Genomic DNA, 285715 nt, shown 5'->3' with positions numbered 1-285715 from the left:
AGGTTGAGTTGTTTGTGCAGGTAGTTAATGCTCATATCATGACTTAAAACGCCACAACTAAATGTTTCACTACATGATCCTTTCACAATCCTTTTTATGAGCTATTGAAAGGTTATAGAGGCAGGAAGTCTGTGGTTGCACAAGGTTTTGATCAGACAAATTGCGACATAGCCTTTAGGGCCAGTTAGTTGGCTGCTGTAGGGGGCAGCAAAAGCACTGGGTTTCATTTTCTCTCACCTGCTGAGGGTAAGCAGTTACTTTGTTTTTGTTTCTATACGTAGAGGAACACAGAAATACAACATGAGCGAGCAAGTGAGAGAGAGAGTGAGAGAGAGAGAGAGAGAGAGAGAGAAATAGAGCACTTTGTGAAGTGAAAACAGAGATAGTTACTTCCCTATGAGAAAGCCCAATACATCATTATGGTGTTTTTTTTATTTAGTCTCCTGGTTGAAAAGGCCGATACGTAATCCTGACCACAGAAAATCCAGCATAAAAACTGTGTGGGTGTGTACGTCTGGGTCTGGGTGTGTGCGTGTGCGCGTGTGTGAGGGTGGGTGGGTGTTTGCATCTGTGGCTCAGGAGGTAGAGCGGGTTGTCCACAAACTGGAGGGTTAGCGGTTCGGTCCCCTGAATGTGTCACATGCCGAAGCGTCCTTGAGCAAGACACCGAACCACCAGCTGCTCCCAGTGCGTGGCACTGGTGTGTGAATGTGCGAGTGCTTGTGTGAGCGAATGGGTTGATGTGTCTGTGACTGTAAAGCGCTATGAGTACCAATCGGTGGAAAAGACCTATATAAAAACAAGGCCATCTACCATTTATCATCATCTGTGTGTTTTTACAGCTTCATAATTGTGGCAACTGCTTACAGCTGGGCTACATAAAATTACGCAGTTCCTCTTCAACAGCTCTCTGGTATTTCATCATTCTCAGTAATAAAGATCAGCTAGAATTGATGATCTTTGAATGATAACCAGCCTCCATGACACATTTCAGGACCTGTGTAATGCTTTATGTCACTTCCTGTGATGAAACCTGAAAGATTAGAGATCTGGGAAACTTCCTTTTTAACTCCCCCTTCCGCTACAGGTTTAAGTTATGAAAGCGGGCAAATTTAAACAAAATTATAACTTTACGAATAAAAAAGTGAAAGTGTGTCCGGCACTGTTGGTTTTTGACAGGTATAAGCAAAACAACATGGAAACTTTTGAGGAATTTATCGGCATGTGTTACTGTGCATAGATGTGCAGATATTTGTACATGTTTGATTAGTTTCATTGAGGAACAGAAGGCATGGGTTTTTTGTTGTTGTAAAGGAGTGAGTGACCTTCTACTATGTGACTGACTCGTAATGCTAAATTCTCATTTTCTCTGTTTCACGTTGACTTCCCCATCTCGATCACTCCCACACAGAAACAGTCCCCGCATCTTTCCCATCATACACTGCACTTCTCAGTTGTCATTCCTCGTGATATTTTAATAAGTGAGGTACTTATTTTTCTGTCTCTTTTTTTCTTTTTTTAAATGAGATTTTACACACCCTACAACATAGATAAAAAAAATATTAATAATAAATTAAACATAAAAACTCAGCGCAGTAAAAGAAAGCATGGAAGATTATCCAAAGAGTTTCATCAGAAGTGAAAATTAAACAAAATAAAGAGAAAGGTGAAACAGCTGCCACTTGTTGAATCAAGGGCATTAAAGTTTGAATTAAATAGTAAGTATCAGATGTAGTGTCAATGTGCTTTTCATTTAGGGTTGAACAGCTTCCAAACCCTGACAATTTGTCCTCATGTGTCACAATCAAAATCTACATTCAAACCCTGTAAAACATCTGTGGGGGATCACAAAGACAGTAGTTCACAGGCACTTTCCATCGAGTCTGACACAGCTTGCCGGGAAGAATGGGATGAACTCTTCAAATCCAGATGTGCAAAGCTGTTTTGTTTCCAAGCTGTCTTAAAAGCTGCCAGAAGAGACTTCAAATGGATTAACTATCATGTGAGGTATCAGTTTTTTGATTATAAATACATTTGCAAAAAATGTATATTTTATTATGCATGTCATGTGTTATTGCATGTAAATTTGGTCAGTTTTAAAATAAATCTACAACATATACAGACAGCTGATCGAAATACTTTAACTACAGTTGGTGCACTAATCTTCACTGATCTTTTTTTTACGGCAGTATTCAGGGCCATAGTAAGCATTAATAGTTCACTAACTGCAAGTTCTTCAGTCATTTCTTGCTTTACAGCAACATTACTCTCTCTAACATTACGCCTCTGAGTATATAAAAACAACAACCAGCGCAACAATGACAGTGAGGAAGGAATTTAAGGAAGGAAATAAACATGCAGCACATGCAACATATTGAGATTTGACAATCATTTCCAGAGCTATAACATCTCATGCCATTTCACAACTTTTCTGTGACGATTGTCCTCCTTCACTGTCATTTCAGTCCACTACTGTGCACATGCTGTCACTGTTTTCCTGACTGTGTCAGCATTTACACTTTAACATGCCTCTGAACCAGGACAATCACTTCCTGTCTTAGATCTATATTCACACAATCATGCACTTCCCGTTCGGTAATAACCACAAACATTCCCTTCACATTTCTCCCTGCAAACTGACCAGCAACTGAACACAACTAAAAATAGAGTATGTGACAGGGATTACCATAACACTCAACGAGGTTTATTGATCCTTATCTGATGATAGAGGGAAAGCCCTTATCAGCATTTACACCAGTAACACCGCATGTGGGGTGATTCATGGCTTAAAATAGCTTAAGAAGAACCAAAGCGTTGATGTATCAGCTCTGCACTCTTACAAACTAGACCCAATAGCTTAACCTATACATTTATTAATATCTGCATTTGCAGTTTAACTGAAATTTCTCAATTTTCTCTCATGCTGCACCCACTGAGCCAGACAGTAATTAACAACACTCTACGCAAGTTGATTCTTGAGACTGTACTGATGGAGCTATGCTGATGTGTAAATGCTAACATTATGGCCATAACAATCATGCTAATGTCGAACAGGTGTGGTGATTACTATTTCCTTTGGTTGACCTGAAAGTCCACTGTTGCAAGATTTAACTTTAAAATTTCAGATCAACTGGATTTTTATCCGTCCTGTTTCGACAAGAACGCTATTTTTAAGGGTGATAGTCGATTTTGATTGACATTGATAATATATCATAAGAATATTTTATTTATTTATTTTTTATCAAATCTGTGATGTTAAACAACAACTCACTTAAAAATATCGAAAACTTAACTTTAAGGGTGGGATGAGTCCAACCTCACATTATGTGGCCCAGAGGTCTAATTTGATATGTGGGCCGAATACTACACTCCACAAGTGGCCCACATCAGTCTGCCAGAGTCAAGACTGCATCTGGGCCATGTCCGGTTCACATGCTGTATGCCAGTGCCAAGTGAACGCCACCTGTGCCGGCTTCAAGCCAGATCTAGCCCACATGTCTCTGCTATGTGGGTTAGTTTGAGGGTTAGTATGTTAGCCTGCGCTAATTTACACGTAACTGGTATAGGTGAAAGTTATGTGAACGCCACGCCATTGTTTGTACTAGTATTAAATCATAAACTTAAGCTATTTGAGATTTTAATGATCATGGCAGCACAAGAACAGGCCCTAGGTACAAGAGCCATAGAGGCCAAGATCTACAAGAGTAGATCAGATCCAAGGTGCAGACTATACAAAGATGCCCCTGAGACAGTCCAGCACATAGTAGCAGGATGTAAGATGCTAGCTGGGTCAGTGTACATGGAGAGACACAACCAAGTGACTGGAATAGTGTACAGGAACATCTGTACCCAGTGTGGAATAGAAGTACCCAAATCCCAATGAGTCGCACCACAGAAGGTGGCTGAGAACAACAGGGCCAAGGTACTGTGGGACTTCAGCTTCCAGACAAACTGGTCCTGGCTAACCAACCGGACATAGTGGTGGTAGACAAAGAGCAGAAGAAGGCGGTGGTGATAGATGTGGCGATACCAGCAGACGCCAACATCAGAAAGAAGGAACATGAAAAGGTTGAAGAGTACCAAGGGTTGAAAGAACAGCTGGAACAGATGTGGAAGGCCAAGGCGAGCGTGGTCCCCGTGGTAGTGGGAGCACTCGGGGCAGTGACCCCCAAACTGGGGGAGTGGCTCCAACAGATCCCAGGAACAACATCAGAAGCCTCAGTCCAGAAGAGTGCAGTCCTAGGAACAGCTAAGAAACTGCGCAGAACCCTCAAACTCCCAGGCCTCTGGTAGAGGACCCGAGCTTGAGGATGACACAGATACCACCCCAAGAGGGTGAGAGGGACGTTTTTTTTGTTGTTGTTGTCGTTTTTTTTTTGTTTTTTTTTATATAAGGAACCATATCCTATATATACAGTAAGGACCATGCTTTATTTCTACATATTGTGATAAGGATTTTCTCGCAACATCACCATGACGGTCCATGTCCACAATGATTTTCAAGTATCGAAGGAGGAGTTTTTTTCTCTGAGTGAAAAACACGGGGCAAAAAAAACTTTCTCCCGCTGTGGCCGAAAACTTAAGGCTGGAATTTGTCCCAAAAGTGCACCACTTTCTAGCCTGTGCAAAATTTGCAGACACATGCATATTTGACTTCTCGTGTATGAAACTCCAGTCATGTGTCCTGTAACTGGAAGTACTGCTTTTTTTTTAGTGTGTGTTCATTGTGGTTTATCAGTTAACAACTGTAAAAATTTAAACACAATCAGCATTCTCAAGAATTGATGCTGTGCTACGTGGGGAATGTGTTAGCTGTACATTCATCCTGTACAGGTTGATTTCCGTGTATTCGTTGTATCCTGGTTCAAACATGGGCAGCCTCTGACCGAAAATACCATTTGGTCACATGTAAGAACCCTCATCCGTTTTTCTGGTCATTCCTGCAGACCAGATGGCAGATTTCGACTGTTGCATGCTTGTTTTAATTTATGCAAGAAAAAGTTCTTGTTACAGCAAAATCATCTGAGTGGAAAATTACTGTCTGTAAGTTCTCCTTTCACTGTCATTTTTTGACCCTTCTTTGTAGCGCTGTACTCCCAAAGTCATGACGTTGGAAATTCCCATGTTTCTATTTTCACTGAGGTTTCATACTCTTTTAGATCACAATCAGGCGGCTGTTGAGGGGTGTGTGTGTGTGCTACCACCAGTAGCTTACCTGCCCCTTTGGCCCGTTTAAACACATCCCTCTCTTACTCCATCCACACACACACACAATTGGGGGATTCCCGTGTTTTTTGTTTTTTTTCACAAGCAACGTCACGTCCTCATTTGATCATTGCTGCACTTGGGATAAAAAAAAACCATATATGAGTGATTCCACCTTGTGATCTTTTTTTAGCTCGATGATGAAATCCTCAAATTCCCACACCTATCCCTACTTTCGTACACTATCATGATCCACCCATACACGCATAGCTTTCACAGCATATGCTGTGCTGAGTCCCCAACAGTTAAACTCCAGTTAAATTCACTGCATTTTCAGTCTGTCATTATCTCCATGGTGCTACTTTTGCCAGGCGCCCTTGGTTCAAAGTGGTAAAGTGTGCTTCTGTTTGACTGTGTCGGAACGTAGTGAAGCAGGAAGCCGCGCAGTGTCTCTCCCTTTCGTTTTCCACCGCACACTTTGCCTCTGGGGCGAACTTGCGCAACAGCGACGAGAGCGGCGGAAAGTCTGCGCGTCTAGTCTTCTCACCTCTTGTGAGAGCAGTGAGGGAGGAGGGACGAGGGGGGTGGACAGGGAAATCCATGACTTCCGCGTTTTTCCTCCCTCTATGAAACCAGTAGCAAGTGCAGCCTATAAAAAGCCATCATGGTGTCCTCAGTCGCGACATTCATCCAAGACCCTGACTGATCTGTGTGATATCGAACGGACTACCTTTTTTGGAATTAAACCAACAGACAGCTGGACCTCTATAACTTTCACAACTTTTGCACCGCAAGCGCTTTATTCGCTCATCTCAGAAAGTGGACTGCGCGGACACTTTCTCTGAAAAAATCAGATATCATATTGCGGATTAATGGGACAGCAAAATAACCAAGTGGACCCCGAGTCTCTCAGGGAACGCCGGCGTGGAGGCTGCCTGGACATTTTTCTCGTCGTGTCCATTCTTTTTCTGTTTTTGGCGGTGACAGCGGTGGCTGCCGGCGGAGTGCTGTCTGTGATGGAGCTGCGGTCCAAACTTGAGACCTCGCCTAAAATCCCTCACTATGAGATGTTACAGTCGACAGGAGTTACACCGTCCCCAGTGTATAAGGTAAATGGACTTAAAAGGCATTATTACTGTTCCTGTTATTGTTCCTTTTTTAGTCTGACGCCCTGGTTTGACATCTGCACATTTTAATCCATATCGTCCTCTGTTGTTTTTTTTTTTAATCAGATGCAGAATTTTGTCTACCTAAATCCCGAAGATGGTAAGTTGCTGAATACCCTACATTTTAAATCTTTTGAGTGATGACTTTAGAAAATTGTGCAAAAATATTTAGGGTGCTTAGAAGACAATGTTTTCCTTCTTTAGTGGCACAACTAAGCCTGTTTCCCTCTCCATGCACATAGTTTAAATTCCAAACATTAAAAATACAAAGATTTTTATTTACATCACAAATATGACACTTCAAGAGATCATATAGTGCGTTATAGTCTTTGCAGATGTGTTCAGACAACACTAGAAATGGATGAAACTTGCGTAAACAACATCTAAAGTATATGTGTCTGTTTCCTCCTGCAGCCATCTTGAGTAACATCACCGTGAAATGGTCTTCAATACTCTACGGTGATGGCACGTCCGTAGGAAGCAACTTCATCTTTGACAAGGAACAGCATTCACTGAAGCCACAAAAGGAGGGCATGTACTTCATCTACACTCAGCTCAAACTCACTTGCACCCACATATGCAAAGCTGGAATCCTCAGCATAAATGTGGGCAACAAGCTCACCTGCGAGGTGGAACTTAAGGCAGGCACAGCACCTGTGAGCAAGAAGTGTTGGACTGTGACACGTCTGGATGGAGAGAAACTGCTCACTTACATGACTGCGTCAAACACGCTGCAGGACTGGAAACTGGAGCACGACGGCTCCGAACTGGGGATGTTCCTCGTCGACTGATTTGGGTGCTGTTGTGCCATCGGTGTCATATAGATGCAGACACGCCTGTGATCTGTGGCTTGTAACTGAAGAACAACGCCAGTGTTTTCTTAAAGCCTCAGCAGGTGAAAGTGGGCAGGCCTCGGTGCCGTCCTCAGAGCTGTAACAAGATTTCTGGCAAACACGCGGTGTAAGCCGAAGAAGCTTGGTAGGACTTTATCAGGAGAAGTTGCAAATATGATAATGCAACCAGAAAACTAGACACTCACCTCATTCTGTGTCAATGTGTATATAATGTTTCTCTGTGTAATATATTTATTTGTGATGTGGATCTATTTAACTACTTATATTTATAATGCAGTTTTCTGTACACATTTATTTTCATGTAGATACCACTACATTAGGATTGACGTGCAATACACTGGGATCTTATTCAGCCTTTATAGCACTGGTTTCATTTTATAAATAGATGGTGGTGTTGTCAATTAAAAAAAAACGTGTGGTTATGATGCTGCATCGTAAACCACAACAAGCCCCTCTGAGACCGCCTTTGGCTCTACTGAAATATGAATCATGCAATCTTTTGTAGCATGTAATGACTAAAAAGGATTAGTAAGATTTAAATGAACTTTCGCAGATAGGTCTGATTAAGAACGACCCTTCAGCAATCAACATAACTATATAACTATAATGTATTTAAATTTCTTTAATTGGTTACGGACAATTAAAGTTCAATGTTGGTACTAAAGCTAAGAAAATGTTTTGCTTTTTAAAATGATGTAAGTCCTATGGACAGACACCTCACCGTTGAATGTATTTTATTGTAATCCATATTAAACATGGATATGTTAAATACACAGAGTGCGTTTTGGTGTGAAAGTGACGAGTGTGAAAGTTTCAAGTGGAATATGTCAAAAGTGTATAGGTAAGGGAAAGTTCCCTGCAGCTGTGGCGCCCATACCGGGAAATGGATGTACATCACATCCTGTTTATTTATCACAGCGTGCGGTTTAGAACAAAAAAAAAATGTGGCTAGCAAACAAACACATGTACCCCACATATAAAACCAAGGTGCAAATGTCAAGTGAGAAGAAATATGCTCTGTAACACAAATTACGGTTTTCATTTTGTCATCACACGCACAAAGCAGAGGATATGCTCTGGTATTTGTCTAAAAGATATGCTGAATGCAGCTAGAATAAAATCTTGTCTACATTTTATGCATGTGATAAAACTGGATAGTGTCTCTAAATCATTGAAGTGTGTAACACATTTACGAGCCATTTGATTGGTGTTTTTTTTTTTGTGCATGTGTGCGCATTTCTCTTAACGGTCACTCACTCTTTAAAACTACTGATTGGCATTATAAGAAACATAACATTGCACAATTAATTGTCTGAAAGCAACCCTTACAGGTTTATAAAGTGTTGTATATTGAGTTTCAGCTTTTTGTTTAACTGTCTAGTTCACAGTTTTCAGTTTGCTTTCATTTCTCTTACAGCATCGTTTTCAGATTCATGCAGCTGATTTCAGGGAATAGCCTCTGAAATCTGAATGTGAGCCGCATGCTCAGCGGCAAACATCTGACTGGCATGTAGCTGGGGAATGGAATGAAGCTGTTAAAGAGCCTGATCTTTACCTCAGGAGTTGATAGAGACCAAAATTAGAGGTGAACAAGAGTGAACTTAAGATCATCAGGTAGAAAGAACACCTAATTCATTAAAATGTTGCTTTGTTACTGCTCATTTTTTAAATTACTCTTCTTTTAAAATGTGATATTATGTCAGAGTAGCATTCACAAACTATTTCTGCTGCTGACAAGTTTCTAAACAATTCATTATTATAGGATAAAGGTTCCATGTCAAGTTTTTAACTTCAACTAAGGAGGTTAAATTACATCGTATGTCTTCCACAAGACACTATTCTGAAATAACTTCCAATTTGTTGCTTTGCAAAAAATCTGAAAACCAAAGGGGCAAAAGTAAATTTCACGTTTTTGATCTAATTTTGGCGCCCCCTAGATTTGCATGTATCTAATGCATTACATTACCTGTAAGGTCCAATCAAATTAAATTTTAATAAAAGCAGTCTGTCATAGGCAGAGCCGGTGGTCAAATCTGACCAAACAGCAGCAGGCTAGGCAACTCTAGATCCATGACTTTGAACAACAAATCACGGTCTTTTCTACCTTACACATGTGCACACAGCTTGCCCTGCACACTCGACAATAAGTGATCGAACAAGCATTCACACGGGAAAGGTTCGCAGGCTAAATAGCAAATTACTGTGGTTGCTCAGTTTTGGCATATAATATCACATACTCACCAATGGTAGATGGCGGCAGAATTCTACACACCTACGCTACTTTGCAAGTTTGCCTCTGTCCTTATGGCATGACACCCACACTGTGGCATCCTGCCAACAACTTTCAGTCTAACACAAACACGCCCCTTCAGATGGCTGAGAGATTGCTGAAGGCACATTTTCTTATTAAAATGAAATTGAAATTGAAATAATAGTAATTTTGTAATAATAGTACAATATTAATATTAATACTTAAACATAATTTAATACAGTTGAACTCGGAGTCGTGCACAATGCGTGTCATTAACACTTGAAAACTTTATTTAAAGGGCTTTTAGAAATGTGAAGAAGCATAAAACATCTACCGCGCCATTTCTGAAGTGAACCCGCATTGCAGATGTCCATGTTTACTTGTTTGCACTTGTCTGCCCTTGAGAGGCCAACACTGACAAATCAAAGAGATAGCGAAAAACCAAAGGCAGGTCATGTATGTTGTTACCAGAGGAGTGTGCATGTCCATTCATGCCCTCATGTGTGATCACCTGATAAACAAAAACAGGAACCCTTCAGAGAAAAACAGCTCTGTAGCGTTAATCGAAGTTGCAACTATACAAGGAACCTTTAAGCATTACAAGCAAAATAACTCATTATGCTGCTTTCAACGCACGTCTGGTATATTGTATCACATCACTAATAATGTTGCATATTATTAGTGATGAATTAAGATGTAAACAGGCTTTTATAATGGCTGGAGCTATTTGAAGCTGTTTTATATAATGGGAAACAGATCAGTCTAGAGAAAAGCATCATGCGTCATGATTTTTTTGTTACGTGCGTGACATCTTAATTTTCAGAGTAGTAAAGTTGTCAGATGAATGTGATGGAGTGAAAAGTTCTGACTCAAAATACAAAGCATTGCGTAAAACACAAGTTCCTCAAAACTTGAGCAACGCACACAGAATACCCATGAGAAATTAAAGGCAAACATGTTGTGCTTCAGACTCAAAGCAAACGTGCTCAAGTTTGCAAAAGTATCTTGGTGTCGTGATGTTTGTTTCACTCCGATGTTTATCTGCATCTCATGGCAGGAAATGACCCAAATATTGCAAATGTATCTGAGGTCAGTTTTTTCACTCACGGTATATCTCACTCTCAGTGGTGACTCGAGTACCTATCTCGCTACCTGTCTATGCAGGTTCCTGTGCCATCTTGTTGTTCTCACTTGTTTATTGGACTTTGCCTTTTTTTTTTTTTTTTTTTTTTGGCATTTCTTATTAATTCCAGACCAGAATCCCTTATCAGTTGCCCTAGCCTACTTTGCATTATGCATCTGCGCTGCTACATGTTGCTTTTTCCATTTGAAACTGCTGCAGTGTCTGCAAACTTTCCCCTATAGAGAGTGAGAAGCGCTGACTCAGTCACATGAACCCTTACACCTCAGTCTACCCCTCCATCTTCTCCTCACTTTATCCTTACCACATCCTGCGTTTCACTCACAGACACCCACATGCATCAGCACACACACACACACACACACACACACACACACACTCACCGCCTTGCATGTTTGTTGCATATTGATAGATGTGTAACTGTGTAATGTGGGTTATCTCTGTGGTTTGTCAGCTTGCTGAAGTTATCCTAGCTTGCTCCAAACCGTGGTATCTGTGCTCAGATAGATTGGTGCGATTAGTTTGCAAGTGAAAACTGACTTTTCTTGTTCTCTTTTCACTGGTCTTGTTGTCTGGGTATAATACGGAATTCACGCCACCCATCAATTAGTTTGACAATTAAAATTATTTTATTCAAACAACATGACAAGTTGCAAAATATCAAATAGGATTATTATAACCTGAATATCAGATACTTTTTATGAAGACACAACGATTGTTGTTTTTTCATAGGTGATTCACATAATTCACACATTCATCAAATACAGCATATATTAGATTATGAACTTTATATATATTATATATTTATATAAAAAATCCACAACATAGGATGTAAATTAACACAGAGAAACACAGAACATGGCAACAAAGTTTAGCAGGCATTTGCAAACCTCTAAGGAAATATCATAAAGGCCCCCATGAAGTTTTCCGTATGCCCAGTACTAATCTTCTGTATATTATCCAGTGTGACAAAAATTTTATCGTCCTTCTGCAGGTGGAAAATGCCAGCCAGGAAACTGTTCCATACATCGTCCGCAAATTGGGCCCTTGAAGTTGGTTTTGATGTCGAGCAGCGGATACTAGAGGAAGCATGCAAGAGGTGTCACAAAACAGATGATGAAGACGGCATCTATGTCAGCCTGCTTTTAATGACACGGTGCATGCTACGTACAGGCGGCACACAATAAGCACATCTCTACCAGCAGGAAGGAGGAGGATAGAGGAGGAAGGAAGGAATTAAAAAGTACTAGCTACTAACCTTTTTGATTTCATGAGTTCTATTGGTTTGTCGTAGGCGGTGGTGTTTTTCATGACCCTGTGTTGGAAAAGCGAACACTCCTCTGCAGTGTTTATTTGGACTTTGGAGTAGATGTAGTAGTAACCCTCAATCTCAACTATCAACCAGCCTTTTTCGTGTCTCATGTTTTGAGTGACTGCTTCGCCTAGTTTTGCCCATTGCACCATATTGTTCTCCCCAGCAGGATTTTTGTCACCTGAGGTGAAGACAAGAAGCAAGAGAGAAAAGAGTTGTTAAACTTAGAAATGAATAATGTTGAGTTAAATTAAACTGCAAAGGCCATACACATGCTGCTCTCAAATGTGACTCACATAAAATGCTTGCCGTTCAAGAGGTAACATCGACCACAAGCTGAAAGAACACCACTGTCAGGCAGGTGTTGGTGGCTAGAAGCCAGCGGTGCTAATGGTTTAGCTAGCTAATGAGGGCAGCATAATATAGGAAATTCAAAATGATAAATCCAATTAGAAAAAAAGTCTATACAACTAAATTACAACATATCGATGCCTGAAAACGACAGCACATCACCAGCACATGTGAACTCATGCTGCCTTCGAATGGGGTCCAATGGGTTCGAATTGGATGATGTTTACATTCCCAGCTGAAAGCAGCACAATGCTGAAGTAAGCAGAATACTGTAGTTAACACCATCAGTAGAAGGCAGCATTATCCTGCAGCATTAAACTGCCTTTAAATTAGAATGTAAATACTATCCCATCATAAACACAAGGTATTATGACAGCTTGATGCTTACGACAAAAACAGTGCTGCCGTGAACACAACCTCAGCTGACCCCACTGAAGGCAGCATAAGACCTGAACTTATGAGACTGTGAATACCACAAGAGGGGGCTGTTCATGTGCACTCTCCTCACAAGCATGTTAAACAATTGATACAAGCCGGTGTCAAGGTTTGAGTGTGAAAGGGGCTCTGACCTATTAGGTGAGCGAAGGGCCTCTGCTGCGTCTGTGTCGGCATTGTGGGAATCTCATTGGACTCTGTTCCAGAAAGTAGGGAGTGACACCAACAAGTCAATCAACCAATAAATAAATCCATCGGTATAAAAAGACCACCTTAAGAACGTACTCAGGAGACATTTGACCTGTGAAGCTCTTAGAAACACAACAGATGCTTTAGGCTTTACTTCCTATAATAATATATATATATATAATATAATAGTAAAAGACAATGAGTAATGATAAAAAAGTAACAATACCTTTAGATCCCACTTGACTCATTATGTTGCCAGCCTGAAAAAGAAAAAAAAAAAAAGTCAAAACTCCATCACATTCTAGACTGTGTGACTCCATATCAAAAGCTGTGGGTACTTTAAACCCAAGCTTACCTGCTGGCCAGGTTCTTGGGGATTGGACGAGTTCTGACAGAGAGAATGACATCTGGAAAATGCCTGCGGGGAAAAGCAGAGATGCAACAAAAATAGAGAGTGACATACAAATCAGTGAGTGAGAAAATCTTTGTGTGTCTGAAGCAAGATGTCAAGAGATCAAGCACACGTAAGAACAGGAAGTGGCTTGTGGAGACCAGAAGAAATATACGTGTAGAAATGCAAAAAAGACAGATACAGACAGATAAATATAACTAAATAAAGTATAACTAATCATTGTTGTACAGGAAATCGTTATTTATTTGTATGGGTTTATAGAACATAGTAATACTGTAATAAAGGTATTTTACCAACATAAATAAATCAACATGCTAATTATAACTCTTTCATTTAAATGACGGTTACTGGAGTTTCCTTTGGTTGCTATGAAATGCAACAGCCGGTAAAGTGATCTTCCCTCCTAAACAAAACTAAGGTTTAGTTAAGATTTAACGTGTAATAGTGGCTATTACGTAATATACAAAGTGGAAGCCATAAAAGAGGCAGGTGTGTAATAAATCGCATTATGAAACTGTCTCAGAAAAGTGAAGTTAATGTTGTGGGTTTGCACATGCCATTGAAAGGAAAGGGAAGTACGAATAGAGAAAGAGTACATTTGACACGTTCGTGTTATCTTCTTGTAACTTAAAGAGCAAATGACCACCCACATAGAAATATGTTAGCCGTGCTCTAACACGGTGAAGTACGATATATAGGAAAATAGGGAAATTATCAAGAGACGGGGTTTCACATCGCTCCAAGCACTGAGGCTCTCTCTCAGTCTTTGCCTCAGTGACAGACACACATGAAAATATCCGACTCACCTCAGTTTTTTGGTAAAGGTTGTAGATCAAATATCCCTGGACAATAAGTCCCAGCATGGCAAATCCCACCAGAAGGAGAAGAAACCGGTGGCTTAATCTTTCCCACCTCTGCTTGGTTTTGCCGGGCATACTGATGTAGTTGGCTTGGCTGTCCACCACAAACACCTGGGGACAGGTGCCAACACCGGCTTCTGCCATCCCACCAGATCACACTCCTCCTGGATCGTAAGGGCGAAAGGTCAAAAGGGCCGATGTGGCAAGAAAAGTAGATACTGAAAGAAAATAAAACAAAAGGGTTAAGTAGAGCACAAAAACAGGGAACAGAAAGATGAGAGATACAAGGAGAAAGGCCGGCAATGAATACATAAAGACAGATATAGTGAGATCACATAAAAAAAATAAAAAAATAAAAAAAATGCAAGTTCAGACGCTTGTACGCTGTCTTTACGGACACAGGGCATGTGGTTTAACCAACTTCTGTGGAAACTAATTATTACTCCATATCATGATGACCTTAACCACACAAATGAATCAGAAAGAGACCAGACTTCATTACGCATTTCTTCATGGTTGTTGAGATTACCTTGGAATCGTATTTTCCTCCACAGTCAACCATCCAACAGCATATGGTAGTTTTGGAACGGTCCTCTGTATCTTGTTTGAGGGATCAAATGGTAAATATCTTCTTAACAAGGTTTTAAAATCAAAAAAGGAATGAATGTCATTCTCTGAACTGTATCCCTTTGTATTTGTCCTCTAGATCTTCCACCTTCTGAGAAAAGAAAATCCTCTATCTGTACAGATTCCAGTCCTCCCTTATGTCCTGTGCTCGCTTGCCTGCTGTCAACTATCTCTAATATTACTTTTCAAGCAAACTCAAGTAAGGAGGAAATGAAGATGACATGGGGAAGAGACTTATAGAGAGAGAGAGAGAGAGAGAGAGAGAGAGAGAGAGAGAGTAGTGAGCATGTGGGACACTCCCTATAACTACTGAGTATAGCCTAGTTATCGTCCAACAGCTGACACTTCCTTTTCTCTCTCTTCAGATTCTCTCTCCTTGTGTTTCGTGCTCTGTCAAACACTTTTGGTTTCTTTTTTCAGTCGCTATTTCGTTTTTTTTTTGTCACTTTCTGAGAAACTGTCTGCCCCTTTTAGACATTTGTCAATTTTACAAACTACTCAACAAGGTGGCATGATGGTAAACGTGTCTGAACTGAAGGTCAAGCTGTTGAATTCACTTCTGTAGCTGACCGCTACCCGCTGTTGCAACCACAGCCTTGCACTATAACACATATCTGTGCCTTAGTGAGAGCCTACATTTACAAACACACACACTGTAAGGCTTTCTCAAATGTGGCCAGCATCTCAGGCTTTGAGCAACATCTTTGCTTTCTGTCCTTTTGCAGGAACCTGTGATGATTTGCACATCAACAACCTGCTGTGATTGAGGACAAAGTCGACATCTCTTGTTTTCATGATTTCCACTCATATTTACGGTTAGTGTGCTTTGTGAGAGTTGCTTCATTTCATGTCCTCTTCCTTTTTTCTCTCATAGTTTGCATCTCGAGTGATTCATTGTTTTTGCTTTTTTGCAACATGCTCCCAACTTGCGTATATGCGGTCAGCTGAGCAGAAGTACACAAGTGTAGGCAATCCATGTTGGTTATAAATTGTTTTTTGTTCTTATTTTTATTTTTATTTTCTGTTTCCCTTTTTCATCACGTGTGTTTCATGAGTTTCTCAAGTGAATTGTGGAAATTCTTCTTCACCACTGTTTAACTGCTGTGTCAAGTGTGATTAAGAACTTAACATCTAATGATGATTCAGTCCTCGTTTTGTGAGATCTCTGTACGTGTCTTTTTTTTCCGCTTTGTTGTAGGAGGGGGCTGTTTGACATGACAGACTCCGCATGGTGAAACTCTGACATATAGAACTTGCTACCCACACACTATGAATTCCTACCTCCAACACACACACATATACTGTTCATACACACCGCACAATGTGTGAATTTGTGTTCAGTGCAGATAAAGAAGCAGGGAGGAGAAACGGAAGCCTACAGCTGTGGTGGGCCCTAGTAGATGTTGTGGTTGTTGCTTGTTGCCTGTAACATTACAGTGGACAAGTCAGACTTACAGTATAGTAGATTACCACTGTGTGTTGTTCTTAACACAAGTAAACACTAACTGCACAGTTCATTTGTGTATGTCAGCTTGTATATTTATACTCTCCTTCTGAAGACTGTGATGGCAAAGGTGACAGTTAGACAAAGACATCATTTTCGCAGTTCTATTTGTGTATCTGCCGATGGCTTACAATATCTCTGTTAAAAATACACAGGATTATCGTTAATCCAGTGTGTGTTGGTCACTACAGCACAAATATATTACAGAGAATGTAAGGGTTAGGTTTAGGCATGATTCAGAACAGGGCCATAAGACTATGTCACTAACAATGGTAGCTCTATTAGAGATGAGTTGGCTGGCCAAGTAGTTTGGTGAATTATGCATAATAAGTAAATAGGAAAAGATAATTGTAAGCAGTGAACTAAGGGCAGGTTGATGGAGTCAGGGCCTCAGATGGGAAACATGCTGTGATCTTAGACATGGGTTTTGCTCAATCTGGAAGGAAATAACATCGTTTAGGAAAAGAAAAAAGAAAAAAAAAACGTTTTACGACAGCTGTCAGCCGACGTTTTTTTACAGCGTGGCTGGTGCACAAACATCGGAGATACAGTCATTGGTTGTTCAAAAAAGCAGGACAGATCCTGATGGAAAAAATATCACGGGCTGGGGATGGATGGGCAGGTCAGTCAGAGATCCTATTGAACAAGAATAGCTCAAAAAAATGAACGCAAACTGTTCATTTTGGAGTCTATGAAGTTCTTGTTTAGTGTGAACTTGCACAACACTGCTAACAGTACATGAATGCACACACAGAGAGAAAGGCCATAGGTGCTCATTGTGTCATTAGAAGTCCCCCAGCAGGCAAGGACTATAGCAGCATAGTTAATGAATGGTTCAAGGCCACCTGCCAAACTATTTGCGTCATCACTTCTTTTTTAAGCCTGATCATAAAAGTAGACAGGGTGACTTCCTCCCAAACCTACACTAAGAGCTGAATCATCATGAGACGTGCATTGACGTGAAACTCCAGGAACCACAGCACCATCTGTAACCTTACTGGTAGCCTGAAGTTAGGCTGCACTTTGAGAGCAAAGCATTCTATTCGGGTAATATGGTACTGCGAGGTATTTGAGGTATGATGGAGCTTGGCCTTTAAGAGCCTCGAATGTAAGGAGAAGGATTTTATTTTATTTTTAATTTTTACAAGTTAGGGAAAGTAGGTGCTAATGATGTCTGAAGGATAGTTTGTGCTAATGTATGTACTTATAAGTACCTGGTTGTTCACCTGAACAGACAACTTGACTGGACTGACTACACTATATCACTTAATAAGAAAGGCCAGAGCAGACTCTATCTGCTAAGCACACCTAGGTCCTTCTGAGTACAGGGAGCACTCCTGAGGTCCTTCTATGACTTTGAGGCACCAGCCATCTACTATGGGGTGGTCTGCTGGAGCACCAGCATCTCAGCAGCAGACAAAATAGAAACTGGACAGACTGGTGAAGAAGGCCAGCTCTGTTCAGAGCTGCTCTCTAGAGCCTGTGGAGGTGGTGGGTGACTGGATGGAAGCAAAGCTGTCACAGCACCACGCAGTGCATTCAGCAGCCAACTGCTTCACCCACGACCTTATCATAATGGTAACTGCAAGATTATTTTGCTATTACTTAATGAATATATGGTGTTTCCATTACTAAAATGTATTTATTTATGGTAAAACATACATGACTTTCTTTGGAACTAACTAGCACTCGTGAATTTACTGTCAATTAAACTCAAAGATAATCATTATATGGTAATAATAATAATTCATACTAACATTCCTTTATGTAAGTGTTATTTCATTTTAAAGTATAGGCTGACCAAAGAGATGTTAAATATTAAAAATGTAAATGTTGCATTTACCATTTAATCACTGGTTTACATATTGACATCATACACTGGCTGGTTAAAAAAAATAAAAAATCGCCACCAAAAAATAATGTCACACACTCTAATATTTCGTTGGACCACCTTTAGCTTTGATCACAGCATGCATTCACTGTGGCATTGTTTCGATAAGCTTCTGCAACGTCACAATATTTATTTCCATCCAGTGTTGCATTCATTTGTCACCAAGATCTTGTATTGATGATGGGAGAGTCTGACCACTGCGCAAAGCACATCCCAAAGATTCTCAATGGGGTTAAGGTCTGGACTCTGGTGGCCAATCCATGTGTGAAAATGATGTCTCATTCTCCCTGAACCACTCTTTCACAATTTGAGCCTGATGAATCATGGCATTGTCATCTTGGAATATACCCGTGTCATCAGGGAAGAAAAAACCTGGTCTTTCAGTATATCCAGATAGTCAGCTGGCCTCATTCTTTGGACACATAATGTTGCTGAACCTAGACTTGACCAACTGCAGCAAACCCAGATCATAGCACTGCCCTCACAGGCTTGTACAGTAGACACTAGGCATGAGTGCATCACTTCATCTGCCTCTCTTCTTACCCTGATGCCCCCATCACTCTGGAACAGGGTAAATCGGACTCATCAGACCACATGACCTTCTTCCATTGCTCACTGATGAGTGGTTTTCTTAAGGCTACACAGCTGTTCAGTCCCAATCTCTTGAGTTCCCTTCACATTGCACGTGTGGAAATGCTCTTATTTCCACTATTAAACAGCCTTACGTACCTATATGTTACACTCTGTGGTGTATCCAACTTACGTGCACAGCATTTACTCTTCTTGTGGTGTCGAAATGCCACACCACAGCTTTGCCACAGACCTTTTTTTTCCCCAGTTCCATAGGAAATTCCCAGCCAAGGACAATGTTTACATCTCAGGTAACTTTTGATGCATGTTTGGGTCATCTAAGAAAGGCCATTGTTTGACCTTTTCTGCATTGAATGGGGATCCTTAGGCTCCATAACAGTGGTGTGTGATGTTGAAGTGGCTTCTGTAATGTTGTTTCTTCTTGTTTAGGTTATTGAAGTACCACTTGTCACACTAATTTGGTATTTTTGCTATTTACTAAAAATTCTTCCCAATGCGAATTATTTCATGTTGACTGACCTCTGTCAGCTCTAGATCTTGATCTGAGCGGTACAAATGTGCAATTGCAGCAACATATCGAATTAATACTTAAAAATAAAAATGAAAAATATATGTTGTTATATATTTTTATGTTGAGTTTTACTGTTTGTAGGACTAGTACAATCCTAAACGATCCCTGACATTAAAAATATCATTAAAAACTAAAACAACAAAACAAAAAAGGAAAGAGGATGTCAGTTTTGGAATTGTTTAGCTCTAATCAGTTCTGATGTCATAAAAAGCCACAGGACAGGCCGTGAACTTTGGTGGCTCTATCGGTGGATTTTTCTGTTTGCTGTCTCACTTCTCCATTGTGAATTTTTGTTGTTCCTTTTAGATTCTAACTGGTGGATGTTAATTAACCCCAAAGTATAATAAACCCCAACGGGGAATTGTGGAATGAAAGGTTGAATGAAAGGTTTCTCTAAAAGGTTTCTAACAAAGAATCTTAACAGATAAACATGCTGTGATTTTGTAATAGGCATTGGTTCCCGCATTTTACCGCTTAAACACCTTATTCACGCATTATGCTTATAATTGTTACTGTTTACAAAAGTGTACTGATTTTTTGCTCTGTGCACTATAATTGGCTCTTCAACCACCCTCCGGTACACAAATTTCCTTCGGGATTCATAAAGCTATCTCATCTAACACAGTCTGCAAAGCTGTGCTGTTACTGTCACTCTCTTTGGAGTAGATCCATTCAGTAAAAAGTCCCAAGGGGACAGTCACAGCTGCAAGTTATACAATTAATGATGATTAGGTTGTATTTAGATGTCAGCTAGAAGGAGTTGGCAGGAACAGCAAATATTGCAGCCGCTCGCTAATTTGGCTACAAGAAGACATTTAGTTCTGTCTGTGCAGTTTATGATTGTATTTTAAGGTCACTGACTCGTGTTTATGGAAAAACAAACCAGCAGCAACAGAAAGAGTTGATGTTATTATTATGTTAATGAATTAATGAAATGTTATGTTCCAGATGCTGTGGACACTGAGGCCAGAATTACAATATTATTTACAGGAACATGTGGCTAATGAGTGAGGCGTGCACATTGTCAGCTTGGGCCAATGTATTTGAGGTAGGTCACCACACCAGCAGCAGCCTCATCCAGAGGCATAAAGTTAGTTTGGTGCTACATCAGTTGGCCCCATTCTTGTGAACACCATATCTCAGAAATACAAGGTGTTCAAGGGTCAAAGGCCAAGGTCATTGCGACCACAGTAAACATGTTTTTGGCCAAGAATTGGTATGATAAGTATGACAAAACAAATTACGCAATGTTTTATATCCAAAAGGTTAAACGGCAACTTCACTGTGGGATCATAATGCTGTATTAAATTCTTAATAGTCTTTACTACATACAGTATATTACATGAGTAACAAACACGGATGTAAGTCCAGAAGGCAGTGCGAGAGTGGAGGGTGGAGCGTACCATACTAGACCTGGAGTCAATGAACAGCAAGTGGTGCTGGACCAAGGCCAGAACAACAGCCTCCTCGCTCTGTTGAGATCAAGGAAGTGTTTCCTCTCCTTGAAGACAAACACAGAAAGAATGAGGAGGAGCTTCTTCCTGCAGGCCATTCAGACCTAGTGCTTGGACTGACAGATTCCTATACATTTGTATTGCCTTGGTTATTTCACTCATGTTGACATATACTGCCATGACAACACTGATTTTATTTTTTATTTTTTGCTTATATTTTTATTATTCTGCCTCATATTAGCTTATTTTTTCTTTTCTTAATCTTTTAACGAGGACAGTCATAAAATAAGCCTTTCACCCTTTTGAGTTTGATCTGTTTAGATAATTAGTCATATATATTTATATAATTCATAGACGGTATGTTGTCACTGCTGATCCCCCATGATGCATCAGGAGCAGATCCTCAGGCAGCGTTTGCTCTGATTGCTTTTGCGCGAGGTCGTCTGCCCTGCAGTGATTGGAGGAGGACTGCTACTCTTCCTCCCCTGGTTGGTCCGCCGCGGCGCCCTCGTTCGCGGGCCTCCACCCAATCACAACGTCGCAAAGTTCTGCTGCGGAAGAGGTGATGCAAGGGAGATGGCTGAACTTAGATAGCCCTGTGTGTGGGAATATTTTCACCATGGATGCTCTCCGGGGGGAAGTGAGCAGCAGAGGACGGCGGCTTGTCCTCGCAGTAGTCTTTCTTTGGTGTGTTGGGTCTGTGCGCTGTTTCGGACAGAACCAGGACAGTGAGTTCACGTTTCTGCTACCAGCCGGAAGAGCCGAGTGCTTCTTTCAAACAGCAGTAAAGAATGGTACGATGGAGGTCGAATATCAGGTAACTAAGTGTAGTCAGCAAATACAACCACCCAGTGTCTTCACAGTTAGTTATCCATTAGAGGATTATACCAGCGACGCCACCTCAAATACTGAAATACGACATTTTTCTGCTGACCGTTATTAACCGTTATTTCTTTTAGCTAACATTAGCAGTCATGTCGGTATGTAGACGTGTTGTCACAGCCTGCATCAAGCTGCATGTGTCGGTAAATTAAGTTCATACTGAGGAAGTTAACGTCAGCAGCGAGGCGGTGGTTGGATAACCGTGTACTGCAACTGCAGCTCGTAATTTCCAGAAATTAAAACTTTATTTATCTGCCGTTTGTGCAAGAATTGCACAAACAGCGGATTCCCGACAGAGCAAGTGCGAACAAATGATTCACTTAGAAAGATCACTGATAGCAACGTACTGTTAACACTCCTCACACTATAGTAGTAGCTTGAATTAGTCACTAAGGCTGCACAACACCCCCACACACACGCTTGTGATGGTTTCACATCCTGGTTGATTTGTGTGTGTGGTCTTCCAGCAGGTTGAAGTCTTGCGATAAGTTCCTGGTGTTGTCCCAACTAGGAAACATTTAAAAGGACTGTAATGGAGGAACACAAGTATAAATTTAAAGTACTAGTTATAAATGACTAACACTGATTCCCAGCAGCCTGTCCCCCTTACAGTGGAAACACATGAGTGTGTATTTCAGATTTCAGAAATGTCTCATTTGTCCTACAAATCGTCCAAAATCCAGAAGTATTAAATTGACTATCACATGGGTCTAAGATGTTTAAGATGTTTTCTTTAAACTAAAACTTGATTTAAAAGATTAATGAATCATCAGAATAGTTGCAGAGTGGCAAACGTAATTTAAATGTCATTTTAAATAGGCTCTGCATAGGTACACATCTCAAAGGGGGAAGTTATATGAGTCAGTAAGTTTGTTTGTTTAGTGGGAGAGTCCCAGTCTTAAACAGGACATTAGGCTCTTTCTTGAAAGACGTTAGTTATCTTGAAAGCGGCTCAGGCTGATTTCCCGATGGCCTACTATTTGCAATTCATAGTGTCTCTCCGCATACACACACTTGAAAGTTCATTAGGTACACTAGTAAAAACAATCCCCCCCCCCCCCCCCCCCCCCCAACTGCTGTTAAACCGAATTGAATCAAACACTAAAGTGTTTTTGTTATTTAGCCAAGCACACTGACTAAAATTAGGTTGTCAAAATTATAGAAACATGCACATTCATGCATTTATTTTCGCTGGCGTACCTAATGAACTGGCATGTGACTGTATCGCTTCTCTTTGTCTAACAAATGTTGTTGCCTTAAGAATATCAACGTGATACTCAGTGTGTGAATGTCATGTGTGTGTGTATCCAGGTGATAGCCGGTGCTGGTATGGACGTAGACTTCACCATCGTCTCCCCTCACGGCAACCGCCTCATAGTTGAGTCTCGACGCTCCGACGGAGTCCACGTGTTAGTGGCCTTAATCCTCGATCATATTTTATATTGCTGACCATGCGCAGTTTTTCCTCATTGTTTATCTCAGATCTTTTTTCCCCCTCTTATCCCAGGGTGGAGCCCACGGAGGAGGGAGACTATGAAATCTGCTTCGACAACAGCTTCAGCCGCTTCTCAGAGAAGATGGTGTTCTTTGAGATCATCATCGAGGGACAAGGAGGAGATGTGGGTGGGGATGATGAGTGGGCAGGTTTGGAGGAGCCTGATGGAAGCCTGCTTGAATACAAGCTGGAAGACATCCGGGTGAGTGGCATGTTTTGGATTTGAGTGATTTAAACCTAGTCACTATGTCATCTGACCCTTTAATAAATGCCTCTCGTTAGCATAGATGTGTCACTAAATAGTGTCTAGGTGTGTATCAGTTCAGATCTGAAAAAAAATTCCAACAACTAGACAACCATATCATTTTTTTGGTATTATTTTTAAACGGGAAATGATACGCCTGTGAGACATTTTTTTAAATTTTTTTTCGTCTTCTATTGGAACAAACAGGTTGAGGAAGTGGGAAAGTTTGCGGCTAACTCACTGTTGATTTTGGTATTTTAATGGGATTTGCTGATGATGTGGAAAATATAGAGGAACGTCAGCCTTAACCTTTAACTAGTGTCTGTCTACCAGAAGACCCCTCGTTTTTGACACTTTCTGGAAATGCAGCCACTCCGGAGACCAAACTTGCGTAACCAAACCACAGTGATGGTTGCGTGACCCAGACATCAAATCAAAAACGGCACAGAAAACACACGTGTGAATTTTCATCAGTTATTCAGAATTTAAGTTTGAAGGGTTGAAAAATGACGGGAAAGATGATAAGACTGTGCTCGGAACTATTGAGGAGGTTATTTAAAATCAACCTACTTGAAAATAATGTTACCATATCGTCACGCTTTCTTATAGCTCACAGAGAAATAATGATTATGTGTGACTGGGTGTGGAAATCGACGCTAAATCGAGGAAAATCTTTCGATTTGCAGGGGCGGATGACTTATGCGTTCTTGATCGGTGTGTCACTTTTGTCAACAGGCGATACACTCACTTGTCGGTTCATTAGGTACACTAGTGAATACAGTCATTCTAATATAACAGCCCTGCCCTAAATCTTAGTGTAATGTAGGTTATGTCATTCAGTGCTTAGGTCAATCTAGTTTTACAAAACCGCAAATCACCTCCTCCAAAATGATTATACAGTTGAATGACCACGTTTTTCAGCATAAACTGAACATTGTAACAGTCATGAAAGGAGTATAGGTGTATATACAAAAGCGTCAAGGCTCCCTCTTCTCCACTAAATCTTTATATCTTTGCTCCTTGTTGTTCTTCAATCGCCTCAGGAGTCCATGGACTCTCTGCACAAACGCCTGGAGCGCAGCCGGCACATGCAGACAGCGCTGCGGGCTTTTGAAGCACGGGACCGCAACCTCCTGGAAGATAACCTCTGGAGAGTCTCATTCTGGTCGTGTGCCAGTGTGCTGGTGATGCTGTGTGTGGCCCTTACCCAGGTAAATAGATAATGGAGACAACACTCACCTGCACCAGCACAATAAGCACCAAGTACTTTTTCTATATTTAAGTCAGTTACATAGTATCTGATTACCCGCTGTCTTTATTCCCAGGTCTACACGGTCCGTAAACTGTTTGACGACAAGAGGAGGGTCTGCACTTAGACGCTGTGTTTTGCAGTCATACGTGATGAAACCAGTCACAGGATGTTTTGTTGGTTTTGAGGTTATTCATTTGTGAGCAATAGTGAAACATTATTAGATGAAATAAGGCTAACCGGATTATTAAGGTAGTGAGAAAGTTCAAGGTGGTTATTTCGTTCATTTAGTGCCTTTAATGTCAGATTTTACCACAGACCAATGAGGAAATACGTGTTGTACTCTAACTGCTGCCAATCACTTCTGAAGCAGGTTAGAGGTGTTTGGGGTTTTTTTTCTCCACAAAAGGTAACATCAGTAAAGGTCGATTAAATGACGCCGTTTAGAAAGGAACTGATAGTTCGCCGGGTTTACAAGGGATAGCAATGTGCAATAGTGATGCTGGCGTATTTGTTCTTGTTATCTTGACATCTCTAGCCGTTATATTAGCGATTTAAATTGTGACCAGTCCAGACGTCACGGCCTCATTGATGGTGGGAGGTTGCTGATTTCTTTTCATGTGCCAGTGTAACTCCATGCGGACAAATAACAATGCAGATCAAGAGAGGAGATGATTTCCAGTGAGGTTACTGATAACGTGTGAATACTCCTGACAAACATGTGGTCGGTACGTGAATGTCAGTTCATTTATGTATCAGGATAATTCACCATGAACATACTGACTGTTTGCTGTTTGCTGTGTGTTTGTGTGTTTCAGACTTGTCTCATTTTGTCTTTTAGACGATCAAACTTGCATTACTTTCTCATGTACTTTTGCCAAAAGAATGTAATTATGATTCTACTCAAAGAGTTTTTTTAAGAACGGACATTGTTGATCACAATAAAAACATTTTTACACGGGATATATCTGTGAATTATCTGTGTCAGATGAAAACTAGAAGGATTTCTTACTACATACATCCCACTCTTGGAAAATTTTAAAACACCTTGAGACAAATGTTTCAATTCACAAACGTCCAGCTGAATGCAATTTTGGGGCTCAAAGGTCACTAATGTCACATGTTTTTGACCATAATTCAAGAATGTATCTGTTAATTCTAACAAAAGTTGACACAAATTCATCTTCTGTAACTGCTTGTTCCTATTGAGGGTCGCTGGGTCTGCTGGAGCCTATCCCAGCTGTCATCGGGCGAGAGGCGGGGTACACCCTGGACAGGTCGCCAGTCTATTGCAGGGCTAACACAGAGAGACAGACAACCATTCACACTCACATACACACCTATAGCCAATTTAGAATCACCAATTGACCTAATGAGCATGTCTTTGGACGGTGGGAGGAAGCCGGAGTACCTGGAGAGAACCCACGCAGACACAGGGAGAACATGGAAACTCCACACAGAAAGGCCCAGTCGGCCCATGGATTTGAACCTGGGACCTTCTCCCTGTGAGGCATCAGTGCTAACCACCTCGCTACTGTGCCACCAGTTGACACAAATGTCAAATAGAAAAAAATATATATATACTGTACACTATATATACTATGTATAAAAAGGTAAATATTATATGAGTCTGGACAGTCATAGATGCAAACTGCAAACTGACTGTGAGGTAGTGATTCAAGTTTCCTCATGTGCTTATGTTGAGAGGGGCTGCTACGGTTGAGCCCATCATGCTGTGAATTATAACACCTAACAAAGACACCAAATGAAGTAGTTTTTGTCTCTTTTAAAAATCAATTACATGATATAAGCTTATCACGTTGTGTATTTCCCGTCCCATGTGGCGCAGCAAATCAGCAGTCCCACATGCCGCAGATGACATTATTTTTGCAGATGAAAAATCTGCAGCTCCCCCTAATGTCTGACTTTTAAAACATTCACAATACAATTTTATGTTTAAGTCAAAGTTTATATCTATATATGTATATATATATATATATACATGTAAGCATTAAGAAAGCGCCAACATTTTAACTTTGTGGGATATGTGATGGGGCCCAAGTTAATCACTGAATACATTCCTTTTCAATTTTTGTCATAAGCATGGCACACTCAAATTTGAATCCTTATCTTTAAATATAGTAGCCTTTTCTGCACTATATGAAGTAAACCTCTCAGATATATTAACACAGGCATTTCTGTAGGTTATACTGGTGTTTAGTTGGCACTTACGATTTATATATGTGTGTTTTGTTAAAAAATGCAATAAGCATGAACTAACTGCACCTGTGTGTATGTATGTACGCATGTAGTATTACCTGAATGACACTGATAAACATCCAAGTACAACATTTCTTTGACGGGAAATGTATGTGTGAAGGGAAAATGTGAGTAAATTTATAGGTCATGATTACACATACAGTTTGTTTGCACTACACAATATCTAATAATACAGACATACATACATAGAGAAAGCAGAGGCTGGTGTGTAGATTCCTTTATTCTTTAGTCTGGAAGGAGGATTAAACTATGTACTGTAGTGTGTGTATATGAGGACTTTCTTGGTCTCATTATGTGGCACAGAGATTTGTTTTTCTTCCATTTCTCAGCTTTGTAAAGCATTTCAAGTGAATTATTTGTAGGCACACTGCAAATACAGCAAATATTAAATACTTCAAATACACAGTAAACGTAAGAACATTCCTATATGTACAAAAGTAATCAGTATTATTTCCTGTATTTCCAGTTTGATGTTGTGGACTGAGGCACACCCAAAACACACACAAACAGTTTACACATAAGACAAGCTGGACAGAAAGCCGTCCAGCGCAAAATTATTATTTTGCTTTTTTCTGGTTTTGCTGGCTACCCACATGTGAGCAACAAGGAAATATTAGATCCTAAAGGGTAACCCGATTAGTAAGAGGCTGCAAAAGATCAAGTTGGTTATTTCATTTCATTTATTGCCTTTAATGTCAAATCTGACCACAAGCCAATGGGGAATTATATATTATACTGTCGCTGCGGTCCCTCACCTCTGAAAATGGTTGGAGGTTTTTCACTAAAGGTAACATTACCACCAGTAAAGGTCAGTGAAGATCAATTAAATGACACCGCTCAGACATGGATCCACAGAACTTGAAGGCTGTCGCTTTAGACAGTTTCTGCCATACTGGTGATAGTCCAAGTGTTTCCTTTTTTTTCCAGCTGTAATTATGCAGAATTATTTCCAGAGGTTACTTTTCTGATGCCAGTACAAGTCCGTGCCGACAGAACGAGAAGCAGGGGTCATTTCCAGTGTGATTTGCCAATGACGAGTCAGTTCTAACTCTGGCAATAGTTGCTATTGCCCGATGCACTGTACATGTGTCTGTCAAAAGACTGCATCATTTTATTCTACTCAAATAGTTATTTTTGGTTTAGTTTTTGTTGCAAGATCATTCAAATTCAAGTGTTAGTGGACTCGGTGGTCCGAATAAATTCATATTTACACAGGAATTAACTTTAATGCGAGTTAAATGTCCAACCTAAACCCTAAGAAGCAGACGTGAAAATAAAGCAAAAACAAAGGCAACTGGACTTCCCTTGAAGACACTGAAGACTAAAAGAAGTCCAGCTGCCTATGTTTAGTTTTGTTCTTTAGAAATACAATTACCTGGATAACTGAGAATTATCACAAATGAATAAGCGTTTTAAATGTGCCATCTGATGATATAAACAGGATGTCGGCTTCCATGTTGCCACAACAACGTCCATTATTTCTGCAGTTCTTTCCCTTCTTTAAATGTTTAACTGTACATACAAAACAGCTCCAGACAACAGATTGTCTTTGGTAGACGTGAAATTAAAATGCCAAGTGCATCTTTGGCCCTCCTCCTGGCTGTGCTGCTGTTGAGTGGACAACATCTCGAGTGTCCCTCACCACTGGTTGGGTCGAGAAGGGACTTGCGGCGGCCTCCTGTGTGTGAGAAGACCGTGAAAAGAAGATTTCCATTTAATTTCTGATCTTAAGAGCATCAGTGAAGCACAGATGACAGTCAGCGGAGCATATCTAGAATAATCAGAGCAGGCTTGCATACCTTTATTAATTTCTGCTCTAAGAACAGACCAAAAACAACTAGTAATACTATCCTTACAGTGTGTTGCTACTGGCAACCACAGTTACCATGGAGACCAGCAGCTCCAGCGTACAGTATAGTAAGAAAAGGTCTTGCCAGGCTGCGCACAGAAAAGCGAAACCTTTTTGTTCCGCTTAGCTTTCTCTGTTGTACCATCATGCAAATCAATAAGGTCTTGGCCTGAACTCTCTTGAGTAATATTCACATGCTGCTACTATTCTACCAACAGGAAGCATGTTCTGCATGTTTATTGTTTGTGCATGGAAACCAAAGAAAGTCCTGAGAAAAGCACTGAAGCACAGGATGTCTGCAGCAAGAAGAAGCACCAGCCACCACACCTTCTTTTTCTATCCATTTATTCACTTCATGAAATACCTCTTTTTTTCCCACTATGGCTTTGAAATCTAAAGTTTAAAAAAACAAACAAAAAAAACACTTGAGGCACTTTTTTCTTTTCACCGAGGACGAACAGTCGTGGGAGGTAAATGTCAGAAGATGTTTGACTGGGCAAGGTGACTCTTACCTCTGCTACTGTATAATTACCAGCATGACACCAGAAGGCATCCCACTTCTTCCTCTTCTGTCTCATGTTTACTTGGTCCACAAAGAGAAACACTAAGACCTAACAAGACTATATTTGAAGACACTTAGCAATTCGGCAAAATATTGAAGCATAAAAAAAACAAAAAACAGATATATTGGGCTGGCTAATTTTAATGAAGCTGAGAAAAAAATCAAGAGAAAAATGACTTTCTGAAAAAGTGCTGCTGACTCACTGAGGTGCTTAGTGTGTACAATTAACTGACACAATATTAGCCAGTACATAACTCACAGAAGTTTTTCCTTACCATAATATAAAAGGTTACGAGTCACATACTGTTTTAAGACACATCTCATCTCAGGTGAAAATGCTAGATGACTCGCTGGTTCACTTTAAAATCATCAAATTTATCCCTTTTCATAGCACTGAAGACAGAAAATGTGTTAAAAAGGTATCTACACATTAAGCCACAATTACATACAAAAAATGCCTCTGAAATGCACAGACTGAAACAGCATCAGATTACCAATTACAGTAGTAACAGGGGGAAAAAAAACTAATTTTAGTTTTACTGTTTCTGTTCGGAAGAAATGTAAACAAAGTTTGTTTCTAGTCAAGCAGGGAGGGCTCTGAAGGACGTATGATAGTGGGTCGGTTGGGAGCAGCCGGGGGTCTTCTGCTGCAGGAAGGGGGGAGGGGGGAAGGGAGAGAAAAAAGAAACATGCAAGGGAAATATCATCAGATAGTCATGCACCAATCCTTCCCAAACCACAAAAGGCAGAACAGCACAATCCGTTACAGACAGCCTCAGTTCACCAACAGCAGTCACCAATACCAAAGCCATAAATGACAACGAATGTATGTGTGTGTGCATTTACATATATGTATGTTCACGGTGTTACCTGGGGATCCCCGGCGGCAGCGCCGGAGGCACGCGTCCCGGCCTCGATGGGATGAGAGGCACGGAAGGGTTGGGATCCGGGTACCCCACCGGAGGCCCGGGCCGGGAAGGCACGGGGGGTGCTCCAAATGCTGGGGAGGGGTTGAGGTTAGAAGGAGGACCAGGTGTGGGTCCTCTCACAGCAGGGGGGCGGTTGGGAGGGGGTGCCGTTGTTGAGACGGGACGAGACGCCGGGGGAGGACTGAGGCAGAGAGACAGAATGCTATTGAATTATCCATCTGTCCAATTATCCACCGTGTCTACGTTGTTTTCTCATAACAACAAGCCAGATTTACTGACATCCTATTGGCCAAATCTAATTTCTCATTTAAAAAATGAATGAACATGAAGAAAGCTGGACATAGCTGAATCAAAAGTAAAGTATAACAGTGCAAGCGCTCTGAAACCTTGGAAGAAATAATGGCCGATGAGGACCTCTGCTGGACGTCTTCAGTAATAACATCAGTTGAGATTTTTGGCAGTGAGCATGAGGCAATATTTTTGGGATTTGTCCAGGACACAGCAATTAATCAATTCCAGCTGTACCAACTTCTTAAAACCATGCCGCTTGGTAATGCCCGGTTTCTACAAAGAACTGTACGGTCTTTATGTTTCCATGTGTTTCCATGTTTCATGTTCGCTACCTTGGGTCTTTGGCCATCCAGGTGTCATCTACTGGCGGAGGCACCGGAGTGGAGATGGTGGTGGTGCTGATGTCTCCAATGATGACCAGGGCCTCTTTCAGGGCGTGATACATCCTCAGCATCTCATCTCTCCTCTGGGCCTGCTCCGGTGACTCCTCCATCAAGCTGGACTGCTCCCCGGCCGAGTACAGGTAGGCCAGCAGCTCAGAGTGGATGAAGTCCTTTGCCTGGAAACAGGAGAGAAAAAAAGAGAGTGGCTATAGTTAGAACTAACCTACATTACTTATATAAATGATTTCTAAGTGCATTACAAGGATTTGTTGGTTAAGATAAAACATTCCATATTTCATTTTTTTTTAATGCAGGGATTGACAAATGGAATTGTGCATATACGTGCATTTCAGCAAATCTGAATATTTCTATACATTTTCATTAATTTGCATTTATTCTTTAGGGGCATATTATTTAAGTTGATAAGGTGACTGAGTGAGAAAAAAGCAGTTACAGAGCAACATTAATATTCCTTTAAACTCATGACAAATTCAGCTCCTGAGGAAAATACTGAAACGTCTAAATTTCGCTGCTAAACCCAAGAACCTTTCCAGTTTGCGTTTAGTGCCTAGCATTTACAGCTGCCAAAACGCTTATAAAAGTGAATGGGAAACTGTGACCAACAGTAGAAGACTCACGTTGTTGATCATGAGATGCATTATTGTCTTGGGCATGAGGTCTCTGATGGACTTGTTGACGATGCCGATGTACGAGTCCACGAGGTTACGGATGGTCTCCACCTGTCGCTCCAGCTGCGGGTCCATGGACACGGAGTCGCCGCTACTGATGGTATCTTCGTTCTCAGGCTTGAGGAGCAGCGAGACAGAGAGACTCATGAGACGAGAGACGGAGAGGTGTTTTGTTTGCGTACATGCGAGCCGTTAAAAGCCCAGATACTAGAGTTGATCAATCTTCACATTATTTTCCAGTAAAGTTTATGAGGAATATGGTTTTTAAGTTTTCTTTTTCTGTCTGTGCATTGCTCCCTGGTTTAAAACGGCAGAGTTCTGCTGGAAAAATTTGTGTCACATACTTCTGAGCACCAATCAAGATGAAGTACTATTTGAAGCTATTAACAGTGCGTGGGTCGTTTCAATTAAACCTGATTTATTTTTGAGTAGTTTTAAAATAGGAATTAAATAAATAACAGTCAAATATGTCTTTTTAAACCTTGATTGTTTGAGTGATTGCCTTTTGATTGACCTCTACTAAGAAATACTTTAGATTTGAAGCCATGCAGAGGGCTTTAGCAGCTCTTGTTCACCCAAATTAAAAAATATTGGATGCCAGATTGTTCTTCATGCTTTTAAACCAGTGTTTGTGACCGTGTAGCAGATCTGTTTGGATAGACCAAAATTAATGACTTATATTTGTGATAAATGACTTTATGACAACTAGCATGGAAATGAACATGAAGAAGTGACCTAGATATTAAATCCCCAGGTTGCTTCCTGGACCAGCATGGCATGGTGAAATGAATGAGGGCCGTGGTATGTGGAACAGCCTTTGTATCCTGCAGCCCTATCCATTTCTTAATTCTACTCGAGACTGTAGATAATATTTGTAAATCACCTGCAACATTTTAAACGTGAGTGCGCTCTTGTGTTACCTGGTCTTTCTCTGGGTAAACGCCAGCTCTGAGGAAGGAGGCCTTCCAGCTGTCAACATCCTCCTGAGTGTCGCACGCCAGTTCAATCTGACGCAGGTCTTTGTACACATTCCTGTAGGGATCGCATGTACAGACGTTAACGGCTGGCTTAAACGGAAAACACACCACAAGAGCAACGGTTTTAGAAGATCACAGCATCCACACCTCTGTTCAGTATTGAAGATGGCAAAGACCTGTTTGCTGGACATGAAGCCCTTTTCCAGATCCCTCAGCTTCAGGTTGTCAAGAGGCAGCATGTACTTCTTCTCTTTCTCCTGGAGAAACAGCCAGTGATTTAGTGTTGAGCGACTTCAAACGATTTTTGTTACAACCACTTACATGTTGCTAACTAACCTCCTGCCACGGAGAAAAGATCACTTAAACGCTGATTTTTTTTTGTTTTTTGTTTTTTTAGCCTCACCTCCTCATCTTTGTACCAGGACAGAGACTCAGCGGTCAGGACAAACCAGTAGTCCTTGGATCCTCCCTTCATGATGCTGATGTTGATGGTGAGCCAGCCTCTGCGGATGACCTGCGCACGAGAGTCAAACACTTAACTACACAACACAAGCATGAAAGAGGGTAACTCTGCAGCAAACAAACCGGAAACTACTAAAACAAATGAAACATGTTCAAAGAAATGGCTCGGCAACGATAAAAGCAGCACAGCAGACATGCAGGAGCTACAGCATCCTCAACAAAATAAGATGACAGCAGCTATGAATTATACACTTCAAATAAGAACAAATGAGGAGAAGTTCCAATGGAAAGTCACCTTCTTTGCATCTTTCTCTCTGCCAGACTGACGGACAAGAAGGCAAAGGGACACAGGGATAATAAACAGACATATGGGGCTTTTCCTTTTGTAATCTGTCAGATTGTCACTTGCCATTGTTAAATATTCATATCATGGTGATACCTGTAGGCTGACTGGTAATAGTTGAATGAAGGCTTAAAGTAAGTGAGTAAGTAGTTTCTGTTGTGGACTTATTCTATGCATGTATTCATTGTCACAGAGAAGGTCTCGGGGGAAAAAAAGTCAGATGTTTGCCCCTGGAATGACCTCAGAAGCTGTCAAAACCCAAATCTGGCTTTCAGTGTAAACACAGAGAGCTGCTCAGCCACATGATAAATAAACCGTAGCTCAAAGTCCTGAGACTGTGTGTCATAGAGTTTCACATTGATGTTTTACAGGTGAAGTCGATAAGAGTTTGCGTAAAATCCCATTTTGATCCTGCCGTCAAAACAAATCCACGCCGACATCCCCTATAAAAAACATTACAGTAAACCCTGAAAGCAAAGCTGCGCTCTAACTTGTGTTTTCTTGAAGCAGAACTATTCCAGTACACATAGTGAGTCCATGAGCGTAACTCTCACTTCCCTGTTCTTCTTCAAGGAGCACAAATCTCGTTTCTCGACATGGTCTGAGTGACGCTGACCGCCACCCACCTAAAGAGGAAGTGAAAAGTGGGGGTGCATAGGGGGGCATGGTACTTACAAGAATCTCTCCCTGGGCCGTTAAAATGAGGAACAGCAGAGGAGAAAGAGGAAAGGGAAACAAGGAGACGGGGCACAGACAAGAGTATGAAAATGTGAAGCAACAGAGGGCGGTAATGACAGGAGAGATGGGCTGAGACAACAGCAGAACAGAAATAACAAGAGACAAAGACAGCAGCAGAAGGAAAGCAGCTGCTCTTAAGCCACAGTGGTGAGAGAGCTTTCACTGCAATTACCTGATTGGGCATGACTCTCTTCTTAGTGACATTAGCAGCAGTCCGTTGCTGTGCACTGTAGGAGAGAGATTCAGTAACTAACATGATATCAATAGAAAACAACTAATGATTATTTGTGTTTTACAGTTTTGTATTATTCTGTCCATTGTTTCTTCTAATGAATCCCTCGGTCTATAAAACAATATAACAATACTGTGATATATGTCAATCACAGTTTTTTAAGTTTAAGGTAATTCATTTGAATGAATCGATTTTCTTTACTTTATCAGATTAATACAATAAACCCCAGATATATTTAAATTGTTGTCACATAAAATAGTTAAGTCTCAGCGGGATTAGCAGTCGTTGTTTCAGGAGTATGGTGCTATTTTTAAGAAGAGCTGCTATATATCTTACCCTGTATTTTACACTTGATTATATTTTTTTTGTATTGCAAATACTGAAGACCTTTTTTTGACTTTTTGGATTCTGTATGTATTTTTATTTTTTATTTTTTGGTATTCTATTGTGAAAAGTATATCTATCTATCTATCTATTTTTGGGGAGGACGACTCCTGTTAAGTACAAGTCCCAAAAAAACAGCAGTACAGTTGTACAGCTTTTCCACAAATTTTAACTTTGCAGTCTTAAATACAAACAGTAAAGATTAAACATATTATTATTACCTGATTTAAGCTACATATCTATCAGATATACTCTTATTGTCATATAGGCACATGGTTACAGATAACATGAAAATGCAGTGAAGAAATGCTGAAGATATGGTTCAGGTAATGTGTAAACACATGGATCGACCACTAGAGGGCACTAACAACTTTATTTTTAAACTACCTCGTCAAAAATGATTTGTTAGGCCATGTTCCTGTTGATACTGTATACATGTACTGTACATTATTTCTTTTTTCTCACATATTGATAGTTTCACTTCTTCCTGGTATTGCAAAATATTTTTCATGTGTCACCAATTGCCTTGAATATACAGAAATGAATCATTCATTTGTAAATATTACCATATCAAAACAGCTGCAAACTCATTTTGATTAAATTCAGTGGACCTCATTTGTCTTACTTTGCAAATCCGATAAAGTCCTCATGGTTAGTGTTGATGTAGGAGAGCTCAATGTCAATCAGCAGCAGCACCTAAGAAGCACATTGTGACACCTGTTACGTACACAAAAGGGGTGAAACTCTTGAGATATGCCGCTTCGATCTCTCTTTCCCACACACCTGATCTTTGGTCTTGTTGTCTCTCTCTCTGACGTAGGTGGTGACAATTCTCTCGGTTTCTTCTCTCAGACGAGGGTACGAGCCCAGCTGAAGATGCACGGAAACACACACACACATACGCACTGCTGCAGATTGATGCAGGCTTTACACAACACGGTAAACACACAGCGTATCCTCATAGATAAATAGATAGATACAATCAACCACTTTACAATTATACAATTATGAGGCAAGACATAAAGACTGAGGGGGCATGCACTGAGTTCCATGCTCATAGGGCGACTCAACATGTCAGGAAGGATTTAGTAAAAAGGACTGTGTTAGAGTTCAGAACAGGGTTTCATGGAGTCTTGTGAAGGTATATTATTAGTGTCAACAATGCAGAAAAGGTGATGGAATATACCGAATTAAAACACCCACAGTTGTGAAAGCAATTTTTTTAGTATGGAGGGGGGTCTGATTTGATAAGGAGGCAGGGTAAGGTCTGGTTAAATCATTGGACCCAGTGCTGATTTGTGGGCAGGGTCAGAATGGGGAGAGGGAGTCTTTGTCATTAAGGATCAACATGAAGTGAGGCAGCAGGACCGGTGTCAAGTGAAGCCTTCAGGCAGTGGTGAAGGGTAACAATGAACAACACTAACAGTGGTGAGTTAGTTGAATGAATTATGTCTGCTCTCTATTGCTGCTTTTCTTTCCCCTTCACTCTCTCTAAGTCATCAGCCTGTGTCACTGTTAAACGTCTCTCTGCCATTCATGTTTACCTTTTCAGAGCACTTCCTGATCAGGGTGAAAAGCTCGGTGACGACGAGGTCAACACATTTCAGACAGGGGTCTTTCAGCTTAATGATCTGCTTTTTCACTATAGCCTCAAACGCCATGTCTGGGGTGAACAGGCCTGTCCTGTGGTGAGGCGTCGCGGGATTCGGAAGGTTAATGTCAAGTGAAAGAGGAGAAGTCAAGCATGAGGCGTGGTGGAAAGAAAACATAAGTGGTGTTGGGAAAATGAGTTGGGAAAACGGAAAGAAAGATGAAGGTTGAGGAACATGACAAAGAAGAAAAAAAAAACAGGTGTTTAGTTAGTTCACCTACATGTTCAGAACAAAAACAAGCTGCAGGTTATCAAGAGAGTTCACTGACATTTCAGCCGCCTTTGCATGCTGATGTTTAGGGATCAACATATGGCTTTTTGGCCATCCTAGAAACATGACTGCGGGTGGTGGTGTCGGATTGTGTGCTGGTCTATTGGTCCAAACACAAATACCTCAACAAACACTGCCATGGAATTGTGTATATAAACTGCCTGGCCAAAAAAAAGTCACCACCTGGATTTCACTAAGCCTCCTATTGGATAATTACTGCATGGGAGATTATCTTTCAACTGGCAACAAGTTATTTAACCCCAACTGATGCAATGAGACACATCCTGTGGTCGTTGAAGAGATGTTAGTCTGTCTGAGAAGGGTCAAATCATTGGCATGCATCAAGCAGTGAAAACATTCTTCCCTGATGTTCACAGGCATATTCCAAGATGACGATGCCAGGATTCATGGGGCTCAGATTGTGAAAGAGCGTGAGACATTATTTTCACACGTGAATTGTCCACCACAGACCTTAACCCCCATTGAGAATCTTTGGGATTCGAAATATTAGAGTGCGACCATTTTTTTTTGGTGGTGACTTTTTTTTCGGCCAGGCAGTGTATATATATTCATGATGTGGGTGACCCCGAGAAATTCCCTCTAGTGCTGCCAAAATATGTCAAAAAATGCCATTCATTTCAGCTGTACTTTGTGTTAAAAGGTAAAAACCAAGTGTGAGCATGCTAGCATTAGCATTTAGCTTAAGGCATGGCTGAGCCTGAAGACTCTAATGCTAAGTTCACACTGTGGGTGACAAAGTGCAACCTTGTTTACAAGTCGCTGTTGAAGTGTAGCTCAAACACACCACATCATAGAAGTGCTGAAAAAAATCGAACCCAGCTCAACTTTGATTTGTGGCGAGTTAGCTGTTAGTTTGTAGGACCACATCGTCGGCTTCTAATGAAAATGACCAGTAGCCTTTTTTGCCCGTATTGTGAACGGCGCATTAGTGTTACTTAATCTACAGCTTCACAACAGGCCTGCAGCTTGTTTTGCAATGAACCTACAGAAACATGTCACAGCCCGTCTGTTTCTGTCCACACAGTGTCTCAGAGACACCAATCCAATGCACTGCAGTGCAGCCAGTACATCCACTCATGTGATCTTCAAAGCAGGACTGTAAAAACTAATTCCTTACTTTGAAATCAGCCACTTTTCAGTAGTTTAGGTAGTTTGATCCAAGAAAAATGATGTCCGAAACAACATAGCTAAAGATGGCTGCTGTTGGAACCAAAGTGGAGCTTGGCAGCACTGACTATGCACAGGTACGGCAATCGGGCAGGTGACCATGCACTGATACCTTATTGGTGCACTGTCTGACTGTGTTGATGAGCTCCTGGATGACCAGGTCGATGCATTTCAGACAGGGCTCTTTCAGCTTAATGATCTGCTTTTTCACTATGGCCTCAAACGCCAGGTCTGGAGTGAACAGGCCTGTCCTGAAGGACATACAAAACAAGACACACACATGGAAACATGGAGCAGAAGACACACAGGAAGTGTGTGAAACAATCGCACAGACGGGGACGACCTGAGCAGACAGATGCTGAGGAACAATGAATGAGGAAGAAGAAGGGAAAACAGGAACATTTGGAGTGGAAGGCAGACACCAGGCCAACAAGCAGCAGGAAATAAAAAAAAAAAACTATCACCAATAACAGAAGACATTAGCGCAAGCACATGTAACAGAGACAAAAAAAAAAAAAAAAAAGCTGACAGACAGGTAAGCAGACACATGTGTATTGCATGTGATGTTTTTTTGCAGGCTGGCTTAACTTGCCTGACTCCGTGGATGTTCTTGATGGCATAACTGATCTCTTTCCTCAGCTCCTTCTCATCAAACTCCATCTAAGACACAGTGCAAACAAAGCTTAGATTTTATTTGTTCTGTGCATAGTTATTGGTACTTCTGGGATAAGGTGAGGCCAGACACGAGGAAGGAACACAGTGACAAATGATTATGATGAAAGCACTGGTCACCTTCACTAGCTCGAAGGGGAAGCGCTCATGAAAGATCCGGTTGATCTTTGCACCACCGGACAAGTTGGAGGTATCCACCTGATCTCCAGACCCCTCTATGCACTTCTCAAAGTCCACACCAAACTGCTGCACCATCCTATACAGGTTACACAGAACACACTCAGTGTATTAAGTTACTGGTTTAATATGCATCTGCACGTCTGCATCTGTGTATGTAGGCACTGACTGAAGCAAGGCTTTGGTTTTGCGGGTAGGGTCGTCAGGACGGAAGTTCTTGTACTCCTCCACTTCCTTTTCCAGTGAGAGAAGCTGGCTTTGAAGCTTACTGCGTAACCCTGGCAACGTGTCGCGGATGTGGTTTGTGAGTTGCTGTAGAGAAATAAAGGTTAAAAGCCCACAATAGTGCATGTTAGGTTCAAACTTGTGCAGTAACTTTCAATGACTCAACAATTCAGTGCAGTCCAAAACTACCAACTGAAGCTTGGACTTAAACATTTATTATTGACTGATCGGCTCCGTGCCTCACCTGGTTGAGGGTTTTCTGCAGGTGCGGCGTACCCATGCGTTCTGCAATGTGTCTGTATGCAGGATGAGACAGGAAGAACTTCCTCTCAGCAGCCAAAGCAGCACGGATGTCTTTCTTCCCATCAATGTCCTTTTGACTGCGGTTCACCACCCCGATATAACCTGAATAAAAAACACAAACAAGGCACCATAAAAGAGCTTTCATGGCCAAACTGAAGAAAGTTTTAGACTCCCAATCCAAATTCATATTTGTTTGACTTGATCAAGACCAGACTGAAACCAAAAAGTACAACATCTCCTCAAAAATAAACCATAACAACACACAGGCTTTGCAACCAAGCAACTTGTAAACTTGTGTGTATACTTTCTAAAACTGGGGAACTACATATGCTACTACTGTATACACACCAATCAGCCACAACATTATGACCACCGACAGGAGAAGTAAACAACATTGACCATTTTGTGACAGTTCAATGTTCCGCTGGGAAACTTCTGGACCTGGCATTCATGTGGATGTTACTTAGACACGTACCACCCACCTAGACCAGACAGTTTTACAGTGTGAGTCTGTTAACCTCTGATGAAATATGAATGAGACATAATTACTTTTACTAACCCTTATCTTATCTTATCTTATCTTATCTTATCTTATCTTATCCTATCCTATTCTATTAATGATTTCAGTAGTGATGAACTTCCCTGATGCTTTCTCACTGCACTGTATCCGTGTGCGTGTGGCCTTACCTCTGCGGAGCGGCAGTAGTTTGTTCTCCAGGATATCTCGTGCATCTGTCCCCTCATCCATCAGGTCCAACTTCGTGATCACACCGATTGTCCGCAGCCCTGACAACAAAAGTGTCATTATTAAATTTTAATATTCACATATAAAAATGAGCTTGTCAGATTTGCAAATATAATTTAAAGGTTTAATGCTCTGTCATTAGCAGTAGATAGCATCCATTAAAACGGTTAATAACACGGTTAATAATATCCTCTGGATAGACTGAAAGATGGTCAAAAGTGGAACCATAATTCAGTGTAATTATATCTCTACTAATCTTATTCAGTACTTGCTGGCAGGAAGTCTTTTAATAATGTAACTGATAATTATCTTGATGAGCCATTTCCTGCACCGAGGCAAAGATTAATAGGAAGATGTGAGTGCTAATAGCTGCAAGTTCCAACAAAATGTAATTAATTTTATACTAAAATTAGTACAATAATGGTTAGTTATGGAAATACCCAGATAAAGACGACCCTGCATAGAAACAGGGGACATCCTCCAGCTTACCCTGAGGATCCACCTCCTTGGCGATCTTGAGGGCGTCGGAGTTGGCCAGGTCAGTGTTAGCCGGGGTGACGGCGAGGATCAAGCAACTCTCCTTAGTGATGAACTGCAGCAGCATGTCTCTAATCTGATGCTCAATGTCCACAGGCTGGTCACCCACCGCCACTTTGGTCATCCCCGGCAGGTCAATCAGGGTCAAGTTCAGCACTTAGAAGGGAAAGGGGAAAAAGGGAGGGTTCAGTTAGACATGAGGTTGAAAATTTGCACCAAGAAGTCTGGCTTTAAATGTGTGTGTGTGTGTCACCATTAGGGGAGTAGACGCGGAGGTTGATCGGTATTGGGGAGATGCCCTTGTTGGATCCAGTTAGCCGGTCTGTCTCTGCTTCGATCTCCGTGCGGACTTCATCAAAGTCCACAAACTTGCGTCCCTTACAGTGCAGGAACTCTGCATACTCTACACGGAAGAAAACACAGGTTTTGGACAGTAGAGAGGGTGAGGGACTGGTAATAAGTCAATATGTAGACAAATATGATAAGACAAGGGCCAGGAAGTGGAGTGAAGCTTAATCAATTACTGCTTTATCAACCGAAATAAAAACTTTTATAAAAGGGATGTGAAATAGACTTTTGAGACATGTAGTGTGTCTACACAAAAAGATGAGATACACACACCTGAACATTTCCTGAATTTAGGATTACAGCCATTTCTAAACAGGTACGGTAAGAATCACGTGCACAGCTTACCTGCTTTATTGTTCACCAGCTGGAGGATGAGAGGACGACGGGTGACGATGCCAGATCCTCTGGGCAAAAAGTCCCTGATTAAGAGGCAGAGGTAAAGTTTAACACACACAACTTAAGGATATCTGCAGGCAAACAGCTGATTATTGGACATACTTTAAATCAAATTTTAGGTCATTAAAGAAAAGAGCATTGATCTGAAATGAATTATGACCCTGGATGTTGCTTTTAATGGCAAAATTTAAATATGGAACACAAAACATCAGCATTTAATTTTCGCACCATGTCAGCATACTTCTTATAAAAGCTTCTCCAATTACTTATGCAGACCTCTCCCTGAGCGTGTGCATTATTGATGCAAGACAAAGATTGACTTACAAACCGGTCCATTACATATAGTGCAAATAGAAAGAAGCGTCGCCCCCTGTTTTCCCTCATTCCATACAGAGTGGAAACTGCTATTCAATAGAGTCGTGATCATTTCCAGGTCAGTGGCCGCACATCTCTCCAGGCCATGAGAACATGTCTGTGTCTGTCTGTGCGTTTGGCAGGTCAGTGGCAAGACCTGAGTTTTAGCGTAAGGTACTGGAAGCAGAGCCCACAAACACACACACATACACAAAATATGCACTAAAACAAAACAATTTGAACAGACCCGCACACACACAGACCCTGTGCCTGGTGTTCACTGCTGCCAGCAGTCAGGAAGTTACACAACTCTAATCCACATCCTGTTTCCTCATGTCTTCCTGTCACTTACAAAACCACAACATTAATACCTCGAGGACCAACACGGACCAATAATCAATGGAATCCCTGATTCATTCATCAAGTAATCCGGACTTTAGACTCTTCTGGTCAATTTTTTCTAGTTCCTGGTTGAATATGATTGTTCTCTCTGGTGCATATTAACCGTGAGATAACCGTTGGTACATTTTGAACAGTGCATTACTCAGACTTACACATTAGGCGCCATAATCTTGGGCTCATTCACATTTTTTTCACAATTCTTTACATCAGCTTGCACATATCGTACCAAAGAATTATACATCCCCCAAAATCGCTAACATTACTTTATTTAAATGACTGTTGGAGAACAAAGAAGATCAAACTACACGACATTTCAAGAACAAAAACTACATGCCCAGTACATTAAATCAACATTCTGACAGCACAGATTAATCCTGTGTAACTGCGTGTCAGTAGGCTAATTAACAAACAGCTAAGCGCTCTTCTGTGGGTATCTGGTACCCAGTGTGTCATATACACATGACAGTGCAGCTGGTGACATCACTGATGACCCCAGCACTAACGCATCAATGCCCCTACTGTCCTCCTCAGCCACTGCTTGGAACTCGGAGACAAAAGGCAAGAGGAAAAAAAGGAGACATTGGCTGCCTAATCAACATTCCCTACCTCACGGACAAAAAATAAAATCTTTGTGACATGTGGGCAACTGAAGTGTTCTCTCTGTTCTCTCGGCTACCCTTAGTAAATTAGGCCTCAACCTCAATCTTCTTCCCCATCAATTTCCTCTAGCAATGCTATTATCTTGTGTTTTCACTGAAAAAACATCGAAGCGACTTCTCTCTACACTGTTATAAATGGAGCAGAGGGATCCGAACACATGGCAATAATGTGCCAGCTGGTTTGCTGCTATTTGTCATCAACAAGGATCCACAAGTGCCTCAAGCTCATTCACCAGCGCCACAAAGAAGCTCAGCAGTGCTCAGCATGCTGAAGGCGCAGATATTTTCTAGTGAACTGCCAGTGAAGCTATCCAATGATTCATTTATCTGACAGTGACCTCATCCACCCTGCCAACAGTCCCCTTTTGCTCCTCGGAAGTCAAACTTTGACCCGATCTAAATAATACAAGCTCCATAAAGATATCTTTATTTACGATCCGAGCAACCTACAGGAAAAAAACAGTTTTTATAAATGTTTGACAGACTAGGCCTAGTACTGAGTGGAAACAACTGTAGCATTCAACCTTTACAACTGTGTCGTTTTAGAATGTGGATCTCTAAACTAAAGTCTCATTCACACACTTCCATAAAACCATTTCCTTTTATATTTGTCCTAAATCAACAGCTGGTTCCTTGCGCAATAAACGCAATTATCCATCGTGAATAGCTCAGCTTCGAAATGGAAAAAAATCCGTTGGAAAGGAACGTTACAAACTGGGAGGCACCGAGAAAGTAATGAAGTGCTTAGTTGGCGACTTTAACGCAGGAGCTCGGTGTTGTTTACTAAGCAGACAGTCGTAGTGCGTAAAGCGCACGATTCACATTCCAAATTATTCCAAGAAAACACATAAACTGCACAACCTCCCGACGAAATTCTCCAACACGGAGCTCTTCCCTGCGCTCTGGCCGCCGACGACCGCTATTTGCGGCAGGTCCAAGTTGCAGCTCTGGCCGATGGAGCTGAAGGCGTCTTGGAGCTTGTTGATGAGGGGAATTAGGTCTTCCATCCCCCGGTTTCCCATGGCGGATCCTCCGTCAGCCCAGCGGGCTTTAACTTGCACTCCTAACCGGTCAAATAAGAGCCAGAGGGTCTCTCGTCTAGAAAAGCAAAAGTTCCCAGATGATACTGCAGTCAGCCACTGCCGTGTGCGTTTATCTGACCAAAACACAAGGCAGATAGAAGCCAAAAGTCCTGACACGGTTCAGATAATGAAGGTCTCGATAAATGGGTTACTGTATGACAAAAGTCCCTATCCCGGAGTGAAAACTTCTGTCATCATCCGGTCAGGCGACACCCAGCCTCCGCCAGAGAACGTGGCTCCACCCCGACCGTCACTTTGGACAGTCATTGGTCAGCTGGGCCGTCCGTCAGTGCTCCTATATACAGTCTATGGCGCGCACATGGATGTGGTTTTATAATACAGCAGTTTTTGTACTTGCACTGTCACAGTCAAGAAAGTCGTCTTTGAAAACATTACAGCACACCAACATTGTGATCTAGTAAAACCTTGAGCTCATTAGTTTTGCTGACATATGTGGTCACTAGAGGAAGAAACCAGCCTTTTATTCTTCAATTGTTGTTTATTTTATTTTATTTTCTCCTATTTTCATCATATGATACAGAAGAGTTGTATTATAGTTTAAGTTCATCCACTGTGCAATTAGACGTTCTTACTTACAGTTGTATAGTTCCACAACAGTATTCATTCATTGTACATTGTGTATATCTTGTGTAGTTGTACATCGGCCTGCCAATAACAGTGTGCATTCACTGTATAGTTAAAGTTCCACTTTCACTTCTTCTGTTTCTATATTCCTTTTGCATTCTGTGTTGCAATATATTGTAGTAGAAGCAGAAGAGTGAAAGTAGTGTGGTAGTAGAAGTAGAAGTAGTTACTGCCTGCAACTGCATATACTGTATGCAGCCAGCACGGTGGGACGAGGAGTATATGTCAGTATTTTCATTGACATATATTAAAAGTGACAACATTTTAATTCTTTAATCTTTATTTCCTGTTGTTACCCTTTCATTCAAGCTGCTCCTGAGCTGGTAATTCAGAATGTACACATTTTGTCAGTGAAATTGGTAGCTTTTTTGTAGAGATATTAGATTGGACAGAGGGATTGAAAGGAAATGAGAGTTTAAATATGCTACATGCACACGGCAGCATAGAGGGAACAATAAAAGATATTAGTGGCACATCATTAAAATGTCCACAAGGGGGGATCAAAACAAGATATGAAAGGAGAACACACATGTCAGGAACACAAATTATAAACAGGTCATCATACACTCACTTGCCAGTTTATTAGGTACTACTAGCGAAAACGAATGCCTTCCAGTATACCAGTCCTGCTCTAAATATTCCTTCATGACCAATAATAATGTTCAGTTTATGTTAATACAACATCAGAAAGGTGGTAATTCAACTTGATGATCATTTTGGAGGATATAGTGCTGGTAAACTGGATTGAATTAAACACTAAAGTGGAGGACTGTTATATTGGAATGCATTCATTTTCACTAGTGTATATCATTTTTTCTAGAGCTTCAGTGAAGCATGTTACAGCCAGCTGATGTCATGAAACTGAATAATCGTTGTAAGACTGCCTGGTGAGTTTGTTCACACTACAGATATACTGTATTTCTTCAAAGAAAAGTTTAGACAAGCTGCAAAAACTTAACTTGCCTCAAAAAAATGAATGTAGAAAAACAGACCTGAATCAGTGGTTGAAATGAAACCAACAAACAGTTGCTCTCTTCCTCTCAGTGGTTATTTGTGTGAGCATGGTTTCCAGGTAACATGACTTAAGTAGCACATTAAACCTTTATTTTGCGAGCCTGTTTTTACAGAGAAGGACTCATTTAAACCAGTTGTCAACTGTCATATTCCATATCTATATGTATGTGCCATGTTATTCTCATGATAGATGTTAACTAGCCGGTGTGTAAATTTGAACTCTGACTAAATTACTTGATCAGTTAAAAGCTGCTGAACATTTCTGGTTGTATTTAAGAAGAGGAAACATTCAAATCCTTAACAGCATGCTCCATTGTCACTTGCTGGTTCTGCAACTGTATCTCTTCATAACAGTCATCTCCATTATTTCCCTGAGGGGAAGAAGGAGAGAGATGTGATAGGTTCAGCTGTTGTACTCTTTATGCAAAGGAAACACACACACACGTACCTCTGTGGTTTGTCCAGTGTCTGTCCTCCTCTCTGATGATCTGCCTGTTGCGCAGCACGCTAAGAAATGCCAACAGTTTTCAATCTGAAAACTGTTGGCATCCTTGATCCAGTCATTAAACTATTATCTTGATTGATTTTCTTTGATTTTTTCCAAACATAAATACAAGTAAACATTGTACTGCATGCATGACAAGTACATAAGGATTTTGACTCTGTCCCTCACCTGTACTCCTGATTAGTGTCCCTCCGTACAGTATTAGTACGACCGTAACCACTACTAATAATGCCAGACGCACCACTGTACCAACAATCATACCTTAAAAACAAGAGACAAACAGACAAAGAATAAAGTTCCATTGTCCTCAGGATTTGTGCATAAAGATGAGGATGTGTCTGAGAGTGTTTGTCCAGTAGAAATCTTTGTATGTGGAACATGTGTACCCCAGCTATTTGTTAACACACACCTATGTTTGGAGAGTCATCGTCATCCTCTGTAGTTGTTGGCATCCCTGCTGTTGTAGAAGGTGGATGTTCAGGGTCTCCCATCCCAGTTCCATCTGTGTGAGGGTAAAAATTTTGAGAATCTGAGATGGTTGGCTCCTTTGTTAGCCCTCCAGGGTTTCATATCCAGACATTATTATTTTATTAGCCACTGGTGAAAATATGAGATCCTAAATTAAAAAGAGTAGTATGTAAATATGAAAGCACTCCTTTATCAGCAGAGCTCCTGAATTCAAACCATCATTTAAGTGAAGTCAAGTACTGGCATCAAAATGTACATGGAAGCATTTCAGCATCTCCTCAACCCTAGGCCTCATTCTCACATTTCCTGATAAAAAAAATGACTCAAAATAAATTGAGTATCTCAGCAGCTACAGAGTTTATTTGTATAATCTTTAAATGATCTAAATTTACTGCAGAGGTGAATCACTAAAAATGGTCAGAGTAAATGAAGATAGAACCGTCACCAGCACTGAGACTGATGCTGATAAAGTGAAGGGTGGGTATGCTGCATGTGTTGGTTGCCACATGGTTGGTATGTCCTTACACCGTGTCTAAAGGGTGCTCTCTTGTTCTTCAGGCTACAGTTGTAGTCCTATGCTATTTTCGGTTGGCAAGTTTCTGCAATGGGGATTCTATGTATTTATATTGTGAAATGATTCATATACCTTACATACATAAAGTTTTAAGATAAACAAATAATGAGTCAAAGTATTATCAACATTTGCTGCATACTGAATATGTATAATACTCTACCTGTGTTCTACAGTAGTGCATCAGAGTACTCACCTACAAAAAGTTGTATTTTGGTGTATTCTTCTTGCTGCGTTGTTCTGCCAGAGTGACACCAGTACGTTCCAGAGTCAGCTCTACTCAGCTCAGAGATGTGCACATTGAATGAATTTATTCTTTTATTATCCCTGATATGGAACCTGCCTTTAGTTACATCTTTCTCTTTTTCAGTTGTATTTATTAAATCAACACATTTAAAAGGATTCTCCCCCTTGCACAGAAATTTTTCATGGTTCTCAAGGGCGTCAGGATAACTACAAGTAATTGTTGTTGTTGAGGTGACATGAACAGTTTGCATTGGTGTAAAGTCATCCCAGCCTGAAAGAAGAAAAACTGAGTCATGTTGAACATGTTTTCATGTATGTAGGCTTGTCTTATTTTTACTGAATCAGATCAACACTCACCCAAAACCTGCAGATGGATCTCAGTTAAACAGGAAGAAGAATCCTCATCAATTCTTTTCAAAGTACACCGGTATTTCCCAGCATCCTCCAGCATCAGTGTGGAAATGTTCACAGTGTAGACTCTTCTCTGTCTATCAAACTTTAAAGAAAACCGGTCTCGTATTGTGTGCTCTAATTTCAGCGTTGATATCAGCTCTGTGCAATTAAAATCTCTATCTGCTCTGCAGAAGCTTTTCATGGTGCCTTCTTCTTCGCTTTGATATTTACAGCTGATGGTGACAGAACCTCCTAGACGTGCGACCTGGTTCTCTGGTGGGTTGGTACCTGCCAGAGAGTTGAAGAGCATGGACTGTGGATTATTTGTTTTTACTTTAAGGAAGAATTGGCAGAGGTTTAAATAAATCCACTCGCCCCACAATGAAAACGTTCAGCTGAACCCTGTCCACACTGCACAGTTGTTTGTATCAGAGTAGGTAAAATCCAGCATTCAAAGCCTTCACTATTAATCTGCTTCATCAGAATTGTTTGGGTGTGGCTTGAACATTTTTTAAGTTAGAAAATTCAATGTGATTTTTGGGAACATTAACTGATTTATTGTGTAATTTGTTATGAAGCTACCTTTAGCCATGTTGCATCCCGTACGGCTCCATGGTTAAATCAACAGAGCAATGAGTGACTAAAGCAGTGAGATGGAGTAAAAGTACATCTATCTCTGAAGTGTTCTAGAGCGGAACGATAAAGCAGTAGCCAGAAAACAACGGAAATACTCAAAGAACTTCCTGAAAATTTAAGTACGCTAGTTAGATGCTTTATTTCAATTTTAAGCCATGTGAGAGTCATTCTAGAATTAGAAAAGTATTTTACGTGATGTTTTGCATCTTCATGTACTTACAGACAATGCTCTGACTTCCTCCTGTATTTCCCATCACAGTCAATAAACTTACACAAGCTGTTACAAAAAGTACAAGAAAGAGTCAAAATACATTTATATAATTTGATATAATATAATATACTAGTAGAAGAATAATATTACCAGCCAGTATGTAGAAAATGACTTTTGATGATGTCCTCATTGTCTCGGTCAGAAACTTTCATCCAAAATACTAAGTTGTAAGTACTAATAAGTTGTGATGACCTGCTCTGACATCTGTCCTCTACTCTGATCTCTCTGTTTTATCTCTCTCTGAGCAAATGAAACTGCAGGAGCTTTTTTGTTCAGCTTCACTACACACTGACATGCTGGTATAAAAACAGTATGTGCAGAGGCAGAAAGAGAGAAGTGACCAAAGATTAAGAGTCTGGGTGTGTAAACATTGTTCACACTGTTTGTCACATTAGAACAGCAGCACTTGTAGTGTAAGTTTTAAAGATCATCCAAACACTGCAAGTGTCACTTTAATAGATTATTTATTTAGAAACTGAAGAAGATAAGTCACACTGAGGCTGAATAGTACGTCACATGGTGAACGTCTGTTCCGATTCTTCCAGTTGTGTTGAAAGGAAATATAAACTCACTCATAATCATGCACACGACACACACTGGAGCCTTGATACCTTAGTATCTTTAAATGTGCCTACTGACATGACCACTGAAAATATTACATTAGAAAATCTTGCTATAACAGTACAGTGAGTAGTACATAGCCTTTAAGAATATTTATATTGTAGAGTGACAAACACACAGCTTCAAAGCTAAAGGGTCTCCACACTTAAAGTGTTCTTCTGCTTTTTTAATTCATTTCCTCAGGTAGACTGCTCTCAGTTTATTTCATGAGATGCTGTTTTGAAGCATATTCTTCTTATGTCGAGCGCTTTTCCTTTCAGTTGAGTTTTACTTATAAAGTGTCAATAACAATCAAGCCCCCAGAGCCAGAAAACCCCAGAGCAAGCACCAAATAAAGGAGACATGTTGTGTACAAATGAGAACACATGATTCATGGGAGATTTATAATGTTTCCATCTGAAGTTCTCAAAGTCATTTTGTTTGTTCCTTTTTTTTCTTTTTTGCAAATTTGTAGTTTATGTGCGTCTCTAATCAATCACCCTGTAGCATGTAAAACTTTAAGCTAATCAGACATTAAGTTACTGACATACAAAGTCACAACGGGGGGAAGGAAAACTGAATTTATTTTAAAACAGACTTTTATTACAATCTTCCCATCATTTTGTTTTTTTTCCAACCACATTTATTTCATTATATTTAACAGAAATCAATTTATTTTCTGAATTATTTCCATTTACCACCATGACTTCTTGTTGCACTTTGATTCAAGTGAACTCAGACTTCGAGCCCGTATTGCAGATGTACACAGTTTGTGATTTTCACATTCAAATAAACAGCTTCACTCTAGAGGCTTTATATTGGACAGAAGGATAAATGAGAGTTTGAATATGCTACATGCGTACAGAGGCATAGAGGGAAAGATAAAAGATATTAGTGGCAGATCATGACAATGTCCACAAGAGGGAGATCAAAACAAAATATTCATCCATTCATTCATTCATTCATCATCTGTAACCGCTTGTCCTGGACAGGTCTCCAGTCTATCACAGGGCTAACACAGAGAGACAGACAACCATTCACACTCACACCTACGGCCAATTTAGAATCACCAGTGATCCTAATGGACACGTGTTTGTCTGTCTTGCTGTGAGGCATCAGTGCTAACCACCACACCACTGTGATGACCCCCAAACAAGATAGAGAAGAAGAATATGTCAGGAACATAATTTATAAACAGGTCATCATACACTCAATTGCCAAAGCATTAGCTCCCCAGGTGAAACCAAGTGCATTGTCATACCATGTTATTGCTCTAAACCTCTCTTTATGACTATTATGATGTCTAATTTATGTAGAGACAGTGTCAGAAAGGTATGTTCTCTCTGTGTCTGTGTGGGTTCTCTCCAGGTACTCTGGCTTCCTCCCACCATCCAAAGACATGCTGGTTAGGTTAATTTGTGATTCTAAATTGGCCGTAGGTGTGAATGTGCGTGTGAATGGTTGTCTGTCTCTCTGTGTTAGCCCTGCGATAGACTGGAGACCTGTCCAGGGTGTACCCCGCCTCTCGCCCGATGACAGCTGGGATGGGCTCCAGCAGACCCCGCGACCCTTAACAGGTATAAGCGGTTACAGAAGATGAATGAATGAATGAATGAATGAAAGCTCAGAGAATGACTGACTACAGCTAGATGTAACTATCATATTCCATATGTGTGAACTATGTTATTGCCATAGTAGATGTTAACTAGCAGGTGAGTAACTAAAAGTCTGACTGAAAGCTGCTGAACATTTCTCTGTCTATTTCTGATTGTATTTCTGTAGAGTACACACATTACACAGTAAATATATAGTCAGTGACTGACTTCATTATCGTTCCACCCGTGGTGTGACGGTGGAATAAAGAGCTGCCTCTGCTGCTTCTGGAGGACGAGTGTCACCCTGATCTCCACTGATAACGGCTGAGGAGCTGCTTGTACTTGTGTTAGGAAGTGTATTTCCATCATTCTGGAAGCTGATGCTGGCATAGTGGAGCAGGTCTGGAGGAGGGTTGACAGTGGCGTAGACAGTTGGAAGTGAAGTCACTTGCTGGTTCTGCAACTGTATCTCTTCATAATCGTGATCTCCATTATTTCCCTGAGGAGAAGAAAGAGAGAGATGTAGTAGTGGATCAGCGTACTCACCTATAGAAAGTTGTATCATTATGCAAAGTAATGCAAAGTAAACACACACACGTACCTCTGTGTTTTGTCCAGTATCCGTCCTCTGCTCTGATGATTCGCCTGCAGCGCAGCACGCTAAGACAAAGAGCATTTGAATGAATGTAAACAAGATTTTCCACTTTGATGATTTTCACAAATATAGAAAAGTCCTCATAAAAACATAAATACATCTAACAATTGTGCATGTCTGATAAGCTGCAAGTTTCCCTACTGTGCTATGAATAAATGCTTATCTTATCTTATCTTATCTTATCTTATCTTATCTTATGAAAGCCTTTTTTGACTCTGTCCCTCACCTGTAACCTTGAGGAGTTTCCGTTTGTACAGTATTAGTATGACCACCGCTACCACCAATAATGCTGAACCCACCACTGTACCAACAATTATACCTGTAAAAGAAGAGACAAACAGACAAAGAATAAAGCTCCATTGTCCTCTGGATTTGTGCATACAGCGATATCAGTCCATCTTTTGTTTTCCCTCCAGGTTTCATATACAGCCACTACTATTTTAACAACCACTGATGGAAGAAGTATAAGGTAAAAGATGAGGATGTGTCAGAGTGTGTTTGTCCAGTAGAAATCTTTGTATGTGGAACATGTGTACCCCAGGTATTTGTTAACACACACCTATGTTTGGAGATTCATCATCATGCTCTGTAGTTGTTGGCATCCCTGCTGTTGTAGAGGGTGGATGTTCAGGGTCTCCCATCCCAGTTCCATCTGTGTGAGGGTAAACATTGAGATAATCTGAGATGGTTGGCTCCTTTGTAAAAATCAGAATCAGAATCTGAAAAGACTTTATTGCCAAGCATGTTTGTACATACAAGGAATTTGCTTTGGTGTTGTTGCAAAATAAAATAGAATAGAAGCCCTCCACGGTTTCTTATCCAGACATTATTATTTTTTTAGCCACTGGTGAAAAAATATGAGATCCTAAATTAAAAGTAGTAGTAAATAAATATGAAAACACTCCTTTATCAGCAGAGCTCCTGAATTCAAACCATCATTTAAGTGAAGTTAAGTACTGGCATCAAAATGTACATGGAAGCATTTCAGCATCTCCTCAACCCTAGGCCTCATTCTCACATTTCCTGATGAAAAAATGACTCAAAATAAATTGAGTATCTCAGCAGCTACAGAGTTTATTTGTGTAATCTTTAAATGATCCTAGTTTAGTGCAGAGGTGAATCACTAAAAAGGGTCAGAGTAAATGAAGATAGAACCGTCACCAGCACTAAGACTGATGCTGATGAAGTGAAGGGTGGGTATGCTGTATGTGTTGGTTGCCACATGGTTGGTATGTCCTTACACCGTGTCTAAAGGGTGCTCTCTTGTTCTTCAGGCTACAGTTGTAGTCCTATGCTATTTTCAGTTGGCAAGTTTCTCCAATGGGGATTCTATGTATTTATATTGTGAAATGATTCATATACCTTACATACATAAAGTTTTAAGATAAACAAATAATGAGTCAAAGTATTATCAACATTTGCTGCATACTGAATATGTATAATACTCTACCTGTGTTCTACAGTAGTGCATCAGAGTACTCACCTACAACAAGTTGTATTTTGGTGTATTCTTCTTGCTGCGTTGTTCTGCCAGAGTGACACCAGTACGTTCCAGAGTCAGCTCTACTCAGCTCAGAGATGTGCACATTGAATGACTTTATTCTTTTATTATCCCTGATATGGAACCTGCCTTTAGTTACATCTTTCTCTTTTTCAGTTGTATTTATTAAATCAACACATTTAAAAGGATTCTCCCCCTTGCACAGAAATTTTTCATGGTTCTCAAGGGCGTCAGGATAACTACAAGTAATTGTTGTTGTTGAGGTGACATGAACAGTTTGCATTGGTGTAAAGTCATCCCAGCCTGAAAGAAGAAAAACTGAGTCATGTTGAACATGTTTTCATGTATGTAGGCTTGTCTTATTTTTACTGAATCAGATCAACACTCACCCAAAACCTGCAGATGGATCTCAGTTAAACAGGAAGAAGAATCCTCATCAATTCTTTTCAAAGTACACCGGTATTTCCCAGCATCCTCCAGCATCAGTGTGGAAATGTTCACAGTGTAGACTCTTCTCTGTCTATCAAACTTTAAAGAAAACCGGTCTCGTATTGTGTGCTCTAATTTCAGCGTTGATATCAGCTCTGTGCAATTAAAATCTCTATCTGCTCTGCAGAAGCTTTTCATGGTGCCTTCTTCTTCGCTTTGATATTTACAGCTGATGGTGACAGAACCTCCTAGACGTGCGACCTGGTTCTCTGGTGGGTTGGTACCTGCCAGAGAGTTGAAGAGCATGGACTGTGGATTATTTGTTTTTACTTTAAGGAAGAATTGGCAGAGGTTTAAATAAATCCACTCGCCCCACAATGAAAACGTTCAGCTGAACCCTGTCCACACTGCACAGTTGTTTGTATCAGAGTAGGTAAAATCCAGCATTCAAAGCCTTCACTATTAATCTGCTTCATCAGAATTGTTTGGGTGTGGCTTGAACATTTTTTAAGTTAGAAAATTCAATGTGATTTTTGGGAACATTAACTGATTTATTGTGTAATTTGTTATGAAGCTACATTTAGCCATGTTGCATCCCGTACGGCTCCATGGTTAAATCAACAGAGCAATGAGTGACTAAAGCAGTGAGATGGAGTAAAAGTACATCTATCTCTGAAGTGTTCTAGAGCGGAACGATAAAGCAGTAGCCAGAAAACAACGGAAATACTCAAAGAACTTCCTGAAAATTTAAGTACGCTAGTTAGATGCTTTATTTCAATTTTAAGCCATGTGAGAGTCATTCTAGAATTAGAAAAGTATTTTACGTGATGTTTTGCATCTTCATGTACTTACAGACAATGCTCTGACTTCCTCCTGTATTTCCCATCACAGTCAATAAACTTACACAAGCTGTTACAAAAAGTACAAGAAAGAGTCAAAATACATTTATATAATTTGATATAATATAATATACTAGTAGAAGAATAATATTACCAGCCAGTATGTAGAAAATGACTTTTGATGATGTCCTCATTGTCTCGGTCAGAAACTTTCATCCAAAATACTAAGTTGTAAGTACTAATAAGTTGTGATGACCTGCTCTGACATCTGTCCTCTACTCTGATCTCTCTGTTTTATCTCTCTCTGAGCAAATGAAACTGCAGGAGCTTTTTTGTTCAGCTTCACTACACACTGACATGCTGGTATAAAAACAGTATGTGCAGAGGCAGAAAGAGAGAAGTGACCAAAGATTAAGAGTCTGGGTGTGTAAACATTGTTCACACTGTTTGTCACATTAGAACAGCAGCACTTGTAGTGTAAGTTTTAAAGATCATCCAAACACTGCAAGTGTCACTTTAATAGATTATTTATTTAGAAACTGAAGAAGATAAGTCACACTGAGGCTGAATAGTACGTCACATGGTGAACGTCTGTTCCGATTCTTCCAGTTGTGTTGAAAGGAAATATAAACTCACTCATAATCATGCACACGACACACACTGGAGCCTTGATACCTTAGTATCTTTAAATGTGCCTACTGACATGACCACTGAAAATATTACATTAGAAAATCTTGCTATAACAGTACAGTGAGTAGTACATAGCCTTTAAGAATATTTATATTGTAGAGTGACAAACACACAGCTTCAAAGCTAAAGGGTCTCCACACTTAAAGTGTTCTTCTGCTTTTTTAATTCATTTCCTCAGGTAGACTGCTCTCAGTTTATTTCATGAGATGCTGTTTTGAAGCATATTCTTCTTATGTCGAGCGCTTTTCCTTTCAGTTGAGTTTTACTTATAAAGTGTCAATAACAATCAAGCCCCCAGAGCCAGAAAACCCCAGAGCAAGCACCAAATAAAGGAGACATGTTGTGTACAAATGAGAACACATGATTCATGGGAGATTTATAATGTTTCCATCTGAAGTTCTCAAAGTCATTTTGTTTGTTCCTTTTTTTTCTTTTTTGGAAATTTGTAGTTTATGTGCGTCTCTAATCAATCACCCTGTAGCATGTACAACTTTAAGCTAATCAGACATTAAGTTACTGACATACAAAGTCACAACGGGGGGAAGGAAAACTGAATTTATTTTAAAACAGACTTTTATTACAATCTTCCCATCATTTTGTTTTTTTTCCAACCACATTTATTTCATTATATTTAACAGAAATCAATTTATTTTCTGAATTATTTCCATTTACCACCATGACTTCTTGTTGCACTTTGATTCAAGTGAACTCAGACTTCGAGCCCGTATTGCAGATGTACACAGTTTGTGATTTTCACATTCAAATAAACAGCTTCACTCTAGAGGCTTTATATTGGACAGAAGGATAAATGAGAGTTTGAATATGCTACATGCGTACAGAGGCATAGAGGGAAAGATAAAAGATATTAGTGGCAGATCATGACAATGTCCACAAGAGGGAGATCAAAACAAAATATTCATCCATTCATTCATTCATTCATCATCTGTAACCGCTTGTCCTGGACAGGTCTCCAGTCTATCACAGGGCTAACACAGAGAGACAGACAACCATTCACACTCACACCTACGGCCAATTTAGAATCACCAGTGATCCTAATGAACACGTGTTTGTCTGTCTTGCTGTGAGGCATCAGTGCTGACCAACACACCACTGTGATGACCCCCAAACAAGATAGAGAAGAAGAATATGTCAGGAACATAATTTATAAACAGGTCATCATACACTCAATTGCCAAAGCATTAGCTCCCCAGGTGAAACCAAGTGCATTGTCATACCATGTTATTGCTCTAAACCTCTCTTTATGACTATTATGATGTCTAATTTATGTAGAGACAGTGTCAGAAAGGTATGTTCTCTCTGTGTCTGTGTGGGTTCTCTCCAGGTACTCTGGCTTCCTCCCACCATCCAAAGACATGCTGGTTAGGTTAATTTGTGATTCTAAATTGGCCGTAGGTGTGAATGTGTGTGTGAATGGTTGTCTGTCTCTCTGTGTTAGCCCTGCGATAGACTGGAGACCTGTCCAGGGTGTACCCCGCCTCTCGCCCGATGACAGCTGGGATGGGCTCCAGCAGACCCCGCGACCCTTAACAGGTATAAGCGGTTACAGAAGATGAATAAATGAATGAATGAATGAAAGCTCAGAGAATGACTGACTACAGCTAGATGTAACTATCAAATTCCATATGTGTGAACTATGTTATTGCCATAGTAGATGTTAACTAGCAGGTGAGTAACTAAAAGTCTGACTGAAAGCTGCTGAACATTTCTCTGTCTATTTCTGATTGTATTTCTGTAGAGTACACACATTACACAGTAAATATATAGTCAGTGACTGACTTCATTATCGTTCCACCCGTGGTGTGACAGTGGAATAAAGAGCTGCTTCTGGAGGACGAGTGTCACCCTGATCTCCACTGATAACGGCTGAGGAGCTGCTTGTACTTGTGTTAGGAAGTGTCTTTCCATCATTCTGGAAGCTGATGCTGGCATAGTGGAGCAGGTCTGGAGGAGGGTTGACAGTGGCGTAGACAGTTGGAAGTGAAGTCACTTGCTGGTTCTGCAACTGTATCTCTTCATAATCGTGATCTCCATTATTTCCCTGAGGAGAAGAAAGAGAGAGATGTAGTAGTGGATCAGCGTACTCACCTATAGAAAGTTGTATCATTATGCAAAGTAATGCAAAGTAAACACACACACGTACCTCTGTGTTTTGTCCAGTATCCGTCCTCTGCTCTGATGATTCGCCTGCAGCGCAGCACGCTAAGAAAAAGAGCATTTGAATGAATGTAAACAAGATTTTCCACTTTGATGATTTTCACAAATATAGAAAAGTCCTCATAAAAACATAAATACATCTAACAATTGTGCATGTCTGACAAGTTGCAAGTTTCCCTACTGTGCTATGAATAAATGGTTATCTTATCTTATCTTATCTTATCTTATCTTATCTTATGAAAGCCTTTTTTGACTCTGTCCCTCACCTGTAACCTTGAGGAGTTTCCGTTTGTACAGTATTAGTATGACCACCGCTACCACCAATAATGCTGAACCCACCACTGTACCAACAATTATACCTGTAAAAGAAGAGACAAACAGACAAAGAATAAAGCTCCATTGTCCTCTGGATTTGTGCATAAAGGCGATACCAGTCCATCTTTTGTTTTCCCTCCAGGTTTCATATACAGCCACTACTATTTTAACAACCACTGATGGAAGAAGTATAAGGTAAAAGATGAGGATGTGTCAGAGTGTGTTTGTCCAGTAGAAATCTTTGTATGTGGAACATGTGTACCCCAGGTATTTGTTAACACACACCTATGTTTGGAGATTCATCATCATGCTCTGTAGTTGTTGGCATCCCTGCTGTTGTAGAGGGTGGATGTTCAGGGTCTCCCATCCCAGTTCCATCTGTGTGAGGGTAAACATTGAGATAATCTGAGATGGTTGGCTCCTTTGTAAAAATCAGAATCAGAATCTGAAAAGACTTTATTGCCAAGCATGTTTGTACATACAAGGAATTTGCTTTGGTGTTGTTGCAAAATAAAATAGAATAGAAGCCCTCCACGGTTTCTTATCCAGACATTATTATTTTTTTAGCCACTGGTGAAAAAATATGAGATCCTAAATTAAAAGTAGTAGTAAATAAATATGAAAACACTCCTTTATCAGCAGAGCTCCTGAATTCAAACCATCATTTAAGTGAAGTTAAGTACTGGCATCAAAATGTACATGGAAGCATTTCAGCATCTCCTCAACCCTAGGCCTCATTCTCACATTTCCTGATGAAAAAATGACTCAAAATAAATTGAGTATCTCAGCAGCTACAGAGTTTATTTGTGTAATCTTTAAATGATCCTAGTTTAGTGCAGAGGTGAATCACTAAAAAGGGTCAGAGTAAATGAAGATAGAACCGTCACCAGCACTAAGACTGATGCTGATGAAGTGAAGGGTGGGTATGCTGCATGTGTTGGTTGCCACATGGTTGGTATGTCCTTACACCGTGTCTAAAGGGTGCTCTCTTGTTCTTCAGGCTACAGTTGTAGTCCTATGCTATTTTCAGTTGGCAAGTTTCTCCAATGGGGATTCTATGTATTTATATTGTGAATCCATTTAAAAGGATTCTACCCCCTTCCACATAAAATTTTCATGGTTCTCAAGGGCGTCAGGATAACTACAAGTAATTGTTGCTGTCTGTGAGGTGACACAAGGAGTTTGCATTGGTGTAAAGTCATCCCAGCATGAAAAAAGAAGAACTGAGTCATGTTGAACATGTTTTCACATATATAAACTTGTCTAATTTTTACTGAATCAGATCAACACTCACTCAAAACCTGCAGATGGATCTCAGTTAAACAGGAAGAAGAATTCTCATCAATTCTTTTCAAAGCACACCAGTATTTCCCAGCATCCTCCAGCGTCAGTGTGGAAATGTTCACAGTGTAGACTCTTCTCTGTCTATCAAACTTTAGAGAAAACCGGTCTCGTATTGTGTGCTCTAATTTCAGCGCTGATATCAGCTCTGTGCAATTAAAATCTCTATCTGCTCTGCAGAAGCTTTTCATGGTGCCTTCTTCTTCGCTTTGATATTTACAGCTGATGGTGACAGAACCTCCTAGACGTGCAGTCTGGTTCTCTGGTGGGTTGGTACCTGCCAGAGAATTGAAGAGCATGGACTGTGGATTATTTGTTTTTACAATGAGGACGCATTAGCAGAGGTTTATATATAACCACTAGCCCCACAATGAAAAAGCTCAGCTGAACCCTGTCCACACTCCAAATCCAGCATTCAAAGCCTTCACTATTAATCTGCTCCATCAGAATTGTTTGGGTATGGGTTGAACATTTTTTAAGTTAGAAAATTCAGTGTGATTTTTGGGAACATTTACTGATTTGTTATGAAGCTACCTTTAGCCATGTTGCATCCCGTACGGCTCCATGGTTAAATCAACAGAGCAATGAGTGACTAAACCAGTGAGATGGAGTAAAAGTACATCTATCTCTGAAGTGTTCTAGAGCGGAACGATAAAGCAGTAGCCAGAAAACAACGGAAATACTCAAAGAACTTCCTGAAAATGTAAGTACGCTAGTTAGATGCTTTATTTCAATTTTAACCCATATGAGAGTAATTCTAGAATTAGAAAAGTATTCTACGTGATGTTTTGCATCTTCATGTACTTACAGATAATGCTCTGACTTCCTCCTGTATTTCCCATCACAGTCAATAAACTTACACAAGCTGTTACAAAAAGTACAAGAAAGCGTCAAGATACATTTATATAATTTGATATAATATAATATATATAATTCATCTTATAGCCAAGTGTCTATATGATGTAAATAACACCTTCGCTACTAGTAGAAGAATAATATTACCAGCCAGTATGTAGAAAATGACTTTTGATGATGTCCTCATGGTCTCGGTCAGAAACTTTCGTCCAAAAACAATAAATACTAATAAGTTGTGATGACCTGCTCTGACATCTGTCCTCTACTCTGATCTCTCTGTTTTATCTCTCTCTGAGCAAATGAAACTGCAGGAGCTTTTTCTTTCAACCTCGCTAAACACTGACATGCTGGTATAAAAACAGTATGTGCAGAGGCAGAAAGAGAGAAGTGACCGAAAGATGAAGCGTGTGGGTGTGACAAACATTGTTCACACTGTTTGTCACGCTAGAACAGCAGCACTTGTAGTGTATGGCACAAATTTTAAAGATCATCCAAAAACTACAAGTGTCACTGGAGTACATGGGTTTGGTTACATTACTACCAAATAGAAGTCTCCATATGTCAGAGATGTTGTTGGCAGTAGGTGGCGCTGTTCTTGTTAGTAATTACATTCAGAGCAGTAGAAGCATGTTTACATATAAGGAAATTTAAATTTTTAAGGCTGTGTTGAATCTGCTAGCAGTACGTCCTGTATATAGATCAACTGTCACTGCATCAGTCTGACACTGAAGAACTTATACTGTACTATGAGTCACAGGTGAGTTCTGGAGCTATAAGAAGTGTAAGGAGATTTGTGTATTTTAATAGATTATTTATTTAGACACTGAAGAAGATAAGTCACTCTGAGGCTGAATAGTATCATACGTCACATGGTGAGCGTCTGTTCCGATTCTTCCAGTTGTTTTGAAAGGAAATCTAAACTCACTCATAATCATGCACACGACACACACTGGAGCCTTGATACCTTAGTATCTTTAAATGTGCCTACTGACATGACCACTGAAAATATTACATTAGAAAATCTTGCTATAACAGTACAGTGAGTAGTACATAGCCTTTAAGAATATTTATATTGCAGAGTGACAAACACACAGCTTCAAAGCTAAAGGGTCTCCACCCTTAAAGTGTTCTTCTGCTTCTTTAATTCATTTCCTCAGGTAGACTGCTCTCAGTTTATTTCATGAGATGCTGTTTTGACGCATATTCTTCTTATGTCAAGTGCTTTTCCTTTCAACTGAGTTTTACTTATAAAGTGTCAATAACAATCAAGCCCCCAGAGCCAGAAAACCCCAGAGCAAGCACCAAATAAAGGAGACATGCTGCGTACAAATGAGAGTACATGATTTAGGGGAGATTTATAATGTTTCCAGCTGAAGTTCTCAAAGTCATTTTGTTTGTTCCTTTTTTTCTTTTTCGCAAAATTGTACTTTATGTGCGTCTCTAATCAATCACCCTGTAGCATGTAAAACTTTAAGCTAATCAGACATTAAGTTACTGACATACAAAGTCACAACGGGGGGAAGGAAAACTGAATTTATTTTAAAACAGACTTTTATTACAATCTTCCCATTGTTATGGGTTTATCCACCACATTTATTTCATTATATTTAACAGAAATCAATTTGTTTTCTGAACTATTTCCATTTACCACCTTGACTTTTTGTTGCACTTTGATTCAAGTGAACTCAGACTTCGAGCCTGTATTGCAGAATGTACACAGTTTTTTTTTTTCACATTCAAATAAACAGCTTCACTCTAGAGGCTTTATATTGGACAGAAGTATTAATAGGAAATGAGAGTTTAAATATGGTACATGTTTACAGAGGCATAGAGGGAAAGATATTAGTGACAGACTGTCCACAAGAGGGAGATCAAAACAAGATATTCATTCATTTTCTATAACTGCTTGTCCTGCAATGGGGGGCTAGAGCCTATCCCAGCTGTAACTCGGCAAGAGGCGGGGTACACCCTTGACAGGTCTCCAGTCTATCACAGAGCTAACACAGAGAGACAGACAACCATTCACACTCACACCTACGGCCAATTTAGAATCACCAATGAACCTAACCAGCATGTCTTTGTCTGTCTTGCTGTGAGGCATCAGTGCTAACCACCACACCACTGTGACGACCCCCAAACAAGATAGAGAAGAAGAATATATCATTAACATAATTTATAAACAGGTCATCATACACTCAATTGCCAAAACATTAGCTCCTCAGGTGAAACCAAGTGCATTCTCATACCATGTTATTGCTCTAAACCTCTCTTTATGACTCTTATAATGTTTAATTTACATAGAGTCGGTGTCAATAAGGAGGTAATTGAACTATACAGGTAAGAACATTTTAGAGGATGTAGTTTGTGGTGCTGTTTAAACAGGCTGAATTAAACTCTAAAGTGTTTTTGTTATTTAGCCTAGGACACTGACTAGGGTTAGGGTTGTCAAAATAAAAGAAACACGTGTCAGTTCAATACAATTGACTCGTACTACAAACCACAGCCTAAAGAACAGATTTAGTGTTGTATTTGAGTGTATTTTTACTAGTATAGCTAACGTTTTGGCATGAGAGAGTATGTGAGCTTCAGTAAAACATGCCACTGTCAGCTGATGTCATAAAACGGAATAATCTTTATTAGACTGTCTTGTAGTTACACTACAAATATAATGTATTTGTTCACAGGAAAGATCAAAGAATGACTGACTATAGCCAGATGTCATATTCCATATCCATATGTGTGAGCCATGTTATTGCCATAGATGTTGACGAGCAGATGAAGAAACTCAAAGTCTGACTAAACTACATGATCAGCTGAAAGCTGCTGAACATTTCTCTGTCTATTTCTGATTATATTTGTGTAGAGGAAACACTGAAATCCCTCGTTACACTGTAAATATACACTCAGTGACTGACTTCATTATTGTTCCACCCGTGGTGTGACAGTGGAATAAAGAGTTGCCTCTGCTGCTTCTGGAGGACGAGTGGCACCCTGATCTCCACTGATGACGGTCGGGAGTGTGTTTCCATCATTCTGGAAATTGACGCTGGCGTAGTGGAGCAGGTCTGGAGGAGGGGGTGACAGTGGCGTAGACAGTTGGAAGTGAAGTCACTTGCTGGTTCTGCAACTGTATCTCTTCATAATGGTGATCTCCATTATTTCCCTGAGGGGAAGAAGGAGAGAGATGTGACAGGTTCAGCTGTTGTACTCTTTATGCAAAGTAAACACACACACGTACCTCTGTGTTTTGTCCAGTATCCGTCCTCTGCTCTGATGATTCGCCTGCAGCGCAGCACGCTAAGACAAAGAGCATTTGAATGAATGTAAACAGGATTTTCCACTTTGATGATTTTCACAAATATAGAAAAGTCCTCATAAAAACATAAATACATCTAAAAAATTGTGCATGTCTGACAAGTTGTAAGTTTCCCCACTGTGGAATGAATAAATGCTTATCTTATCTTATCTTATCTTATCTTATGAAAGCCTTTTTTGACTCTGTCCCTCACCTGTAACCTTGAGGAGTTTCCGTTTGTACAGTATTAGTATGACCACCGCTACCACCAATAATGCTGAACCCACCACTATACCAACAGTCATACCTGTAAAAGAAGAGACAAACAGACAAAGAATAAAGCTCCATTGTCCTCTGAATTTGTTCATAAAGATGAGGATGTGTCAGAGTCTTTGTATGTTTTTTTTTAACACACACCTATAGGAGGACCTGACGAACGGTCATTACTTCTGGTTTTAAAGTGTGAAGTGCCACCTGTGTGAGGGTGGAAAGCCAGAGAGTAAGAGAGGAAAAGAAAATGTGACATTACTGCATCCAAGATGACTCACACAAGGTTGTTTTTAATGAAAGAAGCTTGGTTCAGTCCATCTTTTGTTTTCCCTCCAGGTTTCATATACAGCCACTACTATTTTAACAACCACTGATGGAAGAAGTATAAGGTAAAAGATGAGGATGTGTCAGAGTGTGTTTGTCCAGTAGAAATCTTTGTATGTGGGACATGTGTACCCCAGCTATCTGTTAACACACACCTTCGCCTGAAGATTCATCGTCATCCTCTTTAGTTGCTGGCAACGTTGATCTTCTGGAAGGAGAGACTCCCATCCTGGTTCCACCTGTGTGAGGGTAAAAATTGAGAGAATCTGAGATGGTTGCCCCCCCCCCGCAGGGTTTCATATCCAGACATTATTATTTTTTTAGCCATTGGTGAAAAAATATGAGATCCTAAATTAAAAGTAGTAGTATGTAAATATGAAAACACTCCTTTATCAGCAGAGCTCCTGAATTCAAACCATCATTTAAGTGAAGTTAAGTACTGGCATCAAAATGTACATGGAAGCATTTCAGCACCTCCTCAACCCTAGGCCTCATTCTCACATTTCCTGATGAAAAAATGACTCAAAATAAATTGAGTATCTCAGCAGCTACAGAGTTTATTTGTATAATCTTTAAATGATCAAAATTTACCGCAGAGGTGAATCACTAAAAAGGGTCAGAGTAAGTGAAGACAGAACCATCACCAGCACTAAGACTGAGGCTGATAAAGTGAAGAATCAGCTAAATTCGTCAAAGCGTCATGTTGGGTGGGTATGCTGCATGTGTTGGTTGCCACTGTTGCTACTGTTGTAGACCTATGCTATTTTGAGCCGGCATGTTTCTGCAATGGGGATTCCATGTATTTATACTGTGAAATGATTCAAATACCTTACATACATAAGGTTGCATGTATGTATGTAGTTGCATGTATGTATGTTGTATGTAGTTTTAAGATACAAATAATATGAAATAAAACTTTATTACTGGGTAGGAAACAACAATGTGTAAAGTAACATTTATTCAAAAACAGTGGTGCAGACTTGAATCAAAGTATTATTAACATTTGCTGCATACTGAATATGTATAATACTCTACCTGTGTTCTACAGTAGTGCATCAGAGTACTCACCTACAGAAAGTTGTATTTTGGTGTATTCTTCTTGCTGCGTTGTTCTGCCAGAGTGACACCAGTACGTTCCAGAGTCAGCTCTACTCAGCTCAGAGATGTGCACATTGAAGGACTTTATTCTTTTATTATCCCTGATATGGAACCTGCCTTTAGTTACATCTCTCTCTTGTTCAGTTGTGTTTATTAAATCAACACAGTTAAAAGGATTCTCCCCCTTGCACAGAAATTTTTCATGGTTCTCAAGGGCGTCAGGATAACTACAAGTAATTGTTGTTGTTGAGGTGACATGAACAGTTTGCATTGGTGTAAAGTCATCCCAGCCTGAAAGAAGAAAAACTGAGTCATGTTGAACATGTTTTCATGTATGTAGGCTTGTCTTATTTTTACTGAATCAGATCAACACTCACCCAAAACCTGCAGATGGATCTCAGTTAAACATGAAGAAGAATCCTCATCAATTCTTTTCAAAGTACACCGGTATTTCCCAGCATCCTCCAGCATCAGTGTGGAAATGTTCACAGTGTAGACTCTTCTCTGTCTATCAAACTTTAAAGAAAACCTGTCTCGTATTGTGTTCTCTGAATTGTGCGCTGATATCAGCTCTTTGCAATTAAGGTCTCTATCTGCTCTGCAGAACCTTTTCATGGTGCCTTCTTCTTCGCTTTGATATTTGCAGCTCATGGTGACAGAACCCCCAAGACGTGCAGTCTGGTTCTTTGGTGGGTTGGTACCTGCCAGAGAGTTGAAGAGCAAGGACTGTAGATTATTTGTTTTTACTTTAGGGAAACATTAGCAGAGGTCTATCTAAATCCACTAGCCCCACAATGAAAACGTTCAGCTAAACCCTGTCCACACTGTGCTTGGATGAATGTAGAACCTGCTTGACTGTGGAGCATGAGGCACACTGTTTCATGTGATCTAAACCTTAAAAAATTACAAATAAAACAGTCAACAATCAACAATTAAAGTCAACAGCCATCATAAAAAACCTTTTCATTTTTCGAGAGCTTCCTCAGAGCTTCATCTACTGTATCAGAACTGTTTGGGTGTGGCTTGAACACTTTTAAATGGCTAGAAAGTTTTAGTTAAAGTACATTTTTCTCTGAACTGTCCTACAGTGAAACTGTATAACAGCTGTAAAAAAACAATAGAAATAATATAAATATAAGAACTTCCTGAAAATTTAAGCGTGCTAGTTAGCTGCTTATTTCATTTTCAAAAATAATCAAAAATTCTCTGTACAAAAGTATTCTTTGTGATGCTCTGCATCTTCATGTACTTACAGACAGTGTTCTGATCTCCTCCTGTATTTCCCGTCACAGTCAATAAACTTACACAAGCTGTTACAAAAAGTGCAAGAAAAAGTCAAAACATATTTCAAACACCTTCGCTACCCAATATTAATATTAATAATATTACCTGTCATAAAGATGACAATGACTTCTAATGATGTCGTCATTGTCTCGGTCAGAAACTTTCATCCAAAACCAGTTGTCATAACATCTGTCCTCTACTCCGCTCTCTCTATCTTATTCACACCTTCTGGTCCTCTGAGCAAATGAAACTGCATCAGCTTCTCCTTTCTGCCACACAACATGACTTATTTGCATCTTGGTGTCAGAGAAACAGAGACAGAAAGAGAGAAGAGAAAGCAAGATTGAGAGATTGAGAGATTGAGAGATTGAGAGTGAGAGTCGTCCTTCACCTGCTGCATCTAACTATCTTGTCATTTGTTTGAAACAAAATACAGCAGCACTTCGGAGAACAATGTCCACAGTGTCCCACTTATCATTGGATCAAACATAAAGATAAAACCAGCTATTTATACATACATGGGGCATGTATTCTAGTGATCTACCCATGGTGTGGTGTATGCCATCCAGAGAGAAGGAATGGAATATTCAAAACTTGCTTTAATGAAACAATGAACTTGTCATCTTTTTATTAAGACATGAAATAAATGTATGTCTTATCCATTTGACATGATACAAGATCAGCATGACCAACAGAAAAGTAACAGATGAAGGAAGGAATAAGATTAACTTTCTTAACTTACATATCATACTAAAAATGAATGGGTCTTTTAATTTATGATGTCTTACATCATGGAAATCTAGCGGCTGGTCGCTAATATGCCGGTTTTATAAACTGTCTACAATCGGTTAAATCATAACATGTGTGTAATTTTGTGTATTATTAAATAGCATAAAGTTGAAATTCACTTTTGTCAGATTTCTAGTGTTTACGTGTGAGCAAACTGTTACTGTCAAGGGAGTGCTTAATCTGCTCCCAGTACTTCCTGTTTGTGATGTACCCATGCATGTATGGACAACGGTCGCTGAATTACTTACATAACTCTAAAGAAAACTTTCAGGATGATTCACAGACAAGTCCTGGAGCTATAAGGAGTGTAAACAGATTTGTGTATATTGATAGATGGATTACTTATTTGGGCGCTGATGATAGTTCAGCTCAAAGTGACAGGAAATGTAAATTCACACATAATCACACGTACTTGAGATTTGACACTTTAGTTCTTTTATATGTGGCTACTGACATGACCACAGATTTGCATTAAACTCCTATACTCCCAGAGTATGTTAACTGCAGAGTTTTGCTACTCGAAGACACAACTATAATGCTTAGATGTGTTAGTTTGTGTGTGTGTGGTCTTGTTTTGATTAGGTTGTGTGGGGCAGCTTTTCAGTTGTGGTTCAAAGCATTGGTTCGTGTTAGGGTTGGCAGCTAAGGAGTGCATTTTGGCCATGAAACTGAAGATAGAATCACAAGGTTTGTGTGTGGACATCATCATTAATCTAAGATACTTTTCATTTGCCGTTTTGTTGAGGTAGTAATCCCTTGAAGGTAGTCCCAGGCTGGACTGATCCACCTGGATGACATCCATGTTGATGTTGTCAGTGGCGGCCTTAGCTCTTCATTTACATTATTATTAGATTCAATTGGCTTTTCTCAGAATGTAAATGGATCAACTCACAGTTTTAATCACACCTTAGATCTTGTCCTAACATATGGCATAGAAACTGAAGGTTTAACAGTATTTACTCATAACCCTCTTTTGTCTGATAATTTCCTCATAACTTTTGAATTTACAATAATGGATTACACAGGAACTGAAAAGACATTTCATTACAGTAGATGTTTATCTGATGATGCTGTAACTAGATATAAAGAATTAATTCCTTCTTTATTTACCCCAGTGCCATGTGCCAATGTTGTGGACGACAGCAACCACAATTTAACCCCTGCACTAATAGATTATTTTGTCGATGGCACTGCAGCATCGCTTAGTTCAACTCTAAATTTAGTTGCTCCTCTGAAAAAGAAGGTCATAAATCGGAGGAGGCTAGCTCCATGGTATAATTCACAGTTGCGCTGTTTAAAACAGGCAGTCCGAAAGCTAGAAAGAATTTGGCATTCCACTAATTCTGAAGAAGCTCGCATAGCCTGGAAAGATAGTTTAACAACTTATAAAAAAGCTCTCAGTAGTATTAGAACAGCATATTATTCATCATTAATAGAAGAAAACAAGAACAACCCCAGATTTCTTTTCAGCACTGTAGCCAGGCTGACAAAGAGCCACAGCTCTGTTGAGCCATCTATTCCTTTAGCCCTCAGTAGTAATGACTTCATGAGCTTCTTTACTAATAAAATTGTTGGCATTAGAGAAAATATTCAAGGCATCCTTCCAACAGCTGGTAAAGATGTAAGTACAGCGACATTAGAAACTTTTGTAAGACCTTATCGATATCGGGAATCCTTCTCCCCAGTAGATCTTCTTGAGCTCTCTTCAACAATTACAGCATCTAAACCATCAACCTGTCTTTTAGATCCAATCCCAACTAAATTGCTCAAAGAAGTTTTTCCAATAATTAACACCTCCATATTGAACCAGATAAATTTATCTTTATTAACAGGATATGTGCCTCAGTCCTTTAAGATTGCTGTAATTAAGCCCTTACTCAAGAAAGCCACTCTAGATCCAGATGTTTTAGCCAACTATAGACCAATCTCCAACCTTCCTTTTATTTCCAAAATTCTAGAAAAAGTTGTTGCTAATCAGTTGTGTGACCACTTAAACAAAAATGGTCTGTTTGAAGAGTTTCAGTCAGGTTTTAGAGTTCATCATAGTACAGAAACAGCTCTGGTTAAAGTTACCAATGATCTCCTCATGGCTTCAGACAGTGGACTTGTCTCTATACTTGTTCTGCTAGATCTTAGTGCTGCATTTGACACTATTGATCATAATATTTTACTACAGAGACTTGAAAGTGAGGTCAAGATTAAAGGAACTGCATTAGACTGGTTTGAATCCTATCTATCTGACAGATTCCAGTTTGTTCATGTCAATAATGATTCCTCTACTTATACAAAAGTAAGTTATGGAGTTCCTCAGGGTTCTGTGCTAGGACCAATACTCTTCACGTTATACATGTTGCCATTAGGCAAGATTATTAGAAAACATGGCATAAACTTTCATTGCTATGCAGACGACACCCAGCTATATTTATCCATGAAATCAGATGAAACTAATCAGTTGGTTAAACTCCAAGCATGCCTTAAAGACACAAAGGCTTGGATGACCTGTAATTTCCTACTCTTAAACTCAGACAAAACAGAAGTTATTGTATTCGGTCCTAAGCATCTCAGAGATTCATTATCTAATCACATGGTGTCTTTGGATGGCATTACCTTGGCCTCCAGTACTACTGTAAAAAACCTTGGTGTTATATTTGATGAGGATATGTCCTTTAAATGTCACATAAAGCAAGTGACCAGGACTGCCTTCTTTCACCTGCGTAATATCGTCAAAATTAGGAACATCCTGTCTCAGAGTGATGCCGAAAAACTAGTTCATGCATTTGTGTCGTCCAGACTGGATTACTGTAATTTATTACTGTCAGGCTGTACAAATAGCTCTTTAAAAAGCCTCCAGTTGATTCAAAATGCCGCAGCAAGAGCATTGACAGGAATTAGCAAGAGAGATCATATTACTCCAGTTTTAGCTTCTCTTCACTGGCTCCCTTTAAAGTCTAGAATAGAATTTAAAATCCTCCTCCTTACATACAAGGCCCTTAAAGGCCTAGCTCCATCGTATCTTAAAGACCTCATTGTACCATATCATCCCAACAGATCACTTCGGTCTGAAAGTGCAGGCCTACTTGTGGTTCCTAGAATTTCAAAAAGTAGAATGGGAGGCAGAGCTTTCAGCTATCAGGCTCCTCTCCTGTGGAACCAGCTCCCAGTTTGGGTTCGGGAGGCAGACACTCTCTCTATTTTTAAGGTCAGGCTTAAGACTTTCCTTTTTGATCAAGCTTATAGTTAGGGCTGGACTAAACCATCCCTTAGTTATGCTGCTATAGGCCTAGGCTGCTGGGGGACGATGCACCAAACACATGTCCTCCTTCTTTCTTCTCTCTCCTCTCTCGCATCCTCCACTTTCTTTTCTCTGGCACAGAGCTCTTGCCCTCTAATTTCCTATCTACTACTAGTCATGCTATTCTGTGCTATTACTATGTAGAATGTTTACTGCTGTGTGTGCCCCCCCCCCCCCTTCCCCCCTCCCCCCCCCCTCTTCTTGTGAGTATCTCTGGCCTGGAGTGGTGTGTTTCCTGTGGAGCTCTATACTACATCTGTTGTCGTGGTCTCATCAGCCTGCCCAGTCTTCATGGATTCCTGCAGTTATCCACTCCTACCTGAATGAACAATTCTCCAACCTGCCTATGATTCCTCTTACATTTTCAAACTGTCATGTAACATCATCAGTTTGTATCATAAGATTCCACATGTACGCTTTAGTCAGATATGTGTATCTATGACAGATGTATGTTTATCTTGCTGTTCTCTTCTCTTCTCTCTTTGCTGTTCTCTCTTTCTTCTGTCTGTACCCGGCTGGCCTTAGGCAGATGGGTCCCTCCATATGAGCTGGGTTCTGATCGAGGTTTCTTCCTGTTAAAAGGGAGTTTTTCCTTGCCACCGTTGCCTTCAGGCTTGCTCTGGGGGTTTCAGGCCGGGTTTTTGTAAAGCGTCTTGAGACGATTTGTATTGTTATTGACGCTATATAAATAAAATTGAATTGAATTAAGGGTAGCTTACAAAGTAATGTATTTTCCTCAGCCATTTGACGCATTTCTCGTCTTCAGGTCAAGCACTGTTGCATTCACTTGAATTCAGTTTTGTATTGTTGCCATAAATTGTCATTAGATGCTTTAGACAGAGCCTGAAACCCCTAGAGCAAGCACTAAGGTGATAGTGGCAAGGAAAAACTCAGCTCATATGAGGGGACTCTTTTGCCTGAAGCCAAGTGGGGAGAGACAGAAAAAAAGAAGAGGTGAGGCAGCAGAAGCAATATGCATTTATGTATACATCTGGATAATGCACACACACAGGATAGAAACATGAGACAAAAAATAGTACATGATACTTATAGGTGAGGCATGGTACATGGGACATTGGTAATAGAATTAAAAAAATGAATGGAAGCAGCATTCAAAGTATTAGTTTTAGAGCAGCTCAGTAGATATACGGGGTGCTTAGAAAGTTACTTGAATTGCCTCTGATTCATGGTGCACAAAACTGTCTCACCAATTTTCAAGACTCACCTCTAGATGTCTGTGAAGGTTCACAGTCATCTAGGTCATGGATGACTGGTCATGGGTCATGGGCAGCTAATTTAACAAGCACGACAAGCAAGTTTCAGTAGGAGTTTCCTGTTTAAACCGCAACTTTCCACCAGTCCCCTAGAACTGAAGAGGCTACTCGGACGAGTGGTGAAACGTCTTTTCAAAAAAAAACCTCTGCAAGTCCAGTTGCCTTTTTTAAATTTTTTTGGATTCACCACTAGATTGTGTCATTAACCTGCATTTTTTTTAACAGTTTGTCTGTGCCAGGTCTAAGATTTAAATGAGGGGGTGGGACTTTATAGCGTTAATTATGATTAATTAATTAAAAAAAATTAAGGCATTTAATCACAGTTGGCATTCCAAAACAATGCAGAACTTTTGTCAGTGCACGATTTCCTGGTACACCGATTACAATGATACACACGTTAGAGCTCGGCTAGCAGCTAGTAAAATAGAGGAATCGGATGAAAGCACGTTTCTAGGAATTGTGCAAAACCGCATGGTGCCATCTAAATGCCATCTATGCCATCACTGCATGTTGCAGTGAGCACAGAAACCGCAAGAGCTGTTAGTGCTAGCAGTCCCGGTCCGAGTATAGACAAGACGCGTTGGCAGCCCAAACTTTTTTTTTTTTTTTTTACCATAATACTGTTTTGAAAAAGTACTTAAAGTACTTAAAATGGCACTTTAACTTTAGGTCTGTTCAGTTTTTCTACTGTTTTCAACTGAAATGTAATTAAATGCATTTTTCCAGACATTGAAAGAGCTTGAGTTTACAGTATACATGTCTGTGTCTATTATTTGATTCAGTCGTCCACTAACATCCATTTAAATTGAAAAATTGTTATTTTTTATTGTTATGCAATTAAAATGTGATTAATTGAGATTAATTAATTACAAAGCCTCTAATTAATTAGATAAAAAAAATGTAATCGAGTCCAACCCCTAATTTAAATATTTCCCAACAACTAACTTTGTTCTATCTATCTATCTATCTATGCACCTCACATTAGTCCTGAATAAAATATACAGCTTACATATTCCATTCTCTGAAATATACATGTGAGTATTAGACACAGTGTAATACTCACTGGAGTTTGTGGTGCTGTTAAAACAGAGTGAATTAAACTCTAAAGTGCTTCTGTTATTTAGCCTATAGGACACTGACTAGGGTTAGGGTTGTCAAAATAATAGAAACGTGTGTCAGTACAATACAACTGACTAGTACTACAAACCACAGTCTCTAAAATGAAAACACAGTTGAATCAACAGCTCTCTCAGTTGTTTGAAACAAATGCTGAACACCATAACCTTCATGAAGATCACGTTTATTGTTCACAGGAAAGCTCAAAGAATGACTGACTATAGCCAGATGTAACTATCATATTCCATATCCATATGTGTGAGCCATGTTATTGCCATAGTAGATGTTAACTAGCAGGTGAAGAAACTCGAAGTCTGACTAAACTACATGATCAGCTGAAAGCTGCTGAACATTTCTCTGTCTATTTCTGATTATATTTGTGTAGAGGAAACACTGAAATCCCTCGTTACACTGTAAATATACACTCAGTGACTGACTTCATTATTGTTCCACTCGTGGTGTGACAGTGGAATAAAGAGTTGCCTCTGCTGCTTCTGGAGGACGAGTGGCACCCTGATCTCCACTGATAACGGCTGGAAGTGTGTTTCCCTCATTCTGGAAGTTGACGCTGGCGTAGTGGAGCAGGTCTGGAGGAGGGTTGACAGTGGCGTAGACAGCTGGAAGTGAAGTCACTTGCTTGTTCTGCAACTGTATCTCTTCATAATGGTGATCTCCATTATTTCCCTGAGGGGAAGGAGGAGAGACATGTGATAGATGCAGCTGTTGTACTCTTTATGCAAAGTAAACACACACACGTACCTCTGTGTTTTGTCCAATGTCCGTTTTCTGCTCTGATGATTCGCCTGCAGCGCAGCACGCTAAGACAAAGAGCATTTGAATGAATGTAAACAGGATTTTCCAGGATTTTCACAAATATAGAAAAGTCTTCATAAACACATACACCTGAAAATTGTGCATGTCTGACACGTTGTAAGTTTCCCCACTGTGGAATGAATAAATGGTTATCTTATCTTATCTTATGAAAGCCTTTTTTGACTCTGTCCCTCACCTGTAACCTTGAGGAGTTTCCGTTTGTACAGTATTAGTATGACCACCGCTACCACCAATAATGCTGAACACACCACTGTACCAACAGTCATACCTGTAAAAGAAGAGACAAATAGACAAAGAATAAAGCTCCATTGTCCTCTGAATTTGTGCATAAAGACGACGATGTGTCAGAGTCTGTTTGTTATCAGTAGGATGTATTGGAGGTCGAGTGGTCTCGCATGTGGTTTTAAAGTGTGAAGTGCCACCTGTGTGAGGGTGGAAAGCCAGAGAGTAAGAGAGGAAAAGAAAATGTGACATTACTGCATCCAAGATGACTCACACAAGGTTGTTTTTAATGAAAGAAGCTTGGTTCAGTCCATCTTTTGTTTTCCCTCCAGGTTTCATATACAGCCACTACTATTTTAACAACCACTGATGGAAGAAGTATAAGGTAAAAGATGAGGATGTGTCAGAGTGTGTTTGTCCAGTAGAAATCTTTGTATGTGGGGCATGTGTACCCCAGCTATTTGTTAACACACACCTATGTTTGGAGATTCATCGTCATGCTCTGTAGTTGTTGGCATCCCTGCTGTTGTAGAGGGTGGATGTTCAGGGTCTCCTATCCCAGTTCCATCTGTGTGAGGGTAAATATTGAGAGAATCTGAGATGGTTGGCTCCTTTGTTAGCCCTCCAGGGTTTCATATCCAGACATTATTATTTTTTTAGCCATTGGTGAAAAAATATGAGATCCTAAATTAAAAGTGGTAGTACATATGAAAACACTCCTTTATCACCAGAGCTCCTGAATTCAAACCATCATTTAAGTGAAGTCAAGTACTGGCATCAAAATGTACATGGAAGCATTTCAGCACCTCCTCAACCCTAGGCCTCATTCTCACATTTCCTGCTGAAGGAATGACTCAAATAAATTGAGTATCTCAGCAGCTACAGAGTTTATTTGTATAATCTTTAAATGATCTAAGTTTACTGCAGAGGCGAATCACTAAAAAGGGTCAGAGTAAATAAAGATAGATCTGAATCAGATCAACACTCACCCAAAACCTCCAGATGGATCTCAGTTAAACAGGAAGAAGAATCCTCATCAACTCTTTTCAAAGTACACCGGTAATTCCCGGCATCCTCCAGCGTCAGTGTGGAAATGTCCACAGTGTAGACTCTTCTCTGTCTATCATCCTTTAGAGAAAACCTGTCTCGTATTGTGTTCTCTGAATTGTGCGCTGATATCAGCTCTTTCCAATTAAGGTCTCCATCTTCTCTGCAGAGGCTTTTCATGGTGCCTTCTTCTTCGCTTTGATACTTGCAGCTGATGGTGACAGAATCTCCAAGACGTGCAGTCTGGCTGTCTGGTGGGTTGGTACCTTCCAGAGAGTTGAAGAGCATGGACTGTGGATTATTTGTTTTACTTTAAGGAAGCATTAGCAGAGGTCTATCTAAATCCACTCGTCCCACAATGAAAAAATTCAGCTAAACCCTGTCCACACTGTGCTTGGATGAATGTAGAACCTGCTTGACTGTGGTGCATGAGGCACGCTGATGTTTCGCTTGATAACAGATAAAACAGTCAACAATCGACAATTAAAGTCAACAGCCATCATAAAAAACCTTTTCATTTTTCCAGAGCCTCACAGCTTCATCTACTGTATCAGAACTGTTTGGGTGTGGCTTGAACAGTTTTAAACGGCTAGAAAACGACTGATAAATGTGTTTATTCTGGGGCACTTACTGATTTTTAATGACGCATTTAACCATGTAGCATTCTATGTGGCTCTATAGTTAAATCAGTGGAGAAAATATGTGACTAAAGCTGTGAAATAAATGAAAATGGAGTTAAAGTACATTTTTCTCTTCATTGTCCTACAGTGAAACTGTATAACAGCTGCAAGAAAACAATGGAAATAATATAAGAACGTCCTGAAAATTCAAGCGTGCTAGTTAGCTGCTTATTTCATTTTTAAAAATAATCAAAAATTCTCTGTACAAAAGTATTCTTTGTGATGCTCTGCATCTTCATTACTTACAGACAGTGTTCTGACCTCCTCCTGTATTTCCCGTCACCGTCAATAAACTTACACAAGCTGTTACAAAAAGTGCAAGAAAGAGTCAAAACATATTTCACACACCTTCGCTACCCAATATTAATATTAATAATATTACCTGTCATAAAGATGACAATGACTTCTAATGATGTCGTCATTGTCTCGGTCAGAAACTTTCATCCAAAACCAGTTGTCATAACATCTGTCCTTTACTCTGCTCTCTCTGTCTTATTCACACTTTCTGGTCCTCTGAGCAAATGAAACTGCATCAGCTTCTCCTTTCTGATGTGGATCTTTTTGAGCAGAAAGTGTGAGAGAAACAGAGACAGAAAAGGAGAAGAGAAAGTGAGATAGAGAGATCGACAGACTGAAAGATAGAGAGATTGAGAGATTGAGAGTGAGAGTCGTCCTTCACCTGTTGCATCTCATGATCTCATCATTTGTTTGAAACAAAGATTAACTTTCTTAACTTACATATCATACTAAAAATGAATGGGTCTTTTAATTTATAATGTCTCACATCATGGTCGCTAATATGCCGGTTTTATAAACTGTCTACAATCGGTTAAATCATAACATGTGTGTAATTTTGTGTATTATTAAATAGCATAAAGTTGAAATTCACTTTTGTCAGATTTCTAGTGTTTACGTGTGAGCAAACTGTTACTGTCAAGGGAGTGCTTAATCTGCTCCCAGTACTTCCTGTTTGTGATGTACCCATGCATGTATGGACAACGGTCGCTGAATTACTTACATAACTCTAAAGAAAACTTTCAGGATGATTCACAGACAAGTCCTGGAGCTATAAGGAGTGTAAACAGATTTGTGTATATTGATAGATGGATTACTTATTTGGGCGCTGATGATAGTTCAGCTCAAAGTGACAGGAAATGTAAATTCACACATAATCACACGTACTTGAGATTTGACACTTTAGTTCTTTTATATGTGGCTACTGACATGACCACAGATTTGCATTAAACTCCTATACTCCCAGAGTATGTTAACTGCAGAGTTTTGCTACTCGAAGACACAACTATAATGCTTAGATGTGTTAGTTTGTGTGTGTGTGGTCTTGTTTTGATTAGGTTGTGTGGGGCAGCTTTTCAGTTGTGGTTCAAAGCTTTGATTCAGATTCAGATTCAGATTCAGAAAACTTTATTTGTTCCCGGGGGGCAATTTAAGGCACAGTGAGCAGCTTAACGTGCAAGTACAGACATTTAAGGTGCAAAAAAAAAAAAAAAACAGGAAAACAGAACAAGATACAAAATAGAGGAGGAGGGCAGGTTGACTGTGCTATAGTTGTGTGTGAGCTAGAGAAGAGTCAGAGAGAGAGAGAGAGAGAGTGTGTGTGGAGAGGAGCTGAGCAGGAGGATGGCTTTGGGGACGAAGGTTGCTTTTCTCCTCTGAGTTCTGCAGGCGGGGCAGCAGAGCCGTCGTCCAGAGGGGAGCCACTGGAATGCTGAGTGGAGGACGTGTGAGGGGTCTTCGGTGATTTTTACTGCCAAGTTGAGTGTCTGTTGGTCATGAATAAGCGTAAGAGTTCTTACAGGCAGGCCAATGATCTTAGAGCAGACCGAAACAGTGCTCTGCAATCGGTTTCTGTTGTGGAGGCTGATGGAGTGGAACCAGCAGGTTATTGAGAAGGTGATGATGCTCTCAATAAAACTGTAATAAAAAGTCCGTATATGTCTTTGCTGACTTCAAAGGAGCTGAGTTTCCTCACGAGGTAGAGATGTTGCTGGCACCTTCTGAGAGTCTCTTTGGTGTTGGAGGAGAATTTCAGCAGGTTGTCAAAGATGGTGCCCAGATACCTGAACTCCTCGACCAGCTCCATTGGCTTCCCATGGATGATGGATGATGTTAGGGTTGGCAGCTGGGGAGTGCATTCTGGCAATGAAACTGAAGACACAATCACAAGGTTTGTGTGTGTGTGTGTGTGTGGAACGTCATCAATAGTGTAAAGGTAGCGTACAAAGTGCTGAGTGAGTACATGAATGTTTGAGCAAATTTACTAATTCTGTTTCATGTTACACAAATGAAAAGTTTATTTCAGGAGTTTCAGGAATTCTTGTGTGAACGTTTGATCTTTTTAAAATGTATTTTCCTCAGCCTTTTGATGCATTTCTCGTCTCCAGGTCAAGTACCGTTGCATTCACTTGAATTCAGTTTTGTATTGTCACCAAAAATTGTCATTAGATGCTTTAGACGGAGCCTGAAACCCCTAGAGTAAGCACTAAGGTGATAGTAGCAGCAGCGAATGGAAGCAGCGTTCAAAGTATTAATTTTAGAGCAGCTCAGTAGATATACAGGGTGCTTAGAAAGTCACTTGAATTGCCTCTGATTCATGGTGCACAAAACTTTCTCACCAATTTTGAAGACTCACCACTAGATGGTGTCATTAACCTGCATGGTTTTAACAGATTGTCTGTGCCAGGTCTAAGATTTAATTATTTCACAACAAAGAACTTTGTTCTATCTATCTATCTATCTATCTATCTATCTATCTATCTATCTATGCATCTCACATTAGTCCTGACTAAAATATACACACATGTATTACACACAGTTAATGTTGGTGTTGCTGATCATAGCAGAATCATTGAATTATAGTTCAGACAAAGAGCATCTGAGATGAACAGTGGGGCTTTAAAGGGTGTGGGAACTGTCTAATATAAGACAATAATGTGATCAGAGGATGAATGAATGTTGTAATAGCTAAGAAGAATATCTAGGGATAAAAAGCGTAAAAAACTTTGCTGAAACCTTTTTTAAAGATTTCTGTTTTTACGATTGACCTGTCCAGGGTGTACCCTGCCTCTTGCCCAGTGACAGCTGGGACAGGCTCCAGCCTCCCGTGACCTTAAAGAGGACAAGCGGTTACAAAGAATGAATGAATGTATGTCTGGAAAGGTTCTCAGTCATCCACGTCATGGCATATCCAAAAAAAAGACCTGTACATTTTTTTGAGAAAACGTTTTCAGTTCTAGGGGACTGGTGGGAAGTACATTGGGGAAACCAAGCAACAGGAGAGCCAGCTCATCAGGAAACGATTCAGCGGCCCACCTACACATGTAGGACAAAGGACACTCCTTTGAAGATAACAACGTCCAAATCTCAGCCAGAGAAGACAGATGATTTTAAAGAGGAGTAAAGGAAACCATCTATGTCAGATTGGAAAAACCTTCACTGAACAGAGGAGATTTAATCTGCCATCAATTAACAATACAGTTTTAACTTCTGCCCCCAAGAAGTATCTAACCATTAATGGAAATTACCGCATTGGTTTGTTAACTTCCCACCAGTCCCCTAGAACTGAAGAAGCTACTCGGATGAGTGGTGAAACGTCTTCTCAAAAAAACTCCAGCCCAGTTGCCTTTTTTGGAATGAATGTATGTTCTTAGGATTAAATGAACGTGGACCCGTTTCATGTCGATGCGTCCCTCCATCATTTAAACTCTTGGGGTTATATTTGGCCATGTGCAAGATACTTCTTATAGTGTCATCAGCGTAATATTGAAATGGCCACTCTTCCCTTCACATTTCTCACTCTCTCTTAAGTAACCCTTACAAGCAACCTTTCCTTAACAGCTTGAGCAGCAAAGCAAATAGATTATTTTTCTGTAAAGGACAAAAGTTAAAAAGGATTTTATTTTGGCTGCTCATAGTTTATAAAGAGATTACATTTGACATCAAGCATGCCTTACAAAATAAGTGCATATTCCCAGCAATGTGTGACAGGGATGCCAAGAAGAAACAGCTTCTGGTAAATTCCCTCTGTCACATTTGTTTTACTTCAGTTTCCCTGCATGTCACCGGTTCTTGTCTTCTTCTCCTTCTTTTAAGTCCAAATTTAATCTGAGTCCGTCATCCTTTTCGAGTAACACTAGAGGAGACCTGTGGTTAATCGCGATGCGTGGGTAAGTGAAGTCAGAGCTGTAGGTGTGATGTTTTTCCAGTGTAGCCTCTTCCTTTGCTCACATCACCTTTTCAGTTCCTGCATCTTGTAGATCGCAAGATGCACGTGTCAACCACAGGGACACTCAGAAAAATAAAATGAAAAAAACATTTTATTTTATTTAATGATTATACAATGTAAATTCACAGTATAATTTTAATGGACGTGATACATATTTTTTGTTACATATATATATAATCCCTCATGATATCTGTCCAACATCAGTTTAAATAATAAATTAACTCAGCAACAACATGCTCACTTAGTCTCAGCACAGCTTTGCATATCAGCAGTTCAGACATTGCTGTAGACTGTGGACTCATCTGCAGATACGTGTTTAATGGCCGAGTATGTTGCTGTTGTAGTGAGAGGCGTGAGAGCGTTGCAGCCTTTGTGTTTGCTGAAGCTAACAGTGGAGTAAAAGAGGCCGTCTGGTTGACTCTGATGCTCTGGTGAAAGGGTGGCACTGGTGTGAATATCCTCTCTGTGACCTCCTCTGTTGAGCCCGTCCCCTGTTTCCTCATTTGCCGAGGCAGCGGTGATGTCACGGCGCGCATGCTGTTTCTGAACGGTTGCATAGCTCATGTCATGGTCCTTTCCTGTGCAGAGATTGATGACACATGAGCAACATTTCTCAGAATTCTTTTATTTTCTTATTTGACTTCCTGTAGAACTATGAATCATACCACAATGCAGCGATCAAAGCAGCCGGAAATTAACAATGAACCCTTTATGGGACTTCCACGCACATTTTAATTTGCGTCCCTGTGCCTCTCAGAGAGGTTCAGAAGCATGTGGTTTTCACCCAGCCAGTCAGCAAAGACCAAAGGCAACACTCTCAGGTCAAATCAGGGTCAAATGTGTTCTGCAAAGTCCACCTCTGCATGAACCCTGAGCATAACTGCTTTATCGGGTACCATGAAGAAGTGGCCTAATGTTGTCTAATGTGATAATGTTTATGCTGGCAAGTGTCTGAATCACTACTTCTAATGGTGTAAATACATGTTTACATTAGTTTACCACATAAGGAGCCATATATGGTAAGTTCACTGACCTTGATTTTCTATGTGAAAACTTTGACGCAAAAAAGTCTACAATAGTGCTGTAGGGTTGACATTTAGTATTTCAATAAGTATCCTATAAAGGGTTAAGCCAAGTCATTTACTTATAGGCCAAAATTAACATTTCTGTTGGGGAACACTACAATCTGTCCAGCATGACCATTGGCTGGAGTAGGGGGAAACTTTCAGCTCTAAGCCACCACAAGTATTCACCTTTTGTGTGTTGGTTGCTTGAACTTTAGCTGTTGTTGTAGTGTTTCTATTAGTTGAGATGATTGTAAGGATGGTGGTAGTGGTCAAGGTGCCAGATGTGTTGCTGTGCAGTAGCTAACTTTCTTGGTGTTAGTATATCATTTTGTGTAACTTTTGCAAACGTTGCTAAGGATTGCATGGCTGCAGCATGGTTGCTAGTTGGTCTCTGGTTGTGAAAATTATGGGTTTCCACTGCTGGTGGGTTGAATGCTGCGGCAGTGGCTACTTGTAATATGAGCGTTTTTCATGGCTGTGTCTTGTCACATTAGCAAAAGTGGATTACCGATGGCTCAGTTCCATTAAGGGTTCGGGTAAGCCATGCCAGTGATCCAGCTTGCACAAAAGCAAGACTTCCACAAAGTGAAATGCAGCCATTGTTGCAGCCATTGTTACAGAAGGCTTCTGATTAGATCACTGTCTGAGGTTGGGGCTAATTCCTGTTGCCAGTGCAGTAACACGCTTTTGGACATAACTGTGGTTTTAGAAGAAGTCGCTAATGTGACATCTGGTGGTTGCAAAAGTGACAGTAGGGTGTTGCAGGCCGGCCACAGCGGCCACCTGTGATACAGATACAGCAGAAATTTTAACTTGTCACAGTAGTGAAAGCAAAACTGTGAACCAACATGCACAAAAGCAAACGCTTTTTAATAAATAGAAGAAATATTAGAAAAGTCTGTACAACTTGTGTCATTGAATGTTTGCAAACTTTCCCAGAGTGTTGGACATTCATTTTTAAATGTACGATGTAGAGTATCAGTGCAGAAACAGAAACAGAGCTGTGACTAGGTGCTAGCTTTGAATCTAATAAGTTTTTTTTTGTTTGCTTCCCCCTGATTGCTGCAGCTCTCTGCAGCATTTACTAAGGTTTGAGAGCTGACGTTAGAGTTTCTAGAGATTTGCTTGATTTTTATGAGGTGGTGTGTGCTATAGTTGCTTCTTATAAGCGTCTGGCCACTGCTAAGGAGTTGAACAGTTCGATTCTCGGTGTTATGCTCATGAGTTTCATACCAGAAGAGGCTCTGATCTTTCTGTTTCGGTGTCTGAAGAATATCACAAGGACCATCGCCAGAGTCAGCACAACCACGCCCAGACCCACTCCAATATACACAAGGTGGTCTGAAAAAGACGTTAATAATGACGTGTCACAGAGGACTGTCTCTCACACACACTTGCATATCTACACACACACACAGGGAGTTGTATTAAGTATGTAGGAGTAAAGCTTTGCATTGACTGACTCACTTGAACTTAATTCCGTCGAGCTGTTTGAATTTCCAGCCCCTCCTGAAAAATAAAATAGAGTTGTGTAAATTTAGTTCCTTGTCTTGTCGTGTATCACGTGATGTGTTCTGTTTGTTCTCATTTCTTTCCCGTAAAGACTCTGTGTTGCGAAAAATACACTGTTTTAGACACTGTTGTGAAATTAAATAGTACAAATGTCTGTATGTGGTTAGTGAGGAGAAATGGTATGAAGAAATGCTATATACAATGCTGAATTCACTCACCCTCTTTGACTGTGAGTTCTACTTTGTTATATGTGTCGACACCAACTCTGTCTATGCCACACCAGTACGTTCCTGAGTCATCCTTTGTCAGATCACGGATAAGCACATAGAACGTATTTCCTTTATTTTCAATGCAGTACTTGCGGTTATTTGAGTCTTTGTCTTTGCTAGTTATCAGGACGTCATCGTAGTTACAACCTCCCTTGCAGAAATATTTGATGTTGGAGTAGGCGTTTTGATGATTGCACGTTATTTTGACCTTTTCTCCAACCACTCCTGTTACTGAGAAGGCTTCCGTCTCCCATAATCCTACACAAAACACAGAGACAGCCAACAAAAGTCTTTTGGTTTGCACGCAAATCTGTATTTTCTGTAAACTCTCATCCTGACAAGAAAAATCTGATGTTTGAAGCAGTGGTTTCCAGATGTTTAAGACTAGGTTGAGTATTTCACATACATTTGTAGTAAATATTGCATTTTTAGGATTCGCAATGTGTGGTTGATAATGTCTGAAGTGTAGTAGCTCATCAGCACACTATACTACACATCTTAAAATGTCCTCTCAACTTACTCAAAATTTAACAGAGTTTACTGTAGGTACTAAAACAACCCCAAGACAAAAGGTAAAAAGTAAAAACTGTCCATCTGACAAATCTACAACCACAAAGCCAGTAGGCACGCAGATAGAGGAATGGAGAAAGAGGGACGAATGCATTAATCTTCAACTTACCTTTCAGAAGGAAGACCGCGATGAACAAAGTTATACCCATGTGTCTCTACGATTTGTCTATTTGTCTTTTTCTTTGAAGAATGGAAGTTTTTATAACTTTCACAAGTCAACACTTGTCATGGGTTCCTCTTTACTGTAGCACTTCCTGTGTCTGGCCAGTTGCCTCTGTCTATATCTGTCACTGAAAACCACTTTAAACATGTGATGTTGCTCAGAACATCCCTCCCATCTCTTTCAAGATTCAAGAGGTATAAGTCACTAAAACAATTAGCACAAGAACAGTTCCAGATAGTACCACTCGGTTTATTTTGGTAAAACATATGCTACATCCTTTCTGCTTTTCAAAATGACACATATTGAATCCAGCAGAAAAACACGATCAACAAGTCTGTAATATCTCAACTCTTTCATTCATCGACACACTGTAAAGGATAACAGTTTAAGTCTCCTAAAAATGAGATCCACGTTGTAACTGAAGTAAACATATGGTTTATTATATCATACAGTATGATATAAAATAATATTTCTCAAATCAGGAGTGAATCTGCTCTTTAGCAGGTCCAAGTTTAGGACTGACGTTTCCTTGAAGGCTATAATAAACATGCTCTTCCAGCTGGCTGAGATCCAGATGCTGGTATGGGCAGATGTGCCCTGGTACATCCACATCAGCATAGTCACTGAGGCCGAGAGAGATTTCAGAATCCCGGTGGTTTGATGTGAAGCGACGGCAGGAGTCAGCTGGTGGCGACGGTAAAGCTGGCAGATCGTTGTAGTTTGGAACAGAAGAGCTGCAGTGGAACTCGGGATCAGTTCTCACACCGGGCGTCATTGACTCGTAGTCAGATGATGTCTGTGGAGGGAACAGAATTCAGCTGACAGTACTGTCTAAATATTATGTTCACTGGACAACATGTTTTTTCAAAAAGCAAATATAGCTGTTCTCAGAGGTTTTACTGTGGCACAGCATTTCTAAATATGTTGGCATATTTTTTGACTACATGGACAATATTTGCTCAGTGATATTCCAACGTAACTGTGGCGCTAGATAAAATGATCTGATATACAGTATGTGTTAACATGCCCCCAAAACCTCCACCAGTACATATATTTTTTTGTAGACAGAAGAAGTTGCTTTTTCACAGTGCCTTCCAAAAGCATTCACCCCCTTTAGATTTTTACCTATATTGTTACAGTACAACACCACTAAGCAAGAGGCACCATTACCCAAACAACACCAGGAAGACCAAGAAGCTCTCCAAAAAAGTCAGGGACAATATTGTTGAGAAGTACAAGTCAGGGTTATAAAAATATATTGAAATTTAATGATCCCCTGGAGCACCGTCAAATCCATCATCATCAAATGGAAAGAACATGGTAAAGAGAGGGCCTTCATCAGAACTCACAGATGGGGCAAGGACGGTATTAATCAGAGAGGCAACACAGAGACCAAAGGTAACCCTGAAGGGTTCCACAGACGAGACTGGAGTATCTGTCCATAAGTCCACAATAAGATGTACACTCCACAGAGCTGAGTTTTAGGGAAGAGTGGCCAGAAACTTTTTGGCCACCAAGGAAAATGCTATGTCTGGTGCAAACCCAACACATCCTATCACCCCAAGAACACCATCCTCACAGTGAAACATGGTGGTGGCAGCATCATGCTGCGGGGATGTTTTTCAGCAGCAGGGACAGGTAAACTGGTGAGCATAGAGGGAAAGATGGATGGTGCTAAATACAGGGCTGTTCTTGAGCAACACCTGTTTCAGTCTGCCAGTGATTTGAGACTGGTTCACATTCCAGCAGGACAATGAACCACAAACATTTAAATGTGTTGGAATGGCCTAGTCAAAGCCTCAATCCAAGTGAGAATCTGTGGTCAGACTTGAAGGTTGCTGTCCACCAGTGGAACCCAGAGCTGGAGCAGCTGTGCCTTGAGGAATTGGCAGAAATCCCAGTGGCTAGATGTAGCCAGCTGATAGAGACTCATCCAAAGCAACTTGCAGCTATAATTGCCGGAAAAGGCGGCTCTACAAAGTACTGACTTTGTTGTTTGCTTCACAATAAAAAAATCACATCTTCAAAGTTCTAGGCAGGTTCTGTAAATAAAATGATGCAAACCCTCAAACAATCCATTTTAATTCCCGGTTGTGAGGCAATAAAACATGAAAAATGGCAATGAATACTTTTGCGAGGCACTGTCAGTTTATTGCCAACTCCAAACAAATTCTACAGAAGAAGAGATGAACCAAGACAGAGCGGCATTTCCAACGTGGCTTACCACATCTACTGTGGGCTTTTTTCATCTTTTCTCACCCTTGTTTTTCGACCTCCACGTTTCTGTCTATTCTGAAAACTCATCATGTCACCTGATGTTTACCATCAGGGTCAAGCATGTCCTGAAAGAAGATATTCATTCCAACTAAAGACGAACGATCTAATCAAGCATTCACATGGTTATTTGCAGCTAACATTTTCCGCCTAAGCAGATTATGAGACGTTTACTCCACGCCTCTCAATCCAATTGAAATTTCTTTCCTATCAGGCTGATTAAGGCTGGTTACTCAAGGCATTTTTGTTGTGTCTGGGCAGGAATTCTGATTACTAGCTGTATACTATGTCCATGTAAGCATTTTAACATCGGTATAACGATGACCATTTCACCCTCTAAGTTTTCATGTGAACAGTGAAGAACAGTGGATCCCGATGAGAATGTCGTTAATTAAAAGCATGTGGATTTAGAGGGAAAAAAGACAAGTTAGCCAAGAGTTATCCTGAGAACTACTTGAACATAAATCTGCTGCTGAGAAATTTTAAATGTATTATTACATATTGCTATTGCCATTGCCATTGCCATAACTTTGCCATTGGTAAAACCATACCAGTACTGGTAGCAGAGCTAAAAGAGTCTGTGGTGGACGAACCTCTCTGTTTTGTCGTTGTTCCGATCTTCTCTGTCTAAAAGCCAGCAGTAGGCAGCATGTAAACAGACACACGAACAGAATCGCTACGACACATGTCACAGCAGTCAGGACCAGCGTCAGGTGGTGCCCTGCAGGAAAGAACAACAACTGAGATCTGAGGTTTACCTGAGAGAGGATTGGATCATGTGAAATAATAATAAAAAAAAAACTTTTCATACCAACAGGAACACACGCACATGTACACACACACACACACACACACACACACACACACACATTACTCACAGTCTGGTGCTGGGTCCACAGGAGAGGCCTGCATTACATTTACTGTGAAAATGCAGATAATAAGTATTTATATATATGTACACTAGTATATAAACTACATGTAATATTGTTAGTATTGGTATACTTACAAATAAAATGAACACACAGGGCAACCTAGTATTTTATATAGAAGTATTTTGACTTTGATTTGATTTGATTTGATTTGACTTGTGTGAGATTTTCAATGGGGTTTACTGTTGGTGAATGGCACCAAGAAAGCCTTTGCAGTTGTAATAATTTATATAATACTATTGATTCGGAGGTGCCCAAAAGTCTGAGGATATCTATGCAAATACATCTATTCTTTGAAATGAATAAAAGATGTATGTACTTATAATATCAGCGCAACAATTTGAAATGAATGTCTTAAATATATACATGAGTGTAGTTTTGGTTCGCCGATCCCTGCAATAGCTAACACGGACTTTACACATTTGTGCATATCCTGATAACCCATGTTATCCACACATGATATGATAATGGCCCTGCTGCCCCAAGAACCACTGTGATGGAGGTCAGGTAACTGTGGAAAACAGTCCATGATGGTCGGCAACTTTGTTTTCTTTGACCTTCACTTAAAGGTGACAGAGAATGAAAAAACGTTTTTACCTTGTCTTAGTTGAATAACGGTAGTCTGCCCGCATTCACGAACATACGAAAAGTGCTAGACATTCTGAACATCTCCGTTTCATAGAAATTCCTCCTTTAGAAATGTCAGCCAGAAAATGGCCCAATCTGAACAACGGATACATATTACGTAAAATGCATCTCACTGCCCCTCCACTCTCATTCAATTCCCTCCCCTTCAAAATTATTTGCATACATCCGCCCTCTCGCCTCCAACGGGAAGTACATTGCAGCAGTGCTTGCGGAGTTCAAGGCGAAATGGCGAGTCGCGTTCCGAGGTGTGCTCTTCCAGGCTGTGCAAGCGGTGTGCAAACTTTCCATTACATTCCCACCGAAAGAAATGCACGAGATGCGTGGCTGCTGTTCATTTATAATCGAATTCCAACTACATTCAACCACAGACTGCTACTTTGCTCAGCCCATTTCACCTCTGACAGTTTTACAAAGCTGGGACAATTTCAAGCCGGCTTCTCTCAGCGCTTGATGCTATGTAGCGGAGCAGTTCCAACTTTGCTACCAAATCAACCTCAACAACCAGTACAAACTGTAAGTGTCAAGTTGTTGTTAGATTGTTTTTAAAACGTTAAAATAGAATATTCGTTTTGGTTTGTGTAAGACTACTGTTCGCACTTTAGAGTAACGTTAGCATCAACCATAACTTAGCACAGGTGACTAACACACCAGGCTTGATTTGTAACGTTAGCGTTACCATCGGGACAGCGGAATAGCTTTTTAATGTCTTTATCTACTCCGTTTATTGTGTTCAACATTAAGAGTTTCGTCTATTGCTCTCAACTAGCCTCTGGTTGACCTCCCCTGCTAGGGTAACAAGTGGCAGCAAATGCAGCCAATCAGCGTCAAGTGCTTGCGTTTCATAATGAGGTTGCCAGTTAAGCCCGAAGGGGCGCCAAATAGGTGCAAAACCACGCGTTTAAAATCCCCCACCCTAATATAGCTTTCTGAGAGAGGTTTTTAGGAAGCTTCTAAGGCATTACAGACCCAACCAAAATGTTGTTGTCTACATGTCACATCACAGATCAAGGATAAATACCCCGTTCAATCATTCTATGTCACCTTTAATTCTTCCCCTACGCTTTGTTTTCAACCAATTCTGTCTTAACTGACTTTCTTCTGAGAAACTGAAAAAGTGCCTGTCGTTGATTTGGAGACATGTGAAGGAACCATCTGAACAATCATGATTTGGTTACCCTATGAAACCTTCAGTCTGGCCATAATTTGATGAAGTGTAAGGCTGTTTTACATCACACTGTTTAGAAATAGAAACTTTGAAAAAGCAGAACAGGTATGGGAAATGTGACACTGCTTGGTTCTCATTTGTTCTAGGTGTGATCAGTCTTCAGTTGAGGTCTCGAGCAGGACCGTTGTTACTTGAGAAAACAGCTTTTCATAGCTGGAGAAACTATTCAGTGTCTTAACTTTGTCTTTTTAGGCTGCTCTAAGACAACAGCAGAGAACAAAGAACAGATCTTATTTTGCAAATGTAATGTGCAGAACTGAAGTCCGTATATAACCTGATGGGAGCCAGAACATTGTATTGACACACTGTACCTTGAGAAACATTTAGTTGTATGACACTGATGTGATCAGGGAAGCGGGAGATATCCACCCCGCAACAGTATATGCCGCTGTCCTCTAAACTGAGTCTGTCCACACTGACAATGAAGAAGGCACCAGATGTGTTGTCGTACAGAGAGAAGCGTCCTTCACTTGCCCACTGGTCGTGTGTTTCTGTCCATATCAGGAGACTGAGGGGCTCACTATCATCAACGCGGGTGAAGTACTTAGCATTGACCTCCCGGCCGTTTGGATATTCACATCTGAAGTCAAATCTCTGGCCCTCCACGCCAGTAACAGCCGTGGTTTTCCAACTGATCAGAGCTGTCAGCCAGTGTTGGCGTTAGTTGCGCAGTTATTGTTTTGCAAAATGGTTAACACAGACTTTTAAATTCTTATCAACTCACCTTGGATTTGTAGTGTTGTGATGATTAAGGCTAAAGTCGTTCTCCATGAGCCCCAGGACGCTCCCATCACTCCCAGTTCGCCCTCAGTCCACACTGTCAGATTCTCCCCCAGCCTCACAACAAAGGAACAACCTGGACTAAGAGCTGGGTCTTTAGACTGTGTTAAATCAGGTGCTTTTAGGTCCTAGTGTTTAAACCTCTTCCTCTTTCAGGTACAAATCTGTCCACACATAATGCGTTTCCCATGAAAGTGAAATTATGGTGGTTTTTGTGACTCAAAAGGTGATTTTGGACATTGCACAGTAATAAATCACTCATTTTACACCAGCAGTCATTACACATTAGTTAAATTAATTCTATCTTCCTACATAACCTGTGTTGTTGCCTACTACATGGTTTTGGATACTGCTTCATAATAAGTCAGTACAAGGGAAAGCAACACCCAGATTCAATAAAGCATCCAGAATAGGTTTATGCTCCAATTAATATTTTCATGTTAACAATCAATCAGACAATTGTGTGTAACGCGAACGGTTTCATTTAAATCCACTCAGTATTATAACCACAATCTGCAAACCGCTTGTGTGGAGCACCTTGTCAAGGAACTACACCTTGTTTTAGCCATTTCTGCACTGGTTTCATGTTTCACTCGGTGGTTCCCGTTTTTTTCCGTCACAGCCCCTTACCTTTGCTGTGTTACATTGCTCTCACCACTCAGTTCAAAGCTGCTTCTAGCTGCTCCAGGAAGTTGTTCTATTTTAACACACCGTCTGCATGCTAGGTACTCAGCAGTAAACAGCAAGCACATAAGGCTTGTGAACACAGTGCAGCATCTACCAACTTAGAGACACATGTTTATCAGGAGATGGTTGAGACAAAAGAATATGCATAATAGTAATAATAACAATAAAGTGGCAATCTCAAACATGTTGATTTAATTACATATATAGCCTATTTAAGTAACTAGCTATCATTGAGACAACACCTAGTATATACAGTCAAGGGGTAACACTAGCTGTGTTACAGATGCCAATTCTCCCCCCTGCTGGTCATGGGAGGTAAAGCAAGCTGTAATCGTGGGGTCTTGTGTTCTCATCCTCTGGTGAGGCTGATACAGATTAATCAGATGGATTCAATAAATAGGAGAAGGAAGCTTCTTTTTTTTCTTCTTTTTTTTTTAATAGATTAGGGTTTAGTTTTGACGTGTAATGATGATGCTTGCTGTTAATAAATAATTTATGCTTGTATTAGACCTCTTTGCTGAAAGCCTGTTGGAGTGGGTTGTAACAAGCTAACAGTGGTGACGGAGCCTATGGCCCACTGATTATCAAAATACTGAACATTTTCCTGCTGGTGTATTTACTACTATTGTTAACAAAATGGGTCTACAAAGCAACAGTTACTTTCGGTATTTTTATTTATTTATTTTTTTTACAGAGGATCAGAAGAACAAAAGGGAGCAGCCACGGTGAGCTGTTAGAGGAAGAAGAAACCTCTGACTGCTTAGCAAGGAAACCAGCGTTTTGCACCGTGTCCTGTTTTACTCATGCTGTTTGGAAAACAAAATCAGATCGCGCTTGCTTAGAGAACGACGGCGAGGCCTGTTGTTGGCTGACTTCTTAACTAAAAGTTTGTTTTCGCCGCCCCAGTTTTTCTGTGACCTGTAGGGCCGAATCACATTTATTGTCACCACCAGCAACAGTAGTCGTCACCAAATCAACTAGGACGGAAATATTCAAGGTTGCATCTTTAAACTGTGCAAACCCTTGGTAAAGAATTCTCATTATCCATTTGCATGTTAACATTTTAATACATGATTAGAATAACAACCGAGTTATTGTTTCACTGACAAGGTCACAAAGAGAACATGTTTAAAAAGGAAATATGATGATATGATACAGTAGTTGAAGAAAAGTTTGTCCCGAAATATTAATGCACCAAGCAAGTCCGAAGACAGCTTATGTTGTTTCTCCTTCTTTCCTTACTCTTTTTAACCTCGTATTCAATCGCAGATGTACACTTCATTGAGAATTAAACACTGCTGTGGTGTTGTCGCACGTTCAAATATATGTACAAATATATTTCACAGTTTTACAGTTGTGTGCAGGAAATGTTTGTTCGTGTAGATAAATAAATGAGCAGTGCAGACACACACAGGCATCAGTGCAAAAAATGCAGGTATCAGTATCGGCTGCTCATTGGGGAAAATGAAAATTCACTCAGTACTCACAAGCTCTCGCTAACTGCAAACATAGTCCGTTTTATATAAATGCAAGGTGAAAGCAGACACAAAAGTCATGTACCCCCCTCCCACACACACACACACACACACACAAAGGAAACTACAATGACATCCTCTGACTTTAACCGGAAGTGTTTTTACCCTAAAATGGTGACTCACACTTTCATTCACACACATGCAGCAGTGAGCCGTATACTATACATGAACACAATAACATCACAACATAGTGTACGAGTTTAAATTGATAATGTTGAAAACTTTGATAATAATTGGAGAAGTTCAGTTGCCCATCGACATCCAGAAAAATCAACTCCTATCTTAGCTCTGATTTATTTCTGATAAGTCCAAACCAAACCAAAGTGATCCTGTCCTCACGCCACTGGTTCCACGGCAGCATCTGGAGTGACAAGGACATTCATTGCTTGTACAGCTCTCAGAATTTGTGCATGTTGTGGGTTTATTTGTGTGTTTTCTGACACAACCATCACCTGTTCTTTCAGATGTCACAGGCGGTAAAGGCTTGATGTAGATCCCAGAGGTGGTATTGTGGTCGTTCTGGGAGTCTGCAGGTGAACATCTTGAGCCTGCGCTGCCTTTGGAGAAAGAGATGTTTTCATAGATGTGAACGGATGCGCTACATTCAGCTGCCGTGGATGCAAACGTTGGATCTTGTTTCGGGTGGCTGGTGCTGGCAGAGGTGACATCGGAAATATTCTTCACACACTGTAAGTCTTCATCAACGTCATCATAGTCGCAGTCGACCTGTTGGAAATGGGCAAAGAAAAAACAAATCATCTGGGTCTTGTGTGTCTTACTGAGCATGTGTGTTGCATCTATTCACCTATTTCTTTCTGATTTAGTATTTACCCCTTCAAATTAAAGGGAATTGTTAATCTACCTAGCATCATATCTAAACCTTAGTAATTTAAGGATTGCGTGCTGGAAGACCTCTAGACTTAAGTGTTTGTGGTCTTGTTCAGCGGGTGAAAGTTACAGAAGTTCTGCTATGTATTAAACATATCAACAGGTTAAAGAGTGAACTGCAGATGTGCTGGCAGGCAGACTGGGTTTCATTTGTGCATAAGAGCTAGAGCTAAGGCATTTCTCTTTGTTCTCATGGTAAGCTTTGTTAACGATCTCCTGGCTGCAGCATCATATCTAACCGAAAGACACAAGATCATTATCTGTCTTTCACCTACTTGCGTGTCAGACGCCCTCTGCCACAATACAGTACACTTCTTTTAATCAGTCTACAGTAGATGTCTATACAGCTTATGTTCTAACACCCATAAAAGCAATTCAAGGTGTATTTTTATGATTAAAATGTATTCTCCTATGTTTTACTTGTATTTAACTACTGTGATTGTGCATTTAGTTCTGAGAGCTTCCGAAACGTTGGTGACCTACATCTCCATACTGTACTTGAAAGTCTCTGTTCAAACACAGGGCTGTCTCAGTCTAAACATTATGTAGGTGCAGGTTAGCTCTAAATGAGAAAGCGATTTTTTTCTAAAAATGTCAGCTGTGTTTCACGGCTGTGGTCAGCTGTGATTTTAAACAGCCTCATAAAAAAGGTACACAACATTTTCTCTTAAAGGGAAGAAGCAAGATGTGGCAACAACATTGGAAAAACCCCTCCTGATGAGTCAACTTCTGAAACCAGGAAAAGAAACTTCACTTTAATTCAGTTTGCTGCTGAGGGGAATTATGTCTCTCAAGGAAGACAGCTATTTTGCTGTTAAGACATTAAGAGCCTGGCATTTTGCCATCCAGTTTCTTTCTCATACCTCACTTTCAAGTGCATTGCTGGGTTCTTTGCTGTTACAGCAAACTCGTGGTTGAGGTTGAAATATTCCTCTGCATTTTTTGAAGACCAGTGACACCATCAAAATCATGAGCATAAAAATGCTTCCGCCGATCACATACAGCATGGTGCCTGAAGAAAAAAAAAAGAGATATATCGTATCGTATCTTGTTATATCTCATCCTATCTTATCTTATTTTATCGTATTGTATGGTATCATATCGTATCTTATTATAATTCATCCTATCTTATCTTATCGTATCGTATCGTATCGTATCGTATCGTATCGTGCTCAAGTTGCACAGCAGATGCTGAGATAGAAACTTACCTGTGCTAATGTTCTGTTTTCTTTCCTTAGTGAAGTTTGACTCTGTGCGACAGGACAGAATATTAATGGAGGTTTGTTTGTTTTCATGTCTCTTAATTAGATTTGTAAGGACAGACTGTACTTTCTTCCTACCTGATGAAATGTTTGTTGGTCTACTTGTGTTTATTCCTGGCATTAACTGCGTCAGATTGGTCACACTTTGATATGATGATGTGGAAGAAACATCGGGCATGACAGATGTTGTCTCATTTGCAACGGCTTTATAGGGAAGCGTGGTGGAATAGGTGAGATTATTAGTACTTTCACTTTAATAAAAACTAAAATACTACACTGCCATTCAAAATCCTGCTTAAGTATGATAGGTTTAATATACCTTGATGTTCAAAGAAAAAATAACTCTCTCATAATTTATACATAATTATATATATTACATATGATATTATACATTTTTTAATACTACGACAACAATGCAGAAGAAGCACTTTTGGTTGAGTCAGTTTTAACTACTTACAGTTTGGTCCGGTGAATGCAGGTACTGAACCCCATATTAAGGAGATGATTCATTGATTTGGAAAGAAGAAAAAAAAAGTTGATATGCATTTTTTTCTTTGTCATTCATATGGAATATTATGTACAATCCTGAGCCTCATTTATTCTGTAAAACCAAAACAGTAAATGCTGTCAAATAATGTAGAAAGGGATGATTTAAAATGAGTTCTGTTAAGTGCGCTACTTTTGGCTTCCTTAGTGCAAATGTCATCTGATGTGTGGAAATTCTCTAACTACAAGTCCCTAAAAGTTGTATGAAATCTGGTCAAATGTTTTTCATTATTGTTATTTCTAATGCATATTCATGGATGCATCTTTTTAGGTAAAAGTGAAGTGATGACGCACATACCTTCCAGTACCCTAAGGTTAACTTCAGTGAATGTATCAAAACCAGGCCTGGCCACGCCACACCAGCATCTCTGTGAGTCTGACAGCTTCAGTTGACTGATGGTCACAGTGAAGGAACTGTCCCCCGGGTCCTCCAGAATCATCCTCCCTGACTCTGTTCTTTCACCCGGTGCCACCTCAGCCAGTTTGTCCGCATCAACTTTACATGGATCTTTGCACAAGTATTTTTTATGATGCCACGCAAGTTTGTGTGAGCACTTAAACGAGACTTCTCCTCCCACAACTCCCTCTACGTTGATCTTGGTTCCCTCGGTCAACATAACTGCATTGTGTGACAAAATATATGGCACTTTTAAATAATGTTAAATGAATGTTTAACTAAATGAATGGATACATTTTAGAAAAATACTTACCATATAAAAGGCAGTGAAAGATAGGAATGGTCCTCATTTTAACCAGTAAAGTGCCAGCTCTGTTGGTGTTTATTATTCCGAATAGTCTCCTGTCGCTCTGTATACAGATTTTCAATCTGTCTCCAAAAATACCTAAGCAGTCTTCAAATGTTCAAGTGTTCTACCGCTGTATGACATCTTGCAATTGAAATTACATCTAGATAAACACTTGACTCAACTTGCCCTCTTCCTGTGGTTATGATTATAGGAGAACAGAATATGAGAGCTGTAGGCGTCAAACCTAGAGAAGTGAGAGGAGGGTCTCTGACACAAACAGTTTCATACTCATGAAATTATTGTTTGCTAAGGATATTTTGCAGTACAAGTGAATGTAAAGAAAGGCATGAATTGAAAATGAGACCTGCCAACAATTTGTACTTTACTATTGCAGCTTTAAATTTTATTTTATCAAATAAAAGTAGATCAACAATACTTAATATAACTATATCAGCTTTATCATCTATTTAAAATGGGTCACTCACAGAGTTACCAACTGAATCTTCGGCTCAGCTCTGACACTTATGGAGTTGCCGCAAGTTTATGGTTTTGATTTGGCGTCAACAGCGAATCACAGTACAACCTATTCAGCAGCAACCATAGTATTTAGTAGCAACTGTTCATAACAAGTCAAAATGTGGCACATCAGTGTGGTTTTCACAACTTGTTTCCACTGTGCCAAGAAATCTGTTGATGAAGGAACAATGAACAAGTTTGGTTTCATACTGTAAATGGATTTTATAGGGCTAAAGGAACAAAATGACATTTCGACAGGTGACATTTCCTTCAAATGGATCTCGTGAACTAGTGGTAATGGCATGGGAGGTTGTGTTCTCGAAAGGTTTGGCAATGGTATCTTCGAAAGCGAGTCGTGAGAAGAGTGCTGCTGGGCAACCTTTGGTGTCTAGAAACCACCGAAGCTAACGACCATGTAGGAACTACAAAGGCATGAAGGAAAGATGAGGCCATTGTGAATGTATCAGTATTGTACTCAAACATAAAAACTACATAAGACTACAAAGAAACCTCTATGCAACAAAATGTATTAATTTACCATTGACTTTATTTCTGAAAATATCAGTAAGGCCTGAGTATCACGCCTTGTGAACTCAGGCCTTACTGAAAAGTTCCTAAAATACCACAAGAGAGCACGGGTTGTATCTTTAACACACGAGTAAGTGCTTGTGAGTAAGTGCTCTTGTGTTAAAGTCCAATTCACTTTTACACTACTGTGGTAACATGTTTTCAAAAAAACAGAAGTAAATAAGAAATATTAAGTTCAACTAAGGCATAGCAATCTCTCGCCTTTGACTTAAAGGGGAACTCCGGCGCAAAATGAACCTGGGGTTAATAACACATGTGTACCGAGTTCGACCGTTCTCTGGTATTTGTTTTCATGTATTTGTTTTGTTAGTTTGTTAACTGAACTGTCTGTTGCCGGAAGAAAGCACTGAGAGCACAGAACGAAGAGAGCTCAGTTTCCCCAAGATGGCGCCCGCCTGGATAAGCGAGACAGACGCGAACGGTACTGTATTCCTTTTTTAATAAACTGCCTGTATACTTGCAAAGTTCTCAATGCTTCGGTTTACATGTAGAGACCCTAGTTATGCTACCGTGTAAGTGTGGTGATATTGTGAGCCTTGTTAGTGGTATAGAAATAGCGATTTCTTTTTATGTGTCGGTGTGCCCCGAAGGCTAGCGTTATACGCTAAATAGCGGTTTGCAAGAAAACTGGTCACATTTGACTAACAAAACAAATACATGAAAACAAATACCAGAGAACGGTCGAACTCGGTACACATGTGTTATTAACCCCAGGTTCATTTTGCGCCGGAGTTCCCCTTTAAGGTTGGTTTGAGATTTACTCCTGCTGGGTCATTCATTCCTTTTATTGTCTTATTCCATATAGTAAGTTATTACTGCCCTCAAATGAGACTCGGCACATGGCATGCTGCCTACACAGATTTTATGGCATTTAAGTAGTAATGTCAACAGTCTAGAACCTAAACAGGCTAACTGTTTAACAAGCTAACGACTGGGTAATTCAGTGTAGGAAATGCAAAGCCATAGTTGAGGTCACTTGTTGGGACCAAAATGTGCCAGGTTAGATCTTTACTTACAGTACATACATTAAGTGTGAGGAACAGAAATTTCCCCTATATTTCAAGACAGCAGGCGTAGAGCATCTTTTGAGGCAAGCCCACTGATGTGAGTCATTGTGGCTGTTACCTTTCACAAAGGCTAAAAGACTTGTGTCAACAATATCTTCACTGTCTCTGACTGGGTTCTCAAAAACGTAGGCAAAGTGACGAAGAAGTGGCTTGTAAGTGTGATAGACTGTGTATTTTTTTGACTTTTAAATAAAGTCAAGTGACTCACGGTTATACTAAGATTCAACAGACTGGATTTACATAAAAATTCATTGGCAATTGACGATTTGGTGGCATATTCAAGTCATTTTCCTTACTAACCATTAAAACACATCTTATGGTCACATACTCTGGTGGATATGCCAGAACCAAGGTATTGTTGTTTTACTATTGAGGGAATTTGCCACCTCACGCCCGACAGCTGGGATAGGCTCCAGCACCCGCGCAACCCTCCAGATGACAAATGGTTACAGAAGATGAATGAATGAATGAATCAATGAATGTATGAATGAATGTCTACAGTGTTGTGGCAACGAGGAACAGGCAAGTGGAAATTAAATAGGTCAGTCTTGACAAGTCTTGTCCGTGTTTTACAAATCAGTTAGTGTGGAACGTTGAACAACACAGAAGGTGCTAAGTGTGTGTGCTGCGTTGTGTGGGTGAGTGAGAAAAGAAAGAAAAAAACAAAGAGGGGGAGGAGATGACAAGAAATCGTTGCTACCTTGGTATTTTGTAATGATATAGGCATAACTGTATAGTATAAAAACAAGTATATTTCATGACTATTTACACTGTAGATTCTCACTGAAGACATCAGAACTATGAATGAACACATATGGAATTATGTAATAAACAAAAAAAGTGTGAAATAACTCTAAATATGATTCATGTTTTAGATTCTTCAAAATAGCCACCCTTTGCTTTGATTACTGCTTTGCACACTCTTGGCATTCTCTTGATGAGCTTCATGAGGTAGTCACCTGAAATGGTTTTCCAACAGTCTTGAAGGAGTTCCCAGAGATGCTGAGCACTTGTTGGCCCTTTTGCCTTTACTCTGCGGTCCATGTCATCCCAAACCATCTCGATTGGGTTTAGGTAAGGTGACTGTGGAGGCCAGGTGATCTGGCGCAGCACTCCATCACCTTCTTGGTCAGATAGCCCTTACACAGCCTGGAGGTGTGTTTGGGGTCATTGTCCTGTTGAAAAATACATGATGGTCCAACTAAACGCAAAACGGATGGGATAGCATATCACTGAAGGATGCTGTGGTAGCCATGCTGGGCCTTCAATTTTGAAAAAATCCCCAACAGTGTCACCAGCACCCCCACACCATCACACCTCCTCCTCCATGCTTAACTGTTGAACCATGCATGTAGAGACCATCCGTTCACCTTTTCTGCGTTGCACAAAGGCACGGCAGTTGGAACCAAAGATCTCAAATTTGGACACATCAGACCAAAGCACAGATTTCTACTGGTCTAATGTCCATTCCATGTGTTTCTTGGCCCAAACAAATCTCTTCTGCTTGCTGCTTTTCCTTAGTAGTGGTTTTCTAGCAGCTATTTGACCATAAAGGCCTGATTGGTGCAGTCTCCTCTGAACAGTTGATGTAGAGATGTGTCTTACCACATAATTCCATATGTGTTCGTTCCTAGTTTTGATGTCTTCAGTGAGAATCTACAATGTAAATAGTCATGAAAATAAAGAAAAAACAGTGTATATTAAGGTATGTTACAACAATAACAACAACAACCGTTTATATGGGGGGTGCTGGTGGGGTTTTGGGAACAACAGTCACCACTAAAAAATATTGGACTCTTGTAAGGGAAATTAAGACATACAGTTTTAAAACCAGGAGTCACAGTTATGGAGCTGGTAGAAGGTGGTTATGAGAAGGAGAGTGGACATAAATAGCCATACTACACATGTGTAGCACCCTCTGCCCCACTACTTGTGGGTGCAGCCATCCAGCACTACATTCTGTTCACTGTGTGTCATGGTTACTTATGTTGTTGTGAACACCTCAACCTGTAAAGGCTGGCTTTTACTGGACCCAAAATTTTAACGATAAAAAAACAGATTTTTTTACAAAGAGGCAAGTAAAAGCACTAGCTACACATAGAGATGTCAACTTTCTTGATTTAACATAAATTCACCAACATTTTCTTGTTCATTTGAGGGTTCAGGGTCCAACCTACTGCATGTACTAAGAAAAATTGCTGGAATTCAGACTTTTAATCGCAATACCAAAAAAAAAAAAAAAAAAAGTTAATGTGTGACCCCACTGTATAAAGCAGTGCTTGGCTTTTAAGTACATCTCTTGACATATTTAATAGGCCACTGTTGGTCCAAAATATTTGGCTTGGTCTTCAGTACAATCTATTTATTTTAAGGCAACACAGTGGTAGAGTTGTTGGCACTGTGGCCTCAAAGCATGAAGGGTACTGTGTTCAGACTGGCTGTAGCCTTACTTCATGGAGTGGGCATGCGTCTGTTTTCTCCAGGTGGCCTGGCTTCTTCCAACAGTCCAAAGACATGCTTGATAGGTCTGACTTGTGTGATTAGTCTCTGTGTTAGGCCTGAGATAGACTGGTAACCTGTCCAGGCTGCAGCCTATCCCAGCTGATCCTCTAGAGACCTTTTCGCGACCGACTTGAGCAGAATGCTGTATCTTCGGATGCTACGCAAAAGCATCTCATCCCCGGCACATATCACCGATGCGATGACGGATGTCACTGCAAGGTTGAAAGAGAATTTTGCCAGTGGACTGGATGAACTTGCTCAGGCCACAGAGTAATGGGCTTTGCCAGGCATCCTTTCACTGTTGCAACAGCAGGGTGCATATCCACCAGAGCAAAGGGGGTGGTCCCCTCCACAGACAAGGGAAAATTCACACTGGAACTTGTGAACTTGAACTCATTCCTAACTATGCCTTCGTACAAAGGGAAGTTTTAGAGAGATGCCAACAAGCACCAGTTCCTCAATGTCTGTAAAGTAGCCAACCACGTGCTCAGTATGTTTGGATCGATATACACATGTGAATCAAGCTTTGCACACATGAACTCAATAAAAAGCAGCACCCGCTGTTCCCTGGCTGACAGAACTCTTCACCAATGTTTTCCAACTGCACTGACATCTTATGAGCGAAAAATGACTGCTCTTGTTCAGAACAAAAACTGTCACTTTACCCACTGAGAAAGTCAGCGGAGTAATATGGGATGTGTAACTAAAAAGAGTTTCCTAATCTCACGTGTGGTGATTAAAAACAAACTGCAGATGTAGATGTGTGGTTTAGTTCATCTGTTTTTTTTTTTATTATTATTCAGTTAAATGCGCTTTGTAATGTGCCAAATTCAGATGCGACCACAAACAAATGTTGCTACAACTGTGCACATTTTGCTTTTATGCACTTTGAGATATGCTACCTTTCTTGATTTTAAAATTTGTCCCAACTGAACTTTTTATTCAATGCTCCACAGGATAAGTGGTATCAATTATGGAACAAAATGTTATAAAAAAGCTATATAGCTTTCAGGTTCTGCAGAAATTTTTAGGTTGCAACAAAATGCCAACATAAACTTCAACTAATTGAAGATATTGAGAGAGGGAAACAGAGAGATAAATGGGGACCCCGATTACAACCCTCCCATGCCACAGTGCCAAAACATCTAAGCTACCCGTCTCCTATACAAGGAAACTTAGGCTCAGATATCGAATACAATGTGGAAAAGCAGCCACTCAGACAAGAATTACATAACAGTTGTCCTTTATTTGAGTTAAAACACAGAATAGATAGTGAAATTGGCTGATACCACAGAGACATATTAAACCCTGCTCAGTCCAGGGCTTTGGGATCCAGTGCCTGGTAGGCGGTAGCATACTGTGCAGGATCATGAGCACTGGGTTCAAAAGACTGCAGCTCCACAGCAATCTGAGTGGACGCAACATCTGCATTTTCCTCACAATAACCACCCTGTAAAAATATTATTATTAATACCACTTCTATTTTAGGGGTAAATTATTGATGCTTAAGATATTAATTGGAGATGGAGAGTCACCTCATTTGTTTCAGGTGTGTTCTGATCTTCTGAAAAAAAAAAACAAAAAAAAAAAAACAAGATCCATTTAAAGGTTTGTGTGCTTGATTATTAACCTGCTTTGTTCTGGTTAAAAATATCTCAGTGGAGTCTAAGAAGTCGTGTTCTCCTGTGTGCTTCCGTCACCTCACCTGCATGACTCCGCCAGTGTCCGTAGAATATGACAGGAATGATGGCGCAAACCACGAAAGCGAGGCTCCCAGAGATGATGATGACCAATGTGGTGTCTCAAAGCAAAATAAACAGACATGCAGTTCAGTGAAAGGTGAGCAAATCCTGACAAAATAGTCCAAAAAATAAGCGTGTAGTGAAATGCAATTTTTTTGTATTGTAGAAAGTTATTTACTCAAGTACAGAACAAGGCTTATAATATAAATAACTTTCTACAATACACTGACATTCAAGTGTGAACATGTGCTCTTCACGTGGGGCTGACTGTAAGAACTAGACTACAACATATTTTTTTAAAGCTATGGACAAAAACAAGTCACAGTTTTGCATTTTACTCAAAAGGCAACATTGTCTCAGACACACAGTTTCAGATTACTATTTACATTTTGCCAAAAGGGCTATTTTCTTCAACTAAAGCCCATTTCAGAATGGGCAATTCGCTTGTTTTCCCTTCTCTTGCTGGTTTGAGCCGTTACTCTCTTTTCAGTGATGTATATTAGATGACTTCACATAAATCAGCTGAAGGGAAGGGAAGTTTTTCTGTCTTGGCCTTTAATCTCTGAAATGTTATTCAGAGTCAATTATATGTCCTGAAATATGCCTAGAGGGATTCTTTGATTGAGTGATTTCAGATCTAATCAACAGCACTCACTACAGAACAACCAACTCTTTGCATTTAGGCTTACACTGGCCATGAGGACTAAAGCTCCCTTTATTCTTTGGACTCCATGGCGTGCGTATACTTTCACTGTACATGCAAAACTGACTTTATTCCAACAGTAAAGAAAAAGTTGAAATCCCCACTAGATATGTCATGAAGTTCAGTTTCCCAGAAAAATTTAAATTAACATTACATCAATCATTTTCTGTCACTGATGAATTTGAACATGAAAATATTGCTCGCCTCAAAAGTTTTAACGGCTGAACACTTCATGCCTCCTGCCTTAGTCCATTCTCAGTCCATTTTTAATTGTCTAGATTATATACTGGACCACATTTGGTGTCCAAAGTGTGGATTCTTGTGTCTGCGTCTTAAATTGTATGTGAGCACAGAGGAAGATTTTCCCTCCAGCTGACAGAGGCAAACCCTGTCAGTTTGGACTTACTCCAAACCTGACCTAGCCATTTCATTAAGCTGAGCCAGTATATATACATGTCACTGTTGAGAAGTGTGCCATCTGAACAAAGAGACCTTGAAAATACCTGTGAGGACGGCTGCATCCTGCTGGTTCTTCTTCACCTCTGAGGGGGGCAGTGTTAATGCTGCCGGTGACGGCTCATTTCTGGAAGCAGGGCTGCCCCGGGTCAGAGTTCCTGCTTCTATCTGCAGGGTGGCAGTAGTTGAGGGGGTAGATCCAGAAGGCACAGTGGAAGCTTTGAGAGAAGGGAAGGGAGGACGACCGATGAGGCATAATGTGTGCATGTGCTCATGTGACATCATTACTTTGTGTATAAAAAATCGAAGAGGCATCACAAGACGAACAGTACATATGCTAGAATACATCCATAAGTGCACAGGTTTTGAGGCAACATTCATGTAAATGTGTAAAATAATAAATAAAAAAATAATAATTCTGGTGGGTCCAGCAGCTTATTTCCTACTTTATATTATCTGTCTATTAAAAGTCTAGTTTGATGCATTTCGTCTGTTGCAGAGTTTTATTATATGGCCAAACAAATCTGTGAATCTTTTTGACCCCACTCACATGACCGTTGTACTCATCCAGTCAACTACTTACCATCTATTACTCTGAGATTGACTTCTTGATACAACCCTTCTAAGGTTTTAGCCGGTCCACAGTGGTAGCGCCCAGCATCTGCCCTCTTCAGCTTTCTTATAGTCACATTGAAGGCTCCGTGTCCTCTGTCTGCCATCATGCTGTATCTCCCTTTCCGTGTGGCAGCTGGCTTCTTCCTGTCTGCCTGAATGAGAACGTTTTCGCCGGAGCAGACACCTTTGCAGAAGTACACGATGTCCGGTTCAGAGCTGTTGTCTGTGCTCCAGCGAGAACAGAAGACGGAGACCTCTCCTCCAACATGGCCACTCACTTCCAGCACTTCTGAGGCCTCCACACACACAACTGCAGTGTGAGACAAAGGGTCTTGTTATACAGCTGTTGAAGGGTACCTCTGCCGAGAGTTTTTCTACGGTTTTCTGTGAAGTGATGCACTCATTAGTAACGTCTCCTACATAGTGGAGTTATTTCTTTCCTGTCTTTAAGCGATATCATGCCTGTAGCCTGCTGGATTGAACTTCAAACTGAAACTTTTATGGTTTTCATTCCTTCCTTCAGGTGAAGGAATACAGGAAACAAAGGGATGATTAATCTGTATTCAAGAACTAAATTTAAATTACACAGCATTACACAGTTGAGATGACAAAACAAAACGTGGCAATAAAAAACTGAACTGTTTAAAGGCAGTCTCCATAAATTAGCTACCTACATTGTAATTGCAGTAAAACGAGGCTATTTAATGTAACGCTTTATTTGACAATGCTCTATTTATCATCATGTTGATGCTAAAACAATAAGGTGTGTCACATAAAACTTTTATAGTTTTAACTAAGAAAAAAAATGCACCTTCTTCAAGGAAAAAGAGCATACATTAAAGAAAAACTAAAACTATAATAACAAGTACCGCATTCAATTTAAAAACTTTTGCATATTCCACATCCCAAATGCAGCTTTTTGTTGTAAATATTGGTTGTGTAAATATCAACATGGTTAAAGCCTTGTTACACAGCTCTAATTCTTTTTTATCAGTTATTTTATATGTATGTAGCACATTTAAAAGATATCTTAAATATGTTTTTTAGTTTATTTTAATATGCATTCCATCTTTTTCTAGATTATGCGCATTGAACAGTTCATTCAGCTATTTGTGATCTCTTTTTTTTTTTTTTTGGCATTTTGCCTCTATCACACATACAAGTCAAATGGTCCCCTGGAGGGAACCTCCACATTGGTTATATTGTATGCATCTTAACCGCCTGACTATTGAATCCCAGGGTGCAAAAACTGCTTTTATAGAAAAATTATAGAAAAAAAGTTAAAACTGAAAGTCTAAATGTATATGTTTTTACGCAATAATGTCTTGTTTAACCCAGCAGAAAGTTCCTTGTCAACAAAAATAGCAATTTACCAAAACTAATTTTTCTGATTCGATAAAAGCAACATGTTTCAAATGATTTATTGGAGACTTGCTTAAAATTAGAGCCACTGAGACCAATTACCGCTTAAAAAAACAGCAATAAAAATAACAACAGAGCGGTGATAAGATCAAACACAGAAACCATTGTGACACTCTAACTTCGAAAAACTGAAATGTGCGGATGTGGTTATCTGCAAGGGTAAAAGATATCAAAACTCACCTGTGAAGCAACAAAGAATGATGACACAAAGAAACTTCATTCTTTATCTGAGCTAGTAACGACTTAAGGGCAAAGAAAAAAAAAATTAGTGAAGCAGTACCAGAAAAAGGCTGCGGTTCTGCTTCAAATTAGTCATCTGATTCGCTGCCATAAAACATGAGGGTTTTAAAGATGAAGAAAAGCTACAAAGATGTGATTGTGTGGAAAAATGATTGCAGCTGCTTGTTTGTCTTCAGCTTGTGTCATTAGTAAATGGGCATGATCCTGTTACCATGTCTCTTTAGCAGTTTTTTTTTTTTTTTTACCCTAACCCTATTAGAGAACATACAGCCCACAGTAGTTTCCTCATCGTTTTTTTCTGCTTGGGAGAGTGAATTCGTGACTGGCTGTGAACTCCTCAATGTTAATGTCGAGCTCCTCAAGCTGTGCCTCTGCGCCTCAGTGCATCTACAGTATGAAGCTGGAAGGCATGTAACTCAATGAGCAGCTTATCTGCTGACTCTGTCACGGGTATCGAAGGGCAGCCTGAGGCCTGTCTCATACAGCAAGATGACCAGCTCAACCACCCTTACTTCAGCAAATCGGGCTTATTTTCACAATTTTGCCAAAGGGACTGTGAGAAAATGACCCGGGGTGAGGAGGGGGCTGACTTTCGATTAGTTTTAGTACAGGGCAAGTCACCTCCTCAGCATCACATATCTTTCCTTTTGCGCTTCTTCCTGGCTTATGACAAAATGAAATTCTCTCCCATTAATAACTCAAAAAAGTATCAAACATACAAAGAAAGCAATATTACAGTCGCCTAGAGTTAACCAGAACCCAGGCAGAGGATCTGGGCCTGCTGATGCACTTCAGAGCCAAAATCATTTCAGACCACTTTGGATTGCAGATAATTAAATGAATGATCTTTGTTTTGCCTGGAGTTGTTTATTAGTGTGATGACAAGTTATGCAGTCACCAAAATGTTCTGGACTTCAGCTTTTATGAGTTTATTGCTCGTTTGTTTTACATGTATAGCTGAATTTACTTAGTCTCCTTAGTCTGCTAAAAGTTTATGTAAAGATCTTGCTTGAACTTGCAAAGAGAAAAAAACACAGGGTCTCATGAGCCGGCCAAGATCACATTAAAAGCTGCAGCTTACTTAAAGGTGGATCAGCTACTCTGATTCAGATATTGCAAACCTCCCGTTTTTTGGTCCAAATCTCTGTTTGTGTACAGAAAAATAATTTAAAAAAACTCTTACTTTTTTACCTTAGATGGCACAAAAAGGGACAGGACATCTGGAACATGTGAATGCCGCATGATTCTATATGTGCTGTCAAAAACAGCCAAAGGTCAGAAGAGCAAAAATGTAATGATAATATCATGGATGGGGGATAACTTGCGTCAACATCGCTGTCCAGCGGTGGAGAGGCTATGGACGGTCGAAAGGCGTGAAGCTGAATGTGGAGGATTCTCTGTTTCTGCTTGACAGGCGTTTAACATTCATTTTTCTAGGTTTCACAGAGCCAGTAACGCATGGAGAGTGCTGTAGGGTTGTAGATAAGTTGAGAAGGAAGATCACGGTCGGTATTGTTTTGTCCCATTTGTTAAGGTTTGTGTTTGCTGGCTCGTTGTGTCATTGCTTTGGAGATGGCCCATACTTGTTCGGATGTTTTTTTTTCTCCACAACTGCCAATGCCACCATAAAAGTTCAGTAAGATTTTAGTGACATCTAGTGGCAGGATTGCACATTGCAACCAATTTAATTTTCACAGTGAAGCTACAAATACAAAAATCTGAAAGTCCTCTCTGGAGAGAGCATTTGGTTTGTCCATTCTGAGCGTTTTTTCAGATGATTATTCACAAATACAAGCTGGCCTTAGGCAGATGGGTCCCTCCATATGAGCTGGGTTCTGCTCAAGGTTTCTTCCTGTTAAAAGGGAGTTTTTCCTTGGCAAGGTGGCCTTCAGGCTTGCTCTGGGGGTTTCAGGCCGGGTTTTGTAAAGCGTCTTGAGACGATTTGTATTGTTATTGACGCTATATAAATAAAATCGAATTGAACTGAAATAAAAAACTGAAAATAATATTCCAATTTTGCCAAAAGATCCCCTTCCATCCTTTACACTAGACCTGTAAGTTTCATTTGAAGAATTCTGCACATATTTTTCAACACAATATCTGCTCCAATCAACCAGCAGTTCCGTAAAAAGCAATAATTTTGAAGTTTGCAGTAATTGATGGGAGTAGCATTAGACCTCACTAAACATAGTGATGGCAGACTTTATCAATGTTAAGTGACTTGATCAAAAAGTGGGAGTGACGTATTATGAAATGTAGTGGGAAGAAACAGCCGACTGTGATGAGCAAGAAAGACAAAATGTGAGAAACTGCTGTGTCCTTAGTGAAATGTGCTTTTCTTTGCATTAGGTTGAAACACATTCATGGACCATTATTCAAAAATGGAAGACTATTCTGTCCTTTTAAACATTCAAATATGAAGTTGTCATTCCTCTCTGCAATGCTGCTCATTCAAACACAAATCAAATCTTTTTTCTATGTCATAGAATAGAAAATTTCTCAGAGCAGGAATCTTTTACTTCATCGTGTAGTGATCCATGCCGTGTACACAATTCATAGGACCATTATCACCTTACAATTTTGTACAAAAGAAGAAAACGTTATTACTCAATGAGAACTTTTATTATGAACAGTTCCATGTAATAGTGCACATGTATCCACTATATTATAATACACTTGTTTTAATCAAAATATAATTCTATTCAGTAAACCAAACACCACACAAAATGGTCAAATATTTACATGTAAAGCTCCACTCATTCATGGTAAGCAACTTTCTGAAGGTGGTTTTTACACCATAGATGTGTATGCTCTGACCCTTGAGTCTGTACTTTATGGTCGTTTGCACATTTAACTTCCACACGAATGTCCATGTGGTAACGGGAAAAAATGTTGGCAGCTTAGTGTTAAGTCCAGCAAGTCAGTTTGTCCTGTTTAAGACCGTGGGAGAACCTGGGCGATGGTGTCCCGAGCGCTCTGACTGAGGCGTTCTGGGAACTTGACCTCAAACTCCACTATCAGGTCACCTCGACGATCAGGCCGTTTGGGATAAGGCAGTCCCTCCCCACTAACTCGACGCTTCATACCTGGCTGCACGATGTCTGTTGATGACACAGTCACTGATCTGCCATCCAGCGTGGGTGCGTTGACTGTGCAGCCGCACAAGGCCTGACGGAAAGGAGAGAGAGAAAAAAAAATTGAAAAAAGGAATTAGTAACTTCATTCAACTTGTCACCAGATAACAATTCATTAGATTAGAATTCAAGCAGTTTTACGTCATGTTGTAAAAAGTTATGCAAAGTTATGAGTAATCCTAACTTACATCTCTCAGTGAAATCTTGGCGGTATAAACTATGTCTGAGCCATCACGTTTGAACACTGGATGTGGCTTGTCCTTCAATACAAAGACTACATCCGCTGGAATGTTAGTAGGTGTCTCATCCCCCTCTTTAGGAAACGTGATCTTAGTGCCCTCTTTCCACCCCTTCTTTATCTGCACTTCCAGAATTTTTTCTTCTGTCCTTATCGTCCGTCTGTCAGGGTTCAGCCTTTTACGAGAGATCTTCATTTTCTTTGTGCAACCGGACAACACTTCCTCCAAGGACACCCGGAGATCGTGAACCACCGGGGGGTCCTGCTGCTTCTTTACAACGCTACTGTGACTGCCCATTCCTCCCATACCGGAGCTGAAGGAGCGGGGGAACCCACCCATTCCACCACCCCCCATCCCAAAGCGGGAAAATGGGTCATCAGTGTCCATGTCTTCATCCATTCCTCCATTGCGGCCACCAAAGAATTGTTCAAAGGGGTTACGTCCACCAAAGAACTCTGCAAAGATGGCATGAGGGTCACCCTGGAAGGTGTAGCTGAAGGTGCCAGGACCACCACCGCCTGTGGAGCCTCCGCCTTTCAGGCCTGCATAAGAGAAACAATCAAGTTCACAATCACTAGAAGGAAAAGAATTTTTGATTCCATTCAAAAGGGAGAAATTTTATGCCATTAGTCTTTTACTTTTGTACAAATCAAATAAATACAAATAAACTTAAAATAACATTAGATTGGTACCGATTTGAATTTGTATTTAAATCGATGTGTGCATACTGTTATGAAAAACCCACAACACAGTGATAACAGTGCCCCCTGATCCCTTTATAGCACAATCTATTTGAGATGTGACGTCACCTCTTAAAATATTTTGGATAGATTTAAAACTTTAAAAAAGTGGCATAATCCCTCTACGAGTATGACAGACAGGACATAAAACACTCTGTGTGTACACACACCTCCATAGAAAAATGTAGCACAAGCTTATGAAAATGGCAGCTGTTAAACCTGTCTGCCAAACTATTAGCTTCCCTATTTGGACATGCTCATAGCTTAGGGTGTGGTGGCATGAATATGAAATTTAAAAAAGCTGTATCCGTGAGTGATCCCAGAGGAAAAATAACCAAAAATCTATATTTATGTTTTACTTCTTCTCTGCTGAACAACCTTCAACAGGTTTGTTGAATGTCGGTGCCAAATATGCTGTTGCCATAGTTACACATCAGACGCCATATTGGAGTCTCATCCCCAGACTTGACTTTACGTGTCTCATTTTTTTTTTTCGGTTTTACCAGGTAATAAATAAATAAAATGCGATAACAATAATGATATTAACGTATTACATTCTAGTAATATTGTTGTGCACCACTGAGGTTTTTGTGCTGCCTACATCTACAGTGACATTATTAGGGCATAATCCCACTGAGAGCGCGTTCCATCCGAAACCCCGCCCCTTCCGGTCAAATACCGAACATTCCTGCTCCTCTTCTGAACCCATTTTCTGCTCATTTTTTTTATTTATTTTTTTACTCCACCTATTTGTCTTGTAGAAATATATAAAGTCAGTTGTCATGTTAGAGAACCTCGCCTCTCCTGGCTCAGAGACAAGCCTTGAGTGAAGGACGAAACAGAGGAGAGGTGGGATCGCCATGATGTGACACACAGGATAACGTTAACGGATTGATCCCATGCATGCTTGATGAAGTTATGTTTACGCCAACATTAGTTGACACAATTCTAACGTTGACTAGTTAACTAGTAACTTGCAGTGTTGAATGACTTGAAAACCTTACCTTCTTCGCCGTAACGATCGTAGATGTCTTTTTTCTTTGGGTCGCTCAAAACGTCATAAGCTTCTGCAATTTCTTTAAATTTCTCCTCGGCTCCCGGTGATTTGTTTTTGTCGGGGTGATAACGCAGAGCCTGCTTACGATACGCTTTCTTTATTTCGTCCTCCGACGCTCCTTTCTTAATTCCCAAAATGTCGTAGTAGTCTTTACCCATATTGACCATAAAGCAGCCCGTGTAGAATAAATGTCAACGCTGTTCGGAAACGGCTGTTAGTGAACGCCGGTAACACGTCCTCGGTCCGTCCTCTGTCTCAACTCAGGCCGCTGTGCCCCGCATATTTTCTTTATAAACAGCGAGGAAACTTCCAGAGTTTTCCATAACGAGCCCGAACAATCTCAACGGTGACAGATTGACAGAGACACGCCCAGCGCGACGTCACGTCATGCTGCCTTCTAGTGCTGTCGGAAATATTTCCTCACCCCATAGAGGCCCGGCCTAACAAGCCTCAAGATTCAATATCTCAGAAAATACCACAACAAGAGCACGTGTGCACACATTATGCCGTTAAAAATCATGCAGTTTAACTATACTTCTAATTATACTGCAGGGCGTTTCAGACATGGTCAAGGAAAAAGCGTTTCCATTCCAAAATGTCCCTTGGCGCCACTGGCATTTCAGATCACAAGCAGTCCATGAAACTGGATGGACTGCTGACAGGACTTTTGGTTATACAGTCAATGGGTTATGCTTGGGTGTGGCTCAGATTTAACCTTCTTTTAGTCCTCTGTTTTGAGTGTCTTTATATCACATCATTTTATGTAAATGTGGTGTATGGTCCATTAATTATTCAAAGAAGTGTCCAATATATAGTAACTGTTTGAAAAGAAGTTGGCCAAAAATGTCTAACACAGAATTAGGTGATACGTTTTATTTTAGGCTTCATAAATAGTCAGTCAGACCAGGTCAGTCTTGACCAGGGAGGACAAAGTTGCATGGTCGACAGAAGACAATCCCAGGGTTAAGACTGCTAAACTGACCTAAACTTGACTCTATAAAGTGCCAATACCTCCCCTGACTCAGTTGTCTTGCCATGACAATCTGGTCCTTTTCCCTCGTAATTGATGTGTTGAGAATCATCAACACAAATTCACTTGTGTCCTTATATATCCCACCCAGTGGCATGTACCATGATAACGAGATATTCAGTGTTAGTTACGTGACCAGCGATCATAACCAGTCTGTCATAATGTTATGGCTAATTAGTGTATATAATACAATATAATGTCCAGCTATCCACATATTTATATTTAAGAGTATTTATGCATGGTGTGAGGTATGGTGTTTTTACATTTGTAGACCATAAGCTGATAATAAAGCCTGCCTGTGCTGATGTCAGCAAATTAAGAATCAGTATGTACTGCCACAGCTCAGGCTGAGCATTTTGTACATATATAACAGCATGTTAGCTTGAGTTTGATTGACATCTTTTAAGGTACTACAGGAAACTGCTTAAGAGCAGCATTGTGGATGTTTTGTCCAAGATGTGCCTCCCACAGATAAGTTGAGACATGTAATTAACGCAGCGTTGCAGTGTGTGCGAGTGAGTGTTCGCTTGAAAAATAGTGCCCCAATTAGTTTGAATGAATAAAATCAAGAGTAAGACTCACACTTTGTACACACTCACCTATACTTTGGGTAGTAACTTCAGAAAATATATTCATACATTAAATTAGCTGTTGTGTGGTCAAAAGTCTTCATTTTTCTAACACACTGTCACAAGAAGTCTGCCCACTGTGGCTCAGTTTTTCAGTAATTGCAGTACAAAGTCAAAATTAGCAGGTAAAAAGGTGATTTTGCCATGTGTACGGATTGCATGTCTTTGTAGAGTGAAAGAAAACCAGTTTTTCACTTACGAGAGTGACTTTGCCAGTTAAATGTTTGAAAATTGCTGCAGAGGATGACAGCTCTATGGACACACCCAACTAACAGTGTTTCATTTTTTAAAGGTTCAAATTGTTAGTAATATTCCTTACTTTTGAAATGATTTTGTAATTGTTTCTAAATACAATTGCTTATTGCATCTTTCATGTAGAACTAGTAATGTCTTTAATTTGATAATAGTAAAAGGACAGTATAACACATACGAAAAACACATTTTATTTATAAAATACACAATGCATACACAAGGAAAACACAATTTACACAAAAATTTATTTAAACAAGAATATATATATATATTTAAGAAATAATTGAAGAAGATGTTACACACAGTTCAAAGTCCAAAGGGGGCAACATGTACATTCCCTGGGTGATTTTTGCACATCCATGCACAAGTTTATTTGCTCACTGAAAAGTTGATAAGAAAAGATAGATAGATAGATAGACAGACAGACAGACAGACAGATAGACAGATAGATAGATAGATAGATAGATAGATAGATATTCCTTGTATGTGAGAACATATGTAGCAATAAATCTGATTCTTGTTTATAAAGGATAGTAGATTAAATACGAGTCAGATCAGTAAGCACATGCATGTTTTGTTATTAAAACTGCAGGAAACCGCAGGAAACCCATAAATCCACTAATGTTAGCCACAGACTGTATATAAAAGAGATGTTAGCATCATAGACATATATGACATATACATGGTTAGCATCATGGCCATGACCGCTCTGTATGCTCAAATCGTATTGGCTACGTAGCGTGGGCGTGTCTATTTGAGTGATACTGATTGTGATTGGCTGTGGTGCGAAAGCGTCCTCATCAGTCGCATATCACTCCGCTGATTGGAGGATTACCTGTCACTCATCGGGGATATTAAGGAAGAGGTGCAAACTACCAAGATGAAGCACTACGAGGTAAGTAGTGTCCCTGAAACTAGAAACCGTCAATGGGGCTTTTTATTTGGGCCCAGTTTAATAAGTGAAACCAATTCGTGTAATATCTCTGAGTATAAACTCAACCAGAACCGTCAAAATTATTTCGTTTTAAACGGGAGCGTGCTGCTGCAACGCCGCCTGTCATAGCCTGCTTGCTATGTGACCGGACTATTGTGGCCTGTTGTGGTTAAATTCACGGTACAAGTAACCATCGCTGCACCCGCGGATATTATGAGTTATACTTGCGTTTTCAGTTCTTTTAGTTCTTGATATAAAGTGTGGTACTCAGAAAGCTATAGGCGGCTCACCCTGTGTAGGATAAAGCTCTCGTCGCCTGGACTGATCCATGGTCGCTTCTTATCTCGTTCTTACTCAATAATGAAGGTGAACAGTCAAGTCAAGTGCGCAGTCTCAGCTCCCCCTTTTAAGTCGTAAAATCAGTCATATCCATAACATAATGAGGAAAATGTTGTCTGTCTGAAAGACGACGTGGCTGAACATTTTCCAAAGGCTTGTTTTAAAATATCACCAAATGCCTCCACTTATACGTAACTACTTGTGCTAGCACTGAAAGTTGCTCCATTTATTGTAACAGTGTCACAGCACCTGAAACCCATCAGACAGGATTTGAAGTAGTCTGACAGAAACTGACCCAACCAGTGTCTGCTCTGGTTTCCTGCCTTTCTGTCGACATATGTGGCTTTGGGCACCTGTGGGTTGAGTGACAACATTTTAAATAACAGGCGTTCAAAAAGAGCCATTTGAAATATGAAAGTACATAGATAAGTTTGTGTTGTAACCTAAAGGCAATCTCAGTGGCTGAAAAAATGAAAGGTCAAAAGCTGCAGTTCCTCAAATGACCACCTGAGGCTGGCTCTGAAGGAGAGTCAATCGGCACTAGACTTAAATTTTAAAATCTGCAACTTTAGCCCTTTTAGCCCATGGATTCATATAACCAGGGCACGTCACATGATTTAGAAATGTGTGTACGATTATGCGGTGAGGGATGCGTTAGCATGCGATGAGCGACCACTGTTTTACTCAGATCTTCTGACATCACCATGAGATATGAGGTCAAGACTGTGCTACTTTCTGCTTCATAATTCCCAAGCAAGAAAGAGACAAATGATGATAATAATAATAATAATAATAAAATGTGGAAGAAACAAAGGCCGTTGGTACTTAGATTATTACTAATTTACTATAGGTCTCCAGATAATACTTGTTCCACGTGGATAGAGACTTTTCAACAGAAATTAATGTGTTTACGGCATAGTATTAAAGATATTTGTGTCTTTGTAGCTAGTTGATCTGTTACAAGGGGTGAATTTTTATAATACTTGCCCTTTGAAATTATACCAAGGCTTGAAGGTAAACATAATGAAGGGTGTGGCTACTTTGAGTGGTAGACCGGTGGCAGCTATCAGGGTGCTAGCTGTCTGCTTGGACATTGTCAGCCCACCTCAGCTCCACTTATGCTCCGCTTCTTTGCCCATTTTTGATTTACTGGGGAGTCAGGCCCCGCCGAGATGGCGACTTTTGTAGACACCACACTGAGCCTCAGAACCTCTCTTCAGGCATGTTGTGAGTGACATCACAGAGAGTTCGTCCATCTTAATATGCTGTCGGTGGACACATTAAAAAAAAATTAATAAATAAATAAATTGTGATTAAAACTGGTTGAATCAAGATGTTGTAATTCACACTTGGACTATCATTTATCATCCAGTGTATGCACATGTGTATGTTGGAGTCATAGTAATCTATCTGGCTACTTCAGTTATTACTTTCTAAACTTGTGGCTATGCTATTGGATAACTTTGAACGTACTAACTGCATGTTAGCCACACTTATGATGGCTCCATGTGATATCAAGCAGACCAGGTGTTCTACTGAAATACGTGTGGACCCACTATTATCGCCACTGTTATAACTGTTAATACATGCAGTTGCCATTTTTGGTGACAGCAACAGACATACTCCATGCATGTTAATCAGAGCACAGAGTTCAAAGAATATGGCTTAACACCAACATGTTCTTTTCATGACCATAGAAACTAAACTGCAATAAATTCTGGATGTGCTTCATGAATTATACAATACACTTATGTTGTACACTTATATTTAATCTTCCATGCTCACACCAATGCAAACATTGATTAATACAAGCATGTACTAAATTTCATTAAATCTTTCAATATTTTCAGTCTGTTAAATCATTTTTGAAGTACAGCACATAAAGCTGAAGCTAAATTAATGCGAATGCAAATATTCTAGTGACAGATTTCATATCATTCAATTTTGTGGGATTTCACCAGTTAAACCATTATTTCATTGCATTTACACCAGATAGCACCAGAGAGCCGCACTAAATTCACAGTGATCAACTTTGCTCATAAATCATTAGTATCTACTAATGTATTCAGGATTTATTTTAGATAGATCCTTCAAAACATTTAACAACAGTGATTTCTTACCTTGATCAAGGTACAAGCCATGCCAGCAAAACTGGTTATCGTATAGTTGAAGTCCACTACAGTGATTAAAGCTTAGTTCTCCCTGCTTCGCACTGAGCTCAGAGTGCATTACCAGCACGGACTGTCACTGCCAGAAGTTTTATATAGACTAGATGGGGAGGAGGTGGTGGGGAGTTAGAGTGGCAGCGGGTATGCCTGGCACAGAGACTGGGGTGGGGTTATTTCCCTGAAGTCTCAACCGCAGTGTCATGTGTCCTGCTTGTGTTATGTGTACGTGAGTATTTTATTTGCATGCTAATTAAGCACATGGATTGCTTAATTTGAAAAGTGCAGTTGGAAGTTGTAAAAAGGAATGTTATTATATGCTTATGAGATGAAATACTAATGTGCGACATTTGAAAGAATTACTAGAAAGTATTCTTTTAAGGGTTTGTTCCTCTGGGATCATATTTTGTGTTATTTCTGCTTATGATACAGTAAATCACAGTTATATGAAGATGCACGTAGCTGGTGGGTTTTAATCCTCTTAGTCCCAGATAACAATTTATAAGAAGCATAAGGGCCCCCTGTTCAGACCTTGCATTAAGATCCGATCTGGGCGATCCGACCACGTAAATGACAGGTGTGAACGCCACCAGGATGCATTGAGATTGCATTTGATCTGATCTCTGACCACATTTGGTGGTCCGGCATTCCTTTGGTAGTGTGAAAGCAATGTGTCCTGAGGACGCCTATACTCAATAGGGGTGCTTCTGCGTCAGCGGAGTAAAAAAAAAAAAAACACTTCTATAATAAATGATCGCCTAAAAAAGGAAAAAGCACTGTAAGTGATGACTGTTCATTAGTAATGAAAGCCTTTTAAAATATTCTTTCCTTGTTCTAACTTACTAAAAATAAATAAATTTTTACAAATGAAAGTATTTAATATGAGTACAAGAGTGTGATTTTGTGTTAATTATTGATGCATGTTGATTTATGAGGAGCCAAGTGTGGTTAAGTTACATATTTCCTCAATCGCCGATGTCTTTATTTACCTTTATTGCTGGAGATTATGGTGGGTATGGAAACTTCCAGGGTTGGAGTTATAATCTGAATTTTGTGCAGGTCCAACTAACGTCAGAACAGCGATCAGTATATAATAACTTAACAAGTGTGCCACATTAAAGTGAAACACATTAAACAGCCCTGTTCTCGGTTCTGCAGCAGTATTGGAGATCCATTAAACTTGTTACATACTCCGCAGGAACAGAGAAATTTGTTAATTTTCTCTGTGAGTAAGAAAAAGAACAAAGTTTGTTCTGGCCAGGTCATTCATACTTTACGAGAAACATCTTTTGCGATAGACACACTCTGTGCATAATGTTCGGACTACATTTCCGCTTTTCTCCATTAACCACGCCGCCTTCCAATTGTTGACTGATCACAGAATAGTTGTTGGACACCACATGAGAAAAAAAGTTCTGCCCAGATGATGTGTCGAGAACAAGCTGCGATAACTCCCAAAGGAGGTCTGTGAAAAAACAATTGCGTCATTCTCTTCTTGCAGCCCTGAGAAAGAGCACAAATTTTGTCAGCCGCTGTTAAAATATTACTGCTCTGCCTCAGATGATGTCGGGGGTTTATTTGCACACAGATCGCAAAACTGAGATTGAATGTAGAGACGCATTTGGAGACTCATGTCAATGCCAGGTCGGAAGACGCACATCTATGGCTGGTCACTTGCGATTAGACTGACTAGATCGGATCTTAATGCAAAGTCTGAACAGGTCCTTTTTACCAAAAAGTAGCTTCTCAAGTTGACGTTGGACCGAAGCTAGAGGAAGTGAGTTATACAGTCTAATCCAGGAATAGAATACACTTGTGACTATATGTCTTTCATTCATTATGGAAACCGTATCCCAACTGTTCGTCTTAAGAGAGGGGAGGGGTGGGCTACCCCCAGGGGAATGCCCCAACTAAGCCCTCTAGAGTCTAGGGTATTATCACCTCCATAGTGGCAGGATAAGTTGACTCTGCATGTCTGCAGCTGAGAGTTCTGGCTGCTCAGTTTGGTTTCAAGGTGCAACACACTGTAAAAGTGGACAGTGTCAGTGAGACGCCTAAACTGAGGCATTCAGGTGTCTTAGGTGTGTTTAGTGATGGACTGGTTGAATAATAAACGGTAAACCCATGACATCGCTGCATAGTCATAGGAAGGTGTGAGGTCTGTCCCTGGAGGGCAGTTTATGCAGAGTTAGCAGGCTTAGTTTATATTTAGTTGGAGAGAGGAAGACAAGGGGTCAGAGTAGGAAGGAGTCTAGCGTTTGTCATCATCCTCTATCTTCCCACTTAGCTGGGAGTTGAGAGGTGTCAGGGGTCATCCGGTGTCCGTTTTTATGGTGGAGTTATATTTCAACATCACGTCACTAGAGCTCCGAAGAGAAGCAGCTCTAGAAGATTCTTTTATGAGATATATACTCGGATGACAGTTCGCCTTTGGCAACTGTGCACACACATGTGGCATATGTTTGTGCTGCAGGGGTCGGCTGGCAGTTAAATAAAGCACCCCGCAAGAAGTGAAGGAATGAGAGAGGGTCGAACAGGGAGGGAGCGTGAGAGGCAGGAGGAGGAAGAGGGAGGGCCAGAGGAACAGGGAGAGACAGATTTATTTCCACAGCTGAGTTACGCCCCTCTCCTCTCTGGCTAGACAGTTGAGAGGTGACAAGAGAACTGAGGGGGAGAGTGAAGAGAAGAAGGGCATAAACAGCGCAGGAGGAGAACTGTGGACATGGATGCCTTAGCGCTAGAGGCCACTGGCAGTAAAAAGTCGGCTAATGGTTTGGCAGTTGCAGTCCCGCTGCCAGCTCAGGCCCCGAGCAAACGCAAACCTGCTAAAAAAGCTAAAAAGGCTGTTGTTTTCTTTGAGGTGGAGATTCTGGATGCCAAGACCAAGGACAAGCTCTGCTTCCTGGACAAGGTAAGAACTTCTACGTCTTCTTCCCATATTTTCAGCAGTTTTTTGCACCTTTAATCATCCTTATAACATTTCCGTACTTTTATCAAATGCAACACATGCACTGCATCTGCTGTTACAGAGCAAGACTCTGTTTGGGAGTCAGGTGTTTTCTAGAACATATAAAGGCTTCTGTAGCGGTAGTCCTCCCTGCCAGTCAGTGGGCGTGTAGCTTTTGAGTATAACTCTCACACTGACGCACACCGGAGTGCCTTTCATACATGCAACACATCGCTGCTGGGTTTGGTTATCTGGGGTGAGGTAGAAGCTGATGGCACGTAGATGGGGTTATACAAAATGTCATAAACAACTCTGCAGTGCAATAATTTAAGCACGTTATTTTTAAGGGCCTATGTCATAATATAGCGTGAGGTGAAGTACACTCACAGTATAGGGCATTACAACACTCTTACAAGCTGCAGCATGGCCTCGAAAACTCAGGTGTTTATGTACAGTGAAATGTGTCCCTACGTGATCTCATACAGTTCGTATTGTCAGTGACAATATTTCTAATACATGTAGTACAAATATTGTCAGTGACAATATTTGTAATACGGTAGTACAAGTACAATATAAAGGACCTTGCAGTTGTTTCTGAATTGCATTTTCTTTTTTTAAACTTTGGAAAATATGACCAGAAATCAGGAAAAGAAAAAAAAAATCTTCTTCTGAAATGAGGGTACAAAAACTGAAGTGAGTATATCTGGAGGAAATCTGATCATTAATAGCTTTAATGGATTTGCTGACTTCATGTGACTCTCATGTTCTTCTACAAATTCAAGTCGTTAAACAGGCATCAATGGTCCTGTTGTTAATGTGAATTTTAACCGTAACTATAAATGTAATCATTGACGAAACACTATTTAATGTGGATATAAATACTGTTGATAAAGAAAATGATTTATTGTTTTGATATGTTTCTGTATACCTTTCTTCCAAATTTCAAATATTGAAGGCAAGTAAAGTTGTTTGTTGTTAACTTGTGTAATATTTCAAGTCTCGGATTATATCTGGCAGTGGGAGCAGAGTTGATACTAGACAGCTGTGCTGTAAATGTCAGCACATTTTCACCTTTGCTTGCAGGCCATTGCTGTTAAATACTCCGTTTCAACTTGTGTTATTTGAAAGTGAATCATTTTTAAGTGTGGCAGGTTTAACAGCGGCAACACAACAACACGTTTGCACTACATTTATATTTGGCCAGTGATGTTTTTGACTTAAGTTGTGTTACAGTCGGGATTTACAGGTATCACTGTTGCATTAGATATATGTCTTTTGATCGGATGTTTAAGCCTTTTGTTTTATCAGCTACATTTACTGTAATTGGTACTTACCTTGTGCTTTGATATTGTTGTGTTAGTTTTAATTCGTTACTGATCTGCCTGTAGGTTAGTGCTGCTGCATTAGGAGGGTTTAGTGTAGCTGGTGTGAGTCTGGTCAGTGTATAGAGTTGCATTAGCCACATTCACGGTGATGATTACACTGTGAGTCAGGGCAGACTCGGCTCATTACAGTCTGCTCCTCAGGACCATGGATTGAAGGTGCTATCCTTACTAGATTATACCCTGTTGTCGGTTTAGCAGAGTTTCCACGGCGATGGCATCTGCAATCTTATCACCTTTGGCGAGGCTTCACAGAGCTGACAGATCTGGCCTGGGGGCCCTTTGGGGGACACAAGTTTTCTAAAGTAGGCTAACAGAGCTAAACTGACGGACAGGAATAAAACTCACATACCTGTATCATCATGTGTGGGTCGGTGTTTATAAGGCAGACTCGTGATCTCAATAGTGAATGAAGCTTGTGGAAATAGTGGGAGCGCCGCAGAGGTCACAGAGAGTTGGTTTCTAACATCTAGCTTTCAGAGATGTCATCCTGCTGAAAATGGCATGTGGTCTTCAGGAGGACGTGAACAGAAGCCAAAGCTTTTATAGGAGCATACTGCTACAGTCTGTTAAAGATAGGTCACACGATATGGTTTGAAGATCAACACTACAACCAGAAAATGATGGCAGATTGTAAAAAAAACTTGTTAACAGCGTATCTTGATGCTGCAGTTGTTGGCACTGAAATGAGTGACCACTGAGAAAATGCTGCTTCTTTTATTTCAGTCTAAAATGCCATTTAAAAAAAAAAAAAAAAAAAAACATGGAACAGAGGCAGCTGGACTTAGAGAGTTTTCTTTTTTTTTTATATAACTTTCCTTTTTTTGTATTTATTTTCTCTACAGTCTTTTCCCCAGTCATCAATTAGTGAAAATAAAATTACGGTCTATGAGGTTTTACATATTTGAGCCATCTTTCCCAATATGACAAAAATTGTTCCAATTTCTAGTTGACAGAAGCTGTCATCTTCTCCATTGTGTAGATGTCCTCTGTGACAATGAATGCAACATTTTTGTAATTGTATTTGATGTGTATTGCTGGTCAGTCATGTCCAATACCTTAATTTGACTCATACTAATCTGGCATATTTTATCGGCACACCCCGAGACCTTAATATAGTCACAGCTGACCCCACAGCTGTGACTATGTACAGTAGAATCTAGCGATATAGTGACAGCTGTGCCATCAGACAATGAGATGTGTTGCTGTTTTGTATTAATGTGATTAATAATTTAAATGGTGATAATATTACAGATTAATATCACAATCTTTACAATCTAGTGCTAATAACATGTTGCTGACTGAAGACCGTCAGGACTCGACACACTACAGTATGAATTCAGACCTACTGTATATTGACTGAACGCAGAACCAATAAAAGCCACAAGGCTTCCTTTTTAAACAAAAACAAAAACAAAAACAAAAAACGATGAAATATGTTCAACTATGACAGACGTTAATGGGGGAGGAATGAATTAAATGGGATTTCAGATCATTTCAGTCCACTTCGTTATCTTTTAACAACTGTGTGTGTGTGTCCATATTTCCTTTGTGTGCTGTTCATGTTTCAGCTTTGTGGTCATTGTGTTTATATTAAGTGAGCTGAGCCACTGCTGGCAGCCTGGCACAAGGTTGTGTAAGTTGGCTACAGTTTGTGTGTCTGTGTGTGATGGATCTTTGAAGCCCTGATACCAGCTGCCCACATCCATGGGATGTGTGGGCACAGCCAGAGCTATATTTACCACTAATCACCATCATGAATGGAAAACAGGGTTATTATCTCTTTGTTTGTGTGTGTGTGTACATGTCTCTTCACTTATATACTGTGCTGTTATTTGTAGGTCGAGCCAAATGCCACCATCGGGGAGATCAAGTCTATGTTCCACAAGAGCCGTGAGTGTCTACAGGCAACTCAGGGCCTCAAAAACCTGATCTAAGATCAAGGAAATCAGTTTTAAGATGGCTGTAAACTATTTAAATTACTTCTGTTTCAGATCCTCAATGGTATCCAGCCAGACAGTCCATTCGCCTCGACCCAAGTATGTCAGTTTTGAGTGTGATGGTTTATCATTATAGTTCTAGTGAATGTAGTACTCTTCTCTCTACAATCAACTCATTATTTACTTTATCTTGTGTGTCTCAGAGGGGAAGTCACTGAAGGATGAGGATGTTCTGCAGCATCTACCTGTGGGAACCACTGCAACGTTCTACTTCAGAGACCTGGGAGCTCAGATCAGCTGGGTCACGGTGAGTACAACACGGGAACATGTCGTCCTGCAACAATAAGGACCAGCAGCACCGACAAGCCCAAATACATGAGAGTGCAAGTGGGATCAAGCGGAGCTATATTGAGATTTCCCACTGTGTGAAAAGGGAGTTTGTATGTGGGGCAGAAGTTCCCGCTGTCCTGACCTTGAGGTTAATTTAGTCCACTGTTATAGTTTAGAGGATAAACAGGTAGGGGAGAGACACAACAAATGGAACACAGGAAATTTATCCTTTATATGATTTAAACATTGGAGTATATAGACAATATCACTGCAGGTGCTAAATGAGTAAGGGTAGAGTATGGGTCAAGACTGACTTCGCCTGTTCTACTTTTGTGTTTTCCAGGTTTTTCTGACAGAGTATGCCGGCCCTCTGGTCATCTATCTGATGTTCTACTTCAGGGTTCCTTTCATTTATGCCCCAAAATATGACTTCACCACCAGTGAACACTGGGTCGTACAGTGAGTATGTCCATGATACCTTCACAGACTTTATATACACTATATTACCAAAAGTATTCGCTCACCCATTCAAATGATCAGAATCAGGTGTTCTAATCACTTGGCCTGGCCCCAGGTGTATAAATTCAAGCACTCAGGCATGCAGACTGTGAAACAAGACATTTGTGAAAGAATGGGCCGCTCTCAGGAGCTCAGTGAATTCCAGCGTGGAACTGTCATAGGATGCCACTTGTGCAACAAATCCAGTCGTGAAATTTCCTCGCTCCTAAATATTCCACAGTCAACTGTCAGCTCTATTATAACAAAATGGAAGCGTTTGGGAAAAACAGCAACTCAGCCACGAAGTGGTAGGCCACGTAAAGTGACGGAGAGGGGTCAGCGGATGCTGAAGCGCATAGTGCAAAGAGGTCGCCGACTTTCTGCACAGTCAATTGCTACAGAGCTACAAACTTCATGTGACCTTCAGATTAGCCCAAGTACAGTACGCAGAGAGCTTCATGGAATGGGTTTCCATGGCCGAGCAGCTGCAGCCAAGCCACACATCACCAAGTGCAATGCAAGGCGTCGGATGCAATGGTGTAAAGCACGCCGCCACTGGCCTCTAGAGCAGTGGAGACGCGTTCTCTGGAGTGATGAATCACGCTTTACCATCTGGCAATCTGATGGACGAGTCTGGGTTTGGAGGTTGCCAGGAGAACGGTACATTTCAGATTGCATTGTGCCAACTGTGAAATTTGGTGGAGGAGGAATTATGGTATGGGGTTGTTTTTCAGGAGCTGGGCTTGGCCCCTTAGTTCCAGTGAAAGGAACATTGAATGCTTCAGGATACCAAAACATTTTGGACAATTCCATGCTCCCAACCTTGTGGGAACAGTTTGGAGCGGGCCCCTTCCTCTTCCAACATGACTGTGCACCAGTGCACAAAGCAAGGTCCATAAAGACGTGGATGACAGAGTCTGGTGTGGATGAACTTGACTGGCCTGCACAGAGTCCTGACCTGAACCCGATAGAACACCTTTGGGATGAATTAGAGCGGAGACTGAGAGCCAGGCCTTCTCGACCAACATCAGTGTGTGACCTCACCAATGCGCTTTTGGAAGAATGGTCAAAAATTCCTATAAACACTCTCCTCAACCTTGTGGACAGTCTTCCCAGAAGAGTTGAAGCTGTAATAGCTGCAAAAGGTGGACCGACATCATATTGAATTCTATGAGTTAGGAATGGGATGGCACTTCAGTTCATAGAATGAGTAAAGGCAGGTGAGCGAATACTTTTGGTAATATAGTGTAGCTAGGTAGCATCTTCTAGTAGGAGCATCTCATCAACAAGTCCAGTGGGACAGTTTGTCAAATCAAACACTATCTTGAAAAAGAGTTAGAAGATTAATACCGCTCTTGTGGCTGTAAATGTAAAATGAAGCTTGAGCATTCTCTCCTGCAATAATCCACTAGGCTCCTCACCAGTCTTCTCGGAGGGGTCCGTGTTGTTATTGTCACGTGATCGGCGACTAGTCAACTTCCTGCTTTGAACATCACGGCACAGCAGTAAAGTCGACTAGTCGGTACAACCCCTAATGTACAGTAGTTCTTTCTCTTGTCGGTTAAAACAATTGCATTACTATAAATTACTTGATTGCGTTCTTCATACATCCCAACCAGACTGGTGGTAGTATTGTATTGTATTCACAAATGTTATTATTTTGACAAATTTGTCCACACCAGATCATATTTTGTGCAGATGATGTGTTGTTATTCATGAAAGACTTTGTTGGCAGTTTTTCCAAAGTCTGGGCTGATTTCATGGCAACCTGTAACAAATGGTCCATACACATAACTTCACACAAAAGTTATAAACAATTGTTTGTAGGATTTTTATACTTTCACATTGATCTTAATAGTGAGCCAATCTAAATGCCTGCTGGATGTTAACAGACACAGAGTAATCTCTGCCTTCATCTAACACCTGACCAGAAATCAAAGAGTTTGATCCCCATTTTAAACAACAACTGAGTAAATCAGTGGAGCACTCTCTTTCATATCAGTATGGAAATAACCCATAACATGCCATCTACTCAGAGCTCTTCTTCTATCTTGTTCATTTGGAGAATGCCATTTAAAGGAATACTCCGGAATTTTGGACATAGGGCCTCATTTACAACTGAGCCGGTGTGATATAGGTCGGTGGAGACCGTTTTCAGCACATTTGATCCATTCCGCAGAACACCCGAGACAAATGTATTATAACGTCGGACTATCGATGTACATGTCAGTGTTGGTAGAATCATTTTAGAAATTAAACCAACCTTGCATGGCATTGGAATAGCTTACACTTTGTTCCCTGTTGTTGCTTAGGCTACGGCAGCGGCGGACTGATATTATCTCGGGCTAGTGAGGCTACAGAGGAAGACAGTTCCGGTTTCGCTGACAATCACGCGAGATTATTTAGCTGCTGTCAGTCCTCCTAGGCTAGTGGGAAGGAATCGGGATAACAGGAGACTATGGCCACTGCTAGCTATGCTGAGATTTCGGAGTTTGAGGACGATGAAGATGAGGTTGTTTTATCAAATCAGCCGTACCAGTTTGAGCCAGAGTTGGTTTTCGTTTTGACGCACTACTACTAACACGCAAAGTAAAATTCCGCTGCTGCTGAGAAACTAGTCCCTCAAAATGTTTTATCATTGAAAATGCAAGGTTGGTTTAATTTCTAAAATGATTCTACCAACACTGACATGTACATCTATAGTCCGACGTTATAATACATTTGTCTCGGGTGTTCTGCGGAGCAGTTATAGCTGTTTTTAGTGACAGGCTGGATGTTACCGTTGACGCACGCTAGCTCAACACCAGTTTAGCAACAGTGATTTGTGCAAATATAAGGAATGGATCAAATGTGCTGAAAACGGTCTCCACCGACCTATATCACACCGGCTCAGTTGTAAATGAGGCCCTATGTCCAAAATTCCGGAGTATTCCTTTAACCTTTTTAATAACTGTAGTAGAGCTAATACGAGTGTATGCATCTTTCCAGTCTTGCCTGTATGTGCCACTCCTTCCACTATGTCAAGAGGATCCTGGAGACGCTGTTTGTCCATCGCTTCTCTCATGGAACAATGCCGTTACGCAACATCTTTAAGGTGAGGCACAATGTTCAGCTCAAACTCTGTCTTATCTCGCTTCACATTAACATCTGTGTATTAAACGGAGAAGAAGGCGAAAAAAAGAACAGTTCAGTTTGTAATCGAAAAGGTGTCTCTATCTTACATTGTGTTTCAGAACTGTACCTACTACTGGGGCTTTGCAGCATGGATGGCCTATTACATCAACCACCCGCTATATACACCGCCCAGTAAGTATGCATGCAGCTACATGTTTACGCAACACTCACACATGGTCTAGTGTCATTTAAACTACTTCTAATAACTTTTGTTATTGATCGATTGATTGTGTCTTTTGCAGTCTACGGAGAACAACAGATCAGACTTGCCCTCGTCATATTCTTGGTAGGAACACTTTTTATTGTATTGTACATGTTTTATTTTATTAGACTATTAAATATGTCCAAATATGTCTTTCACATAGTATTTTTGTGTCGTCTACATCCAGATATGTGTACAGTAATGGAATTGTATTAAATACAATGTTTTATGTTCTGAGTATTGAATTACTTATGACACATTACCAATGTTGTCTTCTACAGTTCTGTCAGATAGGCAACTTTTCCATCCACATTGCTCTTCGAAACCTTCGTCCACCAGGTAAACACGCGCAGGGCTACATTTATGGCCACAGTGCACATTTCCATGATAATTGAGCTGTGTGGTTATTGTAAAAATGGTTCCTGCATCCAGGCTCCAAGACCAGGAAGATCCCCTATCCTACCAAGAACCCCTTCACCTGGATCTTCCTGCTGGTCTCCTGCCCCAACTACACCTATGAGGTAACATGTTTTATTAATCGTAATAGCCAATAGTAGTTTTCTCCATGTGACTAGGACATTGTTGGACAAACAAGTCCAATATAGCTTTAAACTATTTAGTTGAGAGGGTCATAAATGCCTTAATTATTTTGTGTCTCACCTGTTTTGCAACATGATCCTTTTGGTTGAGAAGTACGAACCTCAGGTTTTGTTGAGGCTGCTGCCCTCTGGTGGTATCAATATACTGTATGCCCAGAATCATTAACTTGATTCATCTGAAATTTAAAGTGTTTGGTGAGATGTGAGGGAGTAGTGAATGAGTGGACAGGAGAGCGAGGAAGGGGGAGGAAAAAATATATCATCCATCTTCTGTCTCCTACAGCTGGGTTCCTGGTTCGGCTTCACCCTGATGACACAGTGTCTGCCGGTGGCCTTCTTCACCTTGGTGGGTTTCATCCAGATGACTGTTTGGGCCAAGGGGAAGCACAACAGCTACCTGAAGGAGTTCCGCGACTACCCTCCTCTCCGCTCACCCATCCTGCCCTTCATCCTGTAGAGGACTAGTTTGCCGCTCCCTTACCCATTCAGCTCTCCCTGTTTGTAGGAGTCAAGTACAGACCTCTCCCTTTCCAGATCGCAGTGCTAGTGGAAGAGGGTGCCCCCCCTTTTCACCCTTCTCCAAAATCTACACTGGAACTTACTAGACTGACTGAAAAAATCTTAGCCTGTGCTCCCTTTTTTTCTTCGATGCAGCTTTTTGCTTCTCCCTCTTGCCATCAGCTTCTCTTGTTGAGTGAAAATTAACACTACTCTTTGCTTTAATTTTTTTATTGCAGACAGACAAACCCATTCTGGCTGGTTAACCGATTTTTGTGTGTTTGATATCCCTGAGCAGTCTTCAGCTTTAAACTACAGAACAACATACTCTACATGACAACTTGTCTTTCATCGTCTGATACGGTTGTCTTGGGGTTAAATCTGCATCCAGTGATGTTCAACACATCTTAAACTCCTCAGTTTTGATATGCATAAACCTAAATCTCAAACCATGACAGAATTTAATTTTGTTGACGTCTGAAGTAATTTATTAAAAAAAGGTCGATCAAATGTTTTGTCTTTGCCGTCTTTTGTGTGTGTGTGTGGGGGGGTAGGGGTAAATGGTTACACCGTATCCAGGCAAAGGACCGATGATGAATTTCACTTTCAGTAGTTGCACTAGTGTGATGTCAATATGTTTTGTACATTAATAAGACTCTGGGCTTTGTAGAACTTAAACAGTTGTGTTTAATGTTAATAGTGGCAGGTATGTACAAAGAATCAGAAGATGTACTTTTCATGCAGCCTGAGCCTCGATTCTCTTCTTCCTCAGCTGGAGCCTCCTCTCCCTCTCATACTCCTTCATACGCATCACATAGCTGCAAGCAGAAACAACGCATGTTAAACATGGGAGACAAATACAATCACTTTTTTTTTTTTTAAATAAGATTTAAGTTTAATTAACATCAGGGCTGGTAACCAATAATCAATTATGGTACAATCAGAACAAAAGGACATCCTAGTTTGAATTGAACTGATATGGAGGGTGGAAAATGATAGCACCAAATAAATAGGTCCGATGTTTTCTTTCTGGTTGGAATAAATGCATGTTTTTATCTTAAAAACAATTGTGAAACCAGGTGGTCCTACTATACTATTTTTATTTATTTATTTTTTGTTCTTCAGATCATCCGATTAAATTTCTCACAAATACCATCGCATCGCGTTAAACAAGTTCTGAGAACTGCACAGGTTAGACTGACTTCAATCACTGATTGTACGGCAAGTTGCCTAGTATCAAAAGGACACCAAATCAACAACTCCTGACTGCAGGAACCTTACACCTCAGGTTTCTTTCCATTGATCAGAAAAAAGGACCACTGTCTAGAGTCAGTGATAGAAAGTAAACACTTACTCCTGGTGTTGGCAGTGATCCCAGTCATGTCTCTCATGATCGCAGGCCAGGAAGTTGGGCCAGTTGTCCCTCTTGCACTTCATGAGCTTCAGGAGGTGATGAGCACAGTAGTCCCTCTGCTCCAAAGGCAGCTGGGCCATGTTCATTTGATCCTGGGTCGCTATCATCTCTGACAAAGGGAAAGAAATTTTCAATCTTAATAGGAGTTCTGTGGTTTGATCCCTGTCCTGAGGAGAAGCTCTGTTTAACCATCATAATACATACTTATCTAAGAATATTACTATATTAGAACATTTGTATTTTTCCTGGTATAATGCCAATTAGTCTGGCTTTAGTAACCTATACAGATTTTGTTCTACACACCACAGATGAGTTAAACTGTAAAGGTGCCATGAAAAACTGATACTTTTGAAGTGCTGTTAGTGACCCCCATTGTGCAGCAATAACAGCAACTAAACCGGTTTGGAGGAATATTAGCCAATTCCCTCAGTATTTCCAGCACTGATTTGCAAAACAATTCAATGATGGGAAACATAACAAAATATACTGTTTGTGAATTGTGGAAGTATAAATTGTTTTTATTTATCCATACGCAGTTGTGTATGTCAAGTTGTAAGCGGGATGCAGGTAAATCATGAATTAGAAGTGTATTAATCATTTAAAAAACAACACACAAATATTGTCAATTATCTAATTTCTTTCACCTCCCACTGCACTAGCTCAAAATAAGCGTTAGATACTTCGATGTTTCATTACAATGAGTTTGGAGCTGTAATGTCTTTGGTGTAGTTTGGTGCCGTAGTTCAAATAATCAACTAAAGCTTTAGCACAATGCTAATGTTAGCTAACCTTTGACAAGCTAAACTAGCATAACTAATGATGAATAAATTACAATGCAGAGCAAAGTAAAACATTGTGAGATGCAGTTATATGACCCACGGCGCTGGTAAGTGCACACAAACCTCTCTCTTTCCTCTCTGCAAAGCCGAACTGAGGGTCGAACTCATATTTCCTCTTTGGGTCCGGCTCGGTGTCGCTTTCGGTGATATACCGTCTGACCAGGTGGGCTCCCATGACACCGACGATGTTGGTACACGTTTAATTATAAATAATCGATTCGATCTGTTTATGTTTCGCACTAATCCTGTGTTCCCAAAATTATTCTGCTATCTGCCATTCGGTCGGTCACCTCCACAAGCTTCCTGCTACCACTTCCGCCTAACACCGGAAATAAACAGCCGAGCGGTTCTTCCGTGAAACACCGTCCCTCTGGATAAATGACAAAGGTTCCGCCAGCGAGAGGTCCCCGTTTTACCTGGACTAAAATTACAGTTGTACCAGTTGGCTGATAAAGACTGTAAAACACTATTTTTCTCTTATCAAGACTGGATCAACTGAGTTAACACCAGGGCTTTCATTTACTGTGCGTGAGCTGGGTATTGGTGATATACCTTAACGATATTAATCCAGCCTCAGTCAGCAGTGACGGTGAACAGACACATGGACACTGAAACTGTAGAAACTTAATTATTATTAATGTATTGTTTACATGTCTTTATTGTTTAATTTGTTTACACAGCTGACCTCTCAGAATATCTTCTGTGGAGAAGCTATTACCATAAACCTGGAAGCAGACATCCCAGTTCAAGTAATGTGTACTGGTTGATGTTCACAATTCTACCATTTGAAGGTACCTGTTGTTTTTTTTGGTATACTAGCTACATTCTCTATTGCAAACTGATCTCTAAAATGATACAGCGTTTTTGTTATAAAGACATGTTATAAATAAATGTATTTATTATAATTTAGACACATGAACGCAACTTACATAATTTCCTTAATGCAAATGGATCACAGTGAAAACCGAAACTTAATTGGGTTCACATTTGTATTTGTAATCTCAAATGCCTTAAACCAAAGTGACTAATTCATTGAATCACATCATCGTAACTATTATCATTTCTTCTTGTTCATTCGTCTGTTTCCATCCTTTTCAGGGGGCAAGGCACAGTTGAAAGCAAACAACACCGCAGTCTTTGTCACTGATAGAGATCATCATCGCCTTCCTCTCTGTACTGACTTGGCCTCCCTGACCGAGGGCCTGACCCCTGATTTCCAGACTGGGAGCCAGTGGCAGAGGGAAACCTGTGTGGGGAGGAGAGGGAACTTTGAGTACAACTAAAACAAGGTAAACATATTCCTACATTTTCTGTGGTCTCTGTGTGTGTGCATTTGTGTACCTGAAGTTTCCAAACCCTCTACTCTGCTGCAAAGTCTGAGCAAACATCTCATATTTGCGGATGTCATTGTCACTAACAGAGCGCCGGGCAAATCTCATCGCCTCTTCAAAGTGGTCCTTCCTGATCTCTGGGACCGGATCGAAATCTTCATCCTTCCGACAGAAAAATACACAAGGACTACATGTTAAAAAATCACATTGTGGTATGTGTGTGTTCCCAGTCCAAAGGCTAAAAGTTACAAAACATATAGCCGCCCTTTAGGGAACGTTTTATGTTTCACAATCTCCTTCGGTACCAAGCACACACAGCCTGGTACTACTTTGAGATGTGTAATAATGAGAAAGAAAGTCAGAAACCAAATCAGTATTCTCCTATTTAAAACAGAATAATATGGTGTAAACAAGCAAGAATAGAGAACAGCAGCAGTAGCTGACCATCGGGATGCCTGGCCTGTTCTGCCGCTGACGCTCAGCCTTGATCTCAGCCTCAATGGCCTCTCGGATGGCCAGCTTACAAGCACGCTGACAGATTTCTGTCAGGTCCGCTCCGGAGAAACCCTCCGTGATGCCAGACAGGTACTGCAGATCCACATCCTATGGAATGGAACAGGAAGGAAGAGCAGGAGACAGAAGGCACTGAGAAAATACTGAATCTTTGAATTCACATTATTTGGTCATGTTCTGTGTGCGTGTGTGTCCCTATTTCAAAAGATATTAAAGGGCTGTAGGGAGAAACTTGAGTACTTAAGTATTCTCAGACAACTGGGGTCACGCCACCAAGTATTTTAGAGTGTTCAGGTTATGCCACTTTACTTGAGTGCTCGTATGTCCAAAGAGAAAGCTAAAACAAAGACAACTGGACATGTCTGAGCACCGCTCTCCTGTTCTGAGAACTGTTCTGCAGATCTGTAGACAATTCAAGTTTTTTCCTGTTACATGTATGTACTAAATGCAGATGCTATTTCTTTTGCATCTTAAGGTCTTAATGTAAAACAAAGCGATAGCATATTATAGTTCCACATTGTAACCTTCCCCAACAGTGTGCATCTGATTTATTTTAATGGGTTACTACGACAATAATACATTTTTTAATTAGGAACCATGAAAAGCTGTCTTATATACTTTAGTAATAGTAATAATTTCACTTCACTTTACTTGATAAAGATAAAGAGGGATATATATATATATATATATATATATATATATATATATATATATATATATATATATATATACAGAATATGGAGAGAAATGTGTGTGTGTTTCACTAACTCGTGCAACTGGGGACTTGCGTAGGTTGGCTTTTAGAATCGCCATGCGAGATGGTTTGTCAGGCAGCGGTATGTAGATGAGTTGATCCAGACGACCTGGCCGCAGGATGGCTGCGTCTATGATGTCTGGTCTGGTGTGACGAGGGTAAGGAGAAGAAATCCGTTATTCATCTAGGCGCCGCTCATCTAGGTGTACAGACATGCTGGGGAAAAAAAAAAAAAGTGCACCTGTTTGTGGCACCGATGATGAAAACATTCTTTTTGTCGGACATGCCGTCCATCTCTGTGAGTATCTGGTTGATGACTCTGTCAGCTGCACCACCTGCGTCCCCTCCTCCACCTCCTCTGGATTTGGCGATGGAGTCTAACTCATCGAAAAACAAGATACAGGGGGCCGCTTGTCTCGCCTATAGGCAGAGGTCAGAGAGGTTACAGTGTAAAATAGGACTGTACGCTGATCAGCACAGAGCTCGCATTAAAAATCCCACATTTCCATCATATAATCTTTATCTTTTCTTTCATTTCTCTGATCTCACCTTATCAAACACATCCCTGACATTAGCCTCTGATTCCCCAAACCACATGGTGAGCATCTCAGGTCCCTTGATGGAGACAAAATTTGCCTGGCATTCATTGGCGATGGCTTTAGCCAGCAGGGTTTTCCCGCAGCCTGGAGGGCCGTAAAACAACACTCCACGAGACGGGGTCATCCCAAACTTCAGGAACTTGTCAGGATACTCAACGGGGTACTGAGGAGAGAATGATGAAGATTTATGGGTAGCTGCTGGGACTGGTGTGTATTTTTGTGCAGGGTCTGATGAAGCCAACTTGTGAGTGTTTCTTCCACCTGAACGAGCTCTTGCAGTTCTCTCTTGACCTCGTCCAGTCCTCCGATGTCCTCCCAGTTGACCTGAGGCACCTCCGCAACCGTCTCTCTCAGAGCCGATGGGTTGCTCTGACTCAATGCCCACTGATGGGTGACATGATGGCGTTAGGGAGAGCAGTCTCCATTTATTCATTTCCTAAGAAATGTTAATGTCTAGCTCACATTCATGTGGTCATGTGTTCTTTTCAGTGAATATACACACACAGAGTCCAGTATGCGTGTTTGTTTACTTGGAAGTCGTCCATGGTGACAGCCAGTGAGTTGAGCAGGTCGGCATCGATGGATTCGTCCTCCAGATCTATGAGGATCAGCTTCTTGCGGATGGCTTGCAGAGCAGCCTCTGAGCACAGAGCAGCCAGGTCGGCGCCCACGTGGCCATGAGTCTCCGTGGCAATCTGACATAGAGTATGGAAAACAGCTCAGGGACATTGATATTTATTTATTAAAAACACGCGTGTAAAGATGAGAGATATGTCGTCAGAGGTTAATGTATTTCTCAGTATATATCACTTTTAACTTCAGTTGAAATAAACTAAAATGAATCTGGTAATGCTAGAATTTCAGAACTTGAATATTTATTGATTAGATCAGCACATACAGTATAGACAGCACACAAAAAAATGGGTCACTCTTCCTATATTCCACTTTGTCAGTAGTTTTATGTAATACTCTTTTAAAAGGATTTAGGGGATGTCTTGTTTTATTTTATGGGAAATATTCGCATTAAATGAGAATTCGTTGCCAAACATTTATATTGTAGCACAAAAACAGCCAAGAAAACCATACCAAACAATTTCCTTGGAGCTGCATCTATTATGTTTTTTGTCATAGATTAATCTCATGATTACATTTCCAACTCGTGTTCATGATAATTTCAAAGATTTCAGACATTTCTTCACAGTCTAAAAGACAATGATTTTCAGTTCACTGTCAAAGAAGAAAGTCAGCAGATCTTCGGAATTAAAAAGCTAAAATGACTTAACGCTTGAAAAGGCAATTATTAAAACCTAGCAATCAACTCACTGTTTGAGGTTTAATTGTTATATTAATCCAGGCTCACCCTCTCCAGGTCGACGTCGTCAGACAGTTTCATGTTTTTGGTGTGGATCTGCAGGATCTCAAGTCGGCCGGTCGAATCCGGGATCCCAATGTCGATCTCACGGTCAAACCTGCCTGGAGAGACATCGACAGATGTGTAAGAAGTATGTAGGTCTGCATTTTTGTGTGTGAATGTGTGTGTGTGTGTCCTGACCGAAGCGTCTTAGAGCAGGGTCCACGCTGTTTGGCCGGTTTGTTGCTGCCATGACAACCACATGAGCTCTTTGCTTCAAGCCATCCATCAGGGTCAGGAGCTGGGACACTATACGCCTCTCCACCTCACCATGAGTCTACACACACACACACACACACACACACACACACAGTCAAACTTCTTATTTACCTGCATACAAAGAAAATGTAATAGTTTCTACGGCTACTGATCTGAAACAGCGTCTAGACTCTTCTCCCGTTGTTTACCTTCTCTCTCTTAGGAGCAATGGCATCCAACTCATCAATGAAGATGATGGCCGGAGCGTTGCTCTCCGCTTCTTCAAATGCCTTTCTTAGGTTGCTTTCTGACTCTCCCGCCAATTTACTCATGATCTCAGGACCTGGTCACAGAATAATAAATACCACGTGGTTGCTCATCGCCATAAATCAGAGAAAAGGTGCCTAGATTGTAATTTTTATGCTCTATTTAGAAATTTTGCAAGAGCATCAATCCTCGGTCACATTAACGCTGTGATTAGAAGAAAGCCCTACCATTGATGAGGAAGAAGAAGGCACCAGTTTCATTGGCTACAGCTCTGGCCACCAGGGTCTTCCCTGTACCTGCGGGGCCATACAGTAGGATGCCTCTGGGGGGCTGAGGGAGGAGAAAAGAACATACTAAAGAGAAATGTCTGATGATACAATGAAAAGAAGCTGTTTAATGCGTACATGAGGTGATAGTTTGTTCTCGTGCACTACACCTTAACTCCTATAGCCTTGAAGAGTCCTGGGTGTCTGAGAGGAAGCTCCACCATCTCTTTGATCTGAGCCAGTTGCTTCCGACAGCCTCCGATGTCGTCATAGCCGATGTCGTTAAGAGTCTCCTCTTCATCCTGTCACAGGGAAGGAGGCCCACAGCGTGCCGATTAATAGATCATCTTGTGGTGAGCTTTCTTTGTATGAGCTCATCCAAACTGGATTACTGAAGACTTTGATGCAGTTTCACCCTGAATGGATCCATACTGAGTCATTTCATCTGCTAGGAGCAAAGCGTAACGTCGCGATGAGTGCTTTTTCCTTGCATGGTTGAAGGTCGGTGTAGGCAGGTTTGTCAATATTTGATAAGCTCAGGAAAGAAGTCTCTTTTCAGACCCTCTCAAATGAGATTCTAGATCCACAGAGAGGCCTATAGAGGATCATCTGGCCTGAATAATCCCACCATAACAGGATGAGGTGTCAATGACTCATTGACAAATTGACACAAATTTCGTGATGCTATCAAAGTCTGTCTAACCCAGCACAGTGTCTCCGTTTTAATATAAAAAGTTTTCATATTGTTTTCATGATATCAGATTTTGACTTCAAACTTAGCAACAAACAACAATTAAGAACAAATTTAAGGCCTGAAATTACAACATTTTTTTCAGTGTGGTATTCATACTGCAATCTCATTTCATATGAATAGCAAGAGAAATGACTAGGCTGCAAATTTGAGAAAACATATGGAAGAGGATGACAGAAAAAAAAAACAGTTACTGACAAATAATAGGAAAAACTGTTTACAGTGATAGATGATTGTCGTGGATGCAGCGTGAGTTTACTGTTTACTAAATCCATTCACACTTATACAGCAAATATTTCCTGAGGGTGAGTTCTTCCTGGTTACTGAATGCTAACACACACTCACACAAGCCTGAGACTTCTCTCACAGACCTCTCTCTTGATGGGCTCTCCCTCGCAGTAGATGACCGTGTCCGGGGCCACGATGCAGTGAGGGCTGGGGTCTGTCTCCACCACCTTGAACTCCACCGCCCGCATGCTCCCCCTCACCAGGAAGATGTCCCCTGATAACACAGATGGCAGGCTATTGCACTCACAGAAGCGTCTGGACATTGGATGACGTTTCATGTTGTTGTGCAAAGGAAACGGATGATTTGACTGTTGTTTGTTGGCCTTTTTACGCCTTTATTGGATAGATATTAATGGAGAGACACGGGAAGCAATGTGGCGAGGGGAGTGACATACAGTAAAGGGCAGAGGCTGGAATCAGATCCTCCATTTCTGTGGCGCCCACTCAACCAGGTGAGCTGTCACGGCGCCTTGGTGTGAGAGGTGTTGCCGTACCTTTGTGTACAGGCCGGTAAGCCTCCAGAAAGTAAGGTTTGAGGAAAACCTCAAAGAGGTTTCCTGTCAGGCCCTCAATGGTGTCATCTATGGGGAGGACATGGATCTTTTTTCCATACTTGATATCAGGACAGGCATGGATACTATGAGTACACACATATCATCTATTAATTATTCGGTACATTCATCTCATGCCTAACATGTTGACTCTATAACTTGACAGACACAGGTGTGAGATCTACCTGATGACGTCACCGAGACGTACTCGCAGGTTGTTGCGCGTCACACGGTTCATCCGAATCCGCTCATCTCCACAGGTGTCATCGGTCAGGACGATGCACACCGTTTGCCGACGTTTCCGCCCCTTCAGCACGACCGTGTCCCCTCTGAAGAGCTGCAGCTCCTCCGTCTTATTCTAATGGAAACACACGGGCGGACAAGTCTGAGAACAAACAAGTCTGGTGTTGACTACACGTACACCTTACCCACCTGTGACAGGCTGACGATGCTGCTGTCCTCGTTGAGGGCCTCGTCCACAATGAGACGGTTTGGTCTGTGCTTCTGCTTGAGGATGGCGGTGGAGAAATCTTCTGCCTTTGCACTTCAAAACAACATGACACCCTCACATGTGGGCGCTGCACATGAAGCTCTGATTTCCTCATGTGACACAGTGCTGTATTTAGAATCCTTTGGGCTCTGCACGTAGCAACTACTTGACTGTATAAACATATTCAAATATCTTATTAATTTCTGAACTGCACGGTTTTATTTATCATAAGCACAAGCGCTGCATGCTGGATAAAATATGTCACTCCGTATCTACAAAATATTGTATGTTCAAATATGCATGAGTAAGTATACAGACACAAACATACTGCTCATTGGCAGCTGCTTCACTCACTCTGCTCCTCCTGAGCCTGGCATGACTGCCGTCCTTTATCTCGTCAATCAGATACTCTCAAATTTTCACCCTGAGGGTTCACACTCCCTCTCCGCCTTCTTCGGGTGGCACACGTAGGAGTCGACCCGGTTCTAATCAATGCCACTGATTTGAGAGTCTGTCTGATGTGGTGAGGTCTTCCTGAAGCTCAGAGGTTCCCAGCACAGTCTCAGTGTTTTCTGTTTCCTCTGTCTTCCACCACCATGTTAGCGAGAGCTGCAGCCTGCCTGTTTATCAGAGATATAAATATGCCCATCTGCTTCTCTGTCTTATTATAACCCTGACATGGGCGCTCACACACTTTCACATTCACACCGAGATCTCGAGGCACTTACCTTGGAGAGTGTCCCAGAACAGATATAGCACGATATTTCCTCTGCCTCCCTGCCACCAACCACCAAATGCATGCAAAAGCATAGCTAGTCCCAAATAGTGTGAAATATTTGTGGGTCAAAATAAATTCTGTGTGGATTTCCCTCCCCCAAAAAGAACAGTTGTATGGTATTCTCTTTTCTAAAACATGGCATGGTCAATCGACTTCGACTTCTTGTGGTCGAAGGGAGCTGGTTTTGCAACCCAGCTGCTCTAAACCGTCTGTCGTTCCTTCCCTCACACTCCACATGTGAACACTTGTATCTGGCACACACACAAAACGTACACACACACAGCCCTCCAATAAAGACACACAAACATGGGATAAGTTTCAACAACATGTCAACGAGAACAACCGAGCATTCACACAGAGTTATTTCAATTTCAACTTTTATTACTAAAATTGACCTTTAACAAATAACAAGCAACAAGGGCATAGACACACTGTACATCCCTCTTTGAGAATCAGCACTCAGACACAGATGTTCTCTGCAAATGATTTAACAAATAAGCATGAAATAATGTTAACAAGTGTTCTGCCTGAAAGTGTTCTTGGAGAGAGAATGAAAGTGAGAGGTAGGTTGAATGCACAAAGAGACATTTGATTTGACTTGAACATCGATGAGCAGAGAATGAACAAAATGAACATTTGACAAAATTAAAACAGTATAATCAACAGTGGAAAAGACATTAGTTTGGTAACGCAACAACCTGGAATGTATCCTGCTAAAGCACATATGGGAATGAGTTGTGTAACAATTTAGACAACATTTAGTTGCTAACTATCGACCTTTAAAAATTTGCTGGTGGCGTGAGATTAGTGATTGACTCAGCTTTAACCTGCCGTAACATCTTTCAGTTAGGTAATGTTGTTCCATTAATTTTACAAATGGCTAATGAATCTGTCTTAAAATATTTACATTATTTGCTACGTATATATAGTAGAGAGTTGATTGTTCTGCTGATTTCAGCTCAGTTAGCTGGTGTATTTGATCAGCCTTTCTGCAACTTACTCTGGAGCTGGTTTCACAGAGATATTTTAGACTGGTCTCCAAGTATTTGGCCTTCTTAGACTAATGCAAGTTAGACTGGTTTACTTTTAGCCTCAGGGTGGACTAAGAGCCAAGCTCTGTTGGTAACAATCAGTGATATCTGCTGACCAGCTGTGACCAAATGACACAAAACAGAGGAAAATATGTCAGGTTTGTTGTAAAAAGTTTTTTTCTACAGGAGTGAGGATTTTCAGTTGCTTTCATTTGCCCACTGAAACATAAGGTTGCACCACACTTTAAATTAAAGCTGGTTTCATCTCACAAACATGCTCTTACGTGGAGCTTAGTTGTTCTCAAATAGTCAGCAGTAATGCTGCCTTCAAATGGGGTCGCGTTAACGGCGGTCACAAGTAAAGTTTATACAGTATGAATGGACACCTCTGGTGGTATTCAGCACCTCGTAACTGGATATTTTCGATAAGGTCAGAGTTCATGAGTTGTGACGTGCCTGCTGATGTTTTTACAGGTGATGGAAATGGATGTAATCTGATATAATCTAATTTAGTTGTTACTGAGGTTCCTTTGTAGTTTTATGACATGTATGAGTAAAATACATTTTTCTCCAAAGGCCTCATTTTTTCTTTATGTCTTTACAATTCCTAGAAATTGTCATTAGCTTGCTAACTGTTAGCCTTAGTGGCAGACCTAGCAGCGGTGTTCTCACAACTTATGTACTTGTGTTAAAACAAAACACCAAGTATTTTTGTGTACACAACTTCCCATGACGTAAGCATGATTTTCTCGAGTTCCATTTGAAGGCAGCATAAATGTCAAGTGTATCTATTGTTAGCCAAGTGAACCAAATGACAAAGCAAATGTTAGCTTGCTAATATACGATCCACCAGTAGTCTTTAGTAGTAAAGGCTTAAAGGGGTCAATTTATCCAACCTGAACCTTCATGCTCATTGTAAAAATATTACAAAAAAGCATATGCTATGCTAGCTTGCACTGCTACAGTGACTTCCTGTTTATATGGATCATCACTCCTGATTGGATCAGTACATGTGTTGCTAAGTGACCAAGCAACTCATAGTTGTAACTTGTAAGACTGACTCTGCTTTCCAGCTCAGTGATTTATTTATGATAAATAGTCCAGAGCCTGAGCAATGAGGTCGGCGCTGCACTGACATTTTTAAGCTAATTGAAATTTTTCTGTTGTTTGTCAAATTCTTCCAAAATGATGCTGTAGTGAGTCAGGCAGCTTTTTAGCTTGAAAAATATCTTTCATTTGTAGTTACTGCAGGCTGAGCAGTTAGCATACAATATGTGGACATACATCCTGACTCATGTCTCTCTGAATAGGTACTATGAAATTGAGATTAAAATGTTTCAATTTAGTCTTAATTCAAAGCAAATTGGACTTTCTTGAGAATTTAGATGTTAATAAGGAGACTCAAGACTCAAGCCATAGTATAACTGTGAACCCAGCCCCTGAGTGGTGACCCATAGGCCAGCTACATTAGGCGACAGATATATTTGCTTTAACTACGCGTTCATGTGTGCATGATGACTAGCATATCCTGCATCTGTATGAACATGAACAGTAGAGGCAGTATGGAGACGCGAAAGGTGGTCATTTTTGCTAACATGCTGTTGTCACTGCCAGTTCACAGTGACAAATGTATCTCTGGAAATGGCTTGGAGAGATCTGTACCATTTTAGAAACGTAAGGAAACCTGCAGAATGTAATGGAGACAGTACAAGGCCATTACGTCCATTCACAAAGGCAAATATTGGTAAAACAAAATGAGGACTGTGCCAACAGCGTCTTTTTTTTCACTTGGTGTCACTCTGAGCTGGCTACACTGACATGACTTTCCACATATTAATTCAGCAACTGAATAACACTAATGTTTTATATGTTTTATATGGTCTAAGTTCGCCCTCTAGTGGGATGCTACAGCAATTCATGTGGTAAATAGGCAAATATGTGAACAATTGCTATCATGACAAAGTCAGTTTTCACAGCGAATGCAAGGTTAGAAAGTAGGTTTATCCCCAGCCTTGGACGAGCTAACAAGGTCCAGCGACCTCTCAGACATCCAGGGAGTAATTATCAGTTTATTGCTTTGACCAAGAACAGTTTGTGAAAGGACATGAACTCGGCACCTGATTTTTCTCTGGACACGTAACACAATGGTTAGACATCCCAACCATGAGCCAATACCAGGAAATATATATATTCAGTTTGGTCAACTTCTAAATGGTTCTAATTGTCCAACATGCTCCGTCTACATCTACACAGACAAACATGCACCCACAAGAAAGAAACCCTCAGATCACAGCCAAAAAAAACCCCAGCAACATTCAGTGACCCCACCCACCCCAGAAAAAACGCAACCTCTTTCAAAATAACAAAATAAAAGGTCAAACACAAACCATCCTGCACAGTTTTAGCAATAAAACTGCAAAGTGCTTAATTGTAAAAAAAAAAAAGAAGAAGAAGAAAAAAAGGAATTGCATGATTGTTTTGAATCTCTGCTTCAAAAAAAAGTTTTATGAGTCTACTTTCACAGTTGTGCTCTGTTTGGTAGAAAAACACCTTGTTTTCCAGAAAATCCAGTCTCCTTTCTGTGTCAAGGATCAAACCAGTGGTAGAAGGCCAGGGGGAAGAGAAACAGAGGTATGTGTGTGTGTGTGAGTGTGTGTGTGTGTGTGTGCGTGTGGTGGTGCATGTGTGTGTGCGTGTGTTGTTGCATGTGTGTGACGAAAAGTGTATTTTACTGTATATGACGCCGCATGCATTTTTAGATTACTTGAGATATATGTACAAACAGTCTACATGTGTTTCGTGTGTGTTGTTAGCAGTCGTCATCCTCAAAGTGTGTTTTCTGCAGAACCTTTACGTGTCGCTCGTAGATCTTGAGGGCGGGACCGAGCCTGATTGACAGGCCAGTCAAGACATCATTACGCTGCATGAGGAGAAGAGACTTTCCGTCGATTTCCTGATGAAGAGAGCAGAGCAGTGCATGGGGGTACATGCAGGTTACGTCTTTAAAGAAGGGTGCAAGTCCAAACTTTTGTGCCTGTCTATGGCGCTCTCTAGTGGCAGTTAAAGAAAAGAACGGGCTCACCTGGGTCCTGAAGGCAACAGCCTGCTCAGGAAAACCTGCTGATGTGAAATAACTGACCACATCAGCCACTGTCCAGTCCATCGGGCTCCCACTGACCCCCTCAGATTTTATAAGTCTAGACAGATGTGGAAAGAGGGCACTTAGGTCACTTGTGCATTACACATCCTACAGGATTAGCATATTTAGAGACAAATTAATTAAAACTTGAACTTGAGATTGCGCTGTGTCACTGGTGGTATGATCAGGACCATCAGGTATGACGTTATTAATCTGAATAGTCCGCTTGAATAGTTCACTTTACGTTGTGAGGATAATATAATCAGGGAAAGGGCTACGTACATGGGACAGGTGTATCACTGTGTGTGAAACGCCTGACGTGTAGTGCCTGATGGTGATTGGATATTCAAACGTAAACTGCAATTTCTTACAGTGCAGCCAAAGTATTTTTCTTTTCTTTTTTAGCCTTAATTTGAGGAAGTCCACATCCACACAGGCTGAATGGAGGCCCTCAGATACGTACAACGTAGCAGAGCAACGGCGTTAGGAGAACAACAGGTGTTGCTGGTGTGGACGTGTGTTTTATTTGCTGGAAACCACACTCGAGCTACAAAAAGTCCCCAAAACAAACAAAAGGTAAATATGCCTGCAGAGAATCGCCAAGCCAAGCACCCAGTACTCTCTTGATGTCTGTACGGCAGATCATAAACAACAACCAGACATTAACTGTGAACAAATGCCAAATACGACAACTTTATTTATTAGTATTTCCGTCTGAATTACTATGCCGCTTTGTTGTAATCGGATATGTGTCTATTTGCAACTGTCTTATTTTAGTGAGGTAATTTATGGTTACAAGTGGTTACTCACACAAGCACTTTGGGCAGCTCAGAGGTCCCACACTATTTACTATGCCTGGGCAGTCTGCAAGGAGCAGGCCGCCTCTGCAACTGATGCACTGATGTGCCTTTGCGTTTACAGGTGAGCAGACATGGTGAAAGGTTGCGTAAAAGTATAGATGCAGTTGTGCAGTGAACGTGTTAAAGCAAAGGACTAGTGTTGTATGAGTTGTGTATCAGAGGTTTGTACGTTTAATGAAGAGTGCGAAACAGCACTTCGCTCGCTCGCACTAGGGAATTACTCACGTGCTAAAATATAAGTTGTCCGTGTGTATTCAATATTAAGGTGTTTGCTGACACTTTTGTGTTGCACGCAGAGTTCAGGAGAGAACATAAATGTGTCTAGTTCAGTTTAGTAGACCTGCACAGCCTGCAGCATCATGTATTTCCAGAGTGAGAAGTAAGTTGTGTGCAAGTTTTAGTGTTCTTGGAGGGCTGCAGTCAGTAGGGTGCTGTTGGAAGGTGTGAAAAAACAAGGAATTAAGTGTGCAGTGTTTTTGTACTTGACGGCAAAAGCTGCAGGAATGAAAAATGTATTGTTTGATATGTGAGAAAATCATTTACAACCTATATTCAACTTTACCTTAGTAATATCCTCCATGCTGATTAACCCAGAAAGCACAGGGATGTTCTCTGTTTGTTATCTATTATTTAGTTAGCACCCCGGCATCTCTACTGTACTCACTCTCCACTGCTCACGCTAATCCCTCGTTCTTCGGAGTCTCTTGGGGAGGAAGTGGGTGTAAGCAGGCAGGACGACACGCCGTCCTCTGTCTTACAATCCGAGCCGCCTACGAGGAAAACATTATGCCGAGTGTGATTCCCCATCCAAACACAAACAAACACACATTTTTGAGCTGATAGGTAAAGAAAAACTCACCATTAAAGCCTGAAGAGGAGTGGTTCATCCCATCATGCTGCACCTGGTTCTGTGCGTGGAGAGAAGAGAGAGGGTCACACAAAGGGGACAGTGCCAGAGGAATGTTGAACGCGACAGAGCGATACGACCTCCACCCAAAATGAAGGACGGGAGGAGCTGGCTGCATCGACGTAAACCACGACAGAGCTGCAGCGGGACATTTGGGCCATCTGCTGTGGGAGTGTAAATGATGATGTGCAAGGTATGAAGGGGACCCGAGGGGGAGGGGGGGGGGGGGGCGAAGTTTGATAAAGCTGATGAGTAACACCCAGTGGAGAACTGAAATCTGTCTTCAACAGCCCTAAACTTGTGCAATTCAATGGAATTTTACTCGCCTGTCTCTGTGATAAGATAAAACAGCCCCACCCCCCATCAGCCACAACATTAAAACCACTGACAGGAGAAGTAAATAACATTGACCATCATGACACAATTCAATGTTCTACTTGGAAACATTTGGACCTGGTATTCATGTGGATGTTACTTAGACATGTACCACCCACCTAGACCAGACCAGGCACCCCCACCCCATAGCAATGACACTCCTTGATGGCAGCAGCCATCCCCAGCAGGATGCAGCCTGACACAGGCACACACACAAAAACGCTTTAAGAACAACTAAAAAAACATGAACAGCACAAGGTGTTGACCTGGCCTCCAAATTAATTAATTCATTTTCTGTAGCTGCTTGTCCTCTGGGAGGCTGGAGTCTATACCAGTTGTCATTGGACGAGCTGCCCCTGGACAGGTCGCCAGTCTATCACAGGGCTAACACAGAGAGACAGACAACCATTCACACTCACGCCTACAGCCAATTTAGAATCACCAATTAACCTAACGATGGGAGGAAGCCCGGAGAAAACCCATGCAGACACAGGGAGAGCATGAAGCATGGATTCGAACCCATAACCTTCGTGCTGTGACGCATCAGTGCTAACCACCACACCCCACTCCAAGGTCCCAAACTATCAAGTGTCTGTGGGATGATCCACAGAGGCCCCTCCCCTCAACCCATAGGACCCAAAGGCCCCCACTAACATCATCCTGTTGCCAGACACCACAGGACACCCTCAGAAGGCCCATGTCCATTCTCTGATGAGTCACAACTGTTTTGGAGACACAAGGGAGACCTACACAATATTGGTAATAATGTTATGTCTGATTGGTGTATAAAACCACTAATATCCCAACACAAAATACCAATATCAAATCAGGACATTTAAAATGAAAATCAGTTTATATCCTTCACATCATTTAGCCAGCGTAAAATATGCTCCATCGCTGTCTCATCATAAAACATGGATAGCAGTTTATGGGACGTATTCGTGATGTGGCAACCTACACCCTTATGATCCACTCAGCGGCAAAAACTCCAAGTTTTCCACAACAACCGAACAATGAATTTGGTCAGTCTCTATTGATTATTTTAGCCTTGTCTGAATTCCATTTCCATCATTTGCTGCTGCAGTTTTTCCTTTTCTTTCCCTTTAGCCTTCTTGATCTCATCAAGCCTTTTCGTGTGGCTCTTCAAATGCTTCATACGACTACTGGTGTTGAAACAGCATCACTGATGCCTCCCCTTGTAGCTAGAGCCTTGCACACGCTGTAACGGAGCATCTGCATGGCATGCACAATCGCACGTTGAAGGTATTGCCAAATTTTGCTCTTTGCTCCTATAAACAGTAGTTGATGGTGGAAGCATGGCACAACTTGACCAACCAGTCTATTAGTATTTTACACTTGACAAAACAGCCAATACCAGATCCGATCCTGTGGGCAGTATAGGAGGCATTTCTGATCCTGGTATTGGTATTGGAACAACTTTATAATACATCACATTTATGTTAACTGTAGTTATGTTAGCAAGTAGAGTGGAATAATTCCTCTATGGTAGTTTGGTGAACAGATGGCGGTCTCATTCAAACATTTTACACACTGTTCTTATGAGTTCTATGAGGTGCTGCACAGCTTGCTGACCTGCCATATTTGATTTAAGTTCAGTATTTTATTTTATATCAACACCAAGACAATCTAATCTCTATAGACCCTCAACATAACAGGAGGACACATGTTACTAATGACATTAATTGTTGTTTCCTGGAAATGAGATTGCGTTCACCTTATTCACAAATAAACTCCATATGAACAGCGCCCTCTTGTGGCATCCACAACCTCATAACTGGGGTTTTCCGATATGTCCTAAGTTGTGATGTGTTTGCTGATAAAGAGTTTTCTTTATAATTTTATAACATACCTGAGGAATATGATGTTCCCATCCTTTCATTACGCATGTGCATTTTCTAAATTAAGTTAACCGCTCTTGAGCTTGCTAGACCATTAGCCTCGGTGGCTTCTAGATGCCACAGTTGCCTACCAGCAGTCTTCTCACGACTTACGGCCAACGTTACCACTTCAACGCACAAACAATTTTGCGTACACGATTTCTAATGTCATACCATACTATGAGTTCCATTTGAAGGCAGCAATACACTCTCACTTATATTACAGTGTGCTGAGATAGTGAGCATACACAACAACAATGGGAGTATAACACTGCAGCAGCTAAAGGGAATTCAGCAACATCAACTGGAAATACGCTGTTGCCCAAAAAGTTGGAATCATTTTGTTTTCAGACATTTATTCCTATTTATTCACAGTCAGTAATATGTTTGGAAGAGATTGATCAATAAGGTTTATCTACCAAAAACAAATCACACTGTCGCAATCATTTCATGAGAAGAGATTGAAAATCTTTTATTCCAACTTTGCAGGCAACAGTGTAGATCAGTTGAGTTGCCTTTTTCTTTATAGAACCCTGAAACAAAAATGTTTTTCATCCCAGTGTACATTACAAATGTGCTCTTTCGCCACTCTTACGGGAAATGAAGGCATTATGTTCTCCTTGATGGCCAGTGAGTTTCACACTTTTTGGATGAAGGTTTTATAAATTATAAATTCTCATGGTAGGGTGAGAGACATTTATTTTAATTAATAGTCTTAAATTGTTGGCTCTTTATGGTGTATCTTTGTATCTCAAATAAATGTTTAAAGCAGTGTATTAATTGTGTCTGATTATGTTCTGCTCTAGGTTTAAAACCGCTCTTATGATCATAGAGGAGATTTTCTCCTACAAAAACATTACCTGAGATTCTCTGAATTCAATCACTGGATGAAAACACTTCCAAAATCAAACAAGATAGGGACACAGAAAAAAACAAAACAAAAAAACAATAGATGCTGAAATGCAGTTTAAACATTCACAACATGTTCTGTGTTCAGACATTCACTTTTAAGCTTGAGAAGTTATATCAGTGGTTGCTCTGTCTCAAGCACAATAAGGTAAAAATAAATAAAAGATATATAAAATAAAAAAAATGTACATAAAATATGTATTTTTTTAAATGAAAAGCCAAATACTTACTATAAAAGTATGTCTTGGTTCAGATTTATTTATTTATTTTTACTACGGTTTAGGGCTAAATGCACCATATCTGATTATTCCTCTAATTTTATGCAACCTTATTATAACCTTTCATTTGCATCACACATACACACACACACATATATTACTGCCAAGCTTTTGTTGAGTGTTTTTATATACTGTGTTTCTCTTATCTTTACCTTATTGTTTTTTATATGGGTCATTTTATAGCGTGTTTTTATACTGTCTCCTTTGCTCTTACACAAAACTACAGAGGAGATGACTCTAACCCTTGTTGTTCTTCATGCAAGGACAATAAATGCATTCTAGAGTCAATGGGAAGAGAATGGGAGAACACAGCTGATTAAAATGGGTCTCACTCTGTTTAAGTGGCTTAATTTCTGTCCTCTTCCAGGGCCATTTAAGTTGTTTTGTCACCCAGTCTGTGGCATCTGTAATCATTCTCCAAGTTCTTTTACCTTTTTCTGTTCTGATAAAGGGTGTGTGGGGGGGAAAAAAACATCATCCAGCAATAAAAAAAAACTGACAGCACAGACGCACATGCTCATACTCACTTGTGTCTCCATCTGTAGCCGTTCAGGAACTTTCTCCTCTGAGCGTGCACCGTTACACTGGGACGGCGAGGCTCCCTGAACAGGTGGCGACTGCGTCTTGGGGAGGAAATCAAGCCCAGGCATCTCTGAGAAAGCAGCAGCCGAAAGAGAGGAAATGAACACTACCAGAAAACCGAAGTGACACTAATAGCACTCTAACAGTGATATCTAAAACGCAATAAAGTTTCTAGGAACGGGTGAAATGTTTATATTAAAAAACAGGTTTTCAAAAATGATCAAAGTTTTAGGTTATAATTTCATTAACCACTCAAGAATGAGTGGCGGTGGTCATGGCGGTGACACTTCTTAACGGAGGAGGATTATTACAGCATCCTGGTGATAATGATGATAGTAGTTGACATTTTTAATTAGCCTCTCTCCCGCACACACACACACACACACAAACACGCACACACACCTATGCCACCCTGCTGCTGCTGCTGCTGCGGAGGGCTCTCCTGCTTTGATGCTGTCTGGATCTCTGCATCTTCGGCGGTTTTCTCAATGAGCCCTGGTTCGGTTGTCATGGCTACCACGGATCGTCCTCCCTCCTCATCAGAACTCTGGGGATCATCCTCTTCCTCCTCCTCCTCTTCCTCATTGTCTCCCCGCTCTTCTTCTTCACTGGCCGTTTCCATCGGACCGTTCTCCTGGAGGGACACAAAGTTGTAACAAAACATGTTTCTGTCACACAGAGGGAGTCGACAGATGATCAAGCGCTGGCTTCATTCTCGGAGTTTGAGTTTGGGAACGGCCCCTTGTGATTTGAGGTTTAAACAACAATAAATAGCAGATCTTCTTGAATTCTGTTGAATTCTTCGGTGAGGTGTATATTAAGGGCTCACAAACACCTCCCATTTGGAGACAGACCTCAGAAATAACGACTCAAGTTTGCGCCCACAGGGGAGGAAGGAGAGGGAGGAGAGTGTGCTGTCAGAAACGATACAAAGGATTTAATGAGGCACGGACAAGGGAGGGATGCCGGGATGGCGAGAAGAAGAGGATATTAAAAAAAAACAAAAGTAAGCGGCCAGAATGGCGCCTCTAAACGTGAAATGCAGGAGCAAACGCGACGCCCGGCTCTTCGGGCTGAGTCCTCCGCCGGCCTGAGCAGCGGAGCGGCGCTCACAGGAGCGCGGCAGCGGCACGTCTCAAGTTTAGACAGACACCGCCTACTGCGCGGCAGGCCCAGACACTCCGCGCTCCGGTCCGCGCAGCTAAAGTTCCTCAGAGCGAAAAATCTGGTGTTATTGACCTCAAATAGTGATGTGGCTACGAAATGAGAAGGCGCCCGCTCTCGCGCCACGAAGAGACGCTCTTTATGGTGCGCGCTCTCGTCCACGGGAGCCGGGGAAGCCGCTCCGGAGCTGTCTGCTGCTCCTCTATGTAACCCGCACCTTTTGTGCAGGAAGCCGAGCTACACACATTTATTAGACGAGGCTACAGAGGACAAACGCAACACAAGCGCTGTCGCATCCAGCTGACAACGAACCGACACCGAGAAACAACAATAAATCCCCCCTTAATCTCGGAAATCCCTTGAAACACTTTTACACATTAAACATCGAGCTTCAACAAGAAAACAAATGCGGGTTATTTGGCAACGGAAGCAGAGCGCGTCCCGGAGCCGTGCTTGCTGTTTGAACCAGTGATCATTAATTTATCAGCGAGCCATCAAGCCGACGCCGTTCGGTGTGCCCTGTACATTCAGGACGTGTTGGAAATGTTAAGTTAGCATTGCCCACCTTTTTCACAGTGTGTTTGTCCTGCAGTGCGCTCTTTGCAAGTCTGTCAGCGGACACATTCTTCGGCATCGGCTCCTCCACCACCATCCCCCTCAGAGGAAGAGTAATGTTCCCGCAGCGGGTCCTGCGCAGCCTGCCCCTCGCCACCTCTCTCTCCATGACCACTTTGACTTTGCCTCGGGTCAGTTTTTCCTCCGACAGCCGTTCCTGGCTGCTCAGATAGCCCAGAATCTCCTTCAACCCGAGCGGCTTCATTTGGCCTCTGGTGGCGGCGGAGGAGCCCCCTCGGAGGCTCCTCTCGGACAGGCTGCGAACAGAAGCCACCAGCCTGTCGCCCAGGTCGGAGTTGGCTTGGCTCCCCGCTGTTCTGCTGCCCCCTCCCTCGACTCGAAGTTTGGGCTTGAGGGGCACAGTCTGCTTCTGTCTCTGATGTTGAGGGAGGGTGCTGGCGCTCCCAGAGCAAGTTTTGCTGGGGGTGTCAGCTCCGGACGGACCGGGCGCCTTCCCTCCGCCAACTGCATCGGCTTTGCTCGGTGTTATCCTGCTGGCATCGCCCCCATCGTGTGCGCCCGCTCCGTGGTCGAGACCAGGCGACGGGCTGTCCCCGGCTCCCCGCTGTCCTAATCCCTTGTCTTTCGGTGCACTTGCTTTCTCCTCTTTACAGCCGCTCCCGACAGCGCAGCCCGTTGTTGCGCCACAACTGAGGCACCCGTTTCCGCTACTCGGGCTGGAGGCAGGCTTAAGCTTCTTGCCGGTGGTGTTGGTTGATGTTTGTGTGTGAGGACCTGGGCTGGGCTCCGAGTCCTCCTCTCCCTCCTCCTGGTCGGTGAAGCTGTGCGCACTGTCGCCGTTGTTGTTCAGATGGTCGTGTTTGGTCCGCTCTCTCGCTGCCTCCGCGCCGCTGCCGCTGCCAGCAGCCGTAAACTCACTCTTCTTTCTGCTTTTTCTCTGCACCTTCGCCGCGTTTCGGTACGATATGGAGCCCTTGTAGCTAACTTTGAGCACCGTGTGCTCTTCAATCAGTTTTTCCAGTTCTGTCCTGGTTCGGTCCGGGTCTGACCCGTGTCGTCTCCGGACCATTCGACAGATCCTCTCCAGATCCGGACGGGCTTTCCTCGAGCGGAGAGAGTCGATTGTTTCCAGGATCCACTCCCGGTACTTATTGGGCTCGGACATCTTTCTCCTCCTGCTGCGGATGGGGTTTGGCCCGAGTGCGTCTTTTCTCCCTGTTGTTTCACAAGTGACGCTGTGTCAAAGCTGGGAAGCCAAAGTGCGATCCCCGGCTGGAGAATGAGGACGGAAGCCTGGCTGGTACGCTTGCGTTTGTTGGCCACATTGTGCGCTTAAGGTGGACCGAAGATGGCGCCTTTCTCCGCTACACAGACGCAAATTGCATTTAAGGTGGACTTGTCTCGCTTCGGAGCCCAGGGAGCTCCGTTCTTTGTTCGCATGTCATAATCTGATCGGCCCCTCGGTTTATGACAGTCTGCTCGGAACGAACACAAAGAAACACCGACGAACTCCACCGAGGGGAGACGGGGGAATTGTTGAGCGTCGTGTTTTTGAGCGTTACGGCGAATCAGACTGAGACGGGCGGTCAACAGATGGGTGGGCGACGGCTCCATTCCGCATCAGGCGGCAGTGATGGATGCCTCACCTCAAGGCTGGAACGCTAAGAGATCACTGAAAACATCCAACCAAACCGCTTCACTTTTTGTCTAAAGTTGCGATCCTCTAACTATCAAAAAAAACAAAAAACAAAAAAAAGAAATAAAAATCAAAAAACAGCCACACACCCAGACACGCAAGAGACGCGAGCTCAGTAGAATTTTACAAGTAAAACTTTATTGGAATGATACTCATGTTGCAAAATATTACACTTCGTGTTTTTATGTCACTGTTCCTGTGACAGACGCTTCCTTTTGCGGCGTGTGTGTCTATATATGAGTGTGTGTGTGTGTGTGTGTGTGTGTTTGTTGCAGGGGTTAACATGGTTTACAATGGGGTCTCATTTCCCTAAAAAGTGCGACAGTATGTACCAGCATTGTGCCTGCATTGAGAGGAAGTTGTATCACTGCAAAAAACATCAAGGAGACACGTATTAATATTGTATCATAGCTTCAAACATCTTGTCCATGATGATACAGCCAACGTTAAACCCGACAGGGAGGAAATACAGCGAGTGTGAAGTCTCAACAAGTGATGTTAACGATGCAATAAATAACATAACAGTAATATAATATGTTTTGTTTTGTTTTTTCTGCAAATTCAATTTAGACTTAATTAATATCTTTATTTTCAGCGATTTGGAGCCTTTTCACCTCTGAATTAGAAAGAAGCGGAAACTATGCTCATCAGCCGAGCACTAGACAAAAAAATAAATAAAATTTCTTAGAGTCATTTCATTGATTTACTGTGGTAATTTAACTATAAGCTCTGTTTGGGAACATGCCACCCTGAAGCACAATATCAAGCCACTTTTTAAGAGTCCTTAAGGTGGATCCAGCACCTGATTTCTGACTTAAAGGGGTCCCATCTCTGTTGCAATATTCATCACTTAATGTGAACTCTATTATGCCGTGTGTATGGATTCTATGTAAAATGTTTGAAAGACACATCATGTTATTGAGGAAAATTTGCCTTCCAAGATAATTCATTTTTAGGTTTCAACGCGCCCTAAATAAATATGCCACATTAGCCACGCATCTCAGGCACGGCTCAAATGTTTTTTAAAAGACAGACTGCGTAACAGTTTGGGTTTAAAGGATGTGGGAGTTAGTGACTTAAACAAGGCACTAATCATAAGGATATCTCATCGTGTGTCACAAGTTTCTTGCAAGTTCTGCTGAACTGCAGGAGTGGCCCCTTCAATGCTTCATGCCTTTAGGGTGCGCATTCCTAAACTGAACTATGTTTCAGTTAAACTACCACATTGTAAATCTGGGGCCATTTATAGAGGGACAAATGGTGTCTTAATAGAGGGCCCTCATAGCAGGTAATGGACATTGAACCACATATGACTAAAAAGAATGCCAAACATCTTGCCCTGCAAATTCCTTCATGTTGGGTCCTTTTAAAGATCATCTCATTAGTGGGGCACACAAAAAATACACAAATGTGTAATCCTGACAAAAGGCTTGATACATTATTCTGAGCTGTTTCGTACTGGAGGGACTGATTTAAACATATGCAGAGTTTAACACAGATGAGGGAAAACCAAGGCGCCTCAACGAACCAAATTAGAATATCAGCATCATGGTGGCACGTTACATTACAGCTATAAAGAAGGCCTTTTAATGTCTCAAACAGACACCGGTGTCACTTGGTTTTATTTGATAAATTCTGGATGAACAAATCCCACAATGACCATCACTTTGGGCATTAAGTACTCTGCCATCACAGCTCAGGAACTAAGGAGACACTGAACACCCAAAGTGCTATTTGTTGTATACTCAAAACAGCAGGTTGTGTACCGTGCTCTAAGAATATTCTCAGCTTCAGCTCTATCCGTCTCCAGGTGCTCTACCTTTTCCTAATATGTTCAACGGAGTGTCATCTTTACATCATCACCACCGCACAAAAAAAAACAACCTGGAAAAAAAACAAACAACAACAACAAAAAAAAACTGTGCATGTTTTATACACACAAATAGTAACAGAGTTGCTGCCATGTGTAAGACTGTGACATGAAGTGTGGTCCCACTTTGGGAGTGAGAAGAGGAAGGGGCTGGGTGATGGGGGGAAATGAACATAAACATGTGTTTATATAAAACACCTCAGAGCACACCGTCGAACAGTATGGAAAAACATTTGCGCAAATACGTCTTAGAGATTTTGTGTTTATGACATTAAAATGTGTGTTTACAGGTAGGCAGATAGATGGCTGTCTCTGCTATGTTACATTTGGAACCTAAACACGTAAACAATGTCTCAGCCAAAAGGTTTCTCTATTTTTGTCAAATAGGGGTGCTGAAAAAGAAGTCTGAGGCAGCAACATTTGAAAAATAGTCGGTGCTGGAGCTTGCAACCCCAAAATATTACACGGACTTATGGCCCAGCTTTGTGCCTGCAGTCATTGTCATCATGATGACGCACTGCTCATCACATTCAAGTTCAATATTGGCATAGATAATTTGATTTTGCTAGCATTTTTAAATTAAGCGCATCAAATGCCAAAAACAGCAGTTTATCAAATGGCCACTTGAGGGTTGCTCCAAAAGTGAGTCAATCCCCATCGACCTATATGTTAACATGTCCAACATCACAGCAGAAATAGTAGAAATAGAAATAGAAATAGTTTAAATTATGTCATGGTTTAAAGTGAGGAATAAATAAAGGTGTGGATGCTTCGATTGAAAGGTGCATGGCGTCAGAGATTGCCAGCTGTTGGTCTAGACATAAGTCGCCTAGCTCCCTTCACACCTCTTTGACCATTTTTTTTAATTAGCCAGAAGTTCAGCTGAGTCAGATTCTGCCAAGGCAGTGATAACTGGAAACACCATACTAAGCTCCCAAAAGCTCTTCAGAAATCCTACATCACAAAGGTGCAAAGGTACAATCCATGAATGTTCACCATGTACCTCTGAAACCTCTACTTTCGTTTAATTCTCTTAATTTCTTTTGCAGTGTACAAAGTTTCCCGTAATCTGGTGCTTGGTGTTGTCCAGCATCGCTGATGCAAATCTCTTGAGGAATTTGTGTCTTGAATCAAGGTTCCTCAGTGACAACAACTAAAAAAGGCATGTTTAAACGCGTTAAGACTGAATGTAAAACCCATAAACTATTGGGTCTTAAGTTTTTTGTACTTGTCAACACAAATTTCAATGCCGCCTAAATACAAAATCTTTAAGACGTTATTTGCGTAAATGGCCTTCCATTCATCAGTGACTGATTCTAGTGCTCTGACGACCACCAACTGGAAACAGTTGGACAGTTGCAATGTGCCTCGGATGGTGTCTTTTATTTGGAGTTGTCAAAGGCCAAATGGTTGTTTCAACAAGCAGAAACATTCTGACGTGTAAGTGAGATCAGAGCTGAGACAGGAAGTGCTTGCATGATGACAGAGTTGTCGAGTCAGGAAAATCAAATCTTCTGGAAGGGCAGACCGTGGAAGACGCTAACCAATAGTCTAAATATTCCCTTTTGTTCCTCTTAATGTTCACCAGTGACTTTAAATTCCAAAATCTTTATCGCTGATTTACCTGCTGCTCCCAACACTTCATGTTGATAATATGTCTGTTAAGTGATATGTTCGAACCTGAGATACCATTATGTTACAGTGTTTCTTCACAACACCATTTAAACTGAGATTATTCCGTTCCCTTATTCGTATTTCCTCGTTGTTAGCGTGATGTGATATCATTGGAGCCACCTGTATCTAATAACATTTGAAAATGGAGCACTATAGATATGCCCTAAGTCTGGCTATGCTAACAATGATAAGAACAACAGATGAAGTTACGGAGTAAACATAATCGACTTTTCTTATCTGTCTCTGACTGAATTTTGTTTGAGGACACAATGTGTCTGATTTTCCTTTGGCCCTTCATGCCCTAATGATATGACAATGTTTAGATATTAGAAGAAAAACTAAAGACTAAACTGCAAAATGCAAAGTGATCTAACAAAGTACATGTGTATGTAATTCATTTAGCTTTTCACTTAAATGCTCTTCTTGCTCATCAAGCAAAGAGACAGTTATCAGTTTAAATTCAAGATACGTTTGACCTAAATTTGCACCTCACTCACTGGGCTTCATGTAGTGACGCAGAGACTGGAGTAGATCAGAACAAACTGATTTCTCCATGTTGTGGCGCAAAAATTAATAAAGGATGAATGAAACAATAGAAGAAAAGGGAAGAGATTGGTTGAGAATGTGTAGAGGCAACTCTAAATTAGTGGGGTTCCCGACACCCATGAATTTCAAGCAGACCTTCATTATAAAGGGATCCATAAATATGACAGAATTATAAATAAAATACAACAGAAACGCAACAGAAAAGGCAACACTGCTGGTTATCAGTCTCCTTGCTCTTTTTCCTTTCTCTATCCCATTTTTCCTCTTTTTGTAGCTGGTGCTTGTGATTGGACAGGAGACAGTACTCTCTCGTTACGTCTCCCACTCGACCAGCCTACCTTTGACTCTCCCTACTTCCTTCTTTCTTCCTCTCTCGCTCTCTAACTCTAGAACTCAGCAAACTCCTTGGCACATTTCTCGGAGAAAGAGACGCGAATCTCCTCCTCCTCGTAGTCGTCGAAGTTGCTGGTGTCACCTGGTCCTTTGAACTTGGGGACGAAGGGAGCTTCCACCTAAAGACAAATAAAGGCATCCAGTGAAAACTAGACTTAACAGAAGGGAAGTCACGCGTGCACATGGCGTATTCACACACGTACTTTTTTCTGGTAGATGGCGATCCAGTCAGTTGTTGCAAACCACTTGTGCCCCTTGATGTCGTTGACCCCGTTCTTGAGGTTTCCGTAACGTTTTGTGAGATCCACCTGAAGACAATGACAAGACATTTTACTCACGTTTACATCAAGAAAAATAAATGAAACCTTAATATCATGGTTACACAGATTTTTGTTTTCACCTGTAACAGGTTCCTCAGGAGGTCCTTCAGGTCTGAACTGAAGTGAGATGGGAAACGCACCTGAGGACAGACAATGAGAAGAATGAAGGAGAGTTGGAGTCAGGTAGGTTTCAAATGCAGCCTTGCAACTGCACTCAATTGCATAGAGTCAACAGGACATTGTAATGACTCAAGACATGTGGATATCCCAACTGGGCCTTGGTCATAAGCTCAAAAACATATCCCAGAATGGACAGAGAGGAGGAGAACAACAAGGGGAGGAGCACTGTCATCCCTTACATGGCTGGGGTATCAGAGAAACTCAGTAGAATTTTCAGGAAACACCACATTCCTGTTCATTTCCAACCCAGGAACACACTGAGGCAGAAACTTGTTCACCACAAACACAAAACACCCAGAAACAAACAGAGCTATGTAGTTTATGCTGTTCAGAGCAGTGAGGAATGCGCAGACTTCTACACAGTGGAAACAAAATAACCCATCCACAAACGCACGTCCTAACACAAGAGCGCCAGCTCATCAGGAAACCATTCAGCGGTCAACCTACACCTGAAGGACAAAGGACACTCATTTCAAGGCAACGTCCAAATTGTTGGACCAGAGAACCAGAAAAGACAGATGGTTTGAAAGAGTAAAGGAAGCCATCCATGTCAAATTGGAAAAACCTTCACTGAACAGAGGAGGTGGACTGAGATATAATCAATTCACAAATCAATTTACAATACAGTCTGAACATCTGTCCCCAAGAAGTTTCGACCCATTCACACCTTGAGACTGGAGCCTCTAGGTGAGAGTGAGAGTACCATTCACTGGAGAAAGAGGACAGGGACCAACTGTCTTCTCTACCTACAGAGTAAATATATGGTTATTAACAGATTCTAATTATGTGAGTGTCTTATGGGTAACACCCACAGATGTTCCTATTTAAACCTCAACTCCCCACCAGTCCTTTAGAACTGAAGAAGCTATTCGGACGAGTGCTGAAACGTCTTCAAGAAACTCTACAAGTCCAGTTGCCTTTCTTTAACATTTATGGATATACCATGAGCTGGATGACTGAGACTGAGACTTGATGTCACATGCGGGGTAAACGCGTGACGTAATGAGCTGGTATGGTATAATGGTATACCATAATAATGGTATAATATGGTAAAAAAAAGTCAAAATTTTCTTCTGTTATACTTCAGATATGTCAAAAAGTTATATTAATGTAAACAGATGTATCTTTGTATCTTTTTATATACACCCTTGTATATTTTCTATACTTTTCTATACTTGGATATATAGTTAGTATGTTGCTTTTATACACTTTTGTATATTTCATATATACTGTGTATATTTTTTATATATACACGTTTGTATGTTTTACATACACTTTGTATATTGTTTATATACTTGTATATTTTATACATACTTTTTATACATTGTACCTCTTTTATTTTATCCATGGATTAACTGGACTGTGTGTAGGGATGCACTGATCAAGTTTATTTTTCCCCCGATCTGATATCGATCTTTTGATATTCAGTATCGGCCGATCCGAGTCCCGAGCAGATCTTTAATAAACAATTTCCTCCCCTGTAGATCCATAAAGGCTTTTCTCAAGTGCCTTGTATTTTCTAGTGCACTGTTTGCCTATAACATGTACAGTAAATAGAGCTGTCAAAGCTAATGCAGCGAGGAGAGGGTAGCTCGTACCTTGGCCCTCTCTGTAATATTTTTTCAGGAAAACCTCCAGGAAACCTTTCTCTTGTTTTAAACGCAGCATCCACTGTTTGCTGTTGTTGTTTCGGTTTCCCCGAATGTACATGACGTATTAAGTTGGGTTTTTTTTTTGTGGCGAATCAAGTTGGTAGTATTGAATAGTGATTTCTTACTACCACCTTGCAAAACATCCACATTGCATAATTTGCAAATTGCACATGTTTGTGCAACATGTTTAGTCACGAGTGTTTGGTTCCATTAGAAAGTGTCGTCCTAAAAACACTACAAGGACAGAAAAGAGATGCACCTGACAGCTAAACCTAGCAGGTGAAGTCAAGTAAAGCAAAACTGAAACAACATCTAAAAAAATTCAGCTGAAAATACTTCAGTGAGTGAGCACAGGCATGCCGTACCACAAACAGAAAACTGAGAAAATCTGACAGTTTTTGTTTATTCCTAAACAGAGGAATATTAACCTAGGGAGTAGAGGAGGTTATGAGGGGTCACTGTCAAACAGTTAAACTCACCTTCCCTGATACGATCTTTTCATAGATCTGAATGGGCTGGTCGGCAAAGAAAGGAGGGTACCCTGCTGCCATCTCATAGACGAGTACACCCAGTGCCCACCAGTCTACTGCCTTGTTATAACCCTGGTCGACATAACAAGGACAAAGGAAGGGGCATTGAGAATAATGCACTGTTAAGATTTAGTTTTTATGCTTTTCTTTTGAAAATATTTTCTAGCATCCTTAAATTTCACTCATTCTATGCTCTCTATGTTTTCTAGTTTTCTAACACATCCCATCTAGAGGGACAGAGCCCATAGCTGTTTATCAGTGACATAATCTCAAGTGCAATAACTAAATAGTTCCTACTTCTTGTTTTGAGAATCATCTGTTCTGTAGATTTCTCTTGTACACACAGGGTATTGAAACATGTGTCACCAACATCAGCATCCCTAAAACCACATCCTCTTGCTGCAAGGACCATTTATAATACAGTGTTATGATTTTGGTGCCATATGAATAAAACTGAACTGATTAACGTCATGTTTTAAATTAATGTTTCTGAAGTAATTTTAACTTAGTAATTCTAAACGACTCTCTCGGATGTGTTGCAATTGATCGACCCTTTGTGCAACCGATCACTCTATGAAGCCGGTGTCACTAGAGATTTTAATTCAGCTGTTAAGGCGGAATAATAGGTGCTCACCTTGCTGAGAATAATCTCTGGAGCTAGGTATTCTGGGGTGCCACACAGTGTCCAGGTCCGGCCCTTTACACGTTTGGCAAAGCCAAAATCTGTAACCTGAGAGAAGAGCAAAGACAAAGAGACAGTGAGAGCCAAATCACAAACAGGACTAAATAAGAAGACACACTCTTCGCTTTGCCGAGTGTAACCACATGAAAGGCAGTAGGAAGGAGAGACAGACTGACAGATTTTCTTCTTTTTCTATTTTTTGCCACCTCATCTCCTCTATCCTCCGTCCTCTAAGCTGTGACCCGGAAAGCAATTTCAGTGCACCATCTTGAAGGATGTCTCAATTCCTAAAATGCATCTTGAGAAAAGAGGAAGCTTTTTAGAGGAGAGAGGAGCAAGGATTCACTAGTGGATTCTTTGAATGGGGCGTAACACACAGATGGAATATTACGAGTTACGATGTTGTAAAATGAATTAAAACTAAATATACAGCGGTAGGTCGTTTCAATTGACGGCTCATAACCAAGGATGTTTCATTTTGTTGAATGTCTGTTGCCTCAACTCCTCTCTCCTCATCTCTCTGCCTTGCATTGCAGGAAGGAGGGACTGAAATGCAAGGAGAGGAACCAAGGAGAGGAACTGGAGTATTTTGCATCACCAAGGGAATTCATCACTAGCTGTTATGTCACCATTCACCACTAGATGGTAGCAGAATAGTAAGACAAAGGTGGTGCCAATTTGTTGGCGCACCAACAAATACAGCTGAGTGTAAATGTGATACCATGTCACAAAATCACAGAGTAATGAGTGGGGAAAACACTATTATATGTCAGTCCTGAATGTCAATAACTCTTATTTGCAGTAGCATAGACCAACATTTCGGATAGGATGATAATATGTTCACAGACTTCCTTTTAGAGACAAGAGAGGGAACATACATTTTGGAGGACATGGATAATGTATAAAAAGTCTGGTTTAATTCAGTTTAGTGTAAAGTGACTGACTGATGTCTCAAATGAGAGAATCTGCTGATTGTCTTTGTCTTACATCAGGGTAAACTTTCTGGCTTTTACAGGGTGCTTTGAATGAGCTGCATCTGGTCACGATGCCACTGTCTACCCCTGACGATGTGTGTCAATAAGTGTGGAGAGACAAGCGCTTGTAGCATGGTTACCACATCCTTATGCATGATTCTGATCAAACATTTAAGAGCAGTGCTTTCCCTCCTCTCCACCTGGGGTCTCCAGTGAACACTCAGTTGCTTCAAATTAAAAGAATAACACAAAATATACTGTCTAGTCTGTCTGTGCCAACTAGTCACCCTGCAGTTGTCATCCATGTCTGTCCAGCATCATGTAACATATGTAGCGAAGACGTGAATTAACAAAAGCATTTTGGCAGAACGTTATGAAGTGAAGTTGAGGCTGACCTTTGACCTTTGGGACATGACAAATGTCATCACTTTTGCTATATTTGCACATGAATTTCTGCCAAAAATGTGACACGGCCACAGTTGCCTTTGACCACCAATCACAGTTCATTCTTAAGTACAAGTGAATGTTTTCCATAATTTGAAGAACTTTCCTGGTTCCTGAGCTCTTCCAATCCCTTCCTAAGATCACATGAAGGATGTACATACTTAAGTACTGACTGTCTGGAGGTATCATGTTTTTAGGTCCAACAACCAGAAAACATAACTCAGATTCAGCACGTTTAATCTGTGGTTGAACGCGTCATTGAGAGAAATCATTTTGATTGGCTATTGGCTGTCCAGAGACAAAAGCGACGAAAGTCCAACTAATGGCCAGCGCTGTCGTACGATTTGTAGCGCTCCATACCTTCCTAGCCTCCCAGCTAATAGTTGCTGTTTTTGTCTTCCAGAAGTAATTTTCCTTCATGCATGCACAGAACGTAAACCAGCTGGCCGTAGTCCTTGTAGTGTGTTCATGTGCAACTTTTTGGCACAGACCCCAGCGTTATGAGTTGACGGCACAGACTGTCTTCATTGACAGCAGTACTTTGATGTTGACTTGGTGTGTCCAGGCATTTAGGTCAGCAACTTAGAAACCAAACATGTGCTAAACAGCTGTTGCCACAAAGTGACAAAGTGCTGTTGAGGTAGTTGGTCATCTGATGACCTCACTTTGGGCTCTACGAAAATGTGAATTGTGGATTTTCAGTTAATCAAGAAAATAATCAGAAGATGAACTGATAGTGGAAGTGTAGTCGCAGACTATTCTCTAAAATTAGTATTGCTTCAACAGAGACTCTGTTTAAATAGTCTGAAACATTTTTGTTGATGTGGTTGCTAATCACTTGAGAACTATTTGCCATTACAAACATATTCTGTGAATCCATGCAGGGTCTTATCTTTAAAGAAGTGAATTTTAGTTTGACAGTTGTCTGTGTTTAATGAGCTTTTGCAGATTGCTGTCATTTACCTGTATGTAGCCCTGTTGGTCTATGAGCAAGTTTTCAGGTTTCAGGTCTCTGTAGATCAGGTCCAAAGCGTGCAGGTACTCAAAGGTCAGAACGATCTGAGCAGCATAGAACCGAGCATGAGGCTCACTGTCCACACACCAAACGCGGGGAGACAGAAAGAGAGCAGTTTAGTGGAGTTTACAGCAGAGAACTGAGATGAATCGACCTGAGAATATTGGAATACCATGGAGCAGAACCTAGTTTGAGTCCACTATTTACTTCTGTAGGCGTCTTATAAAAATGCTTCTGGCTACAAACAGACACTGACCTAAATCTGCCAATTCTCCGTAGATGGGAGAACATCTCTCCACCTGGTACATATTCCATCACCATGTAGAGGTTAGTGTTGTCCTGGGAAGGGAACACAGAGGTTAGTGACACCCACACACAAATAGCTATTAATGCGCTACAGGTACGCACACAGGACGGGCAACTAGATGACGTGGATTAGACTCTAGAAACAAGGGCACTTGGCAATTTGTTAATTAGCATTTATTAACAATTATTTAAACTGTAATGCAGTCATGTAACTGAGTGCACTATACTTTGACTCGGGAATTTTTTTTGTGTGGTTTGTAAATCCACCATTTAACAGGATAACTGCAGTTTAGCCAACTAACACTGACAAATCTGAGTTGATTTGTGTTCGTGGACTCTGTGTGCAGGATGCCTCACGTGGACAAGAATATTCTGTTAATAGGTTTATTTAAGGCTTCAAGGATATTCAGTTCCAGGCATCCAGGTGCATCTAAACAGCTTAACCTGAATAAGGCTTTAATTGGAGTAGGACCATCAGCTGTGCCAGTACGAACAGACGCTGAAAAAAATTGCCAAGTAAAGAGTACATGTGGCAGACGAAGCTCAGTTCACTCTATATTTGTTGATCACACACGCTTAGCAAGACTGTCAGTGATGATAAACTGATTAATGTTAACAAGATTAGCTTTGTTAACAAGTTAAACATTAACAGGACTGGAGATGGCGGTCAGTCTTTAGAAACGGTAGGGCTGTCGTGTGTTGATTCTGTTCGGTCACTTGGGATCACTATGAAGAAGTCTTTAATCAAAAGCTGACCATAGGTGACACCTACTTCACAATAATCAATATCTGCACATTAAATTGTATGCAAGCGTTGCTTCTGTTTAATTATCACCCACTCTGCAACTCTTTCCTCAGCTCCACAGAGAATCTTAGCCTCTTTCAGCTCATTGATTTGGATCTGCAGTTCATAACTTTACATCAGTGTCATCTTGAGCAGCATCAGGCAGCAGAAAGCTCCTAAACAAAGACACTGCCTGCTACCATCTCAGCACAAAATAACTAACTAAGTTAAGGGCTATCTGGTGAATACAGTGGGTCGTTTAGCAGCTTAACAGTCAGATATATCATTAGTGATGAGTTGGTGCAGACCAAAACAAAGACTGACTCACTTTACAATCAGCTAGCAATAAACAAAGACTCCAAATTAATGATAATGTTGTTCTGTGTCTACTAGGTGTATAAGTAACAAGTACCCTCTATGAACTTTATAGCGTGCTCTCATCTTCATCCTCCATAGTAACATACCGATGTGTGCAAACTCAATCATGGTGGGAGTTTTGAATTTTTTCCCGCCATTTTTAAGCACATTTTATAAATAGTGTTTGATGGTGAGGATGCAGGCATGGTTTCGGTTTGAGTTCACCGACATGACTCAGATGAACTTTACAGACTCTAAAGACATATGTGTAGTGTAGCTTAATGTAACTCCTGCATTTTGTTATTGGCTCGAGTTTCATGTGTTCACTGTTCATGTCACTTCTTGAGAGACTATAAGTAAATTTTTTTTACAACTTCTTCAAGATCAAGTGTGTAGTATTTAGGCAGACATGTGGGCTTATGTATAACACACTGTTTTTATTAGTATAAAATTATCTGACAACTGGAATTGTTGTGTCTTTCATAGCTTATTCTTCCTTTTTTTTCAGTTTTTAGCAGTCATTGTAGGTTACCACACCAAGTCAACGGTTGGCCTTTGGCCAGTGTTGGGCTCTAAGTAGTTTTTGAGTCCTGCAACGTTTGCTCTAGTCGGACCCCTGTTTGCTCCTGTCATGGGCTTTTCAGCCAGTTCAGCATGTTGAGTCTGCAACGGAGCCCGATCACTCTGACTGTCGTTCAGCTTAACGAACCAGTGTGCAAGTAGACAAACGGAAGAGACCAAAGTAAGCAAGCAATTTGTCAATACATCACACACAGAAAACTCTTTTTGTTTTTCCATCCTCAGCTCATTTGATGTGAATATTTTTACAATAACATGGCCATCTGGAATGAATAAAATGTGGGCCATATGTGTTCAAAGTGCAACTTTTTGGCTCCTTTACAGCCGACGCGTAGCAAATCCATAGACGGCCTTCATCTCTGCTAGTTCTTCGTGATTGTTTTTGTGTGTCTGGGCCCTCATGCTTGGTGAGGTGGAGGGAGGGGTATTTAATTAGCTGTAATATGCAACCTAAAAGGTGGTTTGGGCTTCTGCATCAATTTGACACCGTAGCTGCGGTGACAGCCCAGACCCTACGCAGGCCCTAGCGCCGTAGCCTGACGTGCACCTCCCCAAAAATGTAACTACGCGTTTTGGCGACGCAGACCACAACAGCTGTGATTGGTCTGCTTGGTAGCAGTGTGTTTCGGCTTTAGTATTTCCGGCTGCTTCTCCATCTCCGCAATTTTTTCAACTGATTGTTTTGGGTCAATAAAGATGGAACACACTGAGGAAAGGTTAACTGAGGAGGTTCAGAGATATAAATATTTGAATGACTTGTTGTCAGGAAGTAGAAACAAAAATTAACCCAACTAGCAAAAAAGACTAGCCCCGACTAGCGTTTGGGTGGCGTTTTTACAGAGCGAGCCAGACTGACGAGCGCACAAGTATAAATGGCTTGCACCAATGTAGGCTACGTGCGTAAGTTACTGCGTCTGTGTCCTGAAGTACTTTAAATGAGCCTTTACTGCTAAATGACGTTAAATGCAACACACTGAACTTTTAACAGATAAATAGGATATAAAACGATGCCCTCTCTATTTCATGGACTGCTCCTCAGCAGTATTATGAGCCATGCGTGCTCTGTGGCAGGTTTCGTTGAAAAACAGCCAACAAGTGTGCATTTCTGCGCACTCATCATAGGCAGATACATAACTTGCCAAGACAACAGGGCGGGTGTGCTGGGAAAAAAACATCTGTTTACGTTCAATGGACCGCTTTCACAAACATGTGAGAGAAACATTAATCTCGACTTATAAGGTAGTACGAGGGATCAACTTTGGAGTGAATGGGAGATATTTAACCAGTCACTTAGTGTCGTCACAAACATCGCACACACAGGCTTGTACGGACACACTGTAAAATTCTGCATACCTTGAATGAGTACTCTAGCCGCACCAGAAAAGGAAAGCTGACAGCCTGAAGAATCCGCTTCTCATTCAGAGTATGCTCTATCTGCTTGAGCTTCACCACCTGGAGACACAGAGAGACAGAAAGGCAAAGGAGAGAGAGAGAGTGACTACATTTTGTCATAAAAAAAGAAATAACAAACATAAACTAATGTCTTATACAAGCAGTGTAATCTTGCCAGCCCCTGTTCTGACACTTGTAGCTCTACCTTTATTACACTCAGAAATAAGTGAGTAGTTACAGTTATCAAAAAATGCTGGGAAAAGATAAGTCGGAAAATGTGCAGGTTTCGATTATTTCGCTGACTTTGACTTTGATTTTGATTTATTTGACCTGCAAGGATTTACAATGAAATAATAAATATCCATCAGATGATCGTCCATTTCTATACCCGTTCATCCTTTTCGGTTTTATAGGGACTCTAAACTAGCATGTTTTACTCTAAATCATGTACTAAAATAACTTGACTTGGTCCACCTTTTACAAGCTCTATAAGGGACTCAAGTTTTATCAGTTGAATTTTCACATAATTTCCATGTTTTCTTTGACCACCATGTAGGAACAATAACAGTGTGTGTCCTTTGATGATGGACTGTTTAAACCCCCTCCACCCTCCTCCAGAGTGACTCTGCTAAACCCTGACCCAGACTGACCTTCTGCTTGTTGAGGATCTTCATGGCATAATGCTGTCCCGTTTCTCTGTGCTTCACCAGCATAACACGGCCAAATGAGCCCGTGCCCAGGGTTTTCAACCTCTCAAACTGCTCCAGGCAAGCAGTGTTCTGAACAGACAAAACAAAAATGGTTACCTGATTTTAGTGTAAATGGACTGGTGCTGTGTTTTATTTTTGACAAGTCCTTCTCTCACAATTGCTATTCATAGTTTATTATGTACAGTATGTTTTTGTGCACGAGTGTACACCAATCAGGCATAGCATTATGACCGCCTTCCTAAGGTCTCCCTTGTGCCTCCAAAACAGTTGTGACTCATCAGAGAATGGACATGGGCCTTCTGAGGGTGTCTGGCAACAGATATGATGGTGTTGTGATTGGAGGTGCAGGGAGACGTCAGCTACCCGTGCTCTATTAGTTGCTTCACTTCACATTTCATAACGCACCACATTTAATTGTCGGTAACAGTAACAGTGCTGTAGCGATGGAAATAGTAATTTGTTAGATTACCCGTTACTGAATAAAATAACGCCGTTTATTTTAACGCCGTTATTCCCATCACTGCAGATGCTTGATCAGTTTGGGATCTAGTGAATTTGGAGGCCAGGTCAACACCTTGTGCTGTTCTTCATGTTTTTTTAGTTGTTCCTAAATCGTTTTTGTGTGTGTGTCTGTGTCAGGCTGCATCCTGCTGGGGATGGCTGCTGCCATCAAGGAGTGTCACTGCTATGGGGTGGGGGTGCCTGGTCTGGTCTAGGTGGGTGCTACATGTCTAAGTAACATCCACATGAATGCCAGGTCCAAAAGATTCCCAGCAGAACATTGAATTGTCACAAGATGGTCAAATTTATTTCCTTCTCCTGTCAATAGTCATGTTATGCCTGATCGGTGTATGTATGTACTTTATATCATAATCAGAGTATATAAATATACAGAATGGTAAACATGATTGATGATCATTTGTTCTACGTAGGCAACAAGTGTGCATTAATTAATATCCTGTACATGCACGGTATAGAGTATTAATAAAGATTCCATTTATATTTAATACAAGTTTGTAAGACGGTCAAAATCCATCCTGAAAGTTATCTACAAAACATTTATATGTAATTAGAGAAATCCATCCAGGCAGTCCTTTGATAAAGTGTGCTGGTATTAAGAATTACCTCAGAGAGGTGAGAATAAAATTTCCATTTATTTTCTCTTTTCAGTGATCAAAACATTTACTATTATTCATTTATGAGCACAGTTTCAATAAAAAGAGTACCACTATCTTAATTACCTCTTAAGTAATAAACTTTACATTTAACTACATGTAAGAGAGTACAAGCCAAATGAGGAACATACTATATTTAAAGAATATCAATGCACACATAAAGTACTAAGCATTTTTAAACTCATTGTATAAATCTGTATGTTTACTATGCAACATACTCTTTAAATGATGCAGAAAAAATTCTATACTACATAAAGTAAAGACCCATCTATCTGTTAGGAGACCTAAAACCTTTGGAGCATTGCAGTACATGTCAGTGTAATACCATAATATATTTTATATATATTTTATTTTATTTTATTTTATTTTATGCGTAACAACACCAAAGCAAATTCCTTGTATGTACAAACATGCTTGGCAATAAAGTCTTTTCTGATTCTGATTCTGATAATACTAATAAATGAACATTTATCTAAAATGTTTATATAGTACAGATATTGAATATGATATGCAAGGATCTATTAGAATGTAAATATGAATATTTTAAAACTCCTGGCATAAAAGTTTAATTATTATTATTATTTGCATGATAGCGCATGCATTTGTTCAAAAATTAAAATATAAAAAATATATGTTTTGTGCATCATATTTCTGAGGCATCAGGATGAACATTCATACATGCGCACACTAACCTGTGCAGGGTTCTCCCACTTTTTGAGGAAGTCCTCTTTGGCTTTAGCAAGGAATTCCTTGACTGTAGAAGACAAAACGGCCAGTGTTTACAGAGGAGTAGGCTTTAGTGGTGTGAGTGAGAGTAAAAGAAAACACAAAATAAACAGTAAAATACCTCCTACATGCTCTGAACTCAACGTCACAGACATAAAGACTATGGAAATAGTTAACGTTGCGTACATTTTCACCTATATTTCCTGAATTTTCAGTCAAATGCATCGTTTCGTTCATTGTGACAATTTGTGGGCTTTGATGGCTACACAACACAAAGAGAGTGCAAGACAAAGAAGACATGTAAGTACTACAAGTAAATGGTGTACACCTCAGTTCAACAAGACAAACTCAGATTAACGCAGATGCCCCAAAGTAGACTGAATAAATCATCTCAACGTCGTAAGGAATATGAAGAGTCCATTCACGTTGTTTTTCGTACTACAATGAGAATGAATGGCAGCAAATGGATTCCTCTGAAGGCTGAAGAATGAGTCCTGATCCCACCAGAATGTGCAGACAGATATACAAAATAACTGAACTTAAAACCTGAATAACAAATGAAATCGCTTAAACCTTTTTCATCTGATGGGTCAGAGGTTCAAATCCCTGGACACAATGGGAAAACACTGCCGAGTCTACCAATTAACTATCAACATATCCCCATCATCAGCAACCACTTGCAAGGCACCAAACCCTCATCTACAAAAGTGGAGCAGTTATGCAATACGTTTAGACATTTCTTACACTTTAAGATGTACCGTAAATGTCTCATTGTTAACTTGATCATTGGAAAGCATCTGGTTTACAGAACAGCAATGGACTCCAATTGTATGTGTAGAACTTGACTTCAGCATGGCATACCTCACTTGCCAGTTCTTTAGGTACACTAGTGGAAGCATTCCAACGTGACAGTCATACACTAGATCCTAGTGTAGCTTCATACAGGCTGTGGTATTGAACATTAGTTTCAAACAACTGAACAAACTGTTGTTTTATCTTTGGAAGCTGTCGTTTGTAGTGTTATTGAACTGTACTGTTGTACCAGCACATGTTCCTGTTATTTTGACAACCCCATTTCGGTCAGTGTGTAACAGCACAGCAAACTACAGTATATCTTAATAGCCACCCTGTTAACACTGTTTCAGCATAAACTGAATATTATAACAATTGTGAAGGGATATTTAGCGCAGGACTGTTGCATCATTAGAATGCACTGGTTTTAACTGGTGTACCTAATAATCTGGCAATGGGGTGTACGTTAGACATAAAAGAATGGTTTGTACTTTTAAAATCCTCTATAAAAAAAAAAAAAAGACATCTGCATAGTGTCAACTCTCTGCACACTAGACCTGACAGTACAGCCGCCAAGTAAAACATGCAGACCTTAATGCGTCCACCAAACTAGACTTGTCCCCACGTTTGGACACGTTTCAGTGGCACCTCTTTCCAAACAGCAACAGGCACGGACTGTTTGGGAAATATCTGACACATAGCTTGTTGTGATCTCGCCAAGATTTGAGCACAAGAGGACGTGAAGGTGCCAAGATCCTTGCAGCTTACAATGGCTGTTGGCTATTTGGCAGCTCAGAAAGTGATATGGCTATGGAAACAGCACCATATCCTGTTTCATTCTAGCTTAGCATCCGCTGATAAATGATCCAAATAGAGAACAAACCGTGCCAATGAGACTCATTATCAGAGACCTTTTCATCTATATATATAAATATATATATATATATATATATGTTATGCTCACGAAGCCGCAAGCTAATACAGGACATACGGGTGTATCTTAGTACGTTAAACAGCAGGAATAGGCCTCTGTACGGATGGTTATGTGGGGCTAACGCAGCCCGCCGTATCACATCTCCTCTGGTCATCTCATGAGCCTGTAACAGAGCAGGTGCTGATCAGGACGGATGTGTACAATCGAGGGTACCCACCGCTTTCCATCTCGCTGCCTTTCCTGGCCGTGGGCGCGTTGCCCATGATGACAACCTGTCAACGGGCGATCCGTGGCTTTTCGGCCGCCCTGCAGCCTCCTCCAGCCGGTCTAATCTCGATCAGGTCTGAGCGGTGTTTCCTGAATCCAGCAGTACCTAACGTTATCTCCGAGCTCTTGGTCTTTAACGGCTTGACAGCTGCCGATGCGGTGCCACGGCGAGACGGGGTACTGAAGCGGGCGCACTCACTCCACGGTCATCAACAGCCGGACACCGATATCGAGCTTAAATCCGAGGGGAGCTATCGCCGAGGTATCTGGGTCGCTGGGGCTTCACTGGACCGTCGGGCCGAGCTCGGCGCAGTTGGCCTGAACACGGAGGATCCAGTCTTCGCCTGTCCCTCCTTGCAGCCCCCGCCGAACGAGCCCCCTCGGCTCCCCACCTCTCCCCAAGCCCAAAAAAACGATACCAGAGGCGGCAATATTCTCAATCGAGTGCTTGCCACTTTTCGTTACAGAAGCCAGCACTTAAAAAATAAACCTCGGCGGGGTCCGACAACGATGGGAATTCACCCAAATCAACATTGGCCCCCCGTAGCCTCGGAGACGAGCGGGATGACGGAACTACAGCCGAGCGAACGTCCCGCCCACTCGAAAGAATCGGGGGTTGATTGACAGCCGAAGCGAGTATGGGGATTGGTCACCTCTCTACGGGATGTGGCGAAGGGGCGCTCTGATTGGCCCTTCGCAATCGATCAACAGCAACAGCGTTCTACCGCCCTACACAAAAGCGAGCGAGAGGAACGTCACCGATTATTTTCCTCCCGACGACGTACGTGCCCACTTTCTCTGGTTCTCGACCTCCATTGGCTCGATTCGGGCGAACCGTGGGAATCTTAGTGGATGCGAGGATGTTTATTGGCTGCCAGCAAAGATTGACACGAATGCCTCCCTCCTCCCTTCAAAACCCCCCCCCCCCCCCCCCCACCACCACCGCCAAGTGACTGATACACGTTTGGCTAAGTGACGTCAACCGCGAGCTATTTTTAGAAATGTTGGTCAGAATTTCACGCACGCGCGGCGCGGGCTGTGGCTGGCAGGACTTCTAAACACTTCGCAGACTGGCGTGCATGGAAGGAGGATGAGTTTATTTGTTGGGAAAGTAATCTCGGGAATTAAAAGGCAATCGGTGACACGATGAAAACACACTGCACCAATCACATGTTCTCTGTCCAACTGTCTTCTCTCCTCCAGCTGCTCACCCGCCCCCATCCTTACCCCAACACCTGGATTGCCCACAGGGCCAGTACAGCAGATGACCAAGGGCTCTTTATTATCAGGATCCTCAAAAGGAACCATTTTGCATATTTTTGCATCTGAATAGATCATCCCAATAACAATTTAAGCATGTGTTGGTCCTTATCAAAAAAAAAAAAAAATATATATATATTTTGAAAGAGACCTATGGTATGAACTAACACAGATTCTATGAATAGGATTCCTCTCAGCTACTGCAGGATCTGACACACAGGTCCGCAGCCACCTTCTGTTATGTAAAAGCTCCCTAAACAGCCAAATTACTCAGACTGTAATGTCTTACATTTATGTGACACTGAAAATCACCAAAGTGTTGTTATCAGTTTTTACCCGACCATTTACTTCATGTGATGTATGTCACGATCCATCCATTTCTGGGAAATCTGTTTTTGAAAAAAAGTTTTAGGATGCAAATAAACTTGTTTTCAATGTCAGTGATCACAACAATTAATCATATACTTTGAAAGAGAAAGAATAGTAAGCAAAAATTAAAAAAAGGGGAGGGGAGGGGGGGTTGTTTACCAATTTCCAGTCGATCAAATCAATCGTTTGAGCACTGCTACTGAAGACAATTCAACGCTGCATATGGATTTTTATGCCAGCCAAACGTGAACATGCACGTAGCAGACTCTGGCTCTTTTCAAAGCGCTAAAAAGCTCAGACATGCAAGGCAGACGGAGGTAACAGATGGATGGATGGATGGATGGATGGATGGATGAGTTAGTCCTTTCCCACTATGATAAAAATGGTTGAGAGCAGACATACACCCCCCCCTTCCCTTTTGTGCTGCAGTTGCCTAGCAACATGAGGCTAGAGTGAAAATGGTGGAGTGATGCTGCTGCTGCATTTTATGAATGAAATTGGAAAAGGAGCCAGAGAGATGGGAGAGAGGCGAAGTGTGGGCCGACGCACGCACACACACGCAAGAGCAGAGTCTCGCTGCTGTTTCTTTGCTTCCTTCCTCACTCGTCAAGGTGGAGAGCAGCTGTAAGTAAAGACGAGGTGATAACCAGAAAGCAGCACAAGGTCAACAAAACAACCTTTATTAACCCCATCATTGTTACAAATACTGAGGGAGAGAATATATAGTAAGTACAAAATGAAAACATGCCTTCTGTGTTTGAAGGCAAAATAAGCGCTTGCAAAAAATATTTACAGTTAGCCTAAACCATCCACATAGCTTGACTGCACTATGGCATCTATTCTATCTTTACCTACATGCTTTGTGCATTCTTAGAGACGGGTGACATGTCTTGAGAATGCCTTTGAGTTTCGGTAAAAAACTAAAGGAAGCCAGTTTGTTGAGTAATTTGGAGAACCCTCAGGAAAAACTCTTCATCATGAATGTATTCTTAGTCTTTGAACAAACAGCAAATAAAGCTACTTCTTGCAACAGGCTCCCATCATGGCCCACACTTTAAACAGGTATGCATCAGATAAAACGAACCTTCAGAACAATAAAATAATTTGCAGTTAGCAGCTTGGGCTACAATTGTTCTGACACCCAAAGAGGACACAGGATGGGTAACAAAATCGGGGTATGGTTCAAGTTACACGGCTGTGAGGTTTTAGCTATCCTGTCTAAAGACTGTGACACATCGATGACATGAGCATGATCCAAGACAGAGATACGATAAATTAAGGCAATTTTGGCTGTGCACGTCAAAGTGTGAGTTGAAAGAAACACAGGGAGGAAGCAAAGTTGGTAGCAATTCCAGACCCATCCCATTTTGTATGAAATGTCCTGGCTGCTGTGTCCGTGCTTCCCGTTAATGTCCACTTTATGTAGACATGTCCATGGCCTCCTTGTTCCAATGTGTGTTTGCAATGTGGGTGAGCATATAGATAAGGGCTCCTTGTCCGTTATTTGATCTGACGACTCTTACATATAGTCCATGGAGTTGTCGGGCATCAGTCCAAGAGGTGGCATCTTTCCTGGTATACAGGACGGAGGAAGCATGCCACTGATGTTGGGGGATGGGTCTACGTTCTCGCTGTCCTCCATCTTATCTGCTAAGCCCTCCCAGTTGATATGGAAGCGGGTGACACGGGGGTTGGAGGCCAAAATATTCCTCTGGAGCTGAAATGATGAAAGTAACATCAATGAAATGTCAGAATTAGAGGAAGACTGTTAAAGTTTTTTCAGGGCCTAAATGGACTAATAAGAGGATTCTTTGAATATCAAGTAATAAAAATAAAATGACAGAACACAGTTCGAAGCAATGTTATCAGTTTATGCTAGTGCATCATGCTCTACAGAGTAATAGTGCTCTAATTCTCTCCTTGAGAGCATCACAGGCTTACGAACATGGCAGTTAGCACTTAAAATCTGAAAAGTACAGCTTGTAAACAAATCTAATCTACAAATCTATTTGTACTACAGGGCGTTCATCCCACCCTTTGGCCACAAGAAGTAGTAATAGAAGATGATCAGTTATAACCAAGCGGTTTAAATTATAGGCTTCAAGTTATACATCATTTGGGGCATGGCCACTGTGAGTGACAGGCTTCACAGCTTGCTAGTTCCCATCTGCCTAGGTACAAGCCTCCTGCCTTAGCTACACTCTTCTTCACCACTTTGCTTTTATTTATTTATTTATTTATTTAAATTAGCCCGGAGTTAGACTGTATCAGACACTGCCAAGATGGCAAAAACCAATGCCATTTAATTGCATAGCCAGTATCATTGCACAAAAAAAGTTCCCTGTAGAAACAAAAAATAGCAACTTGTCTCTGCCTAACTAAAGTGTTGAAAGTGTTTTCCTTCAAAGCCCTTATCGCTTGAATCTCTTTAATTTTGGTAAAGAAAAAAAAAAACAATCCTGATAAAACAGAAATAGATATCAATACTATAATGCTATTTTATACATTACCTTTGAATAAACAACAAGGTATGTGCGATGCATGCAATGTGAAATTAGTTCTACTTTTAGTGGACCAACTTGATCCTGAGATTTTTAAGTCTAGCTTATTATGTTGTGGACATTACAATAAGGCCTTAAAAAACAGTAATATTTCAACAAGCCATATTTGTTAGCATTCAGCAACTTCTGGTTCCATGCAATATAATGCAGGACAAGTTTGTCAGTACAGTTGCATATATACACAGCTTAGAAGATGACATTAAAAAACATAATCATATTTCAGAGACAGAAAATATGACATCTGGGATAGACCTCCCCTTGCGACACTCTTGAGGACAAGCCGTTACAGAAAACGAATGAAACTAATGTCACTATGATACATCTTCTATAAGGACTAATATATCATTGAAACACTATTAAAATGATCACATACAGCCACACTATGCCTGAACTGATATATCCTTTTTAATAAATAGATATTAATGCAAACACTGTACTGTTTAAGTTTTTCTTATTTTTTGGACGTCTCAATTATCCGATTTCAGGGCACTAGAGGGCAGCAGAAACCTGCATTTCAGTGCACATTTTTTTAGACAAGAAGCACGGAGGTCAGTTTTATCACTCACTTCAATAAAGTCCACACCTATCCTTGGCAGAAACCTCTACCATCTGTATACTTGTGTGTTTGTGTGTATTACCTGAGTGTAGTCTGGTTTGAGAGGTGGGTTTTCTCGCAGTTCGGGGTCCGTGTATTCATTGTTGACATAGTAACCGATGCGGATGAACTCCTGTCCACGGTAGGTGCAGGTTATAAGGACTACAGTCACTCCTACTGCATCACTCTCTGGAATCAGCCCTGTGTTCGGAGCATCAGCCTGCACAGCCCATAAAACATGAACACAGGAAGATGAAGAAACCAGACAAAAAAAAAAAAAAAAACATCAATCATGGTATCAGTGCCAAACAATTTATAAATAAACCACATCACATATAATATGCATTTTCCCATGATTTTCAGAGCTTGTGACCGGCTGCATTTTGAAACTGGACACAAGGAAACATGATGACAGTTTTCTCAGATGTCTCACCTGAAACACAAACATGTGTCTGCCAGCTGGTACCGGGCCAACTAACACAGAGTCCAGAACCTGGTCGTATTCTTCACTTTCAGCTGAACCCACATAGATGATTTTCCACTCCAGATCTGACAGTGCACACACACACACACAAGATAATATGAGATTGTTCTTGAAAGTTATAGTACAGCAAATAAAGTCAGTTATTACACTTGGAAATATATAAGCAAATCCGTTGATTCGTATACATAACTGAAATACAGAAAATTGACTTTTTGAAACACACCACTCAGTATTTTGAGTATGACTATTTGTAACAGAACATGATGTTTCACTTAAAATGAAAACTGGAAAATGCATTTTGTTAGCATTAATAGACACTGAATAAGCGCGTTGTTTCCTTACAATACAATTCGTTTATTTACGCCAGGTTGATGGCACAAAATAATCTCAATAAACACATGGTAGTGCTTCCCTCATGTCTCTCTCTGCTGTTCGCGGCAACTCGTTCAGCTTGTTTGTTGCTACAGTAACCCTGCGCGATGACCAAATCAGCTTTCTGGAAAAAGCTCTACGAGCCAATCAGTGGAGGCAGGAGGCGGGGCTAACAACACAAACGCGCCAGCGCCAATTTTCAACAACTTGTCAAATGAAATATCAACAGACGGCTCCTACAAGGACTAATAATGAATTTTCATCGAACAAAACAACGAGCTGATTAATTACTTACGCTGCACCACACATGCCTGCAGTTAAGCTGACACATGAACACAGAGAACCAGACACAGCTGCTATCCAAGCTAACACAATACAAAGAGTGATTTAACCGGCATTAAACGTTAGCTGAACACGGTTACCCACCTTCCGGCAAATCCTCCATGCACTCAAATGTTATTTCAAACTGAAATGGGTTTCCAAAGGGGCTCGGGTTATCCAGTACAGCGACGTTTAACACTTGAACCTTGGCCATAGCAGAATCTTGCAGATGCACCTCAACCGGGAAAACTAATTAGCTTTTTCTTCCTCTCACGTGAACTAAGTTTGACGAGTCCCTCGGCACTTTACCACCGTTGTGTTCCCGGGTTGGCTCACACGGGTCGGAGTTGCCTGTCTTCCAGGATGAAAGTTACAGTCTGATTCGTTTATTCTTCAAGAGCACCAACCTAACCCGGCGGCGGCTTGGCTAAAGGAAGTACGTCATGCACTGCGTCTTTTCCGCCGTATTTATTTCTGGTAGGCATGTTGCATAGGTGCGCGCTGCTGCCTCCTAGTGTTCCTTTGTTAAACAACAGCTTAAAATAATGGAAAGTCCAAAACAAGTACTGCTGGGAATTTTGGGAAGATTAAGAACAGCGGTGGGTGGTAACAACATTAGATGAGCTGCATATTATATGAAATATAATAACTATATATAACCATTTTGAAAATGCATTTTCTGGAAAAAATACAGTTTGATTGTTGAACGTTAGCTCTTAATGTGTTACAGAATGGTCTGTGGTTGCAAAATAATTCATTGTGGTAATGCAGGTACAAGGTTTTAAGAGGAAGAAGAAAAAAAAAAAACATCTCAAGTAAAGCTCAGTTTATTAGATTTTGACACTGCTACCCCCTTTGACTGCCCCTTTTGCTACCTAAAACACTGTGTTGTGATTTATATATGGGTCTTGATCACATTAATCCCTAAATTAGTCATCTACCCTTGTGCTTCACACTGTGGGCAACCTGTGTGTAGTTTATTGAAAGGCGATACATACTGAACATTTACTCAAAATAAATGTAATCGAGAGTAATCTCATGCGTCTCTGTATTCAAAAGACAAAGCTGAAACAAAGCCAATTGGACCCGTTGGGTTTCTTGAAGACGTTTCGCTACTCATCCAAATATCTTCTTCTGTTCTAAATGAGTGGTGATGAGTTTTGTAAGGGACATCTGTTGGCAATGTCCACCTGAAGCTCATATGTCTAGTGTTCATTGGGACTAGACAAAACGTCTTCAAAAAACCTCGTGAGGTGCCTTAACTTAAAAGCAATCGTAAATTACTTCAGTTTCATTAATCTCTGCATCCATGCTTTGTGAAATCTTCGACCATTTCATCCATGCCCGAACAGGTCTCGTTGAATTTTGGAGTTTTACACTCCGCTTCCGTAGGCCAGTACTCGATCCAGGTTTTCTCACCGAGCACATACTGATACCTGATTTAAAAACAGCAAGCAGGAGAAATGTTTAATTGTTAACAATATACAAAAGAGAATCAACGCACCAGATAAAGACACGGTGAACTTACGATCGACTCCGTTCATCTTTATAAATATCTTTGGAAGTGCCCATGATGAGGTAGGTTTTGCCTGTCCTTAGATCTAAAGCCACTCTGCAGTGTGAATAACTTAGGAAGGTGCGTTGTTTACCCCGAGGACCCACATCATAACTTCCTGTAATTAAGATTTAGGAGAACAGAGAGCACAGAAATTATTACAAAATGTCTTTGTATCTACGACCATAATTTAAGAAAACATTGTATTCACTGTTTACTGAGCTGACATGGCAAGAAACACGAGGGGTCTGAAGATCAAACAGGGAAGACTTTGCATTGCCCATTAAATTCAAACGGTTCCTTTTGCTTTGGGGGAAAAAATATCACAAAAAGCAACAGTTCACAGTTAAAGAGAAAATGACCCACCTTCTTTGATGGCATCCAGCACCTGCACAGTGTAAATGTCAGTGGACAAGCCGTCTGTTAACTCCACCAGTCTCACCTTGTACACTGATGACAGACAAGTTGCAAACTGTTACCCACCTGCTACAGGACTTCTAGTGTAACAAAAACTATATACAAAACTAAGAGACTCTTACCAAAATCTATTTTGCTGCTCAGTGTAGTCTCACAAACTTTGGCTGTGCGAACACTATTTTCTATGTTGCCTTTCTTCTGCATACTGCAGTCCTCTGGAAGTACGCAGAGACAGAGAGAATTATAGCAATGGATAAAGAAAGATAGAGAAAGAGATCAATAGATCAGACAACAGACAGATAGATAGATAGATAGATAGATAGATAGATAGATAGATAGATAGATAGATAGATAGATAGATAGATAGATAGATAGATAGATAGATAGATAGATAGATAGATAGATAGATAGATCGATCGATCGATCGATCGATCGATAGATAGATAGATAGATGTAAACAGTACCTCCTTACAGTAAGTATTTCAGAGGCAGTACATGTGTGCTGACAGTAGACACATCATCTTGTTTACCTTCAGCACATGTGCATTCATCATTTCTGCAGAGACGTAGCAGCTGTCCAGCTCTCCTCTCTGGATGGTAGAATTTCACACACCGTGTTTCTGCAGTCAGGAGAAAGATGCTTTGAGCTGCCAGCAGGATTGTGTAGTTTCCTTAAAAATGGTATTTGCATGTGGTTAAATCTAACGGCAGCAAAGACTAATAGGGGGTTTAGGCTTCTGTGTCAATTTGACACCAGAGCTATGGCGACAGCGCAGAGAATAAACAAACCCTACGCAGACCCTAGCGCCGTAGCCTGCCGTAGCACCTCCCCAGAAATGTAACTACACGTCACGGCCACGCAGACCGCAAGAGCTGTGGCTGGTCCGCTTGGTAGTAGTGTGTTTCCACTAGTATTTCCGGCTGCTTCTCCATCTCGCAATTTTCGAATTGATTGTTTTGGATTAATATAGATGGAGCACATCGAGGAAAGGTTAACTAAGGAGGTTCAGAGATACAAATGTTTGTATGAATTGTTGTAAGTTTCAGTCACCGTTGTTGAAACTGAAGCAGGAAGTACAAACAAAAATTAACCGGACTGGCAAAAAAGACAGTGTCAAGTAGCGTATGGGTGGCATTTTTACAGAGCGAACCAGACTGACGAGCGCACACGCACTGGCGTAGGCTACGTGCGTTGGTTACGCCATCTATGTCCCGCACTACTCTAAATCCTCTACTGGTAAATGTGCAACAGAGACAAACAGAGGCAGCATGTCTCACTGTTGCTGTCTTGATGGTCGTAATATTCATAGACAGACACGGCAGCTGGTTGCAAGACGCCCACTTTCAGCTTCTGATGGATCCTAAAAGTGATCTCCTCTGGTTGTATGTGGGAAACCTGCAGGGAGACGATTAATGAACTAACAGGGCAGGCAGAAAAATATTGGAGGGAGTGAAAACTGATGTCTTACCCTGTCCAGGTAGATGGTGAGCAAGCCTCTTTCTGACTCACTGGGGTTCAGTGTGTATTTTGCAATGGTGCGGGCATGTCCTTTAGACAACTACACGCAAAGTCAGGTCATTTTTATATATTATTATTTCAAAACTGAAAACATGTCTTGTCCTTAGTAACCATAAAGAGTGAGATATGAGCGCTCTGTGTGTGTGTCTTACTAAATCCAGGTCTTTTGTGTTGACAGTGAAGCCAGTTAGCAAGCCAATATCCAAGACTGACATGGTTGCATTACGCTCCTTGTCTTTGTACCTTTACACAGACAGGGATTAGGTAAGGAATTAGCAAGAAAAAAAAACTATCAAACATTAAAATATAAAAATGAGAACAAACATGTAGAAATTGATTTTAAATTAGTGTATGAGAAAATCAAGTGTTTGGAGAGACCACAGAGTTGCTCTCTCCAAAAAAGTTGGGTACATCAAAATCCAACAGGTCCCTGCACCAGGATAAGGCTGCCAAACTGCTGCCATCTTTTCAATGGTTGCAGAGCTTGGCACATTAAATGAAAAGCTTGAGTGATACGACTGTGAGAAATGGATGCAGCATTGATGTGCTAAGTGGGAGTTTTTATGAGACAGAGATCAACATGTCAGTTTTTGAATTTTTCAGAGACACAGCCAAGTGTTTCTAACATTTCTAAATTTAAAAGTTTCCGTATATAAAATGACATTTTTAAAACAGCCTGTGGCTTAAAGGGGAACTACTGCTTTTTACAACCTGGACCTTATTTCTGGCAGAAAATATGGTCGTTCACCCATATAACTTTTGTGTAATTCGCATTCCTTCGGGAGATAATTAGATCTGCGTATATCCATGTAGTGGGAGTGAATGGGGCACCGAAATGCAGCCTCTGTAACGCATTATCTGCCGCGAAACTCGTTCATTTCACCAATATTTTGTCATCGTATGCTTATCATCATCCGGGGTGGTCCATCTCCTGAACCAATACAAATTATACATGAGTTGTATGGTTGAGTAAACAATCGTATTTTAAATAAGGTCCACGTTGTAAAAAACAGTAGTTTCCCTTTAAGGGGTGAAATGCAGTGGCAAAAATTGAGAATTGCATTTTTAATTAGCAAAAGGTTTGTCACAAACCGTGTGCATGCTATATTGTACTCACAACACTTCTATTTTCAGCTTATATATACTCTCAGCTTCATCCAGCTTTTCTGGAGAGTTAAAACAATAGATGAGTATACAAGTATACAATCTAAAGAAGTGACAGTGAGCAGAAAATGCAAAATAGAGACAAAAAAAAAACTACAAATAAGGGCAATCAGATACAAACAGAGTGCAGCAAATTACCTGGGATGAGCTGCACCGACAGGTTAAACTTCTGACAGTCAGAGTCTCTTTCTTTAGGCAGAGCGTAATACAGCGACACCATCTGTCACGCAGATAAATTGTAGTTTTTACGCAGAAAAACGTAGAACAAAAACATTGCGTGTGACTTACCGTCAGTGTTGCTCCTCCTGGGCCTGTGGCAGTCACCTTCACATCTTGGTTTATACTATTGATCTGCAAAAGATCAATAGATGCAGAAAGCAGTAGAAAGAATTAAAATAATGAGTTACTGTGAATCTGTGTGTGTTTGTTCTCACTTTGGATGTTCTTGTGCCAAACTGGGTTTCCTTGTTAAAGCTGTACTTGTTAGGCTTCGACCTGCCCGGCAACAGGACATCCACGTTCACATAATAATCTGGTTTCTCACTGGTCCAGTACTCTGCGACAGCCTGATACACTATCAGGGTGGCCTGGGGAACAATGATCAATAGCTTTAACCCAGACTACTAAGAGCTAGAGAAAGATGAAGCATCAATACTGAGAGAAAATAATTAGAATTACTTGTGTTGACCCATAGCCTCCATCCTCTCTCTGCTGTCTGTTGAACCATCTGACAACAGGTTGGGTTTCTTCAAAGGCCTTTAATGATATAAGGCCATGGTTAAAACACTGAATACAGATTGGTCCTTGTATTTTTCGACGCTGACACAATTTTGTTACAAGTTACACTTCTGTAATGGAAATTGTCTCATGCTGCAGACCCTCAGCTTTAATTTGAGGATATTCACGTCCAAACTGAAGGGCTATTGTATAGGAATTACAACTATTTTTATACAGAGCCCTTTTTTTCAGGGGCTTATAAGTAATAGGACAGATTGACATAATCCTAATTCGAATTTTTAATACTTCATGGAGGTCCAGGGTGTACAACGCCGTTCACCCAATGACAGCTGGGATAGGCTCCAGCCTCCCCCGTGACCCTTCACAGGACAAGCGGTTACAGAAGATGAATGAATGAACGAATACTTTATGGAAGACCTCTAGCAGGCCATGTTTCCTAGTCCCGATGGACAATGGTCCAAAACAGAGTTTTTAAAGGTATAGAAGTTGAATATTTTGTAATGGCTGAGTCAGTCACCTGATCTCAACCCAATCAAGCTGCATTTCTATTGCTGAGGACAAAACCGAAGACACAAAAACCCATGAATAAACTGAAGACAGCTGCAGTAAAGGCACTGCAAAGCCTCACAAAGAAGGAAAGCAGTTTTTTAATTACGTCCGTGGGTTTCAGACTTTGCTCGGTCATTGCCCGAAAAGGACTCTTGCCAAACTATAGAAAATTAACGTTTAATTTCTTAGTAGCTTTATTTGTACAATTACATTTGAGCCCCTGAAAGTAAGAGACAGAATATATAAATTGTTCCAGGTGAGAATCTACATATTAAACGTACATATTCATTTTGTGACATGTTCCATGATTTGGTAAACAGCTTACAATTGATGATAGTGTCCCTAAATATGTGAACCTAAATGTATGCCATTTTCCAAAGCATATGTTCAAAATTCGGAGTTCAAAGTTCCTTTATTGTCCCACAAGGGGAAATTAGATTTGCTGCAAATGTTCCACATATAGGACACAGCGGCAAACAACACATGGCCAAAACACTACGAGCAATATAGATTACAAAAGTAGCTTCAGCAATATTACTGCTGTTGGTAGACATGATTTATAGTACTGTGAGTGATGGATTGCTTTATTCAAGTCACTGAAATTGGATTTTCACTCTGTGACACACCAAAGAGTGGGACATGCTCACCTTGTCTTTGACTAGAGCCAGAAGAGCGTAACCTGTGGCCTCTAGTGTGTCATGACGCCCTGTAGGTACAGGCCAGTGGGATAAATCTGAGGAAAAGACATTTCTGTATTACTACAGCAGTATTTGGAACAATTAAATGTAAAACAAATGCTATTAACATCAACATTTTGTTATCTAATATAAAGACATTTCTACATTTTTAAGTGTAGCTTAAGAATCTGTATAGTTTTTTGGACCACTTTATGCTGCTTATATAACTAAATAATGGCAAGGATATTCCTGTTCATACTAATCTAACATTAAATAAACATGAACATGGATACCACAATCTGTGATATGGTTAAGTCTGCTTATTAAATATTTGGGCATGCCAGTGTATCAGCTGGGATCTACTGTAAGTGTTGCGGTTGCTGTGTTGTGGCACCTGGGGAACCAAACTTGAAGAGGATGTCCCGGTTCAGTTTGTTTTCATTGGCCAGAGCATATGATGTCATGGCAACAGAATAAGGGTTGACCAAGCTCGGCAGACGCTTCTCCAGATAGTACACAGCCTTGCTTATGCTGTCTGTCAGACTCTGGACAGAAGAAAAGGGTGAGGATGAGCTCAATGAAGGGGAAGAGGAATTATCACTATCAAGAACTGAGCTATCTTTGACTAGGAATATGTGTGTTTACGACATTCCCCTAACAGCAGACAGATTGCTTTAATCAACATTGTTATTTGTCCCTAAGACATTAATAGACAGAATCTAGTGATACTGTTCTGTAGTACCTACAGTACTATCTGGGTCATAATGAACTTCAGTTGTCAAACTGACAGCTGGACAGTTTAATCCGCAAATGAAGAAAAAAAAAAGAGGTGAAGGAAAATGAAAAGGTACTCACATTAAGTGTGGTGGCACATATTGTGCGTGACTCCTGCATGGCAATGAGGCAGAAGGCTGTCATGGAGGCATCTGAATCTACACTGAGGACATTACCCTGCACATTCACACACAGCCAAGTCAGTATAATTGTCATTATTACTAGCTGTATTAAAATGTCTTCATTTGCACCAAATGTTGGGCAGTGAGATGTCCTGGCTTCCATTTTGATACAGCCGGCATTTCTAGGTTCTAGACAATCTGCATATAATGCAGACTAACTACGTTTAAAATGAAGGCAGAGGCTGTTATGCATGGGGGTGCTATGTATTTGATGACTCCAATAAATAGCCAGGGTTTTATATTTTGTAATGGAGAAAGCAGGACACAATCCAGTTGAGAGAAAGCGAGGCTGCAGCTGTATTCGCCTAGAATGAAGGCCGGCAAAAAACAAATCTGCTGACAGCACATGGCGGTTTCATTTGCTTAAATTGCTCTCCAATGCTAACGGAAACAGAATCTTTCTGCTGCCATACATTTCAATCTGGGCTTTTTTGTCAGACGCTAATGCCAGCCCAGAGGGAGCCTGTATGTACAGCTTTCCCTGTCAATATAGGAATACAGGAGCAATTTATTGCTTTGCAGTCACTCACAGTCATCTCACTATGAAACACTCTTCCAACTTCTCGAAACAATCCATCAGGTTGTTGTGCCATAAGAATCAGAAAGTTGACAGCGTCGCAGATCACTGAGCTTTGCACTCCCACTAGATTATGAGCCATGGCAAAGACCTTGGCAACATAGGCTGTCAGCCTTGTGGAGGAGAGGAGATGATGAAGTAGTTTAGCTTTTCTTATGTGCATGTATAAAACATTTAATCAACAGAGAGTCAAAATCTGAGTGAAAGGACTTTCAAACATTTACATATCTATTCATACACGTTCTCACCAGGTGCTGCTTTGGCGATCTGGGTACCCAGCAAAAGACCCATCCTTTTTACTGTAGGCAAGTTGGTTCAGGTATCCTTAATAAAACGCAAGAAAAACCTTTTCACTGACTGCTTTTTACGGTTTACTGAATCTTATCCATCGGAATATAGTTTGTGTAGTACTTTTAAATTAGGTGGGTTTTGTACTCCTATTACTATCACTTTAGATACTTCTATTATATTTCTAATATCTGTGCTAACAAATTCATATGTGGAACCCACCAGTTTTTATGTATTGGAGGGCTTCATCGCGTCTCTCGATGCCCACACTCTCCCATTGGTTGGTTTTGTCCAAATATGTGGTTGCAATGACGGACATGGTCATGTGGATCATGTTCTCCTCTCCACAACCTGAGGGCTGGTAGATCAGTCCGCCCATTGGTTCCCCACTTATAGTGTTCTTCAACACATTTACCTGCTGTCTTCCTGCAAGGAGTCCCACATTAAGCAAGAACACATGCTTCTTGCAAAAGTAACAGCTTACAATAGCACAAAGGTAGAGCCTCAAACTCTTATATCTCACCTGTCACAGAGATCTGTGTGCTGGTAGGTGTGTTTGGGATAAAATCTCTCAGAGGAATTCTACTGTTGAAGATTCCCACTTGTTTACCATCTAAAATGCAAATAGTTACTGAGCTTTGAGAATACTTTCAAAATAATAATAAACAAATGTGTATTTTTAATAAACAGGCCGTTCATTTCGTAATGCTGACAAGAAGTAATTAAACATTAAAAGAGAACAACTGCACACCGTGTATGTCATATATTCTTGTGACCAGTCATTCGGAGCTTTTGTCAGTCCAGAAAAAGTGAAAATGACCATTTCTGGTAATCTTATGAAGTAATTAATGGTAAATTAAAAATTCAGAAAATGACAGAACTATTGTTCGTTATACCTGACTTGCTTAACATGTAAACCTACCTACACCATTTTTTGCAGGGTCCAAAATTACAGTCTGAGAATATTTGATCAGTAAGCCTTCGGGCTGGAAAAACAAGAGTGAGGACAAACATCACAAATAAATAGATTAGATAGATTAGATAGATAGATTACATTAGATCAATGGATCGATCGGTAGGTCGGGTTTGCATACCACCACCCGCAGTATCTTTATGATTCCATCACTGAAGCTATTGTTGTCTTCAACAGCTGCAGCTTTGACCTCGATGCGGTATTGTCCATCTTTTGTGGGAATAATTATGTAGGGTACAGCTCGTGTACTGCTGGCTCTAATTTGAACCTCCTGACGAAATTTCCCCCTCTTAGAAGCGGCACTGCACAAATTCTCCGTCTCAATAAGGTCCACACGCACCTTGCAAAAAATGACATAGAAAGAGAGAAAGAGACTGAGACAGTAACTGATCAAAGCCAAAGACCCATTTCTGACAATATTAGGAATGATTTACTTCAGAATAACAACAATATTATTACTGTCTAACATAGGGATCAAGCTCTGGTCCTGATCAAGAAAAACACTAAGAATGTTGTAGTAAGTACTCAATTTTGAATAATTTGGATAGTTGGACAGGTTTGTGTAAAATAGTAAAATTGAGTGTTTTTGGCTGAAACTTACATGGAGAGAGACTTACAGTTAAAAGATCAGGGGTGTAGTTGTGGAGGATTGCCTTAATTTCTAACTGCTCTCCACGGACAGCAGAGTAGGGTAGTATGAGATCAACAAAGAAGTTCTTCTGGACAATTATTTCTAATGGATCAGCAACACAGATTCCTTAAAAAATAAACAAATAAATACGGATAAGACGACAAGAGCAAAAGAAACAAGGCATGAAACTCTACAAAGAAAAATGGGACATCTGGGCGATTGACAAAAGTCCATAGAAAAAGAGAAACTGTTTGATATACTGTAGGCCTTGTGGTTTTAACTACCTTTAAAAAAGGTCAGATTATTGTCACTGAATCCTCACCGTGAGTTCTTGACAGACTGATGCCTGTGAACTGCCAGGTGGTGATCGAGTCTGGAAAAGGAACATTTCTCTCAAAGGATGTTGTGTCGCTGAAACAAAGAGGTATAAGTAACATTGTAATGTAGAGTGAGAGAAAAATCCTCATTGTATTTTGATGAGTGAAAGTTTCAGTTGACTCACCAGCTGGGTTTATGTTGCGGGCAAACAGGCAGTTTTATATTTGACCACAGCCAACTTTCAGGGAACTTGGTGCGAGAAACTATTTCATTGGTGTCCATGTAACTGTTGTCATCCTCTTCACCTAAAGTTTCATGAAAATGTTAACATTTTGTTCTTTTCATAGCAACCAGCAAAGACAACCACCTCCCATCCCTTGTTCTATTCTCATACTGCGTCCCAGTTGTAGGGTTTCCAGCTTCTTCTCAGCCCTCTGGATTTCCATCTCCATGCAGCAGTGCAGGAAGGCCTGGATGCAGGCTACACCATCCCAGATGTATTCACTGCGCCTCTCACAGGTGTATGAGAGGGGGGTGTCCCTCATGCCATCCAAACAACAGTCACGTTGGAGTTTGTCTTTATACTGACTAACTGGAAAGAAAGCAGGTTGAGGAGGAGAGACAGATGTTAGAGGGAGAACGAGCAGTGATGTGCTAGATTAGACTGGTAAAAGCGGCACAATTAAAGCTCAAAAATCTCCCGATAAATGTAAGAGCAACCCATTTTTTTATGTTCATTGTGGGTAATGTCAGAGCGAACATCTGTCTGTGTGTAAGATCTCCAGTCTTCAGTTTCTCCAGTAGTCTTGTGTTGACCTAAGCCTGAAGGACTTGCTACTTGGACATGTATGTGGATGTGGCCTCTTCATCACAATGTTTTGAATGTACCTTGGTCCAAATGATCACAACCCAGCAAAAGTGGTTTGTATCTGCCCATTCAAAATAACATTTTGGAAAACCAGTTTCTCAGGCAACACAACAACAAGGGTGAACTGGAAAGATTTAAATGTTGAACCATTTTAAAATAGGATATGTTGGAAACAATATTTCTTCAAGTCAACAACATCTGCCACACGTCTCCTCAATATGAATAAGGAAAAAAGGAAAAGGAGTGTAAACAGCTAAATCGTTTTAGTAAGTATCTTATTACACAAAGGATGACAAAAACAACTAGTGCAAGCATTTTTTAAAGCCAGAACTGAATGACTGGAGATGGCTGAATGTGGTTTTGGATAGTTCAGAGCTCTGTCTCTTACATAAGCTGGTCGTGATGTTCATCATATCAGTGGCTCGCTTGCTCCTGCTGGGAGCCGCTGGACATTTCAGTTCTGAAATCAAAATACAGATTAGAGCGTTCATAACTGTTCATAACCCACTGTACAGTATATAGGTCACGGTATATTATGTAAGGGCACATGACAGTGCTAGAATACTTGAAGTTGCTTTAGGTACAGTGTGCAAATGGGGCTTTTGTTATAACCACAGGGAGAAGTGGTGCATATCAGAAAATAGATGGCATCACGAGGAAGGAAGATCATATGGGAATACAAAAGCAACATCTCAAGATACCAGCCAGAATGTTAAAGCTTGGCTGCAAATACACAATGAGCCAAAGCACACTCATTCCACAAGTTGTGGAAACATGGCTTAAGGACTACAAAGTCGAGGTGTTGGAGTGGCCTTTCCAAAGATCAACCCAAATGAAAATTTGTGGGTGAGAATGCCTGAAATAAATACATTTGTTAATGTAAGCTTTTTAATGGTTGTCTTATCATGAGAGTATGGTGTGAATACAGTGTGCCTAAAAGTCTTTGCATCCTTCACAACTTTTCTACATTTTTGCATGTAAATGAGTCACAACCGTGGATTTCCACAATGGTCAGAATCAGAAATCAGAAATGTGCTGACTATAGACAAAGAGAACCAATCAAACAAATGAAGTACATTACATCTGTGTACACTGCAAAAGTAAGTACACTTTAGGATTACAAATTCAGAGTCCATCTGTCCAGAAGTGTTTCCACTCAACGTAATGATACTCAGATGCTCTTCAGTGTCCCATTTTGTTAAAGAAATCAGCGATTTGCCACAGTCTGATCATCACAACACATGTTTGTGGAAGTGTATGATGGCACGGACAAAGGAGTTTTCTGAGGAGCTCACAAAAAACATAGACAATTCTCAAGGGCACAAAACTCTTAAGTGGCACTATATGATACTGGAGAATAAATCAGTCTCACCGCGTCTATAGGGAGTCCCAGATGCTATATTACTCTCAAACAACAGCCCAGCATCATAGAAGACACTCATACTGTCCTTTCCTCCACCTACTGTGCAGCCTGTGTCATGTTTCTCTACGAAATCCCACACCTGAATAGTAAAAAACATACAAAGGACAGGAAAGGCTGTGGTTATGTCATATGTGATGGTAAAATGTGTTATCATAAATTATAGGGCAGTCAGATAAAAGCACACTATAAGTAACGTGTAAGTTAATTCAACTAAAATTACATTAGAAATATTATCTTGCAGGACAAAATTATTCTGGCTATAGAGTTCGTCAAAAATCAGAATTGTTCAGTTCTAAAAAACACTTAAAGGGGAACTACTGTTTTTTACAACCTGGGCCTTATTCCTGGCATAAAATACAGCTGTTTACTCACCCATATAACTTTTGTGTAATTTGTATTCCTTCGGGAGATAATTAGATCAGCGTATATGTAGTGTGAATAACTGGGGCACCAAAATGCAGCCTCTAAATAAGGGATTGTCTGCCGTGAAACTCGTTCATTTAGCTTGACCTACAGACCCTGGATGATGTCTTCTGACCTAGATGATGTTGTCTCTGAGCGCCACGTGCACCCCCAACGGTCGGCTTGTTTACCTGCTACTGCCATGGTTGGTACACAACCTCAGAATCAGAAAAATATTCAGCCATGTTGTAAAAAACTAGCAGTACCAAATTACAAGCCGACCGTCGTGGGTGCGCGCGGCGCTCAGAGACAACATCATCCAGGGTAGAAGACATCATCCGGGTGCCCCAGTCACTCCCACTACATGGATATACACGCATCTAAATATCTCCTGAAGGAATACAAATTACACAAAAGTTATATGGGCGAGTAAACGGCCGTATTCTACACCAGAAATAAGGTCCAGGTTGTAAAAAATTGTAGTTTCCCTTTAAAAGTGAAAATATGTTAGCTTTAAACCCTTTGAAATATTCCAAAAGATGAAGATTAAAGAAACTGCCTTTTTCTGGGTGAGGCGGTGCTTGTTGTTGAGGACATAGACGCCTTTGTCAACCGCCACCAGTCCCACTGTGGCCCCTGGATCCCCTGTCACTTTGAGACCAAACACTTTGAGAGGCATATAGGATGCTTGAGGCTTTGATGGTGCCAATTTCAGCTTAAGGAGGAAGAAGAGTTCATTTGGGTTAAAACAAGCGTATAAAATATGTTTTTAATTGATCATTATTGTGTCCCTCACTGAGCCCATGCAGGAGTCTTTTACATCCACCCACACAGAGTCTGACACCACTTCATCGTCACTTGGATGGAAATAAGCTATGATGCGGAACGATGGCAGCATTTCTTTGGTAATGGTAAGTATCAGGGAAATCAGTATTTGGCCTTTTGTCCTGTAACGCCCATATTTCACCAGCTGACCTCTGCTCAGGATCTGGGGGCAAAATCAAATGAACATTAGCACTTACTCATGAGTGCATGCCGTAGGCCACAGGTGGCATAACCCAACACACATACACACATAACACACAAAGAGGTGGGCAGCAAATCTTACTAGGTAAGTGATGTCATTTTGTGCATTTTCCTGCCTGTTGAGGTTGAGGTTCATTTTCATGTTTTCTCCTGGTTGGACTTCTGCCTTATCCACACCTGCATGAAACATTTCAGTCAGCATTATTAGCTTCAAAAACAGCTTGGTACTTGACATCACTAACCATTAAGAATAAGAATAAAAATAAGAATAAGAAAAACCTTTATTAGTCCCGCAATGGGGAAATTACTTAACACTTCTCTATGTACCTATGTGGATGTAACTGTTGCTTTTAGAGGTATACGGGAGAGCTGTCATGTTGGCTGTTGCTTGCATTTCAGATGAAAAACGAGGGTTATCAGTCTTTGCCTGTAATTAAACGCACAGGTAAGAATACACACACAGTAATGCATGCAGAGCAATGTAAGGTTATTGTCTTCAGCCTGGGTCAGTGAGGATGTATTATTATTATTATTATTATTATATTATAGTATTATATTCATATAGTATGCTGTTTTTGTATAGATAAAGAATCCATTAAATGTACAGTAACCCCTCTTCTCTTATAATTTGACTGATCAGAGAACATGAGTTATAAAAATTAACTCAAGGTGTCTTCAAGGTTCAAATCCTTATTTTGGTGTTTTCCTATGGAAATTGTTTCTAACTGTCAATACTCACTGTGATTGTAAGTGGTTGATGATCTTCCACTGTATTAATGATAAGCCTTGCTATGCCATTGGCTGCAGTGTGGCCCTTGACTTCATTTGGAACAACCACCACTGGAATACCTTGTGCCGGAGAGCCATCAGGGTTCAAGACTTCAATCTGCAATAAAAGAAAAGAAAAGTGGATCTAAATGAAGCAATAATACTAATACTAGTAAAACTGAGAATTTAGAGAAAGCTTGCATTTGCAGAGTAACAGAAAATGTCAATGGTGTGGTGTAATGAAAAATGTCTGTAATGAATTATCTGCATCATATATAGGCAAAATATAAGTAATGTACATTTACCACAACATCGAAGGACATTCCCGGTTTGAAATATTTGGGCGTTTTCTTGAAGTGGATGGCGTAGGGTGACGTGACAATCTGGATACCTTTCAGCTCTGCCTCCACCATTTCACTTCCTGTGAATGTAATCACGGAACGCTGCATTGTGTCTCAGTATGGTTTTCACATTAGGAACAGCAGGCACACAGTCTGGAAGAATTTTGTCTACCGTATGTTTTTACTCTACTTTAATAAGATGTTTCTAGGTTTAAGGCTACATTTCAGACACTGAAATCTGCATTTTCTGTACTGGTTTTACGAGCATTATTTTTGTGTGTGTAAGGCCGTAATATACTAGTAGCAAATATGGCAAGCTGACACATTCACCTATAAGTGCCTGTCCCCTTTTTGTTGGTATGAAGTTTGGAGGCCAGCTGCCATGGAGACAAATTTGTACAATGTGCAGGGAGCTATACACATTACCTCCTAAACAGTTGTGACTCATCAGAGAATGGACTTGGGTCTTCTGATGGTGTCCTGTGGTGTCTGGCAACAGAATGTTGTCTATGGGGGCCTTTGGGTCATATAGGTTGAGGGGAGGGGCCTCTGTGGATCAGGCTTGTCCCAGTGCATTTTTGTGTGTGTGTCTGTGTCAGGCTGCATCCTGCTGGGGATAACTGCTGCCATCAAGGAATGTCATTGCTATGGGGTGGGGGTGCCTGGTCTGGTCTAGGTGGGTGCTACATGTCTAAGTAACATTCGCATGAATGCCAGGTCCAAACGTTTCCCAGCAGAACACTAGACTGTTACAAGATGGTCAATGTTATTTACTTCTCCTGTCAGTGGTTTTTATGTTGTGGCTGATTGGTGTATTTCTAGTATATCCATATTGCATGTATAAAATACAATGACTTACTACTGAATGATCTTTTGAAATGATAGTCAAGTGCACTTAAGTAAAAATAAAGACATATTTTTTTCAGATTTAACACACTTTACACACTTACCCGAGTTGCATTCATATACACTATTTTGCACTCTACATAGGCAAGTACAGGTAAGTCCGCTGAGTCACATTCTCTAAGCATACAAATTCAATGTATCATACATTTGATAAATTACACCCAACAACTCTTTCTTACCGCTGTCTGTCAGCACACTGACTGCCACAAATATGGAGCTCCCCACCAGGTTGAGGATGTTTTCAAAGGTCTCTGTGATGTGTTGTCTTTTCAGTGTGACCTCTCCTTTTCCTCTCTCAATCTAATGTGACATAACATAACATTGTATCTCAAAAACACATACTTAAATAAATGTACAGGCAGATTTTGTGGCTCTAGCAAACAAATGGCAGATGGAGAAATGGCGATGGTGCACTAGTGTAAGTGTGTACCGCCACTCTCTGAAGCGAGCTGGGAAAATTCATTTTTTGATCCTGATACACAACCCCAAATACTCCATAGGCTGTCCCATCCACAGCTTCATCAAAAAGATACCTGAAACCGCAAGTTAGTGGTTTGTTTATTTCTCAGTATACTAAAATAGAGCAGAGAAAAATGCCATAAACCTAAACCTTCAAAAAGAGCCACGAAACAAAAATCTTAACATACGTAGCTTTGATGTTGATGGTGAGATCTGTGTCCTCCACGTGGAAGAAGGAGCTATCACTCATCAGTTTAACCTCAAAACTGGGCAGTACTGAAAGATTAATCACTTTCTGCTCAATGTCCAACATCATGTAAAGAATGAAGTATTAATATATAGATTTTGAACTGTAGGTTCATAGATAAAGAGACCTCTGCTCAAACTCACCATAGTCTTTGACCTCAAACTCTGCAGAGTAGCTCATCTGTGGTTTGCTGTAGAACCTTGCCACCACTTTCCACAGTCCAGTGCTACAAATGCACAAGGGCACACACACACACACACACCCACACAGCATATGAGTCTGACATGCATGAGGTTTTGCTATCTCCTCTCCACTCAAAATATGTGCAACTGAATGCACTTCATTATGCAGAATAATATATTGGCTATAAATTGTGTTTAGTGTGTACTTACAACGTATTTGTGACATAATAAGTAGTTTAGAACCTATTTTAGTTAGGGCCACTTTAGTCAAACAAGTGTTTAGTGCAGGTATGGCTCTGCCCATGCATGGAAAGCCTAATGCAGGGAGAGTGTCAGACACATCATAAATGGAGGAGCTGGGGTGGAGGTGGGGTGCAAAACAACTTGCAGAGGAAACATAATTGGCTAAAGCAGCTTAAATTATGCACCCTCAAAGGCATTTGCCAGTGGATATGACTGAGCTATCAGCTGACGTGGGCTGGCCTATTAGCAATTATTATTTGATGTAGCTGCGATTGTGACCTGAGTTAGATTTTTATGAATTTCAACACAATGCTCAATTTGTGATACAATGTTCAACTTCCACAAGTGTGACATGGAAACATTAAGTCTTCAGTGCACGTATACTGAAAAGGAACTTTTGTGATAATGACTCATGTCGGAAAAATGAAATGTATTGTATTTGCATATTCATAGATTGTTGACCTTTAAAAGGGGAATATTACATTTTAATACATTTAAGAGACGAGAAAACAAATATTACATATATTATTGCATTTTATTAATGTGCATGTCTGGTAGGGTTCGCTGAGTACATTATTTTGAAATTCACTAAAAATTCTAACAACTTTACACATGAATATATACAGAGCTGCTCACTAATGCTATTTGAAATACACAGATCAGGCATAACATTATGACCACCTTCCTAATGTTGTGTAGGTCTCCCTTGTGCCTCCAAAACAGTTGTGACTCATCAGAGAATGGACATGGGCCTTTTGAGGGTGTCCTGTGGTGTCTGGCAACAGAATGTTATTAGTGTGGGCCTTTGGGTCCTATGGGTTGTGGGGAGGGGCCTCTGTGGATCATCCCACAGATACTTGATCAGTTTGGGATCTAGTGAATTTGGAGGCCAGGTCAACACCTTGTGCTGTTCTTCATGTTTTTTAAGATGTTCCTAAATCATTTTTGTGTGTGTGTCTGTGTCAGGCTGCATCCTGCTAGGGATGGCTACTGCCATCAAGGAGTGTCATTGCTATGGCGTGGGGGTGCCTGGTCTGGTCTAGGTGGGTGGTACATGTCTAAGTAACATCCACATGAATGTCAGGTCCACAAGTTTCCCAGCAGAAAATTGTATTGTCACAAGATGATCAGTATTATTTTCTTCTCCTGTCAGTGGTTTTAATGTTGTGGCTGATGGGTGTAAATAATATCCTCTGCAGGATATTACATAACAGTCAGTGGTTTTGAGCAATTAACTGCAAAACTCAAGACATTCCTAATGGCCTCAGCTGTGGTGTGGGTAGTGCTTGTAAGCAAATTGTGTCATTCCAAAATTTTGAACTAACTACTAAACATCATCTTTGACCGTTGTGTTAGTGTTAGCAATTGGATACATTTATCTGAAAATAATACATTCACTTCTGAACATAATAATAAAAAAAAAACAACAACAACAAAAAAAACTGAAGAACTTTATGGTAATAAAATAACAGACAATAATCACCTGACAACTTCAGTAAGTTGGAAATCTCCAGAGTAGATCCCTGATTTCAAAGAGACTGGACCATATGGCAAAATGATGCCTTCGGGGGTCTAAAAAAAACAAAATTCAGTTTACAGCAAAAGCTATTTTACAAATCAATTCATCAATTCAATCCTATATTTTTCAAGTTCGCAAATCTCTATCATCGGTGAGCCTGCTTCTGAAATGACACTTGCTATCTTATCTCCGTTTTGCTGTTGTCAAATTTTATATGTACAGTACAGATGACCTCATAAAAATTAGGAAAATTGATCACATTCTGTGCTTGCACCACAGAAGCAGTGCCAATGCAAAGTGAGTTAGGATGCTTTGTTGTGGTGAACACACTAATTCCCTCAGCCCATGTGAAGCTGAACCTACCCACACGGAAAGAACCTATATAAACATATAGGTTTTAATATAGGTTTTGAATATATGTGACATACATAAAATTGTTTTCATATATACGCATATATGCTATATATATATGCAGCATATATGTTATCATATATGTGCATATATAACGTATATATGCAGCATATATGCGCAGATAAACTGCATATAGGTTTCATATATGCGCATATATCCTCATATAGGTTCTTTCCGTGTGGGTATATGAGGATATTTGAAACCTATATGCAGTTTATCTGTGCATATATGCTGCATATATAAGTTATATATGCGCATATATGATAACATATATGCTGCATATATATAGCATATATGCGTATATATGAAAACGGACAATTTTATGTATGTCACATACATTCAAAACCTATATTAAAACCTATATGTTTATATAGGTTCTTTCCGTGTCGGTAGCTCAGCTCTACTAATCATACTACCTGGACAACAGTGACAACACATTTATTAAGATATCACATAAAAGTCAAAGTGGTAGAAAAGGTAGCCTAAACGATTATAAAATAATTTTTTAGCCACAACTTTTAAATAAGAACTTAGTCAGTTTATCACTTCAGTCCACTTTACTTTCGCGCTAGCAAACATCTAGTGCAGGGATGGGCAACTGGTGGCCCGCGACCTCACTCGAAGTGGCCCTTAGATTCATTTCTGAAAATTATAAAAATGTGTCCTCTGCGGCACTGAATCAGTTGTAATGAGACAGTTGGCCACTAGATCGCGCCTCCAATGCAGACGCCGCCTCGTACACGCTTCCACCGGGTCTTCTCCACCAGTGAAGAAGAGACGTTGAGCCAGAGCGGAGGAAAGAGAAAACTTGATCGAGAAATTGTGTGTGTGTTTCAGGTGAAATGGGAAGAAGATTATCTGTTCACAGAATTTAAAAGCAATTCTATGTGCTTTGACTGCTTAGAGACGTTATCTGCCATGAAAGATTTAAATTTAAGTTGCCGCTACAACACGTTGCACAAAGCTTAATACGAGAAGTATACTGAAGCTGCAAGGGCTGCTATTGTAGTGGACCTCAAATCAAAAGTACACAAACAACAGCGACTTTTTACCGGTGCCTACTGCTGATAGTGAAGAGGTAGAGTGGGTATACTGGGAAAATGTTACACTCTTTCATAGTGTAAAAATGCACAAATTAGTTTTTGCAATTAATGTTTGTCTGCTGTTGTGCAGCTTTCTGCCATCCTTGAGATGGAAGGTGATTTGTATTATTTGTTTTATTTTCATGAGCCCTTTGTACTGGGAAAAAAAATAAAATAAATATTTATTTTTTGTTTGCTTCAATAAACATACAAACATATTTAAAATGGCAGTTTTATCATATCTGGTTAAGTGTGCAGTCCTATGTGGCAATCTGGTAGTGTTGATGAAAAATTGTGGCCCCCTCCATCATTTAAGATGCCCATCCCTGATCTGAGTTTGAGTTCCCTAATGACCCTAGGAGCTATGCTGCCTGGGTCATTTGCCTCTGGTAGGGTCCTCCAAGGCAGATTGGTCCTAGGCAAAGGGCCAGACAAAGAACGGTTCAGAAAACGCTTTATGAAGAAAAGAATCAAGAGTCCGTGTGCCCAGCCTGTAAGGTTACAGGGGTCCCACCCTGGAGCTAGGCCAGGGGCTGGGCCTTGTGTGTGAGCACCTGGTGGCTGGGCTTTTGCCCATGGGGTCCGGCCGGGCCCAGTCCGAACTGGAGACATGGGCTCGCCTCCCTGTAGGCCCACCACACACAGGAGGAGCATGAAGGGTCCGGTGCTATGTGGATCGGGCAGCAGACCAAGACGGGGGCCTTGGCGGTCTGATCCTCGGTCATGGAAGCTGGCTTTTGGGACATGGGATATCACCTCTCTGGCGGGGAAGGAGCCAGAGCTTGTGGAAGAGTGCTATCAACTAGATATAGTCGGCCTCACTTCGAGACATAGCGTCGGGTTTGGAACCCAAGTCCTTGAGAGGGGCTGGACCCTCTTCTTTGCTGGAGTTGCTCCAGGTGAGAGGCAGAGGGCTGGGGTGGGCTTTTTGCTTGCCCCGTGGACTTCCTGACTGTACGTTGGGGTTCTCCCGGGTGGACGAAAGGGTTGCTTCCGTGCGCCTTCGGGTTGGGGAACGGGTCCTGACTGTTGTCTGTGAGTATGCGGTGAACAGTAGTACCAACAGAGTACCCGCAATTTTTGGAGGCCCTAGGATGCTGGATGGCGCCCCAACTGGGGACTCCATTGTCCTGCTGGGAGACTACAATGTGGGCAATAACAGCGTGACATGGAGGGGTGTGACTGGGAGGAACATCCTGCCTGATCTGAACCCGAGTGGTGTCCTTATTGGACTTCTGTGCGAGTTGCAGTCTGTCCATAACTAACACCATGTTCAAACATAAGGTTGTTCATCGGTGCTCTTGGCACCATGACGGCCTAGGTTGTAGGTCGCAGGAGTGTTCTGGACACTCGGTTAAAGAGAGGAGCAGAGCTGTCAACTGATCACCGCCTGGTGCTGAGTTTCATCAGATGGCAGGGGAGGAAGCCACGCAGACATGGTAGGCCCAAACGAGTAATGAGGGTCTGGTGCGAACGCCTTGTGGAAGAAGTCCTGAACTCGCTCAGACTGTTTTCAGTGGGGCAGGGAGCTGTTGACGTCAACTGGGGATAATGTCGGGCGGTGGAAGGAATACTTTGAGGAGCTCCTCAATCCCACCAACACGTATTCCATAGAGGAAACAGAGCCGGAGGCCCTGGGGTTGGATATCTCAAGGCTCTGGATATTGTAGGGCTGTCCTGGCTGACACGCCTCTGCAACATTGTGTGGGCATCAGGGGCATTACCTCTGGAGCGGCAGACCAGGGTGGTGGTCCCCATCTTTAAAAAAGGGGACCAGAGGGTGTGTTCCAACTATAGGGGGATCACACTCCGCAGCCTCCCCAGCAAGGTCTATGTCAGAGTGCTGGAAAAGAGGGTCCGGTCGATTGTTGAACCTCAGATTGAGGAGGAACAATGCGGTTTTCATCCCGGAAGTGGAACCATGGACCAGCTCTTTACTCTCGCTAGGGTGCTCGAGGGGAAATGTGACTAACTGGTCCACATGTGCTTTGTGGATTTGGAGAAGTCTTATGACGTTGTCCCCAGAGGCATCCTGTGGGGGGTGCTCCGGGAGTATGGGGTGGATGGCTCCTTACTGAGGGGCCATTCAGTCCCTGTGCCAAAGGAGTACGAGTTTGGTCCGTGTAGCCGGTAATAAGTCGGACCTGTTCCCAGTGACGGAATTTCTAGGTGCAGCCGGGTGGGGTAAGGTGTCAGGTTCGGTGATCGGAGGATCTCGTCCCTGCTCTTTGAGGATGATGTGGTCCTCCTAGCTTCATCGATCAACGACCTCCAGCTCTTGCTGGGGCAGTGTGCAGCCGAGTGTGAAGCAGCTGGGATGAAGATCAGCACCTCCAAGTCTGAGGCCAAGGTCCTCAGTCGGAAAAGGGTGAATTGCCCACTCCAGGTCGGGGAGGAGGTTCTGCCTCAAGTGAAGAAGTTCAAGTATCTCGGGATCTTGTTCACGAGTGAGGATAGGATGGAGCAGGAGATCGATAGGCGGATCGGAGCAGCGTCTGCAGCGATGCGGATGCTTAACCAGTCAGTCGTGGTAAAGAGAGAGCTAAGTTGAAAGGTGAAGCTCTTAATTTACCGATCGATCTACGTTCCAACTCTCACCTATGGACATGAACTTTGGGTAATGGCCTCAAAAACGAGATGGCGAATACCAGCGGCCGAAATGAGTTTCCTGCGGGACATGTCGGGATTCCCGCCGAGATTCCCGACATGTGCCGACTGAGGACTGTGGAGGCAGATAAGCGTTGTGCCTAAATGAAGCCCATTGAAGACAGCGTGAGAACAGACTACGCATGCGCGAACCTCCTAAACTGTTTGCGTTCATTTCACAAAAGGCAGAGAGGCAGAGGTTGAGTCTGCCTCAGCCTCCTGTATTCACATACGCCAGCTTTGAAAACAAGCTCTCCTGAGTAGTGGCATTCCTTATACCGTTAAAACAACACATTTCACGTTTTCATTTTAAAACAATAAATCAACAATCAAAACAAAATTATAAAAATATTTTAAAAAAATTATTATTTTTATTTCTTTTTCTTTTTTCTCATTAGCCTAGGTGAGGCACTGCCTACCCTGCCTCACCTGACTGCACACCACTGGTGACAGGTGAGTGTCGTCTCATTTTTCAATTAGCCAGCAGTTGAGCAAAGTCAGGGACTGCCAAGATGGTGAAAACTGGAGCCAACAGATTGAATAAATCTTAAGTGTGATTGACCCATGTAGATATACAGTGAGTGGTTTTGAACTAATTATACACTGGTCAGGTCACAAGTTTCCCAGCAGAACATTGTATTTTCACAAGATGATCAGTATTATTTACTTCTCCTGTCAGTGGTTTTAAAGGTGACATAGAATGATTGAACGGGGTATTTATCCTTGATCTGTGATGTGACATGCAGACAACAAAATTTTGGTTGGGTCTGTAATGCCTTAGAAGCTTCCTAAAAACCTCTCTCAGAAAGCTATATTAGGGTGGGGGATTTTAAACGCGTGGTTTTGCACCTATTTGGCGCCCCTTCGGGCTTAACTGGCAACCTCATTATGAAATGCAAGCACTTGACGCTGATTGGCTGCATTTGCTGCCACTCAAAAAGTCCCGCCCCTCTACTTACCGAAGGGAGTTTTGGTCGGTTCTGTACGCGCCAGCATGCGGGACTTGTAGTTCGTTTAATTACGTATTTTCCATAGCGTTTTACTTAACTATCTTGCGACAAACTGTGACATTCTTGACATGTAAAATCATTTTTTATTCTGAAAAACAACATATGTATAATCCAAGGCACAAGTCGATCGGGACCAGAAAATAATTTATCTTTCGCCATAGACTGCCGTTCACAAACGAAGTAGCAGTCTGTGGTTGAATGTAGTTGGAATCCGATTATAAATGAACAGCAGCCACGCATCTCGTGCATTTCTTTCGGTGGGAATGTAATGGAAAGTTTGCACACCGCTTGCACAGCCTGGAAGAGCACACCTCGGAACGCGACTCGCCATTTCGCCTTGAACTCCGCAAGCACTGCTGCAATGTACTTCCCGTTGGAGGCGAGAGGGCGGATGTATGCTAATTATTTTGAAGGGGAGGGAATTGAATGAGAGTGGGGGGGCAGTGAGATGCATTTTACGTAATATGTATCCGTTGTTCAGATTGGGCCATTTTCTGGCTGACATTTCTAAAGGAGGAATTTCTATGAAACGGAGATGTTCAGAATGTCTAGCACTTTTCGTATGTTCGTGAATGCGGGCAGACTACCGTTATTCAACTAAGAGAAGGTAAAAACGTTTTTTCATTCTCTGTCACCTTTAATGTTGTGGCTGATGGATGTAAATAATGTCAGATATCCTCTGCAGCATATAACATAACAGTCAGTGATTTTAATGTTGTGACTGATCGATGTATAATGGTAACCCACCGAATTAAGATGGCAGTCACACAAAATCAGTATTGGTGAAGGTGAAAGTATGGAAATTATTTTTATAGATTGATCATTGATAGATTATACAGCATTACACTCAAATACGCTTTTATGAACGATACAATACCACAAACTCAATGGCTATAGAAGTGTCAGTAAGGGTCTCATTAATCCTCTCCACAGGCTCCATGCGCGGTGTCAGTGCAAACATCCTATAATGAACTGAAAGAAAGTCATGTTTGACTTTTTACGCTTACAACAAGACGATTCATTCAGCATATTTTGCTGTATTATTCTTAGAATTTGGAAATCATCTAAATTCTGGATGTCATTGTCCTAAACCAAAGGACAGGATATACTTCCTATGGTAATATTTTTAAAAGTACACCTACAATATTAAGCTATGATCTATTTTCAATAAGCTTTCTACAATTATAAAATGAGGAGTGTATGTATTGTAATATGTCCCTCACTGTTTCTTCTGCTAAGATTTCTCAACACATTGTACCTCCATGACTTTTGTATACTCATGTCCACAGAGACAAGGGCTGACCTATCAAGCCCATTTATTTAAGACATAGACCACTTTTTAAAAAAAATAATTACTCCTTTCCACTATGTTATTATTCTATTACTATTTCATGATGTAACTTTCCAGTGCTGAAACTCCCCTTTATACTCGAATGACTAACAAGACAAAGACATCTTGACAAGGACCCGTGTTGTGTTTCTCAGTAGAGGTGTAGTATTGAAGTCACCTTTGCTGTTGGGTGTGTACAAGGTCTTGTCTGTCTGTATGAAGATGTGGCCGTAGTGGAAGGACACTAAGACGATTTTCTCAAGTTTCACATCAGGGAACTGCGCTTGCAGGTAAACATACTGATTCCTGCTGGGATCCCTGCTGAAGTCTCCATCTGGGATCTGCAAGTATGGAGAAATGCAATGGTGAACGGCCTTTTTTGTATCTTCTCATGTTTGTTGACGGAAAACAATGTCTTTAGAAGGCTGATAAGTTCAAACAAGGTTTTAAAATGCCAATATTGCTATTTAAGTAACATATACATATTTCACTATTTCTGCATTACCTGAATTTGTCCAAATCCCTGAAATTTGTTTGCATTGTTAAGGGTCACAGATGTGAATGCCAGCCGTTTGGACTTGGTGGGATAGTTCATTACGCTGATTACAACAGCAAACTCATTGTCATCCGTGCAGTCCTGACACTCCACAAAGATGTTTTCTGTTGTTCCTACCCGCAACAAGTTTGGGGCAGCCATCACCTTCCTGCAGAGCATTGTTGAGAGAGAAAGATGAGTAAAAGAACCATAGAACCACAGTGCTGTTACCTCTGACGGATTAAACGGACTTACTTAAGTCGTAATTAATTATGTAAATGGTTGTTTGTGTCTTTTAAAATTTTGGTTTGATAAAAAATAGCAATAATAATAATATTTTTCACCCATCTTGTTGTGCTTCAGCATGGACTTTACACATAATGAGTGAACCATTGATTATCTTGACTGAGATCCAGCATTGAATCAATAACACATTTCGTCATTGTTCCAGGCATTACTTACTGTGGCATAGCTCAAAAACAACACACTAGACTTTAGCTTCTCATTATATAAGAAATAGAGTCAATGGAACTGAGTTAGGATCCTTATTCCATATCAGTAACTCTTCAGTTATATACAAATGTGCATAATCCCTTCTGTGGTTGTCATTACTTTGTCTTAGCTGTTTCGGTATATTTTCTGAAACACAGTCAGACACAAGAATGGTATACTGTGAAGGACAGTTTGTTGATTTAAGGCCATAACTCCACCAAAACATTTCAACAATTATATTTCACTAAAAAAAAAGGCATTGATGCTTCACTGCTTCAGAAAATAAAAGAGAAATGTGTAAGATACTGAACAGAGTTTGTCACTTCTAATGTAAAACTTCCCATAAAAAGTTTGTTTGAATTTTCCTATTATATTGTTGTATTTGTGGTCACATTTTCCTGGACTGATAATGATGGGTGAGGACCAAGAATTTAATATTCATCCAAATTAACTCCACTGGAAGCGCACAAAATAAATGTAAACCTTAAAAAACAGGGAGTTAAGAGCAGAAATTGTTTCACTGATCCTCTTTCACAGACATTAAAGAAAGGAGGAACTGTAAGGTAAGTGTACTTACATTGGAGTTCCATCGGTAAGACAAGTCAAGGAGAACAACAGTAAGGCTAATAGCCAAAGCTGAGTTCCATACATCCTCCTGCCTGGTCCCATATCTGCTGTGGTTGTACTGCTCTGCAGCACTGTTCTTTAATGTGCCTACCTCCCTCCTCCAGCACTATTACTTCTCCTCACAACTACTGCTCTCCATAGTCCTTTTTGTAATGGTTAATGGTAGCCTGTTTTTTGGAAGACTATGGAAATGTCAAAAGTGTGAAGGCTAAAATAGGAACCCAATCTTAATTTCCTAAAAAATAAAAAAAAAATAAAAGCATGCCCCTTATTTTTCTGCACATCGTCAAATAAAAATGTTTCAAAACACTCAACTGCATGGTACTAAATGGCACACTAGTTGAACTATAATATTTGCAACAACAACCAGAACCCAGATGCCTGACGTGAGGCCGTTACTGACACTAGAGAAGATCAGATAATATTTATAAGGCTTTAAACGAATGCACTAGCCTATTATTGTGTACTAAGATTTTTAATGTGACACATTTCCCTAATATATCTTTAGATTATTTCAACTTTATTTCTGAAAAATCATAGTTTAGCTGGTCTAAATATGTTTTGTTTCTAGTTTACTGGTTCATAATCTTTACCTCTTGCCTACCGTTGGTGTGTACTCAAGCCTGTACCTTTGACTTGGTAACACTGAACCACATAGTTTGTTACACGACATCAGTAAATTATTTGGACACATTTTTGAACTTTACCCCGAAATGTAAGTCGTACAGTCACTTTTTTTAATACATTTGCAAACTGTCTGTTGATCAGTTGCCTTATGCCTGTTGTTATCTGTGCTGTCCAAAGTTCGTTTTCCAAACTTATGCACATAGGCTGTTGGAGGGATTTTAATAACAAACTGTGGGGGAAATTGTTTGTGTGTGTGTTTAATCCAGCATCTGCAGATGGGCTCACAGCACAGACAAAACATCAAGCAATGAGAGTGTCAAATGAGCAACGAATATGCCGTATAGGTTTGTTTTCTACTTCTTTTATACTGGAGGTCACATTGTTCACTCAGCTATCTAGCTCCCAGACACAAGCCCTGAAAGAACACCAGAATACTACAGAACATATGACATATACCTCCATAGACTTATAGGTCAAAGCAGTGGTTTTCAAAGTTGGGGTCGCGGCCCCCTGGGGGCAATTGGAGGGAAAAGAAATTGCAAAAATAAAAAAAATATAATCTAATTATTTTTAATCATTATTATAAAATATAATCTAATTATTTTTAAATCATCATCATAAAATATAATTATTAATAATATATCATATCGAAATGTTATTTGTCATGCTCATTTTTCTGATTCTCTGCCAGTCAAAACATCGTTCACGACCTCATGATCTTTGTAGAGCTGGCGGTTTGCGTCATTTATCAAACTGCTTTGCTCCTCAAGTTAGTGTATAGCTAGCTCAAAATGGACAGGTTTTTGACAAGAAAGAGACCGAAGGAACAGACCAACAGAAGAACTCCTGGCCAACTGAAATCAGAAAATATGAGGCAGCACTTATGCTAAACAAATGTAATAGTTATTGAATAGTGAATAAAAATAAGAAAAGTTGATGTTTCTTTACATATTACAGAAGCTAATGCTGTTTGGGGGGCCTTGGCATGAAAATGTTTGGGAACCCCTGGGTTAAAGCATCTTAACCATGTGTATTCATTCATTCATTCATTCATCTTCTATACCCGTTTAGTCCTGTTAAGGGTCACGGGGGTCTGCTGGAGCCTATCCCAGCTGTCATCGGGCGAGAGGCAGGGGTACACCCTGGACAGGTCGCCAGTCCATCGCAGGGCCCATGTGTATTGATTGTGTGAAAAATTATTTAAAATGTAAGAATAAAAAGATATGGGATTTCTAAACTAAATGTGAACGAGCATTGCAACTACACATTAAAGCTATAAAAATCTTTTTCATCATCCCAGATGAGCCCCAAACTCATTCTGGGGAACATGTAAGTATTGTCCCACAACAAAGTTAATCATTGCATTGGTCACAACTTCCAAACTTGGTAGAACATAAAAATGTAAAATTCAAATTACAGCATTCAGACCTCAAAAAAGTGTCAGTGTTTTCATCAGCAGCAGTTCCAACCTTTAGTAGTTCTCTGCGGCAACAATTTAGCAAGTAAAAAAGTATCAATCCATCCCTAGAGGGCAACACTACTGGTTGTCTAGGTGCCAAGTCTAGTGTCTCGCTCCCAGACACAGGCTCTAAAAGAACATAAAACTACTACAGGACAAAAGACATAAACCTCAATGGACTTATAGGTTAAAGCAGAATCTGAACCATGTGTGTTGATTGTGTGAAAAATTCCAATACAAGACTTAACTAACTTAAATGTTACACTGAGGCTGCCAGCAGAGGACATTGTTAAATAAATTAAATATAATACACAATCTTCTTGTGTGCTTTCATAATGTGTGTTTTTGTCATTTACCCTTAACAGGAGTAAGCGGTTATCGATGAATGAATGTCATTTATGTAGCAGTGCAGCAGTAAAGTCCACCTGCAGCGCATGTCCACATGCAATGAGTAGGCAGCCCATGCTTTTACGTATATAAATGTAAAAAAATTATTTATAAAAAATGATGTATAAAATTGCGATGTTTACTTGAGACACAGTGATAGAGTTTTGGCATGGCAATCAAAAAGAAGCGCTCCACATGTGAGTCATGTAAATGACGGTGAAAACACTTCCATTACCAACCCAAGTCTGTTCCCCTTCAGTCAGAGCTTCCTTCCCATTACAGTTGTGTTCCCTGTGGTGCATTTGCCTGGAGATCTCTGGCTTCCATGATGTCATCAAATGGCTTGTGGTTGGCTTTGATGCTTCGACTGCATTGTTTTCTATGAAAGTCTACACTAGTGTGAGCAATCTGGGTGGGCAATGTATAAAACAAAGTAAGTCCATATTTTGGGCAGTTTTTGAACTTCTTTTGGGCTGGAAAGTCATCAGCTGTATCCTGCAACACTTTTGGTGGTTAGGGTTTGGATAAGGTTTGGTTGAGATTAAGGCTGAGGCATGCTCCTGGATTTGCTAATCCTTGTAAGGCTAATGAAGTTTGTCTCCAGAAAGTCATCCAGGTCATGGTATAATTCACACAAGCTAAAACAAAGGCAACTGGACTTGTCTAAGCTTTCTTGAAGATGCAGTTCATAGGAATAACTCTAACTAAGGTGATCACTGGGTGGTTAACAGGCTTTAGTCATATGCAGTTCAGGCAGGTACCATTCAAAGATATTCTGAAATCAAAATCAAAACCCCCACCAGTCAGTTCGACCTTAAGAAACCATTTGGAGAAGTGTTGAAACTACATATCATGACCTAGATGACTGAGAAGCTTCACTGACATATTGCCACACACCTTGAGATAAGCGCCCTTTGACTAGTGTGGGAATACAAAAGGACATCGAGCTATTGAGGTTCCTTTTCGTTCTTCAAACGCACATGACAATTTAATTAGATAGCTGATCTATAATCCAAGATGATTCCAACTAAATGTAAATGTGTACTACAAAATGCGGCAAAGACAAGAAAGGAGCTGTGGCAATAAGAGGCCAACTAATCAAACATGTAAGTAATAATTGTCTTGCTACTCAAATTACCACCTTGGGTGTAACATAACACACAGTACTAAGGTTACGAAACTGAAATGAAGGCTGAGAGGCAGCTGCTGGATAACATTCAGTCTTCGTTTTTATAAATGAATACCTTAAGGAAACGTATTAGTTAAGAGAAATCTAACTTAACCAGCTGCATGCAGCAGCAGCAGATAGAACCATAGAGCCCCAACCTTCATAGACTGATGTACTTGCTGGGACTGTGGAGCAGAAATGTTGTATATCTGCCGGTAATATTTTCTAGCAAAGTTGGTGAAAAAACATGTAGACACAAACTGTTAAGACCTTAACATGTTAATCAACACAAGGGACCTTTGTCACTTTTTGCATCTCTAATATGTCACAGCTGTTAATATTATACACTGTTAATATAATGCAAAATACAAATATTTTGAAATGAATGTTTAATTTTCATTACAATTTCATTACTGCTGACATGCAAAAATTTGGTATTGATCAACCATCTCCTCCATGCCCAAACAAACTGGTCGGAATGCATCAGTTTGACACTCTGCTGTTGTAGGCCAGTACTCAACCCAAGTTCCTTCCCCGAACATGTAGTAGTAACTGAGGAGAGCAAAGTGAAAAATACGTTGAGTCTTCATATGACTTTCCAGAACAATGGAAATGCACACACAAAACACACGCACACAACAAACTTACGTTTGCTTTTTGTCATCTCTGCGAATATCTTTTGACGAGCCCATGACAAGGTAGGTTTTGCCCTGTTTGAGACTTAAAGATTTCCTGCAATGCTGAAAACTGAGGAATATGCGCTGTTTACCCACAGGGCCGACATCAAAACTTCCTGTTATTAAAACATGGCAGAAGACAGAGAGCTCAGGGTGTAGTTTGACACAGTACTGCTGAATTCTCACATATTCCTGCATCTACAGTCTGCCAATGTCTCCTTTATGACACTTTAACTAACAGTACAGAAGTTTTATAGGTGATAAATACCCACCCTCTTTGATGACCTCCACTACCTGCATTTTGTAAGCGTCAGTGGACAATTCAGGTACAAACTCCTCCAATCTCACTTTGTACACTGTAGACAAACAAGGAGTGGATATTAGCTCTTTTGCTTATACTCCGAATCTCTTAATCACATTTCATTGGATGAAAATAGAAATGGGCTCAATTATAGTTTCCTACCAAATTCTACTTTGCTGGTCTCGGTACTCTCACAAATCTTGGCTGTGCGGAGATCATTGCTGATTTCCTCCTTCTTCTGCATAGTGCAATCCTCTGGAAATACAAAGTGGGCGTAGGGTTAATAGACAGCTGATGTGCTGTTCTCTTAACTAGACACCTTATTGACTTTATACATATCTGGCTACACTGGATGTTACGTAGCGGCACTAAACGTAGAGCAGGTTACTGATATAATAAATAATGGATAAGTTGAGAGTGGACACACTTAAAAACTAACTTTTCGTAGTTTCCAACAAACACAGTGTCTCTTCTTTTGACTTACACAAGGGAAGTTAATTAAATGACCAATGTGTGGGAGTCAAGCAGACACACACTAACACACGTTTAACCTTCTGCATTACCAGGCGTTACAATGTTACTTAGTCTCTTCATCACAGTCTCTGTGTTGTTACTGTTCCGACTGATGTTACATGAAACCTATATATTCTGATTGGTAATATTCTGATTATACAGCTAGGTGGCGCTAATATAGCTCAATTTACATTTTGGCTCATATTTCAAGAACCATGTGCCCGAGCAACAAAATTCTTTCTCCCCCTGATTCTGTACAAGCACCGCAACTTTCTTGACCCTTGGTCTCTAGGGGGCGCTACAAAAGCAACATTTCAATATCTCAAAAATTGCAATAGCTAACTTCATGAAATTTGGCAGACACAATCGTATTGTGTAGACGGCGCCCATCAAGTTGCGTGACATTACATCTACAGGGGGCACTACAGGTGACACAGAAACATTTCATATGACTTTAAGGCCTATAACTTTTGAAGTATTCACCCAATCCTTATGAAACTTTATGACATCATTACAATATGCTTGCGTACAATCATGCCAAGTTTTGTGAAATTCGGGCAGTAGGGGGCACTACAACGACTACATGTTTATATCCCACAAACCACCGCAGTAAACTGCTTGAAATTTGACAACAATAATCTGTGGATGACTCATTCACTTCTCAGCCAAGGGATTCCTCCGCAGACACTTTGCCTCCCACTCGGGCACGACTTGGCCACAGCATGGACCCCTTTTTGATCGCTTGCGATCATTCTAGTTAGTTTTCATTTTTGTTTTGAAAAAATATTTTTGTACAGATTTGACAAAGCTCAGGACTCATCCTGAGGACAACTGAAATAATTTTATTTTAAGAGTGACAATTACTTTTTCATCTGACCAACTTCACAAAATAGGTAACGATGCTTCTCCAGCATTACACTCAGATGAGTGAGAATCTTCCCTTGTCACATTAAAAAATTTAGATGTATTTAGATGCACAGTTTAATCTGTGATACATGAAAAGATGTGCAACCATCAGATTGACTTGTTCACCTTCTGCACATGCACATTCTCCATGCAAACAGAGCGTCAGTAGTTGTCCTTCTTGCCTTTTTGGATGATAGAATTTCACACAATCTGATTCTGCAATGGGAAAGAAAGGTATGTGGTAAGATGTTTTTGTGCTTAGAATACATCAAATACGTACAATTCTTGACGTTGACAGAAGTCGCAGCAGTTTCTGAGACTTACGGTTGTAGTATTCATAGACAGACACAGCTGCAGGTTGTAAGACACCCACTTTCATTGTCTGATGGAGCCTAAAAGAGATCTCCTCTGGTCGTTTGTGAGAAACCTGAGAGAGAAAAGAGTGAGAGTCACTTAACAAATGAGACTGTGAAAAGTAAATGGTGGACAGAAAAAAGGGACTGAAAGAAAGACTGAAGTCATACTTTGTCCAGGTAGAGGATGAGCGAGCCTCTTTCTGACAGCACTTTGTTCATCTCATATTTTGCAATCATCCGGGCATGTCCTTTAGACAGCTTCACACACAAACACACATCATCAGACAATGTTTTAAGGACAAACCCTGACTTTTGAACTCTACTGAATGCGAGGCTCTGTGAAAGCTCTTACTAGGTCCAGGTCTTTTGTGTCGACAGTGAAGCCAGTTAGCAAGCCAATATCCAAGATTGACATGGTTGCATCACGCTCCTTGTCTTTGTACCTGTACACAGAATGAAGTAAATGGAGTAAATTAAACAGCTTAAAAAAGATGAAGAGCAAAAAATAAAAGCACTGTATCAAAAGTGAAATATAAATCACCAGGTATAGTACTTACAAAATCTCTATTTTCAGCTTGTATATGGACCCATCATCTTTAATTGTCTCTGGAGGAATAATTAATTAGATAAGATAAGATTATCAGTTCTTTCAAAAAGAAAAACAAATATAAGCAGAAAAATGGGTTAAATAATGACAAACAAATAAATAAGGAGAAGAGAAACCAGATTACCTGGGATGAGCTCCACAGACAAGTTAAACTTCTGACAGTGGCTTGACATTTCTTTTGGCCTAGTGTAATACAGCGACACCATCTGTCACATAGACAAAAACCTTTTTTAATATTGCGCTGTAATGAATAACATCTTAATGGTCCCACAAGGTTAAAATACCTTTGCCTTTAATACATAACAGAAGACTTACTGTCACTGTTGCTTCTCCTGTTCCTTTGGCGATCACTGTTATATTCTGGTTTATGTCCTTAAACTGTTGGGATTTAAACATGTGCACAAACACACACAAGGATTAGCAGAACATACATGACAAGATGACTGTGTGAATATTAGAGTGTGTCCTCACTCTAGATGTTCTTGTTGCATAGTGGTTTTTCCGGTTGAAGTTGAACTTGTCAGGTTTTGCCTTTCCAGGTATCTTGATGTCCACGTTTAAGGTATAATCTGGCTCTTGAGCATTGGCCCAGTACTCTGCTACAGCCTGATACACCATAATAGTAGCCTGCAGGGAAGAGTGAGGCAAAGCAAGTCAAGATGAACTAAACAAGTGCAATTGCATTAAGAACAGCTAGACGTCCAGATGAATAGCAGGTTTTGCATTACCTGAGTGGATCCAAAGCCTCCGTCCACCTTACGCTGTTGGGTGAACCATCGCACAACAGGTCTGGCTTCTTCGAACGCCTGTATTAACAGAAGGCAAGAAAAAGGTTGAGAACTCTGGGGCTAAACTTAGTGGTTTAAAATAGGGGAAAGTCTTGGTTTTATTTGTATCTACCGATTCACATAGATTGCTTGAGTTTTAGGTTTGCAAATTACTTACTATGGCACAATCAAAATACTAAGACTAAATCTTTACACTTTATTAAAACTGTAGAACACATTTCACTAACTTTTGTTTCCCTCTAATAAACAGTTTTAGTGAGGTAATCTGGATGATGTCTCGTTGCTGGTGAAACACACAAAAGTGCTCACCTGGGTCTTGACCAGAGCTAGAAGAGCGTAAGCTGTGGCCTCCAGTGTGAAAATATGTCCCTTAGATAGAGGCCAGTGGGATCTGTCTGAGGAAACAAACACAAATACTTTTTTTTATTGCTTTTATGAAACAGAAAAGAAACCATAATTTAGATGGTTCATGTGTTTTTTTTCCCCCCGATGTGAGAAAGCCTTTTGAAATTATAGTTAGGTATGGTAGATTATGAAGCTATGTCAGTGAGACTACTGATTAACTGGTGAATGTGTAATATTGGATGTGAACAAACCTGGAGAAGCAAACTGGAAGAGAATCTCCTTGTTCAGTTTGTCTTCATTGGCCAGAGCATATGATGTCATGGCAACAGCATAAGGGTTAGTGAGGCTGGGCAGACGCCTCTCCAGGTAGGCCACTGCTTTGTCTATGCTGCCTGGCAGACTCTGGACAGGTGAAAAGGAAAAAAGAAAGATGATGACCAGTGTTCTTCATCACCAAGAGGTACCATAGCAGTGGTATTATACACCCTGAGCTTCCTTGCAACAAAACCCTTTCTAAAGTTTTGTCCTAGCATACTACTTTTGGTGGCATGTACCGCACAGTTGGTGGTCATTGGACAATGGCAGCTGTCCAGCCTGCAGAATGAGTCAATGAGAGATATTGCTCTGCTTGCCTGTTCAGTTTAGCGAATCAGTGGTCAAGGAAAGAAACTGAAGTGACAAAAGTAAGCATAACAACGTAAAGGAAGGTTCTTCTTGTTATACATCTTCAACTAATGTGAACATTCAAATCCACAAATATTTTCACAATGACATGATCACAATGAATAAAATGTTGAGCAACTGATCAGCATGATTCAGGAGAGGCCATCTCTGCACAACAGTTTGTAGCTCTTCCTAGCTTCCTAGCCTCCCAGCTAACAGTTGATCTTGAGTTGAGCAGAAACGATTTCCACCAACATGGGACCTGTGCTGTCCTGTGTCCTGTGTTTGACCTATTTAGGAGAACTGAACACTTGCTAAACCCCTCCCCAGGACTGTTAGTATGTAGTAGCAAGGTTGAAGAGGTTATGTTCAATAAACACCTGAAATTCTGCAATATTTAAAGTCCCTGTTGATTTGTTGTAAATCTGTCTCGCCATTTATTGTGGGCGCCTTTAAACTCCAGCAACAAACATTAGTCAAGATCTCGTTCCAGTTTACATAATTTAGTCCTTGTCCACAGATTATTTCTTCCTAAGGGAAGTACATTATACACATTGTGCCCTAAACATTCAGACAGATTCATTATCTAATGACCGCATGGAGTTTCTCTGGCATTACCTTGGCCTCAAGTACTACTGTGAGAAATTTTGGTGTTACTTTTGAAGAGGATTTGTTCTTTAATTCGCTTATACAGCAAGTGACTAGGACTGCCTTCTTTCGCCTGCATAATATTGTCAAAATTAGGAACATCCTGTCTCAGAGTGGGCAGCATAGTGGTGTGGTTGTTAGCACTGATGCCTCACAGCTGGGATAGGTTCCAGCCCCCCTGCAACCCTCCAGAGGACAAGCAGTTACAGAAAATGAATGAATGAATGAATGTGTCAGAGTGATGATGAAAATCTAGTTCATGCATTCGTGTCTTCCAGACTGTAATACATTACTGTCTGGCTGTCCAAATAGTTCTTTAAAAAGCCTCCAACTGACTAAAAATGCTCCAGCAAGAGCATTGACGGGAATTAGCAAGTGTGATCATATTACTCAAGTTTTAGGTTCTCTTCATTGGCTTACTTTAAAATCCTCCTTATATACAAGGCCCTTAAAAGCCTAGCTCCAACATATCTTCCCAACAGATCACTGCAATCTCAAAGTGCAGGCTTAGTGGTGGCTCCAAGAGTTTAGGTTCAGGGAGCAGACACCCTCTCTACTTTTAAGGTTAGGGTTAACTTTTTTTTTTTTTTTTTTTTTTTAAACATATGTTTATTGCACATTTTGCTTTACAAACAGCGAACAACATCAAACAAGAAGGCACATACAAGGAAACAACAAAAATGATAATAGCAATAGTGAAGAAAATAAAATTAATATATAAATAAACTGAAAAAAAAAAAAAAAAAAAAAAAAAAAAAAGGACACTATATCATTCCATATGTTAAAATCATGTTAGTAGAAAGATAAATAAATAAAACATAAGTAAATATTAAATAAGTACATTTATGTATATATATATATACACACACAAAGATAATGTAAAGGTCTAAATGAGTATGCTAAATCAAGATAAAATGAAAAGATAAAAAGATAGATAAATCTTCAGTTCAGCTCATCATTCCAGCCATCTACTTCAATATCATTTTTCTCAAGAAAATTACAGAAAACCTTCCAGATTTTCCAAAACTTGTCAAGCTTATTTTTCGTGATGTAGCTTATCTTTTCCAAAGCCAAGTAGAAAGACATCCCTTTTAACCATTGCGAAGTAGTACAAGGTTTATCCCTTTTCCATGAACAGGCTATACATCTTTTAGCTTCCAGAAAACAAACATTAAGTAAGGATTTTTCATTTTTGGAGGTCACAAAGTTGTCTGGGTAAATATTAAGTAAACATAACTTTGGTTTAAGAGGTACTTCTTTTTCAATGATTCGACTGGCCAAGTTCAGCACTTTTCCCCAAAAAGAGAGTATCAGGGGACATTCCCACATACAGTGAAATAATGAACCTTTTTGTTGTTTACATTTAATGCAAGTATCTGGGATATTTGGGTTAAAAAGGTGCAGCCTACTTGGGGTTATATACTGTCTGCTTATCCATTTGTATTGTAGTAGTTTAGAGTTTGTATTCACCGTTTGAATTTGACCTGTTAAACAAGCTCTGGCCCATTCTTCCTCTGTTAGATTTTCTTGCAAATCGGATCTCCATGATTGCAATATGTTTTGGGATGACTCTTTGGCTTTACTTACAAACAAATTATACAGAAAGGACACCTGCCCCTTAGAGTCTGAAAATTTCATTGAGAAGTCCTCAAGAGAAGTTAGTCGGGGAAGTTTCAAATTATTACATTGCCTGGCCAGTACGAAACTTCTCAATTGAAGATATTTAAAGAAGTGATTTGAGGGTATTCCATATGTGGCCTTAAGGTCTTCAAAGGACATGAAAGTATTATTGTCTTTAAAGAGGTCAGCTATTTTGGCTACACCTCGAGATGCCCAAATTTTAAAGCCACTGTCCGCTCTTCCAGGCTGAAACTCATCATTGCCAAATATAGGAGAAAACTGTGATAATTTGGAAGTCTCTCCCAAATATTCCAATGTACCGTGCCAAATCGTTACTGTATTTTTGAGGAAGGGGTTTTTGGTCTGTTTGATTAATTTATTTTTGTTGGCTGAATAAATATACAAATTCAAAGGAATATTAACTGAGTGAGATTCCATTGAGACCCAAGCTGGGGGATGGTCCTTCACAAAGTAAAACATTCCTGCTCTGATTTGAGCTGCCCAATAATACCACATAAGATTAGGTAATTGTAATCCACCTCTATCGTATGGTAGATATAACAATGTGAGCCTGAGCCTGGGACGTCTGTTGTTCCAAATGAAGGAGGAGAAGAGTTTCTCAAGTGACCGGAAAAAAGACAGTGGGGGAGCAAGTGGAATAGATTGGAAAAGATACAAATACTTAGGTAAAATTGACATTTTCAAAACATTAAGGTTAGGGTTAACTTTACGTTTTGATAAAGCTCATAGTTAGGGCTGGCTCAGGTGACACTGAACTATCATCTAGTTATGTTGCTATAGGTCTAGGCTGCTGGGGGATGATGCACTTAGCATCTGTCCTCTACTTCCTTTTCTCTCACAACATGCAGCTATCCTCTATCTTCTTGTCTCATTCCTTCTCTCTTACTACTCATGCATTGTGTCCTACCACTGTATAACATGTTAATAGCTGTGTGTTCCTCTGTAAATCTCCAATTCAATGAAATAAAGAAATTAAAAAAGTAAGGGAAAACACTGTGTTGAGCGACTATCAAACAAATATTATAGTCGCAGAGAGGCTAAGCGGGGGAAAAAACTTTACCTGCTGGACATGCTGGCTGTTAAATAAAACATCTCTCGAGTACTGGTTTGTGCATATTTATTGCTGTTAAAAACACAGTATATGGTGGTGGTGAATATTCCGACAATCCATAAAAAACATGGGTCATTTTTCCGAGATCATGCGGTCAGCAAAAGTACGACTTCCCCCCTCACCCTCACAGTTCATTCATTCATTCACCAGGTGAACAGCTGATTTTACTACCTGACTGATGCACGTGACCCACATCCCCATATGTGACCATAACAACAAACCCTAAAACAATTCTAGCTGGTGCCTACACACTGTAAGCACATGAAGAACTCACATTAACAGTTGTTGAACATATTGTGCGTGACTCTTGCAAGGCAATCAGGCAGAATGCTGTCATGGAAGCATCTGAATCTACCCCACGCACATCACCCTAGACATGAACACAAACACACCAGGTCCATTTTTATAATTACTATCAACAGAATAAAGACATATTAATTAACAAAAACAAATAATTGGCATGACAAGCCTTTTAAAGATGTTAATGACATCAGTGCACTCACCGTCATCCCTATGTAGGTTTCTCTTCCAACTTCACTGAACATTCCATCAGGTTGCTGTGCCTTGAGAATCAGAAACTTGACAGCGTTACAGATCATTGGGCTTTCCACTGCAATCAAATTGTTGGCCATGGCAAACACTTTGGCAACATAGGCTGTCAGCCTTTGTGGAGGAGGGAAGATGGTACAGGACTTTAGTTTAATTCATTTGCACATTAAATAGTTGAAGTACGATGTGCACAAATCGTATATTGCCAAACGTATTCGCTCATCTGCCTTTACACGCACATGAACTTATGTGACATTCCATTCTTAATGCGTAGGGTTTAATATGACGTCGGCCCACCCTTTGCAGCTATAACAGCTTCAACTTTTCTGGGAAGGCTTTCCACAAGGTTTAAGAGTGTGTTTATGGGAATTTGTGACCATAATTCCAGAAGCGCATTTGTGAGGTCAGACACTGATGTTGGACGAGAAGGCCTGGCTCGCAGTCTTCCTTCCAATTCATCCTAAAGGTGTTCTATCAGGTTGAGGTCAGGACTCTGTGCAGGCCAGTCAAGTTCTTCCACACCAATTTCGCTCATCCATGTCTTTATGGACCTTGCTTTGTGCACTGGTGGGCAGTCATGTTGGAACAGGAAGGGGCCATCCCAAAATTCCCACAAATTTGGGAGCATGGTATTGTCCAAAATCTCTTGGTATGCTGAAGCATTCCTTTCACTGGAACTAAGGGTTGGCCCAGCTCCTGAAAAACCACCCCACACCATAATCCCCCCTCCACCAAACTTCACACTTGGCACAATACAGTCAGACAAGTACCGTTCTCATGGCAACCGCCAATCCCAGATTCGTTCATCAGATTGCCAGATGTCAGAAGTGCAATTTGTCACTCCAGAGAACACGTCTCCACTTCTCTAGAGTCCAGTGGCGGCGTGCTTCAAATCACTGCATCCAACGCTTTGCATTGTACTTGGTGATGTATGGCTTGGATGCAGCTGCTCTCTACGCACTGTACTTGAGCTAATCTGAAGGTTACATGAAGTTTGGCAGTCTGTAGCGATTGACTCAGCCTCCGCTGACCCCGCTCTGTCATTTTACGTGGACTGCCACATCGTGGCCGAGTTGCTGTCATTCGTAATCACTTCCACTTTGTTATAATACCACTGACAATTAACTGTGGAATATATAGTATATAATTTCATAACTGGATTTGTTGCACAGGTGGCATCCTATCACAGTACCACTTTGGAATTCACCGAGCTCCTGAGAGCGACCCGTTCTTTCATAAATGTTTGTAGAAGCAGTCTGCATGCCTTGGTGCATGATTCTATACACCTGTGGACATGGAAGTGAACACCTGAATTCAATTATTTGGATGGGTAAGTGAATACTTTTGGCAATATAGTGTATGTATGAGTTAATGGTTGTCTGGGTACTTCACCAGGCACTGCTGTCATCATAAGGCCATACAGCAAAAGATCCATCAATTTTGCAGTAAGTAAACATGTTCTCGTAGCCTGGAAAAAAATAAAAAAAATTTCTTTCGCTGGCTATATTTCAACACTCAGAGCTTATTCTTATTTACAGTAAGCCATCTTAAGAAGCCCTTTATATTATTTAAATGTTTTCCTGTTAAATCTTTCAAATATTTCAGACTGAATGCCATTTCCAGTATCTGTGCTTAGGAATACGTGTGTGAGCCTACCAGTTTTTATGTGTCTGAGGGCTTCGTAACGCTTCTGAAAACCCACGATTTCCCATTGGTTGGTCTTGTCCAAATATATAGTTGCAATGACGGGCAGAGTCATGGCGGCCATGTTCTGCTCTCCACAGCCTGAGGGTTGCATAATCAGACTGCCCATTGATTTCCCACTAATAGAATTCTCCACCAGCGCAGCTACTTGTTCTCTCCCTGCAAGCACATTTAAACCAAAATGTTAGACATCAACCAGAAGAAACAGCTAAGGAAAGATCCCCAACAACTTGGGAGATGAGAACAATAACAATGTACACCAATGTAGAGTTAATTGTATAGGCACAGTCTGAAATATAACAACATCTCTCACCTGTCACAGAGATCTGAGTGCTGGTTGGTGTGTTCGGAATCACATCACTCTGGGGAATTGCACTGTTCAGAATTTCTTCTTGTGTACCATCTTAAGGGAGAAATTGGGTTCAAGTTGGGAGATCAGTTTGTAAGTGATAAAAACACAGCATTGTTCAAAGATCACAGTGGAACTACTGAATGGATAAACTCACTTGTGCCTTTATGGCTGGGATCTAGAATTACAGTCTGAGGAGATTTAATCAGGACGCCTAAAGGCTGGAAAAGCAACATTTGGACAAACATTAGAAAGTGCTTTCAGGGCATTTTTATATCCTGGTGTGTGATAAAACACAATATTGATTACTTATTAGAGAGTCTTTTCTTGGACTCTCATTTGCTCCTTTGTACACTGCCAAACTAACCTGACGAGCCAGACCCACATTAAATGTAGGGTCTGGGCACTCTCCATACACAGGGCTCAACCGGAGGGGTGGGATAAACGGTTGTCTTTCAAACTCCCTCTCCACGCAATAGCATAGCGCTACAACCAATCAGAGCAACGAAGAATGTGACGTAGTCAGAGCGACGGAAAAGAGAGTTCCTTGCATGTGTTCTGGAAAAAACTTATCCTAATAGATATTAAATAGTTCTTGTTGCATCCTGTTTTTTTTTTTTTATGAGTTCGCCTACAGGTTGAGTTTCTCCTGCATTAATCATTTTTAAGCTGTGGATCAAACTTTTGCCGTATCCGGTTGGCAAAACTCCAAATACATCCTTCTTTTGTAAGAACGACCTCAGTGCAGTTTCTTGTTCCTTTCTCAGAGAAAAGCTTAACTTCAAGTCTTTCAGAGTGGCGGCCAAAGCCGATTCGAAAGAAAGTTGTTCGCTAGCAGCAGCCATCGCTCTGGTAGTTCTAGCAGGATGGGGAATTCACGCGTAATTCACGGAACTTATGGTCGCAGGTCAGTCGTCATCATGTTAAGCCCGCCCACCGACTCGTGATTGGCCCGGTCCATCTTGGATTTTTCGAAATCTCAAGTCAACAGAGAGTAACTAGACTGCCCCTGGAAGCAAATGTAATTTGCTGCAGCTAGGGGCGCGTCTAGATTCTAGGCTACTGCCAAACAGCTTGGCTAAGGTTTCTTTACACTTAATTTGTGTTTTGGCAAAATAGTTTGACTAATCATAGTTCATACTGAAAGATGTATACTTCCATACACTCCCTTTACCACATTTTTCAAATGAGAATTTATGTAAAGCATGACTTCAGCTTTTTCTTCCAACTTTTCTGAACACAACACTGTTCCCTGAGAAACCTTGACAGTGTGACAGAGGCTAGGGCTTTCCACTGCTACCAGATTGTTGGTCATAGCCAACAACTTGGCAACATAGGCTGTCAGCTGAGTTAATGGATGTTTCCTGAAATGGAATTTACTACTAATCTATATAATCTCATATATCCTTTGTATTCTCGTTTAGATGAGTATAGCATTGTGGGAACCTCGAGAAGCAGGGTATGCCTTGCACTGGGATCGTTTCCATGCACATGCCACAACTGTCATAACAAACTAGATAAGAGGACTTGATTAACTGATAGTAACTATCTCTAGTGAAAAAACAACTCCGTATCTCTTCCTACAACAAAACCATAGAAGATTCTGAATGCATCCAGTCACTTTATTTCTAATTAGAGTATATCTCTGTCCTGAAGATACAACAATCCTTTCCCCCAAACATTCCAACAATGGCTTCAGATTAGAAAGCAGGTCTGTGTTATTCCAGGTGGCATAGATAAACATATTTTATGGCAAAGAAAAGCAAACAGACACTGTCTCTCTTACCACCACCCTCAGCATCTTCATGATTCCATCACTGAAGCCGAAGTCTTTATCAGCTGCTTTGACCTCAATTTTGTGTTCTCCTTCCTTCATGGGAATGATGATGAAGGGTACTGACCGAGTGGTAGAGCTCCCAACTGTGACCTCCTGCCGAAACCTTCCACGTTTAGAGGCAGCACTGCACAGATGTGGGTCCTCAAGTAGATCCACACGCACCTTAACAATAAGACAGAAACGCAGAAAGAGACTGAGATATTAAATAGTTATCTTTCAGATGATTCTTCTTGGATACTAATTATCTATAGAACAACAAAATTAGCCTGCCTCAGAAAAGTCAATTGCATATAAAAGACCACACTTGTGATCAACTTTAGTTGAGGACTTTAAAGCAATGATGCATTTAAAAAAAAAAAAACGATCCCAGAGGATTGATGTGACCTTGACTTGCAAATGATGGTATCTGTTCTCAAGTTTGCCTCATATTACGTTTCAATCCAGTATTTACCGTTACTGTTTTACTCACAGTCAAAACATAATTTCTGTAGTTGTGGAGGATTGCCTTAATTTCTATCTGCTCTCCTTGGACAGCAGAATAAGGCAGCTTGAGATCAATAAAGAAGTCCTTGCTGACAATTACTTCTAATGGCTCACCAACACAGATACCTGAAAGATGAGAGGAAGAAATAAAGCATGTGATGAAACACAGAAAAGGTAAAAGGAGTCAGTGATGAAAAGGAAGTCATATTATAGTCACTGAATCCTCACCATGAGTTCTTGACATACTGATGCCTGTGAACTGCCAGGTGGTGATCGAGTCTGGAAGAGGAACATTTCTCACAAAGAATGTGGAATCACTGAATCACAGAAAGATTATAGATTTTAAGATGTTAATGGTTTAATAATGTACATTGTTTTTCTTGCATGTGAAGAGGTTTCAGTTGACTCACCAGTCTGGAGTTTCTAGAGGGCAATCAGGCAGTTTAATATCCATCCACAGCCAGCTTTCAGGGAAGTTAGTGCGAGTAACAATATCATTGCTGTCTATGTAACTGCTGTCATCTTCCTCACCTAAAAGATCATTGAAATGTTGCATTATGATTGTTTCATAGCAACCAGTATCACTCTGGATAACCACCTCCTATTCCTTGTTTCCGTCTCTTACTGCGAGCCAGCACTAGGGTGTCCTCCTTCTGCTCTGCTAGCTGGCTTGCCATCTGCTTGCAGCAGTCCAAGAAGGCATCGATACAGGCTTGACCATCCACAATATATTCAGAGCGCACCTCACAGCTGTATGAAACAGGGGTGGGCCTCATGCCATCCAAACAACACTCACTTTGTAGTTTGTTGTCTTTATATTTGCTCACTGGAAAGAAAAGCATTGTGGAAGAAAGAGCAAGTTGTCAAAGTGTGAAGCAGTAATAGAAAGACTAGAAAATTCCTGCGGAAATTTCGTCTGTGCCAATGCTGCTGCTGCCAACATAAGTTTCTGGGTAGCCTCCATGTTGGGCACAGACACAATTAACATAGAAATAATTCTTTACATTCACTTACCGAATAAAGTGAAGGCAACATGTCTGGGGTGTTCTGTTAGGAGTTGCAGCAAAGCAGCCAGGTATTATTTGTATTTAAAATGGAACAAAACCTCACACATGGCCGAGAAGGTGTCATTCACTCAATGAGAGGATCACGTGGGCCTCAGGGTCTGGTTGCTATGGCGACCATGACTAGAGCTGCGTTTCTGCCTCCCCACTGTAGTGCTGTAATGGTCTGAGGGGTCCTAATGTTTTGGCAGTCTGTGTGATCCACTGAGAACCTCTTCTGTGTACACCTGTGCTGTGTCTGCTCGTCAGGGGCCGTTGCCATGACTACATGCCGCACGTGATATAGTACAAGGTGTAAAGAAATATCTTTTATACCCTAGGATTTTCCCTCCAAACAAATAACTCAATACAATAACACATAACTCAAAAACTACAAGTCCTATCGGGGAGACGAGCACATCGTGAGCGTCATCCGTAGGTCCTCTATGATTATGTGTCCCACGCACATACTGCGAAAACTGTGGCCTGGGTCAGTTGAGAAAGACGGGCAAGCGAATGGATTTTCAACAAAAAAAATCAGTCTCACTTTTCACATAGGCCTACACATAAAGAGAGAAATCAAAAAGTGGTCGGCACACTCCTCGCTCGGTCGAGCCTACAGTCCACCTGATCAGATTGAAACTTTTTTTTATAGAATTTTGAAGAAAAAATCTGAAGTTAGAGTGAGAGTTAGTGTGGCCATAGGGTCCCATTATAAACGAGAATTTTTTCAGATTTTTCCAATACTTGAACAAAAGGTAAACTGCTTCCCCGATCAAACCGTAGGTGTCGAAACGCCGTTTTCAGGAAAAAAAAAAAAAAAGCTACACTTCCTGTGCTTCGTAACAAACTTCCAAGCATTTTTCTACTGCAAAGTATGACCGAGTTATCGCTCAACAATGCGAAGGTGGTCATTTCGGAATGCTGGTGATTTTTTCGGGCTTCTCCATTCATTTCAATGGGCCAAAACATCGATATTTTGCCCAATTATTTCCACACCATTGGAAGAATCACTTCCACAAGTCACAGCACACTTGTCCGATTAAGGGGCACTTCTGGATATACAATTTGTCTATTTCTTTTCTAGTTTTTTCTATTTGTCTAGTTCTTTTCAGAACTCTGGGACTCTGGGTACTCGTTCACAGAAAAGTTCAGATGTATCAAGAGTGAAATGACCGCGAACTTGTATGTGCCTCACGGCAACGTCATGGCTGGCGTACGCTGGCTTCTACAGCTGTTGATCCTTTGGCGACACTTGGGGTGATGTGGGGAAACTGTCATAACTGTGAAAACACACAGCCCGACCGTGCCGGTAGACCCTGAGCAGAGCCATGCCAGCCATGTGGGATGGAATTATCCGCATGTCAGTCAGGTATATCAAATTCCCATACAATGCATCTGAACAGGTCAACATTAAAGCGCAATTTGCAGCGATAACTGGTTTTCCGAATGTAATCAGAGCTATCAACTGCAGACACATTGCTATAAAAGAGCTATCACATGATGAATTTGTAAATGTCAGCAGGAAACATTTTCATTCGATTAATTTACAGATCATATGTGATACGCAAATGCAATTAACCAACACTGTGGCGCATGGAGCGCAGCTGTCAAAGAGTACATTTTTGCGCACCTCCACTCCAGTGAGTAGCATCTCCAATTCGCTTTCTGTGAAGTTCTTCTTTTTTTCCCCCATCTACTCATTCTTATGTTTTCATTTTCTGATCATGCAGAGAGGGGAATCTCAGGTGCAGGGTTAATTTAAATATAATTTGCATATTTAAAAGGGCACATGGATAGGGAGGGGTCAGGTACAACATGTGTTCTCAATTCCATGTTGCTTGGGATGTACAAAGGAAATGTGCTTCTGGATCTGAGTGTGCGCCACATTCTAGTAGGAAATCCATGCAAGTCTTTGTACGTGAGGTCCCTGCTAATTCTGGTGTTCTGTGGCAAATGCCAGTTGAGCTCCACAGTGCTGGGCAGTGAGTTTAGGGCCCAGAGGACGTCCTGCCCAACATCTGTTACTGATTGTGTGGTCAGAGACATTCACACTAGTTTCCTGCTGGAGGTCATTTTGTAGGCCTCTGGCAGTGCTCATTGTGTTCCCCCTTGCACAAAGGAGCAGATACCGGTCCTACTGATGGGCTAAGGACCTTCTACGGCCCTGTCCAGCTCTCCTAGAGTAACTGCCCGTCTCCTGGAATCTCCTCCAAGCTCCTGAGACAGTGCTGGGAGACATCCTGCAGGAATTGGACCAGTAGTGACACTGACCCTAGCCAAATGAAAACTAGTGAAAAACAGTCAGAAAAGATGAAGAGGGCAAAAAATGGCAGTGGTTTTGGTAGTTGTCCCATTGTTGACCGTCTTGCACCTGTTCTTAATTTAAAACACCAAAGCAGCTGAAACTGATTAACAACCATCAATGCTACTTAACTGACCAGAGCAATATCCCAGATGTTTGACTGACTTGATGCTATACTCTGATTAAAAATAGTTCCTTCCATTTTTTTTTTAGCAGTAAGCATGACTGTCTTCAAATTGACCACCAAGCAAAGATTAAGATATGAATTTTACCTAAAGTGGTTGTGACCTCCATCAAAGTAGTGGCTCGCTTCCGCCTGCTGGGGGCCAGACATTTCAACTCTGAAAAAACAAGAGAGAAATCTAAGATGAGAGTTCTTTACTAAATCCCTACACCCTTGGATCTAGAGCTAAACGTAGCAATTCCCATCATATTATCTTAAATCTTTGTGATCAAGCTATTTAAAGTGTTTCTGTGTGACATCCGAGGCTCGTGAGAATCCGCCAGTTAACCAGGTCACAAGACCTCATAAAGTCAAGGGGTTTGTGGGACATTGAGGTAGGACCCAAATGCAGGACACAGCGGGCTGTGGCAGGAGAAGGCACAAAAGGTATTTACTGAAAAAAAAACAAAAAAAAACAAGGCAAAACAGAAAATGCTCCAGAAATAACAGATAATCTATCTACATGATGAGACAAAACTACCAGGAGACATGAATTCAGGAAGGTAACAAGTACGACGTGACAGAAAACAAAGGGGAAGGCACGGCTATATATACACACTGGGGAAATTAGACACAGGTGGGAAGACAATCACCATGGCAGGAACACACCGGAAGGGCAAGACTTAACAAAATAAAACAGGAAACTCAATACAGAACCCCCAGGGAAACTAATCACAAAACCATGACACATAAATTACATAAACAGGAAGAAAATATCTTAAGTTCATTCATTCATCTTCTATACCCGCTTATTCCTGTTAAGGGTCGCGGGGGTCTGCTGGAGCCTATCCCAGCTGTCATCGGGCAAGCGGCAGGGGTACACCCTGGACAGGTCGCCAGTCCATCGCAGGGCTAACACAGAGACACAGACAACCATTCACACTCACACCTACGGCCAATTTAGAATCACCAATGAACCTAACTAGCATGTCTTTGGATTGTGGGAGGAAGCCGGAGTACCTGGAGAGAACTTTATTTTGCAGACTTTATTTCCTAAAGCAATTTTTCATCAGCTTGCCTCATTTTGACCACATCTCCAATGGATGGAGTTAAGAAAGGTTGAAAAGAGCAGGATATAGAGTGAAGCAGTGTCACCTTGTCTGTAGGGAGTCCCAGAACCAGTGCTGGTCACAAACACCAGCCCGGCATCGAAGAACACACCCATACTGTCCTTCCCTCCACCTGCTGTGCAGCCTGTGTCGTACTTCTCTACAGTGTCCCACACCTGCAGAGTGGAAACCCAAACAGACCAGGCTTAGGGTTAAAGTATGTGTAGCAGCTACAGGTTACTTTCATGTGTAATGTATTAACCTGTGATTTTTAGGTCTTGAAAAGTGATCAGTTTATTTATTTATGCTGTTTATTTACTGTAGCCTTTTGAAATTATGAATCTGAAATACTTTAATTTTAATTTAAAATTGCCTTTTTCTGGGTGAGGCGGTGCTTGTTGTTTAGGACATAGACACCTTTGTCAACTGCCACCAGTCCCACTGTGGCCCCTGGATCTCCTGTCACTTTCAGGTTGAACATTTTGCGAGGATTATAGGATGGAAAAGGCTTTGTTGGTTCCAACTTCAGCTAAATGTGAAGAAAAGAGCAACAGACAAGAAACATTGTATCTGATTAAAAAAAATATGTCTTAGATATAATTAACAATGCATCTTGTCTGACGAAGGTTGATGAAAAACTTAAAGACAGGTTCATTTTTCTCTCCCACCAGCCTCTGGTGGAAAATACACATGCTTTGCCATAGTGTTACTATCGTCCAGAGGGTTACATCCACATGTGACTTTAGTTAAATAAAATAACCAAGCAATGTCTGGACCGTCTCCTACCCCCTGGTTTTGATACCTTCTTGACACCTTTTTATTATATTCAGCTGTATGTCCCATCTTGAGTTTCGTCACCTTTTGCCAATGCAGAGACTTAACAAGACCTTAACATTTACATATAAATCCATACATCCAATGTTTGTTTAGAGAATCATTTAAATACCGTCTCCTCACTTTTCTTTTGTTGATCTATATAAATGTGGTACTTTGCCAGTGTTCTAAGTTGGCTTACCTTCCTAGACCCATATTGTTTACCCATATATCCCCAGCGCCCAGTGGCGGTTCTACATTGAATTACACCCTGGGCGATGGATGTTGCAAAGCACAATCTTACGGTGAAATTAGATCAGGTATTTGTTAAGACGAATTACTGTTGTATAAGCATTGCAAGCATCATAGCAAAAAGGCTAACAAACGTATACCAACAATTAACATTAGCCCTTCATCCATGTCATGGATACTGTAATCACACAGAGAGAACATAGCATACCTTTATCTTTTCTTTTTTTCCTAAATTGGTCACCTGATGGCTTTGACCTTTTTCTGTCCTTCTCTGCGTTTATTTGACACTCGACAATCAACAGATTTCCATCCTCCAACGCTGTCACTCACGACCAGAAGTCAAGATTAAACCAATTCACCTTGGTGACCACATAGTCGTTTTCTATTACCTATTTTTATTTGGCCATTTCACACAATTCATAAATACAAAAACGTGCAGAACTTATAGGCCTGTATTTATAATATTATGAATGAAATGTGCGTTATATGGAAGAAAGTCAAGGTGTGACTGATTTTAGCCCTTTTATACAGTGGACCCCCCCGTCCGTTCAATTTGGGAGAGACCCAGAGGTGAACTGTCCCTCGCGCCCCCCTCCCCTTTCTCTTTCTCATGCACAGGTTCTGTGCATGGCACCTTCTCAGCAAGCAGGGGCGCCTGCAGCTGCAGGGGGCGACAATTTGTCAATTCCCCACACAGATATGACAGATAATAGAAAACCATGTAGCGGCGCAGATTTATTTTTTTCCAAGTGTTCGTGCCGCCCCCTTGTGTCATGAAGAAATGCCGCCCCGGGTTCGCCCATGCCTAAAACCGCTACTGTCAACGCCCAACTACAGCAATCTTTGGAATTAGGGAGTGATTTTTGTAGCAAGATTCATTCAGCAGCATCAGTGTTGTGTCTCTTACCAAACCAATGCAGGAGTCCTTTACATCCACCCAAACAGAGTCTGACACCACTTGATTGACACTTGAATGGTAGTAAGCTACAATGCGGAATGATGGCAGCATTGCTTTGGTCACGGTAATTGACAAGGAAATGAGTACTTGGACCCGTGCCTTGTGACGTCCGTAATCCACCAGTTGACCTCTGCTCAAGATCTGGTGACACAGATTAAAACATTAATGTGAAAGTGATTACCATACTATCACAAGTCATGAGTTATATACAGAAAGTTCACACAGGTACAAAACACCTCTCACCAGGTATGTGATGTCAGTGTAATTTATCTGACTGTTGAAATTGAGGTTTACTTTCAAGTTTTCTCCTAACTGCAGCTCAGCGACATCCACACCTGCAAAAGTGACATGTTGCATTGCGCGCGAATAACTAAATAAAGTGACAGAATTTCTTAACTTTTATTCCAGGATATTCCATACCTATATGGATGTAACTCCTGCTATAATGCGGGAGAGCTACCATGGTGGCGTTTGCTTGCCTACCAGATCTAATACCAGGTTTCTTGGTCTTTGCCTGTGGGACAAACAAACACAGCAAGATACACCGTTAGATGTGCCTTGTAATGTGCACCAACATCCATCGCTCTCTCCAACACTCCAACCCATTGAGGTTTGATCTGTTACATTCAAATACCAGAGTTGAGGAGCATAAACACACAGGCCTCTGTTATGAACATTCAGGGAAAGGAATTAGTGGAGATCCCCACGGATTGCATCTTGCGTAAGTAGCAAGTGGCAACCTGCAAAATAAAGCCAACTCTGAAGTCAAAAAAACTCTGGATACAGAGAAAAAAACTGCTCTGCATGCAATTGGCCAGATGGCCACATGTAACCACAGCAACCAGAACAGATACGCCCAGTTATAATGAATTTTCAGTCAGACTAAGAAGAGCACTGTAAACTTTGGATAATACATTCAACAGAAAAACATTAGTGCCCAATAAACCTGTGAACACTTGATCGGATTGTTTCTCTTAAGTTGGAAATATCCTGGCCATCTTTATCAGTGTTTTATACTCCTGTTATGTTTCCAGCAGGTTTGAAGCTCCACCTAAGGTAGAACAATGTTGCATATTTTCAAAAAATTCTGTACTAAATCAATGTTTTGGGGCATGTAAACAAATCGTTTTGCATTCGGCTTGATCTTATCAAGTAATTTTATTTAGTGTCCGTGGATTTAGTGTCAGTGAATGCTGTAAAACACCTCCATTTATTTTCATGCAGCACTAATGTCTACAGTGTTACATAAGGAATAGAGAAATTGCATACCACTGCTAATAACACAGACTGAATGTGATGGAGAGACATCGCAGCCAGATGAACAGTGACTTGCTAATGTTTAAGTCATACAGACACGTCAATAATCATATAATATTCTGTATCATATGGAGTTTTGGCATTTCATGTCTTTAATAGACAGACTTTTAATGCAGATAAACAGGAAATAATATTGTGAGAGACAGTGGATGACATGCAGTAAAGGACTCTGGCTGGAATCAAACTATTGCCACTGCAGTGGGGACCAATAGTCAAATGACTCAGAAACTCTGGGCCACCAGCAGGTGTCTCACTTAGTTCCCAGAAAAAATCCCTGACCCAAATGTACACTACCGGTCAAAAGTTTTAGAACACCACAGTTTTTCCAGTTTTTTACAGAAAATTATTCAGTTTAGTGTCTCATTGCACTCTGAAATGAAAGCATAGAACAAATAAGCAATGTGAGTTGAAAAAGAAATCATGGAATCAATTTATAGACCAAAATGTATTCTAATCGTCATCACTCAACTGTTCGCTGATTGGCGCAGTTACACGCGAACCGTGGAAGTGCAATTTGGCCAGACTCCGTGCCAGACCGAAATCAAATTTCCGGCGGAAAGTAGGATGGTAACGACCAGGCTACATTAAAATAGCCACCTTTGGTAAATATAACAGCTGAACACACTCGTGTCATTCTTTCTACAATAGAAGTTCTTCCCAAGTCTGTTGCAGAAGTTCCCATAAATGTGTGGTACTTGTAGGTTGCTTGGCTTTCACTCTTCTGTCCAGTTCATCCCAAACCAGCTCGATGGAGTTTAAGTCTGGAGACTGTGCTGGCCACAGTCTATTAACAGCTGTTAACTCTCAGAAACTTGTCCTCTGATTCAGTTGTGGCTTTGGGTCTGCCAGACCTCTTTCTGTCAGAGTTTCCCCCACTTTCTGAGTGACCTTTGATGGTGAAGAAAACTGTACTCGCTGACACCTTGACTTTCTTTGCAATTTCCCTGTAGGAAAGACCTACATTTTTAAGTGTTATGATGGTCTGTCTCTCTTCCATTGTTAATTGCCTTTTTCTTCTTTTTTTGAGCAACACACTACTTTCTGCAGTATAATACTGTTCACCTGATGCTCATGTGGGTCTGGTATCACATTGTGTTCCAACACTGCTTTTATGCGGACAGAGGGGGTTGTTAGTAGTCCAGAAAAGTTGGAACACCTGTAGGAATTAGTAGCACCAGCTTTCAAGGCTGATTCAACCTTCATTGCTGCAGAACAGCTTTAAATTGTTAACCCACTTCGTGTTCCCTGAAAGAGGCCTTTTTGTATAATTCTGAAATGCACATTATTTTTCAGTTTTGGGTAACCAAACCTTTTTTTAACCTCTTTTAACCATTTCAAGCTATTCATTGGACTTGCACGACTTGAATTGTAATAAATAACTGGAAAAATTAGGGTGTTCTAAAACTTTTGACCGGTAGTGTATGTCACACATGACTATTAATGTAGCTTACATTTGCATAATGCATTTCAAAAAACTTACAGTGATTGTGAGACTTTTATCCGTTGCCTCCGTATTGATGGTAAGCCTTGCCATGCCATTGTCTGCAGTGTTGCTCTGCACTGCACCTGGATCAATCACTACTGGAACATTCTTAGCTGGAGTGTCATCTGGATTAAAAACTTCAACCTACCATAAAAACAAAAGACTAATAAGATACCATCAAGCTGTCTTTGTAAAACACAAAATATAATACTTTTGGATGAAATTGTCTGCAAACAGCAATGATTCAGTGGATCATAATAAATCAGTGTTTTCAAAGAGTAGCTGAATTTCCTCAGTGAGCAGTTGTCTGTGAGTTTGTTTTTTTAAGTTAAAGTGTAAATGTAGCTGTTCTGTTGCTGTCAAATTGTGAAAAATATGAATTAGTACCCTACCACAACATCAAAGGACATTCCTGGTTTGAAATATTTGGGAGTTTTTGTGAAGACGATGCGGTAAGGAGACGTGACGATCTGGATACCTCTCAACTCTGCTTCCACCAGTTCACTACCTGTGACAGGATGCAGCAGCACGAACACAAACACATGCACATACAAACTGATGAAGAACAGTTGATTGGTAATTTTTTGCTCTTGTCTTAGGTTATCTTAGATCATAATACAATCAAAATCTATTTTTAATGCTCTGAGCTGTTCAATCATTGTGATTTTTAAATGATCAAATGTATTGAACAGGTCTGTCATTCTTACCGCTCTCTGTAAGCACACCAACAGATACAAATATGGAGCTCCCCACAAGGTCGAGGATGTTATGGAAGGTCTTTGTGATGTCCTCCTTCTTCAATTTGGCCTTTCCTTCACCATTCTCAATCTAATATGACACGATAAAGAAACACATCTTGGAATACAGAGAACCTGAATCTCATAAATCTTGACAAAATTAAGACAGAATTTGTGCTCACTGGCACTCTCTGAAGAGAGCTTGGCATGCTCTTCTTCTGATTCTCTTTGATAATCCCAAATACCACATAGGCAGTCCCATCCACCTCTTCACCAAACAGATAGCTAAAACCACAATAGCAACACATGTTTAAGCCCCACAGTTATGTCAAAAAGGCTATTAAAAACAGATGGTGAAAATGTAAGAACAATAACACCTTACAAACTAAAGCAGCATTTATGCTCTCTTCCAGTTAATTGACCAATGCAACCCAGTGCCTAATCCACAAGACAAAAAACTAAAAGCTTCACATACGTAGCTTGAATGCTGACAGTAAGATCTTCGCTGTCCACGTAGAAGAATGGGACCACTGTTGTCAGTTTTACCTCAAAACTGGGAAGCACTGTAAAATGAAAACATAGTTTTGTGAGTGTGTATGTCCAGTCAAAAAGAATAAATGAATGTTGAACAAGAAAAAACAGTGCAGACTATGAGGGACTTACCATACTCTTTGACCTCAAAATTTGCAGAATAGTTTTGCTGTGGGTTGCTAGTGAACTTTGCCACTATCTTCCACAGTCCAGGACTAGACAGCGACACACGTAAATAAACACAAAATTCAAAAAGTAACAACCTACATCTCCACTATGCCCCAAGTATAAAATAGAAACTGGTAGTCTTACACATTGTTTGTGGCATTGTAAGAAAATACAGCAGGTCATAGGAAGATTCTGTCTACTAATAGAAACAACAACCCCTTATATTTGCTATTTGGGATACCTGATTTGTCACTGGCAAATTTAAAAGAAAACTTCACCAAACACTTGCTTTCTGTGCTAGAAAGTGTATTCTTCTGAATTGGATAATGGATAAAGTTCCATCTAAGACTCAGTGGCAAAGAGTGACACTTGAATATATTGCATTGGACTATCTGACGTGTAAACTACACAGTAAAGACGATGTTTTTCGTAAAACATGGCATGTATCATGCATGGCAGTGTGCCCTCAATTTATTTTACTTTATGTATCTGTGGGATGTACCTCCTGAATTTCTCGCCTGTATAAATTTTAAATTTGAATTTTGATATGTTTGTGAGCCAAATGCATGTTTGTTTGTTCTAAAAAAAAAGTAACAACCCAAGCTAAGTGAGTGAGACTTATTTATGAAGAATTGAATCTTTACTCCGTGTTATCGATAGCAGAATCTATTAATGTTAAGGTAAAAAGCTATGAGGCTTTAAGCAAAATGTTGACTAGTCGCTGATCACATGACAACAACACGGACGCCTCCGAGAAGACAGGTTAGGAGTCCAGTGGGTCGTTGCAGCAAACTAGCAGTGGTTCATCAAGTGTATGGAAATACTTCTCTTAAGATGAAGCCCATTTTACCGTGACATGCAGAATATGTTAGTCAGTCCTGAAATACAAGTACTACTGCAATGCACACTCATTTGAAAAGGAATCCCCTAATACTAGCAGGGGAACAGTCCAGTCCTCTCGACAGCAGTGAATTAACAACTCCACGAAATGCCATGTGGTAACAGACAAAAGGAGGCTGCAAGTCACTAATTTGTTGGTCAAAGTCACTGTCAAAGTTTTTAGTCCTGTGGTACACAGAAAAGGATTCAAAGCTTTTTTTCATCTTCATCTTCGTCTTCTCCCACTTATCTGGGTCCAGGTCGCGGGGGCAGCAGCTTCAGCAGAGAAGTCCAGACAGCCCTCTCCCCAGCCACTTCCACCCGGCATCCGGTAGGTATCCTTACCAGATGCCCTAGCCACCTCAACTGACTCCTCTCGATATGGAGGAGCAGCGGTTGTACTCTGAGCTCCTCCCGTATGTCCAAGCTCCTTACCCTATCTCTAAGGCTGAGCCCTGCGAAGGAAACTCATTTCGGCCGCTTGTATTCATGATTTCGTTCTTTCAGTCATTACTCAAAGTTTAAGACCATAGGTTTGAATGCTGATCGACCGGTAAATTGAGAGCTTCACCTTTCGGCTTAGCTCTCTCTTTACCATGACAGACCGGTTAAGCATCTGCATAACTGCAGATGCCGCTCCGATCAGTCTGTCGATCTCCCACTCCATCATACCCTCACTCGTGAACAAGACCCTGAGGTACTTGAACTCCTCCACATGAGGCAGGACCTCCTCCCCGACCCGGAGTGGGCAATCCAACCTTTTCCGACTGTGGATCATGGCCTCAGACTTGGAGGTGGAGGTGATCTTCATTCCAGCTGCTTCACACTCGGCTGCAAACCGCCCAAGCAAGAGCTGGAGGTCTTTGTTCGATGAAGCTAGGAGCACCACGTCATCCGCAAAAAACAGGGACAAAAACCTCCGTCCACCGAACTCGACACCATCCCCCAACTAGCTGCACCTAGAAATTCTGTCCATAATAGTAATGAACAGAACTGGTGACAAAGGGCAGCCCGGAGTCCAACCCTCACTGGGAACAGGTCTGACTTACTACCGGCTACACGTACTACACTCGCACTCCTTTGGTACAGGGACCTAATGCAAGGGGCCATCCACCCCATACTCCCGGAGCACCCCCCACAGGATGCCTCTGGGGAAACAGTCATAAGCCTCCTCCAAATCCACAAAGCACATATGGACCGGTTGGGCAAATTCCCATCTCCCCTCCAGCATCCTAGCGAGGGTAAAGAGCTGGTCCATGGTTCCACGTCCGGGATGAAAACTGCATTGTTCCTCCTCGATCTGAGGTTCAACCATCGACCGGACCCTCTTTTCCAGCACCCTGGCATAGACCTTGCCGGGGAGGCTGAGGAGTGTGATCCCCCTATAGTTGGAACACACCCTCTGGTCCCCTTTTTTAAAGATGGGGACCACCACCCCGGTTTGCCAGGCACTGCCCCTGATGTCCACGCAATGTTGCAGAGGCATGTCAGCCAGGACAGCCCTACAACATCCAGAGCCTTGAGATACCCAGGGCGGATTTCATCCGCTCCTGGAGCTCGGTCACCGCGGAGTTGTTTCACTGCCTCTGCAACTTCTGCCCAAGAGATCGGACAATCCAACCCCAGGCCCTCTGGCTCTGTTTCCTCTATGGAATATGTGTTGGTGGGATTGAGGAGCTCCTCAGAGTGTTCCTTCCACTGCCCGACGATATCCACAGTTGCCATCAGCAGCCCCCCGCCCCCACTGAAAACAGTGTGAGCGAGTTGCCACCTACTCCCGCTGAGGCAGCGGATGGTTTGCTAGAACCTCTTCGGAGCCAATTGATAGTCTTCTTCCATAGCCTCACCGAGCTCCTCCCACGCCCGAGTTTTTGCCTCAGCGAGTGCCCTTGCCGCGGACCGCCTAGCCATGCGGCACTGGTCAGCTGCTTCAGGAGACCCATAGAACAGCCATGGCCTGTAGGCCTCCTTCTTCAGCCTGACGGCTTACCGCCGTGACCAGCGACCTTGCGGCCGCAACTCAAAACAGCCGCCTCCACAATGGTGGAGTGGAACATGCTATCGACGGTGCCGTCATATATAGGCTAAACATATCTGCTGCGCACAGTATTGATAAGCTTATGTATCTATATTGAGTATTGTTGTGTTCCAGTAGTTGACATTTTTGCCGGGGTTGTAGAGCATGTTTTTGTACTTGATGCGAGAGACGGAAGTTGTGGTAGAGCTGAGAGTTTGCCCAGCGATAGCTGCAGACAGTGTCCATGGTGTTGACATGGGCTATGGACGACAATTACCTTGCAGAAAAGTCTCTGTAGCTTCCTTTGTGTGAGACAGTACACTCTATATTCAGGTCAAGAATATGGATTTCATTGTTTCCAAGCATTACTTTCCACTGTGTTTTTATTGGTGACATCACTGGCGACTGGTCGACTTTGACTCGACTTTCAGCACATAAAAGTCGCCTTTAAAAAATTGGAAGTCATTCAACCCCTATTGTGAATAAGTGAATCCTCCAGTTGTATGTGTTAAAAAAAAAAAAAAAAAAAATCACAGCTAAAATTAACCAATCAATAAAAATAAAATTTAACTCACCTAGAAGCTTCAGGTAGTAAGTAATCTCCAGAGTGGATTCCTGTTTTCAGAACAACTGGATCTTCTGGTAAAATTATGCCCTCAGGAGTCTGAAAATGAAAAGCATTCAACAAGCATTAACAGTGTGCATTTCAAGTGTAAAAAAATAGTTTTGATATATTTTCAAAAAGGCTTATCTTTCTACAGCCTATCCATTGCCCTTATTTTAGACATATTATATTTACAATATAATCATTGCTTTGTCTTGCCATCAGACAGTCTTTTCTGAAGGGCAACTGAAGCTGTTATACAGTATCACGTTCTCCAAGGCCACCATGCTAAACTGACAAAAGCAAATTCACCAATGCTTGGTAGTGAATCAGGTGCAGAACTTTGTTTTGATGGGCACGTCATGTAGCCAATCACATGTGAGGACTTAGGGTCATGCAATTATGTGAAAGCAGAGAGGCGGACAGACGCTGTGGCTGACGTTGTGGGGCAGCGGTGAGGAAGAGGCAAAATGAATGTCTGCAAAATGAAAATGAACTGAACTGCATGTACTGCACTGTACTGCAATGAACTGCAAAATGAAAATAATATTAAGAGCAGGTCCCACCACAAACCAGCATAAGGATGGCTCTTCTTTGGGAGCTGTGGCAAAAGTGCTTGCTCTCAGAAAAGAGCTGAACTGCCCATCACTACCTTACACAACCCCATATCTAAGAAACTGAGCTATCTCTTTAACTAGACACAACTCCTAACAAAGACACAAAAGGAAAGGAAAGACTTCGTCCTCCCAATTATATAATATTACTTTGACTGCTATTTTGAGCGTATCACAAATAAAACACCATACCACAACTTCAATGCTAATAGAAGCATCATCCCTTTCTACAGGCTCCATCCCAGGTGTCAGAGCAAACATCCTGTAATGAACTGACACAGAGATAAGAAGTTATTTTTTTACTTTAAGGTTTCACTTAAGACAAAATAAGAATTCTTTTTGCTGGAATCTACATTACTTTCTTTTAAAAGATTTTTAGTGGCTTCTGCTGTATAGGAAAAAATATTTTATATAATGTAGTATCCAGCATTTCAGATATTGGCCTGAAGAAGACACTAAAATCAGGATATTTTGGCCTTTTCCATGAGTTGAAAAACTTGACAGAAGTCCAGTGCAAAATCTTTGTACATTATCACCATCAGTAAAACACTGACTAAACCTTGCCTGATGTTTTCTGAATGCTCCAAAAACTATTTATGGCAACCCTAGACATTTCAAGTGTGGGTGTTGTGTTTGCCTGCAGTGAGGCAGGACTGGACTCACCTTTGGTGTTTGGCGTGTAGAGGGTCTTGTCAGTCTGTATGAAGATGTACCCAGACTGGAAAGACACTAAGACGACTTTCATCAGATGACGGTCAGGGAACTTAGCTTGCAGGTAAACATACTGCTTAACGCTATGGTCCTTACTGAAGTCTCCAGTAGGGATCTGAAACCACAATGAAGATGATCAGTTTGTGAGAAGCAAGGAGCATATTGCAGTACGTCTGAATTCTTAGTTTGAGGTCACGTCAATAAGACATACAGTTGAAACCAGATGGTTACATACACTGTGTTAAAAGACACATAAACATTTTTTCCTCACTATCTGAAGTTAAATCAGACCTCTCCTGTTTTAGGTCAGTTAGGATTACTAAAATTACTTCTATTTGCTAAATGCCACAATAATGAGAGAGAGAATTTGTTAGAGAATTTTTTATTACTTTCTTCAAAGTCAGACGTTTACATACACAAAGATTACTATGTCTTTAAACAATGAAGGAAAGCTCTGATGATGATGTCATGGCTTTGGAAGCTTCTGATAGGTTAATAGACAACATTCGAGTTAATTGGAGGCACACCTGTGGATGTATTTTAAGGCTACATCTCAAACACACTGCTTCTTTGTTTGACATCATGGGAAAATCAAAAGAAATCAGCCAAGATATCAGGAAGAGAATTGTGGTGCTCCACAAGACTGGTTCATCCTTGGGTACAATTTCCAGATGCTGGTAGGTGCCAAGTTCATCTGTTCAAACAATTATACGCAAGTATAGACACCATGGGAATGTCCAGCCATCATACCGCTCAGGAAGGAGACAGGGTCTGTGTCCCAGAGATGAATGTGTTTTGGTCTGAAACGTGCGAATCAACCCTAGAACAAAAGCTAAAGACCTCATCAAGATGATGGCTGAAGCTGGTAAGAGAGTGTCATTCTCCACAGTGAAACGAGTCCTGTACCGGCATGGGCTGAAAGGCCACAGCAAGGAAGAAGCCATTACTCCAAAAGCAACATAAAAAAGCCAGATTACAGTTTACAAATACACACAGGGACAAAGACCTTAGTTTTTGGAGTGTCTTGTGGTCTGATGAAACTAAAGTGGAACTGTTTGGCCATAATGACCATCGTTACAATTGGAGGAAAAAGGGGGAAGCTTGTAAGCCTGAGAACACCATCCCAACTGTGAAACAGGGGGGTGGTGGCATCATGTTGTGGGACTGTTTTGCCGCAGGAGGAACTGGTGCACTTCATAAAATAGACGGCATCATGAGGAAAGAACATTATGTGGAAATATTGAAGAAACATCTCAAGATATCAGCCAGGAAGTTAAAGCTTGGGCGCAAATGGGTCTTCCAAATGGACAATGACCCTAAGCATACTGCCAAAGTAGTTACAAAGTGGCTTATGGACAACAAAATCAATGTTTTGGAGTGGCCATCACAAAGCCCTGATCTCAATCCCATAGAAAATTTGTGGGCAGATCTGAAAAAGCTTGTGCGAGCGAGGTGGCCTACAATCCTGACTCAGTTACACAAGTTCTGTCAGGAGGAATAGACCAGAATTCCAGCAGACTATTGCAAGAAGCTCGTGGAAGTATACCCAAAACGTTTGACCCAAGTCATACAGTTTAAAGGCAATGCTACCAAAATACTAAGGAAATATGTGACTCTGAAGAAAGTAATAAAAACTCTCTAACAAATTCTCTCTCTAGGAAATAGAAATAATTTTGGTAATCCTAACTGACCTAAAACAGGAGAGGTTTAGTCTGATTTAACTTCAGACAGTGAGGAAAAAATGTTTATGTGTCTTTTAACACAGTGTATGTAAACATCTGGTTTCAACTGTATATTGGTATTTGATTTACCGTTATTTGTGCAAGCTCCTGGAAGTGTTTACCACTGGTAAGGGTCACTGATGTAAAATTCAGTCTTTGATTTTTGGTTGGATGGTTCCATACGCTGATTTCGACTGGAATGTCTCCACCAGTACAGTCCTGACACTCCACAAAGATGTTTTCTGGTGTTCCAACCCTCAACAAGCTGGGAGCAGACATCACCTTCCTACAGAGAAGAAGACAAAGAATAGCAAAGGTACTGTAGTCAGTGAGAAAAAAGAACCTCAGTCTGATATTGACTTGTATTTGAAGCACACACCTGTTATCATAAATAAAAGTTTGTTGGTATTTATACATACGATTTCCATATTTATTTATTTGTATTTATGTTTTATGAGTGGCTCTCTTATAAAAGGTCTTTAAAAAAAATCTGATAATCTAAAATAAAGTGTGGTAAAGTTTTCAAGTGTTCATTCACATTTAAAAAAACAAATAAATAAAACTTAAAAATACATATGTGCTTCGATGAGGGTTGTGTATGGGGTGCCGTTTGTAAAGCGGCGCATGCTGAAAATAACAGCAACATTTTGTCACATTTAGCTTCAAACAATGTTTAAAAAACTGGTGTGAATTGAGTCACTTTGAAAGTCTTTCCACGACAGCGACAGCAACAGCAACCGCCACAGGGCCACCACAGGCCACCTCGGTAAGTACGTTTTTTCCAAATCATGTAGCACTGGATTCTTGTCAAGGCTAACTTAACTAAACTAGCTAACGGTAGCCAGTAGAGATTTGCTACTAGCACCAATGCACTTTATGTGTAGCACATATGTTTCTATAAACAGTAAAAGAACTTTTAGCTACGTGAGCGAGTACGTACGTAATGTTTTTGTACGCACGCAACCTTCGTACATGAGGCCCCAGATGTATCAAGAGTGAAATGTCCGGGAACTTTGTACGTGCCTACGCCAAAGACGTGGCTGGCGTACGTTGGATTCTACAGGTGTCGATCCTTTGGCGACACTTAGAGGTGATGCCGGGAAACTGTAATCATAAAACTGTGAAAACTATTGTGATGTGCACATCAGAGACACACGAAAAATTAACACTGATGAACAATTAACACACCCAGGTGTCTGTAATTATATGAGTGGATAAAAAAGCATGCGCAAAGTGTTGCAGAAAATATCGTTAACAACATGGCAGCTTTAGCGTTATTAGAAGATATCGCAAATGGTGCAACAAGAAGAGAGCCTGCATTCAGAGACAGATATGATTTACTGGCAAATAATGACAACTGGCTCATCAGCCGCTTTAGGTTCCCGAGGGCAGTCCTTCTGGAACTGTGCGCAGAGCTGCGGCCAGCATTGGAGCGCGACACAGGAAAGAGGAATGCGTTGCCTGTGTCCGTACAGGTACTGACCACACTGGGGTTCCTCGCAACCGGGGCATTCCAGAGGGAGCTGGCCGACCGATCGGGACTGAGCTAGTCGACCCTGAGCAGAGCCGTGCCAGCAGTGTGGGATGGAGTTATCCGCATGTCAGCCAGGTATATCAGATTCCCATACAATGCATCTGAACAGGTCAACATTAAAGAGCAATTTGCAGCCAGAGACGGTTTTCTGAATGTAATCAGAGCTATCAACTGCACACACATTGCTATAAAAGCGCCATCGCATGAATTTGTAAATGTCAACAGGAAACATTTTCATTCGATCAATGTACAGATCATACGTGATGCGCAAATGCAAGTAACCAACATTGTGGCAGCGTGTCAAAGAGGACATTTTTGCGCATCTTGTAGTGGAAAAATACTAATTGCTGACTGTTATGCATGTAGGAGGAAAGTACCAGCAATTGTTACTGACTGTCACTAATGAGAAAGGTCTAGGGATGCGCTCAGAAGTCTCTGTGACCTGTTCTTGCTTTTGCTCACACACGAACATCTGCAGATAACAGTTGATATACGTGAACCTTCTCAAGGTCACACTGTTGTTGGGCAAACTAACAGAAATTATAATATCATACGAGAGAACAAGAACCAATGAGTGGAAAGTAACTGTACCATATGCAAAGTGACAACGCCTAGTTTGAAGTATAAAAAATCTTGTAAGACCTAAACTGCCCCGAGAGAATCCTCGGAGCATTCACAGCCTGTGTTGTTCTGTGCATGGGGGAAAGTTGCAACGCATCGTTGCAACTGTCCCCACATGGTGTTGCAACTGTCCCTCATGGCAACATTAATGACAATTAGATAAAATAGATATAAAAGGCAATTCAGTGGTTTGATAAAGAACATATTTCAATAGCCAGGTGTCTCCTCTTTGTATTTCTGCCAATTACTTTTTTAAAAGTCAAAATAGGCTGCAGTGTATCCTACATTTTCTGTTCTGTTTTTTTCAGTATGCCACAAGACAGGAAAAGGACAACAGATAGGGGTGTCCCTCTACCTATTCTATCCTTAGCTGCTGATGTAGTAACTACTGAAGGCAGAACAGTGAGGTCTGTGGCAAAACAATATTCCATTTGCCACACAACCCTCTACCGCTATATAAAAAAGAGAGAGAGGCTAGGTCCAGGAGAGGAGATGAGGACAGGTTACTGGACTCCCAGGAGGGTCTTCTCAGCCCAACAGGAAGATAGCCTGGCAGAATACTTAAAAAGGGCAGCTGACCTTTTCTATGGTCTCAGCACTAAAGAGGTAAGCTAGAGGAAGGTATTAAAGCAGAGTGTAGGTTTAAAGGGAGGGCTGGTATTGAGAATTATATAAGAATATGAGGTTGTGAAATAATAAGATAAGATAAAGTATTCCATCCATTTTGCAGGTTCGTCGATTGGCCTTCCAACTGGCTATCCATTACAAGTGCTCCTACCCTGAAACCTGGAATGAGTGCTCCCTGGCTGGCCGGGATTGGTTTATGGGGTTCATGAAAAGACAGCCCCGTCTGTCTATACGGTGCCCTCAAGCTACCAGTCTCACACGGAACACGAGCTTCAACCGTCACAATGTGTCCTTGTTTTATGACAACCTTGCCAATGTCCTTGACAAATACAAATTTGAAGCAAAGGACATCTGGAATATGGATGAGACCGGGGTCACCATTGTCCAAGAGCCAGAAAATGTTGTTGCCGGGCGCGGCGTCAGACAGGTGGGGGCAGTAACCTCCGGAGAGAGAGGAACACTGGTAACAGTTGCATGTGCAGGCAATGCATTAGGAAACATGATTCCACCCATGTTCATATTCCCGCGGGTTAACTTCAAGGACCATTTCATCCGTGATGGCCCGTCTGGATGCATTGGAGCTGCCAATAAATCAGGGTGGATGTTGGAGGACCATTTCCTTCAGTTTCTTGAGCATTTCCACCACCACACGAGGGCCTCATTGGATGCCAAAGTCCTCTTGATTCTAGATAATCATTCCTCCCATCTTTCTGTAAGAGGAATAGACTTTTGCAGAAAAAATGGGATTGTCATGTTTTCTTTCCCACCCCATTGTTCCCACAAATTACAGCCACTGGATCGCACCGTTTATGACCCCCTAAAACGCCATGTCAACGCATTTTGCGATACCTGGATGAGAAGCCTGACGATGTCCATCTACGACATCCCTGGAATTGTTAGACTGGCCCTCCCATTGGCTGGAACACCAGTCAATGTGCAGAATGGCTTTAGCAGCACTGGAATTTGGCCGTATAACCGTGATAAATTCAACGACAGTGATTTTGCACCATCTTTGGTGACAGACCGGCCACCATCACCAGTTCTTCCCGAGCAAGCTGGGACTTCTGCTCCTTCTGCAGTTCCTCCAGTGCAAGCTGGGACTTCTGTTCCTTCTGCAGTTCCTCCAGTGCAAGCTGGGACTTCTGCTCCTTCTGCAGTTCCTCCAGTGCAAGCTGGGACTTCTGCTCCTTCTGCAGTTCCTCCAGTGCAAGCTGGGAGTTCTGCTTCTCTTACAGTTCCTCCAGTGCAAGCTGAGTTCTCACCTGAGACTGTTAGACCTCACCCCAGAGCAGGACCACGGAAGTTAACAAAAGCAAACAGTAGGAAAAAACGCAAATCGCCCTTCCTGAAAGACACCCCCGAAAAGGAGGCTTTGGAGAGGGAGAAAGCAAAAGTTAAGAGAAAGCCAACAAAAGTTAAGAGAAAACTGAGAAAGAACACACTGGAAACAAGCCAACAAACCAAGGTAGGCCTAAAGAAAACCAAGAAGAAAAAGCATACAGAGGACAGTGAAAGAAGCATATTTTTCTGTTTGGAGAGCTACTCCAGACCGAGAGAGGTGTGGCTACAATGTTGGCAGTGCAGGACATGGGCTCATGAAGCCTGCACTGATGGTGGTTCCATTTCCATTTGCCACAATTGTGAGTCAGATGGGGAATTGTGAATACAATGCTATGATTCTTTACTTAAAATAATCAGTTTGTGTGCTTTTGGTGGTTCATTCATTACTGCTTGTTACTACAGTAAACTTTAATGTTTTACCTTTTAAATGCTATGATTCTTTAAGCTGGCATTGTTTATTCACCTAGGACCTAAAGCCAACTTCATATGTATTAAATATCTATCCAATCATCTATGCATCTTCATGATGTATTTGAATAATCAGTTTGTGTGCTTTTGGTGGTTCATTCATTACTGCTTGTTACTACAGTAAACTTTAATGTTTTACCTTTTAAATATTGTTATTAAGTCAATGAACTCTGTCTCTGGTCTCAAATAAACAACTTACTACAACTTTACTACAAACAAAAAAAAGATTTGAAAAATTATGCAATTATGAGTTTTATTACATCTAAATGACTGTTGCAACTGCCCCTCGGTACTGTTTTTCAGGGTCCATTTAAGTACAAATTACTTCCATATTATGATATGTACGCATGTTGCAGCAGTATGGGCAGGTAGGTGACATGTATGGGTTTAATATATATATATTTTGTCTTTCTAAAACAAACGCTCGCTGAGAAACTGAAGGAAATGTAAAAAGTGTTGCCCTGGAGAGGAAAGCCAGATAAGGGTCTTAAATTCCTAACCTCCCAGAGCTACATTCTGTCTGTTTTTCAGGAAGTACATAGGATCACAATGAGAGTATTTTGATTCTTGTACCATAAAATTTAGGTGATCTAGCCCAAACTCACGCAATTTGCCACAGTAAAGATGGATCAACAATGCCCACACAGCAGGGGACTCCTAGGCGGATCCGCGTTCAAGTCGCCAAACCCGCGTGACTGTCACATTCGTTTTGGCGACGCCCAGAGGATCAGCTCCGCCTCCAGGCGGTGCGCAAAATTCTACTGTCATACAGCGGATCCTGAGCGGACCCGTATTGGATCCACGGACGCGGACGCGCACGCGCCATTACCGTAACGGTTGAACTTCACAGTACGCAACGCAACGCAAGAGCCGACAGATATCAGATTTTCTTTTCTGGACACAGATCTCTCTACTATCTCATCTATGAAAATTAAATAATATATATAACACAAGCAAGACAACACGGTAGCCAGATAAATTGACCAGCCATGTTAACTTGATACAATGAAAATAACATTAGCTGACTTCTTTTAATCGTAAAAGTCAAGTACTGGTCACCTTACACCAAACAACAATTTGGGAAAGATTCTTGAAAGATTGGAGTCTTTTAACTAGTGCCCCCCATTCAAGTGTTACTCAAAACACTACAATCTTTCAAGAATCTTTCCCAAATCTTGTCAAAGTTGTTTGGTGTAAGGAGGCCATAAATTTCACTATAGATAGATAGATAGATATACTTTATTGATCCAAGGGGAAATTCAAGGTCCCAGTAGTTTGTCATCACACACAACATACACTACAACATAAACAGGATGATAAAATACAAATCCACATGACTAATAAGGACATTAAAAGATACTAAATCAAGGATCCACATGAATGTACTAAGGATGTATAAGCATGAGGCGCTTGCAGTGACAGGGCAGGGACTGACCCTGTGTTTCAGTAGGCAAATCTATCTAGACAATTTTGACATTTAAATAAGTCACGCATGTATTTGTGTATATCAGAAAGTGACAAATCTTTAAGCGGCCACATATATCCTTCAATTTGTGTTACCAAGTGTAGACAACAAAACATTAACAAAAAAATAATCACACAATTGTGCACATCATTACAAGTGTAGGCTATTGTAGGACATCTGACAGGTTTAAATTGAAGGTCAAAATAAGACTAGTTTCTCATAACATAATATTGTTCCAAATCCAATGTTTCAAATCACAAGGCCTACATCAAACAAATATTAGGTCTTCCTATGAAATTAATATCAACTTAATATAATTATGTTCAACCAAACAAATGAACAAACAGGAAATGCCAAGGCCAAGCAGATAGTCCACGAAAAACATGTTTATTGTTGCTCTAATTCTCAGTTCTTGTCTAGTTTGTAGCAATGAAACAGACAACACCACCATTCAACAATGTATTTATTTAAATAAAACATTAAAAACAATGATACATTTTACACACCTGATTGCAACCTGTCTTTCTGAAATGTCTCTTTTGGAACAAAAATGAATAGAAAGACTGGCCTTGTCTCCTTATCAACCGTAAGACGAAGGGCACGTGTAGATGTGCAAAAAAGGCTTCATCGAATTAGGACAGACATGACTGACATGACTGACATGGACATGACAGGACGACGGGCAGATAGGGGCAGTGTTCTGTCTGAGAACACGGGCAGTGTTCTGTCTGAGAACACTGCCTCATCCTCTTTACCTGCACATGCAATTCCAGAGGTGCACGCTTTTACTGAGGACATGGAATTGGAGGCAGATTTTTATGATGTCTATTGTGATGGGAGTGATGGGGATGGGACATCAGGTTCAAATTCTGAAAGTGATGATGACCTACATGTAACATCACTTTCTGATAGCATTGCCAACTGGGCAGTGAGTTTTGGCATTTCCATTGTTGCCCTGACTGCACTGCTGAGTATACTCCGTATAACCCACCCCAATCTGCCAAAGGATGGTCGGACCCTTCTCCAGACAAAAGTGCATTATGCTATTCAGGTGAAGGCTGGGGGGGGAACTACCATCACTTTGGCATCCTTTCCTCCTTGAAGGCCACTCTAAGCAAATATATCAAAACACTGGCAGAGGGCATGACATTGGGGCTGCAGATCAATATAGATGGTCTACCTCTATTTAAAAGTTCTACTGTTCAGCTGTGGCCCATCCTGGGCTTACTGGTTACCGTCCCCATGAAGGAACCTGTGGTCATTGGGGCATACTGTGGACCAAAAAAACCAAGTTCGGCCACAGAGTTCTTATCTGATTTTGTGAACGAACTACAGGAGCTAGAGGCTGGGTTTTGCTTTCAAGATAAAAACTTTAAAATTGAGCTTCACACAGTAGTTTGTGATACCCCTGCACGGGCCTTTGTGAAAAACACAAAGGCCCACAATGCTTACCATGGGTGTGATAAGTGCACACACCCAGGGCAATACCAAAACCACCGTATGACGTTCCCTGGACTAGAGCGCCCCCTGAGAACTGACATCTCATTCAACCTGATGGATGATGAATTATACCACCATGAGGGGCCACATCCATTTAAAGATGTCAAGGTTGGCATGGTATCACAGTTCCCCTTAGATTATATGCACCTTGTGTGTTTGGGCGTAGTACGGAAACTGCTCCAGACCTGGCTCCGGGGTCCGTTAACAGTAAGACTACCAGCATTAATAGTAGACAGGATGTCAGGCAAACTCCAGTCAATGAGGCCCTACGTGCCGATTGAGTTTGCCAGGAGACCACGGTCGCTTAGGGAGTTGGACCTTTGGAAGGCGACCGAAATTCCGACAGTTTTTACTGTACGCTGGCCCTGTGGTGCTGGCGGGATTCCTGGACAGGAACATGTACCACAATTTTATGCTCCTGTCAACTGCCATTTCCATTTTGGTAAGCCCTGACCACTTAAACCTTGCCGACTATGCTGGACAACTACTAAAATCTTTTGTGAAGCATTTTGGTGAGCTGTATGGGACAGACCAGATTGTTTACAATGTCCACTGACTGGTCCACCTGGCAGATGAGGTCAAGAGGCATGGCTGTCTGGACTCCTTTTCAGCGTTCCCATATGAGAACCACCTCGGGAAAATAAAAAAAACTAATTAGAAAACCTGAGTTCCCTCTAGCTCAACTCATTCGGCGGCTTTCGGAGGTTCCTGCTACCAAATTTGATGCCGATGCAGACATTGCTCTGAAAAGGAAGCATTTTGTGGGCCCAATTGTTGTTGGCATAGGAGTCCATGCGCAATATGGGGAAATGCGATGTGAAAGGTGGACCATCAAATTAACAACAGGGGACAACATGTTTCTGGTGGGGGATAAAGTCTGCCTAATCAAAAACATCATCCAAAATGATAATGGTGTATACACTATTTAAACAGAATTTTCCCGGCAGTCTCCATTCTACACCTACCCCTTCAACTCCGACAGATTGAACATATTTTATGTACACGATGCATCTGACGAGCTGAAGTCGGTTGAGGTGTAAGCGCTGCGGCAGAAATGTGTAGCCTTGCCGTACAGGGATGGTTTCGTGGCCATACCCCTCCTCCACTAAATGGGGAAAAAAAGAAAATCAGTTCAATCAATCAATCATTTTAAACAATTAGTTCAATCAATCAATCAGTTTAAACTATCAGTTAAGTTAAAAAAAATAACTCTTATAATCTAGTTGACTACTGACTTGACTATGACTTCCATTACTCTGGATGAAAATGTCCTGTAAGTATTTCACAAAAGTTGGTATTTTTCCATGTATACACTACACCCATAATTTCATGTTTTCAAAATCTAAGCTGACATATTGTCCCTCAAAATGCCAGGGGAAATTATATTTTATGCTGAATTTAACATACATTGATACATGTCCCACCTTTCTCAATACCATAGACCATAGTCCACTATATTACCATTATGCAATGATTTTTGTGAGATTATAAAACAACAACCCAACACATACTGCCAAGAAATTGCAATAGTACCCTACTTTACGGTTTAGCTGAAGTTCTACCTGACTATCATGACCTGTACGTTTTCCTTCCTTATACTTCTTCCCACCTTGGGGCACTATTCAGGTTAACTTTCAGCCGATCTTACTTGCTTATTTGTACCGAGGACATTGCTGTTGTGCCAGTTGACTGGTATGATGATGGGATAGTCTACTGGCCCAACTTTAAGAGCACAGAACGGGTGAAAAGGGCAGCCGCTAATGAGGAGAATCATGAGCCAAACTGGCCACGATATGATGTCAAGGTCGTCAGAACTTGTGGTATGCCAATTCATGAAGTTCTTGTTCAAAGAATTCAAAGAATTCTTGAACAAGAATTTATAAACTTATAAACAATTTCAGGGTTGCTTCTATTTCTGCTTGGGATAACCTATTCTGTCTATGTTCTGAAAATACACATGAAGTCTTTGCCTTGCATTGTTTAAAATGTATTATCTACTGATGCTAATTCTTGGCCAGGTCTCTCTTGTAAGAGATATTTTGTGTTCTCAATTAAACCAATCTGGTTAAATAAAGATAATAATAATAATAATAATAATAACAATAATAATAATAATCATAATCATAATCATAATCATTAATAATAATAATATTCTGTGCAACTCTACAGCTAATTTAAAACTCATGTTCATTTTAACATATTCAATTTTAGACAACTACAATGACGCCATTAGGCTAATGAACCAGTATCAGGCCGGCTGTAACACCTCTGACCTACAGTCTGAGGCAGAACAGGAGGGTGAGCTGCTGCCAGAGAAAAGAGTCAGGAAGCCAGTGTAAGTGTATTCTGTCTTGTTTTTGTTATGTTTTTACAGTAATGGGAAGGTTATTTCCCGTAGTTTTCAAAAATATGCCAGAGATGCCTGTACTATGTACATTTGCCAATTTTGGGATTGCAAAAACCATAATGATATGGTTACTTAACAGCCATCATTTCGGGGACTCAGATGACAGTGAAGAAGAGCCAGTAAATGGTGACTTCACCACCATCGAACACCCTTCACCAACTCAACTCCGTGCACCCGCAAAAAAACTGTAAAAAATGCGTAGAGTTACTCAAGGTAGGGACTGATCTCTGAAATATTGGTGAATAGAAAGGCCCCATGTGTATTATCAGCCATGGTTAACAGATGACCGTTTAATACAATTTTTTCCCCCTAGCAGACTGCCCACCTCACTATGGGCCAGGAACAGCAGTCCCTTCTCAGCTCTCTCCAACCCCCGCACCAGCCCTCAACATGCGGCAAACAGAGGAGCCCTCTTCAAGCCTGGTCTACAGACCAACATGGCGAGGGGGAAGAATGGCCGATGCCATTCCCTGCTCTGGTGAGCAGTAACTGACAAATACTGACAAATACTGGAGGGTCATTCTGTGCCACAGATCTTGGAAAACATTCCTACAACCATCACATATGATCTGCTTCAAACTTTGTCAGTAACTTTTGTCATTAAAGGATAATTCCGGTATTTAGCACTTTGAGTCCCTTTTCTGGTTTGTTTTGGATGAACTAGAGTGGTGGACACCGAAATTTTGATGATGGGTCCTGTCTTGACTTTCTGACTCGTTTTGAATCGCCTTTGACTGTTTCAGAATGGTTGGCTATGTGCATGCACAAACATGTCCTTAAAACAACCCTTAACGTTCATTTTCAAAACTGTGCAAGTCACCGAGTCAGAAAGTCGAGACAGGACCCATCGTCAAAATTTCGGTGTCCACCACTCTAGTTCATCCAAAACAAACCAGAAAAGGGACTCAAAGTGCTAAATACCGGAATTATCCTTTAACTAATGTCAATAATTAATGTCAATATTATGAGTAATGAGGATAAACACTGAAACTTAATATATTTAATAAACTACATTTTAGCTATATTTCATGTTCGTCAACAGCGGCTGAGGTCCAAATCCTTAGTCTTCTGGAAACAATTAAACAGCAACAAGACCAGCTTGTAGCGAGGATGAACAACCTCAGCAGCAGGCTGAACATCACCCAGGGGCCAGATGTCGAGATGCCTGACAACATCCAGTTTCCCCAGGAACAATTAGAGGCAGTGGAGGCATTTGAAATGTTTTTAAAGGAACCGTCAACTGGCCCAGCTTGACAGAGAGTGGTGAGTTTTTTTACTAATATGAATGATGCCATTAGGTTTATTGATTGTCCATGATTATTGCAAATATTCTATTGAAGCAGCCGTGAACAGGCCTGTCCTGAACTACCATTTCAAAGTGGTAAGAATCTGTCAGTGAGCAACAATCTCCATGGTTTGACATTGAGTGTAAAGGTGGCACAGGTTGATGAGGGTGTGAGCCAAGTACATGTTTAGAAAAATATTCCAAGAGAACAGAAAGAAGTAGAAACATATATTTTCTATGTTTTTCCACATTTCTGGACGCTTTCAACAGGAACAAAAACATTTCAAATCCACCTTTAAATGCAACTTAAAGCGTAACTTTCATCAAAATGCATCCTAGGGTGTTTTTGTGAATGTACCCGAGTCAAACTTTCGTTTAATAATTACATTTACAATAAAAGCATAATTACATCCAAAGCGCCACTTTTAAGCTTGTCGTGTTGTCGTTTTCGGGTCAAATGGCCTTTTGAATTGCATTTTGGCGAAAGTTACGCTTTAAGCTTAGAAATGTTTACCTTGCTGTCTATTTAAAATGATGTCTGCCTTTTAGATTACTTCTTTGGCCACCATTGGAGGCCAGGATGTGAAGAAGGTGACCTGGAACATCCTGGGCAGGATCTTCACAGATGAGGTGTCTCATCAAATAAACTGGAAGGGTGTTAATAACAAAAAGCCCTTCAGCAGGATGGCAACAAAGACCTTGCTTTTCAGTAATTCAAAGTCATATTAAATATGCTCAAAGTCAATAGTTTGTAAATGTTGTGGCAGCCTTAAAAATCGTAGCAACCATCATACCAATATGACGTGTAGACTTTTTTAGACTGTATGCTACTATATCATAGACTTTTTGTTATTTGTCTATTTTTCTCGAAATCAAACATAAAATGACAATGACTCCCTGAGCAGCTGATGGCTACGTTGCATATGCAAATTTTCAATCAGGCAGGCCTGCCTGATGTTATGTTTAACACAATGCAATAGTTAGCGCTTCAGTGAAAAACCTGACATGGTCACTTATTTAGTAGGGAAATAGGCTACTAAACATATTCCTGTTAACTATCGTGCATTGCAATAATGATAAAAAAAAAGAAAAGCCTACCTTTCTGACATGCAGTAAATCCTTGAAATTGCTGTGGGATCCCCTCTGCTTGTGAGACTCCCTCCTTTTGATTCCTTCAATTTGTCGCTGGCACTGTAGCATTAAATGGCGTTGACCATGTGCTTATAGAAGTGGAGATGCCAACTTCCAGCACAAACAGTGGTGTACCTGCACTTATGCAAAACCAGCGACGTCATGCAAACCAATATTTTGTAGGCTATGGTAGAGTAACGTAATAGCCAAATATTAAAAAAAAAACAAAAAACTTATGGTTAGGCTAGCTAACGTGACTAACAACTTAGGCTAATGCTCAATTCGTGGCCAACATCAAATCCATAGGTTTTTGATCACCAAGTCAAAATGTCCAGGTAAACCGCAACTAATTCCACTAACTTACTTTTTAATATAATATCATCCGATAACTAATTCAATACTGATTTATTGCTTAGCCTACTTACCACTTCAACACCATTCAACACCTTCAACTGTTCAAACTGTAACTGTAACAGTTCAACTGACAAAAATGTAGCCAACTGTTCAAATTGTAACCGTTGTACATGAGCGAAACATCAGTTGAGTTGCTATGGGAAACATACACAGACACCAATTTTAGGAAAAGGGCTGACCGGTCTTCAGCCATTTTTTGGTACGATTTAGTAGGCTACACATCCAGAAGAATACATTTCAGTTATCGATGTAGAGTAGGTCACGTTAGTAATTTGTTGTGGTTTCGTTTACTGACACCCTACGAAATTTGACCAAACTTCCCGGTATTAGCCTACTGACAGCGCACGACTCCCAATAGTCGCTGATACTGATTGATTTGCTTGTGTAAACAGGGCAGCTGCGTTGTCTTGCTCTGAAAGGCTACTCTGCGGCTAGCAGTAGCCAATCAACAAACGTATCGTGAGTTGTAAGTGGTTCTCTTTTCTAAAAGGAAATGCCTCACAATGTTTTGGGCGCACTCACCACATTGCAGCGTCATTTTTTAAATTTAATCACCAGCTCACGAATTCATAGTTTACCCACCTCTAATTTTAACATCCACAGCCCTGTTTATAACGTTGTAAGTCATGTTTCTTTTTTAATTGAATGTCCTACACTGAAAAAATTAAAACCTTGGATCAACGTAAAAAAATTGAGGTAATCAATCACACGAAATATCTGACATTAACTCAAAGCAAATAATTTTATTTCGTTTAACCTGAAAAGTTTAACTCCATGCAACCACGATTTAAAGGTTGGAGCAATCTAATTATTTTTAGGTTGGAGCAAACCAATTATTTTAGGTTGGAGCTTTAGGTTGGAGCAAACTAATTATTTTAGGTTGGAGCTTTAGGTTGGAGCAGACTAATTATTTTAAGTTGGAGCATAACTATTTTAGGTTGTCTCAAATAAAAAAGTAATGGTCGTCATTATTTGAAATGTATAGTAAATCAAATTTTAAAAAATTGCTTTTAAATACATTTTGATCAATGACTACTCAGAACACTTTTCTTAAAAACACATTCATATTTATTGTTCCATAAATTGACAACACTGAACATGTGTTTCAAATGAATGAAGATGAACAGTCTGCTTCAGCTGAACACCAGAAACGAGACTATTGCTGTCATCAGAAGACAAATCATCGAGCTGCAATAGTAGCACAACTCCTAAGACATCATGCAGTACCCATGGCAAATTTACCAGGACATACATTTTCTTATTCAGGTGTAAGCCTTACTATCAACTAAACACAAAAGCTGTTGCAACTGAGGGCAACTCGTTCAGGACCTCTGTTCCTTCGATGACAATCTTAATGTCTTTGGGTGGATGGAGAGGATCCTCTTTCTCAGTGATAAAGATCGCCATGGTTTGCTCCAACTCTTCAACCTCATTTTCCTGCATTAAAAAGAAAGAAGAAGAAAAAAAGACATGTTATTGTTTCAGAAATCTCCAGATTTCATGTTAGATCATAATAATCCTTATGAGATTGTAAATAGAACTTACCACAAGCAATGATCACTGGCAGGAGCTTCCAAGTCCACATGTTTGCACAGCAGAAACACGACTGATTGGTGGCTGCTTCCCTTAAGTTGAAAGAGAATACATTATTTAGTTTTTAAGTTAGCCATCAAGTGTGTTAGCTGCTAACATGATGCACAAATTACCCAACTTTTAACATAAATAGATATACTTTATTTTATGATTTTAGGGAAGCTGGCATTTTGGTACTTTTTTACCACATGTAAATTCTGTTAACAGTGTAGCAAATGAACATTACCAGCAAGAACTAGCTGGGCCTTGTAATATTATGGCTAATACATATTGAACACAAGATAATTAGGAGGGTGAATAAAAGATCACAGATGCCCTTATGCTATTGACAGCAGAAATAACCATTAGTCAAGTTTGCAGCTTGAACCTGGGGATTAACTGGCATTAACCACATGTCAAGTGTCAAAAACGCAACAACAACAACAAAAAACTTTGGAGCGTTAACTGTTAAACGTTCCTGACAAGCTAGCATGTCATGGTTGGTACTATCTTCAATAGCTTTAACACAGAGCACTTTAAGACAGTAATGTCGGCAAATAAACATTTGCTAGGCTCTTCGCGCCACTGTTAACAATTAAAAACACTAAGCAGAGCAAACGCATTTTAAATCACGAACATAACATTAGCTGTAACGCTAACTAACTTAAACGTGGTAGCTACCATCAATGCCGCCACAAAATAACATTACATTTACAAATGATTGCTTGAATTTCTTAGTTAGCTAGCGAACTGTGATAACATAACCCACCCACGACCAGAGGACGGCTAACGTAAGTTAACTTTATAGTTTGAATGAAGAATGCTAACGTTAGCGCTAGCTTAACGTTAGCATTTATAAGCTATCAAGCGGGAGTGCTGAAATTACGGCCAGAGTCAAGGCCAGTCAGGTATACTTGGGAAAAAACGTTAACGGTAGACAAAGTTTAATGTTTTTACCTTACCAGTATCAATGTTGCTCGCTGTATTTTTCTGTGTCGCAGCCTGGCTCGAGAGGTCTGTTGGAGTGAACCGTCTCGACCGCCGCCCACTGATTGTCAGAGGTGGAAAAAGTACAAAAATATCGTACTCAAGTAAAAGTACCAATACTTGGATGAAATATTACTCAAGTACAAATGAAATTACCCATCTGAAAAATTACTCAAGTAAAAGTAATAAGTAGCTAATTTAAAATGTATTTTAAGTAAAAGTTACTTAGTAACATTTTAAAAAAAAAACCTGTAGAACGGGGCGGGGGATCTCTCCCATGTAGTGAAAATAGGACAAGGGGTCATACATCCAAAACTGTTTAGTTTTTAATTAAAGAACAATCTATACAAATGTATAAAATTCTATACAAATGTATACACATGTAATGACAACATAACACATGTCACACATGACATGTAAGACCCTTAGAAAGGTATAATGTGCAATTTTAGTTCTGACCATCCCATAAAACTTTTTCAAACAATCAACTGTCAATCAAACTGTCTCTGAACCGTCGTCGCTCTTCTGATCCACCTCCATCTCGTTCTCAATCTCCTACAGAAAGACTTGGCGCTTGGTAGTGGTAGCCTATGGTGGTAGCCTACATGCTGACCATACGTCACTCACTACGTGGTTCCGGGCGCAATTTTTTTTTCGGTTTTCGTTAGTCAACGTTTTTTTTTTTACTCAGTAACGGATGGGATTTGTAATGTAGCGAAATACAATACTTCACTCAAAACGTAATCAAGTAAAATTTAAATTACCGATTTTAAAAACTACTTGAAAAATACAAAATACACAAAAAAACTACTCAATACAGTAACGTGAGTAAATGTATTTCGTTACTTTCCACCTCTGCTGATTGTTCAGTGACGGACATTTTGTTTTTTTATTCCTTTATTTGGGCGTAAACAGGTCAGAGAGCGGGATCTCAAACTCAACAATGTGCATGTGCAAATCATGCTTAATCTAATAAAAATGCTTTGATCAAATGAATAAATTCAGTTCAGTGTCCCGCTGGCAATTTATATTGTATCCAAATAAAAAAAAAATAGTTTCAACCATAAATAAATTAGAACGTTTAGTTTAAATGAAAAAACTAATAATTTTAGGCTATTAGAGCACGAAAATATACATTAAACGAACAACAGCAATGTTAGACTTTTTTCAGTGTAGTTTAAGCCATAATAGCTACATGTAGCCCTGTGGTCTTTAATTTCATTAATTTACAGACATTAAAATGTTTATGTTGTTAATAAATAACAGTTCATGAAGTGTAAATATGTTTAAAAATTGTTGGATTATAAAATGTTGAAAAAAAACAGTCCTTTTATATAGAGTTAAAGTCAGGGAAAAAAGAGTGGTGTTATTTTTAAAGATCACGCTTGTTTGTGGGGGTAGTGAAGCATTTTTTTTTTTTTCTCTCTCATCCTTGTATGTCTGTAGAGCCAATCCTGTCCTCACCTTGTTCAGGTGGGAGGTGCTTAGTGCCACCGGCGTGCCGCAGCAAAGTTAGCGACAGCAGAGTCTGTTTTATCCTGAGTTGGATAAAAGAAAGTAAAACACTCCTACGTAACTTCCAAGACTGACGGAGAGTCGTCCTGTGGTTTATGTGTGAGAACTCCGAGAAGCTGCCAGAGGTAAATTCATGTGTTTTAATGTACTCAGTGCTGTTGTGTAATTGTAATGTGCTAGAGACGAGCTAAATTGCTAATCGCTGCTCGCCTTTAGCTTAGCCTGCTCATAGACTTTCACATGGTTAATTTTGCATTGCAGTTAGCAATTGCTAATTTGTTTAAAACACACTGTGGGGTTTTAGCCATGAATGAGCCTGTAGCTTAGTTACTAAGAGGAATTGTGTGATTCAGGACCGGACATTTGCCATAAGAGGGAGAGAGTGGGGACCGGGAGAGCCCTGGACCGTGGAGAGAGACTGTAGCTGCTGTACTTGAGCGTGGTTCCCCGCACGGTGTTGCTGCATGCTCTGTTCCCTTGCCGCCGAAACTGCTCCTTGCCTTTTGCCCCTTTTCCCCTCTTCATCTCCGACTGTTGCTGGACTCGTGAGTACACCATTAACCCGTTGCACGTGCTTTTTGTTTGTGCTGGTTAAACCCAGTGAAACGGCCATTCGTTTCCGGCCTCCACGCTCACAAGCTTCGACCGAGCCTGTAAAGTTTTTTTTTTTTTTTTTCATTTACATTTAATAGCCCTGTGTGAATGTGTGTGTGAGTGTGGGCTGTGGACACTTGAGTTGACCTGGTCACTTTGATGTTACGTTCTCTCATTGGGTTCATCATTGGTCATTTGTGTATCAAATCTTAAAAAGCATTAAATGAGATTTTTGACTACTGTTATCAATGCATATTAACTAATTTACCGATCCAATTTGTAACTTGGTAATAAATAATTTTTGTTGTTTCAACTAAAGCTTGTGTTGTAGTTGAAATGCTGATACCTTTTGGATAAATATAAAACAGGTTGAAGTGACCGATTATTATTAAGGGGAAGTACCAAATTTTGTGTTTACTTCTTAAGTGTTATTGGAGGCACCACCAAATTGTTTTTATTACAGTCATCACAGGTAGCGCCATCTCCAGATGAACTCAGGCCCCGTCCTATTGCACTACAACACCCAATTATTTGTCAGTCAATATCCACTAGCTACATGGGACTGGGGTTACATACATCTCCATCCTCCACCTCATAATTTGTTATTTCAGGTCTCATCATATCCATTCTATTTGATTACACACATATATGCATATATTCTATTAGTACCGCATTCATTCATAGCTGTCACTTCAGTAAATAAATATTTATTCACAATAAAAAAGTTGTTTGTGACATTGTTTTACGGCAGAGAATTAATGGTATAAACGGTGTAAAGAATTCATCCCTTTAAGTTATTAAATAAATTTAATTGAGACTGATAAATTGACTTAAACCATGTTCTTCCTACGATAAAAAGAGGTGGTGCCATAATGAGACATTTAAAAGGTATGACAAACTCTACAAAAAAGACAAATCTCTCTGCCCCGTATTGATTACACAGGCTTAAATGACATTACCACAAAGAATAAGTACCCACTCCCACTTTTGAACTCTGCCTTCGAGCCATTACACAACACCGCCTTCTTCACTAAATTAGAGCTTCAAAACGCATATCACCTGAGTCCGTGGAGGAGAGAAGATGGCTTTTAACACTCCCCTTGGAAACTTTTTTGGACTCACTAACGCTCCTGCTGTCTTCCAGGCACTAGTTAATGATGTTTTACGTGACTTGTTGAAAATATGTTTTTGTCTATGTAGACAATATTTTGGTGTTCTCCTGGACCCCCAGGGAGCACGTTGAACACTTCCGGGAGGGTGTTTGTCAAGGCTGAGAAGTGTGAATTTCATGTCACCAGAACTACTTCCTTAGGGTTTGTAATTGAGAAGGGGCAGCTTCGCCCAGACCCAGTAAAAGTTAAGGCTGTGACAGAATTGCCAACTCCCGAGTCACGGAAACAGCTGCAGCGTTCCCTAAGTTTCACCAACTTTCATCAGCACTTCATCCGGAACTATAGTAAGGAAGCTGTCCCCCTTACTCAGCTAACCTCCGTTAAAACTCCATTTGCATGGAGTCCAGAGGCACAGTTAGCTTTTGAATGCTTGAAAATCATGTTCATTAACGCCCCATGCTTGTCCACCCAGAGAGGCAATTCACCGCGGAGGCCGATGCTTTAGACTCAGGGGTGAGGGCCATTCTCTCCCAGTGCCTCCCTGCGGACGACAATCTTCACCCCTGTGCATTATTCTCCCGTTGCCTCTCTCCAGCCAAAAGGAATTATGACGTGAGGAACCGTGAGTTGCTAGCCGTAGTCCTGGCCCTCCAGGATATAGCGGCACTGGTTAGAGGGGGCTGCGCACCCCTTCATTGTTTGGACGGATCACAAGAACCTGTCTTACCTCTTGTGTGTTACCTCAATATCCCTGGTCTAAAGCTTCTGGTGGCCCTCCATGTCCGCAGATATCCGAGAGTCATGGGGTTTCCCTGCACGCTCTTTCTCTCTCATTGGATTCACCTAGGCAGGCAACTGGTGGGCACATCTGACTCAGCTGCAGCCCGTTATCAATCAACACTCTTTAAAAGGCTGGCTGTGGCTCTTCAATAAACCAAGCACTGGTTATAAGTTTTAAAAGAAGATCTATGCCTCCTGCTTTATTGAAACATTTAAACATGCACAATAACACAAGTACACAATAAGACATCTAGGACAAAAACAACTGGTCAAAACACATATTTTGCTTTGTTTCAGTATGAATGTATGAATATTTTTTAAAAATGTAATTTCCACTCATGTTCCTAGAGCTCTTTTCAATCAAATTGGTTTCTGCTCTGATGCTTATTCATATGGTACTAGATCTGCAATAGCAGGACGAGTTTTACTACCATACGGTAGAACGAATGCAATGAAGAAAACAGCCTTTTATAGAGCCATGTCTTTATGGAATTCACTCCCTTTGCAAATTCGTGTTGTAACTGGAAAGAAAGAATTCAATAGGCTAATTAAATCCTATTTTTATACATGTTAATTATGAACTCTGGACTCTGACTTGGCACTCACTGTGTTGTATTTTGTGTTTTTATCTGTAATCTGATGTCACTGCTATTCTTACTGTATTTGAATGTACAATATGTGATTGATAATTTATCATTTGTATGTTCTGATTCCCAGGAAGACTAGTCTGCCGCTTCTGCGTCAACTAATGGGGCTCCGCAACTAAACAATAAACAATAAACAATGTGAACATGGAAAAGAACGTCTACTTACAGTGGAGCTCCATCCGCCAGAGAATTCAGGGAAGCAAAAGCCAGAGAGGCCAACAGCAGCAGCAGAGTCCTCCTCATCCTCCTACCTGATCCTGGGCTCCTGTCAATGTCCCGGGGCTTGCAGCAACTGCCTTTTATCCACCTCCCTCCTCCTGTAACCAGACTTCATCACACTAATGCCTCATCCCCCCTCCTCCACCTGTTTCTCTACACACATGTAAGCACAGTTACACAATTTCCCGCAGCAGTTGAGAAAAATGTAAACAGACAGTTTTCATGATCGATAAACATTGTACAAGAAGGATCACAGACAAACAGCAACAGTGCAGTTATGATGTTTAAACGACCCCTTTGATTTTGATCTATCATATCAGGAGAACCCTGAACAATTTCAATTTTTCAACCATGTTTGCATGGCAGAGTGGCAAGGACAAAGACACTGCTCTCCAAAAAAGAACATTGGCCATTGAATGGCAAGTCAAAGTCCTGACCTATAATCTTACAAAAATGTTGAGGAGACAGTGTTGTGCTAAAATTCCTCCCAGCTGCTGTAGATAACTGATTAGAAGTTACCGTTTAGTAACATTTAGTTAAACCTGCTTGCTGTCCAAGGGGTTCACACTAGATACTGAAACCAAGGGTTCACATACTTTTGCAATATGTACAATTGATTTTTTAATCTTGAATGAATACATGTTCAAGTATAATATTGCTGTTTCATTTGTCTGATTGGGTTCTCTTTGTCTACTTTTATGGCTTGAATGAAAAGCCACTGATGCCTTATGCATTTTATGCAGGAATGTAGAAAATGCTCTGAAGGACAAAAACTTTTAAGCGGCACTACTTGTCATTGCATTGTTATGTAGTGGTCATAAGTCAATGCTGGCACAAGGCACCACCAAGTGCGGAAAAGGAAGCACTGTGGTAGACCAAGCCCCTCAGTGGGATGTATCATGGGCAGATAGAGAAAATGGCTGAGATAACGATATCTCACCAATGCCAATAAAGGACCAAACTGAAGGACAGCACAGAGGGTCTGGTGAGGGTTGTACAAGACAGGACGTAATTGTCAGAGCCAGGGGGGTCTGTTACAGCTGGTTGAACTCAATACTGAGAAAAGTACCCCTGAGACAGTTGAGCATATAGTAGCGAGATATGGCAGGACACAGACACTGAAGCATGATCAAGAAGTAACCATAAAGACAGTGTACAAGTACACCTGGAGCCACTCTCCCAGTTGCAGGGAGCGCTTAATACTCCTATCACCAATGAACTACTGTGGACTTTACTTCCCAAAGCTGCTCCAGTTGTTCTCAAGCACTTTCAGGGGTGTGTCCTCGGGACTTGAAGATTTCTAACTCATACTTGCAGGCTAATCTTACCAACTTTATAATAGTACAAAACATTTCAATCTTCAGTTCAGTTTTATTAACATAGTTTCAAATACAATCCAAACTATCTCAGGACCTTTTACAAAACCCATACCCTGAAAACCCACAGAACAAGCATTAGGGTGACAGTTGTAAGGAAAAACTCTTCTTAACAAGAAGAAATCTTGTGTAGAGTCCAGCTCATATGGGAGGGACCCATTTGCTTGAGGCAGACTGTGTAGAGACACACAAACAGAAAAGGAAGACAGAGTGGAAAAGAAGGCAGTGGGGGAGAAACAACAGCAGAAGCAAATGCACAGTTCAATGCAGATATCTTACTGGGTATACAGTGTACTCCACTAGTAAAAAAAAACAAAAAACAGATATATCAATGAGAAGCCAAAGCCATGGAAAACTGTCAGTGACAATAGTAGATGTTACAGGTGAGCTAGCTAGCATTAAAATGCAAATAAAGGAGAAGGTATCTTGTGTAGGTGAGAAAATTAGATGCAAGATTTAGGGTAGAGTTGATTAGTGTAGGCAGTGGTCACTGGGCAGATTGGTGGGGTGTGGATCATGGATGAGATTCTTGGAGCAGCTCACTCACAGGAAGGTGGGGGAGAGCAGTCTGCGGGCTTTGCATTTTGTTGTCTCATAAATTTCCATAAATATGATACCTTAATTTCTAAATCTGCATGGGTAAATTCTAACATGCTTTTAAACAATAGGGTGTTCCATTTACACAACACCTTTGCTCTAACTCTTTTTTTATTTTAACCTCTGATAAGGCCTTAACTTTACCTTGCTTGGCAGACATAGTGCAAATAGGTCTATGTAGGTTGGGACAAAGTTCTAGTTGTTCTGGCTGATTGCCAAAAAACAAGTTACAGATATAAAATAAATATAGTCTTTCAGACTTTCAGGTTTAATTTAAGGGTATTCACATCCAGACTGGAGGACTATTGTGGGGATTACAGACATATTCTCTCTAAGACACATCTCCTGGATGCACTGGGACGCATCATCAGTGTTGTTACCTGGGGTCAACAGGTGTTTCGGGTCTTGCAACAGACAGCCTCGCCAAGGCAACCCAGCCGGGGCTGATCAGGCCCAGAATTGCGTCCCAGTAGCAACCCATGGATCAGCCCTCTTGGTCCACAGCCACCTCGTGGCTCTCTCTGCAGCAGGGAGCAGGGACATGGACAATCCCTGCTCTCTTCTTGGCTGCCCCTGTAACACCCAAGCAGCTGAGTGCTTTGCAAAATGAGTGTCCTGCAAAGTCCCTACTGCCAACTTCTATGGGTTCATAAAATGTCCTTGCCCTGCCCTGCACTCCTCCACCAGTTCCTGGTACTTGGCGCGCTTCCTTTCGTTGGCTTCCTCCATCCACTATTCCCAAGGCACTGTTAGTTCCAGCATGATTAGGTGTTTTGTGACCTCAGAAGTGATGATCATGTCTGGCCTGAGGGATGTGGTTGCGATATGCTGGGGGAACCTCAGCTGTTTCCCTAGGGCCCTATGATTTCCGCAATCACGGAATCGCGGAATTGGCCGATAAAAACGGAATCTGTTTTTTAACGCGGAATATCGCGGAATTTGACATAATTTGCTGTTTTCATGTGGGAGAGGAACTTATGTCTGGGGAAAACTGCACGGAGGGAAGCAAATCTGGGTGGCACAACAAGGCCCTTCCAAAGACTGAGCCCCTTCCAAAGACTGAGCCCCTCCCCCTTCAAAACATTGTAAGCATGGCGAAGCGGCTGCCTATGGCTCTGTCTTCGTCGGCGAAAAAACTGCGAAACTCGACGCTAACCCCCCAGTACAGAGCCGAGCAGTTCCCGAACGACACGATGTGTCAGGCAGAGGTTGCGCTAGACTTTTTCGTTGTCTGTCATTTTGATTGACAGGGTCATAAAAATCCCGTCATAATCTATTTTTACCCCTCACTTAGATTTTTTTAAAATGATAACAATGACATATTTAATAGCATTTAATTTTCATTCATTTTTAATTAATATAGTGGTATAGTTTTATTACTTAAAACTTTGCTGCTTGTTTTTGATGCACTTTAATTTTGCCATATTGAGGAAACGTCTTTCACCTCAATAAAGTTAATTTCTATTTAACTTGTGTACATTTTAGTCATTTACATTAAAAACACTGTTTTTGATAGTAAAATAAGAGTAAAAGGTAAAAAAAAAAGACAGCCTGCACAAGGAACCGGACGAAGTGGAAGTCTGCCTGCATGATGTTTGCCCAGGTGACTTTGTGCTGCAGCGTGCTCTCCCACTTTGTCCATGCTCCCTGCTGCTGGCATCCCACTGCCCTGCTCACTCTCTCTTCTTCCACACCTGCTCAGACCTCATGCTGGAGTAGCTGGTGTCTTTCCTTGCCCTGGGCCTTGCTGACCTGGGTCTTTGGGAAATACCCAAGCCTGTTGCCAAGGTCCCCACCAGTTCCTTTTGCTTCAAGCAAGACTCTGCCACCTCTACTGCCTTCTCTGCCTTCCATTTCCTTCCTGTCCCCACTTCAATTCCAGCTGATGATACCTTGCAATCCCTGGAATCCCTATACTGTAGGGCTTCTCTTGTGCGTGCCACCTTGAATTCTTCGGTGAGTCCACTGAAAGGTAGCTGCAGGGTGTTCGTGGTCCCATACAAAGCGTCGCTGGTGAGGCTGTGGGGGAGGCCCAGCCACTTCCGAAGGAAAGCACTGATCTTCCTTTCAAGCAATTCCACTGTTGATATAGGGATATAGGGACGAGAAGTGGCCACAAGACTCGGGGGAGGATGGAGTGCTGGTAGATCCCCAGCCAACATTTTTATGTGGGGCCTATGTGTCCAGAAAGTGGGCTAAATAATGGGCCCCATATGGGATTCTCAGATCACACCCATATGGGAATGTCCGTGGGTTCCATGTTGGCCCCAAGCCAATTGCCCATGTGGGTTTAAGGCATTGACTGTATATACTATGGACAAACCCATCGTGACATCACCCATTGGATTCTGAATTCAAAAATGAAGCCTGTAGTGGGCGGAGCCTTTGGTCGCCATGTTGGTTTTGCTTTACTCCGCCCACACTTGGATACTCCAAATTTGGGCATGGGCGTCGTGTTGGGGCGGACCTAAGGCAGCCTGTACGCTGAAACCCGCCCACTCAACTCTCCGCTGCCGTGTTAGCTCAGGCTACCGAGCTAGGCTAATCACTATCCGAGGTGCTAGCAGCCGGCTAACACAGCCAGGCGGTAAACTCCCCCTTTTTCCTCACCCGTCTTCCCAGCACTCCAGCTCACCTTGCTCGAGGTAAGTTCACCCGAACATATAGAACACTCGAAATAATGAGTTATGTCTTAATTTTAGTTATACCATACAAATAAATAATACATGTAATAACTTGGTTAAATTACAGCTGTAGATTTTGTCAAGTTGTCATAAAACATTTATTCAATACACGTCTACAGCATTCTACCAACGAACTCGAATCAAATAACTTCACATTTAAACTTTTAAGTTACATTTTTATTGTTTAATTCATATTTTACGCAACTTTAGTGGATTATGTTCCTTGAATATGTTTACTATCGTTAATAAACAACATTACGTGTGCTGGCTGCTGTTTAAAGTTCTTACCATAAATGACATTATGATCTGAAAAACACAGGTACATTTATTACAAGATGATTATCTTTCAGTAACTAGTTAATATATGTACTGGTATTAATTTTTTAACCCTTCAAATGTGACATAATAGTTTCGTTAACTTATACTTTTTTCCCTTTCATAGATACAGTGTGGATAATTGGTGACAGTGTGGGGCCTAGACAGCTGTGACCACCATGGGAAGCAACCTCAGTCTGCAGGATGTCCTCATCTGTTGGTTTGTCTGGGTGGACTACAGTGGAAAGGCCTTCTTCCCTTTTTTTCTCTTTTGTTCTATAACAAATATTTTTAAATATTACATTAAAATCCTGTTTGTATTTGCACTCCTTTTGTCTTTCATGGTTACTGTAGATCTTTCACAAATGTCACTGTTAATCTGAAAGTTAAAAAATAACACGCAATGATGTTCAACACACGAGATAGAATACAGAACTGTTGTTTATGTAAAAAGGTAACCAAAAAACTGCTAAAATGACCACAGTATTAACATTGAAAACTGATGAATGTCAGCAAGTCCAACATTTGCTGTTAATTTAAATTATATTTAGTCTTTTCTATTTTAATAACAAAATATTACTGTTATACTGGCAGTGGTTTAACAAGTTATGATCAAGTCATGCATTCAGGGAAACATCAATATTATAGACAACACATTTCCAAGTTGTTTAGTATGCTTTAATATGTTAACAGATGTAACAGTAATTACAAATTCATATGTCTTTTGAAATAAGTAACGTTTTCAACCTCTTTATTATTATTGTTGTTAGTGTTGTCTGTTGCCCAGATTTATCTCTCCCAGAGTGTGCTACAGAAGAAAAAGGTAACTGGTTAATAACAGTGGCAGAAAGAAATACCATGACCTGTCTGGTGCAGGCCAGGAACGGGAACGCCCTTAATTATGCAGAATTTTAAACCTTAATAAAAAATAAACGAACGTGTTAGAAAAAAATTCACCCCCCGTACAGTTGTCATGAATAGTGAAATAAGGCATTGAGACTAAAACCATTTTTTGTACCAGGCTGTAAACATGTTTAATATTGCTGTAAAGTTGGGCATTTTAACATGGGGGTCTATGGGGATTTGCTCCCTTTTGGAGCCAGCCTCAAGCGGTCACTCGATGAACTGCAGTTTTTTGCACTTCCGCATTGGCTTCAATTTTCAGACCCAGAGGTCGCGCCTGGTTTAAGGCAGGATTACACAAGGTTATAGGTAGGCCCCAGCTGGGCAAAACGGACAAGACCCATCTTGGTCCCAGCTTCAAGTCCTATGTGGGACCTACATGGGGACAGTATGGGCTAAAATATGGGTTGCAAGTGGAATTGTCCACAGGTTCCATGTTTGCCCCATGCTAAATGACCATGTGGGTTTAAGGCAGGATTACACTAGGTGTTAGGTGGGCTCCAACTGGGCAAGACATGCAAGACCCATTTTGGTCCCAGCTTTTAGTCCTATGTGGGTCCTACATGGGGACAACATGAGCTGAAACATGGGTTGCAATGCGGGTTCTATGTTGGTCGCATGCTTACCCGTGTGGGTTTAAGGCAGGATTACACTAGGTGTTAAGTGGGCCCCAACTGGGTTAAATGGACAAGACCCATCTTGGTCCCAGCTTTAAGATCCCTGGTCTATGCTACTCCACTGACCATAATGAAAGGATTTTAATAATTTTCAAATAAAATGATACATGCATCCCACTTTCACAAACCTCTTACTGATGTACAAATACAAATATTGCCTTACAACATCCTAATTGAGTACTGAGTACAATTTGAATTGTACCTCAACCTAGAGCTGCAACAATTAATTAAAAAATAAATTATTAATCACCAACCAGTTTGAGTCAGGCTCTATCTAATTTTAAAAAAAATGGCCACATACTCTGATTTCAACTTTTTTATGAATATTTTCTGGTTTTCAGTTAAATATTTTCCAACAAAATCATCAACAGATTTATTGGTAATGAAAATACAATGCAATATTATAAGATAGTCTTGAAGTTAAAGTTGAAGTTCTTTACTTTGCTTTAGTAGTTTTACTTGTAACTAAGTAATATTTTAACAGGGTAACTGTAATGAAAACAAATTGAACTCATATTCCACCACTGCTTACTACTGCTGTCTGGATGCCCTTCGTCTTCCTCTGTGTCTTGCCCCAGTGAACCATGTCGACAATGCCCTCTCTGTTTCCTGCTGGTTCACCTGTGCTGCCAATGAGTTCTTCTTAAGAGCCTCTGTAAAACAAATTTTGTTGACAGTATGAGCTATGAACATTAAAGAACATGTTCTCTTCAAACACCATTTAGAATTAAACAATGGCCAACTTCAGGGCCATATTGGGAAAAGTATGAAGAGTATGATGGATAATCGTTATGGATTGTTAGGACAAGAGAATATGAAGTACTTGAACTTAATAATTTTTTATTATAATACTCTCTCATAATCATAATATATAATAGCTTTGTGAGGTGTGTACAAATAATAATAAAATGATAAACATGTTTTCACATTAAAATGCCAAAATGCACTAAAAGCAATAACTGATGCACATTAGTTGAGGCTTCAATGGTACAATGCAGGCTTCAGATTTGAAATAAAAATGTTATTTATATGTATATATTTATTTAAACTTTAGTATTATTACTAAAGAAATTAGATGAGCAGTTCACAAAATAGTGCAGTCCAGTACAAAGAGATTCCTTGCATTTTCATCTCATTTCCTCTAATTAGTGATGCAGTGCTACGCAATGCAAACTATTGACCCTCATAGCAAAGCTATGGGGGTCAATAGTTTGCCAAAACATTATGACCCCCTAAACCCATTTAGGCTAGTGACAATGCCCCCCAAAATTTGAGATACCCCTCCCCGAGGTAGAACAAAACCTAACAATGTTTTTCCTCATCTCTAAGGTCTCCCATATATGAAATGGGTTCTTAGGTTAAAATATTTTACTGCAAACATTGTTAAATTGATACATATTGTTATACACCCCAAAACTAAAAAAGAACAAAAATATAGCCTGGCCGTATGGGAGTTAAGACATATAAACTTATGTAGATTAATAACACAAGCTCTGACAGCTTTGAAACTTGACATAATTGTGATCAGGAAGTTGCTTTACCTATTAGAAAAAACTGGATGTGAATATCTTGATGTGTGTAACATATAGAGCCCTATGAACACTTGCCTAAAATAAGCGGACATACAAAAAAAGAATATCTATGCAGAATGTTCACATTTACTTTGTTGTTGCTTTGTGTGGGATTGTCACAGAAACACATATGATGGCTTGTTGGAAAGATGGGGTTGTGCTTAATCCAGTGATACCAAATATGTAAATATAGCATGCAAAGTCAGCGTGCTACATCACTGAATGTATGAGGTGTCCCAAATGAAAAAAAGTGAATCAAGTCTCCACAGCCCCTTATCAATGGTGACAAGAATGTTGACCAATTCAGTGTTACTGCAACCTAAGCAAGTAACTTCTCAATTGATTTACCTGGATAAATAAAGGTTACTTTGGGTAAGTGCCACCCTAATAATGCATTTATTGCATGGTTGTGCTGAATCCAGCAATACCAAATATGTACATAATCATTCATCACTAAATATCTGAACTGTCCCAAATAAAAGAATATGTTGCATTGCATAGCAATGTAGTGTACTGTACCGTGTGACATCACCAGGGGATGGATCTAGCTAAGGCTTACAGCTCAGCAATAGTACACACAGGAGACAGGGTGACAGGATTGTAGTTTGGCCTTGATGATCTTTTTAATAAAACTATAACTTCACTTCAGACAGAACAAATTAAATTACTGTCTCAAATCAAACAAATGTTCATCAAACAAAACCATGGCATCAAAAACAAAATTCCTCTGAGGAGGAATGAACCCTCTCCTCAAGCTAAACTCCCTATCTCTTTCGCTGGTGTTCTACATGGACTGCTTTTGGTAGCCATCCCTGTCACTCATCAGCATTGTCATCAGTGACAAAGTGGGTCATATTTGAGCAGTCTGGGAAAGGGCAAGAACAGAACTCAGTGCAAGTCAAGCCCACTGAAAGGCACTGGCATTTACTGGTTTCAGTGCATTTTTCATCTTTGCAGTACAGATGGGTGATGTCTCGAACTTCATTAGGTGCTGGTGCCTTCTGGAACATTACAGGTTCAATGGATCCGTCTTGTCTGAGCCTCCATCCTCTGCCAACTGGGTTCCAGAGATGAGGCTTGGCCAGGTGGCTTTGACGCCACACTGCTGTCTGGTGTAAGGCTCTTAATACGTGTTGCTGGAAGGCATCTTCTGTTGGGGGTAGACTTGCTGCTGAACAATCTGTGGTAGATGCTAGTATGTACCTCAGCTCATCTAGGGTGGTGCAAGGACGGCCATTCTCCTTTTTCTTTTGGCCATACAGGAGGAGGGCATATTTTCTTGCCACAGGCAAAGCTTCTTCCAGGCTCCCAGACAGTCCAAACATGGCCATTTCCTTCAAGTCGTTCAGATGGGTCTTCAGTCTTGTGAAGGCAGTGGTCTTTCCAATCCTGTACAAGCTGCTTGTGGTATCACAACCTGTGAGGGCGTGGCATGCAGGTAAACATTCGCAAAGAGCTGCTCCAAGACTCTGAGCAATTGAACAAACTGGGACATATCTTTCCTTTAGGCCATGTCCAGAGTGCATGAACACCTCTGAGGATCCAAACATCCCTTTGCTTGAATAGTACACAAGCAAAACCAGTACATCTGTATCATCACATTTGACAATGAGACGAGAATGTGACTCTGCAAGGTGTATTGCATGTAACACCAGTCGTGTGTCAGCCTCCTCCTGGTCACTGTAAAGATCTGTCAAGCTGTCAACACCTGATCTGCTAACCCTCTTGACCTCCTCACCATTTTCAAAGCCGCCTGCCAATATGACTGTGTTCTCTGAAGAGATTCTCTGTGGCCCAGTACTAGTGATGTAGTTGCTGACAAAGCTACATAGAGCAGCCTTGTTCCCACTGATCCTCAGGTATTTCCTGTAGTTTGGAACACTTGCTTCTCCTGTGATAATATGTGTTCGCCTGCTGGTTTGGATGGTGCCTCTTCTTTGCCTTTCAAGGTCTTTGACTGAGTATTGATGATCATATCTGTCAAACACTAAAACAACACAGCTGATGCCTTCCTTTCCCATTAACATTGTGATCTTATTCCAGATACACTCACCCAGGTCATTGAATGTCTGAAAGCCTGAATCATGGAGACTCTGCAGAAGAGCCATGCCATCGATGAGATATGCTGATGGTTCTTTAACGCTGGACAGCTGTTGTGTCTCTTCAACGACAGACTCCAGTTTCTTAGCAAGGTCAGCTTTTGTGGTCTTCCTCATGCTTCCATCATCATAAAACAAAGAGGGTGGGACAGCAGCGAGTTCGTGAGACATCACAGTCTCCATGCACACCTCTCTTTGTTTGGAGACAGCAAGTAACCTTCGAAAGAGCACATCTGAGTCAATGTGAACCTGTCTAGATACACTAACTCCAGCTGATGTTTTCATGTCCTTGAAGGTTGCACACTGGTTTCTTTTCTCTGGGTCCCAGAAGCTCTTTGTTCTTTTTGATTTTGTCAGACGTTGTTCAATAAAGATGGCATTCTGCTTTGCACCATCTTGGAGGAAGTTTGAGAGCTCTTTTGCAACTTTCTCAGATGCAACCTGACCACTTGCAATGTTGATCAGTTCCTCAGGAACACTATCAAGGTCAAAGGGATTCTGCTTTTGCTCTACAGCTTCCATTATCTTCTGTATGTCTCTCTCGTCTCTGTCCATTCTGGATGCTCCATGCTCCTTGTGTGCTCTCGGGCTCTTTGCAACAGTGTCACAAAGCTCTTTCATGGCATCTACATATGCTGTGGTCACATGTCTTGTCATCAGCCATCTTGTGAGAGCTCCCTTCCGTAGTGTGAAGCCGACAACTCCACCCTGACTCTTGCCTTCTCGGTTGATGGTTTGCTCCAGTGCCTGATCAGTAGCCACACAGTTGAAGCTTTGATCCTCAGACCGGCGAACAACAAATCCTCCTTGCTGCATAAATGTGTATGCTTCTGGTTGTTCATGTTCAAGGGATTTCATTTCTGCAACATAGACTGGCAAATACTTGGCATAATTGGTCCTTCCAGCAGCTCTGAACCAAGGCATAACTTCACACATGCAATTCAGGTGAAGCTGAAAGTCAGCTTCACGCTCTGAACGAAGCATCCTTAGCAACAGATCAGCACCATTTAGGAACGTTAACCAGTATCCAAAGGTTGCTGATTGCTTAACTCCCTCATTTGTGAACATCTGGATTCTATTATGGATCTCAGGGAGTTCAGTCTTCACCTCACTGATGAGCTGTTGAGCAGTGGCCTTGTCATTACCATCAAATGCATGCTGCACATCATGTAGGAGTTTCTCTTGTGTTTTAGTCATTGCACATTGGCCTTGTTTTTTAAGCCATGATTGCATGGCTTTCCAGAAGAGCCTGAACAGGGCCTCAGAGGCTAGCTTTATGCTCCTTACTCCTCTTGCCAGCTGTTTCCCTTGAAGCAATTGTCGGGCTGTTCCCTCTGCATACACATCTGTCTCTGTTAGTATGTCAAACAGTCCTCCATCGCCATAGAGCTTGCCAATGCTTGCAAGGTAAGCCATCATGATATGCATACCTCCAAGTCTCATTGTGATCTTACCCTGTAAGAGTGGTGGTTTGTTCCACAAGATCTGTTGTGCTTTGCTATAAATAGCAAGGTCTGCAGTCACAAGAATATGATGCTGTCCCAGTTCTGCAGCAAGCTGTACAAGTCGTACCATAGATGTATAGATGGTGGACAGTTCTGTGGGTGATTCTCTTATGAAGGGCATGTAGAGTACACTGGCTACTGAACAAGCAGTGTCTGACGTGAAGGCATTGAATGCAGACCATGCAGGGACCCGCTGCTGATTCTCCCTTACGTTTCGGGCCAGCTTCCATACCAGATCTCTGTCATCAGCTGCTTTAGAGACTGTTGTGTTTGTGTGCAGTAACTCAGGTTGGGGAAGTTCAGGTGGTTCTGGTCGCTTTGTAGATTTGATGTATCTGTAATTACAATTGAAATGAAAGGATAAGCTTGTGATCATACGCATTAAATATCAAATCAGAACACTCTAAAACCTCCCGACATGCATTCATACTCTGCTCAACCATTAATTTGAGTAGTTTATGTGACTGAGTAAATACCATGACGACATGGAACAGATTTCAGAGAAAAAAGAATGCACAAAATGTACCTGTAAAGTTTATCTCCATCCATGTTGAACGTGTTTAAGGTAGTGAGAGACCTCTCCGGAACCCGTGGTAGGCATTTATCTGCTGTGGAGACATGGCCTCTTCGAAACACAACAGAAGCCATAGCGTGGGTTGTATGCTTCCCATCCAGAGTGTCTTCATTTTGATCAAAGTTGTCGATGGCTGCATCAACAATTCCGTGTTCAGCGACTTCACTGAGGCCATTTGGGATGTAGACACCACTCTTTGTTCTTGATATCTGGTCTGCTGCCACAGATGTGAGGAAGTGCCTAACCTCTGTATAGGACACACAGTGCCCCATTGCACTGAGCTCATCAATGAGTGTCTTACTACCAAATTCATGATGAATCAGAATGGCAAGTCCCAGTGTGATTGGCGTATGGATGTGACAGCTCTGTGCAATAAGATCATGGCAGATGGCAATCACACAGAGATTGTCCTTCGAAGCTGGGTCCTCATCACATGTTTGGTAATCTCTGTGGGCATGTGAATCAACACACCAGTTGACAAAGTCATACAGGATATTGGGTACATATTTGCTGCATTGCAGACGTGATAGACGATCACTGCCAACATATGATTGACGGTCATGTTCAACCTGCTCCATGCTTTTCCTCAATATGTCTGCAGCCTTGTGTAATATTTGGGTTTCTGAAAGACTCTCACTTGTCTGTGGAAGTGTTGTCTCACAGTCACAGTCTCTCACCGTCTTTTCTGTGAGCTGAGCAGCTTCTCTCACTGCATAACCTACGGGCATACTTTCAGAGCACACCAGATCTGACTTTCCAGGACGTGGGACAAATACCAGCCTGCCTTTGTAATGCTGTATCAGCTTCTCCTTTAGTTTCGAGGATGCATATGTCTTGTGTTGGACCACTGTGCCATCTTCTTCCTCAGAAAGGGTCTTCAGTATGTCATTATAACTATCAGTCAAAGAGTTTAGAGTCCCAACTTTCATATCTTCAGACAATACTGTTTTATCAATGTCTTCAGTGAGCTTAATAAAGGCTTTGTCATGGACATTGGTCTGCTTCTCTGATTCTTTTCTTCGTCTTGCAGCTGTTATATTTCGTTCAGAGATGTAGTGTCCAAGGCAGCTTCTATGATATTTGGCATCATGTGCAAAGAGATCAGGGTATGAAAGCAGCCGAAGATGTACATCTTCATCAAGCCTTTCAGAAGCTGCATGAAGGACCTTGTCTCTGGTACTTGCACCTGTACCAGTTGTAATAGCTGTCAGAAGTTCTGGTCTAGTACTGGCCTTCCCACAAATGAAACAATCTCTCCGTATGTTAAATGTTGTTGTGTCAGCTCTACTCAGTCTTCTTGGTGCAGATGCGCTCTCACTCTCAAGATTTGGAACTTCATGCTCACTGACTTTTGTCTTAAGGCAGTAGTTTGCTCTACATGATACATGATATGATACTATTATTTTGGAGGATAGTATGTCATCTGTGTATGGAGCCAGGGTTTTATGGACATCATCATCTCTCTGCTGAGCAAGGGTAAGTATACGTTGGAGGCCTTCAACTGTGGGCTTTTGGACATAGGGTTCTCTTTTTTTGCCTTTTTCCAAATGTTTCCCACAGACGATACAAATTTTTGGATCCAAAGTCTGTGAGACATTCTCCATAATTCAAGAAACTAGTAAAAGGGAAAAATAATATACATTTCAGATTTTGTATTTTCACACACATATAGACATGTCATGTTATGTCTCTTTCACATGACGTAATAATAATAATAATGATAATAGGCTGATGGGCTCAGGTAAAGGATTCCCATGGCATCAACGCACGTGGAAATAGAAAATTTTCTCCTCGATTGGTAAGCTAACTCGCTAGCTAGCTCGCTAGCTAACTTCGCTAACTCGCTAGCTAACTTAGCTAACATTACCTGTCGGTCAAACTCCTCTGCAATACTTTTTTTCATTATATCATGTTGATCCTAGTCAGTCACTTGAGACACTGCTGGAATTATTTTTTGTTGTTGCAACTATGATCTTGAGACACTAGATGGCGGTATTTTGCTCATTCTCCATATTCAACCTTTAAGCTAGGTCAATCTCAGCCTTTTCACATGACATAGTATTTGCAGTGATTTACCTGTCAGGTTAGGAAAAAAATACATGAAGGCAATGATGTAGATAACTACAGTTGGATCCACCCAGGAGGAGTAGCCTAACAGTAGCCAGCTCACTGTAGACCACAAAACTTTAATCAAAGATCACACCAAGGTAGTGAATTAAGCAGTGCAGGCAATACTGCCCTCTACTGGTTTGGACAAACACATAAACTATTATTTTCCATTATGCAGTAGTTACTTGACCAAAAATAAATTCAAGTGGGTGTAGATATCATAGACATAGGCATCATCATAAAAAGTAGTGCTTACCTCAAGTGACTTACTTTGCAGTAACACTGAATTGGTTAACATTCTTGTCACCATTGATAAGGGGCTGTGGAGACTTGATTCACTTTTTTTCATTTGGGACACCTCATACATTCAGTGATGTAGCACGCTGACTTTGCATGCTATATTTACATATTTGGTATCACTGGATTAAGCACAACCCCATCTTTCCAACAAGCCATCATATGTGTTTCTGTGACAATCCCACACAAAGCAACAACAAAGTAAATGAGAACATTTTGCATAGATATTCTTTTTTTGTATGTCCGCTTATTTTAGGCAAGTGTTCATAGGTCTCTATATGTTACACACATCAAGATATTCACATCCAGTTTTTTCTAATAGGTAAAGCAACTTCCTGATCACAATTATGTCAAGTTTCAAAGCTGTCAGAGCTTGTGTTATTAATCGACATAAGTTTATATGTCTTAACTCCCATACGGCCAGGCTATATTTTTGTTCTTTTTTAGTTTTGGGGTGTATAACAATATGTATCAATTTAACAATGTTTGCAGTAAAATATTTTAACCTAAGAACCCATTTCATATATGGGAGACCTTAGAGATGAGGAAAAACATTGTTAGGTTTTGTTCTACCTCGGGGAGGGGTATCTCAAAAACTAAAGCCCTTTTTGACAGTTTGTCACTAGCCTAATTACAGGACTATAGTAGGGAGCCAGAACGACGTAGTCGCGAAAAAACTGCGACAAATTTCCCAATTGAAATGAATGGAGAAGCCCGAAAAAAAAAAAATTTCAACAGACATTTTCAACAATGAACTGCTCTGGCATACTTTAACCGAGAGACTTCATTTAAACTTTAAAACGTAGGTACTCTTGCCTTCTCTTCAGAGATTCACTTCACTTATCGACAACTTTTACCGTTTTTAAACTATGAAGCCTCAGAGTTGTGTAGGTTTTTACTCAAATTTCAGGGTTTATAATGGGTGTGTATTGCGCGGAATGTTTGTGCTAGAGTGGATGACATCATCAGCTAGAGTGAGGAGGGGAGAAGAAAGTTAGTCAAAAAACTGCACAGAAACTGCTCCCGTGGCCACAAATTTCACACGACAGACATAATTTATACATAGAAACGTAGGAAAATACCTTTCATACCTGTCTTGACCTGACCATTACTTTTTGTAGTCAAACATGAAATTATTTGCAACGTAAGTCGCAAATATTTTCACCAGGATTATATTATGACTATATGAACAGGTGATCATTAAAGCATCATAGCATCTTAGTATAATTGCATTGTAGCATCTTAGCATCATAGCAACATAGTATCTTAGCTTTGTAGCATCTTAGTATCATAGCATCTTAGTATCTTAGCATCATAGCATTGTAGTAGCATCTTGGCATAGTAGCATCATCATAGCATCGTAGCATCGTACTATCACAGCAATATAGCATGGTATCGCAGACTGCTGCGGCCACTGCATCACTCTCGCGATTTCCCGCAGGGGAATTGTCTAGTTATTAAACTTTTTCCTACGGCCGATTTTCGAAACCTTTCAACTCAAATATCGTTCGTCGCACACAGACACAAAATACATCAAAACGTGCGTCTCGATCGGACTCGGTGTGCTTCTATACAGTTCTTTCAAACATGATTTTTTCGCGACTACGTCGCGAAAAAACTGCGACAAATTTCCCAATTGAAATGAATGGAGACGCCCGAAAAAAAAATAAATTCAACAGACATTTTCAACAATGAACTGCTCTGGCATACTTTAACCGAGAGACTTCATTTAAACTTTAAAACGTAGGTACTCTTGCCTTCTCTTCAGAGATTCACTTCACTTGTCGACAACTTTTACCGTTTTTAAACTATGAAGCCTCAGAGTTGTGTAGGTTTTTACTCAAATTTCAGGGTTTATAATGGGTGTGTATTGCGCGGAATGTTTGTGCTAGAGTGGATGACATCATCAGCTAGAGTGAGGAGGGGAGAAGAAAGTTAGTCAAAAAACTGCACAGAAACTGCTCCCGTGGCCACAAATTTCACACGACAGACATAATTTATACATAGAAACGTAGGAAAATGTGTCTTCTCACTCAAATTCGTCTGCTAAAGCTGTAAGTCTTATAGTTTTGGCGTCAGACACAAAGATGCGCCAGCAACACCCACCCACAGCTCCATAGACTGCCATGTTAAAAAGGCAGGGAAATTTCTGGAGGAAAGCAGACGTAACCTTTCTTTGAATCGCTTTAAATAGGTCACATTTCTTCATTTTACCCACAAATTACATATGTAGACGTTCAGGAAAGCCTCAAGATGCCCAAAGTTAAGTCGGTTCAATGATTGGAAATACGGTTTGGCCACAAGTCCTTCCTGTTCGAGGCAATATTTCAGCATTTTCTCTCTCTCTCTCCCCGTCTTCCAACTGACATTCTAACAGGAGCAGTTGACCCTGGTAGCCATGACAACCAGACCCCAACCAGCTTACACACGTTCACACACGCAGCTGCAGGGGACGAGAGGCGGGAAAAGAGCTCTCAGTGGAAAACATGATCTGCCAAAACATTAAAACCCCCCAAACCATCCCTGTCTCACAGCTGCTGGGCCTCTTAGCTATAGCTCTTCTCATTGACTGAATGACAATTTCTCAGTCATGTTTGACCTTTTCCTTTATTTTAAACTCAAATTATATCTGGCTGCTTTGCTGAAACTCCTGACACAACATCCCTGACCCGTTTCCTTCATCTTATTAGGTCAGTGAATAGCTAAACTGCTAACAGACGCTAACGACTAGCCGCCCAGTGATTTAGCCGACGACTAGCCTTCCAGCATAGCTCATGTATGTTAGCAAGCTAGCGGAGCTAACGGAGCTAGCTAGCCGCTACCTTAACGCCGCGGACTCAACCGCGGAGTTAGCCTCGAGCTAACCGCTAGCTAACCGCTAGCTAACCGGGATTTAACCGCGGACCCGCGGGAGTTAAACACGAATTAGCCGCGGCAGTTAGCCGTGAGCTAACGCGGAGGCTAGTGGGGTTAGCCGCCGGCTAATTCGCCACGTTGCTAGCGGGTGCTTATCACAGTAATAATGTTGAAGTTTTACAATTTAAAGGGAAGATATTTTTAAATTAAACTGTGTCAAACTGAAAAATATATTATTCCACCACATAAAGTAGGAAACATTTATGGCTTGCAACAACATTAATGACAGTATATATATAATTGGAGTAATTTAATATAATATGATGTTTTTAATGAAATAAATAATGAGCTGTTGAACACTCATAAGAGTTATATTAAGTATGTTACATAACATTATTTGACATGTCTATTTGTCTGCCTATAGTTTTCCTCCAGCTGATCCAGACAGACTGCAGTGACGTCCAACATGAGACAAAGAGCTGGACTCGCAGGACAATTTGAAGGTCTTCACTTCATCACTGATTCCTTGTTACAGCCTGGATGTGTTAAGTTTAATATTATTGTTTTTCTAACTGTAAGACTGTGCCGTAAACTGTTAAACTATTGCTCAGGTAGGAGTAATGAGTTTTATTGTTAAAATTATTATGATTAACGATCAATTGTTACGATTTGCTCGTTCTTTGTCTGGGGATCCTAGTGAGATCCCTCCCACTCTCTTCCTTATTTGATGCTGGCTTTCAGGTGGAGCTGGGAGGGGTCTGCTGCCTGTACCTGCCCTTCGGTTTGTAGAAGGGCGTAAAGGACGACCCTTCTCAGTGTCTCTCTCTCTCAGCCAGGCCTACTGCATCCTCCTCATCCTGTTTGATTTGTTGTACCCTGCATGACATCAAACTCACACCCATCCAGTCAGTAGGAACAAGGCCTTAAATGACTATTTGAATGATATGATGCTAAGATGCTACAATGCTATGATGCTAAGATGCTTTAATGATGCTACCATGCTATAATGCTTTAATGATGCTACAATGCTATGATGCATTGTAGTATCTTAGCATCATAGCATCTTAGTATAATTGCATTGTAGCATCTTAGCATCGTAGCAACATAGTATCTTAGCTTTGTAGCATCTTAGTATCATAGCATCTTAGTATCTTAGCATCATAGCATTGTAGCATCTTGGCATAGTAGCATCATCGTAGCATCGTAGCATCGTACTGTCACAGCAATATAGCATGGTATCGCAGACTGCTGCGGCCACTGCATCACTCTCGCGATTTCCCGCAGGGGAATTGTCTAGTTTACTTTAATTTTTCCAACTGACGGAAATCCATCAGGGCAACGGAGAACTTTAATCCCTGCAGATGGAATGTTAACTTCTCTAACTTACTTACCATACACAACGTTGAAATGAAAATTTCTTTTTCCCGTGACGGCCAAACATGTTATAGTCCAATGCCAGCTATTTGACAGAATGTATTTCATCTTTCGCCTCGTTGCATCATCTACACTTGTGCCCCCTATCTCTGCCACCATGGCAACCTAGGGATGAGAGCCAAAAGGAGAAAAAAAGGCTTACATTAATTGCTAAGACAGTAAGCTTCAAAGGTTTAAAAAAATTCAGCCGGAAGGTCAACTAAACATTTGAAGTTGTAGCCTTTATGTAATTTACTGTAATGTAACACATATTTTTATTTTGTAGGCTAATGAAAATCAATTTGAAAAAAAGTAAAAAAAAACAAACAAAACTTACAACAGCAGACATTAGACTGCGGTCCCCCAGTTTTTCCTCGAGAGCCTCAACATCTGCTTGAGTTTGCAGCGGGAAGACCACTCCATCAGGAACCTCCATCATTGATGCATCTTGCTTCTTCAGCAAGACATTTAGCATCTTACCATGAACCTTCTGGGTCTCCTTAATTTCTTCTACAATTGTAAGAAGTTTAGAGAACATGGCTTCACAACTGGGGCTTGCAACCCTCTGGACAGTGGAACCGTCGACTCGCTGGGCAGTGGGGCTGGTGATCTGGCTGGTCATTTTCTTTGCTGCTGGCCCAAGGAATTTTTCTGGGGGAGTGGGTGGAAATTCCTCCTCTGAATCAGACTGCTCACTTGATTCTAGTTGCTTGCTCTGACTCTGGAAGAGCTTTGACCTTGCCCTAGAGAGGTTAATATGAAGATATATAAGTTGAACCATACCTACTGCCTCTATATTATGGAAATGACCTTTAATCTGTATTCCCCCACAAACACCTACTTTCTCTTTATCGAGCAATCTTCGGTGTCTGTCAGGTCTGATGTATACTCAGCTTGATGTACACTGTAAGTCTGTAAAAGAATACAGTAAAAAAACGTCAAATAACAACAGTAAAAAACTGTAAACTTCAAAATTGTATATGACCGTAGTAAATATGGTGAATTCCTGTAAATAAAGAAACAGTATATAACTTTAACTTTTACGGGTAAACTACATAAAAAACACAAGATTTTACTGTGATTCTTTTTTACGTTTGGAAAATTGATGGTAAGATATCAAAAATTTAAAAGTGGGTAATTACCCTAAAATGTACAGTATTATTCCATATAAATTACAGAATTTGCTGATGCGTACATTTAAATTTACAGTATAAAACCGTTAGCCATTCAGCAAAAACATACCGTAATTTCTACAGAGATGAGATGTGAAAAATATGGTCCATATTGTTTATTTTAAAGAAAACCATATTTTTAAAAAGATGTAATTTAGGTTACTGTTACTTACTATGTTAATGTAGGATGAATCTATGAATGCGTCCTACATTGTACTGGCTAGCCAATACAAATTTAACATTAAAGCTGCTTTGCAGCAGTGGTCGGGGCCATGCAGTTTTGGACAAAGTTAGGCGATTTTGAGTAACAAGAGACAAAATAGGGAGATAACAAGAAGATCAGAATTTCAATGTCCATCTGGCCTTACCTAGGACTTGAACTCACAATCTCTGATATCAAGAACCATCCTCTAAGTCATTAAGCTAATTGGCTGGATGTAAGACCGTGTGTGGCTTCACAAATGGAGTCAGGCAGTCACCAGCCAGGCAGCAGTTGTCAAGGCAGATTTCAAAAATTGTCAAAATGTCAAAAATTCTGTTATTGAGCAAAAATTGTGGAACAAGCAAGGTTTAATAAGTTTTAATTTTGTTTTTACAATGATGGTTTTCCTTTACAAAATTTTCTCAAGTATTGTGGCTACATTTTAGTGAAAGTTGCAAAACTACAGCATGTACGGGTGGTTTGTTAGGAATGTTAAAAATTTTTAAAGTTTAGAACCCCCTAAGCAGCTGAGCGCCATTGCTGAATTACTAAAACAAGCAAATGACATTCAACTGAGACTGGTAAGGAAGGAATCAAACCCATGTCCTCAAGAGCAGTAAACCAGGGTTTTGACCACTCAGCTACAGAGAGCCCAGAAGAAACAGTTCCACACTTTCATCAATCAAAGACTGATGAATGATAGCTGAATAGCAGAAAGTCTTGTGATTTTTTAAATATGTTTTTACAAGTTGAATCCAGTCTGCAGCTTAAAGTATGTTAAAGTTTGACCCCGACCGATATGGATTTCTTTTTACTTTATTTTTCAGTTTTCAGGTTCTACTTTATACTTGCTAAACCAAAAACACACCCAGCAAACAAACACCAAAAAAATACAAAACAAAGGAAACCAAGAAAAAAAGAGATGATAAGGCCAGGGTTCCCGCGGGTCCTTAAAAAGTCTTAAAATGTCTTAATTTAAAATCCGCAGCAAATTTAATACCTACGGCAAATTTAAAATAAATTTGCTGTAGGTATTAAATTTCCAGAAGGTGCGTTTAATGCCGATGGGAAAGCACAGTGGCAAACCGTAAAACATCTAGCTGTATTTGTTTGATTAACTTGGTAAAAATACCATGTAGTTAATGAGAGACTCCGCGATTAATAGGCGTTTTACGGTACGTCAGACAGACGCTGGCGTCAGGCTGCGCGTCGCCATTACGCGGTAGAGGTGAGCGGTTAAACATGCGAAGATGGGGACGTGCAAATTTAACGACAAATGGATGCAAGAGGATTTATTTATGAGGTGGTTGGCGCCTGCTCAAAATAAGAACGAGGCAATGTGTGGAAATTGTGCAAAAAATTATTTCCATTAGGGGGGGCACAAGCCGTCGAGTCGCATATGAATGGAGGAAAGCACCAGCGGTACACGGCAGCAGCTAGCCATAGCGGGGCCAGGCTAATCCCTGCACTTCATATATAATACATATATATATATAATTACAAATAATAAAAAATAATATCAAAAGAATAATTGAGATTATCGCAATTAAGTTGTAGGGGTTTTAATGGATGTTTTTGATCTTGAGGAGAATTTGGGATGTTACAAAACATGTCATAACATTAGTGTAGTTTTTAGTTTTGTACATGATTTTTCAAACAGGTCAGGAGCAGGAGGACAAGAGGTACTTTGCAAATGTGTAAGTGCTGTATATTGTTGCTGTTGTTGTTATTATTCTGATGTTATTGTTGCAAATACAAATTTATTTGTCCCTGCAGGGAAATTAAATTGTCAGCTCATCAACCATTTTGCAGAAGACTTAAAAAGCCTGATGGCTGAGTAGTAGTAGTAGTAGTAGTAGTAGTAGTAGTAATCGTCAAAGTGCTAATGTTTTTTTTGGGTTTTTTTTACAGTTGTATTTTTTTTTCAGACTGCAGAGAGGTTCTTGCCTGGTGTCGGTAAACACCTGATGACAACTGATGAGTCTTCTGGCAGAAATTATGACAAACCCACCCACAGACTATTATCATAGTACTACTACTATGCGGATATTTATACATCTGAAGCTAATGCTAATACTGGGGAGATCCAAGAGTTCCTGGATAAACTTGACATCCCACAGATAAGTTCAGAGGCACAAACATTTATTGATACCCCTATAACATGTCAAGAAATTGCACAAGCCATCAGCTCCTTGCAAAGCAGTAAAGCAGCAGGCCCTGATGGGATATCAATTGAATTCTAGAAAGCTTTTTCCAACAAACTGGCACCTATACTAGGTTCTCTATATAGACATTCTATCCACAAAGAGAATGCCAGAAACAATGAATCAGGCTATAATAACAGTCTTACTAAAAAAGGGCAAAGACTCCCTAGAATGCAGTGGGTATCGTCCAATTAGTCTTCTTTGTTATGATTACAAAATTCTTACAAAAGTTTTAGCACACCGACTAGAAACTGTCATCTCAGATCTCATCTCCCCTGATCAAACAGGTTTTATACCTGGTAGGCAATCCTTTTTTAATATGCAGCGTCTTCTGAGCATATGCCCCATATGGGTTAAAAAGAGGCAGCATGGGTACAGAGTGGGCATGGGCTTGAACTGGGCAAATTGTCTGGGACCCATATGGTCAACCCACATGACAATTTTAGTTAATACTTTACATTGAAACATATATTTGGCTCTATTTGTTGTTTAAGTAATTGTCAGTCTGCTTGCCTTCCAATTAGGGGCCGGAAATGTAAGAGCCAAATCAGGTGAAAATGTTTTCATAAGTTTGCAAAATATTAATTAACATTTCAACACTTAGAATTAAGATCTAATTTGATTATGATAGTTTATCATTTAATATGATTTTTTTTTGTACAAGTCTGATGCTTGGTGACGTACACCGCTGTTCTCAATGATTAGACAGGTGTGCGCTTTTGATTAGTCAGGTGTGTGCTATGATTCAGACAGTGTGAGTTTTGGATGCAAACAGCTTTTTACTGTGTCCAAGCCTTATTAAACGAATGCAACTTGTACTACGGACCCTTTATGTTGGATTAAAACCAAGAACGAACTACAATCATGTTTCAGTGAATTATTTTCTTCTTTGGGTTGGATACGAGTCAGAAACTGTCTGCTGTGAACGCTGAAGGAAGTGGCTTGATAAAGGAACAAAAACTAAAACTGAAATTTTGCCACTACAAGCAGTTTGGCCATATTTTTTTTTGAAGGTGCCAGATGAAGTCCAGGAACAGGCAGATGACATGTCCCATGTTGCCCCTGCTGTCACTGCTACTTGCCAAGCTATAGCTGCTTTTCCATCATGGCTGAAGGCTGACCACCTGGTTTTGCAGGCTGCAGATCCAGTGATTGGTGTGTTCTGGCAGTACTGGAAAAGGAGGAAACTTCCAACAAAGCACGACATGGACCATACTTGCAAGGGGGTGAAGAAGCTAGTGCAGCAGTGGGCCAGGATAAAATCACAGGATGGTGTATTATATCGTCAAATACAGTGCCTGGTCTCCTTGGGATGAACATCATTGGTCGCTGTTACAATTTGCTTCTTGAGCAGCTTGGCCTGGCCTTAAAGCTGCTAGTAAAAAGTGGAAAGACACTTTTGCCAAGTGTCTGTCACATAGGGGGTTGCAGGGAATGGAGTGTGGACCCAGATGCAGGACTTGAGAGGCAGGAGTAGGCAAAAAGGGGTTTTAATTAATAAAAAAAAAAAAAAAAAAAAACTTACAAAAACTAAAGACGCTGCTGACAGGGCAGGAAATCCAAAAAGCAAAACTCTAATACACTAACAAATCTATGACGTAGCATGAACTTGGCATGAAACACTCAACAAGAATCACATGGCATGACAAACAAGCAGTGAACAAGCAGTATGACACGACAGGGACAAAGGGGAAGGCAGGGCTATATATGCACACATGAGGAACAGGGGTGACGAGACACAGGTGAAGCAAATCAAGGGACAAGGTGAAACAAATGAGCTAATCAAAAGAAAACATGGTAGAGACAAACAGGAAGTCAAGAACATAACAAAATAAAACAGGAAACAGAAAATTGAAAAACTAAACCATGAACAAAACACAATAAACAGAAAACCCAAGAAACTAAACCATCACAAGACTGACTTTGAAAAACCAGGAACTTAACAAAATACAATAAACAGAAACACAAGAAACTAAACCATGACAGAAACAAAAGACATGACGGACAACATGGAAAACCAGAACTTAACAAAATAAAACAGGAAACAGAAAACCTAAACACTAAACCATGACTATGAAAAAATACCAAGACTTAACAAAATACAATAAACAGAAAACCCAAGAAACTAAACCCGTGACTGTGAAAAGACAAGACGGGACTAAACAGAAACTAAACCATGACGAAAGACCAAGAACGGAAAGACGTGACGGAAAACCAAGAACGGAGGACATGACAGAAACTAAGACATGACGAAGGACAGGACATGACGAAGGACATGATGAAAAACTAAAACCATGACTGAAAACGTGACAGTGTCAGCATATTGAAGCTGCAAAGGCACAAGGGTACTTGGGAAAAGCCAAGGTTCATGGTCGAGCTCTTCGTGTTCCTGCTGGTTCCTTGAAGTGGATTCACACCACTTGCCCCTTTGCTGACAACATCACTCTCCCATCTGTGCTTCTTGAACCCCTAGCAACAGGGAATCATCTCCCGGCAGGCACTCTTGTGTCTTCAGCTCTTCTTACTGTCCACCAGGGCAGTGTGGAAGTTCCTGTTGTTAATGTGGGGACCGAAGATGTTTGGCTATGGCCCCACACCCAGCTGGGGGAGTTGCATGTGGTTGATCCACTGCAGTCCGGGAGCTCGGTCCTCATTGAGGAGATGGATGCCCATGACACCATGGCAGTGATTCAATTCAATTCAATTCAATTCAAAGCACTTTATTTGTCCCCAAGGGGCAATTTAAAAAGGCGCATTGTAGTAGCTTATTTCAAACAAGGGACAAGAGACACAGTCAACAACAAAAGCAGCACGCATACCGTACAATCAACCAGCACATATTTCACAGGCACACTGCACAATCACACACTGCATACCACATATCATCATTCATCGCATAGTAGTAGTTCTAAAAAAGTTCTAAGAGTTCACGAGGTGACTGCTGCAAGAACTCCTTCCATTGATCTTTCCAGTATGTCATGGCCGAACCTTTCAGCTGAACAGACAAAACAAAGAATGGAACTTTTGCAGAAGCATAACACAGTCTTCAGTCATGGGAAAGGAGACCTGGGATGTACCACTCTAGTGGAGCATGAAATTCCTTTAGTGGATGAGGCCCCAGTGCAGCAACGCTATCGCAGGCTCCCGCTATCACAGTACAAACAGGTTAAAGCCCACATTCAGGAGCTGTTGGATAGAGGTGTTGTGTGTCCAAGCTGTAGCCCATACTCCTCTCCAATTGTAGTAGTGTAGCTCTTGCTAAATCAAATGATTTATTTCGATAAAGAAATACATAGTTCATAAACACTTATTATTATCAAAGGGTATAAAAATTCATAAATAGGTTGTTACATAAATGTTAAAATAAGTTAAGTCATTTCATATAAAAACAAGAGTTAAATTCATTTATGTAGTGTTTGTGAGATACGAGTCATTGCATGATAGTTAAGGTCACTTCATTATTACTTGTTTGATGAGTTGTCAATCATTAATTTCTTTAATAGTATTGGCATGATTAAAGCTCCGTTGACTCCTCGCAGGGCAGCCTCAGGTGAGAGGGTGGGATAAAGCGGAATGTTGTTGGTTTTGATGAAGCAGAGCGACAAGAGGAGAAACACGAGTTACCGTGACCGAGTCAATGTTGGAGTGATTTACTGCAGTGTTTTTCAACCACTGTGCCGCGGCACACTAGTGTGCCATGAGAGATCGTCAGGTGTGCCGTGGGAAATTATACAATTTCACCTAATTGGTCTAAAAAACATTTTTTGAAAACGAATTAATTATTACCTGCAAATAATATGCCATTGTCAAGTGTCTGTGTATATATGTAAGACTTTTTTCTTTGTGTTTATTTGATTCCTATTCAAGACAATTTGACTTGGTTCTGAGCCGACTGAAAGAACACAATCTGAAATCGAAACTACAGAAATGCCACTTCTTTCAGCGTGAGGTCAAATACTTGGGTCATGTAATTTCGGCCTCCGGTGTTGCCACTCACCCTTTTAAGATCAGCGCAGTGGCCGAATGGGCATGACCAGCTACTTGCACAGAGCTACAGTCATTCTTGGGTTTCGCTTCCTATTATCGCCGCTTCGTGGCAGGTTTTGCAAAGTTTGCTGCCCCACTTCACCAATTCATGGGTGAGTTGGGTTGAACAAACAAGAAACGCCACACACTTGGGAAAGGGGTCCTGGGTGACTGCTGGAGTGGGTAGTGTGAAAACACATTCCAAACCCTCAAAGGACTTCTTGTGAGTGCACCGGTTCTGAAATATGCTGATTTCACCAAACCCTTTGTCCTTGAAATAGATGCCAGCCATGCTGGACTTGGGGCTGTGTTATCAGGACCATGATGGAAAGCGACGACCCATCGCTATTGCAAGCAGAGGCTTCAGACCCACAGAAAGGAACATGACCAACTACAGCTCTCGCAAACTGGAATTTTTGGCATTAAAATGGGCAGTGACTAAGAAGTTTCGCAAGTATCTGCTGGGCAATAAATTTGTAGTGTTCACTGATAACAACCCCCTCAGCTATTTGCAGTCTGCTAAATTGGGGGCTGTGGAACAACGGTGGGCATCAGAGTTGGCAGTCTTTGACTTTGACATCAAATATCGACCTGGACCAACCAATCGTAATGCGGATGCCCTGTCCGCCAGTCCCTTTCCCAGAACACATCCTTTCTTTTTCCTGGCTTTTTCCCCTGCTGTCACTGCTACTTGCCAAGCTATAGCTGTTTTTCCATCACGGCCTAAGGCTGACCTACTGGTTTTGCAGCCTGCAGATCCAGTGATTGGTGTGTTCTGGCAGTACTGGAAAAGGAGGAAACTTCCAACAAAGCACGACATGGACCATGCTTACAAGGGGGTGAAGAAGCTAGTGCAGCAGTGGGCCAGGATAAAATCACAGGATGGTGTATTATGTCGTCAAATACAGACGCCAGGGGATGGACGAGTTTTATTCCAACTACCGTTGCCCCAGTCCTTGCAGGCAGAAGTCCTCAAAAACCTCCATGATGATCATGGCCATCAGGGCATTGAACACACCACAAGCCTTGTGAGGCAGAGATGCTTCTGGCCCTCCATGCAAAATGACAGAAGGAGATATTTGACGTAACAAAATTCGGGACACTTGGGACTCTGTTGTCTATGTGGTTGTGGAAAATATGGATGAGGAAGGAAGGGTCTACATAATTCGCCCCAGGGATGGTGCTGGCCCTGAAAAACATCTCAACAGAGCGGAGCTTAGATTGGTACCAACTGTTGGTATTGGTATACCCATGACAGAAAACCAGCCTTTACCTGACCCTGGCCTGGCGGATGACCCACCTAAACAGTTGATCTCCAATGCTGGGGACGATGTCAGCGATGCAGATCATACTCACCATGGAGCCGGAGCGGCAGCGAGCTCAGGCACCCTCCCATATTGCCCCCGAGCCAAATAGAATCACAGCCGGGAGCACACTAATCATTTTCACCTTCCAAGGCCAATAAATCACACCCTTGCTACCCCAATTAGCAATTTACAAGGACACCATGTTGCAGATAGTCACGTAGCCCAGAGAGTGTATAGGCTCTGGGATTAATTGGTCAACAGGACGGTGACTTTTCAAAACGGGGGCAAATGTAACAGGGATGGTTTTAGGACCCAGGGGAGCCTGTAAAGGTAGAGCTGCAGTAGCACGCTCTCTCTCTCTCTCGCTCTCTCTCTCTCTCTCTCTCTCTCTCTCTCTCTCAAATTCAAATTCAAATTCAAATTCAAATTCAAAATGGGCTTTATTGGCATGAAAGTTTCTTAAAAAAACAATATTGCCAAAGCAGAGCATTAAAGTACAATACAATAAATCAAAGATATATACATTATGAACATTCTATTAGTTATATACAGTGTGTGTGTGTGTGTGTGTGTGTGTGTGTGTGTGCCTCGATCACTCACTGTCCCTCAGGGTGTGGCATGTTAACACATACTGGGCAGCAAGGTGTGCGTGCTCTCCTTCCGAGGAGTATTTTTAATTTGGAGAGGTCGTCCAGCTCTTTGAAACCTGGAACCAAAGAGCTGAACTTGTTCCAATAAATTTCTCTAGTGTCATTTAATTTTGTACATTGTAGGAGAAAGTGCATCTCCGTCTCAACCTCACCTGTCGAACAGTGACCACATTTTCTGTTTTCTTTTGGTTGCCATGATTTTTTGTGTCTTCCTGTTTGGATTGCCAGTTTGTGGTCACTGAGCCTGTACTTGGTTAGGATCTGTCTCTGCTTTCTATCTCTGACAGTAGAGAGATATTCTGCTAATTCATAATCTCTTTTAAGGGCAAGATAACATTCCAATCTACTTTGGCTTTTAGTTGTTTCTTCCCAATGGTCCAGATAGCTTTCTTTACATTGTGCTATAATTTGCTTTACTCTGATTACTGTTTGTAGAGCAGTGTTGTTGTGAGGCTGGTCAGACTGTGTCTGAGAGGGGGCAGTTAGCCTCAGTACCAACTGACATAGGGGACTCTTCTCTGGGCTCAGCTCTTGGGTTTGGAGGGCTTTGGAGTGGAGGGTGTCTCTGGGGCTGGATTTCAGGTGGTTAAAAAAGTTGAGCGTTCTCTTCTGAGTGTTGATTATCAGTGGGTATGCCTAATTCTGCTCTACATGCATTTGTTGGTGTGTTTCTGTGTACGTGTAAAATGTATCTGCAGAATTCTGCATGTAGAGATTCTGTTGGATGTTTGTCCCAACGGGTAATGCTCTGATGACTGAGTGGACCCCATACTTCACTACCGTACAGTGCAATAGGCTGGATGACACTATCAAATATTTTAAGCCAGATTTTTATTGGAATATGGACATTATAAAATTTTCTCTTAATTGCATATAGAGCTCTTCGAGCTTTTTCTTTTAGTGCATTCACTGCCATGTTGAAACTCCCTGATGCTGTTATGGTTATACCAAGGTAGGTATAACTCATGCTGTGTTCAATGACATGATTATTGATGGTAAACTGGTGTTTGTTCTCATGACACCTGGGGCGTTTTTGAAAAA

General features: G+C 40.9%; 16 protein-coding genes, 1 long non-coding RNA gene and 1 pseudogene across 28 annotated transcripts; 3 read left to right on the top strand and 15 right to left on the bottom strand.

The window, feature by feature from the left end:
* The first annotated feature begins 5713 nt into the window (after positions 1-5713).
* LOC311496223 (uncharacterized protein) lies at positions 5714-9520 on the top strand. The gene is made up of 3 exons (XM_084555985.1): positions 5714-6314; positions 6438-6471; positions 6786-9520. The coding sequence occupies exons 1-3, from the start codon at positions 6078-6080 to the stop codon at positions 7160-7162; spliced, it is 648 nt and encodes a 215-aa protein (XP_084412111.1). The 5' UTR covers positions 5714-6077; the 3' UTR covers positions 7163-9520.
* A 1686-nt stretch (positions 9521-11206) lies between these two features.
* LOC311497450 (tumor necrosis factor ligand superfamily member 14-like) lies at positions 11207-15754 on the bottom strand. Its single transcript, XM_084557771.1, has 7 exons — positions 14706-15754; positions 14123-14394; positions 13260-13322; positions 13131-13164; positions 12850-12912; positions 11876-12110; positions 11207-11696 (listed from the first exon to the last, which is right to left on the bottom strand). The coding sequence occupies exons 2-7, from the start codon at positions 14318-14320 to the stop codon at positions 11510-11512; spliced, it is 780 nt and encodes a 259-aa protein (XP_084413897.1). The 5' UTR covers positions 14321-14394; positions 14706-15754; the 3' UTR covers positions 11207-11509.
* A 5412-nt stretch (positions 15755-21166) lies between these two features.
* On the top strand, positions 21167-25647 carry tmed1b (transmembrane p24 trafficking protein 1b). The gene is made up of 5 exons (XM_084567344.1): positions 21167-21631; positions 23008-23105; positions 23204-23393; positions 24479-24646; positions 24761-25647. The coding sequence occupies exons 1-5, from the start codon at positions 21380-21382 to the stop codon at positions 24809-24811; spliced, it is 759 nt and encodes a 252-aa protein (XP_084423470.1). The 5' UTR covers positions 21167-21379; the 3' UTR covers positions 24812-25647.
* A 1525-nt stretch (positions 25648-27172) lies between these two features.
* Positions 27173-49641, bottom strand: LOC311495835 (dynamin-2-like). Of its 9 annotated transcripts, none has more exons than XM_084555458.1 (23): positions 48512-49639; positions 47213-47943; positions 45921-46479; positions 43593-45843; positions 41266-41339; positions 40826-40975; positions 40525-40728; positions 39978-40076; positions 39232-39392; positions 38932-39074; positions 38706-38841; positions 38506-38573; positions 38026-38164; positions 35587-35673; positions 35429-35499; positions 34360-34414; positions 33048-33158; positions 32792-32901; positions 32588-32699; positions 31617-31784; positions 30928-31154; positions 30246-30485; positions 27173-30022 (listed from the first exon to the last, which is right to left on the bottom strand). In XM_084555458.1, the coding sequence occupies exons 4-23, from the start codon at positions 43751-43753 to the stop codon at positions 29953-29955; spliced, it is 2586 nt and encodes an 861-aa protein (XP_084411584.1). In that variant the 5' UTR covers positions 43754-45843; positions 45921-46479; positions 47213-47943; positions 48512-49639; the 3' UTR covers positions 27173-29952. The 9 variants fall into 9 exon arrangements, with proteins under 9 accessions (XP_084411584.1, XP_084411581.1, XP_084411588.1 ...); XM_084555455.1 differs by having other exon boundaries at positions 43593-46479; positions 48512-48568; positions 48653-49639; XM_084555462.1 differs by having other exon boundaries at positions 27173-28642; positions 43593-46479; positions 48512-49641.
* An 11551-nt stretch (positions 49642-61192) lies between these two features.
* Positions 61193-63727, bottom strand: LOC311495262 (uncharacterized protein). Its single transcript, XM_084554657.1, has 5 exons — positions 63602-63727; positions 63270-63326; positions 63067-63159; positions 62796-62854; positions 61193-62720 (listed from the first exon to the last, which is right to left on the bottom strand). The coding sequence occupies exons 1-5, from the start codon at positions 63672-63674 to the stop codon at positions 62586-62588; spliced, it is 417 nt and encodes a 138-aa protein (XP_084410783.1). The 5' UTR covers positions 63675-63727; the 3' UTR covers positions 61193-62585.
* A 694-nt stretch (positions 63728-64421) lies between these two features.
* On the bottom strand, positions 64422-65939 carry LOC311497526. The gene is made up of 3 exons (XR_014699384.1): positions 65798-65939; positions 64922-65245; positions 64422-64835 (listed from the first exon to the last, which is right to left on the bottom strand). It is a non-coding gene; the product is annotated as an uncharacterized lncRNA (long non-coding RNA).
* Positions 65940-72168: 6229 nt separating this feature from the next.
* LOC311506677 (uncharacterized protein) lies at positions 72169-75856 on the bottom strand. Its single transcript, XM_084570728.1, has 7 exons — positions 75465-75856; positions 75329-75385; positions 74345-74668; positions 73831-73923; positions 73309-73401; positions 73059-73117; positions 72169-72983 (listed from the first exon to the last, which is right to left on the bottom strand). The coding sequence occupies exons 1-7, from the start codon at positions 75502-75504 to the stop codon at positions 72741-72743; spliced, it is 909 nt and encodes a 302-aa protein (XP_084426854.1). The 5' UTR covers positions 75505-75856; the 3' UTR covers positions 72169-72740.
* Positions 75857-79152: 3296 nt separating this feature from the next.
* On the bottom strand, positions 79153-89081 carry LOC311497610 (uncharacterized protein). Of its 2 annotated transcripts, XM_084557923.1 has the most exons (8): positions 88707-89081; positions 86059-86100; positions 85774-85901; positions 82853-83702; positions 82123-82431; positions 81860-81901; positions 81626-81733; positions 79153-79903 (listed from the first exon to the last, which is right to left on the bottom strand). In XM_084557923.1, the coding sequence occupies exons 4-8, from the start codon at positions 82890-82892 to the stop codon at positions 79599-79601; spliced, it is 804 nt and encodes a 267-aa protein (XP_084414049.1). In that variant the 5' UTR covers positions 82893-83702; positions 85774-85901; positions 86059-86100; positions 88707-89081; the 3' UTR covers positions 79153-79598. The 2 variants fall into 2 exon arrangements, with proteins under 2 accessions (XP_084414049.1, XP_084414050.1); XM_084557924.1 differs by lacking the exon at positions 88707-89081 and having other exon boundaries at positions 85774-86124.
* Positions 89082-90231: 1150 nt separating this feature from the next.
* Positions 90232-95002, bottom strand: LOC311509237 (uncharacterized protein). Its single transcript, XM_084574351.1, has 7 exons — positions 94391-95002; positions 93979-94299; positions 93592-93615; positions 93213-93338; positions 93081-93122; positions 92736-92884; positions 90232-91710 (listed from the first exon to the last, which is right to left on the bottom strand). The coding sequence occupies exons 1-7, from the start codon at positions 94425-94427 to the stop codon at positions 91267-91269; spliced, it is 1143 nt and encodes a 380-aa protein (XP_084430477.1). The 5' UTR covers positions 94428-95002; the 3' UTR covers positions 90232-91266.
* An 11694-nt stretch (positions 95003-106696) lies between these two features.
* Positions 106697-109794, bottom strand: dnajb1b (DnaJ heat shock protein family (Hsp40) member B1b). The gene is made up of 3 exons (XM_084559855.1): positions 109395-109794; positions 107600-108192; positions 106697-107445 (listed from the first exon to the last, which is right to left on the bottom strand). The coding sequence occupies exons 1-3, from the start codon at positions 109612-109614 to the stop codon at positions 107212-107214; spliced, it is 1047 nt and encodes a 348-aa protein (XP_084415981.1). The 5' UTR covers positions 109615-109794; the 3' UTR covers positions 106697-107211.
* A 1864-nt stretch (positions 109795-111658) lies between these two features.
* On the top strand, positions 111659-126894 carry tecrb (trans-2,3-enoyl-CoA reductase b). 2 transcript variants are annotated; one of them, XM_084567538.1, is made up of 12 exons: positions 111659-112253; positions 117657-117707; positions 120967-121018; positions 121120-121164; positions 121269-121372; positions 121739-121854; positions 124882-124987; positions 125127-125199; positions 125310-125353; positions 125551-125608; positions 125702-125790; positions 126152-126894. In XM_084567538.1, exons 1-12 carry the CDS (start codon positions 112239-112241, stop codon positions 126323-126325), a joined length of 927 nt encoding a protein of 308 aa, XP_084423664.1. In that variant the 5' UTR covers positions 111659-112238; the 3' UTR covers positions 126326-126894. The 2 variants fall into 2 exon arrangements, with proteins under 2 accessions (XP_084423664.1, XP_084423663.1); XM_084567537.1 differs by lacking the exon at positions 111659-112253 and having other exon boundaries at positions 116677-117707.
* Positions 126895-127013: 119 nt separating this feature from the next.
* ndufb7 (NADH:ubiquinone oxidoreductase subunit B7) lies at positions 127014-128958 on the bottom strand. Its single transcript, XM_084567559.1, has 3 exons — positions 128683-128958; positions 127721-127889; positions 127014-127184 (listed from the first exon to the last, which is right to left on the bottom strand). Exons 1-3 carry the CDS (start codon positions 128792-128794, stop codon positions 127103-127105), a joined length of 363 nt encoding a protein of 120 aa, XP_084423685.1. The 5' UTR covers positions 128795-128958; the 3' UTR covers positions 127014-127102.
* Positions 128959-129650: 692 nt separating this feature from the next.
* Positions 129651-136997, bottom strand: LOC311508222 (transitional endoplasmic reticulum ATPase-like). The gene is made up of 18 exons (XM_084572914.1): positions 136393-136997; positions 135981-136092; positions 135734-135906; positions 135492-135634; positions 135081-135211; positions 134129-134260; positions 133920-134022; positions 133635-133768; positions 133369-133504; positions 133177-133289; positions 132347-132511; positions 132078-132200; positions 131767-131979; positions 131459-131637; positions 131232-131361; positions 130395-130553; positions 129961-130112; positions 129651-129865 (listed from the first exon to the last, which is right to left on the bottom strand). The coding sequence occupies exons 1-18, from the start codon at positions 136413-136415 to the stop codon at positions 129760-129762; spliced, it is 2427 nt and encodes an 808-aa protein (XP_084429040.1). The 5' UTR covers positions 136416-136997; the 3' UTR covers positions 129651-129759.
* Positions 136998-140364: 3367 nt separating this feature from the next.
* Positions 140365-149985, bottom strand: samd1b (sterile alpha motif domain containing 1b). The gene is made up of 7 exons (XM_084561746.1): positions 148525-149985; positions 147198-147429; positions 146741-146865; positions 142706-142754; positions 142511-142616; positions 140930-141044; positions 140365-140800 (listed from the first exon to the last, which is right to left on the bottom strand). The coding sequence occupies exons 1-7, from the start codon at positions 149698-149700 to the stop codon at positions 140657-140659; spliced, it is 1947 nt and encodes a 648-aa protein (XP_084417872.1). The 5' UTR covers positions 149701-149985; the 3' UTR covers positions 140365-140656.
* Positions 149986-149989: 4 nt separating this feature from the next.
* Positions 149990-168928, bottom strand: prkacab (protein kinase, cAMP-dependent, catalytic, alpha-b). Its single transcript, XM_084561731.1, has 11 exons — positions 168484-168928; positions 166507-166568; positions 164580-164708; positions 163891-163989; positions 160768-160850; positions 160460-160586; positions 158031-158126; positions 157346-157468; positions 155115-155174; positions 154918-155022; positions 149990-154833 (listed from the first exon to the last, which is right to left on the bottom strand). The coding sequence occupies exons 1-11, from the start codon at positions 168527-168529 to the stop codon at positions 154708-154710; spliced, it is 1056 nt and encodes a 351-aa protein (XP_084417857.1). The 5' UTR covers positions 168530-168928; the 3' UTR covers positions 149990-154707.
* Positions 168929-170821: 1893 nt separating this feature from the next.
* LOC311499149 (histone chaperone asf1b-B-like) lies at positions 170822-175271 on the bottom strand. Its single transcript, XM_084560022.1, has 4 exons — positions 174601-175271; positions 173752-173867; positions 173362-173538; positions 170822-171879 (listed from the first exon to the last, which is right to left on the bottom strand). Exons 1-4 carry the CDS (start codon positions 174707-174709, stop codon positions 171682-171684), a joined length of 600 nt encoding a protein of 199 aa, XP_084416148.1. The 5' UTR covers positions 174710-175271; the 3' UTR covers positions 170822-171681.
* A 170-nt stretch (positions 175272-175441) lies between these two features.
* On the bottom strand, positions 175442-201416 carry LOC311496736 (complement C3-like; annotated as a pseudogene). The gene is made up of 44 exons: positions 201325-201416; positions 200226-200424; positions 199899-200061; positions 199268-199362; positions 193206-193294; positions 191441-191523; positions 191239-191326; positions 191022-191124; positions 190753-190891; positions 189650-189765; positions 189316-189462; positions 188904-189003; positions 188659-188753; positions 188347-188538; positions 188110-188265; positions 187098-187227; positions 186114-186185; positions 185252-185449; positions 185042-185162; positions 184862-184950; positions 184526-184665; positions 184030-184248; positions 183858-183921; positions 183459-183548; positions 183158-183361; positions 182896-182971; positions 182601-182760; positions 181970-182065; positions 181509-181659; positions 181085-181170; positions 179829-179906; positions 179585-179737; positions 179439-179501; positions 179289-179370; positions 179104-179152; positions 178139-178229; positions 177937-178026; positions 177746-177863; positions 176998-177087; positions 176590-176682; positions 176417-176500; positions 176278-176298; positions 176024-176168; positions 175442-175931 (listed from the first exon to the last, which is right to left on the bottom strand). The product of its transcript is annotated as a complement C3-like (transcript).
* Positions 201417-205360: 3944 nt separating this feature from the next.
* LOC311494887 (complement C3-like) lies at positions 205361-256887 on the bottom strand. The gene is made up of 43 exons (XM_084554147.1): positions 256085-256887; positions 236009-236204; positions 234150-234312; positions 233679-233758; positions 232844-232932; positions 229337-229419; positions 229149-229236; positions 228856-228958; positions 228644-228764; positions 228329-228444; positions 227934-228080; positions 225557-225650; positions 225380-225471; positions 225086-225277; positions 223487-223642; positions 223160-223289; positions 222114-222182; positions 219119-219319; positions 218904-219024; positions 218722-218810; positions 218480-218619; positions 217960-218172; positions 216331-216394; positions 216138-216227; positions 215777-215983; positions 215513-215588; positions 214075-214234; positions 213822-213941; positions 209760-209910; positions 209473-209558; positions 209104-209181; positions 208847-209002; positions 208691-208753; positions 208500-208581; positions 208326-208374; positions 208121-208211; positions 207937-208026; positions 207737-207839; positions 207539-207628; positions 206156-206248; positions 205965-206048; positions 205664-205808; positions 205361-205567 (listed from the first exon to the last, which is right to left on the bottom strand). Exons 1-43 carry the CDS (start codon positions 256159-256161, stop codon positions 205426-205428), a joined length of 4980 nt encoding a protein of 1659 aa, XP_084410273.1. The 5' UTR covers positions 256162-256887; the 3' UTR covers positions 205361-205425.
* Positions 256888-285715: the final 28828 nt, after the last annotated feature.

This window comes from Chelon labrosus, assembly GCF_963514085.1.
Source record: "Chelon labrosus genome assembly, chromosome: 2".
NCBI lineage: Eukaryota > Metazoa > Chordata > Actinopteri > Mugiliformes > Mugilidae > Chelon > Chelon labrosus.
Note: the sequence above shows the minus strand (reverse complement) of the source record. Positions and strands in the feature narration are given on the sequence as shown.

Excerpts from the sequence above, each read along its gene's own strand:
- LOC311496223 (XM_084555985.1), top strand. The coding sequence starts at position 6,078 with ATGGGACAGCAAAATAACCAAGTGGACCCCGAGTCTCTCAGGGAACGC. Across the intron at positions 6,315-6,437 it reads CACCGTCCCCAGTGTATAAG|ATGCAGAATTTTGTCTACCT; the intron begins GTAAATGGACTT and ends TTTTTTAATCAG. Across the intron at positions 6,472-6,785 it reads CTACCTAAATCCCGAAGATG|CCATCTTGAGTAACATCACC; the intron begins GTAAGTTGCTGA and ends TTCCTCCTGCAG.
- LOC311497450 (XM_084557771.1), bottom strand. The coding sequence starts at position 14,320 with ATGGCAGAAGCCGGTGTTGGCACCTGTCCCCAGGTGTTTGTGGTGGAC. Across the intron at positions 13,165-13,259 it reads CCCAAGAACCTGGCCAGCAG|GCTGGCAACATAATGAGTCA; the intron begins GTAAGCTTGGGT and ends TTTCTTTTTCAG. Across the intron at positions 12,913-13,130 it reads GAGTCAAGTGGGATCTAAAG|AGTCCAATGAGATTCCCACA; the intron begins GTATTGTTACTT and ends TTTCTGGAACAG.
- tmed1b (XM_084567344.1), top strand. The coding sequence starts at position 21,380 with ATGCAAGGGAGATGGCTGAACTTAGATAGCCCTGTGTGTGGGAATATT. Across the intron at positions 23,106-23,203 it reads CGCTCCGACGGAGTCCACGT|GGTGGAGCCCACGGAGGAGG; the intron begins GTTAGTGGCCTT and ends CTCTTATCCCAG. Across the intron at positions 24,647-24,760 it reads TGTGTGTGGCCCTTACCCAG|GTCTACACGGTCCGTAAACT; the intron begins GTAAATAGATAA and ends CTTTATTCCCAG.
- LOC311495835 (XM_084555454.1), bottom strand. The coding sequence starts at position 43,753 with ATGGGAAACCGGGGGATGGAAGACCTAATTCCCCTCATCAACAAGCTC. Across the intron at positions 40,729-40,825 it reads CCGCGTCTACTCCCCTAATG|TGCTGAACTTGACCCTGATT; the intron begins GTGACACACACA and ends TTCCCTTCTAAG. Across the intron at positions 38,165-38,505 it reads AAGAACATCCACGGAGTCAG|GACAGGCCTGTTCACTCCAG; the intron begins GCAAGTTAAGCC and ends TATGTCCTTCAG.
- LOC311495262 (XM_084554657.1), bottom strand. The coding sequence starts at position 63,674 with ATGGGAGTCTCTCCTTCCAGAAGATCAACGTTGCCAGCAACTAAAGAG. Across the intron at positions 63,327-63,601 it reads CGATGAATCTTCAGGCGAAG|GTGGCACTTCACACTTTAAA; the intron begins GTGTGTGTTAAC and ends ACCCTCACACAG. Across the intron at positions 62,721-62,795 it reads ATACTGGACAAAACACAGAG|GGAAATAATGGAGATCACCA; the intron begins GTACGTGTGTGT and ends TCTTCCCCTCAG.
- LOC311506677 (XM_084570728.1), bottom strand. The coding sequence starts at position 75,504 with ATGACGACATCATTAGAAGTCATTGTCATCTTTATGACAG. Across the intron at positions 74,669-75,328 it reads AGGAGGTCAGAACACTGTCT|GTACCAACCCACCAGACAGC; the intron begins GTAAGTAATGAA and ends ACTCTCTGGAAG. Across the intron at positions 73,924-74,344 it reads GATCCATCTGGAGGTTTTGG|ATGGAACTGGGATAGGAGAC; the intron begins GTGAGTGTTGAT and ends ACCCTCACACAG.
- LOC311497610 (XM_084557923.1), bottom strand. The coding sequence starts at position 82,892 with ATGGGTATAACTTTGTTCATCGCGGTCTTCCTTCTGAAAG. Across the intron at positions 82,432-82,852 it reads CGCGGTCTTCCTTCTGAAAG|GATTATGGGAGACGGAAGCC; the intron begins GTAAGTTGAAGA and ends TGTTTTGTGTAG. Across the intron at positions 79,904-81,625 it reads AAAGATCAGAGCCTCTTCTG|GAAAGGACCATGACATGAGC; the intron begins GTATGAAACTCA and ends ATCTCTGCACAG.
- LOC311509237 (XM_084574351.1), bottom strand. The coding sequence starts at position 94,427 with ATGAGGACCATTCCTATCTTTCACTGCCTTTTATATG. Across the intron at positions 94,300-94,390 it reads CTTTCACTGCCTTTTATATG|TTATGTTGACCGAGGGAACC; the intron begins GTAAGTATTTTT and ends CACACAATGCAG. Across the intron at positions 93,339-93,591 it reads TGCATTCACCGGACCAAACT|CCGTTGCAAATGAGACAACA; the intron begins GTAAGTAGTTAA and ends TTCCCTATAAAG.
- dnajb1b (XM_084559855.1), bottom strand. The coding sequence starts at position 109,614 with ATGGTCAATATGGGTAAAGACTACTACGACATTTTGGGAATTAAGAAA. Across the intron at positions 108,193-109,394 it reads CGATCGTTACGGCGAAGAAG|GCCTGAAAGGCGGAGGCTCC; the intron begins GTAAGGTTTTCA and ends TCTCTTATGCAG. Across the intron at positions 107,446-107,599 it reads CCAAGATTTCACTGAGAGAT|GCCTTGTGCGGCTGCACAGT; the intron begins GTAAGTTAGGAT and ends CCTTTCCGTCAG.
- tecrb (XM_084567537.1), top strand. The coding sequence starts at position 117,519 with ATGGATGCCTTAGCGCTAGAGGCCACTGGCAGTAAAAAGTCGGCTAAT. Across the intron at positions 117,708-120,966 it reads AGCTCTGCTTCCTGGACAAG|GTCGAGCCAAATGCCACCAT; the intron begins GTAAGAACTTCT and ends TGTTATTTGTAG. Across the intron at positions 121,019-121,119 it reads GTCTATGTTCCACAAGAGCC|ATCCTCAATGGTATCCAGCC; the intron begins GTGAGTGTCTAC and ends CTTCTGTTTCAG.
- ndufb7 (XM_084567559.1), bottom strand. The coding sequence starts at position 128,794 with ATGGGAGCCCACCTGGTCAGACGGTATATCACCGAAAGCGACACCGAG. Across the intron at positions 127,890-128,682 it reads TGCAGAGAGGAAAGAGAGAG|AGATGATAGCGACCCAGGAT; the intron begins GTTTGTGTGCAC and ends TCCCTTTGTCAG. Across the intron at positions 127,185-127,720 it reads GATCACTGCCAACACCAGGA|CTATGTGATGCGTATGAAGG; the intron begins GTAAGTGTTTAC and ends TTCTGCTTGCAG.
- LOC311508222 (XM_084572914.1), bottom strand. The coding sequence starts at position 136,415 with ATGCCAGGCTCAGGAGGAGCAGA. Across the intron at positions 134,023-134,128 it reads TCAAGGCTATAGGAGTTAAG|CCCCCCAGAGGCATCCTACT; the intron begins GTGTAGTGCACG and ends CTCCTCCCTCAG. Across the intron at positions 131,980-132,077 it reads AACTGCAAGAGCTCGTTCAG|TACCCCGTTGAGTATCCTGA; the intron begins GTGGAAGAAACA and ends TTCTCTCCTCAG.
- samd1b (XM_084561746.1), bottom strand. The coding sequence starts at position 149,700 with ATGTCCGAGCCCAATAAGTACCGGGAGTGGATCCTGGAAACAATCGAC. Across the intron at positions 142,755-146,740 it reads GGCTACAGATGGAGACACAA|AACCAGGTGCAGCATGATGG; the intron begins GTGAGTATGAGC and ends CTCCACGCACAG. Across the intron at positions 141,045-142,510 it reads ATTAGCGTGAGCAGTGGAGA|ACTTATAAAATCTGAGGGGG; the intron begins GTGAGTACAGTA and ends ACATCTGTCTAG.
- prkacab (XM_084561731.1), bottom strand. The coding sequence starts at position 168,529 with ATGGGCAACGCGCCCACGGCCAGGAAAGGCAGCGAGATGGAAAGCG. Across the intron at positions 163,990-164,579 it reads AGATCCTCAACAAGCAGAAG|GTGGTGAAGCTCAAGCAGAT; the intron begins GTCAGTCTGGGT and ends CTGTGTCTCCAG. Across the intron at positions 157,469-158,030 it reads CAGAGATTATTCTCAGCAAG|GGTTATAACAAGGCAGTAGA; the intron begins GTGAGCACCTAT and ends TATGTCGACCAG.
- LOC311499149 (XM_084560022.1), bottom strand. The coding sequence starts at position 174,709 with ATGGCCAAGGTTCAAGTGTTAAACGTCGCTGTACTGGATAACCCGAGC. Across the intron at positions 173,868-174,600 it reads CATGGAGGATTTGCCGGAAG|ATCTGGAGTGGAAAATCATC; the intron begins GTGGGTAACCGT and ends GTGCACTGTCAG. Across the intron at positions 173,539-173,751 it reads GACACATGTTTGTGTTTCAG|GCTGATGCTCCGAACACAGG; the intron begins GTGAGACATCTG and ends TGGGCTGTGCAG.
- LOC311494887 (XM_084554147.1), bottom strand. The coding sequence starts at position 256,161 with ATGAGGAGGACTCTGCTGCTGCTGTTGGCCTCTCTGGCTTTTGCTTCC. Across the intron at positions 229,420-232,843 it reads TTACTACCTGAAGCTTCTAG|TCCTGGACTGTGGAAGATAG; the intron begins GTGAGTTAAATT and ends GTCGCTGTCTAG. Across the intron at positions 216,228-216,330 it reads TCCCAGCCATAAAGGCACAA|ATGGTACACAAGAAGAAATT; the intron begins GTGAGTTTATCC and ends TTCTCCCTTAAG.